Here is a 286938-nt window from a genome sequence, read left to right as displayed (position 1 = left end):
CAGAATGATCAGTGTACAGACTGCTGCACATAAAGTAGTGATATGTGTGTGTGGACTTCAGTCCCTCCAAGGTGCTGAGGATTTCTTACTGTAGAATGGGACACTCCTCCTTGGTGGGTTCTTCCTCAAGGAGTTTTCTCCACTCACGATGAGGAGGAGCAAGATGAAGAATGTAAAGAGCTTCATCTTGTTGTTGTCACCTTAAGGTGGGAGAACACAACAAAACACAACAAGGTCAGTCAAAGGCCGCACAAGTCCAGACTCTGCACACTCACATGGTCTGTTGGTGGCAGCATGGCTGTGTTTCTCTCTAAAGAGCAAAACAGCTCTACAGGAGGTGGGTGAACATTTGCAGCCGAGAGCGTTTCATATTTAACATCAAATAAAATATGTTGACTGTTAGAAATGACTTCCATGCCGTGCGTCTGCACTCAGGCCATGGAATGGGGCAAGGGAGTAACTTTGTCTAGAGCGCCAACATAGGTAGAGCCGGCACTGTCTGCACTACACACTCACTCCCTGTTTCCAGATGACAGTAATTGTAGGGATGGGAATTCCGGCTCGTTTTAGAGAACTGGCTCTTTTGGCTCGGCTCACTTAAAACAGCCGGCTCTTTCGGCTCCCAAACGGCTCTTCAGATTTTTTTGTTGCTTAAATTAATTTATTACCAACAATAATGTAAAATTATGCGCAAAATGAATTACTATTGTAAAAAAACGTGTTATGTTTTTTTTTATTATTTTATATGTTTATTATATAAATATGCCTTTATTTATTCACTCTACATACTGCTACAAAAAATATATTATAAAATACATAAACAAACTTTTAACTATTTACAGTTGAATTGAATTGCTGTAGACACTGCAGCAGCAGCAGTTGCAGTAGACACACTTCACTTTCATTAATATCAGATTCGATGGCTTGCGTTTTTTCTTCCCATTGCACTGATGGCTGGACAGTTGTCATGTGCCTGTGCAGGTTGTTTGTGGAGCCGGGTCATAAGAGATTTTTTTTTTCTTGCAGACTCTACACTGTGCCTTGCTAAATGAGTCCAGATTTTACTCCTTTTCCTGCTGTCACTCATTTTCTTAAATAGGCTACACCTTTCTAGCGCGTTTGTGTTGTCTCTCCTTGTGGCCCCTTGCTCTCTTTCTCTCTCGTCTCCCTCCCTCCTGTTCGTGTGTGTGTGTGTGTGTGTGTGTGTGTGTGTGTGTGTGTGTGTGTGTGTGTGTGTGTGTGTGTGTGTGTGTGTGTGTGTGTAACTGCCGCTCCGAAGTGAAGCGCTCAGCGCAGACAGACGGCACCCCACACCTTGACCAATCAAGTGCGGCTTTCGCAGAAAAAATAACCAATCGGCTCCCGAAAAAAAAAACGGCTCCTGATCAGGAGCCGTCACTATAATTCAGTACTCAACCCAGAGTGGATTATGACTTCGATCTAGTTGCTTACCTGTAGTTAAATCTCTGTATTTCTATCAGAGGTTTCCTTCAGTTAGTCGCTCTGATGTTCTCTCCTTGAACGCTTGGTCCAAAATGAGCCAGTCTCCTAACTTCTGATCCTTTTACATCATTTCAGCAGAACTTTCGGCTCTGTTACGCGACCGTGACGTCGCTGCGTTCGGCTTTGTTGCGTCACAGAGACCACAGGCGCGCGCTGACACGAGCGTTCCACGACTGTCCACAATGTCCATAACGGTAAAGTTAGCAATCTAACCATAATCACCTAAATAAATGACATTCATGAGCACCAGAGCAGAGTGATCATCCTTTGGGAGTTGGGAACATGCATTCTCTGTCATTGAACGTGTGGCCCAAAATCCCTGTGGAACAAATGAAAGCTGTTTGCAAAAAGTGGCAAAAATTAAGCCTATCCGTCATCACTAAATATGTCAAATAATCAATCAATATATCAACAAAAATCACTTCATGTCTCTGCTTGCCAAATGTTTGGGAAAGATATGACAGTCAAATAGGCCTTGGCTGCATGATTCCAAATAGCTTGTGTTAGCTGGTGGGAAGATTTTATCAACCACTCCATTGTTAAAGGAGAAACCCATTCTAAAGCACAAGATCCAGATAAACAAATAAATAACTGTGTCTGTGCCTTACCTGGGCCATGTTGTGTAATGGTGCATTCTCCCTCCTAAAAACTGGCATAGCAGACAAACAAAAAGCCTTAATAAACTCTGCTTATTTTAAACTACATGGTAGCACATAAAGCAGCTGCAACCATCAAAGACCCATCTGGAGGTAACTTATATCTTTTTATATCTGATCAGAGAGGGAGCAGTCCAACTGAGTCAAATATGCATTCAGAGCTACAGGGCTTTGTGTTACTTTGCCCAGTGTTAGAGACCATTAGAGAGCTACGCAGCTTCAGCAACAAAATGACTTGACTTTGGTCTAACACGGAAAGAGATGGGTCAAAATGTCCAGAGTTATGCTTTGAAGTACCTGAAGCTTGTCTGAAGCTTGTCTGACTCTGACAGGTGAGACAGGATCATTTATGAGGAGGGAGGCCATGACACTGGTGGAAAAAGGTCTCAGTGCGTCCAGTTGCATGTGTTTTGATTCAGTGGTGAAATGCTTGAGAAATTATTTGCCAGTGCCGATGATTTTCACACAAAATCTGCTGCCAAACAATTAACCACACTAAATGACCACACCAACACATTTTCCTCCTGTGTGGTGTTCATATTTTTGTTACTCTTCCAGTGTTGGTTATTCAGCCAGGGTCTGGTAGACCCACTGCATTTTGGGGTTTTTAATTCAACACAAGCAAAAAAAATGTATGTTCAAATTCTCAACAGATGTTTACTTCATCGCAATTACAAGCACTATAAACAGCATATGTGGTCCTTTACCTTTTGTTAGATAACATTTATGAAGTGCTCCTCGTCTTTTGTTTGTTTTTTCAATAAAAAAGAAAATGAATAATCAAGATATGAGTGGAAAAAAGATTTTTCCACTCATTTTTTACAAATGAAGCAATATTTTTCATAACTGTGGGTTCTTATAACTGCTGCAACACATTCAGGTCCGTTTACACAACACAAGCTGAACACACACCGTAACCATGTCAGTCTAGACAACAGATCAGCCCCACTGAACACACTGCCTGTTCACACCAGCCTACACAACACATTAGGGGCAGAGTTTTACTTTGTGCGTGTTGCATATGTACAGTACATTCATGCTTGGTCACATTGTGGGAAATAAGTCTGAACTTATATTTCCGAACACGGACATGGTGCTACATAATTAATTTTGAATTTAATTGAATTAAATATGTGATGTCAGGGTGACAATATACAGTACAAGTCAAAAGTATGGACACACCTTCTCATTCAATGCGTTTTCTTTATTTTCATGACTATTTACATTGTAGATTCTCACTGAAGGAATCAAAACTATGAATGAACACATGTGGAGTTATGTACTTAACAAAAAAAGGTGAAATAACTGAAAACATGTTTTATATTCTAGTTTCTTCAAAATAGCCACCCTTTGCTCTGATTACTGCTTTGCACACTCTTGGCATTCTCTCCATGAGCTTCAAGAGGTAGTCACCTGAAATGGTTTTCACTTCACAGGTGTGCCTTATCAGGGTTAATTAGTGGAATTTCTTGCTTTATCAATGGGGTTGGGACCATCAGTTGTGTTGTGCAGAAGTCAGGTTACTACACAGCCGACAGCCCTATTGGACAACTGTTAAAATTCATATTATGGCAAGAACCAATCAGCTAACTAAAGAAAAACCAGTGGCCATCATTACTTTAAGAAATGAAGGTCAGTCAGTCCGGAAAATTGCAAAAACTTTAAATGTGTCCCCAAGTGGAGTCGCAAAAACCATCAAGCGCTACAACGAAACTGGCACACATGAGGACCGACCCAGGAAAGGAAGACCAAGAGTCACTTCTGCTTCTGAGGACAAGTTCATCCGAGTCACCAGCCTCAGAAATCGCAAGTTAACAGCAGCTCAGATCAGAGACCAGATAAATGCCACACAGAGTTCTAGCAGCAGACCCATCTCTAGAACAACTGTTAGAGGAGACTGCGCCAATCAGGCCTTCATGGTCAAATAGTTGCTAGGAAACCACTGCTAAGGAGAGGCAACAAGCAGAAGAGATTTGTTTGGGCCAAGAAGGAGAGTGATGGAGTGCTGCGGCAGATGACCTGGCCTCCACAGTCACCGGACCTGAACCCAATTGAGATGGTTTGGGGTGAGCTGGACCGCAGAGTGAAGGCAAAGGGGCCAACAAGTGCTAAACACCTCTGGGAACTCCAGTCGTCCAGTAGGTGGCACTGTCGTGAAAAACAAGGGGTCTAGAATCGTCCAGTAGGTGGCAGTGTCGCGAATCATCCAGTAGGTGGCACTATCGCGAAAAACAAGGGGTCTAGAACTGCGGGTCCAGAACTGCGGGTCTAAATCTGCAGTCTCCGGGTCTGCAGACACATACTATTGGAAAGATGTAGTGTTTCCATTTGCCTCACAATACAACTGCAGCACTGAGGATCTACAATATGAGATCCCCCAGCTTAAGCAAATTCTTGAGAGGAAGCAAACTAGTGGTCAGGAAACACCAAAGGGTGATTCTCTGAAATCGGTGCACTTTGTGTCCCACAGGTTTTCCTCAAAGATTGTCATATAAAGTAAACCACAAAATGCATTTTAAAACAAGAAATGGAAAGATCCATGTGTCTTTGCATTATAACATATGAACATATTTTAAAAATCATGTTTTGAAAAATGTTATGGGTTGCTGAGGCGTAGAGGTCAGCAAAATGAGCATGTCCCCACTGTCCAAAGTTTCTTTTTCATTGAATATAAAACAAATAGCCAGTAACCACAAGTTTTTTCTGCTAATATAATCATTTGACTGTGTACTTTAACCTAAATAAAAGAAATATGAGAAAAATGCATGAATTATTTATAAAATATCACTATTTAATCACGTCCCCCAGTTTTGTTCAACCCCATAACAGCCCAGAAATGAAAAAGGAAAAAAAAAAAAGGAAAAAAACTGTTGCTGAGGTTGTTGTAGGGAAAGTAGTAAAGAAATACAGGCTGCAGAAGTGGTCTGAGAAAGCACTAGGCTTTTCAAAGAAACGCAGGACCTTGTGTGAGAATGAAGACCTGAGTAATGACTCCACCAGACAAGCTTACAACAGGTACACTGATAAATCTCTGAGCAAGGTGAAGACATTCTAAACAAGAGATGATGTGAGTCGGATGACGACGGGGAAAAAGCAAACAATAACAAAGAAGAAAATTAAAATGCAAAAACGATTCCTTGTAGACACAATGAAAAACCTTCACAGGAAGTTTCTGGCAGAAAACAACACCAGTCACATTTCGTACGCCTCATTTTGCCGGCTGCGACCGTTTTGGGTTGTCCACCCCTCCCTTTCAGACCGTGACACATGCCAGTGCAGGTTACATGAGAATCTGGGCTTTCTGGCTGACAAGCTTTGTCAGCTTAAGCTTATTGAAACATCTAATTTAGAGTCTCACAGAACTTGTTTGCTGTGATGTTGGTAGCAAGGCCTGCATGTATGGAGAATGGAGGATTGCAAGAGCAGAATCGTTCCCCTCTCAAGCTCATACAATGGCGCACAGAAGGTGACCTACATGCAGTGGGCCAAAGAAGACAAAGCAAAATCAAATGATGAAGAGAGCTCTGTCTCAAAAATAACAGTTAAAAAATAACATTGAGAGCATTCAAGAGGAGCTTGCAGAGAAGTTCCACACACACCTCACCAAGTTTAAGAGGCATCTCTTCAACATCAGGCAACAGTATGCCTACTACCGTGGACTGCGCAGCTGCATGGCCAATGAAGAATGCCTTATCCACATTGACTTCTCTGAGAACTTTTCTTGTAAGTACAGCACTGAAATTCAGTCAGTACACTTTGGATCATCCCACCAACAGGCCACACTTCACACACTTCTTAGTACTGTGTACTTCTCATCAATTATCTACTCATGTCTGTCATCCATCCTAGAGTGGCAAGGCGGTACGAGCCCCACACAACATGTCCAAAAAGCCAACAACACAACAGACACAACACTGTATACATCCATAGTGGGCCAAAAAAAATTTAACAACTCTGAAACTCAAACTAGGATGGATGACAGAGATGAGTAGCTAATTTAACACACCTGCTCTGCACTATAGCCGATAAATCAGTGCAAGCACCGTCTTGTAATTCACACTGATGAACGCCGGATGGCCGAAAGCACTCTGTTGTGCAAATGCTTGAAAAGCCTGAATAAAAGATTTCACTAGCTGATGGACAGACCTGTGTGCGACCCACAACTTTTTTCTTTTTTTCCTGTGATATTCGCTTGGACTGCGCACCAGGAGGGTAAGAGCGCAGTGGCAACCCTGCACGTTAGTTTTTAAACAATGTTAAATAATACATTTATGATATGTTTATTTCCTTGTGTTTGTTTTAATGAATTAATTTGCCTATTCACTCGCTTGCGCAGCCTGTATGCTAATACCAAGAGGATAGGCTGATGGAAAAGGATAAAGCAATTCCTTTGTCAACGGCATGATGCGGATGATGTTGAGTTGTTGCATTTGGAAAAGAATGCAGATCTCATAAGAGCCATCCTTCTTTTTCCTTAAGCCTCATCAATACTAATGCCCCAACCCTGGTACCCAGGGTCAGTTTCAATTTAATTAAATGTTGTCATTCATTCAACCCTGTTACAGTGTGTTCAACCCTGTTATTTGACACATTGTCATACTTTTTTGATAATAATAACAAATATTAGATAAATGTTTGTTGAACTGTATGCAAAGTTTAGAGGACAAGTAGAAAATAAAAGAAAACCTAATCTAATGTTTATGTTAAGGTATATTTTCATGATTTATGAAGACCACTTGTACATTAAGTTGCCATATCCTACTTGACAGTCAAATTATTATTATTTAGAATCAAATAAAATATACTTACAATAGGTTATTTTACACAGGTGATTACCAAGGCACTGATAGAATTAGTTTTAATATGTTTTAAAATTATAATCATACAGGAATCAAATTGTCCTGTTACGGGGTTGAATTTAAAACATCCTAAGTGACAAAGAAATTCCTAAAAATGTTTGGGATTTAATGCCTAAGGTGGGAAAATGTATTTTCTCAGAGGTTCAAATAATCCTTCATCAGATGCAATGTTCAGAAACACAATTTTTGTGGTATATTTTTCACTAACCAGAGAACCCAATGTGCACTGAATTCAGAGAATCACACCAAAGAGTTTAATAGAGCTCACTGTCTCTCTGGAGCCATATAAGGAGGTCTTCCACCAGATGATTAAACTGTAAAAAATTGCACTTGCATTACCTGTGAGCACTGCATCCTGTGAGCGCAGTTTTTCTGTGCTAAAGTTATCAAAGCTGCCATGAGAAGCACCATGACTGATGAGCAATTTAGGGGTGCTAAGTGTAGAATCAAGAGGAGCTAGGGCCATAAATCTTGATGACTTTGTGGATGTGTTTGCAAAAAAAACACAGCAACAGGCAAATAAAACTGTTCTGAAACAAACTGTATAGCCTGGTAATCATAATCAGAGACTACTAATCCCTGGTGGGAAATTCTTCTTGTAAATCTAATTCTTTTTGTATTAAATTAAGCAAATATATGAGTGTTTGTTAAACATACTGTATAGCCTGGTAATCAGAATCAGAAAGACTATTGATCCCTGGTGGGAAATTCTTGTTACATAAAGCAAAGATACGAGTGTTTCTGTACTTGCTTCTGTTTGTATCTGCCAGTACCTGCTTTTTTCCAGTAACTGTTTTGATGACAATAAATGTATACCTTTTAAATTAAGCTGTATGTGTCTTTTTAAGGAAAATGATACCTAGCCTATTTTAAAAACAATGAATTGCCTAACACATATACATAACACAATAAAATAAGATTGTTGTGGAACTCAAAATGTTAACTGTACTGTTATTAGTCTATGCACATTAGATCATTAGTAACATTAAATGTAACACAATAAACAAAAGTATCAGTAGGCATTTCCTTAAGTCTTTCTGATTGTTTTCTAATAGCCTGTATACTACAACAGTATGATAACATTCTGAAATGATGGCTTTTAGTTTTGGTGTGCCACCCCAAGATTTTGAGTGGCCCCATCTGGCCACCCCTATGAAAAATTTCTGGAGGCGCCCCTGCCAGCATGATAAAACATGTCTGCAAATCAGCAGTATCTCTTTTAACCAAGTCATATCAAGTTTCCAAGCCACTAACACCTTTAGTCAAATCAAATGGGTTTTACATGGTACTAATTAGCATTTAAGCTAGCGGACTTTAGCTTGCTAACAGATTGAAACACAAAAAGGAGCCACTGCTCAGTTTCCCTCGCTGTAAATACATTTACCTCAAGTCGAAAACCTCCAATAACTTCTCTAAAATCAATTATTCAACTAACATTTTTCAAAAATCTCACGTACCCTCAACGTTTCCCTGTTTGCTTTGAGCATGACCGTTAGCTCCTGTTAGCGGCGTGGTTGAGGTTAGGAAAGGGTTTGGCGTGACGGTTACGGCGTGAACAAGGGAACGGCTCAGGTTAGGAAACTGGACGCTGGAGTCAGGCGACCGCAGCGTGAGGGACTGTGAGCCGGGCGGCGGGTCCAACGTCCAGAGAAAATCAGTGAAGTGAGAGGAAATGTGAAAAGCAGTGAGGCGCTCCTTCAGGACGAGGCCAAACAGCAGCAGTGAAAAATGACTCTCTGGCTGCTGCTTTGTTGCTGCGCTTTGTCTTTCTGTCTTGTTTTGTTGTCCTGTTTTGGTTTGGTTTGGTGACTCTGTTACCCCCTGCATCCCACCCAAGAGTTGGAGTTTTTTTGTTGTTGTTTTTTTGTTTGTTTGTTTTTGTTTTTTTTCCCCACAAACACCTCAAATTCAGAGGATGGATGCTTTTGTTTTTTTCTTGGAAGAAAATACAGCAATAACAATAACAATACAAATTCGGATAACATGTTCTTTTTTTTTGCAACAGCTTGAACTTTTTTTTTCACACTTACACGGCGGCAGTTGGTATGGGGACCAGCCCTGAAAGTGAGACGCTGGTGGCGGCGGCGGTGGTTGATAAGGGGACCAGCCCTGAGAGTGAGACGCTGGCGGTGGTGGTGGCAGCAGCTGAAAAGCAGGCCAGCCCTGAGAGTGAGATGCCTGAGAGTGGTACTCTGGAGCTGAGTGTTGATGCTGCTCAAATACATCTCCTCCAGTGTCTGTGTGTGCAACCTGTGGTGGGCGACGTGGTCGAACCACTGCCTCCCCTCCATGGTTCTCTGGCTCAATAAACTAATACAGGCAGACACTCCGTTAGCAAAACGGCTACGTTTCAAGAAGTTGAAACACAAGGTGAATGACGTCCTGACGGGATGGAAAATTAAACCGCACATTATTTTGTCACACCTTTTAATATTCGGCTAGTATGTGGCGTTTCTTTTACGATTATTAATTAAGTTTACAAACCGTTATTCCGTGCTGTGGTGTTTATGCGGGGAAAAACATAGCCGACATTCTGAAGCGATAACCACGTTTTTTCCTGATTGGAAGCTTTACCCCTGTGATTGACAGGTGGCTTTGCCCCTGTTCGGACTTCGTTAGGACTTTGTTAGGATGTGTTCAGACTTTGTTAGGAATTGTTAGGACTTGTTAGGACTTTGTTAGGAAGTGTAAGGACTTTGTTAGGACTTCGAAAGCAGGCCGATAGCCGCAGGCTACTGCTATTGGGGACTGTATCTTTTCTATATTGTTTGGGCTCATTCTTCATTCATGTTGATAAATTACGAAAAACTCCGAAAGCGAAAAAGTCTGTTTGAAAATTGACAGCCGCTTTTTTTTCCTCGCAGCTTCTCTGCGCCACCTTTGCGTTTTCTCTCCATTTCGGTAGATCCTATGCGATAATGTTTGACCCGCGTTGCACTGCACACGTGATATGATTGGGCCAGCCCCGTGTCAGTGAAGAAAAATAACCAATGGGCTGCAGTGTCAAGGGCCGGCCCGGTGGTTAGTAAAAAAAACTCTTGCAACTTTATTTGCTAAAACCATTATGCAGGCGGGACCAAACTACGCAAAAGGGGTTGTTTAGCAATGTGACTGGGCCAGCCCAGTGTCAATCGAGCCGCTGATCTACTGACTGTATGTGCCGGTCAGCTGTTTAAGTAATAATAACAAAAAAAAAAAGTGTTGGGGGACTGTCGGTCCACTTAGCACATCAGCCCATCGGGCACACGCCCGATGGGCAGTCCACCCATGGTTTTATTCTCAAGCTTGGTGTCAATTCTGGTGAAATTCAGCTGAATGAGAAATCACACCACGACCAACACAGTCATCAGCCTGGAGCCTGATGACTGTTGTGTCTTGTGGCTGTTTACATTAATGCAATTTACTGCATTTTGAATTTTACATTTTAATGTTGCTATGATAACCAAACCCACATGGAGCATTCAATATGAGGATTCAATCCCAGTTCATGATTTTCATTGGATGGACCTCCAAAACAACTCACGCAGGACCTCGCTCTATCATTTTATGTGTCAGCAGAGAATATTATTGTTTGGATGATAATCATGTTTTTATGATTTCAGTTTTCATCGCTGTCTTGAAGACACTTAAAATGTTTTTACATTACATGAACACCAGTGCTGACCTTTCTCAATATTTCACATCCTCAAAACAATTCTGTTTTATATTGTTCCCAAAACACATTTGTATAATAATCAGAGACATGATTTATAATTTCTATGCTGCACTCAAAGTAAAATAAACACATGAATAAAAATCTGACAAGTAAATAAAATTGCAAAGATTGTTTGAAATTATTTGGTTTGATGAATTTGAGTCTCTGTCGTCCGACCACCTCAGCCTCTTAGCAGCAGGCGACTCCCAGCTCCCAGCTGCTCAACTGGAGCAGGAGCAGCTGCTCCCAGTTCAGCCTCTGCTTCTGTACTGGGAGATGCTGGTTGAGAGGAGATGAAGGTCTGGAATTGTCCAATGAGTCATCATCGTCCCCCTTCTCCTCCTCCTCCTGTCTCTACACGGTGAGACGGGTCGAGGAAGGGGCGCCCCTCCTCTTCCTGGCTTCTCCCCTCGTCTTCCTCTTCAGTCTTGCTGGACATCCCAGTGACTATAGGATCATCATCAGCCTCATCCCATGGAGGTCCCAGTGATACGGGGATCATGGTCAGCACCCCTTGGAGGTCCCAGTGATTGCGGGATCATCGTCACCATCCCATAGAGATCCCAGTGATTGCGGGATCATCGTCACCATCCCATAGAGATCCCAGTGATTGCGGGATCATCGTCACCATCCCATAGAGATCCCAGTGATTGCGGGATCATCGTCACCATCCCATAGAGATCCCAGTGATTGTGGGATTTCAGTCTTCATCAGTGCTGGAGATCCAAATGATTGCAGGATCGTTGTCAGCTCTGTCACTGTGTCAAGAGGAAAAGACAAACTGTTACACTCTGCACTTGAAAGAAAAGAAAACAAAGAAATGAAGAAATTAAATAATTTGAATAAGTAAATAAGTAAGTAGTACTGAGTAAACAACTTAAAGGAAAATCTCTGAGATAAAATAAGTTGCAAAATTAATCTTACTTTAATGTGGGATGATGGGTTTAATCTGAGTCGCTGTCATCCGACCATCTTGGCCTCTTGACAGGCGACTCGCACCTCCTGCCTGTGGAGGGACCCGCGTCCTCAGAGGAGTCGTCATGCTCCCTCTTCATCGGACGTCCCACAGCAGGAGTGTCCTCTGTCGTCCTCCTCTTCAGAGGAGGTCCCTCAGCAGAGAGCTCTGCCTCATCAGGACCCCTCTCCAGAGCCCTCCTAGGAGACACAGCAGGTCCACAACAAGGTTATTACTGTCAACAAAAACTAACAAATTCATGAAAACTAGGTGTGAATAAAGTAAAATTAAAATGAAACACTAATGAAAAATACAAAACTATATTAACCTTGGTCCCAAAGGAGGCTGATGCTCAAGCTGCACCTGACGTTCCTCCAGATCCCGAGGAGGCTCCTGAGGCGGCGGTGGAGGATTGGCAGGCAGCTGCAGCATGGGGAGCTGCTGAAGCCACTCCTCCACCTCCTGGATCTGGTCCAGAACCTCCTGGGCCTGCTGGAACAGCTGGTCAAGGCCAGGTGCAGCTGGCTGGTCCTGGTTCAGCCTCTGGTCCTGTCTGAGGAGGTCCTGGTTGAGAGGAGATGAGGGTCTGGAGTTGTCCAGTGGCCCATCATCATCCTCGTCATCCTCTTCCTCCTCATCAGACCCGAGGCTCTCATACCCAGAGTCGTCGCTGGTCAAGTCCTCGTCATCCCAACGCCCAAAGGCGGGGACACGATCCAGCGGCTAGAAAACATACAAGTTACGTTACGTTACGTTCAGTTTCTGTCACAAAGTAACAGCAATTTTTCTTTGATAAGGCTCAAAAATCAATCAATAACTAATGTACATTTAAAACACATTTAAATACACACAAACACACACACACACACACACACACACACACACATATACACACCTGACGGTGGGCGAAAAGACGAGGAATATAAGGTTGAGGAAGGTCTCCCTCCTCGTCCTCACTGTCCTCCTCCTCCTCCTCTTCATCAGAGGAGGTGTCATCAAAGACACGGAAGTCAAGGAAGGAGGTCTCCTCCTCTTCCTCGCTGCTCTCCTCGTCTTCCTCATCGCTGCTGATGGCCAAGATGTTCTCAGGCTCATCATCAGCTTCAGTTTCACCGCGTCAAAAGGAAAACACAAACCGTCACACTCTGTACTTCAGTTGAACTTTGTCACCCCAAAAGTAATCATTTATCATCAATATTACTTGATTATAGATTTTTTTTCCATGAAAAACATCCCTTACTACCTTAAAAACTGCTTAATTATAGCTCTAAATCCCCCACCGCCTGCCTGCTGGCTGACTGGCTAGTAACCAGAGCTCTGTTCACAGGAAGATTATCCACAACATTCACAAAAATTATGGCATATATGAAAAGCTAATCATGAAAAAATATATATATACTAATATTGTTCATGTGAAACCATTTTCAGTTGAAGAAAAACATCTTTGAGTGGAGAAGGACTTCAAATATCTGAAACTTGTCTTGTTTATCAAGGGCAACACAGTAAAGTCCCAGACTTATTTCTGCTGTGGTCCTCGATAAATGTGGCAGGAAATGTGAACACTACACAGTGTTCAGTCCAAAATAGAAGTTAAACACAAAAGAAAACCAAAAATAAGTCTATTCCATGAACATAAAATCACAAAAACTGAAATAAAATCGCCAAAACTCTTGTAGCAATTCTCAAAACATCCACACATCAGACTCAAAAATCAAACTAATAGACAGTGTTTTTGTGAAAAATCAAACCCACAATACTCACCAGGCTGAGGACGCAACGGAAACATGGTTCCAAGTGTGTGTGTCGCAGAGAAAAGTTTCTCCAAAGCTCTCACGGTCAGCGTGTGTCTTTGCAGAGACAGCCGGGTGTGAATAAAGGCCCTGATCTCTCTCTGACGTTTGCTGGACTTTTAGAATTCTGCTTCTCTGTGACGTCGTAATGCCGTTTGTGCTCAGCTCTGTTCTACAGTTAAAGAGGCTCTTTAAACACACAGCAGCCAACAATGACAAGATCTGAGTGATGCTTTTCTTCAATTCAAAACAGTTACCAAGTGCTGCAAAAGTCATGGAACACAGCAAACATGTCAAACAAAAACTCTTAGCTGTCATGAGATGGATGCTCTCCTTCTTCTTCTCCTTCTTCTCCATAGTTAGTATAACAGGCAGGAGTTGCTCTAATAGTGATGTTTGGACAAGTAGCTGTTATGGTAGCTGCGGTTGTCACGGCAACAGTTGAAATAGTTGTAGCAATTATATTAATAAAAAGTAATATACCTGCATTACACACGTTATTTTGTTGTTGCTATTAATATATGCTATTACATTAACTGACAATTATTAATAGCTAAAAACACAACCATGTTTTTTCATATCCCATATATGTCCCATTAATGAAATAGATGGTTGTGGAACTTATTTTTGTGGGAAATCAGTTTTTTGGGCTATTCTTTAGACCTACCCTAATATCTGAAAAAGAGCCAAATTTGGCCAGTCTGGATAGGGGTGAGGTGACAAAAAAGCCCATTATTTCATAATGTTCACTCAAATTTACATCAAATCTGCTGTGGTTTGACCCAAGTAACTGTCCAACAACAGCAAAGAGTTCAAATGTAATTTTTCCAAAGAAATACTAGAATATAGTCCTGCAAACATGATTTTAGTGTAGGCAGAAATTGTTAGTCTAGCAGGAGGGGCCCTCAGATTTTGAGGTAGGCTACTGTACCCCTACCCAAATTAGAACAAAACACAACTATGTTTTTTTTTTTTTTTTTTTTTTTTTTTTTTTTTTCCCATTCAAGAAATGCATTGTTGTGGAACTTTATTTTTGTGGGAAGTTAGAGAAATCAACTGATGAAGTGATGAAATGATGCACCCCACAGAGCCAATAAAGATGGGGGGTGCAAGGGTTACATTGTGCAGTCTAGTTTTCCAAAGGAGGCTCTGATCCACTTTAAGGGCGTTTTCACATCTGACAGTCCGAACCAAGGTCTGAACCAAGCTCTGTGTTTCTGTTACACTGTAACACATTTGGTCCGGTTGGTTTTGGTTTCACACTGCAAATGGAGTAACGAACTTTACAAGACAAACCTACATCGGAAATTTATTCTTCTCATTAGTGGACGCATCAACTCCCCATGTACTTCGGCGGCTCATTTTGTTTGGTTACGCTGTGTTGTTAGGCTGGCCTGCCGGCATCTGACATCAATGTTACTTCCTATTTACACAAAATGAATCGAGCGAGCCATCATTTTCCCATTCTAATACTTTTGCTGGTATATTGCTACCAGCAGCATCAACTTCATGAGCAGTACATCAGAGTAATTGGTATTCACAAGATGAGCCTCCTCAACATGCGAAAACTTTATCGTCATCTACAGGAGAGGAGGAGAAAACGGCATACAGTTATGGCAATGTCTATTCCGGAGAGAAGGTGAGTGTGGGAACATTTTTTTTAAAAGATGAGCTGTCAGTAGTGATGTATTAACTTGTTTTTATAGTGCTATACATTTTACAGTGCAGTACTTTTCATTCGGCATAATAACGGACATGACTAACGTTACACCATGCGTGTCACAGGAACATTTAACTTTAGCAGCTAAAGTTAGCATGGAGACGTATAACCATGGTAACCAGCTATTTAGCGTGACGCAACTTCCTGTACTGTAAAGTCGAGAGCAGAAGAAGAAAAAAAACTTCCTGTCACTGATACGAAGGTCCGAACCATACAAAAAGTTGTTTTCACACTGCAAAAGGTACAAACCATGGTTCGTTTGGTCCGGACCGAGACCACCTCTTTTGGTAGGACCAAATTTTGGTCCTTTGGTGTGGACTGTGGTCCGCAGCACCTTTCACACCTGTAATTTAGGTTAGAATCAAACTGAAAATGTCTGAAAGTCCAGACCAAATGAGATAGGTGTGAAAACGCTCTAAGTTTTCTCTCGGAGTAGTCAGGTACCTTGTGCACATGGATTACCTGAATGTATTATATTGATAATTTGTTTTATTTATGTACTGTTGACCTCTAAACACAGTGATGAATAGGTGGAAAGCATATAGGCTACAGTAAATTATTTTTCATGGTGAAGTAACGCAAATCCTCTTCATTTGAACAAAATCAAAAAGGTTTTTGAAGTCAATATCCTTTTCATTTACCATAAGCTAGGCCTTCCTGAAAGAGATATATTCATTGTTTAGTGTTAATTTGGGATATGCAATCCATATCACCCTCTGAAGTCAAAAGGGTAATGAACACAGCACCACGTTCCATTGGTTTTTAAATTTCAACGGCCAACTGCCAAACTGCCACATCCAGATGACTGTCAAAATGCTATGTGGCAGAAATAAAAAAAAAAAAGAAAGAAAGAAGAAACCATCATCACCAGCCTAATGACAGATCAGGTAACATAAATATCTGAATATGTTTTCATTTTTATATATTTTGAAATTGAGTATAATATGTTTTGTGTTGAAAGAATTATTATTTTAGCTAGCTTAGCCAGCTTACCATTTTAGCTAGCTAGCATACCATTGTACAATGCTAATGGCAGTTATGCACAAAGTTAACTCGTGTGTGTGTGTGTGTGTGTCTGTCTGTCTGTCTGTCTCTGTGTCTGTGTGGCAAATATGTTGACTGTGTTTTCCGTATTCACCAGCTGTGTCTGAGTCCAGCTGGTGACTTATGGAACCAAGAGAGCCAGCACAGTCGTCAACAAGCCAGACACTGGCACTAAATGAAAAGCTATGCCTGATAAGTGGAAAAGCTCTGCGAGATGATAAAAAAAAAAAACATATATCAAGAACCCCAAATTGGAAGGACTAAAAACAATATTGAAAGTTGCCCAGGAATGAAATCACAAGGTTCACAAGAGACTCTCTCCCCACTCAAGTGACCTACTCTCCTTCAAAGTGAAAGTGTCATACCACAAGTCATGCAGAGCCAATTACTCCAGCACAACCAATCTGGCCTATTGTACTTCTTCCGCCGTGACTGTACAAGACAAGGATCATTCCCTAATCAAAAAACCAAGACTGAGCAGAGACACTGAATTTGACATCCGCAATCAGTGTTTCATTTGTGACGAGAAAACGCACTATAAAAAAGGGCCCCAATAAGCACTGGAACAGGTGAAAGCACAAGATTAAAGGTCCTTAGTGCTGCCTCAGAGAGGCATGATGAAAAAATACATCTTCGCATACAGACACATCAAGATCTATTTGCTTATGAAGCTAAGTACCACAGAAGCTGCCTTGCACATTACATTTCAGCAAATAATATTTCAGCAGCCAGAAACGAGCATCTGTCGGAAAAGAAGTTCACAAAACATAAAAGAGCTTTCATTGAGCTAACTGAAGAGTTAAATGAGACAAGAACCAGTGGAAGAACCAGAATTGGAAGAACCCGTTGCAGTAATACAAGTCATGGAAACTCAAAGAAAAGTTGGTCCAAAATTATGGAGACAGGCTCGTTTTCATAGAACGTCCTGGAAAGTCAGACCTAATTTGTTCCAGCAGCATTACTGTTGGCCAGGCAATGAAAGAAGCATCACTCCTCAAAAAAAAAAGTTGCAGATGACAGGGAAACAATGCCTCCTCAGAGAACAGAGACACTAATGGATACTCAAATCCTACACCAAGCTGCAGGTATACTAAGGAAAACCATGGAAGAAGTTGAGCCTCAATTCTACATAAGCAGTGATCAGCTTTCCCTTCCCCAGTGCAGTGAATATGTTCCAAACATTCTATATGATTTTGTGAATTGGTGTGCTAACTCTAGTACATTTAAAAAAGTGCAGACCTGTAATGAGGACCCATCTCTGAAAAATAATCTACCGTATTTCACCAATTAATCGCCCGGCCGCAAATAGCCGCCTGGTTCTTATAAACGCCTGGGGTCTGCACCCATTTTGCATATTAAACGCCCACCCGAATAACCGTTGGGGTGATTATTTGCATTATATTGAGGTAACCTAAAATAAGGTTATTCACCTTATTTTTGCAGAAGTAAACAGTTAGCCGCACAATAACTGTGCGGCACTTCTGTTTTCTGTCAAAATAAGAGAGCTAGCTAACGTTAGAAAAAAGGGTGTACTGTAATCTTAAATCAACCAACTGTAAATATGTTGGACAGTAACTGTGATCACAATAATGGCCTGGTGCAGGTCTATGCAAAAATAAATAAAGGCTTGCAGCGAATAGCCGCCTGGTTCTTTTAAACGCCTGGGGTCCAAGTTGATTTTGTGTATTAAACGCCCGGGCAATTAATTGGGGAAATACGGTAAGTGTCCTAACCTTTTGCCATGACCTGATTGCACAGTGCTGTACACACTGGGACTTGGCATAATGATCCATCATGAGTTTGGCAGCACCTTATCGACCCTTATCGGCAAGCTTCACGCAATGGGTCACTGTGTGTCTTGTGTGTGATGAAGTGCGTCAGTTCCTCACATCTGTAGCAGCATATCAGTTACAATGAAGCAAAGGTATTTACATACCTAATGGACTGACAAGGATATTGGAACATGGAATAACTGATGCAGCCATTGACAACTTTGACCAGAATGAAGAGACGCTGGATGGCAAGAATACAACACATGCTATGGGAATTTTTGTATACAGAAGAGGTAATGTTACTGCAGTACATAACCCCATCCAGAGAGTTCCCAAGAGATCTCTCACTGCTCTGACCAGCTTTTATTGGATGATGAATTTCAGAGGTAAATATTGTAATCATGATTTCTGTTATGATTAAATATATTCATATAAAATACATTTTCTGTTTAGTGAGACATGACTTAATATGACTTAATATGCTTATGTCTTGCTTCCCCTCTAATTTCAGGTAGGCTATGTCAAGCCACCTAGGCAACCTGAACCACCAGCAGTTCTACGACAAGTCCTCAAACCAGACAAGACAAAAGCTGAAGCAGCAGAAAACAAAGACTTTCTTTGGAAGGTGAGGCGTATTGTGAAAGAAAAAGAACAGAGAATCCCAGGATGGTCTGCATTCAGTGCATATCCACGTCAGACATCCCAGTAGCCACAGTGCAATACACTCCTGATCAAAATCTTAAGACCAGTTGAGAAATTGCAAGAATTTACATTTTGCACTGTTGGATCTTAAGAAGGTTCTAAGTAGAGCTTCAAAATGCAAAAAGAAGAAATGGGTGTGAGACAAAAAAAAAATTGAGTAAGCAATTTATTGCAAAAAAAACATTAAACTGAAATAGAACTGCCCTACACTTTGTGAATGGTACAGTGACAAGCCCATACTACCTGAATAACATCATTAATCCAGTCATTGTGCCCCTGCCTGAACAACACAGGCCTAATTTCATCTTCATGGACAACAATGCTCCAGCTCATCGAGATCGCATCATTAGGGAACGGCTGCTGGAGACTGGGGTACCTCAAATGGAGTGGCCTGCACTTTCTCCAGACCTGAATCCCATAGAAAACCTATGGGATCAGCTGAGTCACCATGTAGAGGCTCGTAACTCTGTACCCCGGAACCTCAATGTCCTGAGGGCCGCCCTTCAAGAAGAGTGGGATGCCATGCCTCAGCAGACAATAACTCGACTTGTGAACAGCATGAGACGTCATTGTCAAGCTGTAATTGATACTCAAGGGCACATGACAAGTTATTGACATTTTTTGTTGTGGTATACCCACCACTGTTGTTGGCTTTTGTTTCAATAAACTGTTTGAGATGAGGAAATCACCAGTGCATGCTTCTACTTAAATGCCCTACTTTCATGATATAATATCACTGTAGCGTGAACTTTTTACATTTTCCATAAATTTCACCCAAAAGCCAAATATCCCTAACTTTTTGTGAGTAGTGTAAATAGGGTAGGAGAAGAAAAATAGAATATTATCACTAAGTTACCTCAATATCTGCTGGCTAGGTGTGCAAGTGTATTTTCTGTATCAATAATATGACAAATCTAGGAAGACTTGCTGCAAGAGAAATAGCTTAACATTTTTTTTTCCTTTGTCCAACAGCTCCTGTCAACAGTCCCACTACCTCTCTCCCTGTTCCTCCACCTATTCCTTCTTTTTTTATATAACAACCCAATGGCTCTTTTAAGAGCCACAACTACACTCTCATACATATGCATGTTATACTCTTCTTTCTTCTGTCTTTCTCCTGCAGTACACTGCTACATAGAACCATGATAAAAAAAAAAAAAAAAAAAAGAGTTTACCCGTCAGCTGTAATGGTGTCGTATCCTACCCCACATTCTCAGCTTTTGTTTTGGCCTGACATTTCTTTTGAAGTGAAGTGAAGTGAAGCATTTCAATGTTTTTTATAATAAACATTAAACCAGACAACTACAATTTATAGTAAATTTTAAACATTTTATTTTTTCCTTCCACATTTTTTTCTCACTTTATTCCATGTTTTTTTTAAAATACATTTTTGAGGTGCTGCCGCCCCACAGCAGGGGGTGCTGCAGCACCCCCAGCACCCCCTCTTCCCGTGGTACTGATCAACGTCCACATCATGGTCCTTGCGCCAGCCTGCAGCCCAAGATGAGTGGCAGAAAGCAAGGTCTGATCACCTGAACTGTTTGCTCTCCTGCAATATTGTTCCCGACAGGACCTGCAGCCACTGTGCTTCTCCCGCCACTGTTCGCTGCAGAGACTGCATGCCAGAGGAGTGGCTGTGTATGGATTGTGACATACACACCCACAAAAAACTTGCACTCCACAACAGTGACTCTGCATTGATGGATTCTACGGGCCCATCAAACCAGCACTGTGCTGTGTTGAACAAGATGGCAGATATACACTAGTAAATCAAGGTGATTAATGTTATGTCTTCTTTTTTCCCTTAAATTTTAATTAGACAAATGTTTTATGCCTTTTCACAAATTATTTAAGTTCTCTTTTCAGCCTGTTTGCTGCCCACAGTGAGACCCATCCAGCTATGCACCTGTGACCCTGCAAACCTCACAGAATCTGCATGCGCCGAGATGGGAGTGGCGGCGCAGCAGGGGGAGGTGCTGACAGATTCAGCTTGGCGCAGTGACATTTTCGTGCCAAAAGGCTTCGCGCTGGCGCTGCTCGTGTTAACTACACATTCTTCTTCCATATATATAAATATTCCACACTGGGTTTCCGTTATCCAGTAATCACCAGACTATGACTGGTAGCCTAAAATCTGCCAAAGTCCGGTAATTTTTAAATGTCCGGTGAAAATATTCCCTCTAAGCACAATTTGAATTAAAACAGTCAATTTTCACGTAATTTTATTTATTTTTAAAATAGCCTGCGTGATCCCTGTCTCCGGTGTACCAGAGAGAGAGAGAGAGAGGTTTTTCTCTGCAGAACCGGATCAAAACAGCGCAGCGAAGTCACCTGGGGGAGAAAAAGGTCACAAGACTGATGCGCATTGCAAGTTGCGGAGAGACACTTGAGACTTTTGATTTTAATTCAGCTGCTGAATTAAGTTTTTATTGCACCTTTACTGCATTTGATTTCAAGTTGGCAACATGCCTTGTTATTAAATTGGTATGAGCCAGTTTTTTTCTTTGCAAATTGTAGTTGCAATTGTTTGCAATTGTATGCAATGTTCATGTTAAAAGAGCAAAGGCTTGTGCAATATTTATTTATTTATTTTAGAAGTTACGCACGTGAGTCAATTGACGGCACTCATTTTATTTGATATAGCCTACTTTTCAATAAAAAGATTACACTATAAATTGACATGCCTTGATAACATTCTTATATAGTCTGCATATAACTTTAAGCTCAATAAATTCAGATAATATTTGACTGGAACATTTGTCCGGTAAATTGAAAACCTGCCGGTCACGTTGTCCGGTGCCAATTCTTTCTAACGGAAACCCTGATTCCACACATACCGAAAATGTAAAATGCATCAGTTCCTTGCCAGACTCTGGGCGTTTAGAACAGCAAATGTAAAAGCTTTCATGAACCGGATTTTGTTTTAATCTCTAGTGTGTAGTTGCATCAGTAAGTGATGGAGTTGAAAGTTGCAAAACAAACATGTATTTATATGAATATGGCGAGGATTATCCTTTGATGTAAAAACGTTCATTAAAAATGGGGGCTTCACAGTTAAATTTATATTTGCTCGTAAAAATCAATAACTTTAACAGACGGTGACAGAGTTGGAAAGAGAGATGCGAGGCAGGTAGGTAATGGAAAGACGGGACTGAGGAAGACGAATGTGAGGATAGATGCATGGATGGATGGCAGGTAACTCCAGCAACTGGCCTCATTGTCCTGAGTGTGTGATGCTGCTGCTCTCTTCTTCCATGTCAATTGTGTAAACGTTCATTACGCCTTCGCGCAGCGCATTTCAGAGGAGAGGACAGGGGCTCATTTGATTGGTTTAAAGTGAATCGGCTGTGTCAAACCCACTCCACGCCTTCTCTCCTCCCTTGCGCTGGTAGGAGGAATGGCGCAGTAGTTGCACCATGGCGCACGGCATTCCAAAATAGCAAAATCCCTTTGGCCACACCCAGTTGGCGCAGCGCAGCTGTGCTGCACCCCCGCCTCACCTGGTCTGCGAAAATAGAGCCCCAAGACCCTTCAGGTTCTTGAAAATCAGGATGGCAGAGTTTTAAAATAACCAAACAGACTCTAAGGCTACGTTTACACATACTCGGGTATTTTTAAAAATGGAGACATTTCCCTTCGTTTGTGCCCTTCATTTACACACAAACGGCGAATTCGCCTCTGAAAACGATTCTTTCTAAAAACTCCGGCCAAAGCGGAGATTTAGGAAAACTCCTGTTTCACGTTTGCATATAAACTGAGAAAGACGGAGAAATACAGAGTTTCAGGCAGCCGACGTCACATTATGCGCCAAAAGTGCGCGCAATGTTTACATTTGGCTATGGTGATCATAGACATGATAATAATGATAATGATCATGGATGCATTCATAGTAGCAGTCGCATTTCTGTCCATATGTTTGCATTTTCAAATACAGCTGCTTTTTTATATCGAGGAGCAGAGATGAATAAGGGATCAGATGTCAGCAATTTTGCAAATTTTCCTCCCTCCAACACAAAGAGCCAGTCCTCGTCACCGCCAACAGCATCGCCAGTTTTGGGTCCGACTTGGGCGAACTTTTGTCTGGTTTGGCTTCTGATTGGCTTGCATGGCTTTCTCGTTCTTCCTACACCGCTGCCCATAGGCTTGGCATAGTTATTATGGTGCTCGACGGCGTATTTATGCGGGTTGATGTAAACGAAAACTTTTTTGAAAACGATGCCGTGTGCACGATGTTATTTTGGAAAACAGAGGGAGGGAAATATTCGTTTCTCAAAATACCCGACTACGTGTAAACGTAGCCTAAAATACACAGAAAAGGGTTTAATACAAAAATATTCTTTTGTCCTTTTCCTACCCCACAGTCACCACAGGTCCTAGAGGTTAAATTTTTTCCTGGCTTTGTTCGGCGCAGTCCAAACAATCGGTCACGTCCTGGCGCCACACCTCAGTCTACGGGTTCAACTTCGGCACAAACCCTGTGGAGACAAAGGACAACTCAGCGAGTACAGGTCCGCCACTACATTAGAGGGTGCTAATATTAACCTCGGGAGAAGTGCATGCCGCCACTGACTTGACAGGGGACTCACACATCTCCTGGGTTGCAGTCTTAAACTAACGACCCAGGCCGGAGTAGATCAGCGTTGGTGGACAATGCTACAGCTCGGTCGCGTCGTCTGGGGGAACCCCTCGTCCCGTCCCGGCCGCTTGCTGCGCTCAGTCGCAGCCTCAGCTGGCCCACGGTGTCGTCTGCTTCTGCTGTACAGGACAGGTGTGCTTCTGTCTCTGTTCTGGCCGCTCCCGCCGCAGCTTCCGCTTCCCTCGGCTCTGCCACGGGGCCGGCCACCTGGCCGCCCGACCACCTCCTGCTAGTCCCCCGAGTCTGTTCTCCCCTGTCCTTTCCTGCTTTGGCTTTTCACCTTGCTGCCCCGCAGGTGAGACCCACATCCCCGGCACTGATTGGTTCGGGAGGCCTGCTCACCTTCCTCCAGTGGCTGCCTCAGCTGTCCATCACGGTATCTACAGGTGCAGGTACTCTCTAATCCGGTCACCAATTAAGAACAGAAGTGTGCAACTAAAACCAGCATGCAGATAAAACCAAGAATAAAAATACAACAAATACATACAAAACCAAATGCAAATAAAATCATGCATAAATAATAAAAACATAAAAGCATGCATAAACATTACAAAGTAAAACCATTAAAACACACTTCTGCCCTGTGACATATGCCTATGCCTTTCTATTTTTATCTTTTTCCCATCCAGTTGTGTCCAAAAAAAAAAAAAAACAAACATGCATATAATGTACTACTTTTTGTTTTTAGGTCGGTATGATCTGAACTTGCCGAGGTTGGCATGTACATCATGCATGGCACAATTGACCCCTGACAGGGGTGATCTTATTAAAAGTGGGTATTGGCCAACATCTGTGAATGCTGAAACAATCTTTTCAATGGATCTGATGGTGACCTTTGAAGAGATGGAAACCACTGCACCCAGTCTATCAAGACAAGGGTTTTTGCGGATGCTGGAGAGGAGGAACTGCCACTTTCGAAAGGGTAAGATCAGTTTTGATAAATATTGCCTGTAGACATGGGAAAATATTAGCACAGCTCTTTCATTTTACTTTTTGCTAATTGACCTGCAAATGTACAGGATGGGAAAATACACGGAGACGTGTTCCCAAGGAGCTACTTGGAGTACACTTTCTGCCTCCACCAGTGTGAAAAGATGGCAGGGGTGGAGCACTTCAACTGTCCAGCATGTACTCCAAACGTGCTTGCCCTTTGTGCAGATGGCAACCGGAAAGAATCAAGAATCAAGAATCAAGAGTCTTTATTGTCATTATGAAGAACATAACGAAATTTTGCAGACACTCCTGGCTTAAAAACATGCATAAATAGCAAACATAAATAACAAACACACTCATAGATAACAAATACTGAAGAATAAAGAAGAAGCTTTGTGCAAGTCCAGTACAGCTTAGTGCAAGTCCAACGAACAAATACACGAACAAATACACGAACAAAAACGTAAAAAGCCAAGAGCCTCGAGCCGCTGTGTCCATCCGCGCTGCCATTTTGGATCTTCAGTACCGATCTTCAGTACTGATTTCGGCAGTCAAAAGGCTTAGTTAGTTTTTTGTTTTGTTTTGTTTTGTTTTGTGTTTTTTACCCTTTGAAAAACAAACTGAGCAAATAATAATTGATGCTGAACATAATCTTTTTCCTCCTTATTTTCGCTGACATCAAGCGTACACTGAAAAGTGTTAGTAAAATATAAGGTGTTATAATGTTTGCACCCTTTTTGAGATAAAATATGTGGCAAGTAATTCAAAATATATGATTTTTCCATTGGTAAATGTTATTGTATGTTATTGTATGCTTCAGACCAGTTGGTGTCATCTTACCGTATTGATCTGAATATAAGACGATATTTTTTCCATTGAACATGCCCTGAAAAAACGCCCTCGTCTTATATTGGGGGTCTAAGCAAATACACATGTATTGTACTTGCATATGTTCCGTGCTTGAATATAGTACACTTCCCCCGCTCTGGCACGGTTGGAAGGGGTGTGCTCCAGCACGGTACAGGCGTTCATGCACGAGCACATGCACGGTCACGCACGCAGCGCGCGAACGTGGATACAACGTAAATCATGCAACTTTCCTCCTGCCTCCGCAAAATTGTTTAATGCGCGGCTCGATTACCGGCGAATGGCCGCGTCGAGCAATCAATAATCAACCATGGTGTCTGTGTCGCTGTCCATGGTGCTGCTGCAACTGTGTATAAACAAAAGTTGATTTATGATGAAAGGTATATATGGCAGTCTGTGTGCGCCGCGCACCTGTCAGATCCGGCAGACCTGACCGGGTGGGCGCGGTGCCGACCGAGGCACCGGCCAGTATCAGGTGGGCCGGCCGGTGTGCGCCACCACCCGGTTGAATGTAGCAGCCAGCTGACATGCCGCTCCGGCTGTCAGTTGGACGCTTTCTGAAGTTACCTCCAAAACTGTCAAGGTAAATAAACATCCCTTAACCCCTTAACCCTGGCCATGAGTGCAATGTGAGACGGTGGCGGTCTCAGAAAGAAGAGCTAAAAAATGCCCACAACCAGAGAAGGGCTTTTCGTGGTCCAAAAACTGGTCGATTCAACGAGACTGACAGGAGGGTGTGCGATTTTGTGAATGAGAAACTTAGTGAAGGGCTGCCCGTTATGAGGGCTGTGATGCAGCAAAAAGCACTTGAAGCTGCCACAGAGCTCAACATACCCCGCACTGAGTTCAAAGCTAGCATGGGCTGGTGTTGCAGAATGCAGTGGCGGATTTAAGAAATTTGGGGCCCAAGGCAAAGGCAGGCATGGGGCCCTCTGAGATGAGAGGACAACACACAAAACAGGGGCCCCGAGACACACATAATACGATAAGCATTCTGCTGGCATTTTAGCAAAAGTATTTTAATCAAAAACATAATTAATGTGCGCAAATAAGTAATAACTGTATTAACCATAAGTGTATGAGGAGTTTTATGGGGCCCTCAGGAACTTGGGGCCCTAGGCAACCGCCTAGTTTTGCCTAATGGTAAGTCCACTCCTGGCAGAATATCCATATAAAAAGTATTTTTCCAAAAAAGGGTCTTGAAAAAGAGGGGTCGTCTTAAAATCAGGGTCGTCTTTTATTCGGGTCAATACGGTATTTAATCCAGGCTAGTATCCTAGTACGCCAGAAGCAAATTTAGCATGATAGTGCATCTCTTCCAAGTACTTACGTGTTTGGTTTTATATTTGATATGTGTTTGTGTGGTGGCACCCCAAGTAACTAAATTAGTAAGTTGGTTGTCCATGTAGTAATAACATTTCTATTATAGATATTTAGTATGCGTTCAGTTTGTCACCCTGCCTGTGAACTCATTTGTGTCACTGTAGTAGGAAAAAAGTGGAAGATATATTTTCTGAAGTTCCTTAAGCCCCAACAAAACCTTGAGAAGTAGTTTGAAATGGTGCAGTTTGGTGTGATGTAACCTAACTCCTGATGGATAAAATAAGTATTTAGAGACGAAAATCACAGCTTACGGTTTTAAACAGACTTATTTTGTCATGCAGATGGCAGGCAAAGGAGTGTGTCGAGCCAGTCAGTGGTCTGCAGCACGGGAGACTGCCAGAAGGGCAAACAGATTGGATGAGGAGGGCCTTGAGGTGGCTGTTTGCAGGCATGGGGTGCTACTCAAGGCCCTTAACATGTACAGGGGGGAAATATTTGCATATCCCCTCTACCTGCAGAAGGAGCTCCAGGCAGCCACGAGGGGCCAGTTCTACTGTACAGACATTGCCTGCAAGTACTGGCCTTATTTAGAGAAGGTGGCAGTGTCCATGCTTGACCTCAGGCCACTACTGCAGATGAAGCCATTCCTCTCCATTATGCATGCCAAGGCCCATTCAACCAAGTGTGAGGTGCTACATATTCCTCATCATAACATTTGAAATTGTATTTTAATTTTTCTTTCTTAAAAATATTTCACAATGGTGTTGGTAGATAATTTGGAGTGGCGGGAACCAGGAGGGTGCAGGCACATTTTTCAAAACCTTATATGAGACTGTATAAGAGAAAGCTGTTAATATTATCCTCATATGACAGTGCCTTAATAAAAAAAACTTCACTGTATTTGTCTTGAATCAATGTTCAATTGTCAGTCTGTTGAAAAGAACAGATTCAACAGAACTAATGAGGCTATTATTCATTTGTTTATCTCCACATCAACGTTAGTTATTTTAGAGACTCCTACAAAGCTCGCATTATAACTCAAACCTTGTTCAACACTGTACCTGGATGAGGTTGAGGAAGCAGAGCTGTACCAGTTTTTTGTCCAGGAAGTCCCCTGTGAAAAGCCCATCATTTCTGAGGGTTTGGAAAATGTCCATCCAAAACTGTACACTCTGTTTATGCAGGATTCCCCACCACGACTCTATCCGCTGATTGGCCGTACTGCATCCATAGATGAAACTTCCTTCTCCTGCATGATGGTCCATGTGATTTCTTCACAGAAACATCTGCATTTCCCTGACATGTCCATTTTCTGTTCCTGGGTTGGCCCTCAGCTGCTGTGAACACCCTCCAATGCACGCCACAGTGTTTATGAAGTAGTCAGCAATTACCTTAGGATTATTGTTTGTTGTATATGCCTCCATCCACTTTATGTGCTGACTAAACCCATCAATGCACCCATTAATAGCAATGCCATAGGGCTTTATTTTATCATATGAGTCCATATGCCATAAGGCGTTGGGGCCCCTGCACGTGTACTCCTGACGTCGGAGACGCCGTGCTCGCCGGAGCTCCACTCCGTCTGGATCCAAAATCTTAATCACCAGTCTGATCGTTTCTTGAGAAACCACAAAACCCCTCTGAATAGCCCACTGATGCATCCAACGATAACCTTGCAGACGACCAGTGCCTGCCATTTCCTCCTCCACAAAAGAGGTGATTTCCTCCAGTTCTGTGTTGTTCTTTCGTCGGAATAGACGCAGTTTCTTGCATATTCTTTTTAAAGTCCTGATATGATAATGCAGTGCTGATGTGCTAAAAGTATTTACTTGTTTGTGAAACTGATGCTGAAGTACAACTTCACAAAATGCTCCATAGCCCTCATTTTAACTGCTCTCCTGATATCTCTCTCCTGAAATATCAGAGACAAGAATTACTTTGTTCTCCTAATATTTCTTTATTCTTTATTCTCGTAAAAAAAATTTACTTTTTCTCATAAAAATACGACTTTATTCTTGTAAAATCACGACTTTATTCTCGTAAAGTTATGACGTTACTGTTGGGTAAAGTTATAACAGTATAGAAGCAACTGTAAGAATTTGGACCAGTCTCAGAAAACCTAGGAACGTCAGGACCATGAGTTGGATTACTATAACGCCATAGAGACACAGGACACGGATGTGGGTTTTGAATGAAGTTTGAATGTATATTAACCATAAACCATTTGGATGCAATGTACATTGTGGCAATTACAATTCACCAGAATAACAAAATAATAAACCCTGTGTGCACAGTAAAGAAAATAATAAAGACCTGGATAATTTTTAAATGTCTTTGTAAAAGTCACAGTTCTCACGGCCACTCCAATGTAGGAACGTATGAAGAAAGGTGTGTATGCTGTCTCCAGAGCTGTATGTGTGTGTACAGTTCAGTCCTACCATACTTGATGTAGATGTGGAATACGTGAGTGTTGTTCAGTTCACAGCCTTCCGACTGCAAGCAACAGGTTCTCTATCTTGTGGGCTGGGCTCGCCATCCAGTACTGGAAAACTTCTCCAAAATCTGAATCTCTGAAATCTCCTCTGAAGTCTTGATCTGTTGCACAATAAAACGAAACAAAACAAAACAAAACAAAAAAAACACCTGACCTAAGAATAAGGCCAGAGGAAATGACCTTCATGCTACTCCATGAACATTTCTGATCACGGGATAAAGCATAAATTCAAAATCTCTGTTGTACAACATTAGGTATCAATTTCAAAATCGTATTTTTATCCAAAATCATCGAAATAATGGAGAGCTAATACTTTAAGTAAAAACTCATCTGTAATTAAGGTGCATAATGATAAACATAAATCATGTCCCTTCAAACACCATTGCTAACAGTAGATTTTCAGCCAGCAGCTATGTTACTCAGCAGCTAAGCCGCAATAGTGTACAAATATAACACACAATACATTAAAACAACCAAACAATACCTTTTCACACACACCAACATGATAAAACATGTCTGCATATCAGCAGTATCTCTTTTAACCAAGTCATATCAAGTTTCCAAGCCACTAACACCTTTAGTCAAATCAAATGGGTTTTACATGGTACTAATTAGCATTTAAGCTAGCGGACTTTAGATTGCTAACAGATTGAAACACAAAAAGGAGCCACTGCTCAGTTTCCCTCACTGTAAATACATTTACCTCAAGACGAAAACCTCCAATAACTTCTCTAAAATCAATTATTCAACTAACATTTTTAAAACCTCTCACGTACCAACAATGTTCCCCGTTTGCTTTGAGCACGACCGTTAGCTCCTGTTAGCGGCGTGGTTGAGGTTAGGAAAGAGTTTGGCGTGACGGTTACGGCGTGAACAAGGGAACGGCTCAGGTTAGGAAACTGGACGCTGGAGTTAGGCGACCGCAGCGTGAGCGACTGTGAGCCGGGCGGCGGGTCCAACGTCCAGAGAAAATCAATGAAGTGAGAGGAAATGTGAAAAGCAGCTCCTTCAGGATGAGGCCAAACAGCAGCAGTGAAAAATGACTGTCTGGCTGCTGCTTTGTCTTTCTGTCTTGTTTTGTTGTCCTGTCTTGGTTTGGTTTGGTGACTCTGTTACCCCCTGCATCCCACCTTCACACCTCACATTTGCACTTCAGTGGATTAGTTTACACTTGTATTGTTTTCACTTTAACGCACTAGTTTAAAAAAGAAGAATTAGAAAAGAAAAAGGAGTGTTGAAGTGTCTTTAAAAACAATCCGAGCTGCTCTGATTGGGACTGAAAGTACAAAACACACTGGTTGTTGTCCTGTGCTGAATACAGGATGTTTACTTTTCAACACAATCACAGTGCCTTGCACTTTTGGACTGACGTTTTTTGTTTGTTTGTTTTTACAGATGGACTTTCATAAGACAGCTCAACGATTGATCTGCTTTATTCTGGCTTATTTCAACACATTTATACTGGTTCCCAGAAAAATCCATGAAATAAGTGAAACTTCACTGGAAACAAGTGGGATTACATTTTAACAGTGAAGATGAAACTAATGTGCATAAATGAAGAATTTCTCAGCATTAGCAGAGTCCCAGCTCCAGACCAAACTGAACAAAACTAAATGTGCTTTGGTGATCTATGAACAGCCTGCAGAGCGCCACCTAGTGGTGAAACACACTGCCCCAAAACCAAAAGCTCACAGGTTTGAACCCACAACCACCGGTTTGAGTCCACAGTGACACGAGATGCTGAACACCTTCCTGCTCACTCTTTCAATAATCCATATCCTTTATCGCCTCAGCCTGATGCAACTTCATGTTCATCTACACTCAATAAAATGTGCGTTAAACTGAATTTGGAGAAATCCAGTCGAGTAAAATTCTTCAAATGATGGTAAACAGGGGAAATCAATTTCAAAGTGAGTGAGCTAAAATGAACAGAGGATTTATAAAAATATAAAATGCACGTCACAAAATTGGTTTAATTTGTTGATCAGGTTATAAAATTGGGTGCATAAAATCATAAAAATGAGAGAATTAAAGATTTAAGATGATTGAGTGACATCATTTGTGTCTTGTTACACTTTTTTATTGTTGTTCTGTTTTGTTCATTGGGTATGCTTATTGTTTTGTTTTATTCTCAAACTTGGTGTTGATTCTGGTGAAATTCAGCAGACATTTCCAGCAAATTACACTGACTGACTAGAGGGCGCTATAATCACAAAACAACAAGTTCTCAACAACATCTGACTTGTTTCTGATTGCACTTAGGCAAAAGCTTTACTCTTTTTTATTATAATATTCATATTTTTATATACTTTTTGATGATGTGACAAGTGGTTCATGGTATTCTGTGTTAAATATGACAGACATCATCAGCTGGAGGAGCTGAAGGAGACAGCGCGCCCCCTACTGGAGCCATCAGCACACTACAGGGACAGCAAGTTCCTCTGGTGGCGAGCCTGGAGCCTGATGACTGTTGTGTCTTGTGGCTGTTTACATTAATGCAATTTACTGCATGTTGAATATTACAGTTTAATTGTTGCTATGGTAACCAAACCCATATGGAGCATTCAATATGAGGATTCAAATCCAGTTCATGATTTTCATTGGATGGACCTCCAAAACAACTCATGCAGGACCTCACTCTATCATTTTATGTGTCAGCAGAGAATATTATTGTCAGGATGTTTTCAGACAGGGCTATATCCAAACAATCTGTAGTTTGTCTGTCAGGCTGGTGGCTTCAAGTGTATAATTAAATATACCAGAGAACAGAAACAGAGCATTACATTTAAATAAAAATGTCAAAAAAAAAAAAAAACTTTTCTGCTGGACAGACAGAAGAAGAGCCTTGTAATGATGATCATCTTTTCATGATTTCAGGTTTCATCGCTGGATTGAAGACAAAATGCCTTCACCCGTGAGTTTTTACATGACATGAACACCAGTGCTGACCTTTCACAAGATTTCACATCCTCAAAACAATGTAAATTCTGTTTTGTGTTAAAATAATGTTATATATTATTATATAATTTTTCCAGACATGATTTATAATTTCTATGCTGCACTCAAAGTAAAATAATTGAATGAATAAAAATCTGACAAGTAAATAAAATTACAAAGACTGTTTGAATTTATTTTGGTTTGATGAATTTAATTTGAGTCTCTGTCGTCTGACCACCTCGGCCTCTTAGCAGCAGGCGACTCCCAGCTCCCAGCTGCTCAACTGGAGCAGGAGCAGCTGCTCCCAGTTCAGCCTCTGCTTCTGTACTGGGAGAAGCTGGTTGAGAGGAGATGAAGGTCTGGAATTGTCCAATGAGTCATCATCGTCCCCCTTCTCCTCCTCCTCCTGTCTCTACACGGTGAGACGGGTCGAGGAAGGGGCGCCCCTCCTCTTCCTGGCTTCTCCCCTCGTCTTCCTCTTCAGTCCTGCTGGACATCCCAGTGACTGTAGGATCATCATCAGCCTCATCCCATGGAGGTCCCAGTGATATGGGGATCATGGCCAGCACCCCTTGGAGGTCCCAGTGATTGCAGGATCATCGTCACCATCCCATAGAGATCCCAGTGATTGCGGGATCATCGTCACCATCCCATAGAGATCCCAGTGATTGCGGGATCATCGTCACCATCCCATAGAGATCCCAGTGATTGCGGGATCATCGTCACCATCCCATAGAGATCCCAGTGATTGCGGGATCATCGTCACCATCCCATAGTGATCCCAGTGATTGTGGGATCATCGTCACCATCCCATAGAGATCCCAGTGATTGTGGGATTTCAGTCTTCATCAGTGCTGGAGATCCAAATGATTGCAGGATCGTTGTCAGCTCTGTCACTGTGTCAAGAGGAAAAGACAAACTGTTACACTCTGCACTTGAAAGAAAAGAAAACAAAGAAATGAAGAAATTAAATAATTTGAATAAGTAAATAAGTAAGTAGTACTGAGTAAACAACTTAAAGGAAAATCTCTCAGATAAAAAATTAATCTTACTTTGATGTGGGATGATGGGTTTAATCTGAGTCGCTGTCGTCCGACCATCTCGGCCTCTTGACAGGCGACTCACACCTCCTGCCTGTGGAGGGACCCGCGTCCTCAGAGGAGTCGTCATGCTCCCTCTTCATCGGACGTCCCACAGCAGGAGTGTCCTCCGTCCTCCTCCTCTTCAGAGGAGGTCCCTCAGCAGAGAGCTCTGCCTCATCAGGACCCCTCTCCAGAGCCCTCCTAGGAGACACAGCAGGTCCACAACAAGGTTATTAATGTTAACAAAAACTAACAAATTCATGAAAACTAGGTGTGAATAAAGTAAAATTAAAATGAAACACTAATGAAAAATACAAAACTATATTAACCTTGGTCCCAAAGGAGGCTGATGCTCAAGCTGCACCTGACGTTCCTCCAGATCCTGAGGAGGCTCCTGAGGCGGGGGTGGAGGATTGGCAGGCAGCTGCAGCATGGGGAGCTGCTGAAGCCACCCCTCCACCTCCTGGATCTGGTCCAGAACCTCCTGGGCCTGCTGGAACAGCTGGTCAAGGCCAGGTGCAGCTGGCTGGTCCTGGTTCAGCCTCTGGTCCTGTCTGAGGAAGTCCTGGTTGAGAGGAGATGAGGGTCTGGAGTTGTCCAGTGGCCCATCATCATCCTCGTCATCCTCTTCCTCCTCATCAGACCCGAGGCTCTCGTACCCAGAGTCGTCGCTGGTCAAGTCCTCGTCATCCCAACGCCCAAAGGCGGGGACACGATCCAGCGGCTAGAAAACATACAAGTTACGTTACGTTACGTTCAGTTTCTGTCACAAAGTAACAGCAATTTTTCTTTGATAAGGCTCAAAAATCAATCAATAACTAATGTACATTTAAAACACATTTAAATACACACAAACACACACACACACACACACACACACACACACCTGACGGTGGGCGAAAAGACGAGGAATATAAGGTTGAGGAAGGTCTCCCTCCTCGTCCTCACTGTCCTCCTCCTCCTCCTCTTCATCAGAGGAGGTGTCATCGAAGACACGGAAGTCGAGGAAGGAGGTCTCCTCCTCTTCCTCGCTGCTCTCCTCGTCTTCCTCATCGCTGCTGATGGCCAAGATGTTCTCAGGCTCATCATCAGCTTCAGTTTCACCGCGTCAAAAGGAAAAGACAAACCATCACACTCTGCACTTCAGTTGAACTTTGTTAGACGATATGAGTCAGATAATTCAAGTTCCCCTCCAGCCCCTAAAAATAATCATTTATCATCAATACTACTTAATTATACATTTTTTTCCATGAAAAACATCCCTTACTACCTTAAAAACTGCTTAATTATAGCTCTAAATCCCCCACCGCCTGCCTGCTGGCTGACCGGCTAGTAACCAGAGCTCTGTTCACAGGAAGATTATCCACAACATTCACAAAAATTATGGCATATATGAAAAGCTAATCATGAAAAAAAAAAGTTTATACTAATATTGTTCATGTGAAGCCATTTTCAGTTGAAGAAAAACATCTTTGAGTGCAGAAAGACTTCAAATATCTGAAACTTGTCTTGTTTATCAAGGGCAACACAGTAAAGTCCCAGACTTATTTCTGCTGTGGTCCTCGATAAATGTGGCAGGAAATGTGAACACTACACAGTGTTCAGTCCAAAATAGAAGTTAAACACAAAAGAAAACCAAAAATAAGTCTATTCCATGAACATAAAATCACAAAAACTGAAATAAAATCGCCAAAACTCTTGTAGCAATTCTCAAAACATCCACACATCAGACTCAAAAATCAAACTAATAGACGGTGTTTTTGTGAAAAATCAAACCCACAATACTCACCAGGCTGAGGACGCAACGGAAACATGGTTTGAAGTGTGTGTGTCGCAGAGAAAAGTTTCTCCAAAGCTCTCACGGTCAGCGTGTGTCTTTGCAGAGACAGCCGGGTGTGAATAAAGGCCCTGATCTCTCTCTGACGTTTGCTGGACTTTTAGAATTCTGCTTCTCTGTGACGTCGTAATGCCGTTTGTGCTCAGCTCTGTTCTACAGTTAAAGAGGCTCTTTAAACACACAGCAGCCAACAATGACAAGATCTGAGTGATGCTTTTCTTCAATTCAAAACAGTTACCAAGTGCTGCAAAAGTCATGGAACACAGCAAACATGGAAAACAAAAACTCTTAGCTGTCATGAGATGGATGCTCTCCTTCTTCTTCTCCTTCTTCTCCATAGTTAGTATAACAGGCAGGAGTTGCTCTAATAGTGATGTTTGGACAAGTAGCTGTTATGGTAGCTGCGGTTGTCACGGCAACAGTTGAAATAGTTGTAGTAATCATATTAATAAAAAGTAATATACCTGCATTACACACGTTATTTTTTGTTGCTATTAATATATGCTATTACATTAATTGACAATTATTAATAGCTAATTATTAAGTCTGGGGAGGTTCATTTTTGTTTTTTTGCGATTTATTGTTGTAATTTCAGAGTTTTAGTGTCCCATGAGTGTCTAATCTAATCGTTTCAGAGGCTTATTTTTTTATTTCTAAATAATTAGTGTCATAACTAACTTAAAATTAGAGAATGACCGATTAATCATCAGGCAGATAGTATCAGCACCAATCGTACTAATTACTAATTAGTTACTATCGGCCTCAACACTATCGGCACTGATAGTATCGGCCAAACATTACTAAAACGAGCTGAGCACGCGCCGCGGTCACGGAAACACGTGTGGCTCTCTGCAGAGATTGTAGAGTTATGTTGGTGAAGAGCCCTCCGTACGTCAGGCTTTTCTCAGGAGGGAGGGAGTGTGACAACCTGCATTACATCACAGGCTGACCACCAGTACACACACCCAGAACTCGTCATACGTTCACGCCTCAATTCAAGCGTGTTTAAAATGGACTCACTCAGTTTGGAGAAAGAGGGTTGTGTGTGTTGTGTATTGAATTTGTTTGTCATTCAATATGGGATGTATTATGGTGCTATATATGTCCTTTGTGAGGGTTTGGTACACATATTTAAGCTGACTTGACTGACTTAAAATCTTAAATGCCAGGAGAGAGACCTGGTTGGCACCCCAAATAAACACACAAAACTAGTCCTTAAAAATAAACAAACTGTCACAAACTGGCTTTGATTTTTCTGGAAGGTGCACCCCAACGCATGATATCAATGTAAATTCATAAGGTTATTACATTAAAAGTTGACTTTATATAATGTAGCTTCATTAATAAATTAGGTTTACATTACTGGAATAATAAATGTTTTGACTCGGGTTAGGTTAACATCACTGCTTGTCTGTTCTGACTCTAACGGTACGTTAACGGCACTATCGGCCCCTCTTTTTTGACTATCGGCCAAGTAATCAACTATCTGTAAATTATTGGCTATCGGCCTTTTTCTAGATAACTACTATCGACACTATCGGCTATCAGCCAAATCCACTATTGGTCTACTTAAAATTGGCTGAATAAATCGGATGAGACTTTACTCTGTATACAAAAAATAGTGGAGGCTGTCTGAGGCCCCTCTCACCCCTTACAATACATAATGGTGCGCGAGGATGCGTCTCTAAAGCATGGAGTGCAGGGCAGGGCATCTGAAGCAGGAGTATTTGCAGAATCTGATTTCAAACAAATGCTTGACAAGAATCTCCTCAGTATTCCTGCAACAAAATTGCTCCCAGGCTCTGACATGGAAGTCCCTTTTATGTTAATAGGGGATGATGCATATCCCTTGCGCTCCGACCTCATGAAGCCATACTCTTTTTGCCAGATGGACCATGAGCAGAGAGTTTTCAGTAACCGACTCTCTTGTGGACGCAGAGTGGTGGAGAATGGGTTTGGTATACTTGCTAACAGGTGGAGAGTATTCCTCTCCACAATTATGCTCAACCCTGACATGGTGCAAAAGGTCGTTCTGGCATGTGTATGTCTCCACAACTACCTGCGAGAGGTTCGGTCCGAGACATACACAACTCCAGGCTTGGCCGACACAGAAGGCGCAGACCACAGGCTCGTGGAGGCGTTCCTGGCGGAATGATGGCCTGGGAGCCATGCTCCCCCTTCAACCTGGGAGAAGTGGCAACAACTCCATGGCTGCCAAAGAAGTAAAAGACAAACTGAAGAGATATTTTGTTTCACCTGCAGGCCAGGTTCCCTGGCAGGATAACTTCATTTAGCCTGTTAGCTCTTCAATTTGAAGAGCTAAAATACAATATATATTTTTTCTTATTTGAGGTTTTGATGTATTCTAAAGCACTGACACAATTGTGTGGTTCCTTTTAGTGTCCTTTAAAAAAAAAAGAAAAAAAAGAAATGGACACTTTGACTCAGCTGAGCTTGTTTTAGTTTGTAAACACTGAAGAAATATTAATAACATCTTCCCTTGTTCATTCAGATATTATAAACATGTTTTGAAGATAAAAGAAATGGAATTAACATTTTTCCCTTGTTCATTCAGAGAATGTAAACATTTGAAGAAAAAAAGACATTGACACTTCAACTCACATAAAAAAAAATATTTCCAGCTATTTTTTTCTTGTTCATTTATAAAATGTAACATTTGAATATAACATTCAGCGTCTCCTGAAAATCTAAAAGCTACCAAACAGGTACTGAATTCGAAATTAACTTAAATAAATGTAAATGAAAAGCTTCAGTTAGCACTGAATTGACATATCAAGTTCCCTTTGCTCATACAATTCTTCAAAAATGTTAACCTAATAAGTATCTTCAAGTATAACAAAAAACAATGACTCACAAATAAAGTGCTAGTGTCTTGAAACTGACACATAAAATGCAACCATGAAATACCAACAAATGTAGAACAGACTGGCTAAAACGGAACAATATTCTTTGGTAAACCCAGCCAAAACCTTACAGTCTTATTTCCTCACCACCATCTAGCATTGCCTGAAAGCTAGCCTGACCGAGAGGAGGCTGGTACTGATGGTGAGGTCGTGCTGGAGGTGGTGGAGTGAGGTGAGGTAGTGGTTGTGGACATGTTGGTGGAGATGGCTGTGTATGGGGCATCTGTACAGAGGGTGGATGAAACATGGTGGCAGCATGTATGGTTGGTCACACTCTTGGGCCTCATATAGATCATTCATGATCTTTCTCTTAACTCTTGTCTTTATAGCAGTGTTTTTAATTGCCCTCAACTCCTCAGTTACTTGTGCTCCAAAGGTTGTGTCACTATCTGACACAGGCCTGCTTCTACCTGCCAGAAAAGCAGTAGACATCTGCTGCAAAATTTTGACTTTCTGATATTCAATTGAATCAGCAGATCGGCTTTTCTTCCGCTTCTTGGTATGGGTGGAAGGTGTGACTCTCTCTTCATCATCATCATCATTCAGAGAAGTATTCGGTTGAGATGCACTTGCTGACACCTCCACAGTGAAGTCTTCAGACGTTGCCGACTCATCATCTCTAGATCACTGGTGGGATCCTCAGCAGCCAGGGCTTCTTTCACTGATTGGTGAAGTAAGAAAGGCATAATGTGACGCCTCCATATGTAGATAATGAGGGATGACTAAAAACATACTGCTCACGAAAAATAAAGGGAACAAACAGTTCCCTTTATTTTTCGTGAGGAGTGTATAATAATAAGAGCAATAACAATAATGATTAGTCAACAACAAAAAAATCTGTAATACCAGTTACAGTGCTCTCAGTTGGCTGTTGAGTGACATGTTGCTTCAGAAACATCAAAGCCTTCAGCAACCATTTTTGCTTGCTTGTCAACGGTTTGTCCCCACTCCCACTGGGTTTGGACTTCAGGAGCTTTGAATACTGGTTCTCAATGTAGTGGTTCTCATCTGCAATTATTGAGCAAGAAATACTGTAATTTTATTGCAATTTTGTCTGTTATTCATACACACACATATATACAATAAGATTACAGTATATGTGTGTGTGAATAAAAGAAAATTTATGCATATATATATATATATATATATATATATATATATATATATATGTGTGTGTGTGTGTGTGTGTGTATACATATATATATATATACATACACACACACACATCCATTGCAGTAGCAATTTCGGTCCAACTCTTCTCTTTGTCCGTCCTGTTGTGGTAGGTTTTGGACAAACGTTATATAAACATTCCTGCTGTTGCCACAAATCAACCAGTTGGTCTTCCACTTTGGAGGTCCAAGAGACTTTTCTCTTCACCGGCGCCATGTTTTTTGTTTGTTTTTACTTCCTCTTCCATCAGTCAGCTGACTCAGCTCGCGTCTTGATTGGCTTTTGTTCCAGTACACGTGACATTACACACTGTGCGTGCTCGGCTCCTCTCGGAGCACCCCACACACTACAGGATTTCTAGTTGCAAATATTAAACATGTTCATTATTTACGATCTCTCCTTCCGAGCAGATCGGACCGGACAAAATCAGTCTGTACACACCCTACACCACAGGAAAATCAGACACGATGTTGCTTGCAAACATTACACAATCGGGCCTTTGCTGGCTTTGATCGGAAGGGGGAGATTGGGACAAAAAGTGGCCCGATTATCCTGTAGTGTGTATTAGGGCATTAACGACGCCAGATTTTTTCACGTCGATGTTCTTCGACTTTCGACGGACCCTGGCGACATGTCGACGTCAGTTAATGACGTTGACAGGTCGACCTTTACGTTAATGCCCTAGTGTGTACCAGGCTTTAAGAGGTTATGCCAATCCTGTATCACAACTTGCTAACACTGTTTAAGACTGGTTTAAACTAATATTGGCATGTTGCTTGGAGGCAATCAACCAGGATAGCTTGGAGCATATATTTTTGCATAACATGAATGAATCAGTATCATAGCAACAATGTCATGTAACATTATCTATCAATATTACCTAGCAAAGCTTAACATCATGAACTACATGACCCTCAGTTTCAAAGACAGCCAGGGAGAGTGGAGCAGCGGCAGGTCCCTCATCATCTCCTGATGATGTTACTGAGGACGTGAGACAAGGTGAGCTCATATAGTGGCAAATAAAAGTTATGCCAGGCAATCATTTGTAGCAGTTTCAACTGAAAGGAGCTCATCAACACTAACGTAAAGTAGCCTGTTTTATTGAATGTTAGGCTATAAGCAGGTTAAGAGGCTAATATCAATCCTATGTTTACAGAGCAGCTTCTTCCCTCAGGCTGTGAGACTACTAAATGCACCATCTGCACTCCTCCATGTTTAATAATTTTATTTTCTATACAATCAATTAATCAATCAAGAGGGAACCACACTTTAATTTCATTACACAACCTGTTGTATAATGACAAATAAACTTCCTTGTATCCTTGTATGTTTCATGCTTTTGTAGAGGGTTCTGTCCTTGTAGCAGATGGTGAGCAAGAAGAAGTGATAGAGGATGATGGAAGTGAAGAGAGCAAGGAAAATGAGGGTAGTGAGAAGGATAAGGAGAGGACAGAAGAGAAAGGGGAAATAAGTGAGGGCAATGCAGAAGAGTTTTGCCAGAGGACCCAGGACTGTGGCCAGAGAAGCTCTCTAATGGAAAAACCAAAACATAACCAAAATGGCACCCAAAGATAAGTAAGGCAAACCATTCCCAAATTATTTGCACTATGCAAAGTCAGCCAATGGGCGTGAGAAAATTAGAAGAGATTGGCTTATTTATAGTGAGAGTACAGAGGCTCTGTACTGCATCCAATGCCTTCTGTTCTCTCATGAGCAGACAAGGCCATCCAAAAGTGCACTGAACAGCAAGGATGGAGTTAAGTTGGCGAACATCAAGTGGCAAAAAATGTACGGAAAATTACCAGAACATGAGACAACTGCATCCCATAAGCAGTGCTACCTGAAATGGAAAAGCCTTCAGCACTCGTTATTGGCAGCCAAAGGAGTTGATAGCCACCTTCAAAAACAGCTACTGACAGAAGTAGAGAAAAATAAAATGATTTTAGAGTGGCTTTTGGATGTGACCCTTCATTTGGCTTCAAGAAATCTTGCATTCAGAGGCAAAACCTTGAATTTAGATGATGTCCATAATGGCAATTTTCTTGGAACTCTTGAGTTGTTGTCACATTATGATCCCCTTTTACATGAGCACCTAGAAAAACTACAGCTAAAGAAGAAAGGGTCGCGGTTAGCTCGTTATCTCAGTGGTGAGATGCAGAACAAGTTCATTGAGCTTTGTGGCAACAGAGTGCTAAACACTATCCTGGCAGAAAGAGAAGATGCAATATATTACTCTGTGATATGTGACTCAACACCACACATATCTCACAGTGAACAGAACATGCTTTTGGTAAGGTATGTGCATCAAGAAAAACAGAGTGGTGTTTGGGAGATAAATCCCTGCCGGCGCCCCTGCCCCCTCTATATGGCCATCTGCTGGACAAATAATATAAAAAACCAAAGCAAAATTTCAAATTTTAAAATTAAGTCAGTATTACTTTCAGTAGTTGTGGTAGTAGTGGTATTTTGAAACGTAGCTGTTACTGTAGTAGCTGCAGTAAGTTAGTAGACACAATGTAATAAGCTATTGCAGTAACTAGTTGTTGCTAATATATGTTATTAATTATTGAAGAAGGATGTGTTATTAAGTTTTCTGGCAGTTAATTTTTGTGGTTTTAAGCGTTTCAGTGTCATAGTCTTGACATTTGGGGTGTAAAGATTCACTCAGTTCATGATTCAAACTGATTCACAAAGCAGGATTCACAACTTAATATCCTCATGATATTTTGAACAAAATTTGAATTTAGAAAAAGTATGATATAATTTTTTTCCTGTTTGCTGCTCCAGGACAGCAGCAGCACTCTGAAATGCTGATCAGGGCTGCACGCGTCAATATAACGTGCAGTTTGTGTTGTTTTGCCATTTGTTAGTTTTGTTCGATGCTTAATGAACTGAGTGCAGCTGTCCACAAGCTGCATGGTGACATCTGAAGATGCACATCTCCATATTTTTGCATTCAACTTGACAGTCTAAATGCTGTTTGAGAGGCGTTTCCACACAGACAAGAGACAAATACTCAATAACAACAACAAATTATCATTATTATTATTAAATCCGCTAATATAGCATTTGGCATACAGAGGGTTAACGCTAGGTTGCTACGCTGTCATTCACCCAGCGAGCTTCAGCTGAGTGGCCAGTGTGAAACTACAGAGTCGTCACTAGTAACAGAGGAACAGTAACATGGCACAGAGGAAGATTTCAGTCTTTTTTCACCAAAGGTGGTTGACAGCCAAAGAGGTCATGTGAATAGAAGGGATCCTGTTCAATTGTATTGTATTATTGTATTATTTCGAAATGAGTGTTAGAGGTAGGGTGGCCATTTCCACAACACCAAAAAGGAGGACACTTTGGGGGGTGGCGATGCGGGGGCGGGGGGGTTACTGAGTCAGGTCCACCAGTGTTAATTTCATCAGCTATTTTCAATTTAGTTTTAGTCTTAGTATAGTGTCAAATGCCCTTTTTACTTTTAGTCATATTTAGTCAACTTGAATTCTTTTTTGTTTAGTCACATTTTAGTCGACGAAAAGTCTTGGCATTTTAGTCTAGTTTTAGTCGAAGAAAATCCAAAGTATTTTAGTCTAGTTTTAGTCAATAGTTTTAGTCAATATTCTTTTAGTCTTTGACCTGCATCATGTTGGCTTTTTTTTTTGTTTTAATTTAACAATATTTTAAATTATTATTTTAAAAATGTAAATTACTTATCAAACAGACCTAACAATTCAGCTACCAATGAATGAGCAGTAGTATGCGTGTGATAACAGATTGAAAAATAAGCCGAAGTGATACCTCTTCTCTGAATAGACAAGCTAAGCCAGTGTGCTGCTGTTAGCCAGTGACTTCAGACTTCAGACAGCGCCACACACACGCACTCCGGCATGAGCACACAGCAGCGCTGGAGGAGAAAAACTAACGCGCATCCAATTAATGCACTTTCTGGATTGTAATTTAAAAGTCTATGACGAAAAATATGACTGATATCGATGTACAGTCCGGGCCAGCGTTGCGTTCAAGTGCAACTCCAAAAAGGAGGACAAATAAGCGTCCGGCGTCCGACGCCAGACAAGGCATTTAAATTCCGGACTGTCCGGCCTAAATCCGGACGTATGGCCACCCTAGTTAGAGGGGAAATCAGCTAGCCCTGGTTCAAGACTACGTTTGTCTTGTTATGTTAACTTACCAATGTCACTAGCTAGCCTGCCTCTTCTGAACTGCAATGTTACATGGAAGAAGCAATGTATTTGTAGCAAACTTTACAGTGTCGTTAGCCTAGCATCTGTTGGTGTATGCAAGTGTGTGATGTGTGAGAATTGTGTTTTTCCTGAAATAATTTAGCTTGGACTTCTTCTCAGATGATAATCAAGCGACTACTACCACTGCTGCTAGTGGTGCTGCTGCTGCCCCCAACCAGACCAGCCTCCTGGAGGGTGCAAGAGGTAGCTGGCTAGCTTGTTGATTCTTACATAGAGTTAGAGGCTATTCTATTCCAGGATTATCTGTATGTTAATAGCAATAGGTTTACAATGTTGACTATGCATTGACATTCATAAGTAGGCTATAAAACATTATGTTTACATTTCATTTTCAGGCATGATAGCAGATATGGATGTGGTCAGGGATCCTGCAGCTGACCAAAGGGAGGAAAGTGAAAGAGCAGGTACCTGTAGGCTATGTGAAGAGTGTCTCTATACAGTATTTAGCAGATTCCAGTAACCTACTGTAAATGCTCCAATTGGCTCTGTGCACAAGACGAGTGACCCACATCCGGTTTCGCCAGATAGCGGCACTTCAGTTTCCGGTCTGTGTAATGGCTAAGCCTAACGCTTACATATTCTCCCGGTGCCTCACGGATTTGCCCAGACTAACGATAAACTATGTCCACCGAAACGTTGCTGCCACTTCCCCTCCCCCCAAAAGCAAACAAGAAAAGGGTTTTAAGTTATACATCTCCAGCTATTTGCACAACATCGAAGGTATGTAATTTAGAGAACGTTAGCTAACGGTCGTTAGCTAGCTTTAGCTAACTAACGTAGATGGTTAGCACCAGGCGAATCACACCGTAACGTTTGTTGTGTAGAATGAATCTCGTTTTTGTATCCAGTGGCAAGTTAACTGATTATACCCGAGGCCTGTATCACGAAGCAAGCTCAGTTTTCCCAGGATTTCTCAGACCTATCCGGCTACACTAATCGAGATCATGGTGATCGGGGATAACCGGTATCACGACGCCGGTTATCAACTCGCTCACTCAATTCAGGTTTGTCTCATCAAGAGCCGTGAACGTGCATGTATAAGGGAGGGTTCAGAGGCAGCTGACTGGAATAGCATGAGGAGGAAAAACAAAATTTACACACTAAATCGAACACCGTGGCTGCCGCGGAGAAGGCAGCCACGGCATAAATGCGCAAACTACACATCAGTGGCTCAAGTAGCCCACATCTGACGCTGACACCTCTGAACTCACTGCACTGCACAGACGTGTTGCGTGTCTGTTTTACAGGCTATCATAAAATAAAGCGGACGCCAAAATTCAATCATGTCAGTACATCAAGTTGATAGCAGGGTCAACCCTATCCCTAACCCTAGCAGGCTAGCTCTCAGAACAGGTTTAGGATAGGTATCCTATCCCGATGAGAGGTGAACCATCTTTGTGATACAGAAAATCTGGAGTTGAGCCTGAAGTTATCTCGCTAACGCCTTAATCCCGCTTCGTGATACAGGCATCAGGCATAGTCAGTTAACTTGCCACTGGATACAAAAACGAGATTCATTCTACACAACAAACGTTACGGTGTGATTCGCCTGGTGCTAACCATCTACGTTAGTTAGCTAAAGCTAGCTAACGACCGTTAGCTAACGTTCTCTAAATTACATACCTTCGATGTTGTGCAAATAGCTGGACATGTATAACTTAAAACCCTTTCTCGTTTGCTTTTGGGGGCAGGGGAAGAGGCAGCAACGTTTCGGTGGACATAGTTTATCGTTAGTCTGGGCAAATCCGTGAGGCACCGGGAGAATATGTAAGCGTTAGGCTTAGCCATTACACAGACCGGAAACTGAAGTGCCGCTATCTGGCGAAACCGGATGTGCGTCACTCGTCTTGTGCACAGAGTCAATTAACGCCTCTATTCAAATACCCACCGGGTCCCCAGTAGTCGCCGGATATCTGGTTGACAAAAACAAATAAACACTGGGTCTAAAATAAATGCTGGATCTAAAAACAACAGTGGTAGTAACAGCTGCATGCATAACGTCTGTTTGCAGTACACCCATGGTATTTTAAATGATATTAGCACTATTAGCTAACTAGCTAACGTTAGCTAGCTGTAGCATTTGCCTGTGTGGTCTGATATAGGCTAGCTAACGCTAGCTAGCTAACGTTAGCGTTTGCTATTTACCACAGCCGATCTTATTGTTTAAATTTGAATATCTAAATACTGTACATTATGCTTTTACTGAACTGTTGAGTGTGCATATGATAAGATTATGAAGGATGACTCAACTTGATAAATGCTGCCTGCAATACGTAAGTCTATTTAAAACTGAAACTATCTTTGCTTATTAACAGGGCATCAACCCTGAAAGAGGCTCAAAGACCAGGAAGCGGACAACAATGAACCCTCATATGAGCACCTTTTGAGTAAACTAATTGACTTTGAGTGGGCATCATAGTTTTTTTTTTTTTTTTTTGCTGCAACAGTTGTCAGGCTCAGTTTTGAGTAGTTCTTTTAGTACTTTTTTGAAGACAACTTTGCACTTCAAGATTTTTGTACGACGCTGTTGCGTGTGGATTATAGAATGTTTGAGACTGAGAGGAGCGCCTGACCCCTTCACATCCCTTCATTGCTCTCTCCCTTCCTCTCTTACCTTGCCATGTAGGCCTCATTCCCATCCTCTTACTGTTATTGGGACACAGCTGGGTAGTTGAATGGCAAGTTTCTGCACAGTTTCTCTGCATTTTAAGATGCTTTGAAAGGTTTGACTAGGACTAGGAAGTTGAATTTCTTGAATTCTTGAATTTCCTGGCATTTATGTTGAATAACCCTTTATTTGTAAATAAATATGCCACTGGGCTAACATTGACTTTACCTCAGAGTTGTGTGTTGGTGTGTTAATTGTACAATGATTGTAAATTCACATTAAATGGAAACTTCATCTGCATTACTTTCACAATAATTTTTGCATGATTTCCACAGTATACATAGTAAATTCACAGTAAATTACTGTCAACTTGTGCATTACTTTCACAGTACACACTGCAAAAGTACAGGGCCTTGTTGTAATGATGTACAGCAAAAGGTTGTAATTCCCCAGTAATATACTGTAATATCACAGTAATTGCTTTGTCATTGAAGCTGTGAAGTTACAGTACACAGTTGTGCTTTTACAGCAATGCGTTGTAATATCACAGATGTGAAATTACAGTAAATTGCTGTGAGTACATTTCACAGTATATTGCTGTAATCCTTACTGTGAAAGTCATGCAAAACTTATCCAATAATTTATTGTGAATTCACAGCAAAAAAATTTGCAGTGTGTTTATTGGTATTTGAGTTTGATTTAAGCAGCTAAGGGCCCTCGAGTTTAATAATACGATTATACAACTATTACCAACAAATTAAAATGTATAATCAAAATGTATTCATACTGTGGGCATTTCACTCTCAAAATATAAAAGTTTTTTGCTAGTATTCTCTCTGTTTTAGTGGAAATACAAGAGATCTGACATTAACTAGTCCTTATCAGAGGGCCAACTTGGGCTTGTCATGTTTTCTAGACATCGCGATGCCCCAAAACTGAATAAATGCCACACATAGAAACACAAAACTGCTTTGCTAGCTCAGTCATGTTGTTGCTTGAATATCCGCTGGAAATTTTTTTTTTTTCATGGACTGATAGTCATACTTCTGCTGACTTCTCAGTCATTTTTAATCTAACAGGTGCTGTGACAACGATTCACCAACACAGCTGATCTTTATCTACAACCAACTTATATTAACAGTTATATTTAAATATAGGCTACTGCTTTCCAGTGTTGCCGCCCTAACAAACATATATCTTTTCATAAACTCACCGGCAGATGTTTTATTTCAGCTGGGGGTGTGTCACTCCAATTTAACGTCAGCTCTGATTAATGTGGCTAAGCAGCAAAAGTAACAGTAAGCAGTCACATTAAAGCTGAACAACAATTTCAAACCTCACCTTTCAGGGGCTTTTGCTAATCACCTTTTCTGGCTGTTATCAATTTACCTCTGAAATAAAGACAACAGTTTTCACAGATATGTTGATTTATTAAATGTTCACTTCAATGTTCAGATGCAAACAAATTTACAAATTAATTAAATCAATGGCCAAGGCAACTCATAAAGAATAAACAAATTAATAACGATTAATATCCTAATTAATAACTGATAACAATAACACATTAATAACAAGAACAAAGTTATAGCCTGCACATCTCCGTGGAAAATCTCACAGGTGCTGTCCGTGGTGCTGAATCTGCTGAGGCATTTCATTCTCTTTATTATAGGTGCCTTTCCAGCCTACGTCATCACAGGATGCGTGCCCATTATTGACCCAAAACGAGTAGCAGACGTATATCACTGATTCTTGAGAATTTGGATAAATCATGTCCCACTAAGAAAAATGCTATTTCTGCTGGAAATTTACAACATTTTAATGAATAAAAAGAATCAAGGGCATAATCAGGGGGTCCTTTGCACATTTGTAAGCTTCTTTTATAGGTTTATTTTTAATTTGTATTAATTTAATGATTATATGTTGGCCCATGGCCTACAAAACCAGTTGTCCTCGGAAAGGAGATAATCATTTCAACTTGATTAAAACAACAAAAAGTAATAATTTCATTGAATAATATCTTTACCACATGAAAGAGCACATCATAATATGTATTAAAAACTACAAACGATTGGTTTTGAACAATATTTACTATTATTTTGTGGTTGCTCAAAATGTGTCCCAGATATTCGTCACCACCGTCAGATATTTATTTAAAAAATAATAATAAAAAAAACTACAAGGTCAATTACATTCCTGAGGAGCCCTTTTCAAACCTTCAGCTCTACTGCATGCTTCAAGACCACTCAGGCTCCTGGAAGTTTGCTATTTTCTCTTAAATCTCTTCATATTTTTGGACACTGCTACTGTCACAACCATAAATTGTCAACACCGTCACTTCTGTATAAAAAATATTAGATTAGATTATGGAATAAATGTATACTTTTTAAGAAGAGGTCTGATGCAGGTAGCAACAGGGGGGAGACAAGCTGGCTAATGTGAACAACTCATGCTTATCATGTGAAAGAGCAGGTTTTTGTCACCACCGTCAGACGTCACCACCGTCAGGTTTTCTGTGTGACGGTGATGACTGAAGTCTGAAAAATGCTTATAACAGTGCTCAGGATTCTTATTTTTTGTACCAAATAGTTAAATAAAGTTGTTAAGCAAGAAGCCATTGACTTGATTGGTATAAATTTTGGAAATGTATGTTTTAATGAGGCCACTGTCACCACCGTCAGAGGCAGTTATATTGGTTTTAAATTAATATGCTTACAATGTTTCTTTGGTGCTGTTGAGTTATTAAAGTAATAGTCTCTTTAATACAAAAATATGTTTTTCAAATTAAAAAAAAAAACATTACGGTGACAGTGTTGACAAAAACAAAGTAGCCTAATAACTGGAAAAACCTATTTTATGAAAAAAATGCAAAATGAGGAGGTTGCACTGGTACATTGCTGAACAGCCAAGACCTTGGCCTATAATGATATACCTTCAGATTTTGTAATTTAACGCACTTTTTTTTTTTTTTTTTCAAAATTAAAACCTGTTTTATCCAAATTCCCAAGAATTATGTCTATGGCTGCAAAGATTTCTGTGTTTTAATTTATAGTTTTTAGAGATATAGTTTTATTTTAAACAATATCAACATGCCAAGCTGTTGAATGAATGAATCGAAGTTCGAAGGAATTAAAACTTTATGCAATTCCAAGAGGAAACAGGCCAATTTCAAAAACACAGAAGGAGCCTGTGGTTGCAAGCCATTAAACGAACCGACTGGACCGAGGACATCATCAGGAATGCCCGCGTTTGCATTGCTCATTTCATATCTGGTAAGTTATCGTGGCCATCTGGTTTAGCCTAACTTGGATGTCTTGAAATGTAGACTAAGTTAACTAAGGTCGGGAAATGTAGCGTAATGGCTAGGTGTTTGCTTCTAGTGCTAGCTAGTAGCTAGTAACTCAACCAGCTGTAAGCTTTAGTGCACACTAGCTTCATGTAACTTAACTGCCGCTCTAGCATCATTGTTGTTTGTGATGTGTGCCCTGGCTGCCCCTTCCCTGATTTGAGCATCTCAGAACACTTAAGCAACTTTAAGGTGGCTAGCTGGTATTATTTGGCTAATGTGTATCTTTCTGTTTACATGTGAGATGTCACTGGACTACGAGAGTCCTGATTTTGTGCCCTCCATTTTTTCTTACACAAAATAAAACCAAAACCCCGAGGCAAAGATCGAAAGGTAAAATAATAAATAAGACCTAGCTATGTGTGTCTTTAGTTTAAACTAGTGACAGGATTAACTCATTAATACCACTGTTTACCAATGTTTTACTCCATTTGGTATTAAGCAAATCATAACCCATATAACTTATAATTAAGATGGGATCTGCAAGTGGGGAATTTCGTGTATTACAACAAGATTAGTAATATGGCTTGAGATCAGTATTTCTGTTCATTTATTGAGTTTTTTGTGTGAAGGTACCATAGAAAAAAGAAACGGGATCAAAGAGTTTCGGTTGCTCCACCAAATCAACCTGCTCCTGAAACTCCGGAAGAAGTCACCAGCATGGATCACAGTCCTGGTAAGTGTAGCCGGTGTCGTGTCATTCCATGCCTCTGTACTGTGTAATGGTTTGACCATGTAAGGTCCTCTCTCCTCTCGATGCTGATCCCAACAGCCCTCCTCTCCTGTTCTCTACACCTCTCCTCCTCCTCTTCTATTCTCAACACTCCTCATGCATGTAAGACTCTAAACACACTCTCAGGGCTGTGCGCACTAGCGCCATTTTGACGCCTGTCACACTCACCCCTCAACCTATTTGTTACAAGGTTGTGAACAACATGTGCCAAATGTTCTCTTTTCTGCTAAAGCTGAAGAGGACATCCCAGAGTGCCAACAGCTATGGGATGAGACTGAAAGAGGAGCTTAAAAAATCTACGTTTTCTTACTCAAATATCAAGTTCAACATGGTACAACTGTTGTTTTTCACTGGAATTACATCTGTGCTCTTTGACTGGTTGTGCACCAAAATGACAGATAGTGTAAAAATATTCAGCAAGAGGCTATCTCTACAGGATCATCTTTTGATTGTGTTGATGAAATTAAGGCTGGGCCTAACTAACACTGATTTAGCCTACAGGTTTAAGGTCTCGACAGCCACCTTATCTAAAATTTGTCGGAGATAGATACCTGCTATGGCCATAGTAGTCAAGCCACTTATTTAATGGCCAAGTAAGGAATTTACACTAAGGAATATGCCTAAAATGTTCAAGCGAAATTTTAAAAGATGCCGTTGTATAATAGATTGCACAGAGATTTTTATTAATAGACCCAGTCATATGACTTCCAGGTCCCAGTCATGGTCAAACTATAAACACAATAACACCATGAAATATTTGATTGACATCACTCCAGCTGGAGCTATTTCATTTCTCTCCGAAGGTAGGGGTGGGCGGGTTGCTGACAAGAGGATAACAAAGGAATCTGGGTTTTATGATCTTTTGGAATTTAATGATGAGATTCTGGCAGATAGGGGATTTCTTATCGCAGAAGAACTTGCAGCTTGTGATGTCTCACATGTCCTAGGTTGTGTTTTTCTGTTTATCTTGTTTATTTTTACTTACCTGTCTTCCTGTTTTATTTTAATACTCACCTGTCTTGTCATTTCAGAAACTTCATTTCCTGCCCCAGTATCTCCTGCCTCTGATTACCAGCCCCGCCCTGATGTGTCTCACCTGTGTCTCGTTTGTATTTAGTCCCTGCCTTCCCTTTCATCTGTGCCAGATTGTCTTTGTCTTTCGAGTCAAGCATTCCAGCGATCCTCTCTAGTGTATTATTCTTTGGTGTTTTGATCTCTCCCTGTTTTTTGGACGTGCTTTTGCCTGCACCCTTTTGGAACTGTTTGCCTCCTCTTTTTTGATATTAAAGACGTTTTTTTTTTTTTTTTTAGATCTGTGTCGTGCGTTTGGGTCCTGACTCTCTGGTTGTCTCACAGCTCATGGTGCCACCATTCGCATGCCAGCTTTTACTAAAGGCTAAAGGCAAAAGGCAACTTTCTGCACAAGAGGTCAACACATCAAGACAGCTGTCTCGTGTCAGGATACATGTCGAATGTGTTATAGGGAGATGGAAGAACTTTAGAATTTTGCAAACAAGAATTCCAGTGTCACAGGTTGACCTTCTTGATGACATTGTTATTGTATGTGGTGCCCTCACAAACCTTTGCAAAAGTGTTGTTCCGAAAAAATCTAAGAAAAGAGTGCTCTGAATTGTAAGAACATCTAGGGCTCTAGTTTCGCAGACCAGGCGAGGCGGGGGCGTAGCGCAGATGCGCTTCGCCAACTGGGTGTGGCCAGGCGGATTTTCCAAGTTTGGCACGCCGTTCTCGGTGGCGCAAGTACTCCGCCGTCCCTCCTACCGGCGCAAGGGAGGAGAGAAGGCGTGGAGTGGGTTTGACACAGCCGATTCACATTTAACCAATCAAATGAGCCCCTGTCCTCGCCTTTAAAATGCGCTGCGCGAAGGCGTAATGAAAGTTTACACAGCTGACATGGAGGTCTACTGCCGCAGGCGGAGCGGAGCTCAGGAGACAGGCGCGGAGCGGAGACCGGCGAGCAATGCGGACACGTCACCAAAACCTCACAGGCAGGCTTCCGGGATGTCAGGCACATGAACGATGCAATAAATACCGAAAAAAAAACACTATTCAATGCTACGATCACAATCAGCACATACATATATCTCCATATCAACTGTCCCGTCACAGCTGATGTCAGATCAAAGGAGATTGGCACCGTTTGTGCTGATTGTGAGGTTTTGGTGATGTGCGCCAGCCAGCCAAACTTCCACCGCGCCGGCTCCGCTCCGCCTTGCGCGGAAAGTAGACGTGGTTTCAGGAGGCGAGCTTTTGGCGCACCTCGGCGAAGCCTTTTGGCACAAAACTGTCACTGCGCCAAGCCGAATCTGTCGGCACCTCCCCCCGCTGCGCCACCACTCCCATCTCCGCGCAAGTCCGTCTGCGAAACTTGGACACTGTCCGCCTCTGCCGTTTCGCCGGTCGAAACTAGCTCTGCGCGGGGTTCGCCTCACTGCGCCACCCCGCGCTGCGCCGGGAAACTAGAGCCCCTAGTCTTGACGCTTTTCTATTTTCCCATCAAGTGATTTAGAGGCATTTAATTTTGTTTTGTTGTACTCCATAATATTCTTCAAGTAATTTTTACTTATTTTGTCAGTAGTGGTCACGTGGTGAAATCTAGTACTAGTGATACGACCAGTCCTATGGGTGTGCCAGTTGTTTGATTTTGGCTGTTGCCGTGTAACTGACTCCAGCTTTTCACACTCATGATGTTTTAGTTTGGTTTTTAGTTTGAGAAATGTTTCTTCACTTTTCACCTGTGTTTCCTGTGGTGAGAGCTCCCTGTGTGCAACGCTGAATAAAGCAGACAAGGGCTCCAGCATGCCTGGTTGTTCTTCGCCATCAGTGTCCTCGGATGCAGTGTCTGTGTCACTGTCCTCGAAGCTTGTGAGCACTGCAGCATTTGGGACAACAACCTTCAGTTCACTGATGTCAGTGCTAATGACAGGACAAAAATAAGAAAGTTATGTGGATTCTGAATATTAAAGGTCAATCAAATAGCCTACTGGTATATTGAAATGACTCATTGTTTAGCCTATACATTGTTATGATTTTCATCTCTGTATTATAAGGTAATGTCATGGTAGTCTGTGGTGTTAGAAGATGCAGGAAAACATTTTTCAAATGAATTAAATGCACATTGACAAAAGGAAACTTATCTAGCCTCTGTCTAACTATGAAATGCCTTTGGGTTTGACACTGTTCCTCTTAGCGGATTTAAAAGCTTTTGGTAGCCTGTCTAGCTTCTTTGGATTCTGGAAGCTGATGTCCTTAAGTGGAGCTGGCTCTACTTCTTTCCTGCTCAGAGGTATCCATGAACATGCTTCCTCTGTAACTGCAGGCTTTTCTGTCCTCCCCATCCTGACACATAGCTCAACTTTAAATAAAATTGCTGCTGCATGGCTGCAACATGAAGCAAGTTGCTTACCATCAGACAAAGTTAGTTTAAGTAATTTTCACGATCCTTTAAAGTTAATCGACTTGTATAAGTTGACATGTCACTGAACTCCACCATATTCAACAATGCTCACGCATCCTGATTGCGTCATTGTTTACAAACTGGAAAGGGGTCTATAGAAATTAAAGCTCCATAAAATTCATGGAGGATCTTGTTTAGCTCTTCTTTACTTACAGTTGAAAAAATCAACTGTTTGCCCGGTGTTTGTCAGGTAGTCTTGTAGACATTTGACGGCCCAAGACGTTGACTGGGCCATACCGGCTTCATTTCCTGACCTCTCCAGCTGATCCAGCTCTTCACTCGTCACTCTCGTGTATCTCTCCTTTTTCTCTTCTGTCTTGCCTTCCTCGCTGAGCCATTTATCCAAACTTAGGTCGCCAAATAAATCAAAATTGACAGCAAAACGGTCCATTATGCAGGCAAACAAAGTTGACAACGGCTTTTGATGCGGGTTTCAGTGAAACGTTTCGTGTTGCCATGGAAACCACAGAGACTCGGGCAATAAGATGTTAGGCGGAGTAATACTTTGAGTGATGAGATATTTTTCATTTGAGCAGGGCTAGCCGTGCTGTCATGCTGGCACAGCATCTCATTCCTGAGGAGATACTGTGCCAGCACTGCCCAGGCAACGTGCCTGTGAGTGACCCAGTCCTCATAGCTAATAAAGCAAAGATCCTCACCAACACAAGTATTGTGCAAGGTAGATCAATGGTGTTGATCAGCTAATTTCTTATAACAAATGTGACAGATGTGATCAGCTTTTATTAATTATTCCATGTATTATACACTGTGCTCTAAATCATGGTGAATCTTTGGATTTCCAGATGTCTCTACCTACTGTAAAATGTGCCATCAATGTGGGACCCATTACCAGTACCAAGAGTGGAAAGATGGCCTCCACAACTTCAGTGATCGAATAATATTCGATATCCAGTTATCCCTTACCGTCAGGAACATGTTACAGGTCATTATTAAATCTTACTTCATTGAAGTATAATCAGTGAAACTATTTTTTTTCTTTTTTTTTTTCATAAAAAAAAAAAAAGATTTTGATACATTATTTTGTTTGATTTATTATGTTTCTCTCTTAGGTTCATACAGCAGTGAGCAGAGTTGTCAAGTATTTGGAGTTAAACACTGGACTCCAGTACCCCTCAGCTCACACAGTCCTTCGGGGGTATCTTCACTTTGAAGCTCTCTGTGAACATGAGTACCAGTATTCGTGTGACACGTGTGGCGATCATCCCCCAGTTATGATCATGGACCTCCATAAGAAGGGTGCCTGTCATTTGTCAGGTAATAATGCTTTCATAGATTAGACTAATTTAGATGTTATTTATAGACCCAATGACTCTCAGAATTGACCTATTGTTGTTTTTCACATTTCTTTAGTAAGTGATCTTCCACAACCTCTGGAGGATTTCAATGGAGAGGTTGACCTAGACTGTTTTTGGGAGGCACTTTCAATGGAAAGGATCGGCCGAGGATTTGTCACAAGTAATGCAAGACAAGCTTAACAAGCAATGACTGCAGAATTGTGTTAAAAACAAATGAACACATGGAAATAGATATTGAAGAGGTTTTAATTTAATAGTATATTACGTAATATATAAACTGAGACGTACTGACTTTTGTGTGTTTTGATATTTCCAAAGGTCACCAAAAAAATCCATTTGCAGTTGTGCCATCTTTTCACTTTTGGGCCCCATGGATTGGGAAAAACACTTGCAGGCCAAACATTGCTGTTAACATAGAATTCCAAAAGATCCGTCAACCAAAGCCAATTGTTAGTATGTAGTATTTTGGTGTGATAAACGTTCAACCAGTGTAGTATTGGAGTACAATAAACATTTAACCCTCAGATTATCCCTGGACATTTTTGTCCACCTCTCATACTTTCCCAACTCCCCACGGTCAAATGAAAGGTCATTGGTGCCTGATTTTTGGCAAGCAGGTGTACCTTAGGGTAAACTCTGGATGTCCCGAGTTTTAGTATGAAAGTCCATTTTTTTGGACTCGTAATGCCTTTTAACAATATCCATGACCCTTCGTGGACAGAAATATTCACCTGCAATATTTCTCCTAAAATGTGTTTTTTGAGGTACTATTTCAAAACCTTTCTATATTTATTTTTCCTTTCTGTGTCTTAGCTCATCTTAAAAGTCACTTTTGCCATGACTTTCAAGATTTTCACCCTACAATGACAGCTTGAACAGATCTGCGTGCTGTTTGTTGGCGGGAAAAACACAAAAAGGGGTGTTTGGGACTCAAAAATCTTATCACTCTCCTTCCTATCACATGATAGCATGGACAAGATAGTCCAATCAGATGTATCCACATGTCTGTTCATTATATGCTGAGTGTCATGCACATACACACACACTCAGGCACCTTACAATACTTCAAAGGTTTTTCCCCGGTAACAGTACTGGGGTAATCAGAACAACAGCTGCATTTGTTTATGAAAAGGCAGTGCAGATGTGACAGGGTCAGAATTATGGCATGTTGTGTTTTATTGCATGTTGTGCTATTTTATCTGAGTGCTGTGTTTTTATTATGCATGTTGTGTGTGTGTTATTTTACTTCGTTTGCTGTGGTTTTATCGTATTTTAATTATTTGGTTGTTTTGAGTGTATTATGTATGCATGCTGCTTTTACTCTGAGGCTACGTTTACACGTACACAGGTATTTTTAAAAACGACATTTCCCTTCGCTTGTGCCCTTCATTTACACACAAACGGCGAATTCGCCTCTGAAAACAATTCTTTCTAAAAACTCCGGCAAAAGTGGAGATTTAGGAAAACTCCTGTTTCGTGTTTGCATGTAAACTGAGAAAAACGGAGAAATACAGAGTTTCAGGCAGCCGATGTCACATTATGCGCCAAAAGTTGCACAATGTTTACATTTGGCTATGGTGATCATAGACATGATATACGTAAATTATGTCTATAATGGTGATGATCATGGATGCATTCACAGTAACAGTTGCATTTCTGTCTATATGTTTGCATTTTCAATTACAGCAGCTTTTTTATATAGAGGAGCAGAGATGAATGAGGGCTCGGAGGTCAGTCTCCTCCCTCCAACACAAAGAGCCAGTCAGCGACACCGCCAGCATCGCTTGGGTCCGACCTGGGCAGACTGCTGTCGGGTTTGGCTTCTGATTGGCTTGCATGGTTTTCTCCTTCTTCCTACACCGCCGCCCATAGGCTTGGTGTAGTTATGATGGCACTCAACGGCGTATTTATGCGGGTTGATGTAAACGGAAACTTTTTTGAAAACAATGCCGTGTGCACGCTGTTATTTTGGAAAACGGAGGGAGGGAAATATTCGTTTCTCAAAATACCCGACTATGTGTAAACGTAGCCTGAATGACCCCTGGGAAGCCCCACCCCCAATCAAGAACTAATCATTAAACAAGCGACAGGTGTGGGACGCTGGGAACAAAGGACGGACACTCTCTTATTGACGGAGAGAGCTGCGGGAAGGCAGCGACGACGGAAGATCCACGGAGCGGTTCGGCCGAGAGAGGGAACACGCAGCGGCAGTCCACAACCTGACGGAGCGGCCCCCCAACGTGAGGACGACCGAGTAGTGCCGGGAAAGGCATGCGGTAGCCCAAAGTCCGCCACCGCTAATCTACTCAGGCCTGGGCCGGCAGTTCACTAGCTGTCGCCCGGGACAACCGTGAGTACAGCCGACTTATTTCGTGGCAGACACGGGGGCTATAAGAGGGTCGTCAGTTGGAGTAGCTAAGTTGCAGTTGAGCACCACACTCGCCAGGTTTCCTGTGTTTCCGCAGGGACGGACGGAGTGAGGGAGACCCGGCAGCTGGTGCGGGGAGGCTACGAGGACGTGGAGGAGCCGCAGGGATACGGGACAGGAGTCGTGGACTGAACTGGCCACGGACTGAGCTTTTTACCGCTGAGAAGCAGCATTTTTATCCTTTTATTTGTATTTATTTTTATCATTTTATTGTTTTATTAGTATTTATTCTCATGTGTAAATTATTTTTGGTGGTACCACCCTTGACTTTTTTATCGTAATAAATCTAGTTTTAATTGGATGTATTGTCTCTGTGTTGGTTTTTAACTCTGCTCCCCTGATTTTTAAAGAACCTGTGAGTCCTTTTTTATAGAGTCCTAGGGCTCTTTTAATCATCCCTAGGTGGCGTTGTCGGTTTTTAGTAAATTGTCCACAAAAAATAATTTTTTGGTTAAAACATTGTGAAAAAAAAAAATCAAGAAAAGAAAGAACTGAAAAGAATTTTGTGTTACAATTTTGTTTGAGAAAAAATAACATGAGTTGATTGAGAACATGTTGGGTTTCATTAACTGCACACTTGCCATTGTTTTCTTTTGGGTTGTTAAGTTTAATACTTGAACATCCTTTGTGTTGGATTTTGAGTGAAGGTTTTTCATTTATTTCTCTGACTTTGACTACGACAAAAACAAACAATACAAGCAACTTTGTCAGGCTTGCAACCTGACTGGCACCCTAGAAATCAACAAATAACAAAGAAATAAATTGTTAAAATCTTCTTCCAAACTAAGAAAAAAAAATGGCACCCCAGATGGGACCTGCATTCAATGGACACAAGGAAGACTAAAAATAAAGAGTAGAAATTGTTGGAAACCTCAAACAAATGAACAAAAGAGTGTGTGACTAAAATGGCTGCCACTAAGTCTGGATGCCTGGAGGAAGAAGCAGCCATGTTTGAACCGCCCACAACTCAATCTCTTATGGAAATGGAGCTTTGCGGTTTGGATTAACTAGCACAACCATTAATTCCCCTACCATTTGTGAACACGGAATGTGCAATTGTTAATTCAGTAAGCACAAATAAGCAAATGGTGGAAAACCCAGGAACCCAATCACATACAGTTAAGCAAAAGGACCACATGGAGGCGCTCAACAGCTCTGAACAACACATGGACAAAATGGCTACCTTATTTGAAACAAGGATACACAAACTGGAGGAAAAAATGGACAAACAATTTCAGAACTTGCAACAACAAATGTCATTATCAATAAACTGGCGCTTGAAACACTACCATGCAGAGTTATTATCTGATCTCAAATCGGTAATGAAACCAATGGTGTCTGCCATTGGTTTCATGCAACACTGTGCAGCTACCATCCACACTATTTCTGAAGAAGTGCATTATCTTGGCTCCACCCAATCTCTCCAGCCTGCAACACAGGTCCACGCTTCTGTTCAAACGCTTCCGGTTACTCCTCAGAAATACAATCCACCTGCACAGACACAAAGACAACGGCTTCGGTCCACCATGTTACCTGGTATTGCAGAGGCAGAACTAATTTCACCATTATCCTCTGAAATTCATCAGGAGCTCAGAGCTGCAATTCGTGGGAAAAGCCCCATTAAGATGCAGTTTCCCACATTTGGGAGGATAGACAATCCCCAAGATCCTTTATTGTTTTTGGAGAAATGCAAAGATTTCTTGGCCTTACATCCGCTTACCGATGCTGAATTAGTTCCAACCCTCCGCAATGTACTGCATGGTACTGCATGGTACTGCTCGGGATTGGTGGGATGTTGCTCATCTGGAAATAACAACATGGGCTAAATTTGAAACCAGATTTGTCGCATTTTTGTCCACCATATCTGCCACTATGATCTTGCCACGTTCCTCCCTTGCTGACCCTGTGGAAGCTGACCTTGTTGATAGCATTGTTCAGGCTTCTTATCTGGATGAGACTGGAAAAGAACAATTAAAAACACAACTCCATATGAACAATGACGTTTGCACCACAAAAGTGGGTATAACACATGCATTATCCCACAGTATCTTGCTCTCCCACAACCTGCCCATAAGACAAAAACCATACCATTGTTCCCCTGCCAAACTCCAAGAAATGAAAGAACACATTGATGAAATGTTGGCGGATGGAATAATCACATCCTTTACTTCACCTTATGCTGCTCCTGTTGTTCTGGTTCCTAAAAAGAACAACCCAAAATCACGTTTCTGTGTCGATTTTAGGAAACTAAATGCAGAAACTCAAACTGATGCTTACCCCATTCCAAACATCCAGGAAATTCTGGAATCCTTGTCTGGCTCCTCTATTTTCACCACTATTGACCTCAACAGTGGCTACTGGCCATGGAAGAAAGCAGCAAGGAAAAAACTGCATTCATCTGCCCCTTTGGACTATTTCAGTTTGAGTTTATGCCCTTTGGATTAAAAAATGCACCTGCTACCTTCCAAAGGTTGATGGAGGTTGTGCTGGGGGAGCTTCAAGGGAAGATATGCATGGTCTACCTGGATGACATCATCATTCACTCCCCCTCTCAGAAACAGCACTTCCTTGACATCCAGGTTGTGCTGGACAAATTACAGCAAGCCGGCCTCACTGTAAACCTGAAGAAAAGTCAATTCTTCAGGACCTTTCTAAAGTTCCTTGGGCATGTGGTATCTGTTGATGGAGTACAGGTGGATGTCATGTCTAGAAAATTATGTTGAATGTTGTGTCGTGTCTTGTGACTTCCTGTTTTATTTTGAAATCTTACTCTCCTCTTGTGTCAGGTCACTTGCCCTTCCCCTTGTGTGTTTCCCTTGGTCTGATTGTCTTCCCCGCCCTGATTGTTTCCACCTGTTCCCCATTACCTGGTGTGTGTGCATATATAGTCTGCGTTTCCCTTTGTCCTGTGCCAGTTTGTCTTGTGCCGTCTGCCAAGAAAACCACGCCATTCTAGTCTTGTTTGCCACAGCTTGTCTTGCCATTTTTGCCTTATTGCCACAGCTTTTTGTTGATACTTTGTCTAGCTATTTCCTTTGTTTTCTTGACCACGCTACAGTGAGTATTTCTGTTGATACTTTTGTATATAGAATTTTAGTTGTTACTTTGCATTATATTTCCTCCTAGTAGAGTTTGAATTCCTCCTAGTTGAGTGATTTTGGTTATGTTTTTGTTCTCCTTGTGAGAGAGTATTTGAGTTGTTACTTTTGCCCAAATAAAGACTGTTTTCCTTCAGAACCTTGTCTGGGGTTGTGCTATTGGGTTCGCTTTGCTCGGTCTTGTCAGTGGATGAGGAAAAGACCAAAGCGGTCCAGGCATTCGCAACACCACACAACATAAAAGAACTGCAAAGATTCCTTGGAATGGCAGGCTGGTACCACCGCTTTGTGCCAAATTTCTCTAAAATCGCAGAGCCACTAAACTCACTGAAAAGGAAAGGTAGTAAATACTTTTGGACACACACCTGCAATACTGCCTTCGAGACTTTAAAAACCCTCCTGGTCTCCTCACCCATACTGGATCATCCCAACTTTAACCTCCCCTTCATTGTGTACATAGATGCCAGTGATGTGGGACTGGGAGCTGTGCTGGCTCAACCGTCAGGTTTGGGAACCAAACGGGTCATAGCATTTACCAGCGGCACACTCAACCCTGCTGAGAGGAACTATTCAACCACTGAACAAGAGTGTCTGGCGGTTGTTTGGGCCCTAGAGAAATTGAGATATTACCTGGAGGGAAGACCATTCACCGTCGTAATGGATCATTCATCCTTGGTTTGGGTCTTCAAAACCCAAAAACCAAGCACCCGGCTAATAAGGTGGGTAGTCTCAGACTACAAGAATTCACTTTCACAGTAGAGTACCGAAAAGGCAAGTACAACACTGTCCCTGATGCCCTGTCCCGAGCTCCTGTGCCACCTGATAATGGTCAGCTTCCCACTTGTGCCACAGTCCAACTGGCCAAAAGGGAGATGATAAAGGATCTGTAAATATCAGATGAAACCATTTGGAAAGCTCAGCAGGCTGATCCTGAGATTTTCAAAATATATGAAAACATAGTTTAAATTGGCAGTAAGCGCACAAAAACTCCTGTCCATTTTACCATTTTGGAGGATAAGGTGTACCGTGTTGTCCAACTGCCTCACAAAACCCTGTATCAGGTGTACATTCCACCCTCTTTACGACCACAGCTACTTCACTTGTTCCACGACCACCCACTGGCAGGCCACCTGGGAAGGTATAAAACCTACAAGAGATTACAGGCACTGGCTTACTGGCCCGGAATGAGTCTGGAAGTCAAAACTTATGTCCAGTGCTGCCAAACCTGTCAATTACACAAACCGCAGGCCTCCTGGTAAGCTACAGCAGACCATGGTTACCCGGCCGTGGGAAATGCTCGGCATGGACATCATGGGTCCCTTTCCTCGAAGTTCAGCTGGGAACCTATATCTGTTGGTATTTGTGGACTACTATTCACGCTGGGTGGAATTATTTCCCCTGAGGAGGGGATGAATAAGGAGATACTCACCCGGTGGGGAGTACCTGACCACATTCTCTCTGATCAGGCACCACAGTTTGTCTCGTCTGTGTTTGGAGAGACCTGCAGGAGGTGGAATGTAAATCAGCGTAAGAGAACACCATACCATCCTCTAACAAATCTCACGGAATGTGAACAGAAATCTAAAATCAATGACTACATCATATGTAGAGGGAAACCACAAAACCTGCCTGAATTCCATTTTGCACTGAACAGCTCTGTACACGAGTCCACTGGAGTGACCCTGGCTGAGCTCAATGTAAGCCATCCCCTCAAAGGACCCATGGATACCGACTTGAGCCCTGAGTTGTGCACACCAGATACTCCATCTTATCAAAAAGTGGCAGACCTGTCAGATCTGAGGCAATTTGTGGCAGAGAACCTACAGAAAGCAAAAACACGTCAAAAAATCAACTATGATCGATACAGGAGGGAACAAATATTTGAGGAAAAGGACAGAGTTTGGCTTAAAACTCACCCGTACTCAAAGATGGACAAGTCTTTTTCATCCAAAATTGCTCCACGATGGAAGGGCCCATACAGAGTCATGCGGAAATTAAATCTGTTAAATTATGAAATTGTGTTGGAGGACTCTGGTGAGGACCTGCGTGTGGTGAATGTGGCTCAGCTCAAATCATGCTACCCGACCGCAGCTGAGTGGGAGAAGCAGCAGTTGCAACATGTACTAAAAATATTTGAAGAAGACTCTGCTGATGAAGATTTTCTAAGATTCCCAGCAGAAGACATGTAAAATGATAATTGTTCACTCACCTAGTCAGGTTTTTTCAGGGGGAAGGGATTATAACAATCGGCAGCCCTCATGTACCTCTTGCCACTCCAACACCTAGGGGCCTGTGTGCAACCTGCCCCACTGGGAAGAAGGCAAAGCCTCAGACCTTTTGCACTAAATGTTAGGGATGTCCCGATCACGTTTTTTTGCCCGAGTCCAAGTCCGAGTCATTTGATTTTGAGTATCTGCCGATACCGAGTACCGATCCGGTACTTCTATAAAACATTATGAAACTGTTATGTCTTAGAAATTATGTTTTGTTTTGTTAAGTTTTGTTCTTGTGTCTTGTCTCGTGACTTCCTGTTTTATTTTTGAAATCCCACTCTCCTCTTGTGTCAGGTCACTTGCCCTTCCCCTTGTGTGTTTCCCAATGGTCTGATTGTCTGCCACGCCCTGATTGTTTTCCACCTGTTTCCCATTACCTTGTGTGTGTATATATAATCTGCGTTTCCCTTTGTCTTGTGCCAGTTTGTCCTGCTTTGTCCTGTTTGGTCAAGTGTTCGTCCTTGCTTCAAGTCAAGTCAAGTCAAGTCAAGTCAAGTCAGAGGGCTATTACATGAAAGCAGCTAAAGAAAGCTGTGCTTACGTGATATAGCCTGGCTTGAATTAGCGTCAACTTTCAGTAAAGCCTCAACGCATTCCACTAACGCGATTCAGCCGTGTCTAGTCAACGCTAATTCTAGCCACATCTGAACAAGCCTCAAGTGTGCACATTCACGGGGTACATAAGCAGCCCAGAACAGTCAACTGTCGAAACGAAGATACAATGTCTCAGAAGGAGGGGAAAAAGAGAGTATCAGCATTTTCAGTGGCGGAACAGACACTGTTAATGGAGCTGTACGAAGAATATAATGACATAATTACAAAAAAAGGCAAAAGATTGCCGACAGATTAAACGCGTAAGTATATGCTAAATGTCTAAGTATTGTTTTATTTCTATTTTTTGATAATTGAACATTCAGATCACTAGATACTGTAAGACTGTGGCGATATTATCAGTGGGCTAGTACCAAGTAACCCTTGGCCTATATTAATAATTCTCTTCTACATCTCAAGAGAAGTCATTTGAATAGTGAAAAAAGAACTGGCCATCAAGTAAAAATAAGATACAAAAATATTTTACAGAGTGGTAAGTAGGCTAGCCTATAATGAAATGTATTTGTTGAAATATTATTTGAGCTGATAATATGTACAATTGTAGCCACTAGAAAAAGAATGGAGGCAGCTGCTACTGGTGGGGGTCCTCCACCTGAGGACCTCACCCCTGCAGAGGAGCTGGCGCTCAACAACAACTGGGGGTGCCCACTTTTAGAGGGAATAGAGCAGGGGACATCCTCAGATGTCATTCCCCAGGGAGCGCGGGAGCCATATATTCAAGGTATTGTCTGCTACCTTCCCTCCACAGGCAGGGGCACCGCCAGGGATTTTGGGCCCCATGAAAAGAAATCTTATTGGGCTCTTGTATGTTCCTACTGCAAAGCAGGGGGCGAGAGTGGTATACAAAGTATACCACACAAATCCTTGTTTAAATCTGAATTGATTGGTATATACAGTACTCACAAAAAGTTAGGGATATTTGGCTTTTGGGTGAAATTTATGGAAAATGGAAAATGTTCATGCTACAGTGATATTATATCATGAAAGTAGGGCATTTAAGTAGAAGCATACACTGGTGATTTCCTCATCTCAAACAATTTCTTGAAACAAAAGCCAACAACAGTGGTGGGTATACCACAACAAAAAATGTCAGTGTCAATAACTTGTCATGTGCCCTTGAGCATCAATTACAGCTTGACAGTGACGTCTCATGCTGTTCACAAGTCGACTTATTGTCTGCTGAGGCATGGCATCCCACTCTTCTTGAAGGGCGGCCCTCAGGACATTGAGGTTCTGGGGTACAGAGCTCCGAGCCTCTACACGGCGACTCAGCTGATCCCATAGGTTTTCTATGGGATTCAGGTCTGGAGAAAGTGCAGGCCACTCCATTTGAGGTACCCCAGTCTCCAGCAGCCGTTCCCTAATGATACGACCTCGATGAGCTGGAGCATCAAACACCTGATGTGAATTTTGCCATTAAACTCCTTGTTAGAGAACAGCAACTTGTGCAAAAAGTACTGAAACATTGAACAGTTGGACATGTGCATTTAAAAGTTTACAGAAGGTCACATTAAGTTCAATTGTAAAGGTTGTAATGCATTTTAGGTTCATACTGAAATTTCACCCGAAAGGCGAAAATCCCTAACTTTTTGTGAGTAGTGTATGTATATATATACATATACACTATATTACCAAAAGTATTCGCTCACCCATTCAAATGATCAGAATCAGGTGTCCTAATCACTTGGCCTGGCCACAGGTGTATAAAATCAAGCACTCAGGCATGCAGACTGTGAAACAAGGCATTTGTGAAAGAATGGGCCGCTCTCAGGAGCTCAGTGAATTCCAGCGTGGAACTGTCATAGGATGCCACCTGTGCAACAAATCCAGTCGTGAAATTTCCTCGCTCCTAAATATTCCACAGTCAACTGTCAGCTCTATTATAACAAAATGGAAGCGTTTGGGAACAACAGCAACTCAGCCACGAAGTGGTAGGCCACGTAAAGTGACGGAGAGGGGTCAGCGGATGCTGAAGCGCATAGTGCAAAGAGGTCGCCGACTTTCTGCACAGTCAATTGCTACAGAGCTACAAACTTCATGTGACCTTCAGATTAGCCCAAGTACAGTACGCAGAGAGCTTCATGGAATGGGTTTCCATGGCCGAGCAGCTGCAGCCAAGCCACACATCACCAAGTGCAATGCAAAGCGTCGGAGGCAATGGTGTAAAGCACGCCGCCACTGGCCTCTAGAGCAGTGGAGACGCGTTCTCTGGAGTGATGAATCACGCTTTTCCATCTGGCAATCTGATGGACGAGTCTGGGTTTGGAGGTTGCCAGGAGAACGGTACATTTCAGACTGCATTGTGCCGACTGTGAAATTTGGTGGAGGAGGAATTATGGTGTGGGGTTGTTTTTCAGGAGCTGGGCTTGGCCCCTTAGTTCCAGTGAAAGGAACTTTGAATGCTTCAGGATACCAAAACATTTTGGACAATTCCATGCTCCCAACCTTGTGGGAACAGTTTGGAGCGGGCCCCTTCCTCTTCCAACATGACTGTACACCAGTGCACAAAGCAAGGTCCATAAAGACATGGATGACAGAGTCTGGTGTGGATGAACTTGACTGGCCTGCACAGAGTCCTGACCTGAACCCGATAGAACACCTTTGGGATGAATTAGAGCGGAGACTGAGAGCCAGGCCTTCTCGACCAACATCAGTGTGTGACCTCACCAATGCGCTTTTGGAAGAATGGTCAAAAATTCCTATAAACACTCTCCTCAACCTTGTGGACAGTCTTCCCAGAAGAGTTGAAGCTGTAATAGCTGCAAAAGGTGGACCGACATCATATTGAACTCTATGGGTTAGGAATGGGATGGCACTTCAGTTCATAGTATGAGTAAAGGCAGGTGAGCGAATACTTTTGGTAATATAGTGTGTGTGTGTGTGTGTGTGTGTATGTATATATATATATATATATATATATATATATATATATATATATATATATAAAAAGTTAAAACAAGGCCAGTGACAGGCAGAATAATATGAATCATTTCGTTGTCATGGTTAATAAAGTGAGGTAAATAGCCCAATGGTAGCGCGGCGATACTTAGAGCGGTAAGGCGGCGATACTTACCGCTCTACCATTGGGGTTTCTGTACTCAAGTTGCATTTGGGCGGACTATTTATTCATGTTGATACATTACGAAAAAACGGCAGAGTCCGACTGGTTTGACAATTGACACACTGCTTTTTCCTTCACACGACGATCAATATGGATGTTTACTTTGTGGTCAATGGGGATTTTTAAGGCGCCCCTGTCCACAGGTATCAGTCTCACAATGATAATAACTAACATTTGGTCTATATCTTTCAGTGAGTGGTGAGACAGTTTTCCTGATGGATCCCCCCTCTCACGATACTGACGGCATGCCTGACCCATGTTTGAGTATGTCTTCTTTTATTAAAACACTGCATCTTATGTACGTCTGTCTCTTTTCACATTAACAACTGCAGTGTTCATCCATCTGCAGGGAGACGGCACCAGTACATCTAGGGCCCTTGATGAGGACACTGTATCTGCAGATACAGAAATGCCAGAGGTACGACCAAATATGAAATGTTTTGGATTTATCTGCATTCTACAAATTGCGTATAACCATACACCTTGCTGCAGGACGTGACTGGAACAAGAAGATCATCTGCACGGAATGAAGTAACTATTTGTATTACCTACCATCTACATAATGGACTACTCTCTGACACTTTATCTCTTTCACAGGACATCAGATCTATTTACAAACGCCATCTGCTCCTCCAAATTGAAAACGATAAACTCGATACAGAATACAAGAAACTCCAAATAAAAAAGCTGAAGCTGGAAATCAAAAAACTGGAGAAGGAAGTAAGTATAAATTTAAACACAACAGAAAGCCAAGGTTTGGACTGTATGTAATGCTTTCATTCTTTGTCTTCACAGCTTCAACTAAATGATGATGACTGATATTTTTTTTCTCCCTTTTCTTTAATGGTTAATAAATGATTTAAAAACTGAGGCACAGTCTTTCTGAAATTATACATGCAACAATCCAAATAAAAAGGATCACTCGTTAATAAATGAGGTCAAAATAACTGAGGCAGTCTTTCTGAAATTATACATGCAACAATCCAAATAAAAAGTATCACTCGTTAATAAATGACGTCAAAATAACTGAGGCACAGTCTTTCTGAAATTATAAATCCAAATAAAAAGGGATCATTCCAAAAGTGGGATGACCATGAATCCAATTGGATTAACTGAAATATGTGTTTTTGTAAAGGTCCCTCACTGTTCTCCCGTCCATGTTCTCTGGAATAGCTGGGACAATGTCCTCCCAATGCTCCTCTAGCAACATTACGGGCGTTCTCTCGCGACGTATAATGGCAATATTGTGTAAGACAGCACAGGCAATAATAATGTCACAGGCCCTGTCTGGAGTGACCCTGAGGCTCTTTAGGCACTGGAATCGTGATTTGAGCTGGCCAAATGCCATTTCTATCCATGCCCTTGTTCTTGCGTGGGCACAGTTGAATGCCCTCTCTGCATCCGTTGCTGGTTCATGGTAGGGTGTCAGCAGGTACGGCATGCATGCATAGCCTTTGTCTCCGAGCAGGACTCCATTAAACTCCCCTGCAGAATGCAAGTACTGGTTCAGTATACATGGCATTCCTATGGTTAACACAGATTAATGATCCCCTCCACACATGTATTTATCACTTATGATAATTGGATCAATTATGTGTGCCTGATACGGTTTTCCAGAAAATAACTATAATTAGCACTTGGAATTCCTTAAAATGACATACACATTTTCTCCCTCAATACAAATTCCCACATTTATGAGTGTGCAAAAAATCCTTTGGGTAGTAAGATTCTCTTGCCTTGTGCAAACCTCTGACAGTGATGATGCACGGAAGATCCTGGAATCGTGCACAGAGCCCGGCCATTTCGCCTCGATGTTAGATATCATGCAACTTGTATCGCAGATCATCTGTCAGCATAGAGGGTGACCGTCAATGATATGGCACAATTTGCTTGGTAATTTAAGATTACTCAGCAGGAATAACATGTCAGTGCTATGACATGTTTGAAAGGAAAATACCTGACTTATACACTGACACTGACACTATCTCTGTACAGTAGCCTACGTACAAGTGCCTCTTTGTGTAAGGCTGACACTGAAATGCACATCTCTGTGAACAACTGCTAAGGTAATAGGATTTACATCCAAAGAAATGTCAACATCAAAGCTAAATTAATATATTATCAGAGTTGCACATATCTTCCAGATCCTATGATTCTGCCAGACAGCTGCCCCTCATACATACCTGTACATTTAGACTGTGGAAAGATTTTCTGTTCACATAATCTGCCTCCACAGGTGCAGATGGGGCCTGGATACGGACATGGGTGCAGTCAATGGCACCTATGACATTGGGGAAGCCTGAAAGAAAGTATTATGTTAATACAGAGACATGTAAGACTATAGGCAATTTTACATTTTTTTTTTTTTTTTTTTTTATTGTGACATACCTGCAATTGAATAAAATGCCTCCTTGATCTTCTGTGTCTCCAGATGTCCAGGAAAGGTGACAAAGATATTGAGATAACTCTTGAGGGCAAGGTACACCCGACGTATTTCCCTGCACACAGTTGCCTTTGATAGGCGTTCTGCATCACCCACACTGTATAAAAATGTCCCACAGGCAAAGAAACGCAGCCCTATGCAGATTGACTGCACAGTAGTTAATGCCTGCCCAGCTGGCATTTTAACATTTATTCAACATGAGTGAACTAATGCTGAAGGCCCAACAGTGAACTAATATAGAAAATTCCGTTCCCGCTGCCGGGGGGGTGTTTCATTTTGAAACAACATCACAATATCAACATTGATTCGCTTTGTAAAATCAAAACCAAATTCAACATTGATTCACCCATGAGTTATGATGTTAATTCAGTGTTGAATAAATGTTAAAATGCCAGCTGGGTGGAAGAGGCCAATAGGTTGAATCAACATACAGATCTTGTTTATATTTCAACGTTGATTTCAAATCAAATCAAATCAAGTTTATTTCTATAGCCCTTTACAATAACCAAAAGGTACCCAAAGTGCTTTACAACTAAGTCATAAAAACAGTTCAGAAAAGCAATACATGAAAAACAATACATAATACATAAAAACAAAACGTAAGAAAAAACAGTATAAAAACAATCAAAGGGAAAGTGCTATAGTGCTGCAGGATAACTTGAGCCTGCCAGAAGTGCACAAAAAGGAGCAGAAAAGGAACAATAGGTGAATCTAAGACAGAGTGACGCTGCTTATAATTAAAATGCCAATCTAAAAAGGTAGGTCTTCAGCTTTGATTTAAATAGACCGAGTTCAGTAGTGGTGCGAATGTCGGGGGGGGAGTTTGTTCCACAATCTGGGCGCAGCAACGGCAAAAGACCGATCACCCCACTGTTTACATCTGGCTCTTGGAACTTCGAGCAGAAGCTGGCCCGAGGAACGTAGCTCCCTGCCATGATTGCGGATGGCTACCAAATCAGACAGGTAAGCGGGAGCCAGGCCATTAACGGCTTTGAAGACAAACACCAGAAGTTTAAAATCAATTCTAAAACGAACTGGAAGCCAGTGGATTTATTGATAGGTTGTCAACGTTTCCGCAGTTGTTGGCTTTATATATTATTTCAACCTTGTTTCAATGTAGAAACAACAACTGACATGTTTTAAATTATATTTCAATGTTGAACGTCGGTTGAATGCCAGCTGGGTGGCTACGGTGGGTGCGCTTTCTAATATGGGGCTCCAGCAGGCTACATATATACACAATACTGGGCCGAGTAAATCTGTATCCCTCCCACAGGTATTCATCAGAGAAGGCCAGAGGATTGCTCCTGTCTCTGAAGACTAGGAGCTGGTGGTCTGAATGCTCTGTTAACGATCCGAGCTCCTTCCTCGACAGGGTCGTCAATAAATGGGCATGCCATGGCTGGTCAGAGAGGCTGTGGTGCTTAGATTCACTGCTTATATAGGCTACACCTATGTCAACTAACCTACTGGCTTCAGGCAGAATAGAGGCGGATCATCACAAATTGCAGGTGGGAAATAGAATACGACTTTTTTTAACCTCATGTTTTTTTAAACTCTTATGTTCGACACTTGTTCCATCTGATGTATGACTTGTGCTATATGAATAAAATTTGATTGAGTAATTGATTGTATATTCGGTTGATTTCGGAGACTGACAGTGATAACACATGATTTTCATTATGTTTATTTTTATTAAGTAAACACGTACAGTACAAGCCAAAAGTATGGACACACCTTCTCATTCAAAGCGTTTTCTTTATTTTCATGACTATTTACATTGTAGATTCTCACTGAAGGAATCAAAACTATGAATGAACACATGTGGAGTTATGTACTTAACAAAAAAAGGTGAAATAACTGAAAACATGTTTTATATTCTAGTTTCTTCAAAATAGCCAACCTTTGCTCTGATTACTGCTTTGCACACTCTTGGCATTCTCTCCATGAGCTTCAAGAGGTAGTCACCTGAAATGGTTTTCACTTCACAGGTGTGCCTTATCAGGGTTAATTAGTGGAATTTCTTGCTTTATCAATGGGGTTGGGACCATCAGTTGTGTTGTGCAGAAGTCAGGTTACTACACAGCCGCCAAGGAATATTTCCTCTGGCTCATGAACTCCGAGGCCTCAGGGGAAAGGTAATTCCTCCACAACAAACAGCAAATCACACATCTTCCTGCTTGCCTAACAAACACATCAGCTGATTTGATGTGCGCCCATAAATGCCAAGTCTTGTTTGTATGTTTTCATATTGCTGTGTCACAATATGATTGTCTTTTTCTTTCTTTTACAGCAAGAAAAGGCAAGAGGAGCAGTGAGAGTTTCCTCATGGAATCCACGTGTGTGCTGCACAACTCAATGGAATAAAAAGCCATATTGCTTTGCATGTTGTTACGTCATCCGTGTATAAAGTTGGAAAACTTTTGTTTACTACACTGTGTGATACAAAGGTACAAAAACTTCCCTAAATTAATGGTGCACCAGAGAAGTTCTGAAACTGAGACAATTTTCCTACAAATTATTTTCTATATTTTCAATGCAAAAACAAGAACACAACATTTTTAAAAACTCAGGTGACACGCATTTAAATGGTAATGGACACCTTTATTTATACTGTAGGTTATGCATGAATTGTTTGAATAATGTTTTGAATAATAATGCCATACCAGTCACTGCCATCCACATTCAAATGTCTACTTATTGTGACTGTTTGATATTAATAGCCCAGTATAACAATAAAAGGTTGTGGACAGAGAGGAAAAGCAGGAAAAGCAAGAGGAGGAAACAGAATTTCCAGAATTTCCCTGGTTGGAATCAATAAAGTCTATCTATCTATCTATCTATCTATCTATCTATCTATCTATCTACCTACCTACCTACCTACCTACCTACCTACCTATCTACCTATCTATCTATCTATCTATCTATCTATCTATCTATCTATCTATCTATCTATCTATCTATCTACCTACCTACCTACCTATCTATCACAAACAAATAAAGGATGGACAAAGAAATAGAAAACGTAGCATTCCTGCCCGGCACCACCAGCCTTAGACCCTCACAGCATGCAAGGAAAAACTCCCAAGGAAGACTTGTTTGTCATGGAAGAAACCTTGGATGGGCCAAGTCAGAGAGGGATCCCCCACCAGGACGGCTGGGCACGCACTACACTAGTGGACAGTGAAAAGACAGAAGGAGAGCGAGAGAAAGAGCAAGAGGATGTCCTCATTTCCGATGGCTGGTGGTCCTGGTCTTGATGATACATTTTCTCCCCCGTGGCAAGGCATCGGTTTCTCAACCTCATGAAGATAGCCTGGAAAGAGACAAAACCAAACAAAGACGCAGACAAACAGACAGACGGGGTCTCGATGATGCACTTCTCCTGGCCGCAGTCGTTCCTCGTCTGGTCCCAGATCTTCACAAAGAGAAAAAGAACATTTGACTGACTCAGTGTGGTCATAATGGAGGGCTGGGACTGGCAGCTCCTGCAGTCAGCCAGTCATGGCTGAGCAAAGAGAGACAAAAAGAGAGAGACAGACGCAGACAGACAGACAAAGAGAGAAAGAGCAAGAGAAAGACAGATGCAGACACACAGAAAAAGAGACAGACTGAAGGAGACAGAAAAACAGAGAGAAATACAACAGAGACAGAGACAGGAAAACAAGGCAGAAACACGTACCTGTGGCATGTGTGATTACTCTGGAATCTCAATGACCACATCGTTGTTGCTGCAGTCGGATGCGTCTTCCATTTCTGCCACCAGCTCCTCCTCTTCAGCTTGGCCACACTCTGTGTTAACGCCCATGTCCACTATGCAGTGACGGCTGTTGCTGATGTTGTAATGCAGAGCCGCAGCTTTCCTCTGTCGGTGAAACGTGACGCAGGCAGTGAACGTGACCAACACGAGGAGAGTGAGGAACATGGCGGTAACCAAAGGCACAAGCAGGTAGATCAAGTCCTGGTCCTTCTTCACCCGCAGGAGATACTGGAACACCATCTTGTAATGCGGTTTGCCTTTGACTGTCTCCATGGTGTGACAGGAGTAGAGGCCAGCGTCCGCTTCGGTGGGCTTCTCGATGAGCAGACCCTGCTTGAGTACAGTGTGGCGGGGGCCGGGGGAGATGATGCGGCCATGGTACCACCAGGACACAGGCAGGTTGCTGTCCACAGAACAGGGGAGGAGCTGGGAGATACCGACGGTGAGGGGGATGTCGAATGGCCTGGTGTTGAGCATGACTGCAGAAACACACAAACACACAGAGTCAGTGCGTGTCAAGGTCCACTTCAAGAATATGCCCCTGTTGTTTTTCGTCTGGAGTTTACAGGTATATTTTTAGCTGAAAAATGTATGGAAGTGAATATTCAACTTACTGTCAGATTTTGGGCACATGCTCACATCTCCATCAGCAATATCCTGAATCCTGGGAGAAGAGGACACGGTTAAAAGGACACATTACAGAAGGAGTTGTTGGAAACACAAGAGGACTCAGAGCTTATACTTACACGGATCCAGACTGCAAGCCAGCAACAGACGTGCACCGCTGCTGGACCATGTCCCAACCACAGTACGGGTCTCGGGCCAGGACACAGTCCGAACAGAACTTGTAGCGGCTGCAGTCCCTGGTGTTCAGCTGTATGATCTCGTCGTTGAATCCGGTGTACAGCTGGCCCTGAAGAAACACAACACACGTGTATTGATAAATTGTCCGCATTGTGCCCACATGCTGTCCACACGTCTTGCTTGCATTTGGTCCAAATTCATGCAAGATCTGATCTCAGAGCGTACAGATCTGATCTCAGAGCGTACAGACTTCATAGTTACTGTGTCCTGGCATGATTGAATGATACAAGTCACACTGAAAAGAAAAGTGTAAGCAACGCCTTAGTAGACGGGCTTATTCTTCTGTTTTTATACACAAAAAAGTTCATCAGCACAAAGCCCCTTGAAGCAAGTGCAGAAGAGTGCAACAAGCCATCCTGCCACAGTCAGTTTGCATCCTCTATGAATCAGTCAGTGCAGAGTGTTTGTGTGCTGTGATCAGCCTTACAGTGGAGGAGGACAGCTGGAGAAAGTCGATGGGGTGGGGAGCCTGAAACAGCTGCAGCTCTTCCAACACCCGGCCATCCTCTCCATTCAGCTTCACAGCTTTCTGCAGCCAGCCGGAGTCTGAGGGAGAAAGGGACCGAGAATGAGTTTTTCTAAAAAAGCCAAAAGTGAAACTCCTTAACTCTCTTTCAGTGTGAATGTTGTACACATGCTAGTGGCATACCTGTGCCTATGAGCATAACTGGATGCTCTTCTCCGTTCAGCGCTGTTACCCGGTCCACAACAATCTTGGTAAATGTTGTGTCGCTTTGAACCAAAAGAGGCCCTCCGGTCAGTGGTCGGACAACTGTCGCCATCAGATGGTTTTCCTTGACAAACTGGAGGGTCTCCTTTGGGAGGTCCAGAGAACTTTGGAAGCCTCTGGCCCTCATGGCATCGTTAATGCACTGGAACAACAAGACACAGGCAGATTAGGACCCAGCAGAAAACAGCATTGGTACTGGCCAGTGGTCACATGGAAACGTTAAATAAGACAAAGCCCAAAACCAGCTGCTTGTATAGTTGTTTTTTTTTATTCTGTACACTTACAGCTCCTGGACGGGGGTATGGCAGCTCCTCTTCGAGTGGTGATGAACCATATTCACTCCAAAAAGGGCCGTTGAACGCTCTGATGATGTCTGAGACTTTGTACGCGCACACGGCAGACTGGCTGCATGAATCCCTGTCATGGATTCAGAACAAAGCTCTCATTATACCTTGCTCTATGATACATTTACAGCTGTTTCGATTTCTAGGCTACATCTTGTGTTACTGTGCTAAGTAACTATGCTCATCCACATGTACAAAGAGGCACTCTAATAGTAATAAGCAACAAAGTGATGGCTAGGGCTAAAGGCCTCTTGACTGTAATCCTAGGTAACTGTTTACTTCTAAAATGTTCAGTTCATAAAGACTGGGACGGTCAAAGGAGCCTTTGCCAGAGATTCTTCATCTGTGAACATCATCATCTCCCTCTTCCATTAAAATGAACAAGGCTACAGTCAAACCCTGCTGCTCCTGACTGCCACAGCGCCACAGTGAGACGAGACGAAGGAAGACAACTCACGACTGAGAGGTGAAGGTGGCATAAAAGACGCTGTTCCTCCAGTCATGTTGGTCTTTCAGGAGGTAAACGTCCTGGACCAGGCTAGGAAGCGCCCCTTGGCCGATGGGACAATCCAGCCGAGCCTTTAGAAATGACGTCCATCTCGACATGAGGGCTTTTCGCCCCCCGATGTCACCCTAGGACGACACACACACAGTTAGTTCCATCAGCTGGATTTACACTGGCAGCTGAAGCAGGTTTAACTCCACTCCCAGATTACATGGGTTAATTTGCTGTATCAAATGACTTCGTTGTTACCTTGCAAACACGTGCAACCCTTGACACCAGAGTGCGATCTCTCTCCAAAGCCTTCTCAGTGAAGAAGAGGAAAATGCTGTCGTCTTCACCCTCCTCACTATTTGTTCCGGTTTCAACGAGGCTCATGGATGCAAAGGTGGGATCTGGAATCACAACAGCACACAGAAAACGCAACATTTAGCACCGAGGTCTGGCAACACCTGAAATCTGACTCAAGACAAACTGAGGCGTGCTGAAATATGAATACAAGGTTTACATGCTGAGACAGTTGAAGAGCTTACCATTCAGCCAGGATCCTGACGAATCTGTTTTAATCGTTTTCGGTCCACTTTTCTGGACCACTGGCTGTGTGCCCCAGAAGTCGGTGAATGTGGCCGAGTACAGCGTGTCTTCTGTGTGGTCAAAAAGGAGGAGTTAAAAATCATCAGTACAGTCAAAATCACAGTCCATCTCATATATTTCTCAAACTGAACAGGGCTGTCAGACCAGGGGCCACAGATACTCAAAAGCTGCAGATTTTTCTCTGAACCAGAGACTACACCAGCTCATTTCACTGTTTACGTCTTCCACTCTGAATTCACACAGAGAAACAGCACTATTGTACTTACCAACCAAAAGGGAGGTGTGGCGCTGGTTGGGCTCAAGAGGGACTTTGCCTGTTCCAAAATCTCGGCGGTTCTCCATGACCAGGTGGCTGTTGTTAAATGACTGATGGAGGAGAAGTTGGTGTTTAATTTTCACTCTGCTCAATCTACCAGTCCTCCAATTTCATGCCAAGTCAGTGTGTTGTACTCACCATGTAGTCACACGAGGGGCTGAACGCATTGGTTCCACACACGTACAGATTGCCATCATCAGTTCTGTGCATGGATTTGATGTAGTTGTCGCACTCCTTTGGAATAAACCATGGAATCAGTGAAAATTGGATCAAACTTCAGAAGTGGTGTTTTCTGACAAAGGTGCACTCATCACTGACGATTCATCAGTCATTCACTTCTTACCTTGATGTCCCCATGTTCCATCAGGCAGTTTTGTCTGGCTGATGGACTCACCAGCCACTGGGTCTGGAAAAAACAAGAAATCAAGATGTTCAAAAAACCCCACATTTTGTAAAATCTCTCAACTGTCTGGAATTCAATTACATGAGGGGACTATGACCTCAAAATGCTGAATCAGCCCCACAGTTTATGTCCTCCCCTATACATATATGTGCTACTAGCAAATAAAGGTCTTTATTGTTAAGTGGGTGGATGCTGAGATAGTTGGGACTGTAGGTATACGTATACCCCCACAAATGTGTTTGTTTACACTCAGGTGGTGTGTGTAGGTGTAAATTTATAGTAACACTGACCAGGGAAACTTAACATAGACCAGATCTGATTTTTATATGTGCATGTTCAATAGTATAACTTCAGTGGCTCAATGTAAGACTAAATATTGTAATATATACTTTATTATTTCTTCAGTCCCACAACTCTACACTGTGAAATTATTATCTGCTATGCCATGCAGGTCTGCAGTTGCTCCGTTTATGCTCCTGTTTAACTGACAGTGTTTTATTGTAGAGAAAACTTCAGTAAAGTGTTAATCACAATAAAAAGAAGCAGGATCTTACCTTGCCGATCATTTCGCTGATGTCACTCATGTTTAGAGACAGCACCATCTCTCTGCCTCCAACAAGGAGTTGTCCAAGGTCTTCTCTCGCCAGCATGGAGCTCAGGTTTGTGAAACCAGCCCCACTAAATTTTTTCATAGGTACATCTAAACCAGGAAAAAAAAAAAAAAAAAAGACAGAATATGATGAGAAGTCATTTCACCCTGCAGAGCCTTTTAATTAGACTTTTAATATTCCTGCATGTTGCATGGTCATCTGATATGTATAGTCTATTGTCTCCATGCAGAATGATCAGTATACAGACTGCTGCACATAAAGTAGTGATATGTGTGTGTGGACTTCAGTCCCTCCAAGGTGCTGAGGATTTCTTACTGTAGAATGGGACACTCCTCCTTGGTGGGTTCTTCCTCAAGGAGTTTTCTCCACTCACGATGAGGAGGAGCAAGATGAAGAATGTAAAGAGCTTCATCTTGTTGTTGTCACCTTAAGGTGGGAGAACACAACAAAACACAACAAGGTCAGTCAAAGGCCGCACAAGTCCAGACTCTGCACACTCACATGGTCTGTTGGTGGCAGCATGGCTGTGTTTCTCTCTAAAGAGCAAAACAGCTCTACAGGAGGTGGGTGAACATTTGCAGCCGAGAGCGTTTCATATTTAACATCAAATAAAATATGTTGACTGTTAGAAATGACTTCCATGCCGTGTGTCTGCACTCAGGCCATGGAACGGGGCAAGGGAGTAACTTTGTCTAGAGCGCCAACATAGGTAGAGCCGGCACTGTCTGCACTACACACTCACTCCCTGTTTCCAGATGACAGTAATGTAGTGATGGGAATTCCGGCTCTTTTTAGAGAACTGGCTCTTTTGGCTCGGCTCACTAAAAAGAGACGGCTCTTTCGGCTCCCAAGCGGCTCTTCAGATTTTTTTGTTGCTTAAATTAATTTATTACCAACAATAATGTAAAATTATGCGCAAAATGAATTACTATTGTAAAAAAACGTGTTATGTTTTTTTTTTTTAATTTTATATGTTTATTATATAAATATGCCTTTATTTATTCACTCTACATACTGCTACAAAAAATATATTATAAAATACATAAACAAACTTTTAACTATTTACAGTTGAATTGAATTGCTGTAGACACTGCAGCAGCAGCAGTTGCAGTAGACACTTCACTTTCATTAATATCAGATTCGATTGCTTGCGTTTTTTCTTCCCATTGCACTGATGGCTGGACAGTTGTCATGTGCCTGTGCAGGTTGTTTGTGGAGCCGGGTCATAAGAGATTTTTTTTTTCTTGCAGACTCTACACTCTGCCTTGCTAAATGAGTCCAGATTTTACTCCTTTTCCTGCTGTCACTCATTTTCTTAAATAGGCTACACCTTTCCAGCGCGTTTGTGTTGTCTCTCCTTGTGGCCCCTTGCTCTCTTTCTCTCTCGTCTCCCTCCCTCCTGTTCGTGTGTGTGTGTGTGTGTGTGTGTGTGTGTGTGTGTGTGTGTGTGTGTGTGTGTGTGTGTGTAACTGCCGCTCCGAAGTGAAGCGCTCAGCGCAGACAGACGGCACCCCACACCTTGACCAATCAAGTGCGGCTTTCGCAGAAAAAATAACCAATCGGCTCCCGAAAAAAAAAACGGCTCCTGATCAGGAGCCGTCACTATAATTCAGTACTCAACCCAGAGTGGATTATGACTTCGATCTAGTTGCTTACCTGTAGTTAAATCTCTGTATTTCTATCAGAGGTTTCCTTCAGTTAGTCGCTCTGATGTTCTCTCCTTGAACGCTTGGTCCAAAATGAGCCAGTCTCCTAACTTCTGATCCTTTTACATCATTTCAGCAGAACTTTCGGCTCTGTTACGCGACCGTGACGTCGCTGCGTTCGGCTTTGTTGCGTCACAGAGACCACAGGCGCGCGCTGACACGAGCGTTCCACGACTGTCCACAATGTCCATAACGGTAAAGTTAGCAATCTAACCATAATAACCTAAATAAATGACATTCATGAGCACCAGAGCAGAGTGATCATCCTTTGGGAGTTGGGAACATGCATTCTCTGTCATTGAACGTGTGGCCCAAAATCCCTGTGGAACAAATGAAAGCTGTTTGCAAAAAGTGGCAAAAATTAAGCCTATCCGTCATCACTAAATATGTCAAATAATCAATCAATATATCAACAAAAATCACTTCATGTCTCTGCTTGCCAAATGTTTGGGAAAGATATGACAGTCAAATAGGCCTTGGCTGCATGATTCCAAATAGCTTGTGTGAGCTGGTGGGAAGATTTTATCAACCACTCCATTGTTAAAGGAGAAACCCATTCTAAAGCACAAGATCCAGATAAACAAATAAATAACTGTGTCTGTGCCTTACCTGGGCCATGTTGTGTAATGGTGCATTCTCCCTCCTAAAAACTGGCATAGCAGACAAACAAAAAGCCTTAATAAACTCTGTTTATTTTAAACTACATGGTAGCACATAAAGCAGCTGCAACCATCAAAGACCCATCTGGAGGTAACTTATATCTTTTTATATCTGATCAGAGAGGGAGCAGTCCAACTGAGTCAAATATGCATTCAGAGCTACAGGGCTTTGTGTTACTTTGCCCAGTGTTAGAGACCATTAGAGAGCTACGCAGCTTCAGCAACAAAGTGACTTGACTTTGGTCTAACACGGAAAGAGATGGGTCAAAATGTCCAGAGTTATGCTTTGAAGTACCTGAAGCTTGTCTGAAGCTTGTCTGACTCTGACAGGTGAGACAGGATCATTTATGAGGAGAGAGGCCATGACACTGGTGGAAAAAGGTCTCAGTGCGTCCAGTTGCATGTGTTTTGATTCAGTGGTGAAATGCTTGAGAAATTATTTGCCAGTGCCGATGATTTTCACACAAAATCTGCTGCCAAACAATGAACCACACTAAATGACCACACCAACACATTTTCCTCCTGTGTGGTGTTCATATTTTTGTTACTCTTCCAGTGTTGGTTATTCAGCCAGGGTCTGGTAGACCCACTGCATTTTGGGGTTTTTAATTCAACACAAGCAAAAAAAATGTATGTTCAAATTCTCAACAGATGTTTACTTCATCGCAATTACAAGCACTATAAACAGCATATGTGGTCCTTTACCTTTGTTAGATAACATTTATGAAGTGCTCCTCGTCTTTTGTTTGTTTTTTCAATAAAAAAGAAAATGAATAATCAAGATATGAGTGGAAAAAAGATTTTTCCACTCATTTTTTACAAATGAAGCAATATTTTTCATAACTGTGGGTTCTTATAACTGCTGCAACACATTCAGGTCCGTTTACACAACACAAGCTGAACACACACCGTAACCATGTCAGTCTAGACAACAGATCAGCCCCACTGAACACACTGCCTGTTCACACCAGCCTACACAACACATTAGGGGCAGAGTTTTCCTTTGTGCGTGTTGCATATGTACAGTACATTCATGCTTGGTCACATTGTGGGAAATAAGTCTGAACTTATATTTCCGAACACGGACATGGTGCTACATAATTAATTTTGAATTTAATTGAATTAAATATGTGATGTCAGGGTGACAATATACAGTACAAGCCAAAAGTATGGACACACCTTCTCATTCAAAGCGTTTTCTTTATTTTCATGACTATTTACATTGTAGATTCTCACTGAAGGAATCAAAACTATGAATGAACACATGTGGAGTTATGTACTTAACAAAAAAAGGTGAAATAACTGAAAACATGTTTTATATTCTAGTTTCTTCAAAATAGCCACCCTTTGCTCTGATTACTGCTTTGCACACTCTTGGCATTCTCTCCATGAGCTTCAAGAGGTAGTCACCTGAAATGGTTTTCACTTCACAGGTGTGCCTTATCAGGGTTAATTAGTGGAATTTCTTGCTTTATCAATGGGGTTGGGACCATCAGTTGTGTTGTGCAGAAGTCAGGTTACTACACAGCCGACAGCCCTATTGGACAACTGTTAAAATTCATATTATGGCAAGAACCAATCAGCTAACTAAAGAAAAACGAGTGGCCATCATTACTTTAAGAAATGAAGGTCAGTCAGTCCGGAAAATTGCAAAAACTTTAAATGTGTCCCCAAGTGGAGTCGCAAAAACCATCAAGCGCTACAACGAAACTGGCACACATGAGGACCGACCCAGGAAAGGAAGACCAAGAGTCACCTCTGCTTCTGAGGACAAGTTCATCCGAGTCACCAGCCTCAGAAATCGCAAGTTAACAGCAGCTCAGATCAGAGACCAGATAAATGCCACACAGAGTTCTAGCAGCAGACCCATCTCTAGAACAACTGTTAGAGGAGACTGCGCCAATCAGGCCTTCATGGTCAAATAGTTGCTAGGAAACCACTGCTAAGGAGAGGCAACAAGCAGAAGAGATTTGTTTGGGCCAAGAAGGAGAGTGATGGAGTGCTGCGGCAGATGACCTGGCCTCCACAGTCACCGGACCTGAACCCAATTGAGATGGTTTGGGGTGAGCTGGACCGCAGAGTGAAGGCAAAGGGGCCAACAAGTGCTAAACACCTCTGGGAACTCCAGTCGTCCAGTAGGTGGCACTGTCGTGAAAAACAAGGGGTCTAGAATCGTCCAGTAGGTGGCAGTGTCGCGAATCATCCAGTAGGTGGCACTATCGCGAAAAACAAGGGGTCTAGAACTGCGGGTCCAGAACTGCGGGTCTAAATCTGCAGTCTCCGGGTCTGCAGACACATACTATTGGAAAGATGTAGTGTTTCCATTTGCCTTACAATACAACTGCAGCACTGAGGATCTACAATATGAGATCCCCCAGCTTAAGCAAATTCTTGAGAGGAAGCAAACTAGTGGTCAGGAAACACCAAGTGATTCTCTGAAATCGGTGCACTTTGTGTCCCACAGGTTTTCCTCAAAGATTGTCATATAAAGTAAACCACAAAATGCATTTTAAAACAAGAAATGGAAAGATCCATGTGTCTTTGCATTATAACACATGAACATATTTTAAAAATCATGTTTTGAAAAATTTTATGGGTTGCTGAGGCGTAGAGGTCAGCAAAATGAGCACATCCCCACTGTCCAAAGTTTCTTTTTCATTGAATATAAAACAAATAAAAATAGCCAGTAACCACAATTTTTTTCTGCTAATATAATCATTTGACTGTCTACTTTAACCTAAATAAAAGAAATGAGAAAAATGCATGAATTATTTATAAAATAGCACTATTTAATCACGTCCCCCAGTTTTGTTCAACCCCATAACAGCCCAGAAATGAAAAAGGGAAAAAAAAAGGAAAAAAACTGTTGCTGAGGTTGTTGTAGGGAAAGTAGTTAAGAAATACAGGCTGCAGAAGTGGTCTGAGAAAGCACTAGGCTTTTCAAAGAAACGCAGGACCTTGTGTGAGAATGAAGACCTGAGTAATAACTCCACCAGACAAGCTTACAACAGGTACACTGATAAATCTCTGAGCAAGGTGAAGACATTCTACACAAGAGATGATGTGAGTCGGATGACGACGGGGAAAAAGCAAACAATAACAAAGAAGAAAATTAAAATGCAAAAACGATTCCTTGTACACGATGAAAAACCTTCACAGGAAGTTTCTGGCAGAAAACAACACCAGTCACATTTCGTACGCCTCATTTTGCCGGCTGCGACTGTTTTGGGTTGTCCACCCCTCCCTTTCAGACCGTGACACATGCCAGTGCAGGTTACATGAGAATCTGGGCTTTCTGGCTGACAAGCTTTGTCAGCTTAAGCTTATTGAAACATCTAATTTAGAGTCTCACAGAACTTGTTTGCTGTGATGTTGGTAGCAAGGCCTGCATGTATGGAGAATGGAGGATTGCAAGAGCAGAATCGTTCCCCTCTCAAGCTCATACAATGGCGCACAGAAGGTGACCTACATGCAGTGGGCCAAAGAAGACAAAGCAAAATCAAATGATGAAGAGAGCTGTCTCAAAAATAACAGTAAAAAAAAACAAACATTGAGAGCATTCAAGAGGAGCTTGGAGAGAAGTTCCACACACACCTCACCAAGTTTAAGAGGCATCTCTTCAACATCAGGCAACAGTATGCCTACTACTGTGGACTGCGCAGCTGCATGGCCAATGAAGAATGCCTTATCCACGTTGACTTCTGAGAAGTACAGCACTGAAATTCAGTCAGTACACTTTGGATCATCCCACCAACAGGCCACACTTCACACAGGGGTCATCAATTAGCTACTCATGTCTGTCATCCATCCTAGAGCAACAAGGCGGTACGAGCCCCACACAACATGTCCAAAAAGCCAACAACACAACAAACACAACACTGTATACATCCATAGTGGGCCAAAAAAAAATTAACAACTCTGAAACTCAAACTATGATGGATGACAGAGATGAGTAGCTAATTTAACACACCTGCTCTGCACTACAGCCGATAAATCAGTGCAAGCACCGTCTTGTAATTCACACTGATGAAGGCCGGATGGCCGAAAGCGCTCTGTTGTGCAAATGCTTGAAAAGCCTGAATAAAAGATTTCACTAGCTGATGGACAGACCTGTGTGCGACCCACAACTTTTCTTTTTTTCTGTGATATTCGCTTGGACTGCGCACCAGAGGGTAAGAGCGCAGTGGCAACCCTGCACGTTAGTTTTTAAACAATGTTAAATAATACATTTATGATATGTTTATTTCCTTGTGTTTGTTTTAATGAATTAATTTGCCTATTCACTCGCTTGCGCAGCCTACACATGCTAATACCAAGAGGATAGGCTGATGGAAAAGGATAAAGCAATTCCTTTGTCAACGGCATGATGCGGATGATGTTGAGTTGTTGCATTTGGAAAAGAATGCAGATTTCATAAGAGCCATCCTTCTTTTTCCTTACGCCTCATCAATACTAATGCCCCAACCCTGGTACCCAGGGTCAGTTTCAATTTAATTAAATGTTGTCATTCATTCAACCCTGTTACAGTGTGTTCAACCCTGTTACTTGATACATTGTCATACTTTTTTTGATAATAATAACAAATATTAGATAAATGTTTGTTGAACTGTATGCAAAGTTTAGAGGACAAGTAGAAAATAAAAGAAAACCTAATCTAATGTTTATGTTAACGTATATTTTCATGATTTATGAAGACCACTTGTACATTAAGTTGCCATATCCTACTTGACAGTCAAATTATTATTTAGAATCAAATAAAATATACTTACAATAGGTTATTTTACACAGGTGATTACCAAGGCACTGATAGAATTTGTTTTAATATGTTTTAAAATTATAATCATACAGGAATCAAATTGTCCTGTTACGGGGTTGAATTTAAAACATCCTAAGTGACAAAGAAATTCCTAAAAATGTTTGGGATTTAATGCCTAAGGTGGGAAAATGTATTTTCTCAGAGGTTCAAATAATCCTTCATCAGATGCAATGTTCAGAAACACAATTTTTGTGGTATATTTTTCACTAACCAGAGAACCCAATGTGCACTGAATTCAGAGAATCACACCAAAGAGTTTAATAGAGCTCACTGTCTCTCTGGAGCCATATAAGGAGGTCTTCCACCAGATGATTAAACTGTAAAAAATTGCACTTGCATTACCTGTGAGCACTGCATCCTGTGAGCGCAGTTTTTCTGTGCTAAAGTTATCAAAGCTGCCATGAGAAGCACCGTGACTGATGAGCAATTTAGGGGTGCTAAGTGTAGAATCAAGAAGAGCTAGGGCCATAAATCTTGATGACTTTGTGGATGTGTTTGCAAAAAAAACACAGCAACAGGCAAATAAAACTGTTCTGAAACAAACTGTATAGCCTGGTAATCATAATCAGAGACTACTAATCCCTGGTGGGAAATTCTTCTTGTAAATCTAATTCTTTTTGTATTAAATTAAGCAAATATATGAGTGTTTGTTAAACATACTGTATAGCCTGGTAATCAGAATCAGAAAGACTATTGATCCCTGGTGGGAAATTCTTGTTACATAAAGCAAAGATACGAGTGTTTCTGTACTTGCTTCTGTTTGTATCTGCCAGTACCTGCTTTTTTCCAGTAACTGTTTTGATGACAATAAATGTATACCTTTTAAATTAAGCTGTATGTGTCTTTTTAAGGAAAAGGATACCTAGCCTATTTTAAAAACAATGAATTGCCTAACACATATACATAACACAATAAAATAAGATTGTTGTGGAACTCAAAATGTTAACTGTACTGTTATTAGTCTATGCACATTAGATCATTAGTAACATTAACTGTAACACAATAAACAAAAGTATCAGTAGGCATTTCCTTAAGTCTTTCTGATTGTTTTCTAATAGCCTGTATACTACAACAGTATGATAACATTCTGAAATGATGGCTTTTAGTTTTGGTGTGCCACCCCAAGATTTTGAGTGGCCCCATCTGGCCACCCCTATGAAAAATTTCTGGAGGCGCCCCTGCCAGCATGATAAAACATGTCTGCAAATCAGCAGTATCTCTTTTAACCAAGTCATATCAAGTTTCCAAGCCACTAACACCTTTAGTCAAATCAAATGGGTTTTACATGGTACTAATTAGCATTTAAGCTAGCGGACTTTAGCTTGCTAACAGATTGAAACACAAAAAGGAGCCACTGCTCAGTTTCCCTCACTGTAAATACATTTACCTCAAGTCGAAAACCTCCAATAACTTCTCTAAAATAAATTATTCAACTAACATTTTTCAAACATCTCACGTACCTTCAACGTTTCCCTGTTTGCTTTGAGCACGACCGTTAGCTCCTGTTAGCGGCGTGGTTGAGGTTAGGAAAGGGTTTGGCGTGACGGTTACGGCGTGAACAAGGGAACGGCTCAGGTTAGGAAACTGGACGCTGGAGTCAGGCGACCGCAGCGTGAGGGACTGTGAGCCGGGCGGCGGGTTCAACGTCCAGAGAAAATCAGTGAAGTGAGAGGAAATGTGAAAAGCAGCGAGGCGCTCCTTCAGGACGAGGCCAAACAGCAGCAGTGAAAAATGACTCTCTGGCTGCTGCTTTGTTGCTGCGCTTTGTCTTTCTGTCTTGTTTTGTTGTCCTGTTTTGGTTTGGTTTGGTGACTCTGTTACCCCCTGCATCCCACCCAAGAGTTGGAGTTTTTTTGTTGTTGTTTTTTTGTTTGTTTGTTTTTGTTTTTTTTCCCCACAAACACCTCAAATTCAGAGGATGGATGCTTTTGTTTTTTTCTTGGAAGAAAATACAGCAATAACAATACAAATTCGGATAACATGTTCTTTTTTTTGCAACAGCTTGAACTTTTTTTTTCACACTTACACGGCGGCAGTTGGTATGGGGACCAGCCCTGAAAGTGAGACGCTGGTGGCGGCGGCGGTGGTTGATAAGGGGACCAGCCCTGAGAGTGAGACGCTGGCGGTGGTGGTGGCAGCAGCTGAAAAGCAGGCCAGCCCTGAGAGTGAGATGCCTGAGAGTGGTACTCTGGAGCTGAGTGTTGATGCTGCTCAAATACATCTCCTCCAGTGTCTGTGTGTGCAACCTGTGGTGGGCGACGTGGTCGAACCACTGCCTCCCCTCCATGGTTCTCTGGCTCAATAAACTAATACAGGCAGACACTCCGTTAGCAAAACGGCTACGTTTCAAGAAGTTGAAACACAAGGTGAATGACGTCCTGACGGGATGGAAAATTAAACCGCACATTATTTTGTCACACCTTTTAATATTCGGCTAGTATGTGGCGTTTCTTTTACGATTATTAATTAAGTTTACAAACCGTTATTCCGTGCTGTGGTGTTTATGCGGGGAAAAACATAGCCGACATTCTGAAGCGATAACCACGTTTTTTCCTGATTGGAAGCTTTACCCCTGTGATTGACAGGTGGCTTTGCCCCTGTTCGGACTTCGTTAGGACTTTGTTAGGATGTGTTCAGACTTTGTTAGGAATTGTTAGGACTTGTTAGGACTTGGTTAGGAAGTGTAAGGACTTTGTTAGGACTTCGAAAGCAGGCCGATAGCCGCAGGCTACTGCTATTGGGGACTGTATCTTTTCTATATTGTTTGGGCTCATTCTTCATTCATGTTGATAAATTACGAAAAACTCCGAAAGCGAAAAAGTCTGTTTGAAAATTGACAGCCGCTTTTTTTCCTCGCAGCTTCTCTGCGCCACCTTTGCGTTTTCTCTCCATTTCGGTAGATCCTATGCGATAATGTTTGACCCGCGTTGCACTGCACACGTGATATGATTGGGCCAGCCCCGTGTCAGTGAAGAAAAATAACCAATGGGCTGCAGTGTCAAGGGCCGGCCCGGTGGTTAGTAAAAAAAACTCTTGCAACTTTATTTGCTAAAACCATTATGCAGGCGGGACCAAACTACGCAAAAGGGGTTGTTTAGCAATGTGACTGGGCCAGCCTAGTGTCAATCGAGCCGCTGATCTACTGACTGTATGGGCCGGTCAGCTGTTTAAGTAATAATAACAAAAAAAAAAAGTGTTGGGGGACTGTCGGCCCACTTAGCACATCAGCCCATCGGGCACACGCCCGATGGGCAGTCCACCCATGGTTTTATTCTCAAGCTTGGTGTCAATTCTGGTGAAATTCAGCTGAATGAGAAATCACACCACGACCAACACAGTCACCAGCCTGGAGCCTGATGACTGTTGTGTCTTGTGGCTGTTTACATTAATGCAATTTACTGCATTTTGAATTTTACATTTTAATGTTGCTATGATAACCAAACCCACATGGAGCATTCAATATGAGGATTCAATCCCAGTTCGTGATTTTCTTTGGATGGACCTCCAAAACAACTCATGCAGGACCTCGCTCTATCATTTTATGTGTCAGCAGAGAATATTATTGTTTGGATGATAATCATGTTTTTATGATTTCAGTTTTCATCGCTGTCTTGAAGACACTTAAAATGTTTTTACATTACATGAACACCAGTGCTGACCTTTCTCAATATTTCACATCCTCAAAACAATTCTGTTTTATATTGTTCCCAAAACACATTTGTATAATAATCAGAGACATGATTTATAATTTCTATGCTGCACTCAAAGTAAAATAAACACATGAATAAAAATCTGACAAGTAAATAAAATTGCAAAGATTGTTTGAAATTATTTGGTTTGATGAATTTGAGTCTCTGTCGTCCGACCACCTCGGCCTCTTAGCAGCAGGCGACTCCCAGCTCCCAGCTGCTCAACTGGAGCAGGAGCAGCTGCTCCCAGTTCAGCCTCTGCTTCTGTACTGGGAGATGCTGGTTGAGAGGAGATGAAGGTCTGGAATTGTCCAATGAGTCATCATCGTCCCCCTTCTCCTCCTCCTCCTGTCTCTACACGGTGAGACGGGTCGAGGAAGGGGCGCCCCTCCTCTTCCTGGCTTCTCCCCTCGTCTTCCTCTTCAGTCCTGCTGGACATCCCAGTGACTGTAGGATCATCATCAGCCTCATCCCATGGAGGTCCCAGTGATATGGGGATCATGGCCAGCACCCCTTGGAGGTCCCAGTGATTGCAGGATCATCGTCACCATCCCATAGAGATCCCAGTGATTGCGGGATCATCGTCACCATCCCATAGAGATCCCAGTGATTGCGGGATCATCGTCACCATCCCATAGAGATCCCAGTGATTACGGGATCATCGTCACCATCCCATAGAGATCCCAGTGATTGCGGGATCATCGTCACCATCCCATAGAGATCCCAGTGATTGTGGGATTTCAGTCTTCATCAGTGCTGGAGATCCAAATGATTGCAGGATCGTTGTCAGCTCTGTCACTGTGTCAAGAGGAAAAGACAAACTGTTACACTCTGCACTTGAAAGAAAAGAAAACAAAGAAATGAAGAAATTAAATAATTTGAATAAGTAAATAAGTAAGTAGTACTGAGTAAACAACTTAAAGGAAAATCTCTGAGATAAAATAAGTTGCAAAATTAATCTTACTTTAATGTGGGATGATGGGTTTAATCTGAGTCGCTGTCGTCCGACCATCTTGGCCTCTTGACAGGCGACTCACACCTCCTGCCTGTGGAGGGACCCGCGTCCTCAGAGGAGTCGTCATGCTCCCTCTTCATCGGACGTCCCACAGCAGGAGTGTCCTCCGTCCTCCTCCTCTTCAGAGGAGGTCCCTCAGCAGAGAGCTCTGCCTCATCAGGACCCCTCTCCAGAGCCCTCCTAGGAGACACAGCAGGTCCACAACAAGGTTATTAATGTTAACAAAAACTAACAAATTCATGAAAACTAGGTGTGAATAAAGTAAAATTAAAATGAAACACTAATGAAAAATACAAAACTATATTAACCTTGGTCCCAAAGGAGGCTGATGCTCAAGCTGCACCTGACGTTCCTCCAGATCCCGAGGAGGCTCCTGAGGCGGCGGTGGAGGATTGGCAGGCAGCTGCAGCATGGGGAGCTGCTGAAGCCACCCCTCCACCTCCTGGATCTGGTCCAGAACCTCCTGGGCCTGCTGGAACAGCTGGTCAAGGCCAGGTGCAGCTGGCTGGTCCTGGTTCAGCCTCTGGTCCTGTCTGAGGAGGTCCTGGTTGAGAGGAGATGAGGGTCTGGAGTTGTCCAGTGGCCCATCATCATCCTCGTCATCCTCTTCCTCCTCATCAGACCCGAGGCTCTCGTACCCAGAGTCGTCGCTGGTCAAGTCCTCGTCATCCCAACGCCCAAAGGCGGGGACACGATCCAGCAGCTAGAAAACATACAAGTTACGTTACGTTACGTTCAGTTTCTGTCACAAAGTAACAGCAATTTTTCTTTGATAAGGCTCAAAAATCAATCAATAACTAATGTACATTTAAGACACATTTAAATACACACACACACACACACACACACACACATATACACACCTGACGGTGGGCGAAAAGACGAGGAATATAAGGTTGAGGAAGGTCTCCCTCCTCGTCCTCACTGTCCTCCTCCTCCTCCTCTTCATCAGAGGAGGTGTCATCGAAGAGATGGAAGTCGAGGAAGGAGGTCTCCTCCTCTTCCTCGCTGCTCTCCTCGTCTTCCTCATCGCTGCTGATGGCCAAGATGTTCTCAGGCTCATCATCAGCTTCAGTTTCACCGCGTCAAAAGGAAAAGACAAACCGTCACACTCTGTACTTCAGTTGAACTTTGTCACCCCAAAAAATAATCATTTATCATCAATACTACTTAATTATAGTAGTATTTTTCCCATGAAAAACATCCCTTACTACCTCAAAAACTGCTTAATTATAGCTCTAAATCCCCCACCGCCTGCCTGCTGGCTGACCGGCTAGTAACCAGAGCTCTGTTCACAGGAAGATCATCCACAACATTCACAAAAATTATGGCATATATGAAAAGCTAATCATGAAAAAAATAGTTTATACTAATATTGTTCATGTGAAGCCATTTTCAGTTGAAGAAAAACATCTTTGAGTGGAGAAGGACTTGGAGAGGAGGCTGTGGTCCTCGATAAATGTGGCAGGAAATGTGAACACTACACAGTGTTCAGTCCAAAATAGAAGTTAAACACAAAAGAAAACCAAAAATAAGTCTATTCCATGAACATAAAATCACAAAAACTGAAATAAAATCGCCAAAACTCTTGTAGCAATCCTCAAAACATCCACACATCAGACTCAAAAATCAAACTAACAGACGGTGTTTTTGTGAAAAATCAAACCCACAATACTCACCAGGCTGAGGACGCAACGGAAACATGGTTTGAAGTGTGTGTGTCGCAGAGAAAAGTTTCTCCAAAGCTCTCACGGTCAGCGTGTGTCTTTGCAGAGACAGCCGGGTGTGAATAAAGGCCCTGATCTCTCTCTGACGTTTGCTGGACTTTTAGAATTCTGCTTCTCTGTGACGTCGTAATGCCGTTTGTGCTCAGCTCTGTTTAAACACACAGCAGCCAACAATGACAAGATCTGAGTGATGCTTTTCTTCAATTCAAAACAGTTACCAAGTGCTGCAAAAGTCATGGAACACAGCAAACATGGAAAACAAAAACTCTTAGCTGTCATGAGATGGATGCTCTCCTTCTTCTTCTCCTTCTTCTCCATAGTTAGTATAACAGGCAGGAGTTGCTCTAATAGTGATGTTTGGACAAGTAGCTGTTATGGTAGCTGCGGTTGTCACGGCAACAGTTGAAATAGTTGTAGCAATTATATTAATAAAAAGTAATATACCTGCATTACACACGTTATTCTGTTGTTGCTATTAATATATGCTATTACATTAACTGACAATGATTAATAACTAATTATTAAGTCTGGGGAGGTTCCTTTTTTTTTTCTTTTTTTTTGCGATTTATTGTTGTAATTTCAGAGTTTTAGTGTCCCATGAGTGTCTAATCTAATCGTTTCAGAGGCTTTGCCGCACAGACAAGAACAAATCACTCAGGGAAAACCAATTTTAACATAATGACACATGATATTTGCAGCTTCAGTCCAAGCCTGCACAATCAGACACATGGACACCTTAGTATGTTTTTGTGTCAATTTGTGGCCCCTTCAAAGTTGCTGCTGGTCACCTGGGTCCAGTATATCAAAAACCAAAGCAAAAATTCAAATTTGCAAATGAAGTCAGTATTACTTTCAGTAGTTGTGGTAGTAGTGGTATTTTGAAACGTAGCTGTTACTGTAGTAGCTGCAGTAAGTTAGTAGACACAATGTAATAAGCTATTAAAGTAACTGGCAGTTGCTAATATGTTATTAATTATTGAAGAAGGATGTGTTATTAAGTTTTCTGGCAGTTAATTTTTGTGGTTTTAAGCGTTTCAGTGTCATAGTCTTGAAATTTGGGGTGTAAAGATTCACTCAGTTCATGATTCAAACTGATTCACAAAGCAGGATTCACAACTTAATATCCTCATGATATTCTGAACAAAATTTGAATTTAGAAAAAGTATGATATAATTTTTTTTCCTGTTTGCTGCTCCAGGACAGCAGCAGCACTCTGAAATGCTGATCAGGGCTGCACGCCTCAATATAACGTGCAGTTTGTGTTGTTTTGCCATTTGTTAGTTTTGTTCGATGTTTAATGAACTGAGTGCAGCTGTCCACAAGCTGCATGGTGACATTTGAAGATGCACATCTCCATATTTTTGCATTCAACTTGACAGTCTAAATGCTGTTTGAGAGGCGTTTCCACACAGACAAGAGACAAATACTCAATACTGGGAAATGTCCTGACCCGACTCAAAGGAAGGACAAACTGTGGAGACCACACATGACTCTTTACACTATAATGAATTTATTGAATTAAGCAAAATGAATAAGTAAGTGTACTAGTCAGTTTTTGGATGAATGAACATGTAAAGGTGCAGGACAACCAAAATGAGCTGTGCTCAGCTGCATTGTTGCTGCATTGCTATCTTGAGGCACTTGAAAGTGACTGAGCAACAAACAGCAGCTCTGAAGTCAGTGCTGCAGTTTTCTCTGCTATTTGAAGCTCATTATCAAGGCAGTAATGCACACCTACATAGGGGGCGCCAGTCCACTTATCTGCTTGTGCTTTCACTTGGTGCACGAGTAGATCTGTTTCCTCTGCAGAGAAGCCTTCCCTGTTACCTGGAAAATCCATCATTATAACAAAGTTATTTTATTGTAACTGTGCACTGGTATATTTTTGTCTTCACTCAGGTTCCTGCGACCAAAAAGCACCTGATTACAAATATAGGCTGTGCACAGAGTCCTGTTCACTGACCTTATTCTGGTTGTATCAGTGGTTCTCTTTCTATCTCTGGTGAAACTGAGACAGAGAATGAGAGGAACAGGACCTGCCATGGTGTTATCTTATGTGACATTCCCTTGCACTCGCATAACAGATTTTCAGTCTTGTAAAATTTTGACTAGCAACAACATTAAAAAACAAACAAACAAACAAACAAAAAAACCCATTAGATTGTCCAAACTGGGGTGACAAGGCCTATTTTTAGGGTGATAAATCCACCCCTGCCACAGGTACGGGTGAGCACAATGGTTCTCAAACTTTTTTCAATAACGTACTCCCTTTGAAAATTTTTCAGCCAAGTTCCCCCAATCGGTTAAAAAAAAAATCTGGTAAAAGAAAAAAATATTTTGCAGTCCAGCTCCATCAGTTTCTAAAACAACAACTTGACACGGAGAAGAGTTTGTTGTTTGTGTTTCAGCTTCTTTTTCTCTTCTTCCTCCTTGTTCTCAGCTGTATCGCTGCAACATTTCAACCACTAATCTGTTCTCTGGATTTTTTTTTGTCTTGTCTTCCCGGTCATAGTGAACAAACGTCCTCGCTCGGTGACCACGGCAGCAGATTTAAACCACAAGACTTACATTTACATTTTTTATTCAGTTTATTCCAGCATAGGCTAATTATTTTAGCAAATATGCATGACTGATATTTTTTGTAACCCTCCCAACCACCTGGCTCAGTTAATGTTACAGAGAAATCTTCCTGATAAGCACAGGAGGAGCTGTGGTGGGATGTACCAATAATATGCTGGTTATCCAGGTTCTCACTTGGGGTCACCAAGAAGCCTCAGGCAGCCACAGGGGAGGGCAAACTGGAGCCAAACTGCATCATGAACACAACCTGCCCTGCAGCAGACATTTGCTCTTGAGCCCCCACTCTGAGCACTGACTGTCACCTGTGTGCAGGTTGGTAGGACCCAAATGCAGGAGCAGGTTGCAGTGAAGAAAAATCATTTATTAAAAGAAAACTACAAGAGAACGACTTGGAATAATCACAGGGAACACTGGAAACACACATGGCCGCATAACACATGGCAGCAAAGACAATGATCAGAAGAAGAACTGAGCTGAAGACAGGACTTAAATACACAAGGAACTAAGAAGATAACCAGACACACCTGTGGAAGGGGCTGGAGCACCAGACAGGAGAACACGTGCCCTGCGTTCCAAATCGCATACTTATACTTTTTACTTTTAGTATGTACTGCAGCTGCCCTTACAAAGTATGTAGTTTAGTATGTATTGGGACATACTAATTCTTTTTTTCCCTACTAAATAGTATGGTAGTATGGGTATTGGAACGCAGGGAGAGGAGAGGCTGAGGGAAACACAGCCAGGACAACCAGGGATGATCACACACTCAGGACAGGTGTGGCACTGGGAGGGGCAAACAAAGCTGAGGAACCAGACACAGGTGAAACCACTGATGGGAGTGGTACAGCACGGCAAAGGAAACTCGACCAAAACATGAGGAAAACACAGAAAAACAAAAGTCGAGTACAAAACCACTGGAAACTGAGAATCATGACACTAACACTCAGAGAAATGAACAAAAAATAGCCTGCCTTTAAAAAGCTGAAATGTATTACCTTTTTCTTTTTTTAATGATGAACTCACTTTAAACCCCAGTACATTAATAATGCACAGAAAGCATGCAGTCCCTTTAACTGGAACATAGTTATAGTTAACATCCAAGACCAGTGGCTAACACTAAAATACAGTTTTAGTTCATGAAGTCTATGGTACTGTCCTCGGTGCGCTTGTTGCAGCTCATAAGTCCACAAAGACAATGTTGATAACTTACAGTCTCAGTGTGTTGGGATGCAAATGGAGGCACAGGACACTTCCAAAGTCAAAGCAAACTCCAAGAAATGCAATCTCATTGATATACAATTTATTGCAGGAGCAAAACCAAGTAAATATGGAATGCATAAAGAAAGGCTGGGACACAGAACTGGGTATGGAAATAGCAGAGGACACCTGGGAGGAAAGCCTGAAGTATGTCAACACTTGCTCTCTGAACGCTAGGCATTGCTTGATCCAGTTTAAAACCCTGCATATGTAACCAGTACGCAGCAGTGATTAACTAAATGTAAAGAATAACAGTATAGAAGCAACTATAAGAATGTGGACCAGTCTCAGAAAACCTAGGACCATGAGTTGGATTGCTATAATGCCATAGAGCAGTGATCCTCACTATTTTTTTTTTCATGATAGCCACACTGGCAGGACAAAGTTAACAGGAGAGCTGCTTTTAATACAAAACACCAAAACCACCCCCACCCCAAACACACACACACACACATATACTCCCCACCAAGCATATCTGCCTACTAATTTGTCACACAATATGTAATGCAGTCAATACAGTTATGATTAAAAATAGGCTTACCTTAATACTGAGATGAGCGGAAGCAGGCATGCATTTCCTTGACTTTCTTCATGTCATATTTGTAGTTTGTTGTTGCAATCCTTGTGAGGCAGTTCAGATGCGCATTGGTGAGCCGTTACTACACAAGTGTGCAGTGTTGCCAGATTGGTGACAGTTTCCATTCGTTTAGCCATATAAATACATTTTTGTAAAAGCAAAAAAATGCTTCATGCATACGGTGTAATGTAGCGTATGAATATAACATATTTTCTAATCACCCAAAATTATTCTACACCAGCCCACTATTAATTTACCCTTCCAAAAGCACTATTGTTATTGTGGTGCTCCAGAGGGACACCAAAACTGGCAACATTGCAGTTTGTGTAGGCCTGAGCGCGTTTTGACAGTTTCTTGTTTATAACCTATACTGTCATTGAGAAAAAAAAAAAAAAAAAAAAAAAAAAAAATATATATATATATATATATATATATATATATATCTCTCTCTCTATACATATATATATAGATATAGATATAGATATACAGTACAGGCCAAAAGTTTGGACACACCTTCTCATTCAATGCATTTTCTTTATTTTCATGACTATTTACATTGTAGATTCTAACTGAAGGAATCAAAACTATGAATGAACACGTGGAGTCATGTACTTAACAAAAAAAGGTGAAATAACTGAAAACATGTTTTATATTCTAGTTTCTTCAAAATAGCCACCCTTTGCTCTGATTACTGCTTTGCACACTCTTGGCATTCTCTCCATGAGCTTCAAGAGGTAGTCACCTGAAATGGTTTTCACTTCACAGGTGTGCCTTATCAGGGTTAATTAGTGGAATTTCTTGCTTTGTCAATGGGGTTGGGACCATCAGTTGGGCACGAGCATGGGCACACTTTAGACCTCATCCTATCATGTGGTTTGACTACTTCCAATGTCTTAGTATGTGATGCAATTTTTTCCGACCATATGCCTGTTTTATTCGAGTTTGCCTCGCCCTGCCTTGTAAACAAACCGTGCGCTGTTGCGCGCAGGTGCCGTATGGTTAACCCTGGCACCGCTGCACAGTTCTCCTCTGCTTTTTATGTTATTTTGTCTGACTCTGTGTCACCCCTTGACACGAATACTGAAGGGTTAACGTCTTCCTTCTTGACCACTTGCTCCTCTTAAAACGATGCGTCCCAAACCTAAATCTGAGCCATGGTTAAATGACATCATGCGTGCTGCGAGGCGTGAATGCAGGCGAGCTGAACGCAAGTGGAAGAAAGACAAACTCCATGTTTCTTATGATCTCATGAGGGACAGCTGGAAAAGATATCAAAAAATTGTTAAACAGGAAAAGACAAAGCATTTTTCTGACATCATTTCCAGTCATTTTAACAAACAACGTGTTCTTTTTAAAACCATCGATTCTATTTTAAATGTTCCCCAATCCACCGGCCTTGAGGTTTCTTCTGAGGTCTGTGAAAAATTTCTTGTCTATTTTGTTGAAAAGGTAGAAAATATCAGAGGCCACATATCCCCCCCTTTATCTGACCTTTCTATTGCTCACACTTGCCCTGCGGTCCTGAACTAGTTTGAGCCAGTGTCTCTCCTTACCCTCAACAAAATTGTCACCCAGCTAAAGCCAGCCGGCTCTCCCACCGATGTTATCCCACCTCGCCTTTTTAAAGAGGTTTGGGAGACCATTGGTCAAAGTGTCCATCAAATTATAAACAGCAGCCTCGCCTCAGGCACTGTTCCGGTGTACTTTAAACAGGCCATAGTGGAACCTTTAATTAAAAAGCCAAATCTGGATCCGAGCATCTTATCAAATTTCAGACCAATATCGAAGCTTCCTTTTATTTCCAAGATCCTTGAGAAAGCTGTGCTTTTACAACTGCAGTCTCATCTTGATGTTCATGGCATCCTTGACATCTTTCAATCTGGTTTTAAAGCTTTTCATAGCACTGAGTCTGCACTTTTAAGGGTTTTTAATGATATTTTATTGACCACTGATTCTGGTAACACAGCCCTTTTAATGCTTTTGGATTAAACAGCAGCGTTTGATACGGTAGATCATGCAACTCTCATTGCTTGCCTGGAACAATATGTGGGTTTAAAGGGTACAGCACTTGATTGGTTCAGGTCCTACCTGTCAGAGAGAAGTTTTAAAATTAAAATTGATGATTGTGTCTCCTCATGTGCCCCCCTATCGTGGGGAGTTCCCCAAGGGTCCATCCTTGGACCAGCTCTCTTCTCTCTATACCTTCTCCCGCTTGGGCAAATTTTTAAAAAACATAATATATCATATCATTTATATGCAGACGATACCCAAGTATATCTCCCTTTAAAAAGAGGCGATGGCAGCTCAGCCACACGTCTGCTAGACTGTCTCAGGGAAATCAAAGCCTGGATGGCCCAGAGCTTTTTAAATTTTAATGAAACAAAAACTGAAATAATCATTTTTGACCCCAAGGGAAACTATGATGCCCCTCTTAAGGACCTGGACCCCCTTTTACCTTATTTTAAACCCACAGTTTCTAATCTTGGTGTAAAGATTGACAGTGATTTTAAATTGGACCAACAGATTAACTCTGTTGTAAGAACCAGTTATCCAAGATTAAATCTGTCCTATCTTTTAGTGATTTTGAGCGAGTGATTCATGCTTTTATTTCCACACGTTTGGACTACTGCAATGCACTTTATTTTGGTGTTAACCAGGCTTCCCTGGCATGCTTGCAGTTGGTCCAAAACACTGCTGCTCGCCTTTTAACTGGCACTAGAAAACATGAACACATCACCCCGATCCTCGCTTCTCTTCACTGGCTTCCAGTCCATTTTAGAATTAATTTTAAAATTTTATTGTTTGTTTTTAAAGCACTGATTGGATCAGCTCCACAATATATTTCAGACCTCTTAGCTGTCTACACTCCCTCACGATCTCTTAGGTCAGCTGATCAGCTCCTCCTTGTTGTCCCAAAGAGTAATTTAAAAACACGAGGTGATCGAGCCTTTTCTGTGGCGGCCCCTAAATTATTGAACGAGCTACCACTAAAAATAAGGTTGTCCCCCACCCTACCTACTTTTAAATCACGTCTTAAAACTTACTTTTATTCATTGGCTTTTAACTCAGCGTGAGAGTTATGTGACCTCTGTTCTTGTGTGATCTCTGTTTCCTGTTTGTCTTTTTTTTTTTTTTTTTTATTCTTTTTAAACCTGTCTTTATCTGTATCCTCATTTTAATCCTCATTTTCTTAACCATTGTGTCTCTTATTGTTAATTACTGTGCAGCACTTTGATAAACTTTTTATGTTTTCAAAATGTGCTATATAAATAAAGTGGATTGGATTGGATTGGATCAGTTGTGTTGTGCAGAACTCAGGTTACTACACAGCCGACAGCCCTATTGGACAACTGTTAAAATTCATATTATGGCAAGAACCAATCAGCTAACTAAAGAAAAACGAGTGGCCATCATTACTTTAAGAAATGAAGGTCAGTCAGTCCGGAAAATTGCAAAAACTTTAAATGTGTCCCCAAGTGGAGTCGCAAAAACCATCAAGCGCTACAACGAAACTGGCACACATGAGGACCGACCCAGGAAAGGAAGACCAAGAGTCACCTCTGCTTCTGAGGACAAGTTCATCCGAGTCACCAGCCTCAGAAATCGCAAGTTAACAGCAGCTCAGATCAGAGACCAGATAAATGCCACACAGAGTTCTAGCAGCAGACCCATCTCTAGAACAACTGTTAAGAGGAGACTGCGCGAATCAGGCCTTCATGGTCAAATTGCTGCTAGGAAACCACTGCTAAGGAGAGGCAACAAGCAGAAGAGATTTGTTTGGGCCAAGAAACACAAGGAATGGACATTAGACCAGTGGAAATCTGTGCTTTGGTCTGATGAGTCCAAATTTGAGATCTTTGGTTCCAACCGCCGTGTCTTTGTGAGACGCAGAAAAGGTGAACGGATGGATTCCACATGCCTGGTTCCCACTGTGAAGCATGGAGGAGGAGGTGTGATGGTGTGGGGGTGTTTTGCTGGTGACACTGTTGGGGATTTATTCAAAATTGAAGGCACACTGAACCAGCATGGCTACCACAGCATCCTGCAGCGACATGCCATCCCATCCAGTTTGCGTTTAGTTGGACGATCATTTATTTTTCAACAGGACAATGAGCCCAAACACACCTCCAGGCTGTGTAAGGGCTATTTGACCAAGAAGGAGAGTGATGGAGTGCTGCGGCAGATGACCTGGCCTCCACAGTCACCGGACCTGAACCCAATCCAGATGGTTTGGGGTGAGCTGGACCGCAGAGTGAAGGCAAAGGGGCCAACAAGTGCTAAACACCTCTGGGAACTCCTTCAAGACTGTTGGAAAACCATTTCAGGTGACTACCTCTTGAAGCTCATGGAGAGAATGCCAAGAGTGTGCAAAGCAGTAATCAGAGCAAAGGGTGGCTATTTTGAAGAAACTAGAATATAAAACATGTTTTCAGTTATTTCACCTTTTTTTGTTAAGTACATAACTCCACATGTGTTCATTCATAGTTTTGATTCCTTCAGTTAGAATCTACAATGTAAATAGTCATGGAAATAAAGAAAACGCATTGAATGAGAAGGTGTGTCCAAACTTTTGGCCTGTACTGTAGATATAGATATAGATATAGATTTTTTTGTTTTGTTTTTTGGAGTAACACTGCCATAGAGACACAGGACACGGATGTGGGTTTGAATGTATATTAACCATAAACCATATAGATGCAATGTACAATGTGGCAATTACAATTCACCAAAATAACAAAATAATAAACCCTGTGCGCACAGTAAAGAAAATAATAAAGACCCGGGTCATTTTTAAATGTCTTTGTAAAAGTCACAGTTCTCACGGCCACTCCAATGTAGGAACGTGAGTGTTGTTCAGTTCACAGCCTTCCGACTGCAAGCAACAGGTTCTCTATCTTGTGGGCTGGGCTCGCCATCCAGTACTGGAAAACTTCTCCAAAATCTGAATCTCTGAAATCTCCCCTGAAGTCTTGATCCGTTGCACGATGACCTCACACTAAAAAAAAAAACATCTGACCTAGGAATAAGGCCAGAGGAAATGACCTTCATGCTACTCCATGAACATTTCTGATCACAGCAGGCCCAGACTGTACATAAGGAGAACCGGGAGAATTCCCGAAGTCACTGGCCTGTCACTGGCCTGCCGGTCCTACAGGTCGCCGGCCAGGCCAATCATCTAGTGTTGTAGTCAAGACCACCTAACCCGAGACCGAGTCACGACCGAGACCAGAGCATGCTGAGACCAAGACAAAACCGAGACCAGAGCATGCCGAGACCAAGACAAGACCAAGACCGAGGGGGGGGCGAGACCGAGTCAAGACCGAGACTAAACCAATCATTCAATTATTGACAAATTACAGTGTGTACTATGTTGTATGATCAGTATATGACACTGTATGTAATCAACAGACGCATTAGTCTTCGTCATAATGAAAAATGTATTTATTTTAAATGTAAAGCCATTTGTAAGGCCAACAGGCCTGCAGTAGAAAATAATTTCTCCACATGGTGCTTTCAAAAGTAAGGCCAACAGGCCTGCAGTAGAAAATAATTTCCCCAAATGGTGCTTTCAAAAGTGCTGTCACAGTCAATATATGAAAACCATGAAGACTTGAAATGCAAGTCTAGAATAAAACAAATTTACAATATTTAAATTTTTTTTGTCATTTTTCAAAATGATGCATGACAAAATTAGAAGCAGTATGCCTCCCAACCTTGTTAAAATTAAGATCTGAAAATTATTGTTAACAGCAAACATGGCAAAATGGAAACACATTGTTGCTGGGTTAGGGAAACTTAAACTTAAGATGCAAATGATAATAAACTGAATAAACAAGCCAACAGAGCTATGTGCAATAGCAGGGCAAATGGCGACAGAGTGGCAAGTCTTCCTTTCGTTACACAATCTATGTCAGTGCGCTGCTGTAGCCTGGAAAGTTTATTTGCCTTTCCGTGTTAAAAATAGATTCCGTCTTATTTTTCTGCTAAGGTTTATGTAGCCTATATTTATTTATTTTATTTTATTTATTTATCCTTTATTTTACCAGGAAGGTCCCATTGAGACACAATGTCTCTTCTTCCAGGGAGTCCTGGATAGTATGCGTTTATGTGTATGCTCATTAGCAAGCTAACCTGTAATTAGCTTCTGAAAAATTAAGAAAGCTAGCGCCGACAAACTGTTGGTCATGTGTTAAAGTTTTGTTTATGGTAAAAAAAAAAGAAGAAGAAGAAGAAGAAGAAGGGACGACAGAGCACATAAAGCTAATTAATAACGACATTAATGGCATGTTAATAGCTAGCTTTGCCAGCTTGACACTTAGGCTACTTTTCCTTATGCTTCCTTTCGAGGTGACGATAAAAGTTCGACGTGGTCCCAGCCGTCTCGGTCAGCGTTATTTTACAGAGATTACACTCTGCCGAGTGCTTTCTCTTTCCAGTTGACTTGCAAATAAATGCAGTATATTTTGAAAAAGCAAATTTTATTATCGCTGACTTTGACGACATCTCTGCAGCCACAGACGGTGCCCTCCTCTCTCCCTCGTATTCTCATCCCTGACAGTGGCACATGTGGGGCAGCCAGGGGGCAGTGTTAACACTTTTAAAGTGACAAACTTTATTGATATATTTGAAAGACGAAGTATGCAGTTTTAAAAAATCACTGCAGATGCGGTCTCGGCTGGTCTTGAGGAAAAATCCCGAGTCCGAGACAAGACCGAGTAAAATTGCGGTCGATACCGAGACAAGACCAAGACCTTGAAAATGTGGTCTCGAGACTGATCTCGAGTACTACATCTGTCACGGTGGAGGCTGGAGGAAGGTGGAGGACCCAAAAGCAGGAGCCGCAGGCAGGAAAAAAGCTCAGTGGCAACAAAATATTTAATAGCTGCAAGGACACAAGAAATCGGGCAGAATGCAACAGAACACAAAACAAAACAACACAGTACAGAACGGAACAATACAGCACAATGAACCGACGAAGAACAGAACTCAAACAGGACTAAAATACACAAGAACTAATCATCAAACAAGACACACCTGGGGAAGGGGCTGGAGCACAAGACAGGAGAACACAGAGGATAGGCTGAGGGAAACACTGGGAGGGATCAGAACAATCAGGGATGATTAACAGACACAGGACAGGTGTGGCACAGGGAGGAGCAAACAAGACACAGGTGAAATCACTGAAAGGAACTAGGCAAAGGAAACTCAGGAAACAGATACAAACAAAACCATGACAGAAACACATGAAACAGAACCAAACAAAACACAAGCAACACAAAACCATGACAACATCACTACAATCAGCTGTCAGGCCGGTCCACTCCGGCTGGCCTTGCCTGTCTGACCTTTTTTTTTTTTTTTAAGTCAGAGAAACAGGCCAGGCCAATGAGAGCCAGCAGCCTGTGAGGAGATCAAGATGTGATTGGTTTGTTTTGATTAACACCCGCCCCAACAGTCCAAGTCCATTGTAAAAAAGAGGAAAGGTGGTGCAGAAAGGGAGAGAGGAAGAAAAAGAAAGGCACTCGAGGAAGACCTTGCAAAGTACCTCAAATTGCCCTTTTTATTCAGCCCCATGGCTCTCATGAAGTTGTAATAATAGCGTTCTGGGCACTACAGCGTTATTCTATTAAGTGTTGGTGTTGAATTTTGCTGTCTGTTGCGGTACTGTTATGTATGCCAGCCCAAACATTAAAGCTATTGTATATTTCAACCTTGGATTTAGGTTGGGGTTCATTTGTGTTCCCTGCTATGATAATCAGATCCTTAAAAAATGTTAGTCAATATTATGTGATTGTTTATTAGGAACTACTGTATGCTCTCCAACTGTATTATACATTGCGTGTATGTGTGTCTGTCTGTGTGTGCGTGTGTGTGTTCTGTGAACAGGTAGGATACGTCTCTTATCTGAGTTGACTTGACTTTGTCAGTGACTAATGTTATTGAAATAAGTTCACATAAGTTGAAGTTGCTGTTTATTATTATTATTTTTATTTTTACTCTTCAATGTTGCATATGGTATTGCTTGGCATATTATATTGACTGGCAATATAAGCTGGCATCTAAATGGTTTGCTGACAAGATAATACAGTCATGTTTTTCACTTAACATAATATCATAGCATTATGTCAGTAGTCATGTTGTCACTGTAGTATTGAGGGGCACATTTTGGTGAGAGGTTTCAGTGGTATGTAGGAGAGAGAAAAGGACTGGAGTGGACTGCTGCTGATGACTTATATGGTGAATACCCAGATGTGAAATGGAATAATGCTGTGACTACTGGATTCATACGGAGTGTCCATGTGGTATTGGAGTGAGTGTTGTAGTGACTAGTGCCTATATTGAAGTGCATATTTGTTTTGCCTCAGCCAACATGTACTACTGAGTGTGTGTGTGTGTGTGTGTGTGTGTGCATGAACGTGCGTGTGTGGGCATGGTGGCCTGGTTACATGACTGACTCCTGGCCTGAAAAAGTCTCCAAGCATGGCCCCGGGCCCAGGTGACTTTTTCACCCACCATACCAGCGTATCGTGTAGCACTGAACTTTTGCCTGTTTCCCTCACTCCCCCACACACTCAGGCATTTACACTGGATGGACATTGGGATTGGGACAGAACCCAAAGTGCATGCTGAGAAACTTAAAGGAGTATTCCAACGTTTCGGGCAAAATCCCCTTTTTCCGACTTACGCAGACTGAAAAAAGATGTTCAGTACCATTTTCACCTCTGTATGTCCAGTGGTTTGGTTGCTACAGGTAGCATTTTGTGTTAGTTTAGCATAAAGACTATGGGAATCTATAGGAGTCGCTAGCCAGGCTCTGCCAAAGTGAATAAATAAACCTTACAGGAACTCTGAAGCTGTCTTATTTACACATTGGATCTGGTGTGTTTGAAATACACGTCTTGGGATTTTTTTTTTTTTTTCAAAAAGTTGCTGCATGCCATAGTCATACATGTAGATTTCTGTTGTCTCAAATATTTTGATTGTGAAGCATCATTTTCAGGATAACAAAATGTGGCATTGTCATGCTTCTTTTTTGTTCACAGAGAACACAGAAAAACCAATAAATAAATGCTTAGCAAAAATTCTAATCATATCTATAGCATCGGCTGTTGAATGAAATGACATTTCAGAAACAACCACTGGACTCCTGTCCCATAGCCAGCCTCACACTCTCCTCTTATTTACACCACCTCCTTCCCATCCCCACCCTGGACTGTGGTTACGATTCAGTTCCTTTTGTAAGATGAGAGATCATGGGTTGCCAAATTTTCTCAAAACCCTTGAACTTATCTTAATGATAAATCAGATTCTCTTGAGGTGAGAAGTGCCCATCAAGTCTGACAGCCAAATTTTCAACGGTGAGACTTTTTTCTTTTTCCAAAATAACAGAACAAGTTTTTTTTTTCCTCCGCAGTAGTAAGTCCAGATAAGCATTGTGCCAGTTTCAATTTCCTAACATGTTCACATATCCCCAGAGTTATTAAAACTGGGTCTGGGTCTATATCTGAACATTCAGAATCTTTAATATATCCACTAACATTGTAATTTGAGACAGAGCATGCTGTGAGGGAAATTACCTTCCTCTGACTTAAATTCTTCACGCAAATATTTGATGTAATTCTTCCTTGGAATAATGTAATCTGTGCATGTGTATTTATTCAGTGCAGTGTCTAAGAGGTCTCTACTAAAAATGAATAAAAACAAAAATACAGCAGATACATTCAGAAGAGAGGAAGAATTTACAGGTCCACCTGTACAATCTAATGCAGTTCAGGTCAACAACTCTGTCATAAATTCTACCTTTTAACAAAGTTTACAATGTTCAGTTTGTGTTGACATTGTGGAGAATGTGTAAATTTAATTCTGTGTTTATTATTGAAGTTGTGGTTTGTAGAGGTCTTATACTGGACTGCATTATACAGAGGTGTTTCCATTTTTTTGTCCTTCCTATTTACATACATAAGGGGGGGACAGAATATTAGAAACAACTCTCAATCAAATGCAGCCCAGTCCAACACCAGCACTATGAGCTCAGTGCCAAACACAGAACTGAATGAACACCTCTTTACTGTGACAACAAGAAAAGCTGAGCATTATAGGCAGCAGGAGTGGAAACTTTATGGCGCAACAGTTGGACTGGATTGAATTAAATCGTACAGGTGGACCTGGTGCAGTAGCCACTGAGTGTAGTTTGCCACAGAGAAACTGCTCAGTGGTGCCTACCGCGCCAGGAATCACAACTGCAACACGATTGGTCCGTTCTCTCTCACCAGACATCGTCATTGCCACGCCATTGGGCCGCCCGGACCGCTCAGCCGCGTGGTCTCTGATTTTTGATCTGTGATTGGCTCGGAGCTTGCGGGTCCTAGTAGCGCTGTAAGTCGAGAAGTGTGACTGTGAGCTGTGATTGGACAGCACGCCGGCTGCTCGGAAACAGGGTGTCGTCTGTTGTGCCTGTAGTGTCATTCATCATATAAAGACAGTGCTGCCCGAGGAGCGCTAACACAAGGACCGGACAGGACTAAATAACAGCGGAGGCACTCAAGTCACTGTAGCGACGTTTACAAGGTTAGTAGAACTGTTTGCAGTTTCATTTACCTATTTTATAAGATGGCATTTAATACTACGATTTTAGATTAGGATTCATTCTTAAATGAGTATTTGATACCGTGATTTGCCAAATTTGTAAGTCGATACAAGTAAAAGTGATAAAATAGTGTTTATTGCTAGAGCGGAAGCGTGTCCGTCAAGTATTTGGTCCGGGTGAATGTCATGTGGCCGGCTATGCCAGTGTTTTGGGCCATGAATATTTCCTCTAGCGGTGTGTCCTTGTTTTGCCCTCGACTCGATGTGCGTTGTTGTGCAGCTACACCACGAATTTAACCTCGAGTAAATTCACTCAACACATGACAACTATCCCAATGTGGGGCCTATATATAACATGATATCCTTGTAGAATCAAAGTGATCACAGGCGAGCATGGGCTCCGCTAATTGTCAGGGAAACTGGGAGAACACACAAAACTGAACAGATTGTCTTTGCTTATATGGCATCAAACCGTGGGCCACACCACACTGCCAGGCTAAACAACATTTGTTTTCTTTTATTGTTATGTGTTACCAACATCATAACCTTGTCGCTGGCAGCAGTGCAATTTCATAAGAGATGACAGTAGTGAAGGGACTCATGTTTACAGTACTTCGATTTGAAGTCAATTACTGGCTGTAACAGTATATTGTGTGTAACCTAAATGGGGCTTGCATTCGTTTAATAATTTCTCTTAAACAGCCATAACAAGCACATAACAAGCACAACATATCAGGCAAAAATAACCGTTTTCCTATGGAGGCTGTCCCATACGGTGCCAATGGTACCGCCAGTTACAGGATGCACATTCTATCTGAAAAACACAAAATGCACTTCAGAATCACAAAGTGAGAATAAATGATTTCTAATATGGAGCAGAGCTGTGTTTTCTTACCCAGTCAGCATGGGTCTGTCCAGCTGCTCCTGTGGATATCTCACCTGAGGAATGGCAGAGATCCAACAGGGAATCTGTTACAAATAAAGTTATTGAACCTTCTGCAAACTTAGTTAAGGATTTAAGCAAGACCCTCACATTCATACCTGACTCATCAATCAATGTTTGGGCCATTTCAATCACTGACATTTGCTATGTGGTTGGGCGTATTTCAGCGGTAGGCACGCTAACCTGGTGGTCTAAATGAATGGCTCATAATGTTTCCTTTAGGTTTCACACCCGGTATCGGTATAATTTTTATTTTGAAGAAAATAAGGCAAAATACGGAGTAGACTGCTGATCCCTCAGTTTCATTAAACTGCATAAACCACCAATGAGCTAAATTAAGCAAGTGGATAGCCGAGAATGGATGGATGGATAGATGGATAGTCTAGAAGACTATAAGCGAGAATGAATAATAATAATAATCGTTAAGACGTTCGCGAGGTCAGTTACGTTCCTTGCCCGTGATTGGAACATCTGCTGTTGCCACGAGAAACGCCCGACGGTTACAAACAAACGGAACCAGTTCATAGGAAAACAAGTTGATCTGTAACACCGGACCGTCCACTGAGGCACACGGCGTTAGCTCTTTAGCTCTTTGCACAAACTGATGTTAACATCACCTTTTGCCTACACGGAACAGATATATTAGACTGCTGGTCTTCTTGGACTGTAACCTACGGAGGGAATTGTAGGTTGGTAACTTAACGTTGCATGTTACATTAGACAGCAAAGTTTAGCTAACGTTATCCTCTTTAGCTAACGTTAAGTTTGTTAGCCTAGCAAGTATTAAGCAGGTAACGGGAGCTACCCTGGTGAGCAACTGTATTCGCTGTCAAAGCTAATTACTTTAGATAGTAATACGGTAACGTGTTGCCATGTTCGTTCGGTTTAACACTGTAACTGATGTAATTAAGCTAACGCCGTAGAGCCTGACCCTGCTAATGTGATATCATTGAGCCGTTAGCTTTGAAGTTGACGATACTCAGTGCATGAAAATAACTGCCGTTACTAAGGCGTAAGGGTTGCTTGCTTATTGGAACAACCTAACGAGCTATGACCCACTAAAATGGGTCAGAGCGCTCTAAATCCACAGAGGTACGGAGAGGACAAGTTTGTAATGTGACGTTACTCATATCTCATCCAAACAGGCTAAGTTGTGTTTGTTTGGAAGCGTGATTATCAGGACGTTATCAAATGCAGTATAGATTTATCTTGGCTACTTATTAAAGCAATGGTCTGTTTGGCTGTAACTGGGTGAAAGAGTGTGTTGGCTCTCAGCCTCTACGGCAGCATTAGCCCGATGCACTCTAACCTACTTAATAATAATCTCATTACAGCTGATAGAGTTTTGAAAGGCGCTGTTTTGGCTGCTGGTCATTTCTACAGGGACAGTTTGCCGTGTTGTTGCCTCTTCATAGTAACCATTAACTAGTATATATCAGGGCTAAACAATGGCCAGGGTGTAGAGAAGTGAGTGAAGAAGAGAGAATCGAAAATCATTTAAGATTCTAAGTGTTGGATGTCCGTTTTTCTAGGCGTCATACCTTCTCCAACCCTATATTCAAAGCACCTCTCTCCCTATAATATTAACTGTATCAACAAATGTTCCAGTGCTGTCTTTTTTTTCTGCAGACATTAAACGACCATACCAGTGTTTTTTTGTTTGTTTGTTTTTTTGCATGTTTAGCTTAATGTCTAGTATAAAATGTATATACTTAAAGTTTTTGCTTATAAATTTTCCAAAGCAGGTAGTTGTATTTTAGAACTCCGATATAACTTTCCCAACCATTTACCATTTCCAGCAACTGGTTTCCATTCATTCCAGTACAGTATGAAAATGATCTTTCAGAGACTTCAAACTTTCTTCACATCAGTATTCCATCACTATAATAAAGACGGTCACACAGTTTTCCTAAAAACAGCAGCACTAGTGTGTTTTGAGGCCTTGAAATTGAATGGAGTGAAGCGGTCCCTCTGTCAGGGAGAATAGTTCCATGGAAATATTTAATTTACACAGCAAATGATCAGTTTCATGGTTTATGAAGGTTGTTGAATTTGTTATCAACAGAAGTAGAACATTATAAGGTGGGTGTTTCAACTACAAATTTGAAAATCATGGAATTCTGCTTACATACTGCGAAATCTTTAGTACCCCTGTGTGATTTGCAGAACGGTGTGTTGGTATGGTTCTTGAATGCTTTTGATACTCCAGTGTATACTAAGTAATTGCAATCCTTCCCTAAAAATCTTTTTCAGCTCTTACAGGATGCCTGGATCACTCCCAGCCAGCTGCTTGGCAACGTGGCCTCAAGATGTTGGCATCATTGCCATGGAGATTTACTTCCCTTCCCAGTATGTGGACCAGGCTGAGCTGGAGCAGTTTGATGGTGTGTCAGCTGGTAAATACACTGTGGGCCTGGGCCAAGCTCGCATGGGCTTCTGCTCAGACCGTGAGGACATCAACTCGCTGTGCCTGACGGTGGTCCAGAAGCTGATGGAGAGGAACTGCCTCTCTTATGACAGTGTGGGTCGGTTGGAGGTTGGCACTGAGACCATCATTGACAAGTCCAAGTCTGTCAAGACAGTCATTATGCAGCTATTTGAGGACTCTGGCAACACTGATGTGGAGGGCATTGACACCACCAATGCCTGCTATGGTGGTACAGCGGCACTCTTCAATGCTGTCAACTGGGTGGAATCCAGTTCCTGGGATGGTGAGTGGACACAGTTATGTGTACTGTATGCTAAAATACAGCATTATTATACATTGTCATGTTATTTAAATACTCAGTTTTCATATTATTTAAAGATCCTCTCCACTTAAAAAACATTTTTCTTTTTGTTTTAATTCTTGTAAGTGAGACTTTCTAGATTGGTATTAGTGCCAAATCTGCCACTATAGCACTATTTTCGCATTCCTCCACTGAAGGGCTTGTCCTTACTTCCCTGAAATCTGGTGTAGAACCTTTTCACAGCAGCCATTTTGACATGTAATAGTAGGGTAAACACAGGTGTTACTTATAACGTGAGTTAAGATTCAGTTCTAATTATTAGTTCTATAATACTATGTAAGGGAGCAAGGGCTATTTACAATTTGTCATGTTGACATAAGTAGTGTCCATTATTGCAACATGCTGTCAAGTGTTCATGTTAGAGATGGCCTACGGAGGAAAAACTGTTAGTGTGTCTGGTTTTGGTGCACATTGCTCTGTAGCGTTTTGCTGTGGGTAGCAATTCAAACAGACTGTGTCCTTGATGTGTGGGGTCTGTGATGATTCTGCCTGCCTGTTTCCAGGCTCTGGAGGTGTGCAAGTTCTGCATTGCAGGTAGGGGGGCACCAGTGATTGTTTTTTAGCGGTCCTTACTGTTTGCTGCAGGCTGTTCCTATTGTATTTTGTGGCTGTCATGAACCAGACTGTGATAAGGGTGCTCAGGACAGATTCACATCAGACTGTTGTAAAACTGATTTAGCTTCTGTGGCAGACCAAACTTCCTCAATAGTACATAATGGTCGCAGGAAGTACATCCTCTGCTGGGCCTTTTTGAGGATGGAGTTGTTGTGGGTCTCCTACTTCAGGTCTTGAGGGTCTCCATGGTTGTCACTGGGCTGTTGGATGTTGTGAGGGGGAACAGTGCTGGGGGTGGTGTCTTCATGTCTAGTGTCCCCTCTAGTGTTGAGTGTGTTCAGCTCAAGTTGTTCTGAGTGCACCAGAGCACCAAACTGAACCTCTTACCAATACGCCGACTTGTTACCGTCTTGGATGAGTGTGAGGACTGTAGTGTTGCCTGTGAATGTCAGGAGTTCAAGCCGGTTATCTGGTTGTCTAGTGTTTGTAGTGCATTATTCATGCTGGTCTGAGATGGGATGTAAACACCCACCAGGATAAAGGAAGAAAACTCCCACAGTGGATACAGTGTCCAAGTTTGGGCAGCACTAGTTACTGAACACTGTTACATCTGTCCACCAAACCTCATTTATGTAGAAGCAAATTTGGCCGCCCTTTGTTTTCCTGTTATTCGTTCCACTTGGTGTAGGTGGTAGATGTAATCTACTGTCCGTGATGGATTCGCTGAGTAAAAACAAAGGGCAGCAGAGCATGCGAAGTCCTTTTTGTGTTTCATTGAAGAGAAGCAGCTCATTCATTTTGTTGGGCAAGGAGCAGATATTCACCAGGTGAAGCACTGGGAGCGATTCACCCACTGTCACTGGCTTCCCCCGTCTGTGTCTCTAAGTACTGCAGAGAGCCACTGTTCCTCCAACTAAGATTTCCAAAAAATTTTGGGTTTGAGTTACCGAACCCACAGAGAATAAACAAAAGCAAACCTAAAAAGAAAGTAGTGGAGAGCACTGTACTGAGGCTGCCATCCTCAGCACCATCTTGATGATAGGTTCATGTCAAAAATGGTTGTTGTGAAAAAGGTCTGTGCACTTTTGAGCACAATTTATAACATCACAGTCAAGTTGAACCTATCAATGTCTACTATGCAAAGACATGCAAAATAGAGAGTAACATTTAATTAATGCTGACATCACAAAGAAACGGGGTTCCAAGTGGTGTGAACTTAAATAAGTGTCCTGCTAAATACATTTTAAAACCAAAGCTAGGCATATGCCAATACAGTATAAGCATATTGAGGAATAAACTTACCTCTCAGATACATCAACAAGTCCCTGATTTTGATGCACATCAGGCTCCTCTTGAGAATCTAAGTCGGACTGAGGCTCAATCATGCTAGGCTGGATTTCACCAATGTTGCCTGTTACCATTATGGCATGAGATGGTGTGTTTAGGGCCAGGTTTGCCTGGGGGAAGGAGTCAGGGTGTGGGAGTGCCTCTCAGGGACATTGCCAGTTTACATATTCATAGATTCTCACACATTCAGTTAATAAACTTTTTTTTTTTTTCAGTATAAGCAGATCAAATAATTATTTAATAACCACAGAATTTTTGTAAGGATTTAGAACACATTGGGAGGGGGTCTTTAATTAGAATGTTTAAGTATACTGGTAATGACAAACTGATGTTTATTTCATTGTGCAGTTCTCTTTTGGGTTTCATAACATATTCTTTGTTCAAAAATATGTATTTCTGTCTATTCATGTTGTCATTTTTTCTGTCTTCAGGTCGTTATGCTTTGGTTGTAGCAGGAGATATTGCTGTCTATGCCACAGGAAGTGCCAGACCTACAGGAGGTGCTGGTGCAGTGGCTATGCTGATTGGTCCTAATGCTCCTTTGGCCTTTGACCGAGGTTAGTCAGCAGAAAAATACTCAATTTGAGTGAATCTAATATGACATATATGATCATTTTCGCTGGTGTAATAATTATACGGTCAGTTCAGCTGTTCACCATCAGGACTGTTTTGTTTTTTCCTGAAAGTTTTATTCCAAATTTCTTTCAAGAAAAATAACACTGTGGCATAAACTGTCAGTGGTTAAAGGGCCTTATTTATCAATATGTTTGTAGATGTTTGTGTATATTTAATCCTATATGTGTACGAACTAAAAGCCTCCACTCTGTTTATCAAATGTTGGGAGTAAGGGTGGGTGATATAGACTTGAAATAATATTCAAATATTTGGAGTAGTATTCAGAAAAAAATACATTAGCCCATATCTAGAGTATTTTTTTCACCATTTTAATTATAGTTAATTCTCCACCTTAAGTTAGTGATTTTACTCTGTTCACCTTCCTTGCCCTTTCAGAATCAGCTTTATTCGCCAAGTATGTATGCACCAACAAGGAATTTGATTTGATTTGACTGTAAATAAACATTTTACTGCTATATACAGAGAACAAAAAGGAAACAAAGTAACCAAAAAAAAAAAAAACAACAAAAAAAACCCTACCAACTAATGGAAGAAGTGAAGTAGCAGACAATAGTGCAAAGGACCAGAGTGCAAAGGTGCTGGAATAAATATAGGATATGGATATGTACATGGGGTGGATATGGTGTAAAAAGAATCCATACAGTATATATAGAGTGCTAAAAATGTATTGAGAATGATGATTTGTTAAGAAACTGTGAAGCTACCAATATAATTAGAATATAATTCGAATTCACAAAAATAATTGGCAGAGGAAAAGAATTTCTCTTAGGCAGAGATGGAAGTGATAATTAGCAATATTCAGCAGAAAAAAGATAACCTCTCAATAGATGAGGCGTTTTGTGCTCAGATCAGATCAGATGTGTCACTCTTCAAAATAGTCAATTAGCCTAATTTGATAAATAATTAAAAAAAAAAAAAAGGTTGCCCTTTGATACACCTATTTTAGCCAGATGCTTAACAGAGTCTTATCCTGATTTTCTCTGACATTTTGACATTTTAGGATAAAATATGGTTAAATTAGTTTGTGAAGCAATTGGGGGGAAAAAAAAAACAACGAAACACTGCAGGCAATACACCAGTGCTCTCAAGTTGTCGTAAATTTCCTTTGCATGTCTGAACAATTTGGGGGTTTCTTCAAGACTGTACAATAGTGTCATCCTTACACCTTTGGCTTAAAATTTCTAGATTTGTGTGATATTGCTTTTATACAGCAGTTCTACAAACAACATCTCTCATCATGTCACAGTAATAAGAAACAACAAATTGATGAGTAGTAGCGTAATTTTTGAAGGTAAAATGTTTTATTTAATACTTTTCATGCATAAATCCTGGGGTGTCCCGGACAACCTGAACTCCGTAGGTGACTCACTCAGCACCCATCAACCTGGACACCATTTAAAGAAAAAAAAAAAAAAAAAAAAATCTCACCAGCACCCATGCAAAATAGGTAATGCCCAAACAGACAAACAGAAAACAGAGATCATCTCGACCTACCAAAAACGGGGACTATAGTCAACGTTTAACTGTTCTCAAACAAACAAGCCAGGGCAAAACACTCACACCCTCCTACGATAGGGGAGTAAACTCCACACTCTACCAACTCCGGCACAGGAACACATGTAGAAGCTAGGCCGTCAAAGTAAACAGGTGAGGAAAAGAGCGGCTCCTGCACCATCCAGTGTTCCTACCAGGGGCCATTTGGCACTGCGTCCAGCCAGCTCCACGGCTTAATACCCCACACTGCTGAGCAATGAGCAGCAGAGACATACACCAGCCATCAGCTGCAGCATGGGGGGGGGGCACTATAAATGCACAAACTAGATGTGGTGTAACACAAATCGGACAGATGCCCTACATAAAATTAGAACTAAATGTTTAGAAAATTCCTAAACAAAACAGGAAGCAAAGTCTTACTTTTACTGTAGCTGTAGCTCTAATATTGAGTGCTGTGGGTTTTTGGCAGGCGGTCATTTGCAAAAAAATTTACAAAGACAAAGTAAGTCCTGATGTTTTATTCCAAGAACACAGACAGCAGACGAAACAAGCAATGAGGCCTCCATGGGTCACTAGGACTCATCAGATGCCAAAGCGGTTAGCTATTTCCTAAACACAGAGCGCTTGGAAAGGCTGTGTTAAATGTATTGGTCCCATCCTTGACAAATTTGTGGATTGCCTCATTATTCAAGATGTTGTTTGCTTATAATAATAGTGGATAATTAAAATAAATCTAATGGTCATATCGCAGTTGTTCTCACCTGGTTATTTTTTTTTTCTTATACTTTCGAGTAAATCAGTAAATGTTTAGAGATTTTTTGTATATGTTCACATCCCTAATATTAAACTACAGATATGTCACTAGCCTTCAAGTAGTGTCCAAGTTGCGTCATGTGGTGTCAGTGGACACACCAGAAACCTCCTTGTAAGGAACATGAATACACCTTTCTGGAACAGCTTTAAGCTAGTTTTACTCTATTCCTCCAGCTGTGTGTGCAAATACAGATCCTGGTGGCACATTCGCACAATAACACAGCTGCTGAAAAAAATCCAGTCAGCTGGGAGTTTTTTGTCCCACCCACAATAAAGGTCTTAAAAAATGTTGAATTTATCTTTCTGAAACCTGCAGAGCCCATGCCGTGACAGGTAAATTCTAATTCAGTAGAATCTGCAGGGGATTTGGAAGATGATGACTGGGACCAAACTGCTAGAACAGAACAGAGAACGGAGACAGCAGGGCTGATTTAGAAGCTGAGACATTTCAAATTAGCAGTGGGACCTACACGTCACTCTGTGTCAACAAGTTCATTTGTAAAGACACTTTACTCACAGTGCACTTTGACTCTGTTGCTGATTGATATTTCATGGAGCATCTTGGTGTGGTGCAGGTCTGCGGGGAACCCACATGCAGCATGCATATGACTTCTACAAGCCAGACATGGTATCGGAGTACCCCATGGTGGATGGCAAGCTGTCTATCGAATGCTATCTGAGTGCCTTGGATCGCTGCTATGCTGTGTACCGCAACAAGATCCATGCACAATGGCAAAGAGGTGAGAAAAATGTTGGGTACAACATGATGGATGTCCTCTCAATTCATTTTTTCCTTTTATGATGTAAAATTTTTAGATCTATATGTGTGTTTCCCATCTTAATCCTCAATAACTGTACGCACATGTCACAGACCTTTTTTGGATTTCAAATTACTGAAGATGATTCTAAGTCCAGTCAGTGTTAATCTTGTTGACACCAAGCAGCTCATATCTGTGAATAGGAAGTATAGACACTGAGCTTATTCTGAAAATTTCATATTCTACTGTTCCTGTTTCATACCAAAACACAGAAATTTCCCATCTTTCTAAAGCAAAATGAATTTTGAAAATACCACTACCGATGACAATGTGTTCTTCAATACTCTGGGCAATGCTACTGCACAATTTTTTATCAAGCTTTCACTGTGTGCTTCCTTAAACATCTGACAAGACAGCTGTACTCACATGCCCTCATAGCAAACGTGTATTCAAAAAACACTAGCCATCTCTGATCCAGTGGGGAAAAAAATTAAAATTTTTGATTTTTCATCAGCAAAGCATTATCAAATCTTCTCTTTTAAAAGCTCACACACGTCATGCCGTATACCCAGTTGTATGCTCAGCATTTCATATTTCAGTATTACTCAAAAGTAATCTAGAGTTTGATTTTATTTAGCCTTGCTGTTACCCACCTGGCACAAAAAATGATCGCCTTATGGAAAATCATAGAACTCGATTGTGGACGTTTCCCATTGCTATTAAAACAAATTGGAACACCATAGTAGCACTGTATGATCAACAACAGTGTATTTGATTTACACTGCTATTGTTTACGTTCACTTCGTGGACACAGAAGTGGGACAAAAGGCCAATTGCAGGGACAGTGCTTGAAAATGGCACATCAAACAAAAGATTTCATTTGTCAATTATTTTCACAGGGTTGTTTTTGCCACACACAAGTTTTGCCCTCATGCAAGCTTCTGGTACAACACCTAACATGATGTTTTTTGTGCTTGAGGTGAAGCAGATTTTATGCTGGCCAGCAATTCTGATCCTGTCATACAGAATTTGATTGCCAGGCACAATATCATTTTGTGTTATGTTTTCAAAAGATGCTTGCTGCCTTGATCATGCCAGCTGCTCTTAGTGAAAATTTATTTTCCAGTTTAAGCTCACATTGTTTATGCTTACTTGTCAACAAATTTAGCATGCACTGTTTAACCTGATTTCTGTATTTAGTATTATTATTGTGTACTATGTTCATTATGCACCAAGATCTGAGAATTCCTTCCATAACTACAATAAGACAGAGTTTTAGGGACTGCATTTTTTTCAGTAATCCGTTCCAGCAGGACTGAGTGGGCATTCTCCTAGAGCAGTGGTCAGGAACCTATAGCTCTTTCTGGCTTTTTGCCAGAAGTCATATATAAAAAATAGCAGTGGTCAGGAACCTATAGCTCTTTCTGGCTTTTTGCCAGAGGTCATATGGCTCTCTACAGAAACTGTAGAGTAGGCCTGTCACAATAGCAAATTTTGCTGTGCGATTTAATTGCATCACAAATTATTGCAATAAGCGATAATACTGCGGAATATTGTGCTTTTAAGACCATTTTTATTATTGTAATTTTGACATTTTGACATCAGACCATTCTTTAAACTTATATTATGATAATAAAGGCATAATGATGCAAATACACCCTATTAAAGAGAAATAAACATTTATTCAACAAGAATATTTAAAAATGTAAACAAGAAAATTTTAATATCCAAAATAAATAACATGTAAAAATACCAAAATAAATAAATAAAGACCTTATGAATACAAAAAAATTGACCAATTGAATAAAAACAACCAAAAACAATATAAAAAAATAGACTTTTTCTCTATTAGGAAAAAAAAACACTCAAAAACTACAGACAACCAAACCAAACTATGCAATATCATTCTGCTGCCATTGGTGCGTGGTCTGGAATGTCTCGTGGACCGAAAGAAAGCAAATGACACAAGCTGCCAGGGATCCATTTCACAAAGCAGGTTTAGTGAAAACTCTGAGTTTGTTAACCCTGAAATGAGGGAAACTCTGAGTTTTCCGTTTCACAAAGGGAAGTAACTCAAACCAGAGAAAGAGGGGTAACTCTAGCCTGTTTCACAGAGGGAGGGAACTTAAGCTCTCGGTCAGTTACTGCAGTAACAGACTCCATGAAACTAACCTGGTCGGGACCAGGTTTTTCTCATGAAACCTTGAGTTTCTCTCTGTGTCCGCCCTCTTTCAGTCACACACGGTATTTAACTTCCTTATTCATCATTCATTTATTTATCAGTTTGGGATGTCATCTGTACTTACTGTATCACTAGTGGATTTCACTGAAAGACACAATATTTGTATGTAATTTAGAAATAACTGACCATGTAGAGGAAAAGGCCTCTAAAATGGATGAACTGGATTGGATAAAACCCTAAGTGGTTGAGAGGGCTTAGGACATTACCCACCTCAGGATTTATAAGGCATGTTCTACTAAGAAGTTTACTGGAGTTCAGTGACCATGACCCAACATAAGACACACTTGAAATAGTTTTAGTGGAATGAGCCTTTTTCTTGATGTGCTCAGCAAGTGTTGGGAAGGTTACTTTTGAAATGTTACAGATTAGTAGTTACCCTGTTAAAATCTAATTACTAATGTAACTATTTCAATTACTTTATCAAAGTAATGTAACTTATTACATTTGATTACTTTTTGATTATTTTGTAACAAATATTTTAAACTGAACAAAGAAGCTGAAAAGTCCTAAAAACTTAAGATTAAACCAGACAGTTCAAACCTTACAACAGTGCTCAACACTGAAACTTTTATTAAAAGTTCTTTAATAGAACTTGAATTAAGATTGGAATATTTTGATTTTGAAGCACTGCCACCTAAACAAAACACAAGTATATAGATCGCAAACAACAAACTGCCTTGACATGGTCGGCTTGTCTTGTCGGCCTGGCTGACTGGCTGCTTAGTGCAGTGGGGATTGATTTGATTGGCAGATGAGAGATGGTGCAAATTCAAACAAGTAAACCAATCAAAAACAGTAATTTCCTTGTAAGCCATCCTTCCTTTGATGATGTTGGCACATGTCCAGAAATCTGCTAAAATAAGGCATGCTGCATTGCAAAAAGCTGCAAAGAAACAAAATAAATGTTATATTCTATGCTAGCATTTTGATGTAACCCCTTTGTAATCACCAACATTTTGATCAGTAACTGAAATTTAATTAGATTTTTTCTCACTAACTGTAAGTGATTACAGTTACATTTATTTAGTAATTTAATTACATGTAACTGGTTACTCCTCAACACTGATCAGCAAATATATATCTGAAAATACTGGGAGTATGAAAGATTTATTCTAAACCAATAATAAACAATGCTGCATTCACTTCTGTGGCATCTAGGCCTGATTTCATATCTCTTGCTAACTCAGAAAACAAAAACAGTAATTTTGAGCTATATACTAGGGAAAATATGAGTGCTCATTTGGCTTAAACATTGTTAATCCTTTTGCCAGAGGGTTTGGAGAAGCGGTTCAGCCTGGAGGACTTTGGCTACATAGTGTTCCACTCTCCATACTGCAAGCTGGTGCAGAAGTCACTGGCCAGGCTGATGCTGAATGACTTTCTTAACCACCCCAACCCCAATACTGAGACTGGATGTTTCAGTGGCCTGGATGCCTTCAGGTACACCTTCGCTGAACATGTATCAAATCAAATCAAATCAAATCAAATCAAATCAAATCAAATCAAAGTTTATTTATATAGCACCTTTCATACATAAAACAATGCAACACAAAGTGCTTTACATTAAAATACATACAACCCTAATCCCCCACCCCCTCATACTCACCCACACACGCACACACACACACAAGTACAACATATTTCACACATGCATACACTCCAGGCATACACCCCACCACACCCCAGCCCACCCCAACCACACCCAAAGATAAAATGAAACATGGCTGACATCGGTATCAGCCGATATTGGCCTTGTTGACTAGACGGCCAATAAGATGACATTCCTATGGAACAAAAGGGGATTTTTGGAGATTTTATCATTATTATTTGCCTATCACTTAGATAATGATAAATTAGATAACCTTTGCATCTATAACTATAACCAGTATTTTCCACTTCAGTACGCTGACTACAATATTGTCTCTTCCCATGTAGTCACTGTTAGTAATCATTTTCTGTCCCTTTACTTGACTGAGGTGCCTGTGAAACCTCAACAAAATCATTCCAACTGTTCCCACAGTACCGACCTTACCCCGGTCAAGAGAGCAAAACAGGTTGCACTATTTAGAGAGTAAATGGAGGCACTGTCACATGACACATTTGCCCATTGAAGATTTTTGTTTATGTATTCATCACTTAAGTATGTTTGATCAGACAAACTACCTAACCTGCTGTACTCATCAGTGAGCATACTTGCGTTTGACTATTATAAATGCAGTGCTAATCATGTTGTTAACTCAATGTGTGGCAGAGAGGTGAAGCCAGAGGAGACATACTTTGACCGGGACGTGGAGAAGGCCTTCATGAAGGCCAGTACAGATCTGTTTGAGAAGAAGACCAAGTCCTCCCTCTTGGTGTCCAACCAGAATGGAAACATGTATACCCCCTCTGTCTACGGCTGCCTGGCCTCCGTCATTGCTCAGTATGTCTTAGACTTGACACCATAAGAAGTATTTCCTATCAGTCAGTATCATATTGATTCTCAGGGTCTAGGAAGTGAAGACAGATGATGGTGAATCACACTCAGTGGCTGTAAACTCTATTTTCAGAGTCAAAACTATTCTGTGTAGATTTAAAGAACCATACCAGTGATTTAGCATGTTTAGCGTAATATCAACAAAATGTATAAACTTTAAATGTCTGCTAATCTTTTCCCAAAGCAAGCAATCATGTTTTACAAGGATACAAGGAAGTTTATTGGTCATTTTTATTGGTCATTATACAACAGGTTGTATAATGAAATTAAAATGTGGTTCCCTCTTGATTGATTAATTGATTGTTTAAAAAAAAAAAAGATTAAACATGGAGGAGTGCAGATAGTGCATTAAGTAGTCTCACAGCCTGAGGGAAGAAGCTGCTCTGTAGTCTAGTGGTACGGCAGCGAATACTTCTGTATCTTTTGCCATATCATATCAGAGCTGCCATATCATTTTTCCTGCTTTTAGCCACTGGTTTCCATTCATTCCACTATGATATGAAATTGAATTTTCAGAGACTTCAGACTTTCTTCACACCAGTATTCCATCACCATAATAAAGACCTCCACATTAGTTTTCCTAAAAGTAGCAGCACGGTTGTGTTTTGATGACTTGAAATTGGGTGGAGTCAAACAGGGTCTGCCAGGAAATAGGCCCTTGGGAAACATTTGCTTTCCACAGCAAATTATCATTTCCATGGTTTATGAATGTTGATGACTTGTTAGCTATAGTTGCAGAACATTACAAGGTGGCTGTTTCAACAAAAAATCCAAATGAAAAAATGGAGGGACTTAGATTATGTGTCTTTAGTATTTAGTAGTACATGATTTTCAAAATGGTTTGTTGTAATGTAAAATGTGGGGAAATTGTAGGAAATGGGCAAACATTCAACATCACTGGTACTGGTACTTTATGGTCTTGAATATTGAATATTTGTTCTTTCTGTCCTGTAGATGTACACCTCAGCAGCTAGCAGGTCAGAGGATTGGTGTATTCTCCTATGGCTCAGGATTTGCTGCAACGCTATATTCACTCAGAGTAACACAAGACCATACGCCTGGTGAGTCAACCAAACATAGTTTGGTTCAGAAACACAAAGACACTACTGTGTTACTGTGATATCAGAATGCCCAATCAGAACTGTCATAAGAAACAATAGGACACCTTTATCTATCTGTTTTGCTGATTGCTGTAGATTCTGGACTGGACAAACTGGTGTCAAGCCTGAGTGACCTGAAGGTGAGACTGGACTCCAGGAGGAAGGTCTCTCCTGCCAACTTCACAGAGAACTTGAAACTGAGAGAAGAAACCCACCATTTAGGTATGGCCTTACTGTCACTGTTTAAAATTGTTTGGCTACACATTTTCAGCTTGTATTGCAAATAGAACAGGTTCAGTTTATGTGTATCTTGGTTCTGTCTCTGCCCATGGGTGTGGTTACTTATCAGGTATTTTGTAATTTGTCCTTCCAGCTAGCTACATCCCCCAGGGCTCGGTGGAAGATTTATTCCCAGGAACATGGTACCTGACCCGGGTGGATGACAAATATCGTAGGGAGTATGCCCGGCGACCCATGGACGATGACCTACCACTGGAGGCGGGACTCATTAACGCCACTGCTGCCACTGAGGTACACAAGCTTTTTACCTCTGATGCACAAGAGATGCACATCAATAGAATGCATGTCCAGGCTTTTGGCAATAGACTGAATTGCTGTTTTGTTCACAATAACTTCTCAGTAGAAAACCTCTGCATCGCATACATGTATGTTTAATCGCTGAGATGCAATTTCAACTCATGTGTAGAGTGCGTACCATGTAATGCAATGTACTAAAGCTAAGCCACAGCAGCCTGGGTTGGAATCCAGCCCACCTTTACTGCGTGTCATTGCTCCTGTCTCTCTCCATTGTGACTGTCTTGTAAAGCAGAAATTCCCCCAAAAAAGTATCTTAAAAAAAAAAAAGATTAAACCTTTTTTGGTGGTGTCAGGTAATGTTAAAGAGAAGAGAAGGAAGCAGATATTTCAGATATCCTTCAAAGAGCAAAGTTGCTCTTTAAACTATTACCTGAAACAAGCAGTTAGTCTGTCTGGCGCTTTATGACGCTATTGTCAGATTTTGGCTTATCAAAGACGCCATCTTAACAGCGCAGAAACATAAAATAATCATAAAATAAGTACATTAGAAATGTAAGATTTTTTTTTCAGACCATCGTGTTTGTGTATGTCTTTGAATTACAGCTGAATAACGATCACAGAAATAATGACTTTTGCCAATCTCGCAAGCCCCCGCAATTCAAATTTCTATTCCAAAGTGACTATAGTTGTTAGCGTGATGTCACAACAATTTGGTCTATAATATTTCACCTCTGTGCTGCAGGTTACCATATAGTATATAGAAGGGGTGGGCGATATGAAAAAAATCTTCTATCACGATATGGACCATTGTATATCACGCTAACGATATACCACGATATACCACGTTATAGTTTTTCATTTAATAACTTGAAAACGTACTATACAACATACCGTATTCATCCGAATATAAGAGGATATTTTTTCCATTGAAAATGTGAATTGAAATGTGTGTTGTATTCCCGCATGTGTGGTACCACGTGAATAACGTAAAGCAGTGTAGTGTCGCAAAACCAGAAGCGGAGAGTCCACAGAATGGTATCTTCTTTGCGAAAATAATTTTTTATTCTTGTTTGTTTCATAATCTGAATGCATATTGGCGACAAGTAACAATAATACATTCACATTAGCCTACACTGTGAAAATTCACTTGAATTGATAAAATGGCGATAGAAATGATAGAAGAGAAATGACGCGATAGACATTTTTGTATCGTACCTACGATATAAATCGTCATATCGCCCACCACTAGTATGTAGTGTGTATCGGTAGTATGTAGATAAGAGTGTAAGATAGGCTTTTTAGGCCACCGTAATTTTGAGTCAGCTTTTGTAAACCAAACTGTGATGAAAATTAAAGTTCTTTCAAATTTAAATTTAAAAATGATTAGGATTAATGTAGCAATGGGCATTTCAGGCATTATTCACTAATCATGGGGAACTATTTGAGAAATAGTTACTCAGCAAAATGAGGATTAGTTTAAATGCTTGTAAAAGGCTGCGTTGAGACATTGAATGAAGTGATGGCTAAACTGTATTTATGTTTTTGGTATGTTCTCTTCCTCCAGCATATCCCCAGCCCAGCAAAAAAGATGCCTCGCATCCCTTCAACCACCACCAGCCCAGAGGCTGATAGCATTAGCAATGGAGGCCACTAAGCTAACCTCTACGAGGTATGAGGGTCCACTCATATGGAAATGATGTTCAACTACACAACGTCTGGACTAGAGAGCAGAAAGCTAGAAGAAGAAAGGAACCTGGGTGTCTCCTCAAATATGTTTACAACATATTGCCATTGCTCTTAAATCATCATCATCATTACTATGTGTCGATGTTCATTTGTTTATCAGATAGTGTGTTATTAGGATTGTTGACCGGTGGAGCCCCACAAGCGGCAGACACTCATGAACTGTCCCTCATAATCAACCCCTGTAGTGAAAGTTTGGTAATGTTGTATAGCACGTTCTACTTCATCAAAAAATCGCCATGCTTTTCTTCTAAATGTTAACATAGCTGTTCTTCCAAAACAAGACAGTGGTTTAAAAAAAAAAAATCAACTCCATACATTTTGTTTTAATCAGTTTTAACAGTCCTTCATATTTCAGATTTTAGATGTTTTTCTCTTCTTTATTTCGAAAATTTACTCTTTAACAAAGTTTCAGTTTGTTGCATTGCAAATTAGGGCTGGCCCCAAATGCCCAAATATTTTGTTTATCATTCACTAGTTTTCTTTTGGAATGTAATTTCAGCATTCAGGTTATTTGCATGGGCTGGGGTGGGACGAATACGTCACACGTGGTAGCAGTGAGGCTGAAAGCGCAGTCATTGTCCTTTCTAAAGGTTGGTTGTATTTATTTATTTTTCATGAACTTAGCTGATATTATATTTTCCAATAGATGTGTATACACACACACATATATATATATAAATATATATGTGTGTGTATGGGTGTGTATTAGGGCTGTTAAATGCCACCCTTTTAAAACAGTCATGGATCAGTCATGATTAATAACACACTTAAAATGTATGGAATGACTTTGCTGTCACTGTGTGTTTTGGAAAGAATTGTTTCTCTACAGAGGGGTTTATATGATGGACTCATAATCTCATAAACATAGTCTCTATGATACATCTCTGATAGAACAACAGTTACACTTGTCCATCTGACTTTTCTGTCCAGAGATCCATGGGGAAGCTTATTGATAGAGAAGCCATCCAGCAGGCCACAGTTTATTTAGCCATTCATTTAGTCTGTTTGGTATTCAGTAGCTCAGTGCCGGCAGCATGTGCTGCGTCATGTGTGGCTCAAAAGTGGGTCAAAGTTCAACATTACATTAATGTGTGTTAATTTGTATTATAACGGGTCATGGTCCTCAAACACATGCGTTAATACGTTAACTTTGATGGTGTGTGTGCGTGTGTGCCTGCATATGGTGCTCTCACACACACTCCCACACATATGGCTTGCAATTTATTTTGAGTAACAGGCAGACAGAAGTATCACATAGCTATTTTCACACCTCCAGAGTGAGGGTTATACATGGATCAGTTTAGAAGTGAAATAGATGTTGTTGAGTGGAGACTTTGGACAAGCAGGGGATTCCCATTAATGTATTAAACTGTGGTGGCCTGCCAGTTTCACGTCAACATATCCTGGTATTATGTATTCACATAGGCGACTCCCCACTCAGTTATATTGTCATCCTGTGGGAAACACTATCAAGCGCCAAGGAAGTCAGACGTTTGTGATGACTTTGATACTCGGCTGACAATGCCACAAACTTAGGACTCAGTGACTATCCAGAGACTTAAAGAAGAAAAAAACAAAAAAAGGTATTTGGGACAGCCCTAGTGCATAGTTGTCATGTGAAAACCATGCCAGACACTCTTGGGAAGACAGCAGAGATTTGCTGTGATTGTTGCTGCTGTTGTGTAAAATGATTATGGCCGCAGGCCTTTTGTTATTTAAATGCAGAAAAAGAACAGTTTATTCATCAAAATGGTGCTGCTGCCAACCCACTGTGATGGCTCAGGCTAAGGAAGAAATGCACACACATGCTCAAAGTTTCTGCTCTGTATCTCAGTGGACTGTGGAAGGAAGAGGCAAAAAAGCCTGTCATGTTGTCATGTGACCCTATGACCTAACATTAGGGACGTCATGACTAAAGACTTGCAGTGTTGGTATTCACTGCCATGGCTGAAATCATACAGGTCATGTTTGTTTCAGTATTTCTCATAGACAGGATGTAAACTGCCAGCATGACAAGAGTGACATACTGATGACAAGTGGCTCCCCCTGAGCCAGAGGCTTTCACTGGATCTCACTGTGCAGGGCAGTGTAACTAAGTGCTGTTGCCCTTTTCCATGTCAGTTTGCTCTCTGTCATGAAAGGTACCATATCCCCTCATACTCGGGCCTTAATGTCAAAGGGCTTACGGTAAGTTGTTCTGGGAGAGTGTGTCCTCGACAGATGTGAGGCTTAGCTGTATGCAGCTGGAAACAATTTTCTGTTGTCAGTTACCAGATGCTTGTTTAAGGGGGTTGTGTTTTTGAGTCAAATTGCTTTTTTTGTCTGCTTTTGTAACATTGACAGGGATTTCACACTAGTTGTAGTAAATAGAACAAGCAATGCTCAGGCAGAAAAATCATCAAACATCAGCCTTACAATGTGTCATCTTGGCTACTTCTTCATTCTCATGTCATCTTTTTTCCCCATAGACAGATTTTGTATTTTGTCTCTAACATTTGTCAGTGGCAGGCTACAAGACTTGTAAACAGGGCTCAGAGGAACAGGGACACTTGTTGGCAAGTGTACTACTCACATTATTGAGAAGCCTTACAATAAACATGTAATAAATGTATACAGATATCTATTCTCCTAATGTTGTAGGGATATTATTCTTTTTAACTGTACAGCCAGAGTTGGTTTCCTCTGGGCTTATATCTACCTATGGCTGATGTTTACATGATCTTTCTCTGAGATCAAATGATTTTACCAATTTTTGGTGGTAATGTACAGTGCTAACTGTAAGGTTATTTATACTGTGTAGATACAAATGAATGGGTGTCCGATCACATGTCTCTTATAGAAACAAAATGTATATATGTGATAACAATGAAATAAGAGATGAATTAAAGAATAAATATGTTATTTTAAATGGTTGTGGGTGGTGCTTATGACGGTTTATTTCACTGACACACGAACCAAGTGAGCGTCATTCCTGACCTTGTTAAACTAGGTTGAAGCTGTAAGTTGGCTCTCTTAAGTGCTAATCCTGCTTCATGACCTGGGTCTCTGCTCCCCTCTTGAACCTCAGTCAGAGCACATGTGTGCAGCAGGTTCAATATAAACTGCAGATCCAGTGACCATGAGTGGCCATGATCCATTGTAAGAAAGACAGAACTGAGCTTTCCCATGATCCTAATGATTCAGCACGGGAGACCAAAAGAGACGTGCAAAACTCAGTTTCAGATGCCCAGCTTTAGGTGATTTCAACAAGACACAGCGACCTGATGTAACCACAGCTGTGGACTTTCAACAGCAGCTTGTGAGGACACAGCAGAGGGGTTTATAGCAGGGTTTTTTCTAGCTATTTCTTGACTAATGTTCCAGTAAGTTTTTTCTAATTAGCTTATCAACTTTTCCTCAGGAAATTCACTTGATTTCTTTCAAAACATGCAGAAAAGGTAATGAGTAAATGAGCAAGAAAGAGGAAATTAATAAAACAAAACAACAGGGAAATGACCAGAAAATTGGCAATAAAATATTTTTTAAATGATCTGAAAAACAATATATTTAAAGGTCAGATTAGTGATGCTGAATCTTATTTTTTGGGTTTAAATGCTTGGCTGCGGTCCTATGCCTTTCACAAGCAATTAAATTGCAATGGAATTAAACTATTCCTTATTGTGCTAATCATTAGGAAAACTAATGTGGAGGACTTTATCACAGTGAAGGAGTACTGGCGTGAAGAGAGTTCATTTTCATATTGTGGAATGAATGGAAACTAATAAATGGATTAAAGGGAGGAAAATGATATGGGAACTCTAAAACATGACTGCTTGCTTTGGGAAAAGTATTTTGTAGATATGCTAAACTTGCAAAACCACTGGTATGGTCCTCTTTGATAAGACCAATAATGGGCACGAAAAACAATTTAACAAAAACAAAACAGAACAAACAAAACAAAAAACAAAAAAACAACAACAACAAAAGCAAAACTCAGCATTTCTTTGCATTAACAAGTGAGTTTAACTATGTATGTATTTCACTAAAGGTATTCACCTTGGAGTATTCCCTTCATGAACAAATGAAAACTTTGAATTGTGCTGATCAAAACCAACCTGTGGCATTGCCTGTCACACATACTTTTTTATCTTGTACTCCAACTCTACTGCTATTCTGTAATTGTGATTTTATAAGTACTGCAATTTAATATTATTAAAATTTACTTACTAGTTTTTAAGATTTATCAAATATAGAAACGGACCAGCAAAACAAAAACTTTGTGGTGATTCTGACATAATATGGGCTGGCATGCTGGACAGACTGAGTGCTTGACTTTGCAGTGGCCCAGTTTGCATACAGCAGTGCTCATTCCTTTCAAGGATTCATTTAATGAGCCTTTTCACTTCAAGTGTAGAGATGCAGCATGAACTAGTGGTTTTTCTTTCAGCCTTTAATTCCTTGAATAACAGGACATAGCCGGGAACCCCCAAGGAAATGCTTGGTTGAATAGGTCACATGACCATATACTGAATAAAATGAAAATATGGCAAAATGTGGTCAAAATATCAATTCATGGACGGCATGACAATAATAAAAGTGTTGAAAATATTACTAATAAAAATTTGTAACAATTTTCTCCTCATTCGGATGATGATCACTAAGTGTACTGTGTACTGAATTATTTTTTATTGTAAATTCACTCAATGAAAATACCTTTTTTTCTTCAAAGAAAAATGACTGCACTCTGTGGTGGTGGTGACTTTTGTATGGTGGTTTATATACTTTTTGTATACAAACCAGTAAATAGTTAGACTGTACTTTCACCTGCAATATCTCTTGCAGCTCCTACACAACTGCATGCTTTGAGAAGGGACGAGGTAAAGTAAGGTAAGAGTTTGCCATGATAAATATGGAAACTGTCTTTTCTAACCACTGCTGGAGTGGTAAATCATAACTGCAAAACCAGCGTGATTCAAATTTAATAAACATTTTCAGGTTTCAAATGATGAATGCCCCCAGATATAAGTGAACCTTTTTATTATTATTTTCATTGGTTCACAGATGTGAGAGTACTTTATGTGGTCTGCTTTAAGGAATTGATTTCACAATATGCAAATGAACAAAAGGCGTGTCAGTAAGCAAAATATTAACCCCAATAATGACCTGGTATTCATATTTATGAATAAGACAAAACAATACAGTGATGGCTTTCTTTAGATAGATCCCTGTAGATGTTCAGCAGAGTGTCAGCTGATAGAAGTTAAATATCAACAAAAATTTGGTAGAATATAATTACATTTATATTTCAACGACATATTGACATATCTGACATTGTGATATATAGATAGAGAGAGAGAGAGAGACATGTATGTATGTGTGTGTGTTTGCTGAATTTTAACAAACATGTAGGCCTAGTTGACATTGCTGTGTTATTTTTAGGGATGCACTAGACTTTTTTTTTTTTTTTTTTTTTTTTTTTTTTAGTTATTTCTGCTTTACTTGATAGTTACAGTAGAGAGAATGACAGCAAGACTTGGCATATTGGATACTGGCAAGCCCATATCTGATATGCCAATATCAGATGACCTGATTCCACTCTTTTGGCCGACTGCTGATGCCAATTGATGCATGCATTTTTTCCATATAATTTGCTGCCTGTCATCCTCTCTCTCCCTTGCCTTTCCTGCCTCTCTTTATTGTAACTGTCATATAAAGCAGAAACAAACAAATCTTTTAAAAAGTCTCTCCTGTAGTGGAATTAACATATTATTACGCTCACATTCTGTGGGAAAAATAAGAACTACTTCAACTTAAGATATGTAGAACATGCCATATTTGTTTAATAAGGCATGCACAATTTTGGATTTTTTGCTGATATCTAAGATGCAAATATTCATTTTAAAGCTTTTATCAGCCGATACCAATGTTATCATACATTCTAAGTTACTATGAAACCCAACAGAGTTCTTGGCAAGATCTGCCCACAGGGTTAAGATTAGGATTATGGGTGGGTGAGGGCTTATGTTAAGCCTGTTTTGGCTAATAGGCAACGAATCAGCAATTCTTAAGACCAATCACCAAAGCTGGTGGGTGAATCTTGCCCAGAACGCTGGTGGGATCCATAATAATGCATTATAGTCACGTTGTTGAAGCGTAATTTATGGCATGTTGATATTCAACTTACATATGAAATGACAGGATTCTGTTGAATGTCTGTAGAGGACTAGCCAAAGAAAGTGTTACCATACTTTTTTGTAGGCACTCAAGATTCTCAGTGCTTGTGATGTTAACAAAATGTCTGTATGCATCTACTTTGCACACCAAAGACTGTCCAAAATCACAAGTGCCATGACAATTTGCAGTGCAGTGAAGACAGCAAGACTGAAGAGATGTCTTTTCGGGTCATAAGGTCAGAGGTCACTCCAGACTGCTGGAGAGCTTGCAGTGCAGGTAAGCTAGTTTCTCAGTACGGCTTTTCCTCAGTAAAGGAAACCACTCCCAGTGGCTGAGCTCCACCACTCTGTAGCCTGCCAACCTCAGCTGCCTCCTCTTCATGGCATGAAGGCCCAGCAGTTGTTCTGAATGGTAGCAATGATGGTTTCTGTTGGACACCTGGATGGCAAGTTTGACCGTGGTTTTGTGCAAATCTTGCGGGGCGCTTCTGGTGACTTTGATGCCACTGGTGAGTTCCGACCCTATGTCAAATGCCCCTCCTCCTTCATCAGAATCAACTCTGTGAAGAGGTGGTGGCTCAAAGTCACGAGATGGGGTTGAACGGTCTGTGGTATTTTTAGTATTTACTAGCTGTGCTAACAGGTCCTCGGTAAGAGTTACCCCTACATTCATTTTCTCCCATCCCTGATGAGATGGACCTAAGTCAAAGTTCTTCACTGGACAGGATGTGGCTTGAGGGGATGTATTCACAGGTACAGGTTGTCCGGTGGAGTCCAGATGAACTTCGAGGTCAATGGAGCGGGTGTGAGGGAGAATCATTCGCTTCCTTACAAACTGGTCTCCTCCAAGCAGATCTTTGAGTGCACATTCTGCCTGCACTACCTCTGGTTTCTGACACACATCTGATTGAGCATATTTCCAAAGCATCTCTGCCACTTCTTCTCTTAGTTCAGAGACCAGCCGTGGACCGGTCCAATGAGGCAGCTCCAAAGCTACAGTTTCATCTAAAGTAAACAAATCTTTCTTCAGCTCCAGCTGTGGGGATTTTAGTGCTACCCTGATAAATTCAGGGCTCAGTGCTAATGTAATGAGATCCTCAGGGAACTGAGAAACAAAAACCAAGCCTAGTAGGCCAGTAAGAAGATGCTCTGGGTATCTCTGGAACGCACTTTTCTTCTGCCTCAGAGAGTCTATGAGGCTGGGATAGAAACCTGGGATCTGACTTGGGAGGACCCCCAACGTGCCAAAGGCCCACAGTAATTTGCATGAATCTTTACTCCTGCAGTGTGACACTAGGGAGGGCAATCTCTCAGCCACAGGCATAAGGATGCAGTCATTGCGGTAATGTAGAGCTGAGCAAGCCAGTGCAACATGCATTAACCCCTGGACACCCATCTTGTGGGCCCGATGTGGCACTTCCTGTGCCATAGCCTCCAGCCATGCCCTGTGATCCAGGTGACTGAAACGCAGCAGTTTCAGCACATTCACCATGGCAAAGTCACTCATCTTTTCCACCACAGAGTGGGCCTTATCTGTAATCTGGTTCACTGCACCCTCAGAAATTGAAGTCTGGGATTTAAAGAGTGCCAAGCACACTGTGCCAACCTCCTCAGGCTCTAGTTTGTGCACATGGTGCATCAGTAACTGCTCGACAGGTCGGACCAAGTCTGCTGGGCATTGTCTACCCTCCCCCATGATATACAACAGTTGGACTAGCTCAGAGATGCTCATGAGTCCTATGCACGAACTCACAGATCCATAAAGGTGTTCTAAGAACTGGGGGACCTGCCTCCCGATGCAGCGCCACAAGTCAGCAACTAAAAGCAGCTGGGGGAAAGTCATCTGGCTGGCCCTGCGGCTCAGCTCAGCCTCATATAGTCCGAGAATGCTGTGGGAAGAGGGCAGGTCAAGCCACACAAACGACCGTAGCACATCAAGCAGCTGACACTGAGTGAAGTGGTGCAGGTTTTCCACTGAGTATCGCAGCAGCATAACAAAACGTGTGTCGCTCCTCACTAATGGTGTGTTCTCTGGATGCAGGCGGCTGAGCTCTTTAAGAAAATGAACCACATCAGATGGCTGCATGTTGCCTTTCAGAATGGTCACTTTGTGGAGCAGTAGCAAGGCCTGGTCCCATTGGATCGGGGGTGGCCGCTGGGTGAGGTCAAGAGTCACGGAGGCATACTCTGGTCTGCACTTTTGGAAGGCACGTGTATCGACTTTGACATCAGGCGGTACGGGTTCTCTGTGGCTCTGTGGCAGTGATGCTGTCTCAGGCTCCGAGACATTATTTAAAGCTATTTCAAGCAGCGTGTTTTTGGAGTTGGAAAGGCGCCGTGACGAACTCACAGTGTAGCAGTTGCTTTGTTGCCGGAATGACGGAGCAAGAATGGAGAGACACTGCTCATCCTCATCATTATCAGTATGGCCTTGAGAGGCTACAGAGTCCCATTTGGAGTTATGATAGGAAGGAGGGTTGTAGTGCAGCGTGTAGTCCCCCTGAAGAGTTGCTTCCTGGCGTTGTCTCACCTCTCTCTTTCCATCCTGCTCACTGGCCTCTGGTTTGTCACAATACTCACGCAGACATTGTGCCTGGGCAAAATCCTTGGTCAAGCCTGGGAGATAGCGTAGCCAGGCCAGCCGTCGAGAGAGCATGCAGGCCGCCATCCGCTCATTTGACTGAAAGGAGAAAGGCATGGTTTTAAAAGACAGGCATCATTCAACAGTGTCATCTGTACATGCCTGGAGATATTACACAGTAGGGATGGACAATAAAGCAATAATAATTATCGCAATTTTCCCCTCAATATCAAAATAAAAAATGTTCAATAAAATGGGAGCAAGTCCACCAAGTCTGCCACGGCTAACATAAATGTTAGCTGACAGTCTCAGAGTATCTAGTGTGCTTGGGTGGATGTTGCCTCAACTGAAAACTGGTGAGCACTCCACCAAAAGAAAATAATTTTCTAGAATTTTTCAAAAACATATTCAATGACTTCCTGTAATACATCAGCTGCTGCTCGCAAAAGGGCTTAGCTCTTAGAAAGATTCAAAATGGACAAAGTGGCCCAATAGCTTAAGTTACACATCAACATGTTGTTTACGTGTAGTAAAAGTGTTAACAACATACTAAAAACAACTTGTAACATGCAAACAATGTGTTGTTTACATGCAAACATCATTATGAGTTTTTGAGCTGTTTGGGCTTCCATACAATGGAGAATGCAAAACATGACAGCTGGGTATGAATGGGCACTGAAACACGGCATCAGCAGCTAAAAATGTGTAATGTGAACTGAACAAAACATCTGAATACTTGTTGGAATTTTATAATTTTCCATGATTTGGCAAATATTCCCACAACATTTTATATGTTTTATAATTTTCCAGGTGTTTTCCATGTTTGGAAAACTAGCCTATGAATTTCCAAGTATTTTCTGCATGGGCTGCATGGGAAGCCTGCTTGGCCAAGAAAGGGGATAGGGCCAGAGGTCAATTTTCCAGTTCAACCGCTTACAGGATAAAAAAACAATAAAACCTTAATTCTCTAACCTGTAGCTAAAAATTAATTTCCATGATCCAAGGAGTGAAATCATAACTAAATAATACACTTGGTGATTAAAACATATGAAATCAAAGTGTTAATAGCAGTTTTTCATATAAAGCTGTTAGTGAATACAGTCACTAGATGGCAATGTGGCATCTGAGATTTTCATTCATTCATTCATTCATTTTCCAAACTGCTCATCTTCATAAGGGTCGCGGGAGGTGCTGGAGCCTGTCCCAGCACTCACTGGGAACAAAGCAGGGGAAATACCCTGGACAGGTCAACCTGAGGTTTTGGATCTTTAAAAATAATCGGGACAGCCCCTCCTCTGTTTTGGGAAGTCCAACACACACACTAACACACACACACACACACACTTACTTACTTCAAACTTGAATGTCTGGATGAACTGAGTCAGTTCAGGATGACATTATAGCCATTCCTTTTGTTGTTCAGGCCAGAGATACATGCATGGTCATGGTCATATAAACTCCTCCTCGTCTCTTATTTTAACTTTTCATTGCTTTCCTTTCTTCCTTGCAGCATTTTTTTTCAAGATTTAATTTCTTTCTCCGCCTGGATAGGGTGTTGGATTGGGGGAAGGGTTCTGGGGAAAGGAAAGAAAAAGAAAAGAAAATGAGGTAATGAGTTGAACACTCATGAATGACCCAACACAACATTGTAGGGACGTTTGCGTTTGAGATCCCATGTTTGGCTGGCAGCTTCAATAAAGTGGTAATCTGTGGCGTGTGGCTTCCCTTAGCCAAACTGTTCAGCAATATGCACCAATCAACTTGATGGCAACAGCAGAGCATTAGAACTTATTGCAGCCTGCATGTGGTCTGAAATATGTATTTGCTTTATTTCCTATGGCTACTGTTTGACATATTATGGATAGCTTCTTTAAACATTTCTATCTTTATGCAGACACTTGGCTTGTCTCTCTGATAAATGAAACACTGTGTCTTACTGACTCTGTACACCTGCCGCTGCATGCTGCCAAATCATAACAGAAATTACATATGCACATATCACCATAACAGGTTAGACTAATTGCATTTAATGGAGATGTAGTGTTTGGGGGTGGAATCACTAGTGATCTCACAAAGTTCATCACTTTACTGTAATGCAACTTTTAAAACCAGGAAAAGACAACACATGCTATATCACAGTATCCAAAATCCCAGGGATGTCTACCCTCACGCGATATTGATATAATGTCAATATATTGTTAAGGCCTACTTATTAGTATTCATTTATTTATCCAGTATGTGCACTGATTTTGCTAAATGGAAAAGGATCAAAATATATTATTACTGCTATTATGAGTACTGTTTCTGTTATCCTCCACCCTTCTTTATTTAGAGCAGGGGTGTCCAATGATGTGCCATGGAGGGCCAAGAGGCTGCAGGTTTTCATTCCAACCCAGACCTCCACCAGGTGACTTCACTGATCACCTCACCTTGTATCAGAAAGAAGGAACTCATCAGTGAAGTCACCTGGTGGAGGTCTGGGTTGGAATGAAAACCTGCAGCCTCTTGGCCTCCATGGCCAGGGGCGTCGTAGTGGGGGGAAAAGTGGGACTGATTACCCAGGGCCACAATGTGGGAGGGGGCCCTCGAAAGGCCTGAAATAAAAAGGTTTGCCTATTGGCTGGCTATACAAGGGCCCAATAAGATTTCTTTTCATGGGGCCCAAAATCCCTGGCGGCGCCACTGGACACAACAAACCTGTTGTTACGTCTTTTGTCTGGCCGTCGTGGCTCTCTACTCATCACTGTAGGTCATGGACCAAAGTATTGGCACCCCTGGATTTTTTCCAGAAAATACCCCATTTCTGCTTTTGTCTATTCTCAGTTATGGTCCCTACTGACAGAATTATGTTTCTCCAGTTGTTTAAGGGCCATGTTTACGGGCAGCTGGGTGTGTGTGTGTGTGTGTGTGTGTGTGTGTGTGTGTTAATACTTGGGGATTCCTGTGAACCTGTGTGGGCGTTGATTACATCCAGCTTAGTCATTATATTAGAGGTGACAAGTCCCAAAGGCCAAAGCCCATATAGAATACATTAAAAGATATGTATTATATTTCATGATTATATGAGTATAGCTGTAGCCGTACTTAAATGTCGACACCTTCCTAAAATAATTGCCTCGGTCATTTTTTCAGGTTTTTCAGGGAGACACAAAAAACTTCACCAAAAATTAACTGTACGATATTCATTGATAATTTCACTCAAAAAGGTTATAAAAAAGATGACTACTGACATAATAAAAACAATGTCAGTTAATTATGTAACATAACAGAAATAAATGACTTTTCTGAACATGCCTTTGTTGACTTAGGCATTTGTAATATGTTATAAGCCAGTGTTGTACTAAACCTCATCACTTACCAACTGGGGATGATTGACTGATTGATTGATTTGATTTCAGCATGGTCCTTGAGCCCTGGATCATTGAAATAACTTCACTTGCAGAGAAAATTTTCTTTCTTCTTGATACCGCTGCCATCTTGAAACTCTTAAAATAGCCTAAAATAGCCTAAATAACGTAAAATTGCATAAAGTCACATTTTCTTTTGACTTAGGCAAAATAAAACTGCCTAAGTCACAGTTTTGACATGATTCAGGGGTAGAATGGCATGATCCGTTCAACTGAGGATGCTGGCGATTTTACCAGAGGTGACCAGCATCAAGAGGAGATGATTTAGGCAAAAAACTCATTTTTGACAAAAAAATGACTTAGGCAATTATTTTAGGAAGGTGTCGATGTGCATTGTGTGGACTTGGGCAGGACCCACTGGTGGGAGGGTGGGAATGAAACTCAGGACAAAATTTGAGTCATCTGTGTTGTTTTAGGGCCCATGTAGCAACCATGTAGCAATGGTAATCATTTTGAAATATATTCCATAGCCATGTGCCCTTTGTGCTTTCAGGGTAATAAAGGACCAAAAACAACAATCGTAGGGAGACACATATAAACACATTTAAAGATAGCAATGAGACACAGCTATTTAGTAATAGTATAGTAATATTTTGGGAACAATATAGTAACTTACTAATGACAAAATGGCTATATTGATGCAATTAAAAATGGTAACATGGTGACATTAATGTCATAATAACCTGATAATAATGAGGAAATATCGGCTGGTGTTTCATAAATATTATAAGCTACTGTCAGTGCAATACCTTCAAAATCAGGTGAAAATTCATGAAAGTCAAAATGATCATGTTATAATGTTGAAATTCCTCCTCCTTTATGTTCCAAACACACCTTTTGGTTTCAAGGTAATACTGTATAAACTCTTGTGGGAGTATCTGTATAATAACACTAACACTAGTGGTGGCCATGGTAACTGCTACCCACAGTTCAAGACATCAATATGTGTATTCATATTTATAGATAAGTATTGCGTTCATTTTCTTCTCCCCCTTGTTTCCAAGCAAAATTAAAAGAAAGAGGAAAAGAAAAGTTTTTTTTTCGACGCCTGGAGGTCCAGCTGTGTGGGAGATCGGCTGATGTTTTCGTTGCCTAATCACAGGTGCTTTTACTTCACATTGTGTTTCACTGAACAGAGGAAAAAGAAAAACAGTAGGATGTATGGATTTCAATGTCAATTTCACATTTATTTTAATGTCAGTCATCATAGGAGTATATTGTAATTAATAAATGAATAGTTAAATAATTATGACTTTTTGCGAGACCCCCCAAACTATAGATTTTATAGGTTTGAGGTGAGTTTTAGGGTAGCGAGTGGCTGAGCTGCCCCTGGCTCCTGTGTAATTCAAACACCGTTTCAGAAAGTTACTTCTTACTGTTTTAAGGTGAGCAGCTGGATGGTGCTGATGCAAAAGACTCTGAATAGCTTTTTTGCATCTCCACCTCGTGGAAGTCATTTGTATTCCTTTTCCTATCTCTGAGGGCAGATAGCAAGGCTCAGCGATGAAAAAACTATTGTATGATATAGAGTTACTGGGTGGCACTTTACACACAAAGGAATGAGTGATTGGTTTTGTACAGTATGACCTCAAGGAGGGGGGAGAGGAAAGGATAAAAAGGGGTGAGCGTTTTCTGTTTCAGGGCATCTCTTGAAGAGGCACAAATTCAGCGGCATCAAACGATTTCTCCTGGGATTCTTTTCAATCCACCAGAGAGCTGGACTGACCGGTAAAGTAAAACTTTCCTCTCCTTCACAGATGATCATCTGTTATATGTCTATTTCTGTAATCCTCAACTTGGGCAAAGTTGAATACAACTGACTTTCCTGCATTCAAAGTAATTATGTCGAGAACGTTTATCTTCCATCTGAAGGGTAACCACATGAACATGTTTCTGTTTTGTGAAGCCAGCAAGTAACAGAAGATTTCATTTACCGGCTCTACACTAACAATGAAACGTTTGCAGTCAGAGATTAATTCATTAAGATTAATTAATGACTAAATATTGTTATTTGTGATGTTATTCTGTTGAATTCACTGTTCTGTTGCAAATAAATTGTCATTGACTAATTTTTTACCTTGTGCGGCACCTCCCCCGGTCACAAATGTGTGTGTGCATGTGTCTGTGTCTGTGTGAACAGATGGCGAGTGTTGCTGTATTCTGGTTGATTGTTGTGCTGAGCCTCGCCCTGCCAGGAGGTGCAATACCAGGAGGAAAAAACCCTTCTGCTTCCGCCAGCAAGTCTGTTGCTGGTCCCAGTCAGCCTGTTGCTGGTCCCAGTGGTGCGGGCGCTAGCGGTCATGACACTGCTAGTGGCTCTACCCAACAATTTTCAGTCGAAGAACTGCACAAAGTAATGGCGGCTATCAGGAACATGTGAGTAATTTATAAGCAGCCAAATATCTGAGGGAAAAAAATGAAATTGCATTGAAACTGAAATTATTGAAGCTCAAAAAATAATATGTCAACAATGGGCATTTGTCATCTCAAAGTGTTTATGTAGAGTATTTTGAGGATGATTGGCACTAACATACCATACCAACAGCAGATAGGCTAGGAGCTGAATCCCAACATTCATCCCTTGCACTAACAGAAACTCTCTTTAGCTGCCCTTGTCTTTTTGTTTTGTTTTGTGCCAAGAGTCCTTGCTGATACAAATAGATAAATAGATGAATAAAATACAAGGGACACTGTTGACAGAAGTAGCAGTTTTTTCATCATAACTGATTGCCATCACAGTTGACATTGAATTCGGCTGACGTCCCATGCTGCTTCCTCTGAATTCCATGTAAAAAAGACGGTGTGAAATTGCACCTGGTGTATGGCCTTACGCTATACGCCATCTCATCTCACTCTCTCTTCTCTCTGTCTTTCAGATACAAAATTACAGGACAGTACAGCATGGCCATAATCGTCCCATCTAAAAACGGAAAGCCAGACCTTGACACAGTCAAAAATAAGGACCCTCCAGAAGACATTGACAACGCATTCAATAAAGGACAGGTTTATAGTGGTCATTACATTGTGGCAGCCAAACCTGTTCTCCAAAAAAATAACCCTAATCCACATCTGGACAACAAGGACCATGCTGAATATCGGGTGTTAAGCAAGATAAACTCTGAACAAGATCACAAAATTAAAACACGGAGCTTCGCAAGAATGCTGATTATCAACTGATTCTTTACACTTATTTGTTTCCATGTCGTTCTCGTTGTGCTGACGACAGCCCTAGGAACAATAGGAACATTCTTCAATACCTTCACCTCATCACAGCCTGGAGAAGACATGCACTTGTGTTCACTAAGCCTTATGATAACAAAGAGGATACAAAGATCGCCATTATGAATATTGCAACGAAATTTCGCTTGGGCAACATATTTCGTTGTGTTGATCAAGAATGTGTGAGCTGTGAAGAACAGATAGATGAGGGAAAAACACGGTACAAAACAGTCAGAAAGGAAGTGATAGATGAAGCGGGTGACACATGGACTAGTGTGGACAAAGAAAAAATTCCGGCTAAACCTAAAATTCAAGTCCATGACAAATGTGTTCAGGGTACACTGGGTTAGCTGATCAGTAATTTCTATTTTATAAGTGAAAATCTACTTGCTAGACTACCAAACAAAAAAACAAATAAACAAGCAAATAAATAAATAAATAAATAACCTCTCCATCTGCTCTTAGAGTCATAAAGTATTGCTTCTGTTGCTTGGAATCAATGTACAGATATGCGAACAATATTGTGCTCCTCTTTATTATCTGGTTTCTCCTAGCTGCTCTTTTTATTATTAACCACTGAATAATCTTTTTAGCACCACTTTTCTTCTTGCTACTAGTTAAAATATTTCATGTAATCACTGAATTATTCTCATTTTAGCAATATTGATCTTTTGACTATTTTACATGCAATTCATATCATTATTGGATCATTATTTTAGCAGTTGTGTTCTCTTTACTATTACCACTGGCTCTGTTACTACTGTTACTATTCTAATCCTTGACTTTCTAAACTGTTTTCATTGAAGATTATCCTTCAGTATGAACCTTTGTCCAGCATTCAGAGCTCATCAGCCTGCCATGTGACCTCTGATATGCAAAGTGGATCTTTGATAAAGTTGTTTTAACTGTGCCTGCTTTCACTGTAACTGGAAAACTTTACTGTGCCTCCAAAAAGAAGATAGGCAGAGTGGTTTTGAATAACAAATGTAGGCTGAATTTGGCACTCCACACAGAGAGGTAAGTGTATGCAATGAATGAAGATCATGAACCAAGCAAATGTTAACCAACAAATGCCAAACATTAAATAAAATGCTCGAACAACACTTTCTTCTTATTTATTCCCTGGTAAGTTTCTACCATACATGATCATGTAAGACACAACCAGGGGCGTCGTAGTGGGGGGAAAAGTGGGACTGATTACCCAGGGCCACAATGTGGGAGAGGGCCCTCGAAAGGCCTGAAATAAAAAGGTTTGCCTATTGGCTGGCTATACAAGGGCCCAATAAGATTTCTTTTCATGGGGCCCAAAATCGCTGGCGGCGCCACTGTCCATGGCACATCATTGGACACCCCTGATTTAGGGGGTCACCCCTTCGTGCACTGGGCAGACTTTGGCTGGAACAAAGGCATGCAGGCCCCTGGCCAGCCACAGCACAACCAGACACCCCTTCAAGTTCATTTACACCAAGTTCTGTGGCCTCTGGATAGCTCACCTAAACTGTCTAAACTGTCTAGCCAGCAGCTGGGTGAGCAGCCATGCTGTTTGTTTCCCCAGCAGAACACAAGCCTGTAGGGAGAGGGGACTCATGCAGTGCTGCATCCTGGCCGTATGTGGTTTAATCAAGCCTGCTTTAATCACATTCCTCCAACTGCATTCAACTTTTAGGAATAATGATGCAAAGAGCACCAAGATTTGATGTTCAATAGAGTGACAGCAGGCCAATATCAAACGGTCTTCACTCCGGTGTGTATGGCGACGAGGTGTCCTGCACAGTCTTTTGCTAAATCGCTGTTAGGATGAATATAAACTTTCCGGTCCATAAACCAGCCGTCAGCCTCACCTCCACTTCAGCAAGAGTCACACTCACCTATTTATCCACCGCCAGTGCAGCCCATCGGTTTCAAAGTCAAGACAGCCCAACTTGCCAGCGGTGTTGTTCCGACAGGCCTGACAATTTCCGGGGAAGCAACGTGTGACCTACGGAAGCCGGGTGGGTACACACTTCGTCCCGGTTAAACGCGATGCACATGCAGGTCCCGAGCGTGCGGACCACAGCCTAGTTGAGAGGATTTGACAGAGCTCCGCCTCAGCTTCGGCGCTGTGGACGGTCCCTCTGGGACAGGAGCGTATCAAGTTCCATGAAGAGCGCTCAGAGCAGAGTCAGCTGGAGCGCAGATACTCATCAAACACGAACAAAAGCCTTTTTTAGAAGCATATCCGGCAGTAGCTACTCTGTGCCAGTGTTGGGTGTACTTAGATGACACTTCCCAGCAACGTGGTAATGCAAGGGAATCTTAAGTTTTAAGTTTCAGTAATCATATTACAGGTAACGCTCTAATAAAAAGTCATTATTTACTTGAGTGTCTGACAAAAATATTACAACGATAAATACAGACATAGACCGTGAGTATATATAAAATGGGTTTTAGAGAGAAGCAAAAAAGTTAAGTAATTAGTAATCTGATTACCTTTTGGAGAGAGTAATTAGTAAAGCAATATGTTTGCAATATGTAGAAAATAATAATTCTGACACGATGCTCCAAGGAGAATTAAATCAAGGGAAGCTGGACTTGCAGTTGTGACAGCCTGGTGGGGTGTCCCAGCTCTCTCACCTGTGTGGGGACGTTGTCCAGGTGCTCCTCCCCGAGCATGAGGACACTGCAGTCAAGGTGTGAGCCACAGTCAGTAGAGTCACAAGACGCTGACCGTGGATGGCTGCCCTCCAGCTGCCCTCGATTCAGCTCTCCTGGGATAACCAGGCTGACTGAGTATCTTCACACACATCTAATCTGATTATATTCTTTGAGTAACTTATGCAAAACTACTCTTTGGTGGGCATGAAGAACAAATAAAATAAAATAAATATAATATCTTATTTATTATGTATGTGTATGTATCTATCTCTGAAATCACTCACAGTGGACAAATACAAAAAAATAGATACCTTTGCATGGAAGATTACTTGTTTCTGATGACATATCCCAAGGGTAATACGCAGTGAGTATAAAGTATCCAAAACATGTTTTATTGGTATGCCAGCTTGACACCTAGCTAGATAACTGGTATGGCTATGTTATATATTATATTGATATGGATATACTGATATATTGATGGTCATTTTGCTCTTACTTAAGAGATATTTTGGGTTATTTATTTGGTTTTATACATTTAAAGAAAATTTTATGCATTTTATGCATAAATGCAAGACCTTGACAACCAGAAGCTTTTTGCATTAAAGGGGAGGTGGATTACTTACAAGAATCATCTACCTCATGCAACAGGGCTATGAGCCTCGAGCTGTGAAGACACTATCTAGGTGCTCCACACTGAGCAGCCACCCAAAGTTTCTGTTACTTTTTTTTATGATGATTTACATGTATCTCAGCCCTGACGCTGTCTGTTCATCTTTGTTACTGTTTTGTTTTTCTTTCTGTTGAGTTACTGTGTACTTCCCCAACACAGACACCAGAAATTATTAATGAAGTAACAAACAAACAAACAAACAAACAAATGAAGAAGATGAAGAATATGATGAAGCAGAAATAAAAGTATAAGTAGTAATAGTTGTAGTAGAAGTAGAAGAAGTAGTGGTAGTAGTATTAGTAGCAATAGAAGAAGAAGAAGCAGAAGTAGTGGTTGAGGAAGAAGAAGAAGTAGTGGTGGTACTGGTAGTAGTGGTACTAGTAGTAGTTAGTAGTAGTAGTAGTAGAAGAAGAAGAAAAATAAGAAGAAATAGTGATAGTAGTAGTAGCAGTAGTAAAAGAAGAAAGATTTTTTTTTTTTTTACCCAAACCTTTGTTAAATCATGAACAAAGCTTCACAAACAATAATGGCATAATGTATTCACAAAACACATCTTTTTCAGAGTAGCAGTAGAAGAAGAAGAAGTTGTGGTAGTAGTGGTAGCTTGTGTAGCAATGGTAGAAGAAGAAGAAAAAAGATTAAAAAAAACAAAACAAAACTTTTCTTAAACCATATGAACAAATCTTTACCAACAATAATGGCAAGGTACATTAACAAAACATGTCTCTTTCTGACAGCAGACAAGTAACCTATCACAGACAGGTATAAACTGAAAAGGAGAAGTAAAATAAAATAAAATAAAATAAAATAAAATAAAATAAAATAAAATAAAATTATGAATATAGATATCCAGGGGGTTCTCAGTAAGTTTAAATTCCTCAGTTACATAGTTTTACAGCATTCTTCCTCCTCAGCATTCTTCCTCCTCATAAATTTCAGTGATGAGAAGAAGTGACATAGTTCCCAGGGTAATATATAGAAAAAATGTGGTTGTATTTTCAAGTATTTATTTTCATGTAGAAAAAAATCCCAAGAATAATAACTGTGTGTGTGTGTGTGTGTGTGTGTGTGTGTGTGTGTGTGTGTGTGTGTGTGTGTGTGTGTGTGTGTGTGTGTGTGTGTGTGTGAATTTTCAAAATGACCTCCTTTGAAACTAAAGAAACTGAAGAAAGATGCTTGAGGCGTCACCCGACCGAAGCCGTGGTGGCACTTTTATACCACACGGTGGCAGTATTGCTACATGTAAGATATCGCGATGGGCTCGACCTTTTTACACAAGTGACAAACCATTTAGCCAAAGAAAAGTAGTACGGGAACTAAAATCACGAAATAATAGATTAAGCGACTGTGATATATAGCATTTTGAAGGGCGCTCTGTCCAACACAGAGGAAAGGTCTGTGTTTGTGGACGCTTCTGTCAGAGCTGTGTCCGCCCGTTAGGTGTGGTCAGCTCCGAGTGACCGCTGGACAGCGAACTGATGCCATACAAGCGACGTTGACTCACCAGCGGAGCGGCACCGCCCCACGGCGCCGGAGGGTGGAGTTTAAACACCGCCTCTGAAGACGGACAGGGAGGGAGCTGAGGGGAAAAAACTATCTGGTGTTCTGGCTTGTGTAAAACTGGTTTGTTGCACATAGAAAGAAACATATTCGACATTTTGGATATAGGAGTTGGATTCGCTGTCGACGGGAGTGGACCCACGCGCTCAGGTCAGACAAAATGTTTCAACTTTTAAAAAGTTTCCACCGTTCACGAAGTTCCTGACGTCACAGGAGACTCGACATGGGGAACTAGAAAACAAACTAAATCTAAATCAGAATACAAATGTACAAGCCATGTAAACTACCGGCCCTGTATTCATATATATACAGCAATAGAGACGAGTGCATAAAATATTGCGCTGCCTTTTCACACCAACGCCACACAGGAAACTAACTGTTAGCTTAACTGGTTGTAACACAGGCCTAGCTAATGTCTGCAAAGTTTCTTACCTAGAAACATCTGTAGTGAGTTAAATTATCCATCAGTTCTGGGTGTTTAGATATGGTAAGGGCTTTGCGCATTTACTAAACGTATGTCCCTGTGTTAACTTTATGTAATCTACTTTAAAAGTTAGTTTGACCCCACTACTACCCTTTGTCTCTATGTACAACTTTTTCAAGAAGAGTGTGTAGTTTGTGGATGGGCTGTGTGAACGTCAGGTCATCCCCGCTCAAACGTTGCCTCCACAGACCATATTTTTACTGAAACCCCTTACACATCCAAAGCCTTTGCTGTGGACTCGTTTTTGCCCCCAATAGTTTGACTTTATAACCCTCGTTGCACAGACTAAACCACCTGGGTGACAGTGAGTGTGTTTTCTCATCATATCAGTGTGAGTGATGTGTGTGGCATGCAACCACCTAATAAGGAAGAAGGTTTGCTCTTGTTTTGCAGGTAAACATTTATTTGAAGTTACCTGAAAAACATGAATGCCGCACACCTTCAAGCACACCTTCAACATTAGACATGTGTATATATATGGTCAACGCACCCCCAGGCATCTAGAGAAAACCTTAATGTGTGCGGCTTGCTCCCATCTTCTGCTGTGCTATGCAAAAAGTATAGCCTCAGGGTATGAATTCTAGCACCACTGGGAGTGGCTATGAGACACAGTGAAGGCAGTTCCTTGGTGACATGCATATTTTCAGGGAGTAACTGTCCCTTGCAATACTAACTTAGGTTTCTGTGTGAATACATGGCAAACACCACACAGCCTTTGCTGTGTAAGGATTTTGTGAGGCCAAGTCAGCATTTTTAATGTAGTCCTGTGGTGCATGTCACATGTTAGGATGGCACACATTTACTGAGCTAAAACAAATCCTGCTACTCCTCTCTTTAGATCCTCTTCATATTTAGCTCCAACATGTATTATCATTCTAGGGTCACAGGAGTATATGTTCCATTTATTTTCCGGGGATAATGGAGTTTTGTTTGTTTGTTTGTTTGTTTTTCAAATTAATATATTGTGATTTTATTGCTAAATAAACAGGCTTTATTTTTAGGTTATTATTAGGTTAGCTATGCAACCATTTTGGTTGCAGTCTGGTAGCTCTGCCTTGGCTAATGTTTGTTGAAAACCACTGTCAGGTCAGCTCTAGCTACAGTCGGCTACATTACTTTATTTTTTTATGTTCACAGTGGTTACATGTACATGAGTGCAAAAAAAAAAAGGCCTACACCTCTGCTCAAGCCTGTAGGAAGGTGCCACATTCAGTGCGAATGCTGTTACCTTTTTGATGAGAGGGAAACTGCTGTAGCACATGCATGCATGTGTGCACATGCAATCTCTATCTCGCTTTCTTGCTCTGTCTCTCTCTCTCAGCACTTATGTTCAAGTACCATTTTGCCGAGTCACACCCTTGTCTATAAACATTTGTATAAAACAAATAAAAAAACATTTACAATATTTTAAAGATGTAAACATACCTTTGTGCAAAATAAGAATAAAATGAAAGTAAAAATAAATAAAATTTAAAGTTTGAAAAATATGAATATAGAAATATTATAAAAATAATATATAGGGCCTATATATATATTTTTAAATTTAATTAAAAATCTTTACTTGAGCCTATATAATTGGCTGTGTAAAAATTTAATTTAATGTGTTTGAATGCATATCCTAGTAATTTAGATGAAGCTGTAGTTTCATGGCCCATAAAGGATCTTTATGGGCCAAAGTAGCAAGAAATGAAGGTAATTTAACAGTGCATGAAAACTTTGTGGATTAGGCTTCTGCACTTGACATTTTGCAGAATCAAATGGATTGTCTCTTGAGTTTGCCGATGTGTGGAGCCTGTCTTAATGACTTAAGAATGAACAAGTCCACCTAGCAAGACTTGCACTGAAAGAAAGATCCCCAAAGTCAAGTCTAAATTCAAGTAACATGAATTTTAGGCAGCTGAAGCGGACATTAAACAATATCTTCAACTAACTGTAGTACTGGTTGCTGGTGCATTATGCACAACTTATGAATGAGACCGTTTTAAAGCTGAAGGAAGAATGCAAGAATAGCAGTACCTGTAACTCAACATAGGCACTGCCTGTGTATCTCCCCTTGTGAGGTGCTCAGACATAAGTGAGAAACATAGGCCTTGACATTCAGAGCACTGAGCAAAAATCAAAACTTATGTTTCCCAGGTATTCCTGTTGGGTGTTGCACCCAGCCCTGAACCTAACCCTAATCACTAATGACTGCCAGCTAGCCACCCATCCAGCCTCCACCCTAGTCCTTACGCCAACGCAAGGCCAGACACCCTGCCCTGACCCTAACTGTAAGCCCCAAAGGACCAGCAGCCAGCCAGCCACCTTCCAGCTGCCCTGGACCTCCAGGTGTTTATGAGTGAAGCGGGTTTGGGGAGAGCCCATTCACTGGACCTTTTCAGGGGCCCAGCCATTTCTGTGGGCAGGCCTGACTATAGGCTACATTATCGGGCTGTCCTCTAATCAAAACATCATTTCTGTGAGGACAAAAGCACGAAACTATGCTTTATGACCTGCCTAAAACTCCGTTTTTGTATTAGTTTAGTGCATTACATCTTTAGTCTTTTTATTGATGTTGTGGTTTTACACCTATCAGAATGTATAATATTCAGGGAGCTTTTCTCTGAGGACTTAGTGCAGACTTAAATATGTTCACCCAGTCAAACATTTCCACATCTTTGTTTATTACATTAAATTCCTAGAATTCTTAAGTGTTGAAATGCATTTGCTGCTATTCCCTCCCAGCTCTACCCTCTCTCAAAGGGTAGAGTTGCATAAGTCTCTCCATTGTGGTTTTATGTCCATTCATTAGTCTATGAGAATATCCCCAAGTGTATTTCTTTGTTTTTGTCCTCAGACAAAATAACACATAACCAACATATGCTGATCACAAAGAACAGAAATATGCCTGGTATTATAGAACAACCCACTTTCTTCCTATCTGCTCAGTGTTTGTGTTCACTTCAATCAACATGACAGAAACACACCTAATTCGCATTTCATATTTTGTTATTTTCAAAGTTTTGCTGAGCTGTCAACAGATACGTATACTGATGGATACCTAAGTGTCTGTTTTACTGTAGTTTCATTGTACCATCTTGAGAATTTTCATTGATTGCACTGGAACGGAAAACTCAGTTTCCCTCATCTCAGGGTTAACTTACTCCGAGTTTTCACATAACCCACTTTCTGGAATACCCCCCTGGTCTTCCAGTGACTTCAACTGCTGAAGAGTGTAAGAGTCTTTAACAATCTTAAAGTCATACTCCCCAACCTACTGGTATAAACAAATGTGCCCTCAGGTGCCTTAAAATGCTAGCAAATCCATAAAGAGAGATGGGAAAAAAGCACCATCAAGGTTTGGAATAAACAAGATTTTACCATCTATACCCAAGGTGAAGGCTAAAAGCAGGCTGCACACCAACCTTTTGTGGCTATAATTTACAGTAGCAATAATTCATAGCCTACTGTGACTAATAGTCAAAAGTTAGGGCCTATGACTTTAAATTATATCTGTTCGAATCCCTACCAAGAATAATTCAGTTTCTAGATATACCTCCATAAACCTTCCCATTTAACCAAATGACAATCATTACAAAAAATAGTGAATTGGTTCCAAATGACCAGCATTCACTCTTCAGTGATTCCTCTAAGAATGTTATGTGCACCAATTTATATCTTTAAGACCAACCTTTTGTAATTTTTAGGTTACTAATTTTGTAACACATTTATTTCTGTTGGCAAATACATGTTTTTATGGTGTGAGGCTGAGGCATAGTTTTCAGTTCATGTAACTGCTTCTCAAGGAAATTTGTCTTGAATTCACCTCACAGCTCCACAAAGTCTTAGCTGGTATGATGACTTAGAAAAATGTGTGAGCCAAAACAAAACATCCAGATGGCTTGCACCACATACTCCTTGTCCTCAGTAACAGGATTGCCATGAAAGGGCCTTGCTCTGTGGTGTTGTGGTTGGTTGTGGGGGCAAAAAGCTGGGTGCCAGTTGGGAATCCAACAGTGAGGCCACTGCTGTGGGATGTAATTAAAAGTCCCTTCGTTTATCTATTTAGCTCTTACCAGGAGATCAAGCTCTAAAAGACCACCTTCCCTGGTTATTGTAGTGTTCCTTAATTATTAATATATTTATTATTAGTATGTGTTAAGTACTATGTGCTGAAACCATATTGCTTTCGTGAGGCATCTTTTGGGCTGATAACATGATCTTAGAAATCGTATGACCTGCAATACTCTAACTTGGTAGATAGGTTTAAATTATCAGCTGCTATATTTTGGCAATGGAAATCACACTCATCAATGAAGTGGTGGCACTGTGACAGATAACTTTATGTTTGTGTGGACCCAGTTGACTTTGAATAAAGCCATTTTCCCACATATTACTTGGATCAAGCCAAATTAAGTTTGAATAATATAGTAAATTTCTGCCACTTCCTGCCATTTTCCAAAGCGTAGCATGTGCTGACATAGATTGCTGAAAGCATTTTTTCCTTCCTCCTAGGTACGTATTTTTTCATTCATTTTGTTATGAATGAAAATCCACTTAAAGACTCTTACATAACATATAACATATCACATTAAACATCCTGCCCTGATTTAATTTGGTCCAGGTAATTTCCTACTCAGTTGCTTGAGTAACTTTTTAAAAGATTGAAGCAGCCAAATTCTCACACAGTCCTTTTCATGACATCCATGTTTGTTTCTTATGTCCACTAGGTTTGATTTTCTGACAGACTGGATGTAAATGCAATGCTATGTGACAGTTGACTTGGGCTTCACTAGTATGTGAGTGACAGCCAGACCACAGGCTAAGATAAGGTCAATGCCTTAAGGCCCTTAAGCTGTTTGCTTACATAGTAAGTTCACACAGAGCAACTCCTCCAGGACCAGTTTGAAGTTATACATATGGAGGAAACAAAGGCATTGTTATGCTATCGAGGAGATTTAAAAATGGCTACCATGAAAGGAGTGTGTGCTTTACATGATTGACTGTCAGAGCTAAAAAGTTTCGCAAAACAGTTCTGCCCTGCAAGGCTTTGAAGCCAATTGGACATAGTGGCTGAACTGTATAATTACAACTTCTGGGTCCATCATGCGATGCACAGGGGCCCAAAAAGACAATTTCCCATAGACTTACATTGTGAAACAAATGTCTGGAAATCAGTGGCTAATTTTTTACCACAACATAAACAGAATTTAATGTAGTAACAGCATCAGTTGTAGGCTATTGTAACACATAGGTCAACATAGCCTCACATACATCTCTGGTCACAAATCATTTTGATTTTGCTTATTTTCTGACCCTGATAATAATATGTCTCTGGATATCATAATCACAGAAACTCGTGACAATGCAACGTTGCGTTACAAATTTTTGTCTGCACATTTTACTATGCAAGATTTGCTTTGTGTGACAGTTCCCTGTGTAGACTATGTATCAGATTTTATCTTACTTATAATGTGGATAGATGGAGGAAAAAAATAAACAAGTAAATGAGTCTGAACTTGTGTGAAGTTTGCTCTTGGTAATGCTAGACTTGTGTTAAGTGCTGTTGTGTTTTGGTTATAGCCTGGACGACCTATGTTGATAGGCAGCTGACATAACCATTGCTCAGAAGAACCCATATCATCACAATAGCATTTTCCCCACCATCACATCAAGAGTTAGTAAGATAAAATAAAATAAAAACATACATTAAAACAGTACTGCTGAGTACAGACTTTCGCCAAAGTAACAGCAAGGAAAGGTCCTCCAACAGAGCCAACGGTGCTACAGTATCATAAAGTACAGACATTAAGTCTTGTCTTGGGTGATCAGACACCTTGTACTTGAAGGCAGAACATGCTCCTGTTCACCAGTTGGCCTTCGGGGAGGTGGAGGCCAAAGATGGGTGGAATTGACCAAGCTGTTTACCGCAAGGCATTATGGTTATTTGAGTGTTTATGATTCTGCCACCTTAAAGCCCAGAAATACAACCAAAATCGAACCAATTAATATGATTGTTTCCCCCACTTTTAAAAAATATGTAAAACCCTGAAAATTAAATGTTGTGAGATTGCAAAGCCAAAGTGTTAACATGGCACGGCTGTGCCTATTTGTAGTGTTCATAATGTCTAGACCTAGTTGATCACATAAGCTTCTAAGTCAGTAGTGATATTAATACAACAATTTCATGTTAATTCCCAATATTATTTTTTGCTATTTCACTATCAGCCTGCCTCCAAAATATTTGTGCAGTGTAAGCATGGAGGTACATACATTCATACTGCACATCTTTTCTATTTTTTATTATTATTATTATTTTTTTTTACTACTGTTATGTAATGATTATTATGGGCTGTCTTGTGGTTTTTCATTGGTAATATTGGGCTGTTGTCTGATAGCTTTAGATTTGACACTGCTGTTACTAATTGTTCTTTGCTTACAACCCCCTAGAAACCCTCACAAACACCTAGTACACTCAAGGGTGCACTCTATGGTGTTCCACCTAGGAACACTCTAGCAGCCACCTTGTTGTCACTTTGAAAATGAATTAGCATCTCGGCAGAAGTGGACAACATTGTAGGGTTTATTGTGGGCAGTGCAATATGTTCAAAATGTATATACTCAACATTTCTGTTAATATTTTCCCAAAGCTAGCAGTCGTGTTTTAGATATTGTTATCATTTTTCTACTTGTTGTCAGGCCACTTGTTTCCATACATTCCAAATGAACTTTCAGAGACTTCAGACTTTCTTCACACCAGTATTCCATCACCGTAATAAAATTGTCCACATTAGTTTTCGTAAAAGCAGACGTGCATACCGGATTGCCCCCGGTATGCACGTCATCATGTTGAAATACCACAACAGGCATGGTCCGACCTCATCATAAATCAGTGTAGTTCAAATACATTCATCATGTCTTCCTTTTAACTAAAAGACGTTTTTGTTTCTTTTAGTCAGATATATGTTAAGGGATTTTTATTTACCTTGACAGTTTCGGTGGTAACTTCCTCCTTCAGAAAGCGTCCAACTGACAGCCGGAGCGGCATGTCAGCTGGCTGCTACATTCAACCGGGTGGCCGCACACACTGTGCGGTGCCGCGGCCGGCCTACCTGATGCTGGCTGGTGCCGCGGCCGGCCCACCTGATGCCACCGCGCCCACCCGGTCAGGTCTGCCGCATCTGACAGGTGTGTGGTGCACACAGACTGCCATAAATACCTTTCATCATAAATCAACTTTTGTTTACACGGTTGCAGCAGCACAATGGACAGTGACACAGACAACATGGTTGATTATTGATTGCGCAACGTGGCCATTTGCCGGTAATCGCGCTGCGCGCATTAAACAGTTTTGCAGAGGCAGGAGAAAAGCTGCATTATTGTCATATCCACAATCGCGTGCTGCGTGTGTGACCATGCATGTGCTCATGCATGTGCCCATACTGTGCTGGAGCACACCCTCTCCAACCGTGCCAGAGCGGGCGAAGTGTACTGTATTCATGCATGGGACAGAGCGATCACACTGGTCCAATAATCTGGATTTTAGGGGCAAACGTGCTTGGGTGCGGTACAAACTTCACCAAATCTAGCCTTTTCTAGTGTGACTTCAAAGATTATAATTGGTTTTGCGGGTATGGGGAATTAAAAGATGCACTTATACAGTAATGTTGTACAGAGCAGAAGTAGCTACTATTGGAGTTATGTCAGACTCAGCACATTATGTGTCACAGACTGCTCTCACTCTAGCTGAGGAGAACTGCTTTTCATTGCAATGTGCAAGCAGAGGCGGCTCGGCTGTAGTGTTTCCCACCGGCCATATTTGGTCAAGACAACATGCGGTGTTATTCCTCTGGCATTGAAAGACCTCATAACACCTCCAGCAATGACAGCACCAGTTACTGAACTTTATGACCCATGTTGAGCAGAAATAGTATGAAATAAGTTTATTTTTGTTGGTAAAATGGAATCAACATGCATTTTACAAAAAGTCTGTTTTTTTTTTTTTTTTTTTTTTTTTTTGAGTTTCTCAGTACTCATTTGTGTGTTGTAGAACTGTTTGTGTAACGGATTATTATTCTTCAGTCAGCAGTTATATGTAAAAGGACATATTGCAAGTCTATTCGGTGGATCACCATTAAATTTTGTCACAGCATTCATGTTGCCCAGAGGATCAAGTCTGTCCATTTTGGTGAACCTATGACGTTCCCTCTAGCAGTACTGGCAGGCCAAATTGTCAGTATTGTACAGAAATATCTCAAAATCTGTTCGGTGAATTGCCTTAAAATTTGGTGACAGCATTCATGTTGGCAAGAGGGTCAAATCTTTCAGTTTTGGTAAACCCATGGCCTTCCCTCTTGTGCCAATAGCAACTAAAATTTTTAATCTTGCGTGGAGCGTATCAGCATATATCCAGTTTTAGACCCATATTGCTGTGTTTGCTACTCCATATCAGTGTAATAGATCCTCCAATTTTGACCAGTGTTTCACCGGGAGTGTACTGAATCAATGAAGATGATCTGGACCAGCCAACATAATTTTGAGTGGTGAGCCAAAGCTGAGAAAATGTTTTGAAGGATGCACAGCACAGCACTCTTTCCCACCTCTCTTGCCCACTTAGTTTTGGTATCATTAAGCAGCGCCTTCACCTACCAGGTGTGTGAACGAATCTAAAGCACTGAGGAGAGCTATTGCGAGACAGCAGTTTTTGTATGTCCCTCAAAACAAAGTAAATGATAAAAATGACTTGGAGGGAAGCCTAATGTGCAAAAACCTTTTATTGCAGGTGTATGCATGTTTTGTGTATGTTTTTTTTGGTTTTTTGTTTTTTGTGAAAACCCTTAACTGGGTTATAAAAACATCTTTTGTACATGGCTTACTCCCAATCATTTTTCATAGTTTTCTTGTTAATTATGGCCATATTTGGTTATCGTCTTTACACAAGCGAAGTGTCGCTCCCAAGACACTGGAAGTAGCAGATGACCCAAAACTAAAGCGACACACTCAGCAATGTGATATCAGGATCAATCACAGATGGGGGAGGTATCAGAAGTAGAAACTATAAAAGAACGCCTGTGGGGGCTTGCAGAAAGAATACTGAAAGAACCGGAATCACAGCTGCTTGTGCTTTGCAAGATGTAATTTTGCCCTTAAGGTTTTATTTCTCAGTACACAGGGGCCTTACCAAACCATTTTGTCTGACATCTTAGAATACTTTGTTGTAGATTTGTAAGGCTGATGTTCTGCTGTGTCTTACATGCTGTTTCTGAGATGGGGCAATAATGTCAGTGTATGATAATTGGGATCACAAACACATTTACAGCAGATAAGTGATTCGTACTTATCAGCATACAGACATGGGTAATGGGCATTTCAGGCAGAAATGCTGTTTGGTAATCATAGGGAAGTATATGACAATTTGTCTATGTTGGAAAAATGGGAAAAAATAAAACTGGAGCTCCAAAATACAACTGCTTGCTTTAGGAAAAGATTAGCAGTAATGTGAAGTGTAGACATTTTGTAGGTATGATGCTAAACATACAGAATCACTGGTATGGTCCTTTTTAATGCTGTGAACACCAAAACAAGACAAGTCATGGTTCATAAGTTGAGGGTTGGGGTGATGTGATTACACAAGTCGCATGTTTTCTCATTCACACAACTTTCCATCAAGGAAAAAAATAAGGTGTAAGTCAAAAATCTGCATTAAGCATGAGATTGTCTGCTACTACTCTTTGTTATTTACTTAGGATATGAATGTCAGCTAAATGACTAAAATCTAAATGTTGACAAATTGCATATGAGAATAATCAGATTTCAAATGGAAACATTTATGTAAACTGTGCTTAATATGCTATAGAAATGCCTCATTTCAGTTTAGTGACTATGTGTCATACCATGCTTTTCTGTGGCACAAACCATTTTTCATGTAAAGGCTGTATGATTATGGAATGGTCTGTTTAAGGCCATATACACTACATTTATGTTCCACTCAGAACCATTTTACCGTGGCGGACAGACTGGTGTTGCATTTCTTAATACCTACAAAGTTTTTACCAATGCAGAAGTGATCTGTTTCACTAAAGTTATACCGGAGTTCCTGGTGCTATGGACAAGCTGAACACAAGCCAGCCCCCCCATCTGCATCCAACTAGCTACTCTGACTGGTTTGCTTTCCCAAAGAACAGAAGAGATCGCACTAACATTGCCCCTCATCTTAAATGTCACAGACCGGACTTCTTGCATTCTTGGAGACTCATGGGAATTCTGGAATGCTAGAAATCCAAAACAGTTTTGACCACTTATATAATAATAACACTCAGCCAACAAGTGCTTTTAGTTATTACTGTATGACCTACTACAAGTCACAAGCCATGATGAAACCAAAATTTACTCTTTCACTTTTGGATCTTGAACCCAATCTTGGTGTACTCAACTTGTGTTTCCGTCATTAACACAAAAATGTCAGGAATTTGATGATGTTTACAGACAGATTGTTGGCATGGGATTTCCCCCTTGGTGTACTTATCAACCCTGGTGTTGCAGAAATACCCTCTGTTGCTTTGGCACAATAAGATAAGTTATATTAATACTCAGTTCGTTGTTGGGGGACAGTTAACTCTCTAACACAGTGCACAGATAGGGCTGAAGGATATTAGATAGAGGTTGAACTGCTCAGGAAAAAAACATAGCTGACTGCTTGAGATAAAAAGGAGGTTTGGGTTGCGGATGTCATTTGACAAGACTGCTGTCACTTTCACTATTTTACTATTTTACCATTTTATTTAGAGAGTCTCAGTGCGTTAGTTGACATTGGATTTTGAAGAGTATAAGCTGTTGTTTTTTAGTTCAAGTGTCCAGTAGACGATTTTTAAAAAAAATAATGCTGATGTATCTTTACAGTTGACTGTTTGCCCTACAAAACAAACAAGCAAACAAATAAGACTATAGCTGTCTCCTCATGTTTTTTTTTTTTTTTTTTTTTTTTAAGAGGATGTATTATGTACCCTTCCTGACATTCTGTGTTCTAGTTCAGACTGCTGTGAGTCTTAGGGTGTTTTCACACATACAGTGTTTAGGTCGACCTAACTGTCTAGGCTGGCCTAATTGGTGTGGTGCGGGTAGTATGAACACAACTAGCCGCACCTGAGGTCGACCTAAACAGCTGTACCGAGAGCGGCTGGAAGGGGTGGTCTCGGAGCGGCGCACCAAGCCCTTTACCCGGGGTCGGCCCAAGCCTGGTGTACTCCACAAGTTTGGGCTACGTAGGCTCCGGTAGTTAGCTGGGCTGGGGTAGAGGACAACATTGTTATATTACAACCATTCGCATACGCCGTCTCCAGTGCAAGAAAACATTGTTCTCCACACGCAGCCGTGCCTCGTTTTCAAAGTCGAACGTTATAACTTCCTGACACTGAACGATTGCCAAAAGCAGTAACGTTAGGCAGTGGCGGTTCTGCCTACGTTGCCGCCCCAAGCGAAATTACTGCCTTGCGCCCTCTCATGTTACTACTCCAACCCGCCCCCATGGCACCAGTCGGCCGTGGCATCGGGGCACCATCAGTCGGCATCAGGCGAGCCGGCCGCGGCACCGGCCGAAACCGCGCCCACCCCGTCAGGTCTGCCGGATCTGACAGGTGAGCGGCCTGTCAGACCCCCCCGCCTCTCAAAAAATCTTGTGTACAGAACATAAACTGCGTGACGCCGAACGAGGAAGTTGGAGTCCGTTGAACACAATCGAGTTCATAGGCGTGAATTCACAGGTTTGACTTTTAACCAGTAAATCACCAGTTACGGGTGGCCTGGAACGCAGCATCAGTTTCTGACTGCTCCATTGAGCCAGAGGCAATGGCGCAACAGGTGGGCAGGATGAAAAGTTGGTGCGGCTGAGAGCTCCACTCGCTGTAGCTCGCGTCTCGTGACCAATTTATAATCGATGCAAATTGCGGTTAGGAAATCGCGTTTTATCATATCACGATGTTATTGCAAATGCAATTAATCGTTCAGCCCTAACCATAACAATGTTATGTGTACTTATGAAGGCATGTTATGAGGACAACGTGTCAGTGAAAAGCTAGGGTAGCTGTTAGGGGTGTCGCTATATTGCAATATTCATGATGATATTAAAAATTTAGATATGAATAGTGTGTAATTATCTGGTTATTGCAGTATCACAAATAAATAGGTTTGGCTGTTGGCTCATACAAAGATGCAGATCAAGCGCTGCTGTGGCCTAGACTGTGGGGAATAAAGGGCTAGAGAGATGACTGTTGATAGACTGACTGGCTGCTTTTGCAACTTTCCTGGTATTTTCGTTCATATTTTGGTAGTGTTTTCATTATTTTATAGATCACTATACATATCGAAGTATTATTATTATTGCAGTAGTTTGTTCAGATGCCTTTCACAAGCATTTAAACACAAGAAATCCTATCCTGATGTCACTCATACCATTTTAATCTTTATAAACACAGTTTTCATGTCATTTTTATTTTTTCACCTATTTTCTATTTTCAGGTCATTTCCATCAAATTTACTTATTGCCATTCTTTCCATGTTTTTGAAAGAAATCAAGTGAATTTGTTGGGAAAAAGGTGATTATCAAATAAGCCAAAAATGACTGGAACATTAGTAAGAAATAGAAAAAAAAACACACAGAAAATAAGCACATTTTTTTGAAATTTGTAATCTGTAAAATGATATATTTAAACATCATATTTAAACATCAGTTTGGAGGCCATGGCATCACACATTTTACCTTTATCTAAAAGTTGTAGCTCCTACAATTTTAATATTGCACTTGGCCATATTTTGATATGAATTGTTCAGCCCTAGTCCATGGCTTATTGAAAGTCAACTTGGAATATGAAAACATCTGAAAACCCCTGCCCTTGTCAACATAACAGGCAAGACTTTGAGGGGAGGAACAAGATATTGTAGGGGAAGGTTTTTCATGTCATTTCAAGACTTCACAAAGTATGTCAAAATTCTCACACTGCCAAACCTAAACCATAAGTGGGTCCAAGTCTTCCTTCAAAGTTTGAAGAAATGGTGTATGCAGCAGACACAAGAAACAGCCCAGCTATATCTGATGTAGTACATAGTAGTTTTTCCATGATATAACTGAATGAGAAAGTAGGTGTGGTTCACTGGATCTTGAGAGTTGTTTTTGTGAATGCAATAAAAATGAATAGGAAGACAATAAATGTACAGCGGATCTCCTGGTGAACCCAAGTGGCAGCATGTAGACTTATATTAAGCTCAAGAACATATAAGGCAAATGTTTTATTAAACATCAATGTCACATAAACCCTGAGGAAATACAATATTTATCCATCTGTAACAATAAAATACACCTCAGTCTATAGGCACATCATAGAGTCACTCATATAGGATCTGGTTGACTTTTAAGAATGACGTCTATGTACAGTGGGTTTACGTGATCCAGTCCAATAGTCTTTATCATGCACTGCAGTTTAGCCTGATTCTGAGGGTTTTCCAGGGGTTCCTCAGCAACAAGAGGAATAGTTTACATGCTTGTGAAAGGTGTCTGAACACAGCCTTTCACAAGCAGTTAACCATAAGAAATCATTTAAAAGTAGAGAATGAAAATTTTAACATAAGAAAGCTGGTTCAGCATCACTGATATGATGTTTAAATAGATCGTTTTAACAATTATAAATATAACTTGTTTCAATTTTTTTTTATTATTATTATTTTTAATATTTTGTGGGTAATTTTCTGGGTTTCACGTTAGGGATGGGCATTTTCAGTGATTTCAATATCCGAGTGCTCGAATTAGGCTACATCATGAATGAGTAATCGCTTACTTCTGAATTCTATATTTTACCGTAAAAAATAAATATGGGAGGTCCGCACATTGGTTCTGCTAGTGTTTCCAGTTGGACACAGACTCGGAGAACATTCTTACATCATTCTTATATCTTCATTTATTTTTGTCAATAAACAGCCAACACTGTAAACCAAGTGCGATTCCATCACCACGTCACAGCGGGGTGGACTTCTGTTCTATGTTGCTTAACATGTAACTCTCAATCAATAGCCTAAATCATAAACACAAAGTTTAAATAAATCTAATCATCTCCGCTCTGGTATCATCACATTAGCATGTGCTAATAGGGCTAGCAAAAGATGTGATGCGAGGCTGCCTGTGAGCTGTCTCCGCTGTTTTCTCCTTGTGCTTTAAGTGCATGTGGTTAAGCACCGAGCTGGTGTTTCTGTGATATACAAGTTTAACACCACATATCTTGCACTGCACGTTACCGTTGTCCTTTTTGTCAAAGTATTTCCAGACATCACCCTTCCTGGTCGCGGCTGACATGGTGCATGTAATACCCAATGAGTTGTAGCCAAAACCAACACACTGCGCAGGTGCGTGTATAGTAAGATGTTACTTGAATACTGATGTCAACAACGAGTACTTGAGTAATTGTACCCACCCTATTTCTTTTAGCTTTTTACATATTCATGACTAATTTTCGGGTCACCTCCTGCTTATTAAGTCATTGCTTCTGTCCACGTTTTTGAAAGAAATCAAAGTAGCAAAGGAAAAAAAAACAAATGTGGGATGTTGTGACGGTTTGAGTAGGGATTTTTCCTTTGTTTTAATTTATTTTTGATTATGTCTAAGGGGTGCCAGCAAGGTCTCTCTCCTGACATTTAAGATTTTTTTAAGAGTCAGTCGTATCAGTTTTTGTATTTGTTTGTTGTAGTCAAAGTCAGAGAACAAATGAAAAAACCTTCACTCAAAATCCAACACAAAGGATCTTCAAGTGTCAAACTTAACAGCCCCCCCAAAAAAGAAAGAATTTGTTGTAAAAGGAGAAAATAAGTAGAATTGAAGAATTAACCCTTTGCAGTGCATCTGGTATGAACATGCAGTCAGTCAGTCTTTCCCTGCCAGCACTTCCATCAACAGTGGCATCAGTCGGAACCTTTCATTGGCTCTCCAACCTCACCAGCCTCCTCTTCTCTCTCCTGATTTTGCTTTTTTTAAATAATCAGCTATATACTGCTTCTTTCACAGCTAAATGGATTGTTTCATAAAGTTCTGTGTCCTCAGCTTTGGAGAATGTGAATCCAATGCGCTTGCACTAATGTGACCACATCGAATTTTAACTCGCACACTCTCAAAAAATGGTCACATATACAACCACCTTCTGGAGCCCTACACATGCTAGTTTGCCTGGAGGTTTCCATTATAGTATCTGCTCATGCTACTTTCTTCATAGCCATAACACAAAGCATAACCATAGGAGACAGTGCTACCACTCAGTGGGGGCAAAAAACGAATAAAGAGGCCACTGATATCCACACTTCTGTCCTCCCACACATCATCCTTAGACTACCATTCATGATTTAACTCTTCCTGGGTGTTAATGCAGTTAACCGTTGTTTCTGAAGACTAGTAAAGCAGAGTGCTACATGATGGTAAAAGACAGAGTGCTGTTATACTGTATATCAGCATACATGCCACTTATCAGATTGCGCCCCTGGAACCAACTGTTGTGTAATACAATATATTGCAATACCTACTGTGAGACATTGATATTGATAAACTTGTGTCAAGTACTCATATTTGTATTTCCATCTTAATTTGCACAGATAGCCCATTTGAGTTCCCATTAGGCGTATTTGTTCCCTGTCTTTGGGTTTTTACTGGAAGTGTTCTGTCATGTTCATGTTGGAGTTGCTGTGCAGATTATAGCACTAAAAAACATGATCAATTCCTGCCACATTAAGATAATTACAAGGTCTTCCTACTATCACCTGAAGAATTTATCAAGAATTAAAAGTGTAATGTTTCATCAACATTTGGAAAAACTAGTCCATGCATTTATCTGCAGTTGACTTGACTACTGTAACAGTGTCTTCACAGGTCTCCCTGAAAAAATTGATCAGACGGCTGCAGATCGTCAGAATGTGACTACTCAAGTCCTTACTAAATCCAAAAAAGTGGATCACATCACTCCAGTTCTGAAATCTTTACACACTACCTTCCTGTCCGTCAAAGAATCAGTTTTAAAATACTGTTTTTAGTTATGAAGCACTGAATGGTTCAGAGCCAAAATAGCCTACATTTCTGATGTTCTGCTATGTTACAAACCACCCAGACCTCTGAAATGGGTTGGGACAAGTCTGCTTTCTGTCCCCAAAGTCAACACTAAACATGGAGAGGCAGCTTTCATTTTTTATGCACTGCATATCTGGAACAACCTCCCAGAAACCTGCAGGCCTGCTGCAACTCCCAGTTCTTTAAAATCAAGGTTTTTTTTTCTGTTTGCGGCTGCCTTTTATTAAATTAAATTTGAAGCTTTCTTATGAATATCTTGTGCTGCACTCTAACGTTTAGCCTACTCTTCTGGTTTATTTTGTCTTATTCTGTTAGTTTAATTTACATATTTTTAATTGCATTTAAATGTCTATGTATTTATTTATTTATTTATTTATTTATTTTACCTATGTTGCTTTTATGTTTTATGTAAAACACATTGAATTGCATTGTTGTTGAAATGTGCAATACAAATAAGCTTGCCTTGCATTGTGTTGCCTAGCTTATCACGGGTCACCCAGTGATTCCAACTTCTGGAAGTTGTACTATTGTAGATTTGTGAAATGAGTACTTAAAGGTGTAAGGCTTTCAAGGATAAGGTTCAAGGATTTCAAGGATGGTGTCTGTAATGCATGACTGTTGAGCATTTGGAAAGTTCTGATTAAGACTTTCGTATGAAATGGAGAACCTGGAGATAATAGTGATAATGATAAGATTAAGACATCTTTTTCATGTTTGAGAAAATACTGGCAGAATTGAGATCTCCAAGCCTGTTCCAGAAAGCAGTACCAGTTTTGGCAGGACCAAAAACATGTTTGTTACAGATAAGGTAGAGAACTCTCTAAATACAAACAGGTGTCAAAATTGTGGCCACAGCCGCAGGGTATTTATGACAGTTGGGTCAGAGGTATACTGTGAAATGGATAGGGGAAGTTTAGAGTTTACCAGGACTGAAAGTGAACTGCACAATCTATTTTGCATTTCACAGCAGTCCTCATCTGGTAATTGGACCAAGTAAATATTTTTTTGTATACTTGCTGCCCAGTAGTAATAGAGAAAACTGGGTAAACCAAGGCTATCAATTAGGAGGAATTGGGTGTTAGAGAATGAATTGTCACCTGATCCAGTTTGATCTGGAGAAATTATTTGACTGATAACTGATTAAAAATGCAGGGTAAGAACTTTAGGTAGGAATTTAACTATGCTGTTTAATAACAACCCATTCAGGCTTTTCCATTAGCACCACAGTTTCACTGTCACAATGTGACCAGCACTTTGCCCAGACACAGACACACACACATAGTCTTAAATAATAGTATTATTTTATAGTAGTATAGTATAATTATAGTATGAATTAATAGTAGCGCTGAGTATCAAAATTCGGTACCTTTATGGTACCTTAAATACCATGCTACTACAGCATATTGGACCAAGGAAGTGTCATTCAGTACCATGTTGGTTTTGTCATTATTATGTTATTGCATTGTTATGTCATTAACATGGTTTCTCCACATATGGTCACCTTTTATTTTGACACTGCTCTTGTGACACTGGTGATGAAGAAAGTCAACAGAACAAACACATAGGGAGAGCAAGACAGAAAGAGGCACAACAGGACAAGCTCATGTGTGTTCAGTGAGACTCTAAGACCCAAGAAGTATGTGTGTGAGGAAAATACACCTGAAGAGAAAAACAAGATGAGCAGTTTTGATGAGCTGATGAGTTTGTGTATACATTTAGGCATTTTCCTTGCATTGAAACCATAACTAGCACAGAAGTGCTAGTTATGGTTGATATGGTTACGGTTGCCAACATAGGATTGGACAGTTGCTATTCTAGGGAGGCGTTTAGTGAAGGGTCAATCCCTGTGTGTGTGTGTGTGTGTGTGTGTGTGTGTGTGTGTGTGTCTGTGTGTCTGTGTGTCTGTGTGTGTGTGTGTGTCCATCCTTCCATCAGTCCGTCTGTCTGTCCATCGTTGGCTGATCTCGAGCCTATCAGCTTAAAATTTTTTGCGCACCCTTTCCATTCACTCACTACCTCGCTTGATCATCTCTCTCTCTCTCTCTCTCTCTCTCTCTCTCTCTCTCTCTCTCTCTCTCTCTCTCTCGCATGCAGCTCTCTTGCTGTCCCTCTCTGTTCATAGTACTGGGTTGCTATGTCGCTCTTAAAAACTCCTGTTGTGGCAGTGTCTAGTCGGATTGTGGGTCAAAAAATCCAGGACATACACTGTGTTTTTTGGGCAAGTTTACCATTGCTGACAAGCAAGCCAAACAGGATAAAAATAACCATGTAAAAAATGTCACATAGCCTGACATCTCGGCACTAAAAAAATGATGAGTGAAACAGTCGTTGCTGTTTCATATTTCAGGAACTGTATCTTGGTGGCTCTTTAGTGTGTGTGTGTGTGTGTGTTTGCTATTTTAATTTGTGCTCTTTTCGCTTCTTTTTGTCAGAGTTTATATGGTTTATGGTTGATAAGCTACTGTACTGTATGATATTTGAATCATACAGTAAATTAATTTGTAGTTTGAAACACGTTTCACAATACAATTTGATAATTAGTGTCTCCCAAGTTTTGCCTATATATTTGGTGTAATAGCAGCTCTAGCTCTTCTCTGTGGACTCTATTGTTTGTAGGGACATTTAGGCTGGAGAAGAAAATATTAATGTAAGTCATCAGCAGGAGTCTCAAATGTGCATGATTTGAAGATCAAATTTAAATGGCTCATAAATTTTGATGGAGTTAACTGTTAAATCACTATTTTGTCTTTTTATTTGTGGAATCAGAAGTTTGGAGGACTTGGTCTTATCTGACAGTAACTCATACTTAATTCAGAGATCCACCTTCCTGTTGTGTGGTCCTGGAGTGGGAGAGACTGATTATTGACCATGTAGCCTATGTTATTTATGAAATCGAGAAGTTGTTCTTGTTCTTTTCTCCCCATATTCATGAACAAAGCCACGTGATATTTCAGCATTAGCTATTTGGTATTTTCTGACAGTAACAGCTCATACTTAGCTTGGCGATCCAACTTCTTCTTGTCTAGTTCTGCAGTGGGAATATTTGAATATTTATGATATATTGTTTATAGAACTGAGAAATTCTCATTCTTGTGCTTGCTTTTGGTTTGTTTACCATAGAGGAGAATGAAATAATCTCCCTCCATATGACCACTTTAGGGGTCTCCCAAAGCAAAGATAAAGACTCAAGTTTTCAAAAAGATATTGATGGCTGTTGAGTTCATCTAACAGAATCATTGGTCTGTTAAAGGAATTATATTAGCCTAAGTGTCCAAGGAGCAAGTTCAGAGTAGCTAACACCATGTCCACATTCATATCCCGATAACACTGTCCGATAACAATCTCTCTCTCTCTCTCTCTCTCTCTCTCTCTCTCTCTCTCTCTCTCTCTCTCCCCCCTCTCTCTCTCTCTCTATATATATATATATATACACTCTCTCTATATATATACACACACAGAGTGTCTATGTATATCTATCTATCTATCTATCTATCTATATATGTATATATCTATATCTATCTATCGATAGATATAGATAGATAGACATAGATATAGATATAGATAGATCATTTTTCTCCTTTGATTTGGAGATTTGGATTTTCAGTTTTCAATTAATCAGTATGCCATATAGAGTGACATTTCTTCAGTCAGTCACCTACGCCATTCATAGTGTATACCTACGCCTGAACGTAGGGCATTGCAAGACTGCTTAGGTCTGCTAGACTCTTTGGTGTTTTATGCTGTTTGATTGTCAGTGAATGAAGGCATCATGATGCTGGTTTTAATCTCTTGTCAACCGGCTGGAACTGATAAATACTATGTGGAGGGCTCAAACATTCACTTGGAAATCAGTTTCCAAGATTTTTCAGTTACCTTTAATGTTGTGTTTTATTGTCATGATTTGAAGGAATGAAAATTGACATGTTTTGGGCTTAGACATGACATTTGTTAAAATTAGATGTTGTCCAAGTGTTGATCCTCATGCAACAAGCAAAATCACAGTAATGAATTTGAGTGGTATAATTAAAAAAAAAAAAAAAAATATATATATATATATATATACTATTAAATAAATAATTAAATAAATGAGTGAACTAATTTAAAGACTTGTTCTCATTTTACACAAATTCACAAACTAACCATCATGAACAACATTACATTGTCCTGAACTGCAGAACCAGACATCAATCTGCATTCAGTCAATCAAGCAGTGAATGTGTTGGTTCTGTGCAGCCTGAGTGCTTCTCTGATATCGAAGTAGCCTTTTTCTGACAACTAATTCATTGTGGCAGCTATTTGCACTCCTCATTTCTCAGTGCCTGCAGTAGTTGCTGCTCTGTCTGTGTACTTCTCCTTTTCAGTAAGCGTGGGGTGGGAGGCATTCACTAATGTGCTAACATCAGCTATCTGTAGCACGTAACAGCTGCCTTTGTTTTATAGCAGGGAATATAAACTGAAGAGGTTTTTTTTTTTTTTTTGTCAAACCACATGGAGCGGACATGGACCTCCAGGCTTTCACTGTATTTTGAAAATGGATCGCCTTTCTTCCTTTTACTTGATATTGGACACACTGGAAAGCAGAGAGAATTTACCCTTTTATAGACTGACATTTTTTAAATTCTTTTGGTCTTCTGTTGGGATTTTTTTTTTTCTGCAATTGATTTTTAAAAAAGCACAACCCCAAACTTATTTAAATACTGTTTGGAACTAAACAAATTACCTTCACTGCAGACTTCTAATTGCACAGGATGCACTGCTTCTGGCTTGAGCGTAGCGGGGAGCCTACAGATTGCTAAAATTTCCTTTTATGGCATTGGAGGGCTTTTTAAAACAGGAAATGATGTCATTATACACTGAGTCCAAGAGGGAGCTTGCAACAACTCTGTGTCATTCCAGGGAAGACAGAGTTGCATTTTTGTCTGGAAATAAAGCTCCTGACACTTGGATTGCCTTGACGCCCCAACAAAAATAGCTCACAAGACAGGAAGTGGGTGTGCCTTGAACCGAAATGTTATTTCATCTATGATACGCTACATGATAGCCACAAACCAAAGCAATTAACAGTGAGCAACAGTTTTCTGTAGCAGTGAGTTGTGTTAATGAAGCCATGAAGGAAATTAGAAGTTGCATTGTTTAGAAAGTGCAGAAGATGGACATAAAGGACAAAGATTGAGGGAAAACAGAAGTCATTGTTCCTGCAGCAAACACTTGTTTTTGTGTGTGTGTGTGTGTGTGTGTGTGTGTGTGTGTGTGTGTGTGTGTGTGTGTGTGTGTGTGTGTGTGTGTGTGTGTGTGTGTGTCTGTCTGTGTGTCTGTGTGTCTGTGTATGTCTGTGTGTGTGTGTGTCTGTGTGTGGGTGCCTCCTATAAATGAAAGAAAAATCATTTTCTCTCAAGTAAAATACAGTATGATGCACAATATCACTGATTTGATCGTTAAAAAAATACCGACTTGACTGTCAGGACATACCCTCTGCCTCCAGAATTTGATAAAGGAACAATATGTTTTGCCTTTTTAAAAGGAAGACAAAGCTTGGGATTATTTGATCTAGTTTCAGTACTGTGCTCTGTGACAACATGGTCTTGTTTCAGTTCGCTTAATCCTCCTACCAGTGCCTATTTAGTGATTATTGGAGCTCAGTGTGTGGACATGCCGCTAGATTAGAAACATCTCTTAAATGCCGAGCAGTGCACAGATCCTAGAGATCATTTTTATAAACTCTTAGGTCTGACAGTATTTGGTTATTAACGCCTTAATATAAGTGTAGCTAAAACAATCATCTCTTCAATTGCTACTATACAATCCGATCAACAACCAGCATAAGCCTAAAAGCCACATTTCTTAAAAGTGCTGATAACAAACATAGTCTATGTTTAACTGGTAAATAAAGCAGCCTAGTCGAGTTTTAATACCTCACTACTATCTAAAGAAAATCTGCTTTTTAAAATCTACTTTTTTCTTGATACCTACATGATTAATATCCATAGTCATGTTGTCTCACATAATCTGATGTTTGGCCATAGAGATGAAAGAGTAGGTTTCAGCAAAAAAGCAGATCTATGAAAACTGTGTTTGCTGAATTAATGTGATTTTGGTTCTGACTGTAACCCTTTCTCTTTTTCTACAGCCAGGCAGAAGAGACCCGAATTAGTCATCTAGCTGGGAGAAAAGCTCCCACTAAGGCACCAGTTTACATCAGGTATATCCTCAAGTACAAATATGTTATTTTTTGCCTATTCTGAAATGGTGTATTAGTGCATACCTGGGTCTAAACAGTCTTGGAGTTGCATAAATTAGGTTTGAATTGAAAGTTGAGACTCTTGTGGATTCAGTGAGCCACATTTGATTATGTGTGATGATATTAGCTCCCATAATAGCCATTTCATTGCAGTGAGACCATTTTTTGAAACTTGACGTCAATATATAAAATGACCTATAGTTACCTCTAGGATAATCACAGCTTCATGAAAATTTACAACCATAAACTAAAGATCTAGGACATTCGGGATGTATGGTTTTCCTGTATTGCAAGGTTAAAGTCTGGGTGCATCTAGGGTTGCAAAATTCTGGGAATTTTCAAAATAGGAAACTCTCCATGGGAATTAACAGGAATATATTGGAATTAATGGCAGTAAACTGGAAATTTGCGAAATTGTAGGTTGGCCTATAACAGGGAACTTAATTGTAGTTGGAAAAAAAACATCTTGCAGCATAACCTTGGTCAAAACAACCAGATTTAATGCAAATCAAGGTGAATTTCTACCCTGCACTTTGCATTCCTCCATCAGATGCACAGATCATATCTAGAATCCTGCACACTACAGCTGGACTACCGAAGCCTCACGACTACATTTGAGCTCATAGACTATATGCAGTCAAGTAAGTTTTGATGATATTACTGGGTGTTAAACTAGGAAAAAAATAAATCAAAATGTGTTTATACAATAGCTATTTAAGAGGCTTCATCTTTATTGAGCATCAACTGATCAGTCATAAAAAAAAAATGCAGAAACCAGAGGAATAGGTAATATATTTATTTTATTCAACATTCATGTTTTTTGTTGTTCAATGAAAGAATTGGTTAAAGTAAAAAAAATAATATATTTTTTTAAATTTGTAGTTTTCATGCATGTCTGCTCATGACAAAACAAAATTTCCAAAATTCCCCAATTTAACTTCCCATGGAAAGTTTCCTGAAAGTTGCAGCCCTAGGTGTATCAAATCTATGTAACGAATGGTATCAACCCAAAAATTGCTGCAACAGCTTACCACGCATGATTGAACATGGGAATGGCTATCATATGCTTCCATCATAATGTTCTAACCCTTATACGCTCTAAATAAATAAATAAATAAATGCTCCTCACTAAAACACAATGTTTATAGCAGATTTATTACTATAATAACTTGACACACTGCTGGGCTGCATCTTAAATCAATCTTCATTGTCAGATGATGTTTACTACTTCTGTTTGGCCTATGCTGTTGACCTTTTATTTCCTCCTTGCAGGTTAGGCAGCATGCAGTAGCATGTCACTTGGGCCAGCATCACTGTGACCCTTTGCTGCCTGCTATAGCATAAATAACCTCACCTCACTCACCAGCTTCTGTGAGTTTCAGTGGCTCCAGGATACTTTCATTTTAAAAGGTGTCATGGTACTGTTGTGCAGGTTAAAAGTTTGCATGGAGCAGGCTGGTCTGTTGGTTAGATGTCAGTGGCATCGGTTTAGTTTTTAAGGACATGTTAAGCAATATTATGTTTTGTTTTGTTTTGTTTTGTTTTCAGCAAAATGGCCCCTTGCAGTGTGAGAGTCATCACTGTGTGTCTTCTTTACACCATACAATTTATAGCCAGCCTGTTGTTTTTTTCTGGCTTGAGCTTTCTTTTTTGGCCTGATAAGATCATCTCCTGCCCTCCTCTAGACATATCCAAATTTCAACTGTGCAGATGCCTCATAGAACCACAGTGCAGCATCAGAAAAAAGTCCATTCGAAGCTTACCTTGGAGCTGAATGTAGCTTTATCACATAATTGAATTAAAGCTCAGAGACAAGCGTATCAAAAATATCCAAAGGGAGCCGTGCTAGAGAAATATACGTCCCTCATTTTCAACAACAGAAAACAACAGTTTTTCTTTACTTTGTGTTTCTACAAACAATCTGCAATGGGGAGAAATGGTGGTCAAAAAATGTATTTAGTGCAGCTTTAAGGCCATGGGTGGGTGTGGACAGTCACATTGCAATACACGGAAAAGATGCAGGCTGAATAGAATCGCTGTAAGACGTCTGTGAGTCAGCTGCTCAAGACAGAGGACAAAATAGCTTGTGTAGCCTATTTGTTAAATCTAATCACACTCTACATTTATGGTACTCTTTTATAGGGCTTCTCAATTAGGACTCTTAAAATGAGTGGTAAACTGTGATGCTAATTGGCTGAATGTGTGGAATGCAGATTGCAGGCTTGTGAGTGGTCTTGGTACAGTGGCTTATTTCACACACCAGCAAACCATCACACTTAGCTAGCTTGCTTATATGGAAGTATATGGAAGTAACTATCTGTCATCTTAGGCAGATGATCCCGCTGAGTTGCTGGAGGCAGTGCCTTACTAAATCACCAGGTCGGTGTTTACTCCTTAGAAATTAAGGATATCGTTTCTTTGAATGTAGCTAAGCCACTGTAGCATATCTTTGATACCATTGCTACTACTTGGGTAGCTAAGGTAGCTAGCCAAGTGGTGTAATGGCAGCGCTAGTGAATAGATGATACCCATTCCAATGGGGTCTATAATGAATCAGAATCAGAAACACTTTATTGATCCCTGAGGGGAAATTGGGTGTTGAGATAATGTAATGAGATGCTGTTCTGCATGGCATTAATCCTAGAGTACATTAGGCAATTTGCAGCTAGTTCTTATGTCAGTAGAGGAGGATGTATAAATTATAATGCATTTTCAGTGGTAATCATAGTTCCTTCATATGCATTGGATTTCTCACGAGACCTTTGCTGCCTTGTTGGAAGTCTCCAAACTCTGGATTTTTAGCCTTATCAGGGCTCGAAATACTTTTTTTCTGTTTTCTGCAAAATTGCAAGTTGCAAATTTTTCTGCAATCTGGAAAAACTTTCTGCAAATACCCAAGCTGTTATTCCTGCCCTACTATAACCTACTTAGCCTGGCAAAGCTAACAACAGCATCATACATGGCTTTGTACATCTTAAGAATGTAGTTTACCTTGTGTGAATTAAAGACTGATTATTTCAAATCTCAGTTCGGGACTTTTTTTCTTGCCGCAAGTTTCCGAAGGGCTCCGATGTTCGCTGACTTAAATGCATTTACCTTGAGTTTAGCGGCTTCTTCCATATTTGGTGTGCTGACTACGTACATGTCACATGACTGTAAATGACACATGACAGTCATGTGACACTTTTCTGGTTTTCTATGGTGATTCAGGAGGAAAATCTGTCGGATTCTGCGGAGTGATTTTCTTTCCCTTTTAAGGTTTTCGACAGTTATCCAGTACTATAAGCAAGGTGTTTGGAGCAAAAATAACAATTTTTAACATGCACACACACATGCACATGCGACACCATTGCACACTACGGACTTTAGCTTTGGGAGCTTTGTGCCGCTGACAAATTTTACAGTACAACACTCCCCCGCTCTCATAAAAATCATTAGCAAATTCATTTGCCCTATCTCTGTCAGTGATCCATGTCGCTAAATGACGATGCCTTGACTCCTATGCTTTATATTTGATTTTCGGCATCTTTTAGTTGTTGAACCAAGTTGTTTTCTCCTGTTGTTCCACTTCACGACATGACATTAGCCACAGACAAAGGGGGGAGGGGTGGGATGCGTTGAGGTACACTGAAACAGCTGCTGCAACACTGTTGTGTTCAAATTCTGCGGAATTTCAGCAGGGTTTTTGTTGGAGCACCGTGTGCGCGGATTGCGTTCGGGCTTGCAACATCAGCATACCGGGAAGGAGAGCTGCTTATTTTACAACACGGAACTGAACAGAGCACTACCTGCGTCTTCCACACCAAATATTTTACGGGCATTCGCAAATTTTATTAAGATGAAATCACACTGAAAACTGTTTATAACCATCTTTATTCTTTATTGGACCTATTAAAAGCCAGATTTTTTTGCCTGCAAAATTGCAAGTTGTTTTTATTTTTTTTTCTTCAATCTCAGAAATTTTTCTGCAAATTGCAGGTTGCATGTGGGTATTTCAAGCCCTGCTTATTTACAGTTCAGTACTCAATTCAGCAAGTCTGTGGCATGTTTTCTGTGGAAATGTTAAATGGGTTTATTTGGAAATGATCATCTATGTAAACATAAGAAATACAAAACTCAAATTGAGAAAAATAGCCAACCTCCATTTGTTTCCATTTCTGTTTAATGGGAGATGGCTTAACCTATTTTAACACACTTGTTGACAGGTAACAGACACTTTTTACAGTGAGTACGTTTACATGCACACCATATTCCTGTTTTAACTGGAATATTTGCAATATTTCAGTTGTGCACGTGTCATGTAAACACGCACTGAACCCGATAAAGGTCATATTCTGGTTGGAGAGAATTCCGAAGAAGACCCCTGGGATATGCCTGTTCCAATCAGAATACTGTGGCATGTAACCACCTTAGTCGGAAAATGCCCCGAACCGGAATATTCAGTCGCATCTGCGCATGCTCGACTCACAATGAATCCTGGGGCGTCTTTGTTTCTATGGTTGCTGCAGGCGGGGAGAACGATCTGGCGAACAGCATGGCGAAAAGCAGCAAGAGCCAGCATTGTGAGGAGGGGGAGACTGCAGTCTGCCTTCAGCTAATGAAAGATTTTAATATCATGGAGTATATCGATGGGAGAAAACATTGAAATAGATAAGATAAGATAAGATATTCCTTTATTAGTCCCACAGTGGGGAAATTTCCAAATAGCGAGAGCTGCTTCTTCTTCTTCTTTATTTCCGGCAGAAAAGGCGCGTATACGCGTGCTGCTGCCCCCCGCGGCTGAGTGTCGCATTATGTAAGAGAGTGGAATATGCCGAAACACGGGAACATGCCAAGTAACATGTAAACGGAATAGTCTAGTTGCTGCAGCGCAGTTACCCGAACTGGAATATTCACCTGAACCGGAATATGGTGTGCATGTAAACGTAGTCATTGTTTTCTCTGGGGAGCAGCCCTGCTTTCTCTCCTGCCTATGGCCTTCAGGAGAAAAGCTGTGTTCTCCAGCTCTGTGTGTGTGTGCGTGTGTGTGCATGTGTGTGCGTGCGTGTGTATGTGTGTTTGCATGTGTGTATGCTTGAGAGAGATGCAGACAAGCAAAATGAAGCAAAGAGCATCAGTCTCCCCAGGAAATCATCTGTTGAATGTTTGGTGGTTATTTATTTCTGCTTTAGAATGTATCCACCGTGAAACAATCAGAAAATTCTCTCATTAACTTGCTTTCTCATGCACAGCACTGCTGCACTGTCTGTCTTGCTTGCTCATGCTATTTTTTTCTTGTCTTTTTTAAAATGAATTGGGAAGCCTACAGCAAAGCTTCACTTTACTTTTATTGTTATCAAACAGACGGAAATATCCTCCCTCTACTTAAATTGGTCCTAAATTGAACTACATTGTTACCCTGGTCCCCGTGGTCAAAACACAGTTCCTTTAAAGGTTCACAGTCCTTGGGGACTTCTTCTTCCTGCCCACAGATGTCATGACAGCCTTATCAGCCCCAGCAGTGGGGCTGTGTGACTCCACCTTGCCAGATACAGCACAGATCCATGCTACCAAAAATAATAATGTTCCATGTATTGGCGCCTAAAAGAATCATACTGAAAAGACATTTTCATCTTATTTGTTTCTGTTCTGCTCTGCCATGTCAAAATTAATTAATATCTCCAAGAATGATGCAGTTCAGCTTACAGCCAGGGCTGGACATTAACACCCGCCCACCTGTCAAATGCGGGTAGAATTTGGCTAGAATTGGGCAGTGGCATGTAACACGTTCTCTCCTGCTAGAAAAACTCGCTGTGAGAAGTGTCAAGAGGCTGATATTATCTGTCAATGAGTAGGTGTTTCAATAGGTTAAATAGCCTGATGCTTCAAGACTGTTTTGATATGAATAACTCTGCTTTTTACAGTATTCAGTGGAATTTCAGCTGTCAGAAACAATGATCTATAGTAAAAAATATTATAGATCTGTGATAAAATATTAAAGATCAGTGGTTAGAAATGTGAAAAAGAAGAACAATAACAGCCACCTCAATAAAAAGTTGAAGCCAGGTCACGAGTGGCTATAGGATATAATCCAGCTAAAAAAACAAACCAAAAAAAAAAAAAAAACAAACATAACTGCAGTGATTGGCAGATTTATGTCACTGATGTAGGCAAAAGTCATGTCATTTATTATTGGCACAACCAATCTGATACACACACACACACACACACACACACACACTTTACTACAGTTGGATAGATAGGGCTATTATGGTTTCTTGTGCAAATAACAATTTGTGCTGTGAGGCAGGGGATTTGGCTGGTGAAAATGCCATGTGGCCAGTGACGTTGGAAAGCCACAGTGGCTAGTGAGCTAAAAAGTTAGCGTCAAGCACTGCTTACAGCATTTGTCGGCATTAAAATTAGTAGAATTTTTAAAGTGAGTGTGGGTAGTGCATGTACTGAGGTACAACAGAGAGGTAAGGTATACATTTTACACTTTCAACACAGCATGTTTCCTCGTCCTCCTCTAGATGTAAGTCAAATTATAGTCTTATATTAGACAGTTCATGCTTTATGACTAATGTTACCTCTGTCACAGCTTGCTGAGATTATGAATTGATTACTAGTCCTTACCTCAAGTGAGAGTGGTGTGTTCTGTGGACTGGGGGTAGTATGCAAGTCCCTGCCTGCACTGCACTCCTGTTAACTGCCTGAGCGCTGGGCAGTTTACACATCTGTGATTAAAATACTTACACTGGTATCGGTATCAGGTGTCGATCAGATGCTTCCTCAACAGTCTGCCTATCAAAAAAAAAAAAAAAAACAAACTCTTCAGCACACACAGTGTTGAGTGATTTAAAGGAATAGTTCACCCACTTTGAAAATCTTGACATTACTTCACTGACCACCTAGCTGTTACATGGGACAGTAGTGATGCTATCTTCCTCTCATTGTTACTGAGTGCTCGATGCTCCAAATGCTGTTTATCTTCTGCCGTTGAGGTGGACTTGGTGGAAAACAGTCTACCTAACAGTCTGCTAGCTTGGCTGTAGCTAGTGAACATAGAGGTGTTTTTGTGCTTCTGGAAGTGCTTTTCCAAATGCACTGTGCTGATTATGGTATAGTGCCACAGTGGAGTGTGCCAATATTGCAGTCATAATAGAAAGTTCCATTGTGGTCATTTTTGTTAGTGAAATCCACTCACTAGTAGTTGATAATGTTTCGCTGTGCACTTGATTTGATCAAGTTTTTCAAAACGTTAAAAGAATTGTAATTTGCACTACTTAACCTACATTTGTAATGAATATCTTTAATTTGAACGCATTTTTGTATATTTTTGCTCTTTTAATAGGTTTTGTGTGGTTTACTGCAGCCTCATGTAACCTTGCACATAATACCAACAACAATGATAATTTAACTATAAATGGAGACTTGTCTGCCTGTGTGTGTGAGTCCGATCAGCTTAAAGCTTGGCAGGTGTATGGCTGAGGACCCTCCACAGTGCAGTGTGGAGTATTAAGTATTTATGGTTCAAAAGCTGCAAAAATCTGTTTTATAATGTTAGCCTAGAAGTTATGCTGATGGGCTACAAAAGGTGGAACTCAAATGGTAGGACAGTGCAGCACCTGGACAGTCTACAATGCGCACATGCTTAGACTTTTAAAATGCTCACGCGCATGACATGCAAGTATATTTCTACACTTTCACCCACAGATTCATGACTGTGTGGACAAGGCCAGAAATGTATAGAAGTTTTTTTGTCAGATGAATATAAAACTGTGCATACTCATTGTTCTATTTTATAAAACTCAGTCATTGAGGAACTGTGACCATATAGTGCAGGAGCATCTTTTCCACTCCTATAATTAATGAATGTAGAAAGACGTAAAATGGCTAGCCAGTTGTTAGCCTAGCAGAGGTAGAATTAGCCCAACTTCAATGAATTATTCATCCAAATGTTTTTCATTGGCTTTTTTTTTTGGCAATATAGAGTTCCTGCATTTGTTAAGACCGCATTCACCAACCAGCTGACTTGGCATAAATGTCACAAAGTGTCAACGTTCACTGACATATTTGTAGGTGGCTAACATTGGCAAGTTACACTGATTTGCAGTAGTGCTGTGAACTGGCTAAAGCTGCTGCCGTGTCGACTGAAAACTACGTCTCAGTGTCGGGACATGTCAGTTGCTAGTGATTGGTTAGTGGGCTTCCGATGGCTTTGCCCACAGTAATCAGCTAGCACAGGGGCAATTTCAGACTGAATAATGGATTGGAAATGGAATGGTCATTCAGTTTGAACATGAAGCTAGCCATAGACTACATAAGGTGTTCAGATGCTGTCATTTTAGACAGTGTGGGAGATGATCCACCCACTTACATATTTTACAAAGGGAAATTTGGCACTTGTCAGGTGGTAGTTTTAGACATGCTCTGCATGTGTAGATATTGTATTCTCACTGTGCTGCTGCTGTTTGCATGTTATAAACACTGAACACTTTTAAATAAGTATCGCTTGAGAGCCCACTCAGTGATCACATGCTCTTTGGCATTATTCACAGTCATTCTCTAGTCACTAGATAGCCATCTAGCTTATTTTTGAACTTTCAACTAAAACATCTGCTTAGACAGATCCAAATAAGCTTGTCTGTGAAAACAGACGGCCCTGCATCAACTTAAATCATTTTTTTTTTTTTGCTCGTTTAGCAGAGTGTTGTTTTTAAATTTGCAAAGAAATTGGTGATATAATTTCAGGGACAGCTGAATTTATTCTTGCTATTTCAGTCCTTTGTTTTTTAAGCTTAGATGCTTTTGGAGACAGTGTTCCTCATTTTCAGTGCCCAGCTTCATACTGTATGCACAGGAAATCCCCACAGAGAAGTAGAACTAAGTAAAGGAAACTGTTGTTGTCTGCTATCCTCTACTGAATTTCCTCAAATTCACCTTAAAGTCACAGGTCAACCACATTTCAAAATAACACTATGTAACAGCAAAGTGATTTCCTGTAACCAATTTAAGTTGCTTTGGTTTTATTTTTGTGCAGTATGAATGCTGATCACACAATGGAATTTCTCAGCTCAGGGGGGTATTTCAGCTACGTTTAAAAAATCCTGAACATAAGCCTGAACTGAGTTGAGCAAACCTAACATGCCATACCCCGAACTTTTGGTTTCTGAACAGCTGGTCACAGTGAGTTTGATGAACTCTCAGTTGGTTCAGGCGCATGCGCGGTGAACTTAGCATCAGTGGAGCTCAGATAAACAAGTGACAACAAGAAAACCAGAACATCATATTCCATACCTCTTGAATTGGATCCTACGTGGAATACGAGCATAGACTATCCTAAGAAAAAAGGAAATCGACAGATTCTGCAAAAGAGTATATAAATTTCAAGAATTACACAAAATTTATTTCAACTGTTGATAAATTACAAATCCTTTTCAATTGAAATCTGACTAGCAAAGCAACAAAACAAAACTTTGCTGCAGTTTGAAATGTAAGAGACAAACTGGTTAGATATGTTGATCATGTGTAACTGTGGTAAAGGTGAGGACTGGGTGGAAGGTTTACCAATAAGATTGGGTGCCATTAACTCTGTGTATCAGAGGACTGTTTCAACTCTCCTTTTTCTCCACAAAGAGATATACAAAGTGGAGAAAATGAGGGAGAGTGAGGATCAATGTTCATTTTAATATGCAGGAGTAGCAAACAAAATAACACCTGAAATTAATGAAACTAAATTATCCAATTGCTATCTATTTTAACCTGAAGCAAATCTAAAATCTTTTGAAACTCCTCAGAAAAGGCAATGAAAGAAATCACATTTGTCACTTTTTTGTCAAGCAAGAAAGCTTTCAAGTTTTCAACTGAGAAACTGGTTAATGAAAATAATATGGGTTTCTGTGTGGATGGATTGCCAAAAGGGGCACTCCATGTCAAGTGTCTCCTAGGTAAAATGCTTTAGGGACCACAGATTTTCTGACCAAAAACTTGAGCTTGAGATCACTAGTTACCATAGTGACTAACCCAGAGTTAATCTGATCTTGCCTCTTGGAACCGAAAATTCCAGGTTTCTCTTAACTCTGGGATAACAAACTCTGGTTGGTCAGTTAACCCTCTTTTTGAAATACCCCCCAGGATCTCATTGGCTATGCTTTGTCTTATATTAAACAAAGAAATATGTTTGTTTTCTAACAATTCTCCTCCTGTGTGTTTGGAATTGCCTAGGTTTAAGTTCAGTGGAAAAACAGAGCGGCAGTCATGGTGGCCCTGTCATTAAAGATCGGTGTGGGCAATGTAGTGAAGACCATGCAGTTTGAGCCCTCCACCATGGTCTACGATGCCTGTCGCATTATCAGGGAAAGAGTCCCTGAGGCACAGCTTGGCCAGCGTGAGTATCTGTCTCTTTGTTTTTAAACCATGCTTTACAAAAAACAGAATTAGGCCCCTTGTTCTGTAAATGAAGAAGATGATCTTTTTAAGGGGCCAAGCACCAAAGGTGCAAGGGCATGGGTAAATTAATTCAGTTAGCTCCTCCCAGAAGTTCTTGGTGGTTGCAAAGGTCCCTGCTCCTGATGTGGACCCAATTTTAGTTCCAGAAACATCATCTTGAACTCTTCTGCTGGTCATGGAGACACTTCCAAAACCTGTGAACATGGTTTGATGGCGCAGCATGACATGGCATGCTACAATAATGGCAACAAACAAACAGACAATGGGCAAAAGACTTGCTTATCACCAAATTTCTCAATCCCGTTCTTTACAGATTTAATAATTCCTAATTCACTCAGAATTAAACCAGCATTTTCATATATTTACATTCATGCAAATTAATTGTTACTCAATGTTACTCAAAGTGACAATGTGCAGCAGAAGAGACTGCAGTTCTCAGATTACTACCATTACAAGCAAACCGTAGTAAAGAGCACAAAGGTCACAGCCGTACTGACCTGACAATTCATGTATGATCTAAATAACTGTTACGAGCTTTTTTTTCATGCTTTCAGTTTTGAGGGACATTGTATCTTATTTTATTGTACATTTATCTTTGCCTTGCTGTTTATTTGATATTGCTGCTTCTTAACTACTCTGCTCCTGCTGTGTCACTTTGAATCTTCGGGGGATCAATAACGGTGAATCTAATCTAATGTAATCTTTTTATTGTATGTTATAGTTTTTGTTCAATAGTGTTTATGTCCTTTTTTGTGACAGGTCACCCACAACCATAGGGTTACACGGTCTTCAAAAGAGTGGCTAGTGTGCTAAAAATGGCTCTAAAAAGCAAATACACCTCTCCTACCTTGTAATCTCAGTTGGCTTGTACTCAGCGGTATGGCTCATTATGTAAGCTATGTCTACTATGTGCATGCTGGGAAGTAACGCTCTACCATACTTGTCCCAACCTGTGAGTTATTTTTCACTTGAGGAGAGACAGTGAGCCAGACGCCAAATATTAATGTCTTGTCCACGTTCAGAATCTAGTTTCTGCTTTTCATCACTTTAAATACAAGGATACAAGGAAGTTTATTGGTCATTATACAACAGGTTGTATAATGAAATTAGATTGTGGTTCCCTCTTGATTGATTATCAAATCAGGGGAGCTCCATCAGAGCTGTCTAAAGAACTAATTTCAGAAGTTTAATTCTGTTTCCCCTGGAGAGTTTCCTCTGTCCTGTCAAGTTTATAACTGCAGTTTTTAGTTTTGCTGCTTAAATGTCCCACAGTATGCATTGCTGTGACATTACTGCGTGCATGGAAATGTTTACAATTACTGAAAGCAGCCGCTCTAATCTTAAATCTTAGTAATGGTAAATGGTTAAAACAGTCACACATTACTACAACACACAATAAAGAAATCGCCTGGGGGCGCACTGGTGGCTCATCAGTAAAGAGCGTGTACCATGTACCAGGGCTTAGTCCCGATCGCAGCGACCGGGGTTCCAATCCGACGTCAGGCCCTTTGCTGCATCCCCTCTCTTTCCCCTGTCTTTCCTGTCTATCTCCACTGTGACTTTCAAATAAAGCAGAAATGCCGAAAAATAATCTTTAAAAAAGGTATTTGAAAATGGAGAAAAAAAAACTTGATTGGGGTGAGTGGCAGGTGGATGATTTATGTGTACATGCAGATTCAGATGATGTCTGATGATGCCGATCCACGCATCACTAGCGGGAGCAATTATGAACAGAATGAACAGACAGGCGTGCACAGACCTCTAACAAACTATGATTCTGGTGCCTTTTGCAGCCAGTGACTATGGTCTGTTCCTGTCTGATGAAGATCCAAAAAAAGGCATCTGGCTTGAGGCAGGCAAGGCCCTGGACTACTACATGTTGAGGAATGGTGTAAGTCTCACACACACACACACACACACACACACACACACACACACACACACACACACACACACACACACACACACACACACACACACACACACACACACACACACACAGTAGTGAGCTGGGGAAAAATGAAAGGAAAAAGCAACATAAAGTTTCTTAGTAAGAGACTTTAAGTACAGACAGAAAAAGTATTTACTTCCTGCAATCAAAATTCAAGATCCAGATATTCTTCTGAACTTGCTGCTTTGCTTTTAGAAAGTTAATGTGTTCAAGTCTCAGATTCCTCTTCCTTCTTCTCTCAGGACAAGTTAAGTCAATTTTTGATCACTCTGCGGACTCTGTGAATGCTGTATTATATATAAAACAATCCATATGTTTTTTGCCATGTAAATTTAACTTAATGGAGGTCTGACCTTTGGTAGGTGTTGTAGTGTTGGGTTGTATGGTGGTGAGACATCCTCATTAGTTGCTCTGTGCTCCCCTGGGAAGCTAATCCACAGTACTGTGTTTGTATCTCTTCATTCACTTCCATAGCAAAACATCTCCCGCAATAATACTTTTAGCACATAACAAATGCCAGCAAAGCCAAAGTGCCAATATAAAAAAACAATTCTTGATACCGATTATTTGAGGAAATTACACAGCTCTTTTCTTGTTAGTTTCCTGTTTCAGTTGGAAAGTAGATCCTGCTGATAGCTTCTGCAGGTATTTTCTGTGTACTGTGGTAGTCTTGCACCAGGAATAAACATTCTGAAGTAATTACATCTGAAAATGTAACCACATGAAAAGTTGGTTTTGTCTTCCATGTACATAACTGGACAGATACAAATATAGTATTGTGGATTAGCAGCCGAGAAGAGCACATAGCAACTAATGAGGATATTTTATCACTATGTCGACTCAAATCACACCCATGGTCAAGGTAAAGGTCAAGGTAAGCTTCGCTAAGCGTCACCCTGTTCACTGGCTCATTATTGATCTTTTTGGCACCGGGACTTCAAACCTATTCTATCTAAAATCTATCATAATTTCTTTGTTTTTCTTGACATTAACTTGCAGATAATTGTCTGTACATTACTGAATAAACCTACCAGTCTCATTCTCAAAGGCTGTCAGTGATTTGGAATTTGCCTGGAAACCAACTAATGCTGTATCATCCACATACTGAAACAAAAACTTATTAGTCACAGGTGATAATTTTCTCTGCAGCTTCATTGATTACATGTGGTTGTCTCATGTCCAGTTTTCTGTTATATTTAGATGTGGTGTGACACCCCATGGTCATATAATAATTTGCTTTTCACTGTTTCACAGTTCTCAAATGATTGTCTATGTTGGCTAATTTGGATAGATTCCATGAATATCTGTTTATGTCAAGGACCGGACATCCCAAAACTTCCTTATACTCCTTCCTGTTTCTGCCTCTCCCTGAAAACAGTAAACACATAGGAAGTGGTTTTTTTTTTTTTCATTGGCCTTTACTCCTTACACCGTCTACCAATACCAGAAACTCTGGAAGCTGAAGCTTCAGCTACATTTTCATATTTTATATGAGGAAGGTCTTTGTTCTGAAATCTAGAAAAGTGCTCTCTTTGTAGTTATTTGTGTATTTAATTGAATAATGTTTTACTGTTGCTGTTGGTAATTATTTAATATAATTTTGTATCCTTTGTGTCCTAGCCAAATCAGAAAGACGTGACACTGGTCTGAATCTTTTCAAATCACAATGAATGGGTCAAACTTTCTTTGGACGGTCCTGATCAATTTTCAACAGAATATCACTTGATATATAAATTAAAAATCAACAAGAGGTCATGAGAATGTCAACAGCCATAAATTATATTTTAACAACAAATTGACATGTCTATTGAGTGAGCAACAGTCCAACAACTTTTAGGACAAATTACAATGGTGGTGGGTGTATCTTTCCAAGAAGGATTCATGATAGCGCTCTATGCACAGGCTGTTGAAATATAAATGTAAGTTATGACTTATTGATATTTTACTGAACTCTTAAGGGTTGGGGGAAAAATATCAATTCACGTAAGATCGCGATTCATACCTTGTATAAGTTTGAATTGATTCACAGATTCCAAAAATCAATTCATTATTTTTTTCAGTTACATTATTGTTTCAGTTGTCTCACAGCTGAATATGCTATGGGCTGCTCAGTCGTGAGCCCACAGTACTTCACACTGCAATAGGACTGTTGCCAGACAACTCTGAACAGGTGAAGAAAATAACTCACACCTCGTCCATAGCTTATTTTCAGTTCAAAAGACCTGCGCCTCTACAGTGTGGTTGATAAAGCGGGCTTTTTTTTCAGAGGTGCTGAGTAAAATTGGTTTGCCTTATGATATTTGCTAGACAGACGAGCCTGTTCAAAAGATCTGCAAAACATTTATGTGATCAGTCATACCTCATACAGTCAGTGAAGTATATATCGTGAAACAATAGCCTTACCTCATTTCTGTACATTTGTTTGGAAAAATGCTCTGAGAATAGAGCATTCATATTCACACCGCCCGTGTTGAGTTCAGGGAAAGTAAGGAGATACTGACTGATAACTCCAAAAATAATGTAAACAGACTGAATATGTGTGTGTGTGTGTATCTATATCTATATCTATCTATCTATCTATGATAGATATAGTATGTTGTATATGGTATATGATTAATTGAAGTTTCATGATTAAATTGGATCATGCCTCCTATGTTCCTCAGGACACTCTGGAGTACAAGAAGAAGCAGAGGCCTTTGAAAATCCGCATGTTGGATGGCACAGTGAAGACTGTCATGGTGGATGACTCCAAAATTGTCAGCGACATGCTCATGACTATCTGTGCCAGAATAGGTGAACTCTATCATCACACACATCTCATTCACCTCAATGACTTTTTTTTCTTTATGGTTGACTGCCAAATCAGCGCAAAGCAGGGATTATAGGGCTTAGCAGACTATATCAACAAAATATGCAGTTAAGTTGACAGAATTACAGCTGTAAAATATCATGTATTATTAATGCTGTAATATAAATGCAGTCTAATTTTATACTGACCTTTTCTTTAGCTGTAGTTTTTAAATAATTGAGTCATTATATGGTGTTAGATAATGGAAGGACCTCCAACTCTGTTTGCCAGCAGTGAGCATACCTACCAAAATTTTGCTTAAAATTAAAAAGTTATTGATCCACCTCTGCTTAGGAGCAGCACTTTCTCAGTGAAAATGAAACCAAGGGAGAAGGTTCCTGAGCATGCATGATGTCTTGTTTACACTGAAACACAGAAACATGTTGCTGTGGCTGTCTGTGAACACAATCAGAGAAAACCACAATGCCTACATTGTTTGAAATGATGAGCTGTGTTTCCCAAAACAACGATATGGCTCTGTGACCTGGTTAAACCATTTTTGTTTGTTTTTTTTTCTGACTTTTGCTGCATGCCTGCTGACGAGTAGGAGAAGATCATTCTTGATTTAAATATTTATTTTGAAAAGCAATAAAAAGTAATCTAATATGAAGTACTAAAAAGTAATGTAAAATGCTTTCATGATCATTTTTTAAAAGCATAATTAGCTTTCTGTAACCAATTACAGTTCAAAACTAACCTTTTACACACTGATGGAATGACAAAAGACAAGGTCTGTAATTGTACACCAAATTGAGTATACGGTTTAAAGAAACCATAGTACATAAATTATCCATAAAGGGCTTACTCAGTTATACAATAATGCTGCCATAAGTGAATTTAATGAAGTCTGTGGTTTAACACGAAATTGGCAATTGATCTTATAAGTCTAATCATGTTCATTCTGCACAAAACTTTGTACATTGGCTTGAGTTGATCTGCAGAAACAAGTGTTGATTTTAAAAGACCATACCAGTGACTTTGCATGTTTAGCCTAATATCTACAAAATCTATGTACTTCACATATCTGCTTGTCTTTTCCTAAAACAAGCAGTCATGTTGTAGAGATCTGACGAATACTCCAACGACATGACAGTGAACTCAGATTTTCTTCACACTGGGGGTGCCCTGGTGGCTCACCGTGTTTAGCATCTACCAATACAATGCACTGTTGGGTTTTGATGACTTGAAATCGAGCAGAGGGAACGTTGTCTCCACCGGAAAATAGTCCCCAGAGAAATGTTTACTTTATGCCAATCATCACTTTGCATCACTTTGTTGTCACCTTTTTAACCGCAGAAGCAGAGAATCATAAGGTGGCTGTTTCAACCAAAATTCAAATTTGAAAATTGAGAGATTTTTATTACATGTAGTGAAATCTTTAGTTCCCTCATATGATTTGCAGAATCATTTGTTGCAATGAAAAATTTGGGTAAACTGTAGTAAAAGGGGCCAAACATCACAAGTCACTGGCATGGTCCTTTAAAATTCATCCTTAGGGGTCCCACAATTGCTGGAAGTTCTTTTTCTCTTGGTCATTTATACTGAATTTCTTAAATTTGGTGTACATGCTATAAGGCAAAATGTCAAATTTGGTGTGCTTGGTGGTTTGGTTTTAAAAATCAACGAGGCTTGACAACTGGAATCACCACTTTATTTTTTTCTTAGTTTGTTTTTCATTGGTGAGATGTTTGTCCCAAATGACAAGTTGCACACTATGGAAATAAGTCGCAAATGGAAGCCAGAATCTTAATGCATGAATGAGGTTATTCCTCTTACTGATATAAATCTTTATAAATGATGTTTTGAATTTTATCTGAGTAAAAGTTATCCTTATTTTTTTCTTGCTAATATTCTATGTGTGAGAAAGCAAATGTTAACTTGATTTTTATTTATCAGGCATCACAAACTATGATGAATACTCACTGGTGCGAGATATTGGCGAGGAGAAGAAGGAGGAGACCACAGGCACTCTGAAGAGAGACAAGACCCTGCTACGAGATGATAAGAAGATGGAGAAGTTAAAGCAGAAACTCCATACAGACGATGAGTGTATAACAAAAATAAGTTCTTTCCATTTGTAACACTAATACAATCTAACCTACCTAGAAGCAGAATCACACACCCGCTGCAGTTTTGGCCTCTGTAGGAGTCCTAGACACTGACAGTGAACTGCTTTCTTGCAGTCACAGTGAAAGGGATTCTTCACCCATAATTCATAATTTTGTTTCAACTCCTCATCATGTGCTGCCTCCAGTCCCTGTTGAAGACAGTTTTACTTGCAAGCCTTCATGGTAAACTTATATACCAAAAACCTAAATTCCAAGAACCCCCTAACATCCAGTTGGTCCATAATTTTACAACAACAAAACACTATTAAAGGTTCTGTTTGAAAAGTTCACACGTCATGCTGTATATTTGAGCAAAAAATGTGTTTGTTTTGGAAGTACTGAGTAAACAACTGGATACTAGAGACTTGGGTAATACAGCATGATGAGTGTGAGCTTTTAAGTAGAGCTTTTGATAGCATTTTGCTTTTAAAAAATAGTAAAATTACAGGCGGAATTTTTTCCCATTGGATCAGAGATTGCAAGAGTTTTTGGAATATAGGTTTAAAATGAACATTTGTGAGTAAAACATTCTTAATCTGGGGATTTCAAGGCAGCACATGGTGAGTATGTCATACCGTCATACCAGAAATTTGCATTATGGTTGAATGGTTATCATTATCCCTTTAATGATGATTGTTTTTGTTGTTTAAATTGTCTTTGTTTCACCCAGTGAACTGGCTGGACCATGGCAGGACGTTGAGGGAACAGGGTGTTGAGGAGACAGAGATGTTACTGCTGAGGAGGAAGTTCTTTTACTCAGACCAGAATGTGGATTCTAGAGACCCTGTCCAGCTGAACCTTCTCTATGTTCAGGTACACAAACCACAAGACTTTTTTTCCTCCTTTTCCCACTAATATAGACTGTGATTAATGCAGTGGAATGCAAGGGATTATAGTTGACAACACAGTTAAAAACAACTATATCAGGGTACAGAAAAAGGGTCCTGGAAATTGTATGAAAATTCTTCTGTCAGCTAGGTATTAAATATTTAAATTTAATTCATTTAAATTTAAATTTGGCGTAACTATGCTGGTATTGCCAGATGGTGGTATTGTTAAATATCTCACATGTGTCTATAGGATATCTCAAAAGGTTTCAGACAGGTTTGCATGAAACTTAGTGGAAAGGTTTGTCATGAGGGATGGAAGCACATTTTATCTTTCCACACTGATGTGGAAAGGGTATGATTAACTTTTGGTGAGTATCCAACATGTGGAAGTGGCATATCTTGACAATGCATAGTGTTGGCGGAAGTATGTGCTCGACTGAGTGATTTTTTTTTCTCTAGTTACATTTTGTGACATCCTGTGTGCAAAGTTGATATTTTAGCCTGAGGGTGTTTGAGTTTACTTTATTGCTGATTCCTGAAAGTACGGCAAATATGCATTTCTGTGCTGCATCCATTACATACAGAATGTCTAAACTTCCAGTTCCCTTGACTTTGCATACCTCCCTTAATCCCTCGGTATTTCTTCTGGATTTTTTTAAGCGACTTTCTGAGGATTGACATTTGATGTCTGTGTGTGGGTTTTTTTTTTGTTTTTTTTCACAGGCCCGCGATGACATTCTGAATGGCTCACACCCAGTCTCCTTTGACAAGGCCTGTGAGTTTGCTGGTTACCAGTGTCAGATCCAGTTTGGCGATCACAATGAGTCCAAACACAAGCCTGGATTCCTTGAGTGAGCATTGAATTTTAAATTCACATCATGATCTCATCTGCTTTATCACAGTGATGACTCAGGATGTAGTCTTTATTGTCATGTAGGAAATTGGTTTTCACATCCTGTACAACATAGAAACATATAGATAACCATACCGCAACATACAGATATACATACAGACAACCTCCACCTCCCTCTGCCCCAACACATACACATGTATCACACAAAGAGATTATCTTGGGTCTGTACTGGATCAGTGAGGAAGTTTTAGTGCTGTTATGGCAGAAGGGACAAAACTTATGCCGAAGTGAACTCTTCTCCATTTCAAAGTCCTTTATCTGCAGATTGACGGCAGGAGTGTGAAATGTGGGTTGAGAGGTTGAGCACGGTCATGGACTACTGCAAGTGCAAGTCGTGTAATTATATTTTAAACTTAGACCTTAGACCTAGAAAATTTTCCATGTGAAGGACCATACTAGGGATTTCTATAAAATGTATTCTATATACTATGCTGCGTTTTCCCAAAGAAAGCAGTCATATTTTACAACTCTGAAATAATTTTTCTCACCTTTTATCCAGGTTTTGGTTTTCATTCATTCCGCTGTGATAATGAAAAGTATGGAGACAAATTTCAGAGATTTAAAATTTTCTTCCAGCCAGTATTCTATCAGTATTATAAAGTCGTCCACATTAGTTTTCCCCAAGAGCAGCAGCTCTGTTGTGTTTTGATGATTTGAAACTGACTGAAGTGAAACAGTCTCTCTGCCAGAAAATAGTTCCCTAGAAATGTTTTCTTTACACAGCCAATTATTCCCTGTGCTTTTTTGAATGTTGAGGAAATTGTTAGCCACAGAAGCAAATCATTATAAGGTGGCTGTTTCAACCAAAATTCAAGTTTTAAAACCAAAGGATTTTGTTAATTTGATGGGAAATCTCTAATAAACCCATATGATTTACAAAATGTTTTTTGCAATGTAAAATGGTGCTAAATTGTCCATTGAAAACGACTTGACTAAAGTGTCTAGTCAACACCTGAGTGATAGTATTCAAAACGAAAGGCACATTGATTCATTCCATAATGAAGGAAAAGATTTTGATTTGGTTTCTGGGTTTTATTACATGTGTCAAAGCTGATATGCAAGTACTGGGGAAAACAGTCCAATTACATGACAAGACATTTCTTCATATAGGAATTCTTTATTTTCAAACCTTGATGTGGTGTTAAATCACAACAAGGAACAGATCTGAAGATAAATTTCACACATTTCACGTTTTCTATTTCCAAATTTTTTCTCCTCAGTTTGAAAGAGTTCCTTCCCAAAGAGTACATCAAACACAAAGGAGAGAAAAAGATCTTCCAGGTGAGAACTGTGTAATATCAGATTGTCAGCTATAATAATGACACATTTTTCAATTCATGTAGCATTTTGCAGAGCTCATAAAAGGTGCTTAGAAAACAACTGCTCAATGAAGATGTTTTTGTAGACACTTTCTTTGGATAATCCCCAACAGATATTCAACAGAATGTCATTCAGTATTAACTATCAACAAGAATTGAGCAGAATCAATAAGCCATAAAATAGATTGACATTCTGTTGTATGTGCTTGACTCCTGCTGTGTTGTTATGAACCCACTAGTGTTCTGGGCGTATTTTGGCCAGAACACTAGCAGCAGCACTGACCTCTTGTCCATGTTTGATGTATCAATTGGTATATCAATTGGTAATTGATATGGTTCAGTATCCACAGTTGACTATCCAAAGACAGCATTGGTCATTTTTCCATTACAAACATTCATAGTGTGACTAGAGAAGGAACTAACAAGTGAATCTGTCACATTACACACGTTCCAAAGTTCAGAGCAAAAAGTTGATTGCATTTGGGTTAGCGTTTGTCTTTGACTGGAGTTGAAACTGTCACAGGGGTATGAATGTCAATGTGTTGCATTTCACTGTGCCTGAAATGTATTTGTTGTTTTTCTTTTTTCTGCAGGCACACAAAAACTACCAAAATATGACGGAGATCGAGGCCAAAGTCAGCTATGTGAAGCTTGCCAGGTCTCTCAAAACCTATGGGGTGTCATTCTTTCTTGTAAAGGTAAAAAGAAAGATGTTGCTGGGCATTTATACTTTGATGGCTTGTAAATGATTGGCTTCATGATACACAAATAATCAAATAAAGTGCTCTGATTTCCATGCAATTGCATGTCTAAACTTCTTGATCCTATTTGTGTATACATTTTAATTAGCAAGCAACTGATTCCAGAGGCAGCTAGATTGGCTGTAAATGTCACTGTATAATATATGCACTTTTTAAAATCTAGACAGTATGTTAGTAAATTCCTAATTTAAATATCATCTTCTTAGCGTCTGGGCCCCTGTCCTCAAGCTCTAGATAGCTTATCAGCCAGCATATCTCATTTGTCATATCTTATCATTATGTATTATATATATATTTTACCTGAATTTTGATTTAAAAAACTGCATGAATAAATGAATCATTATGCAAAAATGAATGCCAAAAAATCAGTTGAAAGAACCCAACATTGATTATCGTTGAATCATCAGACTAAATGTATTTATTTAAAAAAGTAAAATGCTCTTGCTGTAAATGAGGGTCTTTGTCCACTTACAGTGGTGCGGCACACTGTTAGACAGCAGCTGGGCAGCAGACATGCCTGCACAGTCAGGAATTACTTAAAATAAAAGTCAAATCAAGTTCATTCATTTATCAATTTCATTAATTTATAGAGCCCTTAATACAAAGCTTTAAGTACAGCTGCTAAACACTTCAATTTCAGAACGATAATGCTTAGTTTTAATTGGTTGACCGTGGTCTTTGCTCAATGAATCTGGGTCAAACTGATTTATTGGTTTATTTGAAATGAAAGGATGTGATTTCAGTGGTTGGAAATGTACTGAAATTCAGGTTTGACACCTTTCTTGTATTTTATGTACAGTGAGGACATTCTAATGCTTACCATCACTTACCATCCTGCAGGAAAAGATGAAAGGTAAAAACAAACTAGTGCCTCGTCTGCTGGGTATCACCAAGGAAAGTGTGATGAGGGTTGATGAGAAGACGAAGGAGGTGATCCAGGAGTGGAACCTGACCAACATCAAACGCTGGGCTGCCTCACCCAAAAGCTTCACTCTGGTTGGTGTTGCACTTCTGCCCTTTTATAGAGAGACAATTTAGAATTCAAAATGTATGTGGTATGTGTCTTTATTTTCTCAGTCTTAGTTACCTCAATTTGGATTCTTCTGACAGTACAGTAGAGACACAGAAAGCAAGAAACAGCCTTTAACCACTATTGTTTTTGTTCTGTGTATTCTTATTGTTTTGCCACTTTGAGCTAATTTTTCACCAGCTTTGCATATTCAGAGACTCGTGACGCTTGGGAAACAGCTCTTGCAGATGGCCTGATTTACAAAATTTGGTATACATATTCTTTTGATCATACTGAACAGTTCCGCTCGTACAACCCATTACATCCACCGTAATGAATTTTTCACCATATTAGACATTTTTCTAACCTTATTTTTCGTACTTCTCCTGGCTTTGTCTGACTTAACCACCACATTTGTTTGAATTTTGATAATGTAAACTTTTGCAAAATGACTTGTCGATTGAAAATGCTATCATGAATTTTTGTGATACTTGATGAGAATGCTATAATGTAAGGTGGAGCAGCTTGTGTGCACCAGCAGTAAAATGTAGATTCCATAGGGGGCACTGACGTTGACTCTCATATTAGACTGAAAGAGAGCTAGATCTGGATTCTTCTTACTTGCACTGAGAAAAATTATATCCTTGACCAGACAATTCCATTACCTACCCATTTTTCTTTTTTCTTCATCTTTTTTATAATTTGGGGGATTTTGTATTTAATCATGTAGGCACAGTGGAGAGATACTGGAAAGACGGCATAGAGAGAAGGGGATGTCATGTAGTAAAGGGCCCAGGTCGGAATCAAACAGGGCAGCTGCGACAAGTACTAGGCCTTAATAGCGTATGCCTACCTTTGTCAAGATAAATATATGCATTTTCTGTTGAGAGTGAGTGAATATTTTGATCAGTTTTTTTGAAGCTGTAAGATTTGTTCTTTTTTTTTTTTTTTTTTTTAAAGGATATTTTTATTTAGTTTTCAAGTTAAAACAAAGAACACACAAATCAGGGCTGCTCAGACAAAACACCTACACATAACATGTGTAGGTGCTTTTAAAAGTAAAAAAAAAAAAAAAAAACTGAAAAAAAGGTGAATTAAATAAAAAATACAAGTAATAAGCAGTGGACTTATGGATCAAGATTAGCAGCAGCACTCCTGTCTAGGAGTTAGCGTGTTTGCAAGGTTATGTACCTTAAGTATGGGTCCCAAATCTCATAAAAGGTATCTGTGGAGTGTAACATACATGTGAGGAACTCCAAAGGCATGCATTGCATAATTATTTTATGCCAGTTTTTCTTTGTTGGTGGCTTTTCATTAATCCATGAAAATAGGATGTTTTTCCTTGCAGCGTATGTTAATAAATTAAACAGTCGTTTGAGAGACTTATTGAGAAGCCCCCTATGAGAAAGACCCAAAGCAAGGCACAGTGGATCCAGATCAAACTCTACACCAAAAATTGTCCTTAATTGTTGCAGCATATCCAACCAATACCGTTGTATTTTAGGACATGACCATATACAGTGACTATAATCACCCACAACAATTTTACATTTAACATTTGTCTTCTTACTTTATATGTCTCTTCCAAATAGTGATAAATATTGATTTTTCAAATATCAGCCCTGATAATCGTCCGGGACTGATAATTTGTTGATTTCTGGTTCCAAGAACAATATACCAGGAAATATTACTGTATTTATGTCTCACAGCAGCAAATGAGAACAAGTGAGTAGAGATTACTTATCTGACTTGATCAGGAAGGAACATTGTGTCCTTGGCTGTGCATTTCATTAGTTGTCAGCTGTACCTCAGCACTTCCTCTCACTACTCCTTTAACTCAAGCAAACTTGAGTGAGATTGGCCCTTCAGTGGTAGGGAGCATGTCAACAGTGGTTATTATGAACCATTTATGAGACTCATCTGACAACCCTAACTTGTCTCCCATACTGAGAATTACAACACCTAAGCCATGCTGCTAATATTCATCATGACCATTTTCTTGCACTGCAGAAAATGCAATCAAACTGTCAAAATGCTGAATACATGTCTTAAATTTAATATGTAAACCAAAACATCAGGAACTGTCATGAGTTGAGTGGTCAGGTATTACATACTGATATATAACCACAGTAGATAATATGCTTATTTCACTTTTGCTTGCATGCTAGCATGGTAGCTCTGATTTTCCCATATACTTACAGTTAAACAGTTAAACACAATGGAAATACAGCAGAAAAGGCCTCTGCATGTTCTGCATTTTCACATCTGTGTGCATAATTACTAGGTTGGTTTCACAAAACCAAATAATAGATAAATCAAATATTGCAATAACATATCACTGAGAGTGTACAGTAAAAATAAGTTCCCTTAAAACAACAGGATACTTTTGCTTTACCCTGTTGTTTTCACCAGGTCACGTGACATTACAAACCTTATGTTCTGTCTTGCAACATACTAGAGAAGTTTTTTTTGCCTCATCCATTGCTTGCAATACTCTGCAATATGTCCAGGCTTGTCTAGGAGGGATGTCTCCTCTGTTGCTGCACAAACAGTATTTATAATGTCATTTCCACCATATCACATGGTATTTTATTTTTGCACAGCAAATGCTATCAACTTTTGGACCAGCCATTTTACTATTTTGAGACATTTTCATTTCCTTCAAAGTTTGTTACTAAATTCAGACTCAGGCTCATCCTGATCCTTCTCCTACTGTTTAAAATGAATGCTCTCCCCCTTCTGGTCCTTAAAATTCACAATGGCAGAATACCTGAAGCAAGTGAGTACAACGACTGAGGCAAGTGATCACACTGAGCAGAAAATGCCATGTTCTTTGTCAAAAAAAGAACATAAGAATCGTAACACAACATGCCATGGTTGGTTTAGCTTGGCTGTTATCCTGCAGGGACAGAGCTTAACAAGTTTTGTGTTTGGCTTGTCTCTTTTACTGTCATGGATTTCCAGTAACTAACACCATGTTTGAACATAAGGTGGCTCATAAATGTACTTGGTACTACTTGGAGCTCCTCAGGCCAATGTTCAGTGATCGACTTTTTAATCATAAGTTTTTATTCAAATTTTCAGTGTGTGTAGAACAAACACATAAAAAGCACCAACACAAAAAACACATAACTGTCTGATGAGAAATGTATAAATTTGGAGTAAACAAAGGTCATTCAGTATTATGGAAGATATTGTTACAGGAAATGGGATAAAGATGAGGTTGCATCATTTGGTGACTGTCTTTCCCAAATGTAACCACAGCAGGGCACTCCCAAACCATTCAAAGGAATGTGTCTCGGGTTTTTAGATGGCACAGGGTGCATGAAGCATAATTAACCAGTGCCATAGCAGTGAGTTTCTGAGGAATCAGATGAGTTCTGTGTGCCAAATTGTGGTGAATCTGCTGGTGATGAGGGTTGCATGAAGTATACTGAATGTTAATCGATGCACTTTCCCAATCAAAATCTGATTGTAATTCTAGAATATCTTCTCAGTTCAGTTCAGACCTTTATTGTCCCTAGAAGGGAAATTTGACTTGCAGCATGGCTCAGCACTCACAAACCACACAGTCACAATCAGTTAATCAGAGCACAAGTAAGGATAAATACAATCAACACATAAGACACAGTTATAATATAAATCAGAGTTAAAACAACTAATAACAACAAAGGATGGTGAGTGTTTATAAAAAAAGCAGCACATTATATATAAGAAAGGATAAGATAAGAAAGTATTTTTTGCATCTATTGCACTTGGCTATAGGGAGTCTGAACCTCTGTCCTAAGGGCTGCAGCTGAAATTTCTCATTTAGGGGGTAGGTAGGATAATATGCAATCTTCGTTGCCTTCTGCCAGACTTGGTGGGCAAAGATGTCCATAAGTGTAGACTGCTGCTGACCAGTAATCTTGTTGGCCATCTTAATTACTTTGTTCAAGTGGTTCCTGTTTTTTTTTTTTTTTTTTTCTCAGATTGTTTGTTGGCATTTTGCTTGCTCTTTGCAAGTAACAGCAGAGAGAGACAGGAAAAGCGGGGAAGAGAGGTGGAAATAAAGGGCTTTGTCTGGAATCAAACTCTGACTGCTGCAGTAAGGACTTGGCCTTTATAAGTCACGTGTCCTGCCATGTGGTCCCAGATCAAAATATGGATGAGTGGGTAATGATGACTTTCATGTCGGCTGGACGTAAGTTGTAAATAAAAGGACATTGCAAGTAAATGAAAACACTTGGCTTAGGCCATTGATATCATAAAACGCGTTAAGTACTCTAATTCAAAGATGCTATTAGCAGTGGGGAACCTGGAAGTCAGGTCAGAGGGGAGATTTCATCATCTCCCCACTTCAACATTGAGTATCAAGCCCAAGTAACAACAGAACCTGACCTTAATAGAAGGGCAGCTGACCTGAGATTGAAGATCATAACTAAACTGGAATCCTGGAACGTCTGCCACTTGACAAGGCTACGAGACAAATACAGCCTGAAGAGCTACTAAAGAATGAATGTGACACTGACCATCACTGAGACCAACAGGTTGATACATGCCATAGTGTCAGTGATCCTAAAGATGCTTTGCTACAAGATGAACACCCATTACAAAGAGTAGAGCTGCAGCTATCGAATATTTTACTAGTTTTACTACGAGTATTTGACCAAAAATTCAATCGAGTAATCGGATAAAATGCGTTTTTGCCAAGATAAAGAGCAATTATGAATATACACGAGAAAACAAGACATAGACAAGACAATGACATAGCAACATAAATGCAACAACATAGCAAAAGTCACATCGCAAGCAGGGGTACCACATTTCCTGCATTATTTATATAATTGGCCTATGGTATTATAACATTAGAAATGTATTACACTAAAGGACATAGTACAGTAGGTTCGTGGCTGTGCATTTATAAACTAAATGCAAGTGTGTCCATTGTGTGTGTGCACGTGTGTGTGTGCACGTGTGTGTGTGTGTGTGTGTCACGGACATGTCTTGGCATGGAAACTCGCAAACTCGCTCGCTATACATACAGCTATAACTAAACCAATAACTTTAAAATGAAGAGCACAACATCGCATTGGAAATTAATATAACAGCAGTGGCTGTAATCGGATGTCTGTGGCAATGCGACAAATCTATCTCCACGTGTTACATGCCACACGGTTTTTGGAATGAAATAGTTCCTTTTAATATTTTCCATATTCACCCGAATATAAGACGATATTTTTTCCATTGAAGATGCCCTGAAAAAACGCCCTTGTCTAATATTGGGGGTCTAAGCAAATCCACATGTATTGTACTTGCATATGTAAACCAGTAGGTAGGCTCGCCTGATGCTGCAATTACTGGCGAATGGCTGCATTGCGCAGTCAATAATCAACCGTGTCAGAAAGCACCAGGCCCTGACATGATCCAGACCTACTGGCTAAAGAAGCTAACTGCACTCCATGGACGCCTAGCAGCACAAATGAACCAGCTGCTAATGGATGGGACCCACCCAGAGTTGGCTGACCCAAAGTCAGACAGTTCTGATCATGAAGTACTCCCCTATACAGAACCCTGTTCTGTATAGGCCTAAACCCCCTCAGCCAGATTATCACAAAGAGTGGATTTGGATACTGGTTCTGAAGTGGAGCAACCATCAGCCACCTCCTCTACATGTAGTCCAGTAATTTTAGGCCAAAATTGGGGTCAACCTAGGACAAATTGCAAGAGAAGCAAACTCAACTGATTTTGTATCCTCAGTTTGTCCTGAGTGAGGGAAAAAAAGTCCCAAGAAATCCCATTGGTGGAAAGTTTTGAAAATCACCTATTTATGACCACATATTACCAAAAAACAGTGTTTTTAACACACAGGGAAAGGGGTTCAAAATTTTACTTTCAGATATCACTATAAAAATTCACAAAATGATTACACACAAAAAGACAAGAAAAAAAGTCTATTACAAGTTCTTTGAATTATTCTGTTTTCACATGCATATCACACATTATCTGATTTGATATGCGCTAATAAGGAATATAAGGAATAAATGCCAGAAGAGACATTTAAACAGTAAATTAAAAGGTTACTATATATATAGTAACCTTGAATTAAAAGGTTACTATATAACAGTGAATTAAAAGGTTACTATATATATAGTAACCTTTTAATCCACTCCAATCCAACAGTTGAGTTTGCTTCTCTTGCAATTTGTCCTAGGTTTTTTCATAAAATGACTGGACTAATGGATGACATCAAGCTGTATGCCAGGAATGAGCAAGACATAAGCTGATGACTTTGACCAATGGAATAATTTGTCATAAACCTGCTTTCTTCTTCACTCAGTCAGTCTACTGTGTTCTTGGCTGCTAGGACTTTGGAGACTATCAAGACGGATACTACTCAGTGCAAACAACTGAGGGAGAGCAGATAGCCCAGCTGATTGCGGGTTACATTGACATCATCCTAAAGAAGGTAACATTTACACAATATTATACAATACAAAACAATTTATACAATAAATAATGACATCACCACTGTTTCCACAGAAAAAGAGCAAAGACCACTTTGGCCTGGAGGGGGATGAAGAGTCGACCATGCTGGAAGACTCTGTGTCACCCAAGAAGTAGGTGCTCTGCTAACCTGGTGTATGTGTGTGCCATTGATAAGCCATACTGTGTCTGTTAGAAAGGGTCCCATCTGTGGTATGAATTATGATACAATATGTATTTTAGCATCTAATATTTCTTCCTCCTCATCTTCCAGCTTGAAAGAGATGGAGAAGTGATGGTGGAGTGTCCAAAACCATTCTTGAACATTGAATGTCGTATTTGAAAAGTTGAATGCTCTCTTCAAAGCATAGTCTTGCAACTGCAATTTTCAGTCATTGTGTGTCTGCCTTGCAATGCAAAGAACTAACAAGAAACAGTTAGCCAATTCATTGTACCAACCGCTTACCAAAACCCTGGCAAGCACACAAAACACTATATGCATAGAGCAGAAGACAGGTTCAAAATTTTCCCCCAAATTTTTTAGTTTCTGAAATATCATCTAAAGACGTGATTTCCAAACACTTATTTTGTGACAAAGGAAAAAGCCTGTTTCATTAACATTCGCCATCCCGATTTCTTCTCAGCTTCTCCAGGAATTAAAACAACATACTGGTCACTAAGTCACTTCTTTAACTATTACAAGTGTGTATGGCGATGGTCTTGGAATTTTCTGTTTTCCAGGCCTTGAAAAATGTGTTTTTCATACCCGGAGAGATTCTTGAAAATGTTACATATGCCAAAAATTATCGTGTTTGGAGTATTTGGACAGTGATACACTATTCATAATTTTGACCTTGTACACCACCACAATGGATTTGAAGTGGATTAATCAAGATATGATTGAAGTGCAGACTCTCAGCTTTAATTTAAGGGGTTGAACAAAAATATGGCATTAACCATTGAGGAATTACAGCCAGTTTTATACATGGTCAACCCATTTTCAGAGGCTCAAAAGTAATTGGACACTTGACTAAAAAGCAGTTTCATGGCCAGGTGTGGCCTTCTCCCTCATTTTTCCATGACAAATTAAGAAAATAAAAGGTCTCGAGTTCATTCCAAGTTTTGCATTTGCATTTGGTAGCTGTTTATCAGAACCCCCAACATGCGATCCAGAGAAGTGTCTGTGCAGGCGAAGGAGGCCATCATTAGGCTCAAAAAGAAAAAAAAAAAAAAATCAATCAGACAGATAGCAACAACTTTAGGAGAAGCCAAATCAACAGTTTGGTATATCCTGAAAAAGAAGGAAAGCACAGGTAAGCTCAGCAACACCAAAAGGCCTGGAAGACCGCAGAAGACATCTAAAATGGAAGTAAAGAATTCTTTAGCTGGTGAAGAAAAACCCATTCACAACATCTAGGGAAGTCAGAAACACTCCGGAGGAGGTAGATGTATCATTGTCCAAATCTACAGTCAAGAGACGTTTGTGAGAAAATAAATACAGAGGGTATACAGCAAGGTGCAAACCACTGGTGTCACTCAAGAACAGAAAGGCCAAATTAGACTTTGCAAAAAAACATCTAAAAACGCCTGCCTAATTCTGGAACAAGGTTCTTTGGACAGGTGAAACAGAGATTAACTTGTACCAGAATAATGGAGAGAGAAAAATGTGGAGAATGAAAGAAACAACTCATGACTCAAAGCAGAGCACATCATCTGTCCAGCGTGGTGGAGGCAGTGTTGTGGCATGGGCGTGTATGACTGCCAGTGGAACTGGGTCACTAGTGTTTATTGATGATGTGACTGCTGATGGAAGTAGCAGGATGAATTCTGATGTTTATAGGGCTGTAACATCTGCTCAGAATCAGCCAAATGCCACAAAACTGATAGGACAGCGCTTCACAGTGCAGATGGAAATTGACCCAAAACATACCGTGAACGCAACCTAAGAGTTCCTGAAAGCAAAGAAGTGGAATATTCTTCAGTGGTCAAGTCAGTCCCCAGACCTCAACCCAGCTGAGCTGCTTTTCACCTGCTGAAGACCAAACTGGAGGCTGAAAGACCCACAAACAAGCAGGAACTGAAGGCAGCTGCAGTAAAGGCTTGGCAGAGAGTCTCAAGGGAGGAAACTCAGAATTTGGTGATGTCCATGGGTTCCAGACTTCAGGCAGTCATAGACTGCAAAGGATTTTTCTCCAAATACTGAATACAGTCTTTATGATTATAGTTATTTAAGTTATGTATAGTTTGCCCAATTACTTTTGAGCCTCTGACAATGGGGTGACAATGTATAAAACTGGCTGTAATTCTTAAATGGTTAATGCCATATTTTTGTTCAACCCCTTAAATTAAAGCTGAAAATCTGCACTTCAATCATATCTTGATTACTCCATTTCAAATCCACCGTCATGGTGTACAAGGGCAGAATTATAAATATCGTGTCACTTGCCCAAATACCTAACTGTATATGATTTGTTCACAATCAGTTTTCCTCTAGTGAAGTGTTGGCCTCTGGGCCCTGGAATTTGGAATCTGGAATTTGAATTGGAAATTATTTAAATGTGAAATGCTGAAGCCGTAGCTGTTCATAGAATAGAATAGAATAGAATAGAAGATATTTTATTCATCCCACAGGGAAATTCAGTTATCCTGCAGCTCAAAAAACACAAACATATAACATATAATAATAAATAGATAAATATAAAAAAATACATTTTTTCAGAATTTAACTGTTTAACTACTGGTCATTGTAACACCTGAATGTACAGCTGAATTTAATTACAGATCTTTAACACCAGTGTACCATTTGATGAAAAAGTATGGAAGACTTTTTATTTGTAAATTTAAAGGACCTGAAGAGGATTGATCAGGCATGTTATTTAAAATATTAAAGTCTAAATTTGCTAAATGTAGCAGGTTAGCAAGGTTGTGATATTCTTTGGCTGACCCATGTAACTTATCACATTGTTGGAAGAGTGCAATTTGTTGCAGTCAAGTCATTTCAATCAAGTAAAAAGCATCACACTTGATGTAAACAAAGACAGCAATTTTGGCACATCATTACACAATTCATTGAATTATTACATATTTATCAAAAAAGCACAACCTCACATTATGTGATAACAGCCACATTATGCAATAAGTTATTACAAGAGCAGAACATATTATTAGCGTATGCATTAAGGGTTTTATTACAAAATGTGGATGTTATCATAAAATGAAAATAGATAATAAAAACGAAAACATTATTACATTTTGGAGAATTATTACAAAATATTACATTACTACATCATGCGTTGTTAAAGGTCTAATAATCCAGAAACGTCCTGAACACAACAATGTGTAATCCAGAAAGATGGTGACAGACGGTGGTCATCTAAAATGTTTTAAATAATCAATCTGTTTCTCTGTGATGCTCATCCTCTCAGGTCCACAGTGCTGCAGCAGCAGTTCAACAAGGTAGGTAAGCCGGAGACAGGTTCAGTTGCCCTGCCGGCTATCATGCGCTCAGGAGCTGGAGGTCCAGAAAGTTTCCAGATGGGCTCCATGCCGCAGGCCAAACAGCACATCACCAGTGGACAGATGCACAGAGGACACATGCCTCCACTGGTAAGAAAACAAGTGTGCAATTATTAACTCTCATGTAGCTCTGGGCAGACATTCATACTGCATGTGAACATGCATGTATGCACACGCACACACACCACTGTTGTTCTTATTCAGTGTCTTACAGCGAGTTAAAAGGATGAGTCAGTATCGCACACAAGGTTGTTTAGTTGATAATCTAGGGAGCTAGGCTGAGTCCTGTATCGGAGTGTTGCGGGGAGTTTCATTCTGTGTCACACTCCTCCATGTTTGTTTGTTATTTGAGTTGATGTGTAGTAAGGGGGCATTCAACACAACTTGGAGGCTCTGAATAAATGACGCAAAATAGTTCCATGAAGCAGCTTGTGTGACAATAGTGATAGAAACGATAGAGAAAATCTCTATTGTTAGACATTTTCTCTTATGCTGCAATATATATTGTCAATTTGCACCGCCCTAATTGGTAGATATGCCTCATAGCATTATATGAGCTCCTCCATGTGGCCAATAAATTTGCTGTAAATATGAAGACAGTTTTAAACGAATAAGAAAGAAGTACTGTTGGGATTTGACAACCAATAAGAATCCCCTTTTTTCCACAAAAAGCAGAACCTGCTGACATTATGAACACTATCATTTGCATGCAGCTTCAAAATGCCTGACGGTATTGCATTTGTGATGATTTCCACACCGATATTTAATATAGCTTCTATATAAATCTCTGTAAAAGCATACATATCCATTATCTTTAAGTAGCTCATTCATCAGTAATACATTAGTTTATACCCAATTATCAAAATACAAGCTTTCATTAATGATGTCTTTATTCCAAATCAAGCCTTGCATTTGGAAAAATATGCTTATTAATAATCACCCAGGATAAACATGCATGCTTATTAAAGTTAAGTTTTTGTACATTAAAATTACTGTCAAAGAAAAATTCAGTATCATCCATTCATTCATTGAAGTCGAATAATTCCTTATCAATATATTTAACCACTGAACCTGGAACATCTAGCACTATTTGAGCCGTTAGATCTCAGTTGGATCTTGTTTTTTACCTCTATGAATAGAAAACCCCAGAGTTGTGCTAAAATTTGACTGTTCTTGATACATGGTTTGAATTGCTCTTTGATAATTATTGCCAAATCCCAGAAAAATCCAGAATATCAGAATTAATTTATAGTTGACACTATCAAGTTAATAATAATGTATAAATAAGATATAATCATTTTCATCAATTCTGTATAAATACTAGGATGTAATAGGATGTAAAATGAGCTTGAGAGTTACTGTGCATGTGTTTTAAGGGGACACAGTTGCTCTTGATAATGCCGGTGCTTCTACTGTATTTGTCAGACATCAGCTCAGCAAGCTCTGACCGGGACCATCAACTCCAGTATGCAGGCTGTCCAGGCTGCTCAGGCCTCTTTGGATGAGTTTGACACCCTGCCACCTCTTGGGACAGATGCTGTGAGATCTAGCTTTCTTCCTTCAAAGTGATTGAGTTTTGTACTAAGTAACCAGCCCCTCCTGAATCTCAGTTTTGTAACCAGAGAAAAATCTATTCTTGTTTTGTCCAAGGCCTCCCAAGCCTGGCGCAAAAACAAGATGGATGAATCCAAACATGAGATCCACTCCCAGGTTGATGCCATCACAGCAGGCACCGCTTCCATGGTCAACCTCACTGCAGGTAGACACACACACACACACATAGGAATTTTTATACAGTGAGAAATTCAGAAAAAGTCACCAATAAATGTTTGTGATTATCAACTTTGTTAGAATCAGTAAATTGTAGCAAAAATTTTATTTTTCTTGTTTACGTTGTTTATTATTTAAGTTATGATTCCTGTTGTCTAGTACCTTCAGCAGTGTATTAGTAGACATCAAATAGTGATAGCTATTTGATGTCAAGACTATCTCCAAAGTTCCAGCTTACTCACCAAAGATTGAGACATAAGCCAGGGGCCCGTTGCAAGTTTTAACATAAGCTCTCATAGATGCTTTTTAGTAACCATTTTAAACATTGTTAAGGCTTGACTAGTTAAAACATTCTCTAAGTTTTAGTAGTGTAACCAAATTTAGTTTCCAGTTAGTTTAAAACTAGTACACTAGTGAATTTCGTTGCATTTCATGCAATGACAATAAAAGTCTATCTATCTATCTAGTAATTACTAAGAACTTAGTATGGACTCGGTAACAGATTCTCCAACAGATTCTGGATTGTGGGAAGGCTGCATCAGTGCATTCTTTCTCAAAACCTGATGACAGAAATTTTAAAATCATGCAATTCAGACACTACTTCTACTACTTCTACATCCATTAGACCTCCTAAAGCAACTTTGACCCTGATGCCCTGAGAAAGTGATGATACCTGACACTGTGGACAAAAAAAAACAAAAAAAAAAACAGGGCAACTACTTTGCTGCCTAAAGACAATAATGGGCATCATACTCCAAAAAAAAAAAAAAAAAAGTGTTACATCGGATGTATGTCAGTTCATTTATTGAAAACAGTTTGTAGCTGGTCATTGGTCATGGACCTGATGGTGAGAAAACACCCCAATTTGTGTTCTTTGCCTTGAAAAGTTGTCATGTAGTAACACTGGATTCCCTAGAAAGTTAAATGACATGCAGTGTCCAATAAATAATTGGTATATGGTTATATAGAATTAACCCTATTTTATTTATTTTTATTTACCTTTTTTTTTTTTTTTAATATATATTTTTTTCACTTCACAAAATAATTGGGGGATCTTGGGAAAGATAGTACCTGTAAATGTGGGTCCTAGCATGAAAATGTTTGCAAATATAAACATTTATCTGTATCTTAAGGTCAGCTACCTATAAGCTGATTGTCATGTATACCCACTTAGATTATCAGTAGACTGGTCATACACAACAATGGTTAAAGTTAGGTCAAGGTGACCCTACAAGAAGACTAATGACACGAGTTTTCTGTGGTCCAATAAACAACATCTGCCTGTTCCCAGGTGACCCAGCAGAGACAGACTACACAGCTGTGGGCTGTGCTGTGACCACCATCTCGTCAAACTTGACAGAGATGTCTAAAGGTGTCAAACTGTTGGCTGCCCTCATGGAGGATGAAGGTGGAAATGGACAGCAACTGTTAGGCGCTGCCAAGAACTTGGCCTGTGCCGTTTCTGACATGCTGAAGACTGCCCAACCTGCCAACACCGAGGTACCAGTTCAAGAAATTCAAGTGAATGATATATCATTATTGTTTTAGGTCACTTTCACACCTGCCTTGCTTAGGCTTGTTAAGTTGAACACTGGTGCATTTAACTCCAGTTTGTTTTTATAGGGGAGAACGCCCTAATTAAGGCCTGGTGTTATTATTCTAAGTCTGTGCTGCATGATGACTAAACACTGCTTCACCATGTTCTGGGACAGCTGGAGCACCAATCCCAGATAACCTGAGGATCCTTGAGGACTCATATGGAACAAGCATGTCAAAGATATATCTGGGCCAAAAACCACTGAGTGATTTGTAGACAAGTAGCAACATTTTAAAACCAATCCTGTGGTTGATTGGTTACCAGTGTAGGGATTTTAGTTTGGTGTTAATTGATCAAGTTACCTTCTAATGGTAAACTGCACACTCCTGCTTTTTATTTGACTGATTGACCCAAGTTGCTCTCTTGAGAGGCATGCTCTTCTTAACAGACCTTGATTCCCAACACAGTTTATTGTTTCAGTATGAGTCAATAATATCTATGCAGTCAGTCGTCTAAATAGTGTTTTTTATTTGCAGCCTCGTCAGGTCCTGCTCCAGGCTGCAGGGAATGTTGGCCAAGCCAGTGGCGAGCTGCTGTCTCACATTGGAGAAACAGATACTGATCCACACTTCCAGGTAGGTCAACCTTCACCAAGAGTCCAACTGGTGTAATGGCATGTTACCTACATAATTTGATTGTTTTTGGAAATAGCAGGGTGGTGTGGGTAGGATATACATACTTGGCAGTGAAATAATGGCATATCTACAGTACAATAAGCGCTATATGTTATTGTTAGTGTGGGTTATTTATTGGTCCTGAATCCATGTAGTAGTGGACTGCTGCTGCTGCTAATGAACATTTGGCAACACTTAGCAATATGAGTACATGAAATACCATGAATTAATGCATGAAAAAGGATAACTGCATAGATTAATATCTCATGAATATCAGGAATTAAAGAGTTCAAGATTGTTCATTCCAGACCTCATACATGAACAACACATTAATTGAAGCTTTAACACAACAAAGTACATCATCATCAACTATGATTTATTAACCATGAACATAATGTATCCTTTGTTTGCAAAAAATTTGTACCACTGAACCAAATCCAAGCCACTGCAACACAGAGCACATCATGAAATCCTTATTAATTAAGCATCAATTATTGATGACTTAATTATGTTTGTGGCCCCAAAGTGGTGACCCATTTGATAGTAATTATCTATCATGTTATCAGGTATTTGCAATAATTACAATCTCCATTCACTGAATAAGACGTGAGGAAAATCTAAGAAGTATTTTTCTATTTTATTTTCTCCCAGTTGAAGTTGTTTTAAACCCTTCCTATGTTTAGTAATTTTGTTATAGTTGCTGGTCACCATATGCCGGACCTGAAAAGATGTGGAAAACTTTTTGCTTCATAGTTCAAAAGAGGACATTCAGTCTTTTGTGATAATGGTTCACCACTTTATTTGAAAGTAATGTATTTAATAATTCATTTTCATGCATGAATTCATGTAATTTCATGTACCCTTACCATAACGTGTTATCAACATCTTTATAAGAGACACTGCAGTCTGTGTAATCTAGAGAAAGTCTCTTATAGTGGCTGACATTGTCACTATTTGCATTATACACTTAGGTGCTAGGTTGTATATTCAAATTGTATAATACTCTTGTTTTCTGCATGTAAACTTGACAGTTTCCAGGTAAAGGATCTTTCATGGGTTCAAGGCGAAGACTCCCCTCTTATAGTCAATTGCTGGTAACAAACGTGTCCTTAAGACAAACCAATCAGTGCCCAATCACACTAATCATCATCTTAGATCATCCTTTATTAGTACCAATTTGTAATACAATGTTACAGTGTCTTAATTCCAAACTATTATGTGATGACTTCACTTTAATGAGTTCAAGGTTTATTACTCACACATTGTTCTTACTTATTCTTTCATAATTCCACATGCATTGAGCCTTGTTCTTTTTACAAGAAACAATACATTTGCTTAGTTCAGTTCTGATGTATATACTGAGATCAGAACATCTGAAGCAAAGTGGAAGGGAAAGCAAAGACTCATCCGGAAATAAACACAGAGAGACTGTATATTAAGTATCAAAAAGATGTTATTGATGTATATGTCATTGGGTTTTTGCTGTAGTACTGAACTGCTGTAGCACAGAACATTTACATATGTATTAAATTCTGTTATGTTCTATCTTATGACAAGTTCATACAACAACCCACCAATAAATCTCCCTACTTTTGTTATTATTGCAGATATTGCAATGCGTTGTCTTGTGGTGACGTTCCTGTACTGGTGTACAGTTTACCTTTAGTGATGTGTTTTGTATCAAACACACTTTCCAATTTATATTGAAATTCTATGATTAAAGTTATATAATGGCCTCATTATTATATCTAGCTTCATATCTAGCTTAATATAGATTCATTAGCTATTGTGTCATTAGCTGATAATTCCATGACTATAAAAGTTTTATTCCCTCTGTTTTTCTTTGCACATGAAGACTTAAAGACATTCCCTCTAGCAATCAAGTCTATTTTATAAGCAGCATTTATTTTTCTGTCAGGGAGATAAATCATACAGGACTTGTTAAATGTTAATTGTTAAATAGCCTGTCCATCCTCTGCAAAGTAAAAGGTGCTCTCTGCATTTCCATTTCTTAATGTGTAACCTATAATACACTTTATGCAGTGCAGTGTTAATATGAAATTAAAGTTCCATTTCTCAACATATGGTAACACAGTAGACAATTTGTTGAAACAAAAATAAACTTAAAAGTGACTCATTAGATTTTAGTGGTCAACGGTTAAGGTTACTATGACCCCACAAAACACATTTCTGGCCATCAGCAGTTCAAACACTGATTATGACAAAGTTTCATGTAAATGTCAAATAGGATAAATAAGATAGGATAATTCTAGTTTGGAAATGAATTAGTCTAATTAGATATCTGTAGTAGATAACATATTGAGTAGCTTGAGAGGTTTTGCTCATCACAAAGAGTTTATGTATGTTGTGGAGCTGATGAGAAAATAACTTTCACACTGACAGCAACAGTGAAGCACAGCAGTTGTAGCATTATGGTCTGAGGATGTTTTGTTGGCTCTACAGTTGGTAACCTGACTGGAATCCTGATCCAAAGGAGCTACCACAGTATTGTTCACCAGCTTTCCACACCCTGTGGTTTAAGACTTTTTAGGCAGCCCTTAGTGATGCAACAGGATAATGGCCTGCAGCGTTGTTCCAAGCTGTGTCAGAACTATTGCAGAATTATTGTTAAAGGCGAAGGTTGAAGTGGTGAACAACACAAACCTGTTAAAAGATGAAAATAAGTCAAAAGTGATGACATGGCCTGCAGCCCCGCAAAATCACCTGAACTTGGCCATACTGAGTTGATTTGGGTATAACTGCATTGAAAGGTCACGGCTAGACCATTAACTAGTGCAGATTATTTTTGGTTCCCTCCAGCAGTGTTGTAGTAGACTTTAAGATAAATACTTAGAGTCTTTATTAGAATGTCCAGAGTTTGTTCAACTGTGCGATTTGTTTAACTAGAATAACTGCAAAAGGTGGTTGGCGTTTGTAATTTCGGCTGCTCTTGATTACATAAGTGGTGTTTGTCAATAATTTTGTATTTTTTTCCCTATTTAATTTTCATTCTATACCTTTTTTGTCTCTTTCCCCTCACGTGAATTTAATTTCAGATATCTTAATAATTTGAGTGATAACAATCTAGCATTGCCATACTATACATTTCTCAGAAGATGAATACATATAATCAATGATAACTCTTCTTTCTTTACTTGCACCTCTCAACTGTGTATAACTTAGCTACCAGTGCCAATTAATGCTAACTGCTGTATTTTTGCCATTGGCAGGACATGCTTATGCAGCTGGCTAAGGCTGTGGCTAATGCCGCTGCTGCTTTGGTTTTGAAAGCCAAGAATGTGGCCCAGAAAACAGAGGACTCAGCCCAGCAGAACCGAGTTATTGCTGCAGCAACTCAGTGTGCTCTGTCCACCTCTCAGCTGGTGGCTTGCACAAGGGTAAGCCAACATTTTAGATTTATTTACCCAGCCACCATATCTCTTGGTCATATTAATGAGAGAAAAGCCCTGGTCCTGATGGCTTGAGAGGTAAATTGCTAAAGAGGTGTGCTAGGCAACTGAGTGGTATCTTTTCATACATTTTCCAATCCTCCCTTGAGTGACATAAAGTACTAAGGATCTGGAAGGAATCCATAGTGGTGCCAGTTGTCAAAGTCAGGACTCATAAGACTTGAATGACTATCACCCTGTGGCCTTAACATCCCTCATCATGAAAACATTGGAACATATTGTCAAATTTGATCTTTTAAACTCAGTAAAGAATATGTTGGACCCTTTTCAATTTGTCTATAAGGCTAAGAGAGGAACTTATTAACCTTGTACTGAGGCATCTGGAGGGAAGTAATAATTATGCATGTTTACTTTTTATTGACTTTTCATCTGCTTTTAATTGTATTCAGGCACATGTTCTCATGTTCTTACTCAGGCTCTTATCTGATTTTAATTTGGATTTTAGCATGGTGTGTTGCTCACTGACTTTTTAACTAATAGATCTAAGAGGGTCTGGGTTAATAGGATTTTGTCCAGTAACAGTGTTTCTTCCACTGGATCCCCTCAGGGCTGTGTTCTGTCCCCTCTTTCATTTGTCAGAGTCATCAAGCATCTTGTTATATCCTTAAGCACTGACTATGTTATTGTTAGTCTTGTGCATGGTCCTGAACATACTCATGGCCCAGTATTGGATGAATTTGTTAACCAGTGTGACCAGTCCTTCCTTCAAATAAGTCCTTCCTTCAAAACCAAACAGATGTTTGTTGACTTCTGGAGGAAGCCCTGTGCTTCTGCATCCTGTGTCATTAAAGGGGAGCCAGTGACAGCGGTGCAGCAGTATAAATATCTGGGCACTGTCATTGAAACAATCTGAAATTTGATGCAAACACTGATGGCATCTGTAAAAAGGTGAATCAATGTCTGTCCTATTTAAGAAGGGGGGGAGTCCGAGAAAGAAACACAGGAGGCTATGAAAAGAAAGTGCGGCTTTCTACTGTCATGTCAGCAACAAAAGTCCTGGGTCGAAAACAGTTTTGTGTTTTGTACAGTTCATTAGCATGGATGGTCCAGACACGGAGGAGTTTAACTTCATGTCTGGACAGGTGGCTTGCAGAAGCTAATGGAGGGGGCTTGGAGTGATGCATACAAACATTATAGGTTACACTAGAGCTAACATCAACAGCAAGCAAGCAACAACCTAGCTATTACTAATAACGACAAAGCAGTGTGTTTGAATCCTTTTATAATTATGATAATGGGTCAGCGCTACATCAGCCAATTGTTCAGACTGGTGAGAGCTTCCAAAAAGCCCAATTGTATTTTTCATGGTCATCCATACTTGCTTAAATGTTATTATGATTACTTCTTTCCTCTTCTCCCTATAAATTACGTACTCTGTGGCTTTACACAAAATATGGAGAAACCTACTTTTATACACCATTCATTTACTGCTCTAATATCTCTACTATATAAACTGAGAAATCTCTGTCTGACTCAGTCATCTCTGCAACTATACAGCTGATCAACTTCAAACTTGAGAATATGCCTAAAAATATTAAATCCATCATCTTCCATCTCTAGGTGGTGGCCCCGACCATTAGTTCTCCTGTGTGCCAGGAGCAACTGATTGAAGCAGGCAAGCTTGTTGCCAAATCTGTAGAAGGCTGTGTGGAGGCTTCACATGGTGCCACCAATGATGAGGGCCTCCTGAAACAAGTGGGTGTTGCAGCTACAGGCGTCACCCAGGCCCTTAATGACCTACTTCAACATATCAAACAGTATGCCAGTGGAGGCCAGCCTATTGGACCCCATGGTGAAGCCACTGATCGCATCCTGGATGTCACTGAGAACATCTTCAGCTCCATGGGAGATGCTGGTAGGTTAAAGGGAATTAGGGCGGTGGTAGGGGCCCACCTGTGGACGCACTAATCAAAAATTATAACACATTGTTTTTTCTATGCGGGAAGGTGGGAGCCTACATATCACTCTGTTGGTCAGTCAGCACTTACCTTCTTATCTCCATGAGGGCCATATCTCCAAATCAGTTTGGTAGATCGCCATCAAATTTACGGACAAAATTCATGTTGACCAGAGTATGAAATCTGTTATATTGGTGACCCAATGACCTTCTCTCTAGTACCACGAGCAAGACAAATTGTCAGTATTGCAGTGGAATATCTGAAAATCTATTTGGTGGAATGCCATGAAATTTCATGACAACATTCATGTTGGCTAGAGGATGAGATCTGGCAGTGTTGGTGACTCCATGACCTTTCCTTTACTGCCGCCAGCAGGCCATCTGCATTTAGAAATAATGCATTTGTTACATGCCAGCTAGCTAGCAAACATAAACTTCTGAGACTAGGTAGCTAACTACACATTTGGTTAACTTTCCTGTGAAACAAAAATCTGTCATCTCTACATCACTGATTACACTGATTTTTCTTTCTTAACTTATGTCTGTTTTTTGACTGTATCTTCCATTGCCTAGAGAATTCCCTTACATGTAGCTCAGACATCCCTGAAGGTAAATCAGTGTGGTGATGTTCATAGTGAATTTTACCAATACTAAAGACGTCTTTTAAGCTTTAACACAGACTTTCAAGCTTCGGTGCATGACATAATTAGATATATGTAAGCTTCAATGATTAAAAGAATAAAATTACTAAAATCATCAGTTTCTTGTCCTGTTTAGTGACTTTCTTTTTCTTTTTTGGGTGTTCATATTTTTGATGTCTTCCTTTCTCTTTCTTCTACCACCAGGTGAGATGGTGCGTCAGGCACGTATCTTGGCACAGGCCACCTCCGATTTGGTCAATGCCATCAAAATGGATGCTGAGGGTGAATCGGACCTGGAGAACTCACGAAAGCTGCTATCAGCTGCCAAGCTGCTTGCTGATGCCACTGCCAAGATGGTGGAGGCTGCTAAGGTTCCCACTTTATTTCCTTTTTCTTACACCTGAACGTACAGTATGAGCAGGTGCTCTGCTGTAAATGTGCATTTGGACTTGATTAGTGTATGATGATTAGCAGGATCAATACAATATACTGGTAATCTGATTATTCCTTCAGCAATATATTAGGAGACGGGTAATAAGATAGACGTTGATGTCATTACATTCAGAGGTTGATTTATCAAGAAACTGTGGGGCTTTTTCATGCATAAGCAATACTAATAGCATCTGTCCTTGACACCAAGGTTCCAAAGTGTAGGTTTGCGCTGGTGAAATCAAAGAAAAGCAGCACCGATAAAAAATGTAGTATGATTGATGTTATAGACCGCCTCTGAAAAGCACCTCTTAGCAGCACCTCTGAACAGTTCAACCTGTCTTTCAGGTCAACCTGGTGCATTTAATAGATTTTGGCCACAGTGAGATCGGATTTCAGCTGTGTGGATAAAAAATTGACCACAATCTGAATATTGCATGCAGTGTCATTAATTCATTGGACATTAGATAGACATTAGGCTTTAGATTAAACTTAATGACCATTCTTGGTAATTTGAGTTGCTGCAGCATCAAGTAGTCAGAGTATTCAGCAAAGAATATATTGTATATAAAAATACAACATATAGAGGTTTGTTTATTGTGTGTATGTTGTGTGTTTGTCACTTTAGGGTGCAGCAGCAAACCCTGACAGTGAAGAGCAGCAGCAGAAGTTGCGAGAGGCTGCCGAGGGTCTCCGCATGGCCACCAATGCTGCTGCGCAGAATGCCATCAAGAAACGTCTGGTCAATAAGCTGGAGGTAAAATCCAAATCAATTAAATCAAATAATTATGTACAAGGAGTTTGATTTTGAATTACCTTGGCTTGTATTACTTACATATAACACACAGTCTTATTCGCAATAGGTGGGGAAAGAAGTAGAAAACTTAAGAGGAAAAAATGAAATAAAATAAATAGGAATAATGAAATTAATAAAAACAGAATAATGGAAGGAAATATGTATGTACAACAAGGTATGTCACAAGCATTTGAGCAGTGTACAGTGGTTATATATATGTAATAACAAGTGTACATTTATATTGCACATCTGAGCTATTTAAATCTATATTCCAAATATGAGCTCTAGTGCACATTTGAGATATGTAAATGAAGAGGAGACCTTCTTTTTCCCTGAGCTGAGATACAAGACTATCTGTAACAGGGAATAGAGAAGGTGTGGAAGGTGTACGTCAGATTTATAATATACAGTGTACAGTATATTTCACATCTGAGATGTGTAGGTGGAAATAGTGGGGGCTTATTGACAGTCTTTCTCCCAGGGTGGGGACATAAACCTGTAATCACAGGACACAGTGGAGAAGTGTACAGATTTTTCCAAGGAAACAAAAAGGAATGAAACAAAAAATGCAGATATTGGGTATTTGGTCAAAGATATTGTGATATTTGATTATGTCTATCGCCCAGCTGAGTGCTTAATCATTCATCCATATTTGTCTGCGCTCTTCCTGATTTCACATGATTAACAGATCATGAGTGAGTGGTAAAAATAAAATGTTCCTGTTTTCTAAGTTCCCCATTTTCTGACAGACATTTCCCGGCTAGCATGTCATTTTGTGGTACATAACTTAATTGTAGTCAGAAAAAGTCAGACATCTAAATGAACAGTTAGTAGAAATAATACGAATTAGACCATAAACTACCAAAACACAACCTAATTTAAAAAATGTATTACCAAATGATACTATAATTAGATACCATAATAGGCACAGCCTTATTAGACACACATATCCTTATATATTTATTTAATTAATTTAATTTAATGTAATTTTATTTTATTTTATTTTATTTTATTTTATTAGACAAAATATATATTACAGTAATATATATTGTAAAATATATATTACTGTACCTCCAAATTATACTGTAACTAGAAAGATGGCTCTCTGTAGACTGCATACCTCTGCCAACGCTATGCAGTTTTCAGCATATGCCATTTCCATGTCACAGAGTTGACCAAATTCAACTTTTTCCAGTTCTTGCTTTTCATGCCTTTGATAGAAAATAATGTTTTTTGCGTAATAAATTCAACCATTATACAGTTATGTGTATGTAGTTGTTTTAGGGAGGATTTCTGTTGCTGCAGTTTTGTCATGGCACATATCAGCTCTGTCTTGCCCCCATGACCAAGCTTTCCACAAAATATTGCCAAATTGTGTCAAGTGCAGAAGTTATACCTTTTTTGTGACTGACGACGCCCATCACCAAGCCCACTTTTTACTGTTCTGACCTGCCTGCAGTCAGCAGATTGTGTATTAATCCACGCAATCCGTGCATCCATGACACTTACTGTGGACCCCTTCAACCTCCCCGAGATGGCCCGTTCTATGTACTAACAACAAGGACAAGCCAACTCTTTGATGGCCTGTTCCACGTCCTAATGACTAAGGGACATGCCAGCTCCAGCCCGTCTTGTGTCCTAACAACTGAAGGACAAGCCAGCTTTGCAACGGCCTGTTCCACATCTTAACAATTGAGGATCATGCCAGCTCACCTGCCCAGACTGTCCTGTTTTGGTTAGCTCAACCCCAGCAGCAGGGATGACTTCCCACCCCGCCTCCATGCCATCATTGACCCTGTGCCCTGCTCCTGCTGTGTGGAGCCCTTCTGGCTAGGCCAGTCGGCTTCCCAGTATGCTGAAAAATATTTTACACAAGCAAACTTAGCTATTTCAAAAGCAATCTTGCTGATAAACCATGCACTTTCAAATCAAGGAGTTTTTCTCTTGCCAAAAACTTTTATTTACCACAGGAACAGCATGTGAAATGAGCACTAGTTGACAAACAGGTATGGTGATAAAGCTTTGGAGCTGGAATAGTTTTGAATTGTCTCAACAATCTACAACAATTTTGATGTAAAATCTTTATGGAGGGTAGCCAAATGGAGTGTCAGGTTTAATAATTCAGACCAAATCAAAATCCACTCTAACCTAAAATCATTAAAGCTGGGTGACTGGCTGCTTGACTGTTGGATGGGTTCGACTACGATTAGATGACACCTGTTCAGCTGTTTTGCATAGTGACAAACATTTCTGTATTCCACTTTTTGTTTTCTCGCAGAATGCAGCGAAGCAGGCTGCAGCAGCTGCCACTCAGACCATTGCCGCTGCTCAGCACGCTGCCTCGTCCAATAAGAACCTAGCTGCCCAGCAGCAGCTTGTCCAGAGCTGCAAGGTAACGTCGCCTGCCTCCCTGCTTTCTGTTCCCTCACCACACTGCACAGTTCACGTAGTGTTTGAACAGTCACTTTTTGTCTCTATACATCATTTCTCTCTTTGCCAGTTTTCTTATTTCTCTTTTCCTCTTTGTTGTTTCCCACTCTTTATATTTTACAGTTTCAGACTTTATCTGCACCTTCTTTTAGATTGCAGTTCATCAGCAATTGTTCATATGTGATGAGATGAGTTTAAACTTTATTGATCCATTTAAATCTGGGGGGGTGTTCTGTGTATCCAGTTGCCCTTGCTGAATTTGTTAAAATTTATTAAATGTTAAAAAAAAAAAAAAAAAAAAAAAAAACAAACATTGATGTTATGAAGACAGACAGTTGCAGTAGTACCAGTAGCATGGTATGCTTGGTTCAGAAGTTTACAGTTGTCTTTTGTTCTGCATAGTTGTTAATTCTATTGTAAATTTCACACAAAAAGCAAATAAAATTCTTTATAAACACTATAATTCGAAAATCAGTATAGGCACACAGAGGGCTAATATTTATAGAAGAGGATAAGGACCACACAATTTTTATTTATTTATTTATTTATTTATTTTTTAGATGAATCTCAAAATTCTGGGGGGGAAACTGAATTCTTACATAAATCTCAAATTGATTGTAAGGTTAAAAATCTGTCTTTGTGTGGTTCTAATGTTCTTCCATAATTTTTGAAGTTATAAAGGAAGGTTAATGTAGAAGTCAAGTAAGGGCTATGACCTATGTGAAATAACCAACAACAAAATTGAGTTAAAAATGTATTTTAACTGTAAATTGCAAATTATTCCAAATAAAAATGCCACATAATGTCATTTGTATGTGCATGTGTTTGTGTCAGGTGGTGGCTGAGCAGATTCCTCAGTTGGTCCAAGGTGTCCGAGGCAGCCAGTCCCAGCCTGACAGCCCCAGTGCCCAGCTTGCCCTCATTGGTGCCAGCCAGAACTTCCTCCAGGTCAGACATACCTCCACACATCTCTCTTTTTTATATGCTTTATGTAAACAAGCTTTTGAAAACAGACATTACAAACAGGACTATATAATGTATATCAGGTATAAAACATCAGATTTACAGAAAGAAAAAAAAGTGCTCAAGGAAAAAAACAACAACAAAAGAAAGCCAGTAAAACCAGGAGTAAGCCATAGTATAGCTAACTAATAACTACTGGACTTATTTATGCAGGGTTTGAAAGATGAACTCTCTTTTTTTAAATGGATGAAAAAACAGTCTAAAAAAACAAATGCAAAAATTGAATCCTAATTTGGTTTGACCCAAGCAATCTGTGGAAAAATATGTTAAAGCAGATTTAAAGCAGTTTAGAGGGAACTAGCTGAAATTTATGTTGCTTGTTAGTGCCATTTTCTGACCATTTAGTTATTTTTGTTGCAGCTGACATGCCAAATATGTCTAGTGTACTTGCTGTGTCTTACAGTTTCAGAACTCTAGACAGAGAAAAATAGAAATAAAGAATATTGAAAACTATGTCAGTCAATAGAACCAAAATTAAGAGAAGAATCTGTGTTGACACACAAGTGACAACACAGTGATTGACATACAGTAAAACACACTTAATGAGGTATTTAACAAAAATAAATAAAAATGTAAATAAAATGTAAAATGCTTAAAATTAAACAGCATAGATAAATATTGAATTAAAAACATTAAATAAATAAAGAAATAACTGAAATGAAACAAACAAAAATAGATTTTTAGTTTGCTTTTGAATGTGTTAATAGGCTATATCTTCTATATCTAATAGTTTATATATGTTAATATTTTAATGTGTTAATAATTCATATTTAAACAGTTTCTAATTTATATCTCTCTCTCCTTCGCCAGCCTGGGGCCAAGATGGTGACTGCTGCCAAAGCCACAGTGCCCACCATCGGTGACCAGGCCTCAGCCATGCAGCTCAGCCAGTGTGCCAAAAACCTGGCCAGTGCTCTGGCAGAGCTGCGCACCGCCTCACAGAAGGTACCTCTCATGTAATATGTACACTGTAATAGAATTAATAGTAATGTGAAAATGACAGAGACTTTTAGAGCTCTTTAAATCAACAGGACTAACTTTGCTTGAAGACTGCTACCATCACTAACAGTTTTTTACCAGTAGTTAACAAATTTCTAGCTCCTACAAAAGGGAAAGGATGAGGACACACACCTAAACAGGACATTCGTTGAGAAAACACAGTTCAGTTTGTAACAAAGGAAAGCCACATACTCCAACTCCCCTACTTGGATTTATTTTCAAGTCAACCAAAGTTTTGGGCAGAGCCGTCTTTACGCAAGAGAAACACATGTATTAGAGGATTGACGCATAGGCACTCAGAGATAATTAGATACAGTTAGATACAGGTGTGACCACTAGGCTAATGGTTGAACCACTGTTTCATCATTAATTTCATTACATCATATTCATCTTAGTAGTTACAGTCAATCTGAATGGTCTCTCAGTTTGTGTTGGCCGTGACTCACTGCCTTACAGATAAATGTGCAGTCTAAGAACCACAGGTTAAGTCCAAGTCATCTCTGTTCTCTTGGCATTTAGCCTAAGAACTGGGAGGGAAACATCATGTGGATATGGAAATGCTTTACATTCATACTGTTTCTATCATTCACATATGTTATATGGCATATGGTAATGGAAATATTGACATTAACTCTTATTGTATGTGCGTGCGCGCGCGTGTGTGTGTGTGTGTGTGTGTGTGTGTGTGTGTGTGTGTGTGTGTGTGTGTGTGTGTGTGTGTGTGTGTGTGTAGGCTCAGGAAGCATGTGGGCCACTGGAAATAGATAACGCTCTGTCAACAGTAAGGGGTCTGGAGAAGGACATGCAGGAGGCCAAAGCCTCAGCTGAGGAAGGGAAACTCAAACCCCTGCCTGGAGAAACAGTAAGGGGCTGTTATTAAATACACACACGCACACACACACGCTTTTATCCCTAGATTGTTTTTCACCAGCTTGTGGCAGTGACTTCAAGAGGGAGGTCAGTAGTGGAATAACCTTCAGCCATCATCACCAACATTAGAAGCAAGGTTGATGCCTAAGTACCCTTTCAGTGCTCCTGTTACCACAGAAAGATCACGTGACTGATACTCAAAAGAGAAAATAATGCAATGGACTAAGAAGTAGAAGCTATGTTCTTACAGTTTTGATATCAATGTTCTTCAGACATGCATGTTTGTTGATGAAGTACATTTAAGAGTGGGAAATCTACCAGACCACTTTTCATGATGTTTTCATCCACATTCACACATCTACTGTTATTCAGCCAGACAGTTGACAGATCTTCATCTTTCTAAACACCTCGCCAGCAGAGGGACATTTTTTTAGAGATGCCAAATTATGTTATTCTTCTTCTCTTTTGGTTAAAAAATTGCTGTCCCTAAATTGCTGTAAAAGGTATTTGAAAAATAATTCAATTTCTGCTTTGTAATTTAGTTTTCTCTCACCTCTTGTGTGACTTGTTTCTGTTTTATTATTTTATTTGTTATTTGCTACGACACTGTTGTTTATATTTAACCAGCATTTGCTTTTCCCTGCACTGTTTACATCCTGTGTTTTGGTGTTCTGTTGTGTTCTGTTTTTTAAAATTGTGCAATTGTTTTTTGTTTTTTTTTTAAATATTCGTAACAGTATTTTTGTTTTGTCTCGCTGTTTTCAGTTGGAGAAGTGTTCCCAGGATCTGGGCACCAGTACAAAGGCTGTGAGCTCAGCTATTGCCCAGCTGCTGAGTGAGGCCACCCATGGCAACGAGAACTACACAGGTAAGTTTGAAGTAAACACACCTAGACAACAGCATGGGAAAATATCTCTGGAAAGCCTTTCATCTACCTCGGTTGAGAACCAATGCCATATTGTACCATTGTACCAAATTTCTTGACAACAGTTGCGATGAAGAAAAAAAAACATTTTAACAGGCCAAAACCTTGAGCAGAACCCAGCTCTGGGTGGGTGGCCATATGCCTTGACTGGAAGGGTAAAGAGTCAGAGAAATGGGGGGAGAGAGAGAGAGAGAGAGGGGGCAGGAGGGAAGAGTACAATGTAAATTTCACATTTCCATGCATTGGATAATAGCTGGAAATAAATGGTTGTAATGGTTGAAATTTAAATATCACTTCTTGATTCCCTGAGCCCGTGAAGGTCTATTCCTGAAGTTTTACTCTCCATGCTTTCATCTCTTTTTGTTCCTTACGTGCTAACTACTGTTACCTGTTGCTTGAAGACTTCATCATCATCATTGGTTACTGGTTTCTTGGATGTCTGTATAGCCTTTACTGTACTTCATTTACATCCTCCTTGCCTGACATTTTTGAAGCTGCAGCTAAAGAATGTTCACAGGTATTCAGTAAAAAGAAGTAAATAGAACAGAACAATGGGAAACTTCCATGGAAGTATATAAAATATATGTATATTGAATATATTGAATACTTTTGAATACTTTTGCTTTTTGAAGGGCAGAGATTTGTCAGAAACATTGTAGACCTTCCTCAGAGTGTAGAAGTCAGTATTTTTATTTATTTAAGGCTTGTTTGAACAGTGAGAAGCAAATACATTTATTTTTTAGTGAGGATCTTGTTGGCTACCTTTCACACAGGATTTTGCTTGTACCTGGTTTCTCTGAGACGCTGAGACGCTTGTCTCTACAAATATATCTATATCTATCTATTTCTGTGTATCTATATCTACAGTGCATTCAGAAAGTCTTCAGACTCCCTTCACTTTTTTCACTTTTGTTATGTTGCAGCCTGATGATAAAAAAATCATTTTTTCTATACACACACCTAATCCTTCTAATCCTTCTTTCTCCTACCCTCCTGGTCTGTCCTGTTGTTTACTAGGCATAGCAGCCAGAGATGTTGCCCAGGCCCTGAAGTCACTGGCCTCGGCTGCTAGGGGAGTTGCTGCTACTACAGCTGACATCCCAGCCCGTGATGCCATGCTGGATTGTGCTGCTGATGTCATGGACAAATCAGCCAACCTGATTGAGGAGACCAAAAGGGCTATTGCCAAGCCAGGAGACCCAGAGAGTCAACAGAGGCTGGCCCAGGTAGGATCATCAGCAATTACAGCATAGGTTAGGGTAGGGAAAAGGATAGGAGAGAGTATCGCCCCCTTTACACCTGGGGCTCTATTTAAATGATCTATGCCAGGGGTCATCAACGTTTTTCAAACCAAGCTAACCCTAACCCAAACTGATCAAGTGGTGGAGCAGGGACCCCCTTCAATATATCTTGTATAAAATTGTGTTTTATATTAAATGAGGTCTAGTGACATGTATAAATGTATCTTGTTATTGTGCATTCAATACAAAGCTATTCAAATAATACACAGGTTTATTTATTCAAGTTTTTATTTTAAACGTGCAAGGTAAAGTGACAGCAAAAGGTAAAGTGGAAACAAAAATAAGTGATGGCCTGTTAGTGCCACTGCCATGAATAAACATATCTGTAACATTGCAAACAATACTGAACTATTAAAATAATTAAGAGATTCATGTTTTTATTTTAAACATACATGTAGTAGGGACATCCTCAAGCCATCTGTGGATGGCACACATACTCCCACATTAGTGACATGTCTGACCCTGATGAGTGGCACACAACTTATCTAACCTTGGAAGGATGGAGGTTGTCAGGCAGAGGGTCATATCAGCATTGTCTCCATTTATCCATTCGCTATAATATGTTGGATTCATGTTAATGTGTGTTTAAAGACTTTTAAATTTGTGGGGGAAAAAATCGGGTAAAAAAAATAAATAAATAAAAAATAATCAGCCAAAAATTTCATGACCCCCCTGCAGTACCTCTGCGGACCCCCTAGGGGTTGCGGACCCCCTGTTGAAGACCTCTGATCTATGCAGACGGTCTTAAGAGCATGGCACAAGAGTATATAGAGTGTGTCCATGTCCACTTTTGCTATTTAATGGTGGAAAAAAGGCTGGCTGCACCAGGCACATGGTTCAAAAGGGTTGTACTTAGTCTCTCCATTATTCATGGGTGTGTTTTGGGTGTAACATGCAATAAATCAATCATAGTGCAATCTTCCATTTCCCTTAAAAGCCAGGTGCATTTACACCCTGGCGGATTGCTGTTATATTGATTGTTTGCTAGGTATGAAGGAAGGCTTCTCTGCAGAGAAAACAGATCTGTTTCTGCACAAAGAGAAAGTATGCGAGCAGTTCAACTATGGAAACAACAGAATTTCACCAAAGCTCTCTGAGGTGAAGCAGTCATGGGTAGTGAAAGTGATGAGTGTCTTCTGGCATCACCAGAACAGCTGCTCAAAGCTGAACGCAAAACAAAAGCTTGCCACACACCAAAAACAGCTATTGGAAATGGGAAGAGAACCACCTATCACTACTGATGATAATGATAATGATAATGTTTTGCATTGTAATCTTTTTATGTTTAATCGTTTGCATGTTTGTGCACTGTTGTACATTCCCGTTTGTGTAACAAGCAGTATATGTGCATTGTGCACCTGCTTTTGTAGGCATGAATCACTATCTTGACAATGTGCCCTTAAAATAACAGTGAAATACTGCACCATTGACCTCTGACCTGTTTTTTTGTTGGTCAGTTGCACATTTTCACTTTCATCTGCCTCAAGATGGCAATGCACCAACAATGCGCCTGGCCACACCTCATTTTAAGATCCACACACATATGGGCGCTCAGATGGGCACATGCATTTGCTATTGACACAGCTTTGGTGCTTGGTGGGTTGCAAACTAGCGAAAAAGACTTGCATTGCGCTTGGCGCTGCTTTGTGCCAGGTGTAAGATAGGGTCCCTGGTATTAATGTGTCTCACGTTAATGGAAAGTGACGAGATTATGTGCTTGACCACATAAAAATACAGGTGTAAATGCACCAAAAACACATTGAAGACATATTGTGATCCGATTACCCAAACCACCTCTGGAGGTGTTAAGGGGCACATTGTAAATACTTTGAACAGAAGTGTAAATGTGTTTCCAATCCACATCCTGGAAAACAACATCATTTTGTGTGGCAACACAAAGCTGAAAAATTGTTATGCTGGATGCACAGCACATGTTTGTTTTGGTTTTGCTTTCACCACTCTTTCCAGCACCCTGACTTCCAAAATGGCAAAACTATTTCCTGGTGTTGCACATGGTATAATCCTCTAGTTGGAATATGGGACTGGAGCACAGATGCATTGTGACATGTTAACAGTGCTATGGCAGAAAACAGCTCTACCATTTTTGAAGCAAGGGCATTGTAAAGAGAGCTCAAACAACACTTAAAACATAATAACAAGATATTTCAACACAAGAACTTTGTTATGCTACTAATATGAAAATGGAAAGTATTAGATACAAGAAATATAATGTTGAATGTCTAGTCATTTCAACTTGTTTATTCATAGCAGTAATTTTTTGTGCTTGTTTGTGTGTGTGCTTGTGTGCTTGTGTGTGTGTGTTTGTAGGTGGCCAAAGCAGTTTCTCAGGCCCTGAACCGGTGTGTTAACTGCCTTCCAGGCCAGAGGGATGTGGACAACGCCATTCGCACCGTGGGTGACGCCAGCAAGGCACTACTTGCTGATTCGGTTAGTACACATTCCCTCTTATAATAAATATCAGGACTTCCATAGCCATGGAAATCCTTGAAAGGTCACAAACTGTTTTGGCAAAACTTAAGTATCATCAGTCTTTTAGAGCAGTTGTGGCTTTCAAATAATTCTACACAAGGCATATTTACATCTAAGTAAGTACATGCAGTTTTTAGTCTTGACAATTTTGTTAGTTTTAGTCTAGTTTTTGTTGACAAAACCTCATAGTTTTAGTCCACAAACTATTTTAATCTAAATCTAATGCCTCTTTTATCACATTTTTTTCTCTGTAAATTCCTCAACAAACAACTAACAAGAAAATGTTAGTTACCTTATTCATAGATTGAGCTATATTCCTCAAAAATGTCAGTACATATTTAAAAGTCTAATGGCTTGGAGATGTGTATTCTGCTTTTAATCCTGCTGTATCTCCGACCAGATGGGAGGAAATTGAACAGGGGATATGCCGGATGGGAAGGCTCAGTGATTATATTTCTGGCCTTCCTGATGATTCTGGTTGAATAGAGTGATACAAATGTTTGCTAATGTTTAGCCATGTTTTTTAGCAGCACTTTTACTGCTTAAGACCCCAAGATTGCATTTTCAATTTCCTCTCACACCTACAAGATGAAAGTATCAACAAACTTGCATGAAATAATTTTCTCAGATTCTCTCAATAAACAGCTTTCAAGCCAGAAAAAAATGTATAAAAATTCAGAAAATTAAAACTGAGACGAATGCCTTTTCACAGTGCCTTACTTCATAACGATTTTTATCATCTTTTCTCCTCTGTCCTCCACAGTTTTCACCTAGTGGAAAGAGTTTCCAGGAGATCCAGGCTCAGCTAAATGAGGCAGCAGCTGGTCTGAACCAGTCAGCCAATGAGGTGGTACAGTCATCCAGAGGAACCACACAGGACCTGGCCAGGGCCACCAGCAAATTTGGACAGGATTTCAGCAGCTTCCTTGAAGCTGGAGTTGACATGGCTGGCACATCCCAGGTTAGCAAGATGAGAGACTATTCTGAAGAGGATTTTGAAGTGGTGGATAGCAAGCTTTGTGTAATTGCTTTTTTTCCAATGCATGTATACATGAATACATGGATATATGGATGGATATATGGATATATGGATGGATGGATGGATGGATAGATGGATAGATGGATAGATTATTATGCATTTTCAAACTACATATTACATATCACTACATATAGTTATGTAGAACCAGGGTTTGCAGCATAACACTAAAATCAATTTCTTCCCCCTCATCTCTAGTCTAAAGAGGACCAGACACAGGTTGTGTCCAACCTGAAGACTATCTCCATGTCTTCTAGTAAGCTGCTTCTGGCAGCCAAAGCCCTCTCCACCGACCCCAGCTCCCCCAACCTCAAGAACCAGCTGGCAGCTGCTGCTCGGTAACACAACACACTCCCAGCCCCAAGTGTGTGCTGGCTTCGTCTTCAGCTATGGAGTGCTCTAGACACTCACATTCACATATTGTCCTGTTCTACTCCAACTACTATAATTTGAGAGCCATGTGTTTGTGTGTCCCACAATTCAACCCTGCTTTTTCTAGTTCTTACCTCTTTCATGTTATTTGCTGATCCTGCCAGGACCCATCTCTGAAAGTGAGATATTTTGGCTCTCCAGTCTCATTTTGTTTAGCGAAATCTTTCTGTAATTTTTGGACTTTTTTAATTTGAAAAGTAATGTCTTGATCAATTACGTCATTAAGAATGGCAGCATTTTATTTTATTTCCATAGAGATATAGCAGCTTTCTGATGTACTCTAATGGGTGAATCAAATTTAATTGATTGTCTCTTTCTCTCTGCCTCTCTTTCTCTGCCTATCTCTCTTTCCATAGAGCGGTTACCGACAGTATTAACCAACTCATCACCATGTGTACTCAGCAGGCTCCAGGCCAAAAGGAGTGTGACAATGCACTCAGAGAACTGGAGGTAGCTACCATCATCCATCCATCTTTTCCTTTGCTTTTTTCTGTTCTTCTGTTCTTCTCATTCTATCCTGTTGTTCTGTTTGTATTGGATATGTCTCTCGACAAAGGGCTCTTCAGCAAAGTAAGATTACACAGACTTTATTGATACATAATAGTTACATTAGCGTGTCACACATTAAGATGCCTTTCACAAGCATTTAAACCAGTCAAACTGAAACAAGAATAGGCCAAAACCTAGTGTATGGCTGGATAGCAACTTTATTAAACGTGTCCGATTTGACCTCAGTTCTGTGAACAGAGGCTTTACTGGACTGCAGATTTAAAACCTTGAGTATTTATACAGAACAGAATCCAACATTGTTACATTTACATTTTTTACAAAGATCTTTTTTTTTTCTTATATCTATGACTCTATATCTTTGACTCATTTGTAGTGTGGATTTTGCTTGGAAAATGTAATGCTTTCCCTACATACCTCCCCGAGAATATATCTCTAAGTAGTCTTTTGCAGTCTCACCCAGTACAATGTGTGTGCTAGTTGGAACTTGTGTGTTGTGACTTTTGTGTCTGATCTCTGTGCAGTCAGTCAAGGGGATGTTGGAGAACCCTGTTGAAGCAGTCAGTGACCTCTCTTACTTTGACTGTATTGATAGCGTCATGGAGAACTCCAAGGTAGGAAAAATATCACTGCTGTTCTGCCTTTTTATGTTGCATATCTCATCTGCACTCTTCTTATTCTTGTCTCTCTCCCTCCTCTTATTACTCTAATGGGAGGGTGACACAGTCTGTAGTAACCCATTGGTTCACTTAATTTCTATGTGATAAATGCTACTTTGCTATAGCAAAAACAGCAAAAATTTTTATCCTTGGTGTACTAGACATTTTGTGATTAAGACATTAAAATCTATTAAATTAAAATATAGGAACACATGTTTTATCCATGTATTTTTGTATTCATTTATTCATTTATTTATTTATTTATTTTCTGGATTCCTTGGCTAGCATGAATGTACTTTAATTTTACTTTAATGTCAGGGGCTGTGTTGTTTTCTATCCAACAGATACTTAAGTAAGATACTTAAAGGCTCCGAACTTGAACTTGGTTAGAAATGGCTGGTCTATAAGTATATATAAGTAAATAAGTAATAGTCCAGTATGTTCCCCTTCTTTGTCCTGTGCTTCCTATATTGATGAAAAACAGTGATATTTTTTTCCATGGTGTTTGTATATTTGAGTCTGAAATGATGTGGTAATCATAAAAATAAATACTATAAAAACATATTCTTTTGACTAAATTATGTCTTTTTCTGCATCTTTCATTTCCTGTTAACAGGTCCTTGGTGAGTCCATGGCTGGCATTTCCCATAATGCCAAGAACTCTAACCTGCCAGAGTTCGGTGATTCAGTCAGCACCGGCTCCAAAGCCTTGTGTGGCCTCACTGAAGCAGCTGCGCAGGTAAAATGAATAAACATAGAAACAAATAAATTATTAAATAATTTAACATCCAACTCATCTCTCATACCATTTTAAACATTTTGAGACTTTTTATTCCAAATCTTTCTCTCACTCACACATATACACAGTTTCTCACACAGACAGACACACAGGCCTCTATCATTTTGTCATTTATCTTACACTACTAACCATGTATATTCAGTCTAACTCACCCTGTTTCATTCAAGTGTTTGTCCACCGATGACTTTCATTTGTGTACCACCACATTGTTGCATATGGTGTAAAACAATTTGCCCCAATTTTTCTTTGGTGCAAAACATCAGGGAATTGCATTGCACAGTCTTAAGCAGTAATTATTGTTGGTAAATGTGAAACATTCCTGTTGGACATGCCTGCTTCATTGAATTTGTCTTAATTGTTGCAATCATGAAATGCTGGAGGGACATTTTACCATGTTTGTGGTTGCTGTCTGTTGAAAATTGACCAGTGATCTGTCCATGTTATCAGGCTGCCTACCTTGTGGGAGTCTCAGACCCCAACAGCTCAGCAGGTCAGAAGGGCCTGGTGGACCCTGCCCAGTTTGCCAGGGCTAACCAATCAATTCAGATGGCTTGCCAAAATCTGGTGGACCCAGCTTGCACTCAGTCACAGGTAGATGTCAACTTCACACCAAGCCCATACCAATTGTATAGCCTGACTGATTATTGCAATGATCAGCTGACTTTGAATACACATTTTTCTTCCCCCTAGGTTCTCTCTGCAGCCACCATTGTTGCTAAGCATACCTCTGCACTGTGTAACGCCTGCCGCTTGGCTTCCTCCAAAACCTCCAACCCTGTTGCCAAGAGGCAGTTTGTCCAGTCAGCCAAAGAAGTGGCTAACAGCACAGCCAACCTGGTGAAATCCATCAAGGTTGGTGTTTTTTGTTAAAGAGCATGCATTACATAGTGAGTAGTTAGTGCTAGTATTAAGTAGTTTGTATTAAAGCTTGTGTAGGTAACTTTCTAGAGTGAGTGGGTGGAAAATTTGAGCTCAGACAGCATCTACCTGAGATTGACTACCTTTTCCAAGTTGCTGTCATCCTCATGCATGCTCATATGTGGCTCTGATGCCAGTGCAAAGAGGGAGTTGGAACTGGGTTACTGGGGAACATGATCAGAATGGCATTATTCCTGTGCAGGCTTTGGATGGAGCATTTAACCAGGAGAACCGAGAGAAGTGTAAGGCTGCAACTGGACCTCTGATCGAGGCTGTGGACAACCTGACAGCCTTTGCCTCCAACCCAGAGTTTGCCAGTGTTCCTGCCCAAATCAGCCCTGAGGTTTGTTGCCTGTTACAGCAGCTCAACTTCACGACACTATTCCACATATCATCACCAAAATAATTTCAGAACCACATTCTCATACTCTTAAATTTCAGCTGTACTAATGTGTGTGCTGCCTTCAGTCCCTGACGACAAAAGCTAAACACAATCAAAAGTTCAGTCATTTTTTCTGTCACCGTCATGAAAAAAAGGCTCGGCAACAACTATTTTTCACCCAAAAATTTGTTGTCAGAATTAAGTGTTGAGAGCCCAGACGCATTATGCAATTTGTTATTGCTTGCAACCGCTTATCAGGGTTTAACTGCCCCCATCTCTCACAACCACCACCACCTACCTGCAGGGTCATGCAGCCATGGAACCCATTGTGGCGGCAGCAAAGACAATGCTGGACAGCTCAACTGGTCTGATCCAAACCGCACGCTCCCTGGCTGTCAATCCCAAAGACCCCCCCAAGTGGTCAGTGCTGGCTGGATACTCCAGGACTGTGTCAGACTCCATCAAGAAACTCATCACCAACATGAGGTACACCCTGTGGGAAATAGTAGTGCTAATAATAACAATAAACATCATATTGCTAACGCTTTATAATAATGATAACTACCAAATGATAACTACTTTATAGATATAAGAATGATAATCTAGTAAATATTTGTGAGTATCTGAATAATTTGTTAAGAAACATTATTACATAGTATTACCAATCATCTGGAATGCTAGTAACACTTGATATTAAGTGGCTGTAAAATAATGTTAAATGATGCTTTCGCTAACATCGACTGAACATGAATAACAACATTAACACAAATTATGTAATGGTAAATTAACATAAAAAATTCCAATAAAATGTTGTTTACATGTGTGTTACTAAGGTTAACTGACAAGTTCACCAGTATGCATGAAGCATGAGCAGTGATGTTAACAAAGATGAGCTCATAGAAACATAGCAATAATCAACTGCAGTCAGTGATGTTATCCATACTTGTTGATGCCAGTGCTGACAAGCACCTAAACTCTCTCTTCATGCATTACTGAAAACATTGTCAGATTAATAAAAGTGATTAGGCACAGCAAGAAGCATGAAGTAGATACAGAATGGAAAAAACATGATTTTTAGCAGTGACACAAAGCTGACAAAATGTTTGAGGGATGTACAACAAACACTCTATATCTATAAAACATTTGTCATTTTGCTGGGGGAAACAGAATGAACAGTGGCTAAATGAGAAAACAATAATAAATGGAATAAGAAGGAACTCACAACATCCCTTGGCAATGGAATCACTATTATTGTCCTTTAAGATTGATATACAGTGCATTCAGAAGGTATTCAGACCCCCTTCACTTTTTTCGCTTTTATCCAAACTAAATCTTATACAAAAGTATACAAAAGTAAAAGAAAGCATAAAGAAAGCGGAATATATGCAGAATAAATGTCTAAGGTTATCTGCTGTGTGTGTATCATGAATATAAATAGAAGTAGTAAACTGCATTCACACATGTATGTATACAGAGACAAGGCTCCTGGCCAGAGAGAGTGTGATGAAGCTATTGAGGTGCTGAACAGCTGCATCCGAGAAGTCGACCAAGCCTCCCTGGCTGCCATCAGCCAGCAGTTAACGCCTCGCGAAGACATCTCCCACGAGGTAAACACACACACATACATATACATTCTCTCTCAATTTTACTGGCATTTTTGCCACAAATGTTGTATGAAGAGTGGGATGGGGGACAAAAATTGACTCTGTCACAGATTGTGATTTTTTTTTTTTTTTTGGACGATTTTTATATTGCCATGTTGATGGTATTTTGTCATTATTTTAAGAAATATTTTATTGTATTTGAGGTGGAAATGAATTTAGTTTATTTCATGAGCCAAACAAAGCTTCACTGTTTATTCAACATGGACCCACAGAACTTGAATCAGATTAGAGTGGATGTCGCTTTTCAAATAAACATAACAGGATGGGTGGAGCAGTGACCATTTTATGTGCATCTTTTCCATTGCAAAGAATTGTGGCCTTTGCACTGGGCTAACCTCTGTATTCCAATTGGTGGTAACTATTAATGTTTATTTATAGCATTTAGGATGCAGCCACTGTGCAACATATCTTCTCAGTTAGCAAAGGATACACTTTACTGCCCTATATGTGTGTTGTCTCTGTAGCAAATAACCACAATCGGTATTTCATTCTGTACCAGCCAAATGACCATGGCAAACAGTTCACTGACCATTCTGCTCCATTTCAAGTTCTGGAGACCTTCCGTATCAGGATCTGCTGTACAGCACCATGAATCCAGCTGCATGTAAAGCAAAACTCAGCTGCAGTTCAGATGAGAGCATGTACAGTATGTCTTACCAGCCCCAGAGGAGAGGATAAAATTTTGTGAAGTAACAGTACATTTATCTACCTGTTTTATGTGTGTTGCAGGCTCTCCATGAACAGATGGCTGCCTCAGTGCATGAGATCAGCAATTTGATTGAGCCTGTAGCTGTTGCTGCTCGGTCTGAGGCCTCCCAGCTTGGCCACAAGGTAAAGCATAAGACACAGCACTTTAGAGCTGGTTATATATGTTTACATGGTCATGGTCCATCTGATGGAGGAATATAGATGGGTTAAGCCTATTCAAAAAGGTCCTGCCATTGCCAAACTGGCCTATAGAGTTTTATCTTTTATATTGACAAGCAGCTCTAGATTCAAGGTAAACAAAAAAAAAAAAAAGAGAGAGAGAGAGAGAGAGAGAGAGAGAGAACAGTGTTCTTTTTCATGATTGTCGTTATCATTTAGTGTTGGGGATTAATCTTAGTCGTAGATTAAAATGCCCTTTAGAACTGGAATAACTCTAATTCATTTTCTGGATCGTGGATGGAGATTTATCTCAATCTAGATTAAAATGATCTGATTTGTCTGGTTTGTCAGAGGAGCAGCAGGATCCATCCTGTGTCTCCTCCTGTCACAATTCTGGGGTTTTCTCAGTTCAGGCTTTATAATCATTAGGTTTTGAAATTAAAGTAGTAATCCACAACACTTTTATATGAGTAAGTGTCTATTTTGATACCCTCCCCCACTAATTGATAGTGTACAGTAGTGATTAAACCTATAGGCAGTTAATGAAAGATTCAGTTTTTCCTGTGGGAGTAGTGGGGCCTTTTCACTGGAAAAATCCTGCATAAGCAATGTATTTTAATGTGTGTAGGAGGCAACATCCATGGTTTGTTTGTAATAAATGTGAGACAGTAGAAGATATAGTGGATATCAGTGTACACTGAGAGTTATTATTATCAAAGAAGTAACTAATCTGAAATACAGATGTGTTTTGGAAAGTCCCTTTTTAGGCCATAATTAGCTCTACTGGATTAAAATCTTGTCCCGTCTCAATTAAATCCCTGTTCAGGAAACCTATGTCTATAGAATCCTGCCTCACTGCTCTGCTTTCTTTTTTGACCAGGTATCTCAGATGGCAAGCTACTTTGAACCTCTGATCATGGCAGCAATTGGTACAGCATCTAAGATTCTCAGCAGCCAGCAGCAGATGGCCGTCTTAGACCAGACCAAAACCTTGGCAGAGTCAGCCCTCCAGATGCTCTACACTGCCAAGGAAGCCGGAGGAAACCCCAAGGTAGCACACATATATATATATGCATGTAACTTGGACATCAAGATGGTCATCTGCAATAAGGCAGGTGCTGCCTCACTGTAGTTTGCCTTTCAAAATCTTTTTTTGCATCATTAATCTGTAAGTGGTAATTTAATCAAATGCAACTTGCTGTATGTTAAAGTGATAGTTCAGATTCTTTCCCATTTAGTTGTATTTCTTGCTCCATGCGAGTGTAATACATCAAGTCTGGTCCATTAGCTCCTTCCCTGCTGCAAGAACAAGAGGAAACCCACTGTGGTTCTGTGGTTCACAGGGTTAAGGTTCAAGTTATGGTGAGGTGATGGCTTTCTTGGATGTGCCCACAAGATTAAGGTTGGGGTCATGGTTATGGATGGGTAAGGGCTTATGTCAAGCCTGTTTTAACGTTAAAATTAATGTCACAATCACAGTGCTGGTGAGCATATCTTTCCCAGAAGTCCATAATAACATCCTCTACTAGGGGGGAAGTCCTAGAGGATGGTATGTCTGTCCTTTGAATATTTACACACATGTTGAAATTCATGGCTTATTTTTATTCTACTGAACTCATGTTGATATATATCAGTTGACATTCTGTTGAATATGTGCCGGTGACAATCCAAAGAAAGTGTAACACCTTCTCTATTCCTATTCTTTGTTGACCTGATGACTATTTGTGCTCTAATAGACTGTATCTACTCTAATCTATGTTCTTGCCCCAGGCGGCTCACACGCAGGAGGCCCTGGAAGAGTCAGTGCAGATGATGAAGGAAGCAGTAGATGACCTGGGTGCCACCCTGGCCGAGGCAGCCAGTGCAGCAGGTGCTGTAGGTGGCATGGTGGACTCCATCAACCAGGCCATTAATAAAATGGAGGACGCACCTGGAGGTGAACCCAGCGGCACCTTTGTCGACTACCAGACCACCATGGTTAAGACAGCCAAGGCCATTGCTGTCACAGTACAGGAGATGGTAAGGCTGACTGTGTGTGTGTTATCACCCTACCATATCTGTTAAGAAAATAGTTCAATGACTGACACAGTTCATACTTCAGAGTCTAGAGTGCTTGTTTTTAATGGAGACAATGAGTTGTATTTTATGCCTGATTACTGATTTAGCAGTGTTTCTAATAGAGCCTACAAAGTATGTCACCTTTACTGCTGAGTGCTGTTGGTTAAAACTGATCTACCTGGTGGGTATTTGGTGGATGGACAGCAGGTTTTGGAAATAGACTCTTATGGCAATTCATCTGTCCTCAGGTTACTAAGTCTAACACCAACCCTGATGACCTTGGAGGATTGGCCAACCAGCTGACCAATGAGTTTGGAGAGCTGGCTACTGAGGCCAAATATGCTGCCATCACTGCAGAGAATGATGAGGTAAATTGGATGAACTCATTATCTTGGACCATTACACATTTCCTGTGCTCCACATGTTGTTGGTCTGACTCCATCTCACTGTGTCTATGTACAGATTGGTTCCCATATTAAGAAGCAGGTGGGCGAGCTTGGTTTCAGCTGTACCAGCCTGGTTACCAAAGCTGGAGCTCTGCAATGCAGTCCTAATGACACTTTCACCAAGAAGGAGCTGATTGAGAGTGCCCGCAAAGTCTCTGAAAAGGTCAGACCAAAAACTGTTTGTATACTTGAAAGTGCCACTACAGTGATTATCTATTTTTGCCCTGCTGGAAAGTAAGGCTGGGCGATCAATCAAATTTTATTTTCAATTACGTTTTTTGCTTTTGACAATTGCGAAAAAAGTGAACATTCTCTAGCCAATGCTGATGTTGGCTGAAGGATGAAATCTATCCATTTTGATGACAGTCCAACTAGCACCAGCAACAGGCCCAGTATATCCGTGTCAGAAATAACATCTGTTTTACATTGACATATGTGGTGTGGCACAACAAATTGTGTGCAAGCAAGATTTTCAGACATTTGTTTCATACAGCTTATTTGTATCAGTTCTAAATGATTTAGTCTTGAATAAGAAGTTTCAGCTGAGTCAGAAAAAGTATTTGTTTTTAATAATGAAAAAACAAACATTGCACTGCACAACTGCAGTGTGTGCAGTACATAACAAATAAAATATGAATATGAAATAAATATGAACACATTGGCTTACTCCCATGTAGTCATATTGCTAGCAACAATCATTTTATGTTAACAACATGATTACATTTTCAAAAACATTCAAATTAGAATCTGGATAATTCTTGCGCTTGAGACATAGCACAGCCCATTTTGTGGCCCTTAGTTGTTTTTGTGTTTCTGTGTTACATGCATAATGGCTTTTTAATCTGTTTCCTCAATGTCAATGTCAGTGCCAGTCAAATTTGATTCTTCCTCTGGCAGGTATCCCACGTCTTGGCATCCCTCCAGGCAGGTAACCGGGGCACCCAGGCTTGCATCACTGCAGCCAGTGCTGTGTCTGGCATTATTGCCGACCTCGACACCACCATCATGTTTGCCACTGCTGGCACTCTCAACAGAGAGAATGCTGAGACATTTGCTGACCACAGGTACAAAACACCACAGAGACCTCACACAGGAGCATGATAGCAGTAACTTGCAAGCCATACTGTAAGCCATATGCTAGCCCTTGACAAGATAAGATACTAGTAGAGTAGATGCGCGCTTGCTTATCATGGCATCACGTATCATCACGTCTGCTAACCCATCATGTATAGACTTTTAAATTTTAACAATAATATAGCATATGGGAGCAATTTCAGCTCTTTTTTTTGCAAAAGTTTAATTTATCATTTGCTTTATAAACATTTTTTTTATATTACATAAGATGTGGATGATTATGTATTATAGTTCAGAGAGTTAATCACATTTAAAAGGTGCATAATGTTTGAAATCTTTAATCTTCATCTGTAAGTAAATAAGGAATAATAACATGTTCATTATCAGCTGAAATAAATGCAACCAAATAACATCTGCTTTTCTTTACGTTGCAAAATAATCTCCCAATATGGACATATGCAGAAATGGTCAGAATTCAGGAAATGCAAATGCAGAATACATTGGAGTATCAGTCATACATTTGAACATACTTGTGGCTGTGCGCAAACAAAGGGAAGCCATTTTCCTTCTTCCGCTTTGGACTGTACAGCATCATCAGTCCAAACTGTTGACTTTATGACCTTCTTGCACCCAGAGAGAACATCCTGAAAACAGCAAAGGCGCTGGTGGAGGACACCAAGCTGCTGGTGTCTGGTGCTGGAGCCAGTCAGGAGAAACTGGCCCAGGCTGCCCAGTCCTCGGTCTCAACTATCACCAAACTGGCAGATGTGGTCAAACTGGGAGCTGCCAGCCTGGGTGCTGAGGACCCAGAGACACAGGTATGGATAGGAGGAGTAGTGCTTGTCAGATAATATGTGAAAACTAGCCTAGAGCTAAGTTGTCTACAGAAGAGCATTGAGCCCACACAAAAATAGAAAAACTGAGTTCTCTGATTAATATCATAATTATGAGATTAATCTCAGAACGCATTTTTCACTGTGTTTGTGGACCTAATCCTCTTCTGTACAACAAAGGATTATAGGTAATATGTTACATATGTAATAATAAATGCAGAATTTGAATAAAGACATACCATAATTTACAGAGATATAGCTCAATACAACAATAGGTGTTGACATCAGCTGCCACCAAAGACCAAGCACCTTGCTTTTCGCCATAAGAGGGCAGGTTTCACACAGGTTTAGGATTTCATTTCATGCACTTTGTATGAACTTATTTTGGGGCAACACTGTAAATTGTATGTATATCCTCTGTTGAAATTAAACTTTGTTAGGCTGACTAGGACCTCTAAATGTATCAAAAAAAAAAAACAAAAACAAAAAAAACAAAACACGAGTGATGGATTCAGCTCATCGCCACTTCCTGATATATTTCTCCTTTCACCCAACATTATTACTACACTATTAACATTATTACATATAACATTATTATATTGATATATTGTATATTATATTGTTATATTGTATGTTACTTCCCCAGTAAAGATGTATTAACTACATAATGCTGTATGCTGCCCTCCGCAGGTGGTGCTGATTAATGCAGTGAAAGATGTGGCCAAGGCCCTGGGTGACCTCATCAGTGCCACTAAGGCAGCAGCGGGCAAACCTCACGATGACCCCACCATGCTTCAGCTGAAGAACTCTGCTAAAGTAAGATACTTCATGTAGATACAAAATACTAATTCACGTGGGCCACCATTTTTATTTTAACCCTTATTTGTAAGCCTTTTGAAACCTGGATTGACGTCAGATTTCTTGTGCCTTTCACAAGCATTTGAAACCCAAGCAAATTGATTTGATTTCTTTCAAAAACATGTGAAAAAGACAATAAGCTACTAAGCTCATTGCTCACAGATGCAAAATTTGAAAAAATAAAAAAAATTAAAAAATTTATCTAGATAGATAGATAGATTTTCAATGCTTGCTTTGGGAAAAGATTAAGATTAGAGACATGAAGTACACATTTTGTAGATATTACACTGAACATGCAAAATCACAGATATAGTTCTTTCATGTTGTTTGGACTGTACAAACATCATAATGATTCGTAGTTCAATTGTTTATACTATGGTCTGTAAAAAACACTTAATTTATTCACCAAAATGTATTCCAATGTTCCAGTATTTACCTTAATTTGATGTATTATCATCAACCCAAAACTGCCAGTTTCAGATAAGGATGGTAAAGACCTAGATGATGACAGATGTCACAGCACCATTCCTGTGTCAAATAAAATAAAATCACTGACACTAAAAACACACCCGGTGCAGACAGTGTTTGTTGGGATGAGTTCATATTTATGTCCACTGTGTTTGTATTTTTGTTGTCTTGATTTTGGCATATCAGTTGTTTATCATCTGATTCAGAGTGGGACTCTGTGTGTGTGTGTGTGTGTGTGTGTGTGTGTGTGTGTGTGTGTGTGTGTGTGTGTGTGTGTGTGTGTGTGTGTGTGTGTGTGTGTGTGTGTTTCTACCTACTGTTTCTTCTCCTGCTCTTCTTCCCTATTACTGCATATCACAGATGGGTGGGGACAGATTTTTAAAGCCATGATTATAATTCATAATATCTGTCCTGGTTTCTGCAGGTGATGGTCACCAATGTGACCTCATTGCTGAAGACTGTGAAGGCAGTAGAAGATGAAGCCACCAAGGGAACCAGGGCTTTAGAGGCCACAATTGAACACATCAAACAGGAGCTGGCTGTGAGTAACCACATTAAAGGACGCTTGTCCTCCCTAAACTGTTAAAATAGTAATTTTGTAATTTTTTTCATTCATTAATACAGGCAAATAATACACATATGACACATAAATACAACACACGCTCAAAATATAAATATAAACTCAAAAAATGAATAAATAATAAAAATAAATGGATTTTATCCCTTAAGTTGTTAAAAAAATTAAATTGACGGTACTGTACAAATACATTTAGAACTGGTACAGGCAGAACATATTTAGTCAGCTATAGTCCCACTCTTCATTAGCACATTTTTTTTACCATTTCATATTGCCTAGTGCTACTTTGTAATGGTTTATAATGTAGCAGTTGTGGGAAGTAGAGACAGACAGATTACTTTTATCTTTTATTATACATTGCGTGTGTCATCTATTGTAGCTGAACACATGTTTCCCATAATGCCTTGCAGCTCTTAAAGTGAGCTGTCAACAGACACAACCAAGCACATAGAAAAACTGTACGTACTGAACAGGACAAATGAAATGCTATGGTGAATTAAGTCCTGTATGCCCATTATGTGTCCGCTACAGTCGCAATTATTTTTTCCAAAAGAAATTAGTTCTTGATTGAGCTTTTGATTTAAATATTTTATCTGACAGAATAAATGAATTCATAATCTCATCCAGAACCTCCAACATAATGTCTAAAGTTGTTAATTTAATTAATGTTTAGTGGCCGTAACCAATTTTGAATATTGGTCCACAAACTTGCATATGGACAAATGTTTTTAGTAGTCTTTTAATTAGAAGGCAGGAATGTAAGTGGGTGAAATGAGTGACACTGAAAATAGAATGTTGTCAGTGAAATATTTGGATTTCCATACAAGTATTTTAATGTGAATTGTTGAATTTGTAAAGTAACATTGCAGAGGTTCCTCACAATCAGAACATGGGAGTTGGATGGGGTTAGTTCAAACTCTGTGCATGTGCTTCTCTCATCCTCTGCTCTGATTTGTATTAATTATGTTTGACATCGTTTGCCTAAAGCCAGTAATAATAATAGATTTTATATATATATACTGTGTGTATATATATATATATATATATTTATATATTTATATATTTATATATTTATATATATATATATATATATATATATATATATATATATATATATATATATAATTCATTTGTTTGTTTAGTTTGTTGCATATGAACTGAGGGTTGATTTATCGAGGATTTTCAGGGCTTATCCATGCACAAACGATACAAATAGCATCTGCACTTGGCTTAACAAGGTGCCACAGCACGGGTTTGAACTCTTGAAATCAAAGAAAAGCAGCAGTGCTGAAAATTGCGTGTGTTGCCAAATGCAAATGTACTTTAGGGTGTTCTGATATAAGACCACAAAAATATGGGAGGGGAGAATGGAAGCCCATTCATCTTGAATCCTTTGCAGCACCATCAAACAGTTCAACTTTCAGTTCACTCCAGCTTGTGTTAACTGTGAGGTACAGATCTTGGTCACAGTGAGATTGGTTCTCAGTTGTCTGTGGACAGAAATTTGGCCACAATCTGGATATTGCATGAAAGCATTTTTAATTTATAACATAAAATGCCACTGTCCCCCTTTTAAACTTGGAGATGGTGTGTGTCTGTGTGCATCACTACCCACCAGCATCCTCACCACATTTCACAGAGGAACGGTGGAGAGCGTCCTCACATAGTGCATATCGACCTGGTACTCCAGCTGCAGTGTTAGGGACAGAGTCCCTGCAGAGGATAGTGACAACAGCTGAGAGGATCATTGGAACACCCCAGCCCTCTGTCCAGGACCTTTTTCAGAGCTGATACAGGAATTGGACTCTGAGCATCATCAGGGACCCCTCACACCTTCTCAACAAATGCTTTGAACGGCAAACGCTACTGCAATGTTAAATCTAAAACAACCAGACTGCTGAACAGCTTCCTCCCACCGGCTATGTGGATATTGAATGGTTGAACAACTGAACTTTTTACACTAGCACCTTATTTTGCATTTTGCACTTTATAGGAATTTATATTATCACTATTAGAACAGTCACTTTGACTGAAATGGTCACTTTAATGATTGTCACTTTACATTATTATTACTGCTGCCACTTTTTTCCACCCATATCAAAATATGGGGACATGGGGATGATGTGTGGTACTGATTTGTGGTTAATGTGACTTTTTATTATGTTTTATTCCATTTATTTATAGTTTGGTAATAGGTTTGGTTTTGTGCAGGGATTCCTTGCAAATGCCGTCTCTTTTTACCTGCCTTACTGGTGTATGTAAGGTAAAATAACAATAAAGTTGATTTGATTTGATTTTGATTTTGATTGACTTGTTTTATCCTCACATGAAAGGAAATGTTGTTAGCATTACCAGACAGTAAAAACATTAACAACTCCTCTCGTACTGATCAAATCTAGTCTTATTCTTTCTATTTCTCTTTTGAAATTATAGAACCCAATTTATTTTCTGCAAATCAGCTGATAGAAACCCTTCTTGTTTGCATTTTGCATTAACTCAAAATTCTGCACAAAGTTTGTTCAGCAGTTGGATGGATACATTTAATATTGCATTCTGGGTGTTTTATTAATTATAAAAGTATGTCATTGAAATCAACCTGTTTTTTTTTTTGTTGTTGTTGTTTTTTTTCCACACAGGTGTTCAGCAGCTCTGACCCACCACCAAAGACAGCCACACCAGAGGAGTTCATCCGCATGACTAAAGGCATCACGCAGGCAACTGCCAAGGCAGTGGCCGCTGGGAACTCTTGTCGCCAGGAGGACATCATCGCCACTGCCAATCTTAGCAGAAGGGCTATCGCTGACATGCTGCACTCCTGCAAGGTAAGGGACCAAAAGGCATTAAAATAAACTCATAAACTGTGTTAAGAGATACATCAGAAAATCACATATGCTTACTTGAGGCAGAGTTTAAGTCCCTGCGTCTGTTTGCGGAAAAGCAAACAGCAATAGATATCCTACAGTGTGCCTCTGGGGCCATAATACAACACATGACTGTTCTTTACCTAGAAAAGCTGTCATGTAATAACTTTGGATTTCCTATAAATTTAAATGGCATGTGATGTCCAACAAATAATAATAATGCATTTTAGTGATTTTCCCCATATTGAATGTATGACTTACAGCTTAATATAAATATGGAATACATGTAGAGTATTGAATACAGAACAAATATAAAATTCATCCTAATGATGAATATAGGTGCGCTGTGAGCTTAACTACTTTTTGAAAACATTTTCTCCCCAAATTATTGATTGGGTCTCAGGACAAATAGTACCTCTGCATGTGGGTCCCAGCAAAATAAACACTCCTCCACATTTTTATATGACTGGATGTTTTTTGGAGACACCAGAATGAAAAATTACACATCTCTGGACTTGGCTGTTTAGTTTAAGCAGAAATGTTGATAAAATGTGGCTAGATATGCTACACTCTTAGAGGGTTAGTACAGTTTGGCAAAATGCATTTGTTTCCCCAAAAAAGGAAGTGAAAATCAGGCTTCTTTTGATGATTCTTGACAGTAACTGCTGCCACTATCAAACAGATGGAAAGGGACTAAAACATAACCTCCATTCAACTCCTTTGGCAGAGGTAATATTAAATAATAACCAATACGTAATTTGGGTCAAATACTTAATAGTCTTTAAAGGTTTTCTTGTAGGAATGATCCATTTTTGCATCTTAACCACTCATAGCTTCACCATAAGTCCCTTCTGACTGCTCATTGTTGTACATAATCAGCTCACACGTTGATATCATCTCTATTGTCCCTTCAGCAAGCTGCCTATCACCCAGAAGTCAGCAAGGAGGTGCAGATCAGAGCGCTGCGTTATGGAAATGAATGTGCTGCTGGGTACCTAGGACTACTGGAGCATGTGCTGGTGGTAAGAGACCCTTTACCCCCCCCATTTTTTTTATTTATTTTTTTTTTTATAGATATATTTTATTCAGGGGATGAGGATTCCCATTCCCACAAAATCACCCTTTTAGCTATAAACATGTCAAACATGAGAGCCAGTTGACTCGTGGCGGTTGAAAATAGTATTCACAGCAGTCCAGTATGGCAAAATTACTGTCAGAGGTGATTTGCTTCTCACAGAACTTGCAGTGTGGTGAAAGACCAGAAGAGGTGAATTAAAGTCCCATCCTTCGACTTACATTTGTCACATTTAGGGAAAACAGAGGGGTATACTTTATTCCCCAAGCACCCTTGAGATATTCAGAGGAGATATTCTCCTTAAAGAGTGTTAAACTGTGATATTAAGTGTTTGGAGGTGGGTGCTAGACACATATGGTCATAGAAGGCATGTTGCCTGGGTAAGATGTCAGAGTAGGCTTAACACTCCTATAAAGTTTCTTGCTTGTAGGTATCGGAAAAAGTGACATGAAGGAGACTGTATTTATCTTTTAACTGGCTAAAAGAGCCAAGATGTTTATCAGTATAAAAGACTTTAATTATTTACAGGCCCCCTTTTTCACAACTATGGAAAACAGCATCAGTTTGCCCTAGTGTTCTTATTACAAAATGGGACAGGACAAAATCCTTTACCATCCATTTTGGTGATGTGTCAGGTTTTGAAAATACAATAACTGACATGGATTATTTTGTTAATTCCACAGACTTTTTGGCCTCAGTCACGAGTGACTTAAGGGATACAGCACTGACATGTACTTTGAGCTGGTTTTCCAGATGCCAAAAAATAGCCCTTGCAGTGCAAATCCAATAATAGTGACGAAATACTGGAAGCCCCAGTCCACCCTCCTCTATAGATTTTTTCTAGCTGTGATTTGGAAATGCAGTGAGCCTTAAATGGCCAAATAATTGGCATGATTATGGAGTCTAAAGACTTTAAAAAAGAGAATATAAGAAATATGGCTAGATTTTGAAAGGGATACATAAATTGAGGGTGTTCAGCCATCTTTTATAGCATTTACCTGACCAATCAGGGAGGCTACTAGGAGTTTACAGTTTTCAGTGTAATTTTTTAATGTTCCAACCATTTCAAGATAATTGAGCCTGAATAAATGCCTTGAGTTCCTTGACATTTTTAGCCCAAGATAAACAAGATGATCAGTACAGATATTAATGGGGTGAGTGCCAAGATAAGTTGAGTTAAGTCACCCATAAAGGGCATCAATAGAGTTTTGCACCAGTTAAGAGATACCTGATATTTTCCATTTTTTTACCAGATGTAAGTGGAGGGTCTGGAAATTGGAGAGAGTTATATTGCATCAACTGTGTACAGACCAATAAGGGATTCAGTACCACCTAACATTATTCTTGTTAATTCTTGATTATTTTGGTTAATGAATGGATCTGCCTTGATAGAAATAGCCAAAGGCTCAGTTGCTAAAAGTTGAAGAGCATAGAAGAAAGGCAGCATCCCCGCCAGATCCTGTGATTTAATTGAATCTAAATGGACTCATCACAATTAGTTAAGACAATACGCATAAAGCATTTTCAGCAGAGCCATGAATTTCTCCACAGTTTCAATGTGTTAAAGAACAGCAGTCATACAGTTCCATTCAGCTTGGTCGAAAGTTTGCTGAGTGCCTTAAGAAGTCAGCTAACTCAGCAGAGTTAGCTGAGTTAGGTACATAACATTTAACAGGCATCAAACGAAACCCCCTCGGACAACATGGACAATTTTCTTGCTGTAAACCCAGCACTGATGGGCATAATATCTATATTATATGACCAGATCTTCAAGTTGGATTGTTCTCTCTATCTGCTGTAAAAATGACTGGAATGCCTGGGGAAAAAATGCCTGGAAAAAAGACCTTTGTATGGAACTTTGAAATGGAGATCTGGGATAATGCTTCTAATCCAGTCTACTGTTGCTTTTAACATGCACCCACTACTCTTTAATACAGTTCAGTTTGTGCATCGTATTCACATTTCTTAAACACAGCTGGCCAGAATACACTGTGGAATTAGTCCTACCTGTGACAAAAGTAAAGGGGCAGATGGCACTTAAATTCATAGGTACTGGCTGTGCCCCAGCCTGGATGAGTTTTGGAGGTCTGTCTTTGCCACCCTGTTTCAGAAACTGCAATGTGCAGTTGAGCCCACTCCCTTTGTGGCTATTTTTGGTGTACCCCCCAATGAATTGGGCCTTTCTGCAGTAAAATATAGTGTTCTTGCCTTTTCTGCTCTTATAGCACAACAAATGATTGTACTCATGTGAAAAGAGGCTACCCCTCCACTGGATTAGAGAGGTAATGCCTTTTCTTAAACTTGAGAAAATCTGTTGTACTATTCATGGCTCAAAGAAAAAAAAAAAAAAACACAACATATGGGATCCTTTTTTCTAGTCTTTGTCAGACCAGTGACACACGTCTCTTGACTAACTTCATCCACTCACGGATACTTGTGGCTACTTGTAGCTAGTTAGTTTGTCTCATAATTAATTAATTTATTTATTAATTTTTTTTTCTAATTTATGTATTTTTACTCTCTTTAATTTATTTTGTGATCTTACGCAGACCTCCTTTTACTATATATGGGTGGAGGGTGGCCTTTAAAACACCTTTACATTTTGTTCTCTATTTGAAAAGACCTCTGAGACAAGAATTATGGACTCCTCCATGACAACAGCCATACCACAACTACTGCAGTGAAAACAAATACCTACATAAAAACGTCAGTTGTGTTATCGTTGACCCAAGCAAACCAATGGTGACCACTTTGACCCGAGAAGAGATCCTGTTACAGGAAGACCAGCAGGCTTCCTGTCCTTCACCACCCTCCCCCATGTCACTTCATTTGGAAGACAGCCAGGAGAGAAATACTGAGCTCCTGTGTTATTTTAAGTTGGTGACAAACGCAGATAGCCCCCCATATTGACCTGTGTGCTCTTCGTCAGTGTTAGGCAAGTTAGTCTCAAAATATAATGTATTACATATTGCTCATTACTGACATTTAAAAGTAATACTTTACAATATGTCTTTTTGTTGGACGAAACATGTTACTTGATACACTTCTCTTGCATTACTTTCATAAGCATAAGCACAGAAGTTGAATGGCCCTCTGTTAGTTGCCTATGGAGTTATTGCAGTTTGTAATTATTCCACAGGGGGGCGACATTTAATAGCTTTACAGGGTTTATATGTTAACTTGGTTTACCTTTTTGTTAGCTTTGACCGGAATCTTGGTGATGAGCTTTCTGAAAGCTGCTGATTCCACTGTAGACACAGGTTGCATGTCTTCAAACACACACTCACTACCACAAGCCTCCATATTTCATGAATTTCCAGCATCTTCACTGAGGCAGAGCAAGATGTAGAAGAAAAAAAAACCCAGTTTGGCTTCAACCTGCTGGCGCTCTTTTCCTCTCCTCATCTCTTGCTAGTTGCAGCAACAGCGCCATCTCTCACTTAGCTTGGTGATGGAGTGGACTGTCACTTTTTTGTTTTGGTTTGGTTTGGGTTTTTTTTGTCAGATTATACTTCACAATTATATCCTTGTCTTTCTTTTCCACAAACTGGAAGTAATGTGCATAAATCCGTTTAGAAAACATGCTTCCACTGTCTTCCATGATTTGTCATTGAATCACGGTCAGGAAAAGGTAAAAGGTAATTTTTTTTTATTTATTTATTTATTTTCCCTGGTGACATGATGGAGACGTGCTTCATAAATTGTAAATAAATGAATTCTTACTTTGATTGTAACACAATGCTAGACATAAGTAATTGTGATAATATTAATGACATTGGTAATGCTTTAGATTAGTTACTGTTAAACTTATGTTACAGTAATGTGTTACTTTTATAAAGTGTTACTCCCAACGTGGTTTAGATTGTATTATTAAAGGGATAGCTTTGCAAAAATGTTATAGGATAGTTAATTATTTTCTTCATAAGAATTCATAATAATTCTACTTGTTGAATTTTAAGTTCCCTACACCTTTTTAATGACATCCCTGAAACACTGGGAATATTATTCATAGATTCACTGTGCCTGAATACCCCTGTGTCTGCTACCACAGATCCTGGCTGTGAATGCAGATATTGTCTATTCAAATCTTCATATTCACTGATGACTCCTGGAGGAAGAGGTCTATTGTTTATTGATTATGGAGAAAACATGACTTTTCCTCTAAAATCCTACATTTGAGTTTGTAGTTTAATTGTAAGTAGGTTGGATAACCCTTAAAAATAACAAATGTGTATAATACTTAGATAATGCACTAAATTTATAAATTATGTAAAATTAACAGGGTGCAGATTTTGAATGCTGCTATTCTGTTATTGCAGCGTTTTTTGGTGCTGGAGTTCTCTGTTTACCAGTGTATTGAGCAGGGTTTTTTTAACTTTTTCATGTTCTGGACCCCTAAGTTGATTTTCAATAAGCTGCAGACACCCATTTGAATTTTTTGTGCCCCATAGGGACTCTACATTAAGAGATATTTTGGTTTGTGTTCAGTATTAAATGCTTGTGACATAAATTGAAGTACTCACAAGCATTTAAACATAAAAAGTTTGAGTCCAGCATGAGTTATTTCTCAAACTATGTAATTTTGATAATTATAAGTAAGTTTTCTTATTTTTTCAAATTTCCTGATAAGTATATGCTAATTTTCCATTAGTTTTCTTGCAATTTTTTCCTTAGTTTTTACTAATGTTCTTGGTAATGTTTGCTGATTTCCTGATTGCCTTCCTTCCCATGTTTTTGAAAGAAATCAAGTGAGTTTATGTAGGCTTCAAAGGGTTAAACTGTTTAGATGTCATACTTGGACATACTTGAGGAGAGATTAAACCAGAAAGACAAAAATGTTAGTATGATCCCTTATACATGTTTGATTGAAACAATTCCTGGTAAGTTAAATTACAGTTAAATTAAACTCTTCCTCATTTTGTTAGGAACCCCTGGGGGGGCACGGTTTGAAAACTACTGGTATAGGGAATCTACCATGGATTTTGTCAAACGTGGATCAATTTATATTATGCTGTACTCTGTACAACATCAAACTTGTTCAAAATATTACCACAGTTGAACTCTCCTGTGCTGAATGCGTAAATATATAAAATCAACATTGAATTTTTTTATTTATTTATTTACAGTAGTGGACGCAAGATTAGGACAGACGTGATTGTTGTCAGAATTAAAGATGGTCATGTGTTTGACCCACCATTTTCTGTCCTCTTCCCAATGGTCTGTCAATGTTCCTTCACTGTTGTGGCTTACTGGTGGCTAGCCGGTGAGTAGGCCACATGATTGACCTGCACAAGTGTGGAGCTGCATTTGTTGAATGCCTTAGGACTTTGTTTTATACCTCGGCAAGCCTACAGAATTATTAGGAGACCCCAGCCCATGTAACACTCAGCTCACTGTTGGAATCTAACTTTACTTGCTATGTCACAATAGGCTGAATTAACTGACTGATGTTAGAGTGACCATGCTTTCACACTTTGAGCAACTTTGTTGATATGTCACTTTATTCTGACTAGTTGTGGATGGGACCAGAGGCTCTGGCCACTTCTATGTAGTGGTTTACAGCTACAGCTTTGAACAGTTAGATAATGTATTTTGCCTCTTAAACTATTTTGATGAGCTATCTAGTGGGGAAATAAGGACGTTCATAAATCTGATGTCTCTTAACAGTCACAATGAAAAACGCATGCACCTTGTAAGGCCAGTCTATATGTTCAAGTATAAAGTTGCCTCAGTTCCAAGTGGCAAATGACAGGAAAAATCAAGGAGGAGCCAGCTCACAAAAGAGTTTGTAAATGTAAGTCCATGAGCCAAAATATATTGGTGAAAACATCAGTTAAGGATAACAAAACGATACATAATGCCCAAAATGAAAATGAAAGTGTTTTTGGGGAGATTTAGGCTACCTCATCATCAGTGTCTCAACTTACAAAAGGTGCACACCTGATCCCACTTATACGCTCATCAACCTCGGTAATTCTTATAGGTTGAGGAGAAGTTGTGCAATGAAGACACTGTCCTTCATCAACCCCCATGCTATTTTTGTTTGTCATTGGACAAGATTTGTTCTTGAAATATTTTGGTTTTTTTTTTTATCAAATGAAAAGACTTGCAGAAAAAAAAAATGTAATGTACTTAATGTTAATTTACCAAAAAAACACTGTTATTGAATTCCAGAGACTGGATTCAATATTGAATTCCAGAGACTGCATTCAATAACTTTAAAAGGCACCTAGCCCTTTTCTTTTCTCTCATCTCTCTTAAGGAATTGGATGGACTTTTAGTGACTTGTTGATCTTGTTGCTCTTAGTGTGAACACACAGTTAATTATGTTTTCTGTTGGATGAACTGAAACATCAGACAAGCACACTAAGACTTAGAACCTTAAAACCATGTATCATATCAGCGAACATTATCTGGAACTGTGGCATGAAGTTTTGTGCATTTTGTTGTGTGACCCAGAACGTGTTATATGTCCCGTTTCCCTTTTGCTAATGCTGTTTTTTGCAATGGAGGTCATTCATGGGGATTTCAGGTAATATGGTAGTGGCAGTATGTGTAAATATTGTGTGTTAAAGGTCTGGGAAACTGAATTCAAATAAGGCTATAAACCTCAAATGTGTCTGGTTTTTAAGACTCATAATTTGTCTTCAGTAAACTCTGATTTTCATGAGGTATAAGCTGATTCAGGCCAGCTGGGCGTATTACTCACTCATTAATCTTTATATCCCACACGTCTTATGTAAATATTTCCCTATAGTAGTTGTTTTGCCGGAAGTACCATTAGTAGGAATGTTAACTCGTATTGTGTGAGGGATGGATTGAACCTGACAAACCCTAAATATCCATGTTTTACAATTGTCTCCAGATTTCTTGCAGCTTTCAAATTCATTGAAGCTTTTCTGAAACTTTACATTCTGCAGACATCAAAATTTTGGATCAGTCGCACAAATGCAACATACAAAAGCATCCAGTTTAAAAAGCACTAATATCCCTAGTTCCGAGGTCCACACTAAAAAGTCCATTCAAAGCTTACCTTGTAGCTGGGAGTCTGCAGCCTTGCCATATTTTTTAATTGAAGCTCAGATTCAAAGTAATCCAACAGCCTTATCACAGGCTTGCATGAAATGCCACCCTGGTTGGGTGGGATGTGGAGGGCATGTTTTAGTTTATCTGCAAAATTCGGCACCAGCATTAAGGTTCTCATTCATTCCTTTATTCAGAGAGGGCCAATTGAGAGCGAGCTCTCTTTTTCAGTGACACCCGGATTACATAAATGAACAATCTGAATCTATTATTGAGCTTTTTTTTTTATTATTTCTTATTGATGTAATTTTATGTCACATGACTAGGCTATTATTCTCTTTTATTCCTTTCTTCATTTTAAGTTTGTTCCAATTATTCAACTCCAACAGTTTTAAGACACATGAGCATAGAAGGTCGTTCCTATGCTGCTGTAGTGTGATCAGTCTTACAAGCACAGACGTTGTTGTGTTTAATTGTATTTTTTTTCTCTCTTTAATGGTCAGTTATGTTTAATTCTAAAGTAACTGCACTTGAAAACAGCCTCAAATCTTCACAAAGTATTATCAGAGACAGTACAATATATATTATCATTATTTATATTTGGTGTCTCTGAAGTCAAATACAGTTCCCAGCAAGCTACTCTTGTGACTTGTTTTTGCCTGTTCCCTGTTGGCTAAAACAGCCTTGATATGACAGCAGCAAAAGCTCTCTCACCCAGACATAACCCTGAAGTTAACCATGTGGGCTTATTTTTGCCCAGAGCTCTAAGTGGATTCATAATGAGGTCACCATGTAGTCTACATTAAAAAAAAAAAAAAAAAAAAGAGTGGCTCTCAGCCACTCAGTTCCCATCATTTACACCAAAGAACCATTCAGAAGAATTGATTTGTTTGTGAACGATATAACACTTCTGCTCTGGCCCCACAACACGGGGGAGGGAGAGAGAGAGAGAGAGACTGCGCTGAACTTTCTCTTCAGAGTATAGAGCAGAACATTTCCCATATGAGTTCAAAACAGTTTTAACTTTCCAATTAAAATTCCAGATTATACAGGATGGTGGGCAACCCAATTGGTTAGTCCCACAAGCCAACATAAATGAAAAAAAAAAAAAAGTTATTTGTAACATCAACAGTCCCTCTGTCTTGTAAGAACAAGGGGTTAGGTTGTTAGAGGTTGACCATCTGACCTAATTAAATATTAGTGAGAGAAACTATTTTTCGTGGTGTAGCTTGTTGTTACGTGTATCAGTCCCTCAGAAGCCTGCCCAGTAAAACAGAGGGAAAAGAACAGAGGGAAAAGCCAACTGATCTCTGCCGAGGCTTACTGCTTTTTGGAGTGGGACTTATTTCAAAATATCTTAGAGTAAATTGTGGATGCAGTTAAATTAACCCATTGCCAGAGAAATAGCAGATTTCAGTTTCCCACACCTTTAATGTGTGTCCATGTTGGTGTGTTGGTACATGTTATGGGTCTGTGGGCATTTGCATATGAAATGTTCATGTGTGTTTGACATTGACATTGGTTTGGTCCATTGCATGCATTGCTGTGCAGCTACATTCATGCACCCGTCTTTCATGGCAACGCATCTGAATGAATTTGAGCTGGGCATGGACTTAGCCCTGTTAATTCCCTGCACCTGTCATGCACCGCTCCAGTCTCATGGCCACCTAGGACACTTTGAGGACACTGACTCTAGCTGCAGCTGAAACTAAAACCCAAACACGAATATAAGTACCAACAAGGCAAATATGAATTACCATAATTTTTCTAGACTTGTTAGATTTACCTTGAAAGATTTGGAATTACCCAAGCTTTTTATAACTGTATATTAATGATAATATGATTGGTTTGAATGCTTAATTTTCTCCAGTTTCTCCTAAAGTTGTACAAGTCCTGTGAGTTGAAAAAGTGATGGGAGCTGATGAAAGGTGATACATAAGAGGTTCCAGCTTAGGCCATGTCCACACAGATATGATTTTTTTTTTTTAAACACCTTTATTTATCTGTTTTAAAAAAAAATGTACATGGGAGCATTTTCAAAAATAAGTCTGTCCACACTGCAAATGCAAGAGCAAATCCTGTTCAGAACATCTTAATAATGACTGCAGGGAAAAGGAAGTGGAACGATAAAAACAAGGCTGAGTGGTTTATATGGGCAGGAGACGAGGTTGAGCTCCTTCAAGCCACAAATGAATACAAGTTGTTGAAAATAACTGCATGATCAAAGTAATGCCTGTGTTTCACTTTCACAAAATTCCACTCTGGAGATGGTTTTCAAAAAACTGTTTTTGGTGACCAAAAATGACATTTGTGTGGACAGAAGGTCTAAATGCTAAAAAGTTTCATTTTCAAAAAAATGTTCTCTGTGAGGACGTAGCCTTAGCATGTGCAGGCCTTTCACAAAGACTAGCAAGCTAAGCAAGTGTGAGATTTACATAATGCAAAGCAATGGATGAGGCAGTAGTGATGCAGTGTCATACGGTGGCCCAAAATGCCAAAGTATATAAGTAAGAGATGAGATGAAAGGTTGTGACTACTTTGTTTCGCCTTTGTCAACAGATCATCCAAAAACCCTCCCATGACCTGAAGCAGCAGTTGGCCAACTACTCGAAGCGTGTGGCTGGATCCGTCACTGAGCTCATACAGGCTGCCGAGGCCATGAAAGGTACTGTGACCTCTTTAATCACAGAGCCACATTCTCAACTTGTCATTCTCCCTGCCTCTTTTCCTATCAAACTCTAGTCAGCGTCCTTACTAATTAGTCTAAACAAGTCTGATATGGAAGAACAGTTGTATGCAGTGTAACTGAAAACACTTAGCTAGTAAGCAACTGTTTTTGTTTGTTTGCTTTTGTGATGTAACTATTAGCCAAAACATCAACCTTGTTGAATAAGAGGTGTTTAGGACAATGCTTAGCTAAGTCAGAGGAGGAAAATGGAGGAAACATACACTAACACTCAAAGACACACAGACTCACGGTTCATACACCATTCCCATGAGAGTGAGATAAACACTTATGCCTCACTTTTAGTCAGTAGAAAGGTAAGAGGGAAGTCATTAAGGGTAGTTGTGCATTTGTTTTTAATTTCTAAATCACAAACTGATTATCTTAAAACAATGTATGGAAACACATGAAAAAGACAAGCTTCTCATGGGTGCCCTGGTGGCTCACCTGGTAGAGCGCTTACCTGTATCAAGCCCAGGTTTGATTCCAAGCTGAGCCCTTTGCTGCATCTCATCCCCGTCTCCTCTCCAGCCTCTCCTGTCTCTCTCTGCTGTTACTATTAAATAAAGAAGAAATGCCCAAAAATAATATTTAAAAAAAAAAAATGACAAGCATTGGCAGGTAGACATTTCTCTGTTCTGTTAAGAAACGGCTGAGATTGTCATGAAAAAGACAATAGCTAGTCCACCTAAAAGGCCAGTCCTCCTTAAGTGAGCTTTTTTACGTTGGGCTAAGCCATTGTCACTAACTTCAGGGCTAGCCCTCTTCACTTTAAGCAGGGAACATGAGAACTTGGCTTGGGTCTTGAGGAATTTTAGCATTTATTCACCGGCAAATAGTATCAACTACAACTACACATTGCTCTGCCACGTTCACAGCTATCCTGCTAACTTCATATTCTCTGCTCCGGTTTCTAGCCTCACCATCTCTGTGTCTCTGTTGCTCTGTCTCTCGACTGCATACTTGCTACACACACAACCCAGCCACTGAGCTATCCCATCAAGGGGCTGTTACTTCTGTCGTGCCAAAAATCACCCAAAAAAAAAAATAAACAACTGGCAATCGACTCAGCCAATCTAACAGGCATTCTTCCAGGTTCACCAACTGATTATAGGCATCAGGCTTGATGGAAATGTAAAGCTGAGTATTGTCCATATAAGAATGGAAATTTAGTCTGTAATGTTCAAATTTATGTACCAAGGGAGAAATTGTCCCCCTTTGACTACAGTAGGTTTTCATAATAGACCATTTGACCATTTAGCACTGACTACTTTGTCACTGTTGTGCTGTTTGTGTTGCAGGTACAGAGTGGGTGGATCCTGAAGATCCCACTGTTATTGCAGAGAATGAGCTCCTGGGAGCAGCAGCAGCCATTGAAGCAGCTGCTAAGAAACTGGAGCAGCTGAGACCCAGGACCAAACCCAAGGTGAGATGATTTTTTCTGTCAACCATTCACTCCTATCCTGTACCTCAGCCTCAGTGTCAGACACGTTTTTGTCGTAGGATGTAGCTCATCACTTGTGTGTTATGCTTGGATTATCAAGTCCTCACCCAATGAATGATATTCCTAAGCCCTTGTACATAGTAGACGAGAGGAGGAAGAACTTGATTGTCAGAAGAACACTAAAAGTCCTTTCATGACACCAAATACTGTCATGCTGTGGATCATAAATCCTATTGTCAGCTCCACATCCTTATATTTATTAGGATGTGGGGTTTTCTATGAAGAAATCATCCACAGATCATTACGCTGTGTAAGGCAAATGCAATATTGTTATTGTCTAGAACAATTGTTTGCTGTTCTTGTAACAGGAGGCAGATGAGAGCCTGAACTTTGAGGAGCAGATTCTGGAGGCAGCCAAGTCCATTGCAGCTGCCACCAGCGCTCTGGTCAAAGCTGCTTCAGCAGCGCAGAGGGAACTGGTGGCTCAAGGAAAGGTATGTCTGAACTGCACTGGTAGTATAAACACACTTTAGTGAAATCTGATTTTCTTGAAGATATATTTTTATTAGAGGTCTAAGCACTGTCAGTGCAGGATCTGCTTTATGATTACTTGCATTATTACTAGTGGTTCAAGTCCAAGGGGCTGAATCTCTCTTGTTTTTGTGCTGGTTTATCATTTTTCTTATTCTAAAGCCTCCAAAATGTTCTTGCAAATTCCTGTGAGATGGTAAATGGTAAGGACATGAAATTTTGTACATTGATTGAAAGTTGTGTGTAAGTGCTGCCCAATAAATATGACCCCAGTTGGTCTAATGTGGGAGCTACAATTAAAGGTAAAAAATTTGTACACTGAAAAGTCATAACTCCTATGTTGTAAGTCCAATTTACACTTTTTTTCTGAGATTATTTTTGGGGGATTTCTGCTTTATTAGACAGTCACAGTAGAGAGAGACAGGGAAGACATGGCAGAGAGGGGATGATGTACAACAAAGGGTCTGTTCCTAATTTGAATCCAGCCTGCTGCGACTTAGCTTTAGTATTAAATGGTGAGCCAATGGGTCATCCCCAATTTTACATGAAACTTGATACAGACATCCATCTGTCCAAAATGCTACCTCTCAGAAAAAAACAGCCTTAACTCAAACTGTTTGTCAAATCAATACAAAACTCAGACCACAAGTTCTTAAGTGTATCCTGAGCATGCACTACATTAGAGACACCACTTGTCAGTTGAAAAAGTCCAAAAAATTACGTGGCTTGTATTAGGCTAGGACAGCTAGACAGATATTTAAGATGCACTGACTCACTGACATGCTTATTCCACACTTTTGGTCACTTCATTCTAAGGGTCCCCACTTTAACCAGCCGTCATCAGTTATACATAGTTCACTTTTAAATCATGGATACATGTGTCACAACTTGCAGACTTGACCAGTCAAAATTCTCCTAAAATCTTCTAAAATTTTGGATTCTTTGACTGTTTGGTTTTGAAACATTTTGATAAAGTATATTGGAAAATGTTGTATACAACTATAATCTATCCTTTGTATCCTTGTGTAAATTATCCATGAGTAGTTTTGCAACACAAAGGGAGTGATCACCATGATAATCAAGCCCTTCTAATTCTGATAATTTTTTCTTCATCTGCTCAACAGGTTGGCGCTATCCCAGCCAATGCCGTGGATGATGGACAGTGGTCTCAGGGGCTCATTTCAGCTGTAAGCATCTATCCAGAAGCTTTCTTTGTATATTTTCAGTTTTAATGGTGAAACATTTCTTCACTATCGGTCTCCCTCAATTCTTAGGCTCGAATGGTTGCAGCAGCAACGAACAACCTATGTGAGGCAGCTAATTCTGCAGTACAAGGTCATGCTAGTGAGGAGAAGCTCATATCTTCAGCCAAGCAGGTGGCAGCATCCACTGCTCAGCTCCTGGTGGCCTGCAAGGTCAAGGCTGACCAGGACTCGCAGACCATGAAGAGGCTACAGGTGACCACTACATGCTACTAAACACACTCACTCCACTCACACTGTTTTGTTGTATATGTGCGAGGTTTGAATTTGACAGCCATCCCCACTAAATTGCTTTTGCTTTACTATTTTATGGCTTCCATATTTTTTTTAACTGATTCTTTGGATTCTAGAAGTTTTACCTATATATTTTACTTGAAATTTTGGCAATCAGACTATTAATTGCTGATACAGGTATCATTGAGTTACATGTAATCCTGTTCTTGTTTCCCTGTTGGACAATTTTTTTTTCCCTATTCAAATCAGCATTGCAGGTAAGTATACAATCAAGTACAGTGTAATAGGGCCAATTCAGAGATGAGGTTCATGTAGGAATTTGTTAACCAGATGTTAATTGTTACCAGTGGTACATTTTTCCACAGAACATGGTAAACATTTTTTTAATTTCTCTCATGTTTTACTTTCTTGTCACACCAGTGTGACAAGTAAGTATAACAAGTAAGTATAAAGGCCGATTTATGGTTCTGCGTACGCGTAGCTTACAGAGGGTTTGCGTAACAAATGCGTCACTTGTGGGCCCTCTGCAACCGCCGCAGAGACTAGCTGCACACCTCCCAGAAATTGTAACTACGCGGACCCTACGCAGACAAACAAGAGCTATGATTGGTCCGCCGAACTACATCATGTCCGGCATTTCGCCCCTCCGGCTTCACTGCCTGCTGTAGGACAACATTCCAGTAGTTTTCACCTCACTACTTTGCACCATTTGTTTGTATTGATTTGCGCATTTCAGTTCTTTTGCACCTGGTTTTGCACTATTTGTTTGAGAAAATTAAACAAGTACGTTTTGTAAAAACATCACTGTGTATTTACAATGCCACAAATAAGTTTTTTGAAAGGGCTTGTCAGTGTAGGTAACAATATGATAATAATATATCGGCGGGGAATTGCTTAGCGTACAAGCAGAAGCATGAGAGGCACACACCATCTGCGTAGCAATCGGCCTTAACATAACAACATATTATAGTATAAACTGAAAAGTATAAAGTAAAAGTATAAACTGAGTCAGGTTAAACTACAATAACTGTTGAAACAGCAGGCCAGTATAAAGGCAGTATTAGGTTCAGTAGATTTGATAACACCACAGATCTTGACTCTGATGCAGAAATTAAGATAAATTCAAATTTAAGAGTATTTAATTACTTTTAATAAGGCTTAATACTTGTGAAATTACAATAAATGTACAACATTTTAAGACTTTCTAAGGACTTACAGACAACCTGTTTCATAACCAGATGCTCTCCTATGGTATTTGGCCTGCCTACTAGCTTATCTGGGTTTGTTTTTATCCTGGCTGCCAGCTATGCTCTTTAACTATATTACTATTGCATTCTAACTTGGAGGCTGTTGTTGAGGTTGTCCACTTGGGAGACATGCTATGAGTATAGAAGAGACAAGCACACTTGAAATTTAATGTACGTTGCTCAACCCCTCTCCACTACCGATCCTGCAAACCTCACTGTTAACAGGAGCAGTTGCGGCAGTTCACCACTCTTAGTTGTCGATTCTCTGACAGAATTTGCAGAGGCGCAAAGCTTAGGGAAGTGACCACCAAAAGAGTCTGGCTGTCCAGTGCATTCTGGCAACTCCACACAGACTAGAGCGCCACAAGTCCAGTCCATTGACATTTGTCTACCTCATTGCCCTTGTAGTACTTAGCACTCACTCAGCTGTTAACACATTTATTCATCCAACCACTTACACAATTTAACTGTTTACACTGTACATAAAATATCATTACAATACTGTTAGTACTGCTGTATTTATTATGCATTCACACCTGCAACAGCTGTGGCTGGGGGCATTATACCTTCAGGCTGTCCGTTCTTGCATATGTAGTTCCCATTATCGTGAATGCAGTATCTCAGGGATGCCCTAAAGGAACTTTGTTATTTTTGGCACAAACGTCCACTTGGACACAGAGATGAAGTGATTAGATTTTTGGGGTTCAAGGTCAAAGTTCAAGGTTACTTCCATTCTTGTGAACATGATATCTCAGGAATGCCTGGATTGATGGCAAAACATCCACTTGGACTCAAGGAAGAACTCATTAGAATTCGGAGGTCAAAGTTCAAGGTCACTGTGATCTCACAAAACATGTTTTTGGCCTTAACTCAAGAATTCATATGCTAATTATGACACAAATGCCCAATAGGATAAAATGGTGGAGTGGTGACATTTTATATCCAAAAGGTCAGAGGTCAACTTCACCATGACAGTACAGTGTTACATTTTTCAATGCCATAAGTCAGGAACCGACAGGGAGATTGTGACTATATTTCACATTTGGTCAGATTTTGTTGTCCTGGTGCTTGGACCATGTCCAGTAATGGTAAAAGTTCAGTCTACTCTCTTAATGAAATACCTGATGTGGGAACAAACTTTTGATATGTTTTATTTTGAGTGGTTAGACTACAATTCTCTTTTAAAATGGAACAACTCTAATTCACCTTCTGGGTAATGGAGAGTTCAAAATGTATATTAATCTAGAACTAATCCTTAGTTAAATTGTGTTTTGGGAATTAAGTTTTTAGGCCATGATTAAATTTCCAGATTAATCCCTTCTCCTGTCTTAGTTCAATCTTTGTAAGGGAAACTGCCCCAGTATCAGAAATACTAGCTTGCTGTCACTATGGACTTAGTTCAAAGGTATCCCACCACAGAGATGTACAACAGCTTCACTGCACCTTGGAATAGATTCTGCAACTCTCTGGAACCCCACTGGAGGGATGGAGCACCATTCTTCCAGAAAATACTGTACATAGAAAGATTTATCACAGTACAGTTACAGTACATAAAGCTGTACTGTAAAGACAAATGCACATTTGAGAGTTGAGTGGTGGGGGAAAAAAGGTCATGAGGTCAGATGAGTCATTCTTCTCCATATTCCAGACAAGTGGCTGAGTGCATGTGTGGTGTCCACCAAAAGAAAACTACAGGCCTGTACGCTAGACCCCTACAGTGAGGCAGTCCGCTGGCTCTGTTATGCTGTGGCGGGCATTTTCCTAGCATCATTTGCATCCATGTGTTAGAGAGAAGGCTTGCTGCAAATCAGTACAGTGTTAGTGATCGTCTTTCTCCTATGGTGAAACATTTCTATCCTGATGGGAGTGGTCTCTTTCAGGATGACACTGCCTCCATCCATAAAGCACTGAGGGCTCACTGAATGAGAATGAAAATGATGTAATTCTTATGACATGGCCATGGCACTCACCACATCTCAACCCAGTTAAGTCATGTTAGAGAGCACTCTCTACCACCATCATCAAAAAATGCCAAATGCAGGAATGTCCTATGGAAGAATGGTGTTCCATCCCTCCACAAGATTTCCAAAGACTTGGGCAATCTATGCCAAGGAGAACTGAAGCTGTTGTGGGAGCTTGTGGTGACCCAATACCCTACTAAGACACCTATGTTAGTTTTTTCCTTGAATTTGTCACCGGTCCGTAGATATACCTTTTTCTGATGCCCCCTGAAGAAGTGTACTGGAAAGAAGGCAGTAAGCTGGTGTCCAAAAATAGGAGTCCGTTTGTAGGTGAGATCCCTCATCTGTACTACTGCCACATCAGGATTAGGTTGGTCTATATTTAGCATAAGTTAGAACAGCCCTTTATCTATGGCTGTATAGAGAAAGCAGCCCTTTGAATCAGGGCACTAGTTTGAGGACTCACTTATATTATGGAGTTCAATGTCCAGAGATAAGGCTTTTTGAAAACTTCATATTCTGTGATAATCTTTAGTTTAGCACTCAGCTCAGATTTTTCAGTTTGAGCTATTGTTTTTCACTGTACCCTTCATATTAGTATTTGTATTAGAAACCAAAAGAGTCAAACCTCAACCAGTCAACTAATGGTTGAACTGTAGACGCTCTTATTCTTAATAAATTACATTGAAAAACCTCATTCCCTCTTAGAATAGGTTCACCATGATAACCCATTAGAGCAGTTTTGACCTTTACTATTTCCAGCGTGTAATTAATGTGGTCAGTCCCTAAAGACGTAATAGAAAAACTACAAGTATCCCTTCTCACCCCACTTACCCAGGAATAATATATTTAAGGCTGTGTGTACGCCAGCCAGACTGGCCATCTCATATTCTCCAATCCAATCAGTAGTGACTTATCTCCTCCTGTTTTGGGCTTGCAGCTGCCACTGGGTTAATTCCCATATATTTGTGTCTACAGTATCTCTGGAAACAACTTAGCTTGGAAATGTTGCATCCATCACTGGAAACATTTGCCTTGACTACTTGATTACGACTCCAAGAATTTGCACACTTCATGCATACTATTCATAATTACTCAGTGTGCTACGCAATGCGCATTCAGATCCACCCTTAAACTTAAATGTGAATATCTTGGGCAATATGGCTCTCTGCAATAGTCTGCAGACTTCAGGTTCAATTGGATTTGACAAGTGGCACAGGGAATCCAGAAGTGTGTGATGGATAGAGTCCAATCTCTTCCCTCCCAACATGAGCTGGAGCTGCTATGATTGTATCAAGTTCAAATTCATATTTATATATTTAGAGCCCTTAATCACAGTAGGAGTCTCAGTGGGCTTTACAGGCCCACAGTTGATAGAAAACAGCACCCCTGGACCTAAATCCCCATTGCAGGATAGAAAAAAAAAAAACTCAAGGCAACTAAGGGAAAATGGAAGAAATCTTGGGATCGATCACAGAGAGACGAAAGACCCTTATAGGCCCGGCTTGGAGTACAATGGATGCCAAATGGGCATACATTAGCACAAATTAGTTTAGATAAAAGTAATGGCTCTGATCAAATAAAGTAAAAAAAAAAAAAAGTTTCATATCAAACCTTTTTGATATGAAACATTTCATATATTTCAAACATTTTCACAAATGAAATGGGGTTTTAATGGGGTTACCTCATAGTCCCCTCTTACTCCCTCTGCCATCTGTAGAGCCCATATTGGTCAGTCCTACTGTGACTTAATCCAATTGTGTTCTACACACTTCCAATCTGTCTTTTAACATATAACATGGACAAGCTACAAAAGCTGCAACTTATTTTTCCTCTGTTTGTTTTTACTGTCACCTCATGGTAACACAAGATCTTGTGTTCTCATGTCAATTAGGTGTGTGCAGTTTGGTTTAAGACATTGATCTCATTTGTTGTGTGTGTGTGAGCCTGATATTTGTCAAAATAAAATATGCAAAATTCTAAGGCTTGATAGAATGACCATAACTTCTTTTACACCACAGCACCCTCTGATGGGGTGTCTAGCCCCACAGATAAGAAATCATCGGCATTTTGATCAACTAAGCCGCCTGGCGGTGACTCGTGGCCCATAAGATTGTAATACAGTATTACCAGTTTGGTGTTTTGCTCTCGTGAGCAGCTGTTGTATCTTTGAGGATTGCTGGGGCTGCATAGCATTGTGTTTTATGTAAGGGCCATACTAACAGTAACATTCCAGCCAGAGATAACTCACCAGAGTGGTATTCACTGGTGACTACCTAGCTCCGCCCTTGGCAACACAGTGTCTGATTTCGTTTCGTAGAGCCTCAAAAGGAGAAAAAAGCCCACTCTTTGTTTAAAAGGTGTTGCCAAATGAGGGTGAATGTTTTCCTTCAAGTGAAGTACAACTAGCAGTTCCTCATTGCCTTTTAAGGGTATCCTCAGCTACTGAGCAAGAAAAAAAGAAAACTGTTATGGTTCTCTCTGTGCACACTGGTGGGAGCTGACATTCCCTTTCCAGGAGGTGCTTTCATACTGAGCAGTACTCTTGGTAAGTCTGGCTCTAAAACTCTTCATGAAGCTGAATCCATGTTCCCTGAAAGCCAAAACCATGGTCCAAACTTTTTGAAAGGTCAGGAACCTACTAAGTGGACACAACTGACTTTATCTTCAAACTAAGTCCGTATATAAGCGCTTATTTAAAGACCCTTGCCACTCAAAAAGATGTTTTCTTTGAGTTTTAGTACTTTTGGAAGCTTGACTTGGACTTTCCAGATTGATATTGGTGCCAACTCTGCCATTTAAGCACCATTTTCACATTCCTGCACTGAAAAGGAGAGGCTTGTCCATACCTCCCTGAAACCTGGTTTTGTTCTGTGCATGTACAAGAACAATTTGTGACATCATGAATGAGTACAGCCTATCAACAACTACTATGCCAAGATATGCAAATTTGAGCATAATGTCTGATGCTGCTGAAACTAGCACAGTTGAGTGTTGTGACGTAAAATGCTGTCCACTGTGGACAGCAGACAAATCTCAGCTGTTGGCAAAACATTGGTGTCACGCAGAGGCAGCCTGGCAAGTAATGTGAACTTAAACTGAGCATTTATCTCCTGCCAAATAAACATTCAAATCAAAATTATGACCAACATAAACTAGACATATGCAAATATGTTCAGTTACTGTAGCTAACGTTACAGTGCACTCAACAGTTGCAGGCTGACAGGGATATAAACAAACTGAGAAATAAACTTAACATTTAGACACACTGACAAGTCTCCAATTTTGATGCACACAAGGCTCTTCTTCAGAATCGGAGTCTTGCACATAGCGGGCGCTCAGTGCCGACCTCGGCATCATAGCCATTCATTGTGTATGTGATCGCGGGGCGCCACGGCGCTCCGCTCTGCGCCGAGGAGGGCGCTGCCGCGGGACAGGGCACCGCCGCTGGACAGGGCGCTGTACCCAAGTTGAAAATTTTTAACTTGGGCGCAGCGCCCTGTGACGTTACCTCGGCGCGCCCAATAGGAGAGAATATTGGAATCGGAAAAAATATGTGGATTTTGGCAGAAAGGCACAAGAAGAATGGAGGAAAGCATCATCATGGCTGTCTCTCTGCATGCAGAGCTGTGGGACACTAGACTGCAGTCATACCGTGATATCGTTAAAAAAGCCCAGGCATGGAGAGAGATGGCAGAGATATATGATGCTTTTCCTTTCCACAATAGGCGATTTTTTTTCTTTTTTCTGCAATTAAACACCAATACTGTTGTAAACTGAAGCAAATGAATTTCTAAACGGACAGGAGGTGTATGTATTTAGAAATCTATATGATTGACATCATGGGATATGCACTACTCTTGCAAAGACAATGCAGTATAGTCATACCTTTATTATAAAATCCCGTGTGAAATCACACACACAACAGGTAACAGGTGAAATAAGATGCAATACAGCCTGTATTGTCTGCCAGAGAAAAAGTGCGACAGAACGGAAAACTACTTCTTAGCGTCTGTATTGTCGCATAGCAACCAGCGCCACATACGTGCACAACGCGCATGCGTGTGCCCTCCTCAGCGCCGTACTCAGTGCCCACTCTGTGCCAGTCTGCGCGCCGCCCAAACCGCACACGCTATCTGAAAGGCCCTTGACTGAGGCTCAAACATGTAGGGCTGGATTTCACCAGTGTTGCCATCACAGGATGAGGCCCGGGGTTTAGGAGCTAATTTACTTGGGGGGAGGAGTCAGGGGTGTGGTGTGTCAGGACCTGCCTATGAGAGGTGTTGCTAATTTGCATATCGTTTTTGGAATAAACATATAAAACAGATATTTAATAACCACAGATTTTTTTCTAAGAATTTGGAATCCATGTGAAGGGGGTCTTTAATAAGTGAAATTGTCTTCCTGACACGCAGTCCATTCTGCTGTTCCACAGGCTGCCGGGAACGCTGTCAAGAGAGCCTCTGATAACCTTGTGAAGGCGGCCCAGAAAGCAGCCTTTGACGCGCAGGACGACCAGGCCGTGGTGGTCAAGAGTAAGATGGTGGGCGGTATCGCTCAGGTGAGTCAGAAACACCCGCTCTTTTTAGAGCTGTGTTTCAGTTTGCTATCAGATATTGTTTCAGTGCACTGACTGGCTGTGTTGCCTCGCAGATCATCGCCGCTCAAGAGGAGATGCTCCGGAAGGAAAGGGAATTGGATGAGGCCAGGAAGAAGCTGGCCATGATCAGACAGCAGCAGTACAAGTTCCTGCCTACGGAGCTGCGAGAGGACGGGCAGGAGCAGTGAGAGTGTACGCCTACACACGCATTTCTCTAATGCAGCGGTGACAAATCAGATGCTCAGGGCCTCACCCTAGATATTTTTAAAGAACAGAGGAGGAAATCTTTAAGGTATTATGCTTTAGAACTGTATCATTTGGCAAATTGACAAAGAAACTCTTGGGGGTATAAGATAGAGAAGATGCATCACAGTGTTTATTTTTAATGTATTTTCTTTGGTTGATTTCCATATTTTTATGAGCATAGTAGGGCAACTTATTAATTTTGGTAATGGAAAAAAATATATGCAAGTCTTTAAGATAACTGTGCTTTTAATCATATGCATTTAATATAATATCGGGGTTCTTTAAGTTACTCTGTCTGTGGGTTGCATGTCTTCACTGTGTACACACTGTGCTACTTGGTAAATTCACAATGAAGCTTTTTGCCCTTACCATTAAAACAGGTTTCCAACAGTTATTCTGCACACACACACACACACACACACACACACAGATAAGATAGATATAGATGCATAATATGAGCATGATAACTATTGGAAATGTTTATGGGCCAACAGAGGGGATGTTTGTGATACTTGACTGTGCAACTGGGGTCTCACCCTTAACAAATGCAGTGCTTCAGTCAGACGGTGATGATGACGATGATGATGATGATGAAGATGAAGCGGTTATTAGTGCGTGCCTGTCAGGACACACACGTTGTTTCAATCTGAACGAAGCACACTGAACTGCATTTGGTTGTAATTTGGACCAGAGCTGCAATTATTAACTTTGCAATGAAACAAATCAGAGACGGGGGGGGGGGACTTTTTTTTTTTTTTTTTAAGTTACGAAATGTGTTTAAATGGTATCTTCTATTAAATCTCTATATTAATAAAAAAAAAATCTACGTTTTTTAATGTCAATATTTGGACTAATGCAGTTATTTCAGATTAGATTGAATTTGATGTCTTGTTTGTTGAAAGATCATGAAGCCATATATTTTATTTTATTTCAGGATGTTGCAATTTGAATCATGAATGACTTTCTCTGGGTGCTGCTTCTTAAATAGAGTATGTGCATGTAGTAATTGATAATAACCAATGTTTCTGTTTGTTTTTTGATTTTCCTTCTTTTTTTATGCGCAGTCACTCAACAGCAATTTCTGTCGTCACAGTACAATCTTCTTACATCCGTGCTACATATGTCATGTTTTTTGTTATTTCTACCATTAGTACATTTCTGTATCACTGCCTAAGGCCTCATTTTAACCGCTGTATTTTTTTTTCCAGCACATCAATGAATAAAAAGACCCTACATAATGTATTTTCCAAGTGTATTTAACTGTCAACATTTCCACATTTAAGTGCCCTTAATCATTTGTTTAGCATAGCAGAATTTCATATGAATCTACTTTTATACACATTTTTCTCTCGCATATTTTTTTATCTTAACAAAAAACATGGCGGAGCAGAACCAGTATGCCTAATATATAAGTGTTTGAATTTGTATAATCATACTAAGTTTCAAAATGTCGCTTCTTTGTGTTTTTTGTTCTTTTCTTTTCACATTTTGACATCAATATAAATTTACTGCTATGAAAGTACCACCTCATTGGCACTGCAATAGACATTTATGGTCAATAAAGCTGGTTTTCCTTGACAACATTGCCTCTCACCTAATTTTTAACAGTTTAATTTTCTCTTTTCACCTGCCTGTTGTTGAGAGATGGCACATTTTCAGATTAAAACTCTTTAAAGGACCATATAAAATGTACATACTTGATATTTCTGCTAATCTTTTCTCAAACCAAGCAGATGTATTTTACAACTCTATCATTTTTCCCTCCCTTTTCTCCAGCTGTTGGTTTCCATTCATTCCACTTTGATATGAAAATGAACTTTCAGAGACTTCAAACTTTCTTCACATCAGTATTCCATCACTGTAATAAAGTCATCCATCAGAGTTTTCCTAAAAGCAGCAGCACTGTTGTATTTTGATGACTTGAAACTGGGTGGAGTGAAACTGTCTCCGCTGGAAAATAGTCCCCAGGGAAACATTTGCTTTACACAGTAAATTATCAGTTCTGTGGTTTATGAATGGTGACACTTTGTTAGCTGCAGAAGCAGAACATTATAAGAATTCAAATTTGATTATTATTATTATTTTTATTATTTTTTTAATTTTCTCTTTAAGAATTGTGTTTGTCACACAATCTGGAAAAAGAACCTTATGTTTGACCTTTATTTAATCTCGTTAAGTGAAAGAAAAACAAAGAAACATTGAGTTCTGATTGTTTTATGTGTAATTGGAGAAATTAAACTTCTTCATCACATTTGATCAAAGTGCTGTCCAGGGGCCCCGCGGGCCCTCAAGGCTCAAGGGTCTCCTTGACAAAATGTGGAAAAGTTTCATTCCAGCTTTTTCCAAGCATCAAATATGAGAAGCCTGACTGAAATCCAGCATCACCCACCTGACTGATCACTGATCTGATGTTCAGGATTTTTTTTTTCTATTTTTCTGCTAATATGTTTTTATTTATTGATATATTTACTCATTTATTTATTGTGTCCCAGTAATTTCTTGATAAAGAATGTGAAAGTTGCCAGGTTTCAAAGGGTTCATTCACTTGACAGGTTACAACACAAAAACATGTACAAGTAGTTATTATTTTAAACTGATGTTTAAAACTTTCTGCTTTGGGGATCCAGTACATGAAATAGTGTGAAAAGCCCTGGCCTGCACAGAGCACATTTTGTCGACTGTGTAAACACCAGAAAGTGACAAACAGTGGAGCTTTCCACTGTGCACAGCCAGCAGAGAGGAGGAGAGGAATTTCACTTGAGTTTGTTTGTGTGCTTTTTGGTAATTTCCCAATTTCCAGTTAAAAGAATCCCAGTTTGAACTTTGTACTGTCATCCTTTTTAAAACTGCAAGGAAAAGATATTAGAAGAGAATATAAAAAACTTGATAACCTTTACTAATGACTACATTTTAAATAAGTTTACTTTAATAAGTTTACTTTTTGCTTTTACTTGAGTAGATTTTCTCACGTGTGTATTTCCTGAAGTAAAGCATCAGCACAGTGACAGCACTTCACAGGGCAGAGCACACATGAGGGACAGGGGGACATGTCCCCCCTCACATCTGGAGTCTGTCCCCCACTCTTCAGTCCATCTCCCAACTGTTAATTAGTCCAGTGTGTGTGCTGGGGGAGTGTGAGCCTGGGCTGCTGGGAGGTCCAGACTGTTGAATGATTCCACCATGGACAGTAAATAATCAGTCACTTAGGAGCTTTTCATTATATTCCTTTTTACTTCGGGGAGAAACATCACAACACCAAGACGGAAAAAATCAGTGCAGCTTTCCACACTTTTTTCCTCTGTATTTCAAGACATAAATAGATGATAAACAGCATGAAGGATCAAGCCACTAACACACAAAATAGAGCAAAGAAATACAAAAACACCCATGAAAAAACAAATAAATAAATAAACAACTAAATCGTGACTGTATGACAGTAAACCACTGCACACATTCATCGTTTTGATAGCTTTTGTGAGGAGGAAAATGTTGACACGTGTGGCTTCATTTACTTTATAAACACAAAGAATTGGGTTTTTTTTTTGGTTTTTTTTTCATTGTAAATTTGCATTTGTGAATTATGGAATTCAGCAAGAAGTAAGATCAAATGAATAGGAAGAACTGCATTCTCATAGCCTACCTGTTGCTACAAACAAAGCAACCAAACACACTGCGTCTACAGAAAAGACTGAAATCTGAGGAAATGATGCTAAAATGATTAACATCTCTCCACAGTTCCAGTGTAAATGTACAGAGCATAATAACATAATAATAATAATAACACTCATGTGTGTCTCACTGTAACTTCTGTGAGAAATGTTTCACACGACACAATCTGTGGATCAACCTCTAAATGAGCCTCTTGTAGCTGATTTTTTTTTTATTTTTTTTGTGGAGTAAGAGCCGAACTTTTTCCCGTCAATATCTCTGAAAACATGAGTCCAATAAAACGCTGCTGGAGCAGAAGAAACCATATTGTCTTCCCAAACATAGTCACCATCCCCCGGAGGAGCCGCCTGACGTCACCAGGCGCTCCGTAAAAAAGTGCGGGCCAGACGCGGCCGCCGTCCCACTCTCTCTGTCTGTCTGTCTGTCCGCCTGTCTGTCTGTCCGAGCTGCTCTGACCAGCCGCCGGCTAACCTCTCCACAGAGATCGTTAACGTCTGTCGAGAGCACCGACTCCCTTTTCTTCTCCCGGGACTGAGAAAAAGCATCCAGAGGAAACATGGAGGCCATCAAGAAGAAAATGCAGATGCTGAAGTTGGACAAGGAGAATGCTATTGACCGGGCAGAGCAGGCTGAGGTGGACAAGAAGGGGGCAGAGGACAAGTGCAAACAGGTAGGGGAGAAGTGTCGGGGCCACAGGTGTGTACTGCTCTCGTCCCCTTTGCTTAGAAGAAAAGCACCTCCTAAATTTAAAGTCCCACTGCTGCTGCTTTTGCCTCGTATTAAAAGAGATCCCAAGGAATAAACAGTGACAAAACAAAACAAAACAAAAAAACTGGGCCACATAGTGTATTTGTACTTATACAGGTATATTCATTGGTTATAAATTTGGGGGGGTTCTTTAAAAGTGCAGTGGCTGAGTGAGGTGTTCTGAACATTTGTAAAGGAATACATTTTTTTTTATCATTATTATTATAATTTTGTGATTTGATTAATCTCCCAGGAAGGAAATTGTCCGTTCTGTCTGTGTTTGGGCTTCAATGTCAGCCGCTAAGCTGCATGTTGCTCAAGGACAGCAGCAGGGAGGGTCACAGTCACAGTCACAGTGGGAATCAAAGCCAGGACCTCCTGCTTTGGAATGTCTTCAGTAACCACTTGGACATCCCGCCGCCCCGACCCGAGAGGGACATTTTCCTGCCAGCGTCACTTCTTGGCCTTAAATATATAGAATTATTGTGATCAAGTTCAAGCCAAATGCATTCAGAGGAGACCCTGAGCTTATTTTCACCATAACTCAAGGATAGAAGGATGCTGATGAGGGACGGACTGGCTGGCTGACTTTGATCTGAGTTGTGTCCATGTGGATCTGTAAGCCAGCAACACAGTGTGTCCCCGTTGGTCCCCCGCTCCTCTCAGTCCCCGTGAAATCCATCAGCTTCATCCTCTCCTCTTGTGTCGATTTTGAAATGCACCACTGACTCCCCTCCGCTCATGGAAAAATTGATGTCATCTTTGAGAGAACGTGTGTATCATGGAAGACTGCCACAGCCTCGCCCCGCTGTCACATATCATTCCTTCTCCCTTTCGGCCAGACAGGAGATGCATCAAACCACAGCTAGAATGAAAAAGACACCCAGCAGATGGACAAGTGATGCACATCAATCTTAATATCCACTCAGTAGCCACTTTATCAGGTCCACCTGTACGATCTAGTACAATCCAACACAACTGTTGTGCCATAAAGTTTCCTTTACTGCTGCCTATAATGCTCAGCTTTTCTTTTTGTCACAGTAACAGAGGTGTTCATTCACTTCTGTGTTTGGCATTGAGCTCATAGTGCTGCTGCTGGACTGGACTGCATTTGATTGAGAGGTGTTTCTAATATTTTGTCCCCCCCTTATGTATAGTGAATACAGAGGACAAAAAATTAGAAACACCTCTCAGTATAATGCAGTCCAGTACAAGACCTCTGCAAACCACAACCTCAATAATAAACATAGAATTAAATGTACACATTCTCCACAATGTCAACACAAACTGAACTTTATAAACTTTGTTAAAAGGTAGAATTTATGGCAGAGCTGCTGAGCTGAACTGCATTAGATTGCACAGATGGAGCTGATAAAGTGGACACTGAGTGGATACTGGAATAATAGTGTTTCATGTTTGAATTTTCTGGATATATATTTGATATAGAGTGGACTGGGAGGATTTTTTGGGCATACATCACTGTGTTTTAAGCCAGTTATTATTAGCATTTAGTCAGAGCCAGTGATGTTACATGAGTCCTCACTCCATTTAAGCCCACTACAAAAGTAGGTATGGAACTCGGACGCTCCCTTGACCTGTCATCAGTCCCCCGCCCCGCTGTGTGTTTGTGAAACCACAGGGACCCTCAGCGGCCCGGATAGCAGGGGAGGGACGGGGCATGGCTTTCTTTTTCTGTTTCTCTTTTTTTTATTATTATTATTTATAACTGACATTGTCAGGTTGCAGCCTATGAATAGTGTGACTGCCTTTAGTCTTTGTTCCCACAAGACCCCCTCCCCACACCCCCACCCGCCTTACAGCTATTACAATTGCAGTGCAATCATTTTTCTTTGGCTGGGAGGGTCAGATGGTGGCCGGGCTATTTTAGCGTTCCCTTTATAGACCCTCACCTTCTCTGAATTGTTCCAGGCAGAGCGAGGGTTAGGGCTGGGCAGGAGCCGCCACAAATCCAGCCTGTCACTGCGGCTATACAAGGCTTTGTGGGCTTTTAAAGCCGCACACAGCCTGAGAGCAGCACACATCGCCACACGTGATGTCACACACATCATCTCAGGGATACTGTGCTCATGTCACTGTTATTTGCTGCTGGTGTTTTATTGAAGGGGTGGGGCAAAATATCAAAATATCACGATACTTCCTCTTGCGATATATTATCAATACAGTTTGAGTTTTCAGTTTAAGCTCCTATGAGGCGTATGTATTCCCTGCCTTTAGCTATTTTAATTGGAACGTGTCTGTCATGTTCATGTTGCAGTCACCGTGCAGATTAAATTTCCAGGGTGTTTTTCCTTCTTCAGTTACAGATATCGTCATGTACCACAGCTGAGGATCCTATATCGATATATCTCATACTGCAGAATTGCCTGTATCGTGATACCATCGTTACCCTGGATAACATGTTGCGATAGTATCGTGTTGCCTGTTACTCAGTGACCCACACATCTCCAATGTAGTACTCCAGGTTAGCAGTTTACCAGACATATGGGGGGCAATTTTAGTTTTATTTATTTATTTATTTATTTGAAATGCTTATAAAAGGCATCCCATACATTCAGCCCTCTGAAACCTGTTTCCGTTGAGAAGGGAAAAAAAAAGGGGGAAAAAACAATGAACAAATAAACAAGAAATTAGGAAAAACAAAAGACAAGAAAATTACCAAAAAATTACCCCAAATTTTGTGTAAGTTGCAAAAATGTCAGAAAATTAGCACACCAAAACAGCAGAAAATGAATAATACTAAAAATATCATAACATTGAATGGAAAAAGCTACTAGAAAATCATGCAAATTTTTAAAAAGCTTAGTTTTTTGTAATTTAATTTTAAGTATGTAAATAAATATGTATATAATAATTAATAATTGATTATTATAGTTTTCTGCTAATATGGGTGGCTTATTTTATTTTATTTATTTAGTTATTCATAGCTAAAGTTCAAAATCTAATTTTGTCACAAAACTTTCTCTAGTGTAGAAAAGGAAAACATTCAGGCATTTAAAAATCAAAGTCGTTTAGTGATTCTGCGCTGAATGCTGCACAATCCTGCTTCTTTTTTTGTGACTTTTTTTTTTTTTTAAATTATTATTATAAACAGAAAATGAGAAGTCTTAACACACAGGGGAAAATATATGGGACCAAGACTCAGCCATAAGAAGCTTGAATGTTTGACATGTTCCACCAGCTGAATCATCCACTGTCCTGCAGTAATCTCAGTGTATGTTTGTCTTGTGTGTGTGTGTGCGTGTGTGTGTGTTTGTCCTGCAGCTGGAGGAAGAGCTGCTGGGGCTGCAGAAGAAACTGAAGGGAGTGGAGGATGAGCTGGACAAATACTCGGAGTCTCTGAAGGACGCTCAGGAGAAGCTGGAGCAGGCCGAGAAGAAGGCAGCAGACGTGAGTGACAGGAGGGAACACCAGGGGTCACCCTGCTGCTGCACAATGTCCACACACACACACACACACACACACACACTCACCAGTGCTGGGTGTAATTAGATGACTTGGTAGTGTAAGGGGCTGCGTTTGAAGTTTCAGTAATCACATTAAAGTTATCGCTCTATTAAAAACTCTCATCACTTGTGTCACTTGAGCGCTGGGCTGCTTGAGAGGCAGCGTGTGAGCTGAGGTGTCGGCCAAGTCTGTGAGGGGCCCATCTGACTCTTGTCTGCTGGTCTAGGATCACATTTATGTGTATGATTTATTATGATTAATATGTGAAGCTGATCTTAGATCAGTACTCACATGACTTGGTGACCCTCTGATAAGGGCTGATCTGAGTTTTAGAGAGAAGCACAAAAGCAAAGCAATAAGTAAAAGGTGATAGCAAATGTTTTGCTTCCAAACGCTGCTGCAGAGCTCCTGAGGTGAAGTCCATGACTGATGCCAGTGCTCGCTAAAGCTCCATATTGAACAACAACAACAACAACAACAATAATGATGATACTCTATTCAAACAGCACATGATGTTTTTTTCCTTCCACCCGAAAGAAAAAGCTTTTTTTTTTTTCACAAAGCTTTAGATTTTTCACTGTATAATCCAAAATCAAGAAAATTATATGATTAAACATGATTTTTCAGAACAATAACAAAAAATCATTTGGTCCATGCACATCAGGGTGGAATGAAATCCAGCAGTGAGGTAAAGTAAAGCCACAGCCTCGCCTGTACAGCAGCAAGGTTCCTCTGCACTCAGGCCTTCAGCCGGTCTCAAGCACACTGGACCACACAGGGCGTTTAGACACAGCAGTCACGGAGGTGTGGCCAACAGCTACAAAACAACATTCAAAATTTGTAACATAACATTAATAGGCTGTATGTACAATACAATATACTGATGAGTACCACAAACCATGGAAAGTAAAGATACAGAATGAGCTGTTTCAGACTGCAGCAGGTCGCTGAGCAGAGCGCACGTCTCCACTAGAGGTCCTCTTTCCTCAGCCCCAGCTAACTGTTCATGCTATACCTCTCACACAGAGGAAGAGCGAGAGAGAGAGAGAGAGAGAGAGAGAGAGAGAGAGAGAGAGAGAGATGGTCAGGCGAGGTAGACAGTGGATGGAAGAAAAGTGGACACACCCAAAACAAGTGTTCTGCAAAGGTTTGAACTCACAGAGGCTCTTCATGGCGCAGGCATGAGTGCACCGAACATTTTAGGCCAGGTAGTTTCCAAGATCAGCCACGGACAGACAGACACACACACACACACACACACACACACACTGAGAGAGGAGAGGAGTGAAAACTATCTCCGCCTGCTGGAGATAAAAATAAACAGTATTATAGAGCAGAGCTGCTCACACTCTGTCAGCACATGCCTTCACTAGTCTAATTTTAAAAGAGATCTGCTGAGAGTGAGAACTGGTCCACAATGTACAGGCAGCATCCAGTACAGCCAGCACAAGATCACGGCAATAACAAAAATGAATGCAGAAGTAAATGAGTGAATACATTCGGAAATAATGATAAATAATAAATCAGTCATCTACCATGTAGATGAGGGTTACCTCATTGGAAAAGTGATATGAGAACAATTACAAAATATAAGTGCTGTGGAAATTACACACACACACACACACACACACACACACACACACACACACACACACACACATTCATATATACGTATATATATAGAGAGAGAGAGAATCCCCACATACATCATTTACATAGAGGACGCAGTGACGTAGCACGGAAACGGAAACAGGCGTGAGGCTGAAAATGGTTGGCCCCGTTGCCCTGGAAACGGGTGACAACACAGCAGGTGACATCTCGAGGTGAGGCGCAGACTGCGGGCATCATGGCGGCGCTAACCTCCATAGACTCTGTGAGGAGGAAGATCCAGACGCTGCAGCAGGTGGCGGGCGAGGCGGAGGACCGAGCCGAGCTGCTGCAGAGGGAGGCGGACATCGAGAGACAGGCCAGAGAGAGGGTAACACTGTCCCCCGTCCCACCACTGTCCCCCGTCCCACCGCTGTCCCTCAGTGTACACTGTACGGCCGCACGGCGAGAGCGGAAAGCGACAATAAGCATCCTCCACCGAGCTGCTCCGGGCAGCAAAAGTCGAAAAAGAGTGGAGTCGTTCAATCCAATCCAGAGTTAACCTGCAGCAGCAGCAGACACGTGGTGTTACCTTAAAGACTGGCGGTACATCTCTGACTCTCAAAACACAGACCGGAAGTGCAGCCAAGTTTTCAGTGTTGGGCAAGTTACTGAAAGAAAGAATCAAGCAGAGTCAGTCATTATTCTCTACTAACTGTAATCAGCTTACTTCAGCCGCACTGCTCTCTCTGATGAGACGACTAACTACTTTAGTGTGACTTTGTAAAACCCGTGATGATCAGCTCTCAGCTGAAGTCAAGTTTAGCATATTAGGTATACTAAATAAGATCATAATAAAGAAGATGATTCTAGATCCGCAGACAGGAGTCAGACAGGTGGCGACACACCTTCAGCAGACCTCAGCTCACACACTGTGTTCTGAAAAGTCATCTAATCACAGGAATCTGAGTAAAAGTAATCACATTACTCTCAACACCACTCGTTTCATTGATCGTCCCAGCTGATATCACCAATCCACTGCAACTGTTTTAGACCACATTTTCACATATCTACATGAAACAGCTGTCTCGGATAATAATTAGTATTTTAAACTGTTTAAACTCTTGAACTTCAACAATACTCTTCAGACTTTAGATGGATTATTATTAAATGCATATGGTGATTATCATCACTATTGATCAACCGGCTGGAAGTTATTAGATTTCAATCTCAGGCCTACCGTTAGCAGCGGCTAATAAATGCCAGATATGCCAAAGGAAACATCATATCCCAAATCTGCTGATAATGACATAACTAATACTGGCCTCCAGAGATGGGAGCAAGTCACCCATTTGCAAGTCTCAAATAAGTCTCAAGTCTTAACCTTCAAGTCTCAAGTAAGTCCCAAGTAATTTTTTCTTGGGCAAGTCAAGTCCAAGTCAGGTCACATTATTACAATCTTACCTGCAGAATCCGGTCTTAATAAAGAGAGAATATAAGATATTAGTAACTGATTGACAGGGTCGTCATCCAATCATTACAACACCATTCCCAGCGTGCACTCGTATATCGGGTAATATTCCAGGCTAGAGATATTTATTTTATATTTTATATTCAAACTGAAAACATGAAATGAACAACAATCAAGTCATTCAAGTCATCGTGTCTCAAGTCGAGTCAAGTCCCAAGTCTTAAACTTCCAAGTCCAAGTCAAGTCTCAAGTTTTTTATTTTTTGTCAAGTCAAGTCACAAGTCATTAAAACAGTGACTCAAGTCGACTTGAGTCCAAGTCGCAATGACTCAAGTCCCCATCTCTGCTGGCCTCATCACCTTCAACATGGCTAATGACAGGTTTGGACTCTTGCCAGTTACTTCAGACATTCTTATTAACTCAGGTGGTCCAGGTTATGGAACTGCCATGTCTGTCTGTCTGCCTCTGATGAAGATATCTCAGAAAGTTGTGAATGGATTTACATGAAACTTTGTAGAAAGGTTGGTTGTGAGCTATGGAAGATCCGCTTTAATTTTCATGCCAACTGGCCAAAAGATTCAGTAAGGACAAACAGAAACATGACTATGACCGTGTTGCAGTTTGCCTCATTCCCCTGAATGCCGTGTTTAGTTAACTGATGTCATGTGGGGCACTGGATGCTGAAGTACCATGGACGCCAATGTTAAAACCTCACCATAAAAATACTGTTCTCTTCTATTGAACACCTACATGTCACACTTTTTTCAAAACCTGTACTAAAAGACTTCAAATGTGTTTAGTCGTCACAGTTTTCATGATATAAAATCAAATGGATGAAGGTGAATGGCTCTCCTGATGGGGGCACCATCCGTCTCAGATCTGTGTAGCTGCTGCATTCATAACATTACAGTTAATGCTATGCATGCATGTCAGATGTGATCAGCTGACGGAGCAGAGGGGGGGAAGGTAAATACTGGATCTGCCCCCTTGGTGGAGGTCTGCGCTCTACTCAGCACACTGTATACTGTAGCTCTCATTGAGAGCGTCTCATTAGACATGATGATGATGATGATGATGATGATGATGGTCACAATAACAACAACAACAACAAAAACAACAACAACAACAATAATAATAATGAAATCATAAATAGATAAAATAGTTTATGACAGTGTTGATAATATGATTGTTCAGGTACTGATACAATCTGTCTGCCATTCTTTAGGCATTTCCTTTTTTAAACATTATTAGTGCTGTCATTGCTTCGAGCTGCCTTCAGGCTGGAATCTGCAGCATGCAGTGACTGTCTGTGTCCTTGCAGGCCGAGGCAGAGGTGGCTTCTCTGAACAGGCGCATCCAGCTGGTTGAGGAGGAGTTGGATCGAGCCCAGGAGAGATTGGCCACTGCATTGCAGAAGCTAGAGGAGGCTGAAAAAGCTGCAGATGAGAGCGAGAGGTCAGGAGCTTCTGCTGTTCACCTCCATTCACATGGAATCAAAGCATCACTTTGATAATTTTCTGCTCTACAGATTGGTTTAGATCAGTCATGTTGTCAGTGAGGGCAGTGTCTCACCTCATTTTTTCCACTTCAAAATGTGATACTAACTTTCATCTGCAGTCCTGAGTCACAATGTTAAAAGGCAGTCCCTGTAAGCTCTTAAAAAGAATTGGCACAATGTTACATATTAACATTAAACTCACCTCAAGGGATAATTTCTTTACACATAGGCTTTGCAAGAATTGCAAAATTTTGTTTGGAAAGAGGTTGACACACCTTTTGTTGCCCCTGTGTGTGTTATTGTTATTCTACCTGGCTGAGCTTCTGCCAAACCTGCTGCAATAACTATAACTGTTATTACTGTTCCCACTATAATTACTACAGTTAGAACTGCTACTACAACTAATGACTACAGCTGCTAGCATTAATCTTACCACTACAACTCCTGTTAATATAATGACTTACCATTACCATTGCTACCTGTGCTACGACTGAAATTACAGCTGGAAGTTCTCCATTCTCCTTTCTGTTGATGCTGCTGCTTCTCAGTTGTTACTGTGATCACTACAGTTGCCTCTGTTACAACTACTGTTACTAATACTACTTAAATTACAAATGATACAAGTACTATTACAACTAATAACATGAGCACTACTTTGAATTCTTAGCAAATTCTTAGCAACAAACATTTTTTTTTATATTAAAATTGTATCCTTTTCTTTTTGTGTATATTATTGCACAAAATTCCAGTAAGCAAAGAATATATTTGCTGTATTAGAGAGTGTGGTAGTGTATGTGCCGTATACTGGACTATGGAATGAGTCAGTCACATGAGTCAGAAAGTTTGACATCTTAGGGAAAACGTATTATGAAATCTTAGTGAAATGTTAATGTAACAATAAGATGGTGGTTTTTATAGTGGTAAAAGATGGTTTAAGCCATATCTCTAACTCAGTTATTTGAGCTGCAAAATAGTTAGCTGCATATGATTTGTATTAAAGTTCTTTGGTCAAGTGACTGCTCAGTATTTAAAAAAAAAAATCATATATCTCACTAAGCATGTGTCAACAGTTAATAACAGTTCCTGCAGTTAACCACTGTCAAAGCTCAAAGCATTTATTGCATTCCTGAGCTTACAGAGCTAGGTGTCCAGAGCTGGTATATGTCCTCACAAATGTGCATTTGGTTTATGAGTGAGTGCTTATTGCTGTCTCTTTGCACTGTTATCCAGAGGAATGAAGGTCATTGAGAACAGAGCAACAAAAGATGAGGAGAAGATGGAAATCCAGGAGATGCAGCTGAAGGAGGCGAAACACATTGCTGAGGAGGCTGACCGCAAATATGAAGAGGTAGGAGAAAATTACCCATGGCCCAGTGACTGGATTTGTCCAGCAGAAATCCACCTGTGCTAACTGGCTTTCACTTCATCCCTTACCCTGCGTACGGAAACTATGGTTTCTCATTTACATTGCATTTCACAAACTGGAGAACTCCCATGCAGGGGAGATAACCCAGTTACTAAAGTGCATGTAGGCTAAATGTACTGACTTATTAGTGTTTCCTCTATGGATGAAGGTATGTTGAGTGATTGATTGATTGATTGATTGATTGATTGATTGCTTGACTGAGTTTATTTCAGATGTAAACAATTAAAAGTTGTTTAATTGTTCTTAACCAAAAATGGATATCTCCTTTTCTAATTTGTCATTACTTTCATATTCTCAAGATAAATGCTGTTTAGCCATGAAATCAGCTCCTGTAGTGGTTGGATGAAAATGAAAACTTGCAGACCCATGGGTGATGATGAATTATTTTGGAATCATGACAGCAATTCCTGAGTACAAAATTAAATATCCTCAGCATACCAGTTATTGTTATCTCTGTTTATAACAACTTTTACATAGATACGTGTCCCAACATAGTACAAGGATTGCTTTTATAACAGCCTGTGTAACAGTAAATGTTATAGTGCAAAATTATATTTTGTAATAGTACAACACTTGCTACCACTTGTATTCCTCTTTTCCTTACTTCATTCTGCTGGAGCAGGCGTCGTGCTGAGTGTGTGTTAATGTGTCTGCAGGTTGCTCGTAAACTGGTGATCCTTGAGGGCGATCTGGAGCGTTCAGAGGAGCGAGCTGAAGTGGCTGAGGCGTAAGTTAACCCTTTACACAAACATGAAACTCACTGCACATTTATGTGATCATCGCAGCACTGTCTCTGTGCAGCGGTCCATCAGTGATAATGATCCATTCTATTGTCTGTGCATGTCTGAATTCCTAATAATTATGCAAAATAGTCCCTTAAACTTTGTTACAGAATAATGGAAACTGAAGTTATTGCTTGGACTCAAAATGTCATTATAAAATTGTACAAGCTATGTTTGCTAAGTGGAATAAGCTGTGGAGCAGCAGGTACATATACACCTCTAGTGCAGCAAGGATGCCAACTACTGACTACTGAGAGCAAGTAGAGCTGGGCAATATATTGATATTATGTCGATATTGTGATATGAGACTAGATATCATCTGGGATTTTGAATATTGTAATATTGTGATATGCATAAGTGTTATCTTTTTTCCTGGTTTTCAAAACTGCATGACTGTAAAGTGATGTAATTGTCTGAACCTACCTGACTGTTCTAGCTGTTCTATTATAGGCCTTTACCCACTGGCATTTATGAAAATGCCTATATATCAGAAATCTCATTGTGGACAAATTTTAATATCGTCATTTAAAATATCGTCACAATAACGATATCAAAGTATTTGGTCAAAAATATTGTGATATTTGATTTTGTCCATATTTCGCAGCCCTTGTAGCAAGATGGATCCAAAGTAATGTAGGGTATTAGAGTTGGCATGTAGGAAGTAGAATTCCCATTTTTCAAAACATTTTTTTTTGCTCAGAGTCAGTACAGTACTATAATGATTCATCTTGTTCAAGCTGTAACATTCTTGAATTACTGATTTTTTGAAAAGTCTACTAGAGAAATGAATGGGAAATTTAGTTGTGGTATGTGGCCACCAAAAAAGTCAGTGTTAATGTCCCAGCTAGAAGTAAATGGTAAGAAGATGAAAGGTGTCCTTGTGTCTGTCCCACTTGCTGCTCAGGTCATTTATGTTACAGGCCCATGTGGACAAATGTATTAGGTGCACTCTCCACAGAGAGCCATGTGGATGTGTTTGTTTTGTGTTCTCTCTCTTTGTGTTTTTTGTAATGCATGCCTGAATACATCACACCTCCACCCCATTGGGCACTTGCACTGTTTTGTGACTGCCGTGCCGTCCCCCCCCTCACCCCCGCACTCCTGGCTGCGGACTAACCCAGTCGTGTCAGGGAGCTGGAGGAGGAGCTTAGGCTAATGGACCAGAATTTGAAGTCCATGATGTCCGGAGAGGAAGAGGTACCTATGGACTGGACCAGGGTCCAGTGCTAAACTTGACCCTGACGCACTGACCTGCTGCTTCTCCGTCCTCTGACCTGTTGCCTCTTAACTCCTCCCTCCATTTTCCTTCTGACCTGCACCTCCCTTCAAAAACATGGACCATGTGCTTTAAGCACTGCTTACCATATGGTTCATATTTGGGAACCTTGAATTGACTTGTGTTTTCAGTCAACGGCATGCAAAATATATCAAGCGTCCTAATTTAGTTTGGTTATTATTTGACATCCCTCTATTCAGGTAAGCAATGTCTGTCTGTCCTGCCTGCAGTTTTCCTTTAGACAGGGTTGGTGTTTGATCTCCTCTGTTGCCAACCCTTCTTTCCCCCCTCTGAAATTGCTCCATTTTCTTCTCTTGCTTTTCCTCTTTCTAACATTACTCAGTAAATCAGGTGACCTTGAAGAAGAGTTGAAAAATGTCACCAACAACTTGAAGTCACTGGAGGCCCAGGCTGAGAAGGTACAGTTCGAGCTGTAGAGCAGGCGTCTCTGTCCAGCCTCAGGATTGGCCAACCAGACCATGACCTGCATATCATATCAACTGTGACTGTATTAGATGTCCTGCGGTGACACTATTTCCAAAAGTAAACGTCAATATATGACTGTAACAGTTATGATAGACAAATTTAAAGTCACAGACAGAGACGCAGACTCACTGCTGTTAGCAGGAGTGTGTCACATCTAAAAGTGAGGCAGCAGTGAAAGTGTCTGACGATTCTAACAGTCCTGCTGAAGGGAAGGAACACTTTGCTAGGTGTTTTGAGTTCTGTACATTTTGAAAGGTTGCTGTGCATTAGTATATCATGTGATGACAGTAGAGGTGATAGCATAACACAGTGACAACATGTTTGAAAAGTGCTACTATTGCTCAACTGTTTAAGTTATTATTCCCTTTCCTCAGCTGTTATTCTCAAATAGTTTCCCAAATAGTCTCCCAATGTAGTGCTCAAATATTTTGTTTTAGTTAACAAAGTGCTTTAATAACACCTTTCATATTTTATTGCAGTACTCACAAAAGGAGGACAAATATGAAGAAGAAATTAAAGTTCTTACTGACAAACTTAAAGAGGTGAGATCTCCTGAGTCACAGTTCTACACTCTTTGCACTTTACAACAGTCTTTCTCCACTTTTCTTACCCAGTATTCACTGAATGTACCACAGACAATCTAGAAGCAGACTGCGTTCTCCATACTTTGTTGTGTGTGTCTTTATCCAGGCTGAGACCCGTGCAGAGTTTGCCGAGAGGTCTGTGGCCAAGCTGGAGAAGACCATTGATGATTTAGAAGGTAGTCACCGCTTATTTTTTCTGTCTCCTATCAATCTATTCATTTAAACTTTTTCCATACAGATACCGCTATGTTTTCTCCTAACACATCTGTTTTCTATTCTTGCATGAAAAATATTACATAATTAACATCTTTGCTAATACCAGCTCCACTGTGTGTTGGTGGATGAAGCCAGTAATGAACAGAGGGACTTTATCATCTGTAACTGCATCGCCTATCTGCTGGTCCTAACCACCGTCACAGCTTGTTTAGCTTAGTTATGCAGTCATGCCACAATTTTGAATGTCCCTACAATATATCTATGCAAGTCAACAAATCAAAAATGCATATCATAACCTACAATGGATCCTACTAATCACCCAACAATACCTCAAAGTGCTATAGCAGTTACTGAAAAGTATCCAATGAAAAAGTACCAATAAATTCTCAGATTCTTTCCCAAATGTATCTAAAAGTGCCCACAAAGTTATCTAACTGTACGAAAAATTACTCTAAAGTGCTAACTAAAAATTGCATTAAACAGACCAAAGTTCTCAAAGTCACCCAAAAGTACTCAATTACACCAATATACCCTAAATTACCAAACAGTGCTCAAATGATTTCCTTGTACATATCAATCAGTGAATTTATTCCACCACTGCTCCTCTCAGGGTCCGGCCCGCTGACACATGGGGTCAAATATTACTCAGTGGAATGGATCATGCATGGGCAGCATCCCATGGACCGTATTTACACCACGAGGAATCTCAGAGCCACATCTTCCTAGATTACAGCTGCTTTTGCTCCCATCAAAGCCAGCATTGCATCTACTATTCCCTGCCAGACTCTAGGTGTTTATGGGTGGAACTGGCCAGAAATTTAACTCCCCCTTAAAGTATCACAATGATTGGCCCCCAGCTCCAGGGAACTAAGAGTTTCATCTCAGTGAATGGATAAATGTTTGGATAAATGTCTTGCCAACGTTAATGGTTTATCATGAAAAAATTATGTGGCTGGTCTAGAAAGAGAACTTCAACAGGAGGTTAGTTGTCCATAATTTCTGCAACTGTTTTAAATTCAGTTTTGTTTGGAGAACTATTTCTCATCAAGGTCCATAGAAGCTACATGTCCAGTTTTGTAGAAATTAGACGTACAGCCTTTGACCCCTATGCTGCAGGTCCAGTTTCCACTATCACAAATAGCAAATCAGAAACATCAAACAGTCTAAGGAATATGTACATTTCCACTGTGATGATTTGCTGTTGCGCCCCCTGATGGAATTTTAGTGTAAACATTATGGTGAATGTGCTCCTCACCAAGGACTACACTGATTAAATGTTGTGTCAGTACACCTCTGAAGGTGATCAAGTTGCTGCTGCCATTTCATTGGCTCATGGCAGCTATGTGGTTTGGAGCTATGACTTCTCAGTTACTGAGAGTTGAGCAGCTGTTGTAAGTGTGCTGTGTAGAAACTTTCACATTCATTTCATGTTGGCTGTCAACATACAGCAATGTTATTTTAAATGATTTGTTGCTTCATAGTAAATTTGTGTTTAAAACTCGTGCTATTCCTCGGTCCGACATGACAACTGTGCTACCAGGTTTGGTGTTGATCAGACTTCAATTTATGGAAACCAATTTTTTTGGTAATCACTTATCATCAAGGTCTTTAGATGTGACTTGTCAAGTATGGCAGAAACTGAGTTTGTGAGGTGAAGTATTTTGTTTTTGTTTTTTGTTTTTTTAATCCAAGATGAAAGAAAGCCCAATTTAGTTGGCAAAAGAACATCCAATAGGAAATAGAGGATTTTTTTTGTCATAAGACACCAGTCATGAGACTCTTGGCCAACCAGGGGCATACATTTGGATTAAGCCTCTATCAGCCTGCAGAGGTTTAAAAAAAAAAAAAAAGCTGTGCATGGGACAGGAATTGGGTGAACAGTTAAAAAACAGCAGAGGTGGAAGAAAAAAGAAGAATACATACAAAAACAGTAGGGTTCCATGCGTCTCATGCTCAGATCCCTAATAATTGTACAAATACAAACCCTAATAACACAAAATGCAATGAAGAATTTCAGTTGACATTTTCAGATATCACTCATCGCCCAGAACTCTCAGCTTGAGAGGGGTCTGCTGTCTAAACTGTAAGCTAACTAGGCAGCAGGCTAATTTAGCAAAACAACCAGTGTTAGACATTTGACTACTAGCCACTCATGTTGTCTTTTACATTTATTGGCTCATGTACAAATCAGCTGTGTTAAATATGTCACTGATGAAGTCAAAAAAACAGTACAGGATTGAACCATGTCAACAATCAGCTGTTCACAGCCATGGCTGCCCAAGGGCTGTAGACCTCCCACATGGCTGCCAGAGGGGTGTGTCACGTCAGCTGAAAGCCTGCAATACTGAGGTTATCATTAAAGGCTCATTTACACTCCCTTTACATACAAAAATAAATAAATCTGTTTCCAACAATGTAACCGTCACTGCCCACATACTTTATGCATTCCTGATGTCGGCGTGGATGTTACGTGATAAGTCCACTAGAGGGCAGCTCAGAGTCCAAAGTTTCTGGCAACAATAAACATGCCCTGCGTTCCAAATCGCATACTTATACTTACTTACTTACTTTTAGTATGTACTGCAGCTGACCTTACAAAGTATGTAGTTTAGTATGAAATATGCATGCTAATTCTTTTTTTCCCCTACTAAATAGTATGGTAGTATGAGTATTGGAACGCAGGGATGGTGATGGTGGAGGAGGTCGCGTTAAGGGACCTGCTACAAAGAGGCAGAAGCAGAGGCAGTGTTGTAGACGGTGGTGGTCTGTAAGGTCATCGAATACATCATGACACAAGGAAGCAGAGTTCTTTTCTCTAATATTACCGATGAGATAGTTTTCTGCTGTGTGTCTCGCTCACAGAGGGGTTAGGGTCTCTCTACGGTCTAGGGTTACCGTCTTTGTTGAACTATCGGCTGCACTGCCCCCACGACCTCAGGTTTGGATCCGTAAGCTTCCTGATAACTGGCACAAATATGGACCAAATGAATGCAGAGCACGGACAGAGGGCTCCGTCTGTATCTGTATTTGAGCAGAAATGACACATCGTGGTGTTTGCTGGACTAATAGTAGGCATGACATGAAGCTGAGCCTGTGCATGTGCTGCAAGTGGCAGTTTGAAGTGGAACATGTGGTGATTAAAGGCTGCATGACCTCAACGGAGATCTTTAGGGATCAGGCCTGAGGTTAGGTCCTCAGTGTCCTGTTACTGAAATATGCTGACTAAGCATGTTACTTCTGGTTGTGTGTTGCTGTAACCACATGTGATGACCCCAGATGCATTTTTACAAGTCAGCTGGAGGACCAGTTTGTATCACATTTTCAATTTTCTTCTGTTGTTTTTGTTGTACTTTTGTTTGTCCCGTGGTCACGTTTTGTTTCTATTCTGGTGCACCCCTTGTCTTTGTGTCTGTCTGTCTGTCTGTCTGTCTGTCCCCACACAGACGAAGTGTATGCTCAGAAGCTGAAAGGCAAGGCCCTCAGCGAGGAGCTTGACCTGGCACTCAACGACATGACTACTCTCTAGACGCTCCCTCTCTTCCATGCGGCTCCTCTTCCTCCTCCTGCTTCCTCTGCTTCTTCACCTCCTGTCTTTCTGTCCCATTCCACAGTGATATCCTGTCCCAGGACACTGTCGAATTGTAATCTATGACTTAGTGCTGGATTCCCTCATGTGTCAGAAACCTGTCCTGCTCACCTGGTTCTTTTACAGAAACTATCATAGCGAGTCTTTGCTCCCTGGTTCAGTTGTTGATATCCCTGCTGAGACCTTGTCTTCTGCATTTACATATTCATGTAAAACATGACAGATCTTTCCCTTGTTGCCTTCTGTAATAAATGTATGAAACACTTTGATATTTCTGGCACATTTTCAGTTCTGTCCTGCCTGCTCTCTGTCTTCTGTGTGTCTTCTTTGTGTGTGTGTGCTTTCTCAGTATGGCGCTCTCTACATAAGCACAACAACATGTTAAGTGACCACAGGTGTTTGTAAAAGGCCTTTGCAGAAGAGGCTTGAACGTGATCAGAGCCACACACACAAGGCCCTGCTGGAAGAGCTCTGACAAGACAGTGGAGGACCTGGCTCTTGTTGCTACAGGCCTGTTGAGGTCTGCCGGCAAACCTACAGGAACACATGAAATTGATAACCACGGTGATTTTTGTTGCTTTCAATTTGCCTTTCACACAGTGTTAAATGATCAGTGTTAAAGTGATATAGAGGTTTAATAAAACATTTGTCTGTATATGTTCTTGCCGCTGAGCTTCACCAGGAGCTCTGCTAAAGAGAGCAGCTTCTGTTCTTTGCCTCCCCATTCATGTGTGTTGCGTTCACAAACAGTTCTCAAAAAGTTCCAACTAAAACATGGACGAGAGGAATCAACTAAGAAAGCGGTGGGCTAACATTTATTTAATATTGGCTGCTGCATTTTCATGATAGAACTGTGAGAAAGTAGTTCTGGTGATCTGGAGGAACCGTACAGTAAATCCACTGAACACGGATCTACTTTCTCATTTAAACATTCTGAAAATTCAGTAGTCAGTCTGTAGAAAGTTTTCAGACCACTGCTTACTGAGATGATGTATTATTTTTTTGTAACTTGTAACTTTTTATAATTATGTTTATAACTGTTTCATATTTTAGTTAGAACTATGTTTTTGAGTTGTTTTATGAACACAATACAGATGAACTGGGAGGTGGGCTCTCCTGGTGAACCTGAGCATCAGAGTATAGCTTACACTGAGCTCGAGAACACACAGCCTCCAGGCAAGGGTTTCACTAAATTTCCATATCACTTTAAAAAAATTTTGAGGCGGAAAAAAACCTTTACATCAAGACCCAAATATCTGCTTCGTGTGGCATCGCAGAAGTGAAAACAACATGCTGCCTGGCAAACACACAGCAGAGCTTTGTGTGCTGAAGCCTTGGATAAACAGTAGTAGCTCAGAGTGAATTTCACTGGAAGTATGACACAACTTCTCAAAGTCCAGTGAGGTTAGGTAACAGTTAACTTATTTCATTCAGTTTACTCACTGACATTTTGGTGACTCTTTGTTGAATAGCAAACTTTACATAGAAATTTAGTGACAAAAAGCACTTATGAAAACATGCAGTTACAAAGTGCTGTTTGTCTGTAAAGATTTTTTTTTTTTTTTTTTTTTGCCATTTCTGTTTTATTTGACGGTGACAGCAACGTGGTACGCGCTCTACCGCGTGAGCTGCCAGCGCCCCCTGCAGCATGCAGGCTGTAGAGCTGCACCGTTTGGGGCAAACCTTGTACTGATTGCTGTTTGCCTCGGTTTCACTGTTGGAGGCTAGGGTGGGTTTTTCCTGCTTTACTGGTGCAGAGAACCAATCAGTAAAACACCCTGTTATACTTTGGCAAGTGGTTTGTGTGATCGGATCACAGTTGTTCACTGTTCACACTTGATTTTAAATACATTTCACATATTTTCCAAGATATTTAAAACATACTGAATATTTGTACATCAATATTTCAGTCCATTTAACCCTATGCTTCTACTGGTAAAAAGTGAGTGAATGCTGCAGTGGGTGGTGTCTATCTGTTCCTCTATTTTCTCTCTGTGTGTGTGTGTGTGTGTGTTAAATATTCCTTCTATATCTTATTCTGATAGTCAGCTGTAAGACATTAATCTATATTTAACAAGAAGAACAAAGGACGCTGTATTTTTGGGTGAAAATAATGAAGGCTTGCTCTGTTTCCAGTCTGTCACTGCTCTGACCTTCTTTGCTCGAACGTGACCCCGTCTCTCTTCTCTCTGGACTCCTTGTCCTGTCCCTACAGACCGCTGTCACAGCAAGGTGGACAGCAAATACATTCTCAGTAATAACCGGATAGTTTGTATAAATCGGCTTGACACATTCAAAGGGCGGAGTTTCACTGGCTCGCTTCAATCCCTCCACATCACACTGAAAGTGTTACTGACTCAGAGCCACCGCTTTATTCATCTCGCAGAGACTGGGCTCGTTTGAGTTATGCACACATCAGTATTGTAAGGGTGGTCATTAAATATGTTCCATATTTACACGCTGTCTGTTTAGTAGAAGTGGAATAGCAGTGTTACAGTGCTACAATGATTCATTTCATCTGGACAGCGTAGATTATTGTTAGCAGTAGTGATACCTTAAGATGATGCACATGACACAGCATATTTATTGTGGAGATTATGTAACTTTTATAACTGGTCTAGAAAAGTGGTCAAAAACTTGTTATGGCAATATTTGCATTGGTTCTTTGGGTTTTAAAAAATACATTATTTCATTAAACCCAGGGTTAATTGTTCCTATCGTGAGAGCATGCAGGTGCACACACACACACACACACACACACACACACACACACTGTAATTACAATTATTAATTACAATGGGCGCACAGTATTTAAGCTGTAAGTGATGGATATTGGTCCGAGCGCTCCTCTGTGTCTTAGGCTGCAGAGTTTGTGTTATATAAACTCATGACTCAGCACTTTGGCTGATCCTGTTGATGGTTCAAATTTGACAGCATGCAAGTTCTTCCTCATCCTCATCCTCATCCTCAGCTTATCCTGGTTGTCTGATTCTAATTTTCCACCACACTACATGGAGAAGAGGACAATAACAAACATTTCCTTCAAAGGAGGGATAGCTGACTCAGGTAGTGTGCATCGTTCCACAAAAAGGATTATTTGAAACTCCTTCCAGCAGTTCAGCAGTGACAGTCAGAATTCAAAGCTCTCTCTCTCTCTTCAGAAGTTACCATATTTGGTGTAAAGACTGATTTTCCACTGTGTTGTGTGGAGAAAAGCATCCTGTGGTGGAAGAGCATTTAGCCTGTTTACCTTGAGGGAAACGCTGAGTTAAACGCTTGTTAACACAGTCCTTTTCTCCTGGTGGCATGGTGGAGAATCACTCTCAGTAAGCACACAGATACACTCAGTGGCCACTTGTACAGTCTAATGCAGGTCAGTGCAACAGCTCTGCCATAAATTAGACCTTTTAAGAAAGCTTATGAGGTTTTTTTGCCCTCCCTATGTATACACAATGAGGGGGACAGAATAGTGGAAACATCTCTTAGTAAAGTGCAGTCCAGTCCAACAGCAGCACTAACTATGAGCTCAATGCCAAACACAGAACTGAATGAACACCTCTGTTACTGTGACAACAAGAAAAGCTGAGCATTATAGGCAGCAGGAAAGGAAACTTTATGGCACAACAGTTGGACTGGATTGTATTAGACTGTGCAGGTGGACCTGATAAAGTGGCTACTGAGTGTGTGTTAGGTAGTTTATGGAAAATGAGAGTTTAGTTGCTCTAAACCACTGATTACACACTCTTCAGATTTGAATTGTATTGTTTGAGTGGCAGGGAATATATTTGTCTGTCATGTGTTGCTGGGAAAGCAGAGAACACAGAGGGGTAAAGACGTGGCTCAGCCGGCTCTAGCTCCGGGACGGTTTGCAAGTCGATCCATCTTCAAAGGGGAACTACGTTCTGGTGGAAAGGGGTTATAAGAGGCCTGAAAGAAATGCTACAGTGACGGTGTAGGCTGAGTGGATTATTGGCAGTGCAGCAATTCACAGGTAATGTGTAAACATTGTCATCGTGGTTACACAACGAAGTTGAAAGGCACAACCAAGTTGAAGTCTTTTGTTTATCCTGTCTGTCTTGTTTTGCTATCCTGTCTTGTCTTGTGTTGACTTATTTTTAATTGCTGCTGAGAGAATGCCAACTGAATTTTGTTGTGTAATCACAATGACAATAAATTTTCTTATGTCCTTATGTCCTTATCTCAGCTGTCAGCATCAGGAAAACACTGTTAACACAACAGTTCATTCAGCTGTGGCCCAGATTATGGGCATTTAATTATTCATCTGTAATTTCTATGTCTATTTTATTGCTCCATTTTTTTAGTTAAATCAGTTCAGGCACTCCTCTCGTTTTAGAATACAAATTTTCTTGAAACACTGGTGGCGGTAAAGCATGGTGGGTGCAGCGTGTGGTTTGAAGGTGGCAACAAGAGTCATTTTCCTCATGCTCAGAAACAGCTGAACAAGTTGCTCTGCTTCTTCAGCAGCTGCTCAGCTCGGTCTAACTGCACCACATGTCTTGAATTAAGCCGGTGTGATGCACTGACAAGGAGGTTTGAGCTGCCGGCTTGACCGGACCGCCACGATGGAGGACAGCAGACACTGATCTGTCATCCAACCTGCACCCCTCCTGCGTTACTTTGTAAAGGAACGTAAAGCCTGTCTCTGTGTCAGCCGCTGCCCTGAAAAATACTGCAAGACATTCTGTTGTTTTCGGTGCAAGTTAGCTCTGTGGGTTAGCAATCACATCTTATATGAGATATTAGGGTCAATAATATTTTGAGCTTGTGAAATGTTTTTGCGCACAGAGATATAATTTGCACATTTTTTAAAAGGTTTTGTAGTTGAAGAGGTCTTCTGCGTGTGTGTGGAACACCTGTTCAGATGCTCCTTAGGCTCACAGTAAAGGCACACTCTTTGACTTCATTCAGGCGACAGCAGCCCCAGAATCTCAACTTTCCGCCCAAACGCAGAACTGCAGCTGTAAATGAGGTAGAAAGAACAAAGACCATCAAGAGGGCTTGACCTCTTGATCAAAACTTTTTTTTTTTTTTACTGTTTCCCTCAAACACAGGGGTGCTCTGAACCAAAATCAAGGAGTGTGTCTTTAAGTGAATGCATTACACTTCTGTAATTTACCAGCTTTCTTGGTGAAATAATTCAAAAACACTTCATGGAGAAATGTGTAGAATAGAGGCGTAAAATCGAAGTGTAAAAGAACAAACTGTTCAACACACAGCACACCTCATGAAGCTGCCACCAGTGATACTCATACCTGACCGTGACTGTTCATTATGTTCTGAGCCGGGACGTTAAAAAGTGCAGCGTGTGAAACACACACACAAAACCACACATGCTGTCGCTTTTTTTTTTTTTTCACACCTTGTTTGTCTGTCCTGTATTGTCTCTGTAATGTCATATTGCACAATAAAAAAAAAAAAAAAATGACAACAACAGATAACAATAATTACCATAAAATAAAATAAACAAATAAATAAAAAAAGTTGAAACATACAAAAAAAGTTACAAGAAAATTATTAAAATAATGTATTCAACTGTTATATCAGTGATTCCAGATCAGATTTCTTATGTTTGGGCTGCGTTCAGGCGCTTTTCACAAGTATGTAACACTGAAAATAAACAGAAATATCTCTTGAAAAAAAAAAAAAAAAGTGCAGCGTGACCAGATCCACTGTATGAGCCTGAATATACATTTTATACATTTTCAATAGTCTAGTCTATAATGAGACAGAATATGGGGAAGATTGGAAATGGTAGTGTTTTTTTCTCCCTAATTGTGACCCAAAAATGTATTTATATTTTATCAGTGTCAGTTGATTGGATGTTTGTTTGTTTGTTTGTTTGTTTGTATAATCCGCTCTGTCTGTGTCTCCTCCACCAGAGAAGTTGGCCCAGGCTAAAGAAGAAAACCTAGACATGCACCAAGTGTTGGACCAAACCCTCCTGGAGCTCAACAACCTATAGAGCCTCGCCTGGTGAACAGCAGCCACCGAGTGCAAGACCAACAACAACAAACAAACAAACAAAAAAAAAAAAAGAAAAAAAAGAAGAAAAAAAAGGCGAACAAGCTTTAAGCCACGACCCCAGGTGCACACATCCAGAGGGAATCTCCACAATGCTACAACAATACTTGTTATTGTTTAGTATGTTGAATCAGGACTTGAACAACAAAATGTCAACATTTGCTGGCTGGTTAAATTGTAAAGCATTAATTTTTGTCAGAAGTCATAATTGATAAGCCGTCAATAGTTTGTCTTTAATCTGTTCTCAAAATGCACATCTTGAGCTAAACAGTAAACCATGAGCTTGCAGCGAGGAAGACGGTCAGATGATGATATGAACTGCTTCTCATCATGGCTGGCTTGAGGTCTGATGAACAAACTGTTAGTTTGAGTGAAATAGGGTTTTACATGCATTTCCCCATGGTTATAAAGTTTATTAGACATAAATGTTTTTGATCCTGAGCCTGAGGCATTATTACCCCCCTCCCATCAAAGGAGAAAATGTTATATGGACACGTGCCCCGCATGAATTTGATACTGGCAACAACATTTTTGTGTATTACTGATTCAAACTGGGAATGGGGCTAATATGTAGCTTTGTTTGAAATGATCAAAACACCATCATACCTCAACATTCTGCATTTCAATAATAATCATAGTCCACATTCATTTTCAGGCATACTCAAAGTGTGGCCTGCGGGCCAATCACAGCCTGCAATGAGAGACGGTGACATGATGAAATACTGCGCTACATTTGTTACAGTTGTGGGCCAGTTTGAAACCAGCTGACATCACACAGCGCTTTGCTTTGAAGAAGAGTGAAACTGCGCCCCCCGGGCTGAGCTGGCAGGTTAGGAGTGGTTGCATGGCAACAAGGCATCTTGCAGCAGTCAGTTTTCCCAAATCTCTTTGAGCCTCATTAACTACAAATTGTGTTTACTTGACATTACTGGCTGAAACCATTTCCAAAGTATAAATTGCAGACATGTGGCTTTGTTAAAACATCTTCAAATGGACAAATGGGATTTTTTTCCTCTGCCAGAAAAGCTTTCTCACATGATTCACAATTGCCATGACTTTTAGTCTAGAATAGGCTATTAAAGAAAAAAAATTCCTGATTTTTCTTGGTCAGTCCTCAAGCCCATGCTGGGTCCCCAAATTGGACCTCAGTTATCCTTTCATTTTTGAATACATTTTAATAAAGAATAAGTGTATTGTTGAAATTATAACATTAGATAAATGCAACAATGAAATTGTAGAAAAACAAAATCAGTTTCTCTGAACCCTCGATATTGATAGATAGATAGACAGATAGATAGATAGATAGATAGATAGATAGACAGATAGATAGATAGATGATAGATAGATAGATATTTGATTGCTGTTGTGATTGTGACTGTGTTGTGCTAATGAGGATTAGAATATTGGTTGCTCTAAGAGTTTGAAGTTGCAGTTTATTATTTTTCACTTTTATTAGCCATAGACTTTTACAAAATGTGCGCTGATTGTTTAAGACAAATAAAGTTGTCAGCACTGCAGTCTTGATCTCAGTCATTCAGCAGCTAGAGACTGACGAGGTCCTAACGGGGCAAAGGAAAAACTTGAATTTGGCAGTACTGCCAGGAGCAGAGATATACCTACAGCTACGACAGGCATTCCAGTGCTCATTATTTCATAATGCATTGTGGGCTGTATGAGTCGAGACAGTAAGATGAAAAAGTTTAGTCAAAAGGAAAAAGCTCACCTACATTTACAAAGCTTTGCTCATCTCATCAGCGTAGAGTGACTGAACACCTCGGCCCAGATGCGACACCTCTCTGCAAGAGCACAGCTTTCCTGATTCACAGCTGAAACCACAGCGTGTGCTGCTGTTCATGCCTACGCAGCAATTTAAAAACCTCATTCTGAGATTAATCTCAGAATTCTGAGATATAAATCAGAATTCTGAGATATATTCTCACGAATCTGACTTTCCTATCACAATTCTGACTTTATAGCTGGAATTCTGAGATTAAAGTCATTATTTTGATCAGAATTCTGACTTAATCTAAAAATTGACTTTAATTTCAAAATTCTAAGAATCAAGTCAAAGCCTGACTTGTATCTCAGAATTCTGACTTTATTCCCCTCAGATTAGTTGTGTGGC

The 286938-nt window shown here is 40.2% G+C and overlaps 5 protein-coding genes and 1 pseudogene across 16 annotated transcripts; 3 read left to right on the top strand and 3 right to left on the bottom strand.

Annotated features, from left to right (window-relative positions):
• Nucleotides 1-67266: 67266 nt before the first annotated feature.
• LOC115368620 (putative nuclease HARBI1) lies at nt 67267-70001 on the bottom strand (annotated as a pseudogene).
• Nucleotides 70002-72298: 2297 nt separating this feature from the next.
• Nucleotides 72299-78622, bottom strand: LOC115368619 (semaphorin-4E-like). Its single transcript, XM_030064815.1, has 15 exons — nt 78529-78622; nt 77041-77151; nt 76669-76814; nt 76055-76117; nt 75850-75945; nt 75662-75761; nt 75335-75445; nt 75054-75196; nt 74757-74932; nt 74240-74372; nt 73875-74097; nt 73653-73771; nt 73108-73274; nt 72976-73025; nt 72299-72840 (listed from the first exon to the last, which is right to left on the bottom strand). The coding sequence occupies exons 1-15, from the start codon at nt 78620-78622 to the stop codon at nt 72299-72301; spliced, it is 2274 nt and encodes a 757-aa protein (XP_029920675.1).
• Nucleotides 78623-105196: 26574 nt separating this feature from the next.
• On the top strand, nt 105197-125687 carry hmgcs1 (3-hydroxy-3-methylglutaryl-CoA synthase 1 (soluble)). Of its 4 annotated transcripts, none has more exons than XM_030064824.1 (10): nt 105197-105320; nt 108535-108992; nt 111404-111529; nt 114491-114655; nt 118187-118355; nt 119167-119337; nt 120346-120452; nt 120588-120713; nt 120865-121022; nt 122593-125687. In XM_030064824.1, the coding sequence occupies exons 2-10, from the start codon at nt 108545-108547 to the stop codon at nt 122680-122682; spliced, it is 1560 nt and encodes a 519-aa protein (XP_029920684.1). In that variant the 5' UTR covers nt 105197-105320; nt 108535-108544; the 3' UTR covers nt 122683-125687. The 4 variants fall into 4 exon arrangements, with proteins under 4 accessions (XP_029920684.1, XP_029920687.1, XP_029920686.1 ...); XM_030064827.1 differs by having other exon boundaries at nt 105210-105320; nt 108544-108992; XM_030064826.1 differs by lacking the exon at nt 105197-105320 and adding an exon at nt 106684-106966.
• Nucleotides 125688-128205: 2518 nt separating this feature from the next.
• Nucleotides 128206-140135, bottom strand: fastkd5 (FAST kinase domains 5). The gene is made up of 3 exons (XM_030064822.1): nt 140002-140135; nt 132860-133081; nt 128206-131606 (listed from the first exon to the last, which is right to left on the bottom strand). The coding sequence occupies exon 3, from the start codon at nt 131592-131594 to the stop codon at nt 129171-129173; it is 2424 nt and encodes an 807-aa protein (XP_029920682.1). The 5' UTR covers nt 131595-131606; nt 132860-133081; nt 140002-140135; the 3' UTR covers nt 128206-129170.
• Nucleotides 140136-142992: 2857 nt separating this feature from the next.
• On the top strand, nt 142993-259559 carry tln1 (talin 1). Of its 2 annotated transcripts, XM_030064653.1 has the most exons (57): nt 142993-143147; nt 165678-165749; nt 175995-176157; nt 178013-178110; nt 180834-180963; nt 182915-183067; nt 183797-183939; nt 184680-184807; nt 186090-186150; nt 186782-186886; nt 187790-187945; nt 194305-194406; nt 194481-194557; nt 197849-198029; nt 199365-199478; nt 199590-199698; nt 201001-201209; nt 201783-201881; nt 205151-205318; nt 206951-207245; nt 208133-208299; nt 208986-209114; nt 211432-211545; nt 212418-212531; nt 213417-213551; nt 214339-214467; nt 215241-215343; nt 216418-216626; nt 219030-219149; nt 219955-220152; nt 220426-220565; nt 221016-221109; nt 221691-221780; nt 222442-222564; nt 223072-223215; nt 223315-223476; nt 223745-223885; nt 224229-224410; nt 225399-225531; nt 226318-226419; nt 227336-227506; nt 228226-228474; nt 228762-228881; nt 228976-229122; nt 229857-230023; nt 230668-230851; nt 231557-231682; nt 232617-232733; nt 235406-235591; nt 236545-236652; nt 246288-246393; nt 247755-247879; nt 248266-248391; nt 249553-249615; nt 249703-249885; nt 257568-257693; nt 257786-259559. In XM_030064653.1, the coding sequence occupies exons 3-57, from the start codon at nt 176028-176030 to the stop codon at nt 257918-257920; spliced, it is 7626 nt and encodes a 2541-aa protein (XP_029920513.1). In that variant the 5' UTR covers nt 142993-143147; nt 165678-165749; nt 175995-176027; the 3' UTR covers nt 257921-259559. The 2 variants fall into 2 exon arrangements, with proteins under 2 accessions (XP_029920513.1, XP_029920514.1); XM_030064654.1 differs by lacking the exon at nt 165678-165749.
• A 2505-nt stretch (nt 259560-262064) lies between these two features.
• tpm2 (tropomyosin 2 (beta)) lies at nt 262065-284868 on the top strand. 8 transcript variants are annotated; one of them, XM_030064656.1, is made up of 9 exons: nt 262065-262317; nt 265677-265802; nt 270239-270372; nt 271646-271763; nt 272498-272568; nt 274243-274318; nt 274865-274927; nt 275076-275145; nt 284672-284868. In XM_030064656.1, the coding sequence occupies exons 1-9, from the start codon at nt 262204-262206 to the stop codon at nt 284752-284754; spliced, it is 855 nt and encodes a 284-aa protein (XP_029920516.1). In that variant the 5' UTR covers nt 262065-262203; the 3' UTR covers nt 284755-284868. The 8 variants fall into 8 exon arrangements, with proteins under 8 accessions (XP_029920516.1, XP_029920517.1, XP_029920518.1 ...); XM_030064657.1 differs by lacking the exon at nt 274243-274318 and adding an exon at nt 273745-273820; XM_030064658.1 differs by lacking the exons at nt 274243-274318; nt 284672-284868 and adding exons at nt 273745-273820; nt 278629-278988.
• The last annotated feature ends 2070 nt before the right edge of the window (nt 284869-286938 follow it).

This window comes from Myripristis murdjan, chromosome 12 (genome assembly GCF_902150065.1).
Source record: "Myripristis murdjan chromosome 12, fMyrMur1.1, whole genome shotgun sequence".
Taxonomy (NCBI): domain Eukaryota; kingdom Metazoa; phylum Chordata; class Actinopteri; order Holocentriformes; family Holocentridae; genus Myripristis; species Myripristis murdjan.
Note: the sequence above shows the minus strand (reverse complement) of the source record. Positions and strands in the feature narration are given on the sequence as shown.

Bases quoted from the DNA above. Each gene is read 5' to 3' on its own strand.
- tpm2 (XM_030064656.1), top strand. From the start codon at position 262,204: ATGGAGGCCATCAAGAAGAAAATGCAGATGCTGAAGTTGGACAAGGAG. The intron at 272,569-274,242 runs GTAAGTTAACCC...AACATTACTCAG, and splicing joins CGAGCTGAAGTGGCTGAGGC to TAAATCAGGTGACCTTGAAG. The intron at 274,928-275,075 runs GTGAGATCTCCT...GTCTTTATCCAG, and splicing joins TTACTGACAAACTTAAAGAG to GCTGAGACCCGTGCAGAGTT.
- hmgcs1 (XM_030064824.1), top strand. From the start codon at position 108,545: ATGCCTGGATCACTCCCAGCCAGCTGCTTGGCAACGTGGCCTCAAGAT. The intron at 111,530-114,490 runs GTTAGTCAGCAG...GGTGTGGTGCAG, and splicing joins TCCTTTGGCCTTTGACCGAG to GTCTGCGGGGAACCCACATG. The intron at 120,453-120,587 runs GTGAGTCAACCA...TGATTGCTGTAG, and splicing joins AACACAAGACCATACGCCTG to ATTCTGGACTGGACAAACTG.
- LOC115368619 (XM_030064815.1), bottom strand. From the start codon at position 78,622: ATGGACATTGTGGACAGTCGTGGAACGCTCGTGTCAGCGCGCGCCTGT. The intron at 75,946-76,054 runs GTAAGAAGTGAA...TTTATTCCAAAG, and splicing joins TGGAACATGGGGACATCAAG to GAGTGCGACAACTACATCAA. The intron at 73,772-73,874 runs GTATGCCACTAG...TTTCTCCCTCAG, and splicing joins AGTTATGCTCATAGGCACAG to ACTCCGGCTGGCTGCAGAAA.
- fastkd5 (XM_030064822.1), bottom strand. From the start codon at position 131,594: ATGGCGGCCTGCATGCTCTCTCGACGGCTGGCCTGGCTACGCTATCTC.
- tln1 (XM_030064654.1), top strand. From the start codon at position 176,028: ATGGTGGCCCTGTCATTAAAGATCGGTGTGGGCAATGTAGTGAAGACC. The intron at 186,887-187,789 runs GTAAAAAGAAAG...ACCATCCTGCAG, and splicing joins TGTCATTCTTTCTTGTAAAG to GAAAAGATGAAAGGTAAAAA. The intron at 236,653-246,287 runs GTAAGAGACCCT...CTTTGTCAACAG, and splicing joins TACTGGAGCATGTGCTGGTG to ATCATCCAAAAACCCTCCCA.